Source organism: Doryrhamphus excisus, linkage group LG5 (assembly GCF_037039965.1).
Source record: "Doryrhamphus excisus strain RoL-2023G ecotype Guam linkage group LG5, RoL_Dexc_Guam_v1.1, whole genome shotgun sequence".
Taxonomy (NCBI): Eukaryota; Metazoa; Chordata; class Actinopteri; order Syngnathiformes; family Syngnathidae; genus Doryrhamphus; species Doryrhamphus excisus.
In genome coordinates, this window is record NC_136361.1 from 1,880,929 (window position 1) to 2,113,107 (window position 232,179).

General features: G+C 43.1%; 13 protein-coding genes and 1 long non-coding RNA gene across 28 annotated transcripts; 8 read left to right on the top strand and 6 right to left on the bottom strand.

Annotated features, from left to right (window-relative positions):
* Nucleotides 1-8,949: 8,949 nt before the first annotated feature.
* prmt6 (protein arginine methyltransferase 6) lies at nucleotides 8,950-10,293 on the top strand. The gene has a single exon (XM_058060851.2). It carries the CDS (start codon nucleotides 9,070-9,072, stop codon nucleotides 10,126-10,128), a length of 1,059 nt encoding a protein of 352 aa, XP_057916834.2. The 5' UTR covers nucleotides 8,950-9,069; the 3' UTR covers nucleotides 10,129-10,293.
* Nucleotides 10,294-13,232: 2,939 nt separating this feature from the next.
* On the top strand, nucleotides 13,233-84,028 carry ntng1a (netrin g1a). Of its 9 annotated transcripts, XM_078790564.1 has the most exons (10): nucleotides 13,233-13,321; nucleotides 14,306-14,410; nucleotides 22,181-22,794; nucleotides 45,259-45,902; nucleotides 59,115-59,287; nucleotides 69,113-69,139; nucleotides 72,602-72,646; nucleotides 74,249-74,296; nucleotides 79,622-79,756; nucleotides 83,431-84,028. In XM_078790564.1, the coding sequence occupies exons 3-10, from the start codon at nucleotides 22,546-22,548 to the stop codon at nucleotides 83,664-83,666; spliced, it is 1,557 nt and encodes a 518-aa protein (XP_078646690.1). In that variant the 5' UTR covers nucleotides 13,233-13,321; nucleotides 14,306-14,410; nucleotides 22,181-22,545; the 3' UTR covers nucleotides 83,667-84,028. The 9 variants fall into 9 exon arrangements, with proteins under 9 accessions (XP_078646690.1, XP_078646689.1, XP_057915911.2 ...); XM_078790563.1 differs by lacking the exons at nucleotides 13,233-13,321; nucleotides 14,306-14,410 and adding an exon at nucleotides 15,032-15,578; XM_058059928.2 differs by lacking the exons at nucleotides 13,233-13,321; nucleotides 14,306-14,410; nucleotides 79,622-79,756 and adding an exon at nucleotides 15,032-15,578.
* Nucleotides 84,029-87,158: 3,130 nt separating this feature from the next.
* On the top strand, nucleotides 87,159-88,706 carry LOC131108917 (uncharacterized). The gene is made up of 3 exons (XR_009120564.2): nucleotides 87,159-87,171; nucleotides 87,385-87,684; nucleotides 88,677-88,706. It is a non-coding gene; the product is annotated as an uncharacterized LOC131108917 (long non-coding RNA).
* Nucleotides 88,707-99,185: 10,479 nt separating this feature from the next.
* Nucleotides 99,186-149,939, bottom strand: vav3a (vav 3 guanine nucleotide exchange factor a). Of its 2 annotated transcripts, XM_058060136.2 has the most exons (28): nucleotides 149,603-149,939; nucleotides 139,242-139,358; nucleotides 124,898-124,956; nucleotides 124,737-124,802; nucleotides 124,242-124,350; nucleotides 123,972-124,073; nucleotides 122,984-123,052; nucleotides 122,223-122,326; nucleotides 122,044-122,143; nucleotides 121,833-121,928; nucleotides 120,376-120,444; nucleotides 120,145-120,231; nucleotides 119,986-120,071; nucleotides 119,267-119,399; nucleotides 117,824-117,933; nucleotides 117,305-117,406; nucleotides 115,972-116,063; nucleotides 114,199-114,221; nucleotides 113,713-113,731; nucleotides 112,276-112,406; nucleotides 110,023-110,088; nucleotides 109,210-109,244; nucleotides 108,878-108,994; nucleotides 107,989-108,076; nucleotides 106,988-107,117; nucleotides 104,152-104,232; nucleotides 103,007-103,158; nucleotides 99,186-102,478 (listed from the first exon to the last, which is right to left on the bottom strand). In XM_058060136.2, exons 1-28 carry the CDS (start codon nucleotides 149,807-149,809, stop codon nucleotides 102,434-102,436), a joined length of 2,595 nt encoding a protein of 864 aa, XP_057916119.2. In that variant the 5' UTR covers nucleotides 149,810-149,939; the 3' UTR covers nucleotides 99,186-102,433. The 2 variants fall into 2 exon arrangements, with proteins under 2 accessions (XP_057916119.2, XP_057916120.2); XM_058060137.2 differs by lacking the exon at nucleotides 104,152-104,232 and having other exon boundaries at nucleotides 99,187-102,478; nucleotides 149,603-149,938.
* Nucleotides 149,940-152,455: 2,516 nt separating this feature from the next.
* Nucleotides 152,456-156,908, top strand: LOC131108813 (crystallin J1B-like). The gene is made up of 10 exons (XM_058060151.2): nucleotides 152,456-152,487; nucleotides 152,761-152,827; nucleotides 153,774-153,953; nucleotides 154,420-154,518; nucleotides 154,765-154,857; nucleotides 154,928-155,084; nucleotides 155,156-155,271; nucleotides 155,508-155,585; nucleotides 155,865-156,004; nucleotides 156,548-156,908. Exons 2-10 carry the CDS (start codon nucleotides 152,761-152,763, stop codon nucleotides 156,644-156,646), a joined length of 1,029 nt encoding a protein of 342 aa, XP_057916134.2. The 5' UTR covers nucleotides 152,456-152,487; the 3' UTR covers nucleotides 156,647-156,908.
* Nucleotides 156,909-158,477: 1,569 nt separating this feature from the next.
* sh3glb1a (SH3-domain GRB2-like endophilin B1a) lies at nucleotides 158,478-164,224 on the top strand. Its single transcript, XM_058060255.2, has 9 exons — nucleotides 158,478-158,722; nucleotides 159,048-159,189; nucleotides 159,593-159,721; nucleotides 159,844-159,977; nucleotides 160,865-160,957; nucleotides 162,326-162,415; nucleotides 162,539-162,639; nucleotides 162,706-162,940; nucleotides 163,191-164,224. The coding sequence occupies exons 1-9, from the start codon at nucleotides 158,660-158,662 to the stop codon at nucleotides 163,296-163,298; spliced, it is 1,095 nt and encodes a 364-aa protein (XP_057916238.2). The 5' UTR covers nucleotides 158,478-158,659; the 3' UTR covers nucleotides 163,299-164,224.
* Nucleotides 164,225-165,730: 1,506 nt separating this feature from the next.
* Nucleotides 165,731-170,676, bottom strand: nrros (negative regulator of reactive oxygen species). Its single transcript, XM_058060254.2, has 4 exons — nucleotides 170,628-170,676; nucleotides 169,275-169,474; nucleotides 168,252-168,369; nucleotides 165,731-168,066 (listed from the first exon to the last, which is right to left on the bottom strand). Exons 3-4 carry the CDS (start codon nucleotides 168,354-168,356, stop codon nucleotides 166,132-166,134), a joined length of 2,040 nt encoding a protein of 679 aa, XP_057916237.2. The 5' UTR covers nucleotides 168,357-168,369; nucleotides 169,275-169,474; nucleotides 170,628-170,676; the 3' UTR covers nucleotides 165,731-166,131.
* Nucleotides 170,677-170,784: 108 nt separating this feature from the next.
* On the bottom strand, nucleotides 170,785-173,542 carry fbxo45 (F-box protein 45). The gene is made up of 3 exons (XM_058060256.2): nucleotides 173,059-173,542; nucleotides 172,401-172,757; nucleotides 170,785-171,992 (listed from the first exon to the last, which is right to left on the bottom strand). Exons 1-3 carry the CDS (start codon nucleotides 173,386-173,388, stop codon nucleotides 171,807-171,809), a joined length of 873 nt encoding a protein of 290 aa, XP_057916239.2. The 5' UTR covers nucleotides 173,389-173,542; the 3' UTR covers nucleotides 170,785-171,806.
* Nucleotides 173,543-174,140: 598 nt separating this feature from the next.
* fam168b (family with sequence similarity 168 member B) lies at nucleotides 174,141-177,838 on the top strand. Its single transcript, XM_058060257.2, has 7 exons — nucleotides 174,141-174,279; nucleotides 175,234-175,325; nucleotides 175,404-175,487; nucleotides 175,554-175,696; nucleotides 175,760-175,958; nucleotides 176,198-176,328; nucleotides 176,427-177,838. The coding sequence occupies exons 2-6, from the start codon at nucleotides 175,256-175,258 to the stop codon at nucleotides 176,314-176,316; spliced, it is 615 nt and encodes a 204-aa protein (XP_057916240.1). The 5' UTR covers nucleotides 174,141-174,279; nucleotides 175,234-175,255; the 3' UTR covers nucleotides 176,317-176,328; nucleotides 176,427-177,838.
* A 425-nt stretch (nucleotides 177,839-178,263) lies between these two features.
* Nucleotides 178,264-183,612, top strand: rbbp8 (retinoblastoma binding protein 8). The gene is made up of 19 exons (XM_058059513.2): nucleotides 178,264-178,384; nucleotides 178,764-178,873; nucleotides 178,959-179,001; nucleotides 179,087-179,182; nucleotides 179,309-179,400; nucleotides 179,778-179,847; nucleotides 179,993-180,150; nucleotides 180,236-180,319; nucleotides 180,515-180,585; nucleotides 180,658-180,725; nucleotides 180,798-180,963; nucleotides 181,349-181,475; nucleotides 181,547-181,632; nucleotides 181,763-181,868; nucleotides 181,932-182,069; nucleotides 182,857-182,896; nucleotides 183,028-183,115; nucleotides 183,187-183,328; nucleotides 183,393-183,612. The coding sequence occupies exons 1-19, from the start codon at nucleotides 178,308-178,310 to the stop codon at nucleotides 183,509-183,511; spliced, it is 1,881 nt and encodes a 626-aa protein (XP_057915496.2). The 5' UTR covers nucleotides 178,264-178,307; the 3' UTR covers nucleotides 183,512-183,612.
* Nucleotides 183,613-183,700: 88 nt separating this feature from the next.
* Nucleotides 183,701-187,267, bottom strand: slc35d4 (solute carrier family 35 member D4). 2 transcript variants are annotated; one of them, XM_078790570.1, is made up of 15 exons: nucleotides 187,028-187,267; nucleotides 186,121-186,167; nucleotides 185,973-186,050; nucleotides 185,815-185,896; nucleotides 185,672-185,746; nucleotides 185,577-185,602; nucleotides 185,449-185,500; nucleotides 185,141-185,189; nucleotides 185,001-185,046; nucleotides 184,895-184,930; nucleotides 184,800-184,834; nucleotides 184,529-184,598; nucleotides 184,308-184,401; nucleotides 184,158-184,222; nucleotides 183,701-183,916 (listed from the first exon to the last, which is right to left on the bottom strand). In XM_078790570.1, the coding sequence occupies exons 1-15, from the start codon at nucleotides 187,097-187,099 to the stop codon at nucleotides 183,856-183,858; spliced, it is 888 nt and encodes a 295-aa protein (XP_078646696.1). In that variant the 5' UTR covers nucleotides 187,100-187,267; the 3' UTR covers nucleotides 183,701-183,855. The 2 variants fall into 2 exon arrangements, with proteins under 2 accessions (XP_078646696.1, XP_057915498.2); XM_058059515.2 differs by having other exon boundaries at nucleotides 183,702-183,916; nucleotides 185,672-185,749; nucleotides 187,028-187,266.
* Nucleotides 187,268-187,714: 447 nt separating this feature from the next.
* nsmaf (neutral sphingomyelinase (N-SMase) activation associated factor) lies at nucleotides 187,715-196,717 on the top strand. Of its 3 annotated transcripts, XM_058059505.2 has the most exons (31): nucleotides 187,715-187,866; nucleotides 188,821-188,916; nucleotides 189,149-189,227; nucleotides 189,320-189,381; nucleotides 189,868-189,904; nucleotides 189,987-190,037; nucleotides 190,128-190,199; nucleotides 190,738-190,785; nucleotides 190,867-190,919; nucleotides 190,998-191,127; nucleotides 191,199-191,270; nucleotides 191,355-191,463; nucleotides 191,528-191,704; nucleotides 191,785-191,864; nucleotides 192,456-192,546; nucleotides 192,630-192,693; nucleotides 192,761-192,812; nucleotides 192,961-193,081; nucleotides 193,158-193,289; nucleotides 193,351-193,393; nucleotides 193,472-193,641; nucleotides 193,895-194,006; nucleotides 194,125-194,183; nucleotides 194,262-194,329; nucleotides 194,401-194,468; nucleotides 194,537-194,660; nucleotides 194,733-194,816; nucleotides 195,141-195,291; nucleotides 195,449-195,551; nucleotides 195,930-196,039; nucleotides 196,109-196,717. In XM_058059505.2, the coding sequence occupies exons 1-31, from the start codon at nucleotides 187,829-187,831 to the stop codon at nucleotides 196,201-196,203; spliced, it is 2,751 nt and encodes a 916-aa protein (XP_057915488.2). In that variant the 5' UTR covers nucleotides 187,715-187,828; the 3' UTR covers nucleotides 196,204-196,717. The 3 variants fall into 3 exon arrangements, with proteins under 3 accessions (XP_057915488.2, XP_078646698.1, XP_078646697.1); XM_078790572.1 differs by lacking the exons at nucleotides 187,715-187,866; nucleotides 188,821-188,916; nucleotides 189,149-189,227; ... (8 more) ...; nucleotides 191,355-191,463; nucleotides 191,528-191,704 and having other exon boundaries at nucleotides 191,828-191,864; nucleotides 192,456-192,542; XM_078790571.1 differs by lacking the exons at nucleotides 187,715-187,866; nucleotides 188,821-188,916; nucleotides 189,149-189,227; ... (9 more) ...; nucleotides 191,528-191,704; nucleotides 191,785-191,864 and adding an exon at nucleotides 191,883-191,937.
* LOC131108516 (cyclic nucleotide-gated channel beta-3-like) lies at nucleotides 195,655-204,411 on the bottom strand. 3 transcript variants are annotated; one of them, XM_058059507.2, is made up of 17 exons: nucleotides 203,920-204,376; nucleotides 203,716-203,851; nucleotides 203,474-203,636; nucleotides 203,099-203,262; nucleotides 202,727-203,026; nucleotides 202,455-202,663; nucleotides 202,334-202,384; nucleotides 202,173-202,259; nucleotides 201,743-201,807; nucleotides 201,501-201,623; nucleotides 200,394-200,761; nucleotides 200,149-200,246; nucleotides 199,967-200,050; nucleotides 199,787-199,905; nucleotides 199,052-199,204; nucleotides 196,540-196,681; nucleotides 195,655-196,445 (listed from the first exon to the last, which is right to left on the bottom strand). In XM_058059507.2, exons 1-17 carry the CDS (start codon nucleotides 204,010-204,012, stop codon nucleotides 196,425-196,427), a joined length of 2,376 nt encoding a protein of 791 aa, XP_057915490.2. In that variant the 5' UTR covers nucleotides 204,013-204,376; the 3' UTR covers nucleotides 195,655-196,424. The 3 variants fall into 3 exon arrangements, with proteins under 3 accessions (XP_057915490.2, XP_057915491.2, XP_057915489.2); XM_058059508.2 differs by lacking the exon at nucleotides 195,655-196,445 and having other exon boundaries at nucleotides 196,456-196,681; nucleotides 200,394-200,553; nucleotides 200,620-200,761; nucleotides 203,920-204,400; XM_058059506.2 differs by lacking the exon at nucleotides 195,655-196,445 and having other exon boundaries at nucleotides 196,456-196,681; nucleotides 203,920-204,411.
* A 517-nt stretch (nucleotides 204,412-204,928) lies between these two features.
* Nucleotides 204,929-216,439, bottom strand: cngb3.2 (cyclic nucleotide gated channel subunit beta 3, tandem duplicate 2). The gene is made up of 19 exons (XM_078790489.1): nucleotides 216,217-216,439; nucleotides 213,814-213,989; nucleotides 213,384-213,426; nucleotides 212,977-213,055; nucleotides 211,660-211,814; nucleotides 211,265-211,576; nucleotides 211,000-211,208; nucleotides 210,889-210,939; nucleotides 210,723-210,809; nucleotides 210,583-210,647; nucleotides 209,608-209,730; nucleotides 208,828-208,969; nucleotides 208,476-208,635; nucleotides 206,312-206,409; nucleotides 206,147-206,230; nucleotides 205,972-206,090; nucleotides 205,751-205,903; nucleotides 205,256-205,406; nucleotides 204,929-205,169 (listed from the first exon to the last, which is right to left on the bottom strand). Exons 1-19 carry the CDS (start codon nucleotides 216,437-216,439, stop codon nucleotides 205,149-205,151), a joined length of 2,451 nt encoding a protein of 816 aa, XP_078646615.1. The 3' UTR covers nucleotides 204,929-205,148.
* Between the last annotated feature and the right edge of the window lie 15,740 nt (nucleotides 216,440-232,179).

The following is a 232,179-nucleotide window of genomic DNA, read 5'->3' on the forward strand; positions in this document are numbered from 1 at the left end:
TTCGCCGTGTTCTTTTTTGGTATTGAAATCCTTAAGCAAAGATTGATTTAAGCTGCTTTTGTATCGATATAAGCAGACCAAATTGGCTGGCGGGAGATGAAAAGGGCATCGTAGTAACCGGATTATCATAATAACCGGGTATCGTACTAACGGAGCTAATTATATCATAAAAGACTAGAAATTTGCCGGGAAATGAAAATAGTATCGTAATAAGTAGTAATTCGTTTTAACCGATATCGATATAACGAGACTTTACTGTATTTGGTACCCCACGTTCCATAAATACCTGTAACGGATTGAGGTTAGCCACGGGAAAGTTGGGAAAACGCAATGTCAACAAACACCTAAACATGGAGAGTGCTGTTCACCGTGAGTGGAGGACAGTTGGACAATGGCCTTTATCTCTTCTACATACCAAGAAACGTTGGGTAATTCTGGACCTCCAACTTTGGAAGACCAGTTTCTGTTCCAGGGTCCAGATACATAAGACCTTGTTAGCACAGCCTTTTTGCTTCCAGTTCTGCAAAGCTTTGCTACGTGTCCTTCTAGATGTTCTAAGTGAGGCTCAGTAGCTCAGTTCCAATTCCCTGGATCTGCATTTCAGGAACAGCCACTCCATTCTAGATCTTCTTGTCGAGTTCACATGCTACAAAGCCATCCCCATGCTGACGCGGCTTTACATCAAATCGACGCTCAAAGGCAAACCCAACGTTTCCATTTCCATCTAGCTTGGTCTTCGCTCTCCCGTGAAGTCGGCTTGACTTTTGATGAAGAGACTCGGCGGATACTGATAGCGATGTAATAATTTAGAGCGATAACAAGCAGCGGTTCAAGTCAGACAGCACTTTTTACGAGTGTGTTCTTATTAAACTGCTACACATACTCACTGACGACTGATGCTTACTCCTTCTGATGGCGGAGAGATAGTCGTCACCCTCCTTTTTATGGCTCCACTTGTTGCATATGAAAAATCTTTGCTATTTCAGATGACCTCCAAAAGCCATCAACAACAAGCCTTTCCAGCGCTGCAATACATTTTTCTGCCATCCTATTGGGATTCATCCGTTTGTGCATACAGTAGTAAACCTGCGTGACATATGGGAATCTCTTTACAGCTCACTTCGCATTTCATCTCAGGGTTGCAAAGATAAACCAGAAGCCTCCGCTTGCTCTGTCGGCTGCGACTGCTCAGGCAAAGGGACAGGAAATCATTAACATCAAAACAATCTTGATGAAGGTCGGTCAAATCAGGGGAATTCAATTAGTCACCTTGAGGAAAAGCAGACACGGAATAACCAGCGTATGGACGGTCAACATGGCGTAACTCGGTCCTTTGCCTAATTTGATCTGTCACATTTTCCAATTAGGATACAAAAAGGGATCATTTTGCACTGATAAAACGCCTTTTTTTCATAACGCATATCTTCAACAGAGAAAGAGGCAGAGAAAACGTTTTGGTTTGAGGGTTGGGATTGTTTCCACTTAATTTACATGCAATCTCATCTAGCAGGAATGTGTTCCCATTGTTGGCGCCGCGGAAGAGCTATCGGGTCTTTTCAGCTAAAGCGTTGGTGGATATGACACACAAAGACCGTATTCATAGAGTCGTCAAACCAAGTGAAGCCCCGCAGGAGGTAGCATTATTTTTTTTTATATCGATTTCTGGTAAAATAACCTTCTAGTGTATTTACACAAAGATGCCGCTGATATGAAAGCACATTTCAAACAATTGGACACAATGTTGTCAGAAATGTACTCTATTGTTCTTTCCACTGTGGGTGTCGCCACCCCCACAGAAAGGCGTGTCCTCTCATCCCTCGCCATGTCACGCTTTGAATTTTGCAAGTTGACTTTATCACAGCTTTTCAAAATCTATCAATTAATATATCAGTGCTGTTTTGACTGTGACCTGTTATTCTTATAAAAAAATGCATATTTAGGAAGGTTTGTATTTTTTTGAAACAATTCCAATCCTAAAAATATCTAAAAAGAACTGAAATACAAATTAAGGCGTTCAGAAGACGCATTCAAAGAAGCAATATTCTACACTGGTCACTAGGTGTCATTAATGTTACTATGAGATGTGAGACACACAAGCACCAGACTTTTTTTGTCAGGTCGGAATAATCTCACAACAGGCACAATAATTCCTAACAAACCCGCGGGCTACTGTTGCTAACGTTCAAACCCAGACGTCACTTCCTGTGTGCTGTCTGTAATTTACGTTTGTGTCAGGACACAAGTGGCCCTCCAGGGGACGCAATACCCTTACTGGTAAAGCTCAACTCAACTGCCTGTGTTCTTACTAAGCTTGGTCTAAAACAGAAGAAAAATAAGTGATTTGGATCTACAGCGTATCGGTTGGATGAGGGACCCTACTTCTCTGTACGCCATGTTGGCGGGTATCACGTGGCGGCACACTGTCCGGTATGGCCCCACACTTTCATCCAGGCAATCTAGCAAACTCCTAACTGACTCTCTGGGGACCAAGAATGAGCCGGTCTAACTAAATATCCAGTACAGCGGCCCAAAGTAGCCATTTAAGACCGCCGTGTAATGTCCCTTCTGGCACTTCCTGCCCGTCCAATTAGAGGTCCGAGCCGAGGTACTCAAGCTGAGCGCCGCTTTGGATAGATGATGTCATTGTTTGGGGATGAAGATAAAGCTGGCCGGCTCGGCGTGGATCCCCAAGTGAAACTTTTAGAAAGCGGGGTGTAAAGGAGAGAAAGTACTAGCGTGTCATTTTCTTCCAAAATAACCACGTTTATGCGCCACAAATTATGTACCATCGCTTTCTTTATATGTAAAAAAACGGTGAACTGTGACGTTTATGCTGCCTGTGGACATTGTTTGCCCGTGGGCTGGCGTTGTTCCGCTTGCAGGTTCGCACGAGGACAGCACCCAAGGCGAGGATGTACGTTTTACTGGAAGCCATTTTTGTCTAACAATAGAAACGTCTTCTCACTTTTCTGGACGCACACTTCCTGTTAGGACTGCAGCAGATACTGTACATGTCTCCGAAACACGCCTCTAAGACGTTACGTATGTATTTCAAAAAGAAACGCACCTCAGTCATTTAGGGCTATTTTACCTCCATTTTGCTGTTTTTTCTAAATTAGTTTAGATTAAATTAGCTTAAATAGTAATTATCAACTGTATTTTTGCTTAAAAAACAAACAAAGGTGTATCTGGTGGTAATTAAGTGAAGTTCCGCGGTGTAATCCACGGCGCTGCGGAGTGCCGAGCCAGATCGTCGGCAAGCCAGAACGTAATGAGGGAAGAGTTGAAAAGAAAAGCGCCATGGCGGCTGTCATGGCTCACAGGCTACGGCAGCATTCCATTAAGCTGTTAAGCAGCTCATTAGCTTGTTTTTATTCCCTTTATATTCTCCCTCACATTCCAATAAATCACATTAGGATATTAAGCTGTCAGGAATCGCATGTTAGGACACCGCTTTGAAGCTTGTTAAAAATAACATATACGCCGTGGCTCCCCTGCGCCGTGATGTGAAATATTCAAGTGCCACGTTATCCGCGCCGAGGCAGCTCGCCGATACTGGAACAAAACAAGCACTTTTGCCTCATAAAACCTGGCTCTCTTGTTTCTATTTCGGGTTCCTCACATCAGATAATGTGGCATAAAATCCTTCGTCTGCGCACTCGAGCGCTTTCATTTCATATTTTCATTCCAACTGGTTGAGGTTGTGGACAGATCGATGCGTGCAATTAGACACGCGAGGCCCGCCGATTGAGCTAATGTGCTTGGATGGATTTTCTCATTTATGTATTTGGAGGTAACCAATACTGTACTGCGTAATCTGGAGATCGTCTTTGGGGTCACCATCTTCCCGATAAGAAGAGCGCGACGGCGAGACACGACCGCAACATCCCTCCATCCACGCATCCGTCTATGCCAGGGTTGGGCAAACTACGGCCCGGGGGCCACATCCGGCCCGCCAAGTGTTTGAATACGGCCCGCCCAATCTTTCCAAAGTATTTCATTTAAACTCAACATACAACCTGGCATCATGGCCTGAGCCAACCTTTTGATGGTTTTATCAATTTCGTTTTTTGACATGGTCTGTTGTTTACAAAGTGCTCCTGAAAAAAGGGACACAAGCACATAATAATAATAATAATAATAATTATTATTATTATTATTATTAATAATAATAATTATTATTATTATTATTAGATTATTATTAGATTATTGTATTATTATATTATTATTAGAACATTATGATTATTATAATTATTATATTAATGCTAATTATTATATTAATTATATATAATATTATTGCTATATTTGCATATTTTACATAATAATAATATAATGATTATTATTTTAATTTTATTGTAATTATTATAATATTTTATTATTTTTAAAATATTTAAATATAAATATAAAATAATAAATAATAATAGCAGATTGCATGACAATTTTACAGATACAATAATAATAATAATAATAATACATTTTATTTAAAAGTGCCTTTCAGTAATACCAGGTGGACTGTTACGTGTAAAATATATATATATATTTCCAAAAATTCCGATGTTCTCAAAATTTTGACTTAAAGAAAGTAATTTTTCCAAAAATGACAACTTTATTGTTGTGATGTTTGTTCATGTTATTTTCCTCATATTTTATTTTTGTCCAAAAATGACATCTTGTCGTTAGATTCCGTTTCCGACCGCTCGTTATTCAAGTTAAAGCAATACGTCAGTGCTGCCGACGTGTCTGTTAATATCCATACGAGTGTTTCCGTGTGAACGTGTCCGGGCCTGCCCGCTCTGATAAATGTCGCTCGGCCACACACTAACGACCAGCACAGGTTCTCTCTTCGCCTGTCTTCTACCTTCAGGGTGAGATGCGCAGCACCTTAACACAAACTGAATGCTGCCTTCTGTCCCTTTGAGACGACATCGATTTTTTTTTTTTTTTTTTTTACTTAACAGCATCCAAGGTCAGCGGCAAGAACGAGCCTTGAGCGTCTTATCGCCTCAAAAATACCACACCTGCCTGTCATGTCTGCGTGTTGAAAGGGAAATAAACACTAATCATTTTGACTCACTGAGCTCTTGCATAATGCCCCACAACGGTCAAAAATTCTTACTTAATGTGCTGAAATTCCAGATTTCTATTGCCTCATAACTTTGTAAATGTGCTAGCTGGCAAAGAACTTAAGAGTACAAATGATGGCAACATAGACGGGCGATGGAGTTGTTTCCATGTGTTAGCTACGTAGCTACTAGGATGCTAACAAGGACGACAAGATGTACACTCACCGGGAAATGGACGCAAACCAAGGTGAAATTTCGGAATAAATTTTGGATGTAACAAAAAAAACATACTAACTGTGGGCGTGCGCTAACTGAGGTTCCACTCTGCTTATTTTTTCCTAATTTTAACTACTTTTATTTTTACAATGCTAAAGAAAACATCTAATTTGAGCGTATTTTGTCTTACTATCTTGACATTGCATTAAATTAAAAATGGCAATATATGCTAACCGGGAAATATACGCGAACAGTTTATGTATTTTTTCCGCTAACCAAAAACCATGCTAACGGAGGCTAGCCACAATTCCACTGGGTTTGCTTAACTACTTTTAGCTAACTGCTACAAGCATCTCGCTTAGCGCGTTCTGTCTTCCCATGACGTTGTAAAAAAACCTGGCTTGGGTAATGTGATCTAATTGCGATGTCATGTAACAGATACCGGGGGTGGATGAGGGAAGTGAGTCTACAGGGAAGGGGGGTGTAGGGGGTGTAATTAATGAATTGATTTCCCAGGATGTGGATTGACAGGCCAAGGTCCTGCTACGGGATTGGCCGGTGCGACAGACGGGTGGAAAGGCTGAGCGTGCGGAGCGCTGGTGACCGCGCAAATAAGACGGAATGAAAAAGCCCCCGGCAAGAAATTTAGTTGCAGCCTTTTGTTATAAGTTTTCTGCTGATAAGCACTGGCACACACGCCGAGTCCGTGCAGGGAGATGCCAAAGAAATAATATCACTGGAGTCCAGACGGATCCAAGTGTGGGTCAATGAGACGGTCAGTGTGAGTTAGGACGTACCGGATATCAACAACAACACTAAAAAATCAGCAAAAAAATTTTAAAAAAGCAGTAACTTTACACCAATAAATGTAAGTATTCAAAGAAAAAACACATCTAACAAGATTAACATAGTAAATGAAGAATATTAATGTAATTTTAGTAGCATGGCGTTGAAAAATTAGGGTTTTATTATAAGTTGTATATTTTAAATATATGTCCATCTTATACATCTTTTCTTTTTTCGCTCTGTGGCCCTAAAGTTTGGACACCCGTGGCCTGTCCGATTCCTTGATTGATGAAACAAAGCTGAGATTCAGGTGTGATCATGTGATCCACTGTGTGCGCTTCCAGGATGATGCTGTGCTGGTATTGGGTGTTTGTTGCAGTATCTGACAGGCTGGTGCTGCTAATGCTGCACGGGCGGCTCCCATGGGGGCTTGCAAGCTGACCAAGAGAAAGAACAGCTGCTGATGGCTTCGTGCAAAGCCACACAGTGCTTCTTTGGTGCTCAAACCTCCCCTTTTTCTCTTTTTGTGCAGTATTTCACTTATTGCATTTTAGCCACATTACCCCTGGATTTGGAGCACAATTAGGACGCTTGTATGCAGACATGATGACCTTACCTCAGTTAAAGGCAGATGAACTCTACCTGGAGATTCTTCCCGACCTCACATGGAGTCCTAGTAACTAAAAGACAGGATTTGGATGGTCAGTATCTGCAGTGGAAAGCCGGAGAACGAGGCCACTCCAAATTGTCCATAGGTATGGATGTGAGTGGGAATGGTTTTTTGTGTATAAGTGCCCTGTGATTGGCTGGCCACCAGTCCAGGGTGTACCTGTCTCTTGCCCGAAGTCAGCTGGGATAGGCTCCGGGGACCCCTAAGGAAGTTCCAGGAAGTTAAGTCCCATAGTTTTAGTTTTAAATAAGGAATCCTACTTTGAGCTAACTCACTCACCACAGTCAGGACTGGAACCGGTTAACCGTGATAAGTGAGGGATTTCTGTCGGATGTATTCTCCACATTGTAAAATATTTGATGTGGGGAGAAATACACGCACTGTAACCTTGGTTTCTAATATCTGGCGTATAGGAGACGGATCATTGTTGTGCCTGCGTGCACGAACACACACACTTTGTGTAAAGATAAAGGTAAACAAGGCCGGCCAGCCCAGCGGGAGCTGGATGCTCGACCGTGTTTGCTTTTTGGCAGCCATTCCACTTGACGCTCGAGAGGAGGTGAGGACAACATGGCCGACGGCTTCTAGTGTCTGTGCGCGTCGTGTCCAGCAGCGATGCCTCCGAGCTTCCTGCCAAGTACATACCATCACAATGTGTCCGCGTTTGCCACTCCAGTCATCCATCCATCCCTGCTTTGCACATTGTCCAATTTAGCTCCTGGAGATACATCAGTGAGGGATTTATCTCATTCCGTCTTCAGATGATGATGGCGGGATGTGTCACGTTTGAGTCGACATGAATAGAAGGGTAAATTGAAGCTTAGATTACAAAGAGTGTTTGTTTGGAGATAATGCTCACTCTCTCGTCATGGCGGCCATTGGCGTTCATGCAAAGTATTTTACCTGCTATTATTTCTATTTTTGAACAGACTGGTAATGTCAGTTGGATGTGTGGGCTGTAAAAAAAAAAGGAAAACAAGCACCCTACAACAATTTGCCTTGTTTTGCTCCTCAGACCACTGCTTCTTCTTTCATGTGTTTCCATCATTATAACATGGGATACAGCTCCTGCTTGTTTGTCCAGTTTATCCACTCTTGGCAAACATGTCTGAAGCACAGCCGAGTGAAGTCCCACAGGGCCGTCAGGGGGAGAGTTCTGCCTGCCAAAACTTTGGGGAAATCTCAGAAGTACTGTGTAGTGTAGCTTGTTAAAAGATATGGACGGCATGGATGTCTAAATGCAGCACGGTGGCTTCATTGTTAGGCTAATTGGAGGATATTCCTTTGCGGAAAAAACACGCATTTGTACACAAGGTAGTACCAAGAAGAATAAGAAAAAAGTAAATAAAGGTAAATACAATCATCCCTTGTCAAGTGGCTCTGGGCCCGACCATAACATGTGAATTTCCACAAAATAGTATTCCTTTAGGATTATATAATAGGATCATATAATCCTATTAATTTATATATATGTAATATAATATATTTATATTATTAATATATAAAACAAAATCCTATGTCATAGAATTCCTCTTTATTCATTATGAGAGCCCTGGAGGCAAGAATTAACACCCCTATAGTCACATTTACACTCCTATTACTCAAAATTGTAGACATAATAACAGAAAATAAGACATAGCATTTTCTAGACAGGACTTTCTGGTGGAGATGTCTCATCAATGCAACCGTGGCTTTTTAGAAAACATCTCATATCTTCATATGCGTCTTCTAAATGCTGTATATTGGTATTGGTCATTTAGCCATTATTATGCTTGAAAATGCTTAATTTATGTAAAGAATACATCAAATCTGCTTCAAATCAAATGAGTGCCTTTTGACTAATACTCGGCTGTAGCCAACCACTTCATAATTCACTGATTTATTTTGAAAAAATGTGAATTCGAACCGCAATGTGATGGGGGATGATGCTACATTATATATGATCAATACCTGTGTGTCAATATACAATTCCGTTTTTATTATAATATTATTTTAAAAAATTATCATATATTTATATTTTTAACATTAATAATTGTATTTACTTTTTAAATAAATATCCGTATGTACTTTGATTGTAAATTTGTTGGTAAATGGTTGTTAAGTGATCCTGATCCTCTCGGTCCAAAACTTTGACTCTACCTTGTTTTGGTACGCTCAAAAATCACGTTGCGCACTACTTTTTTCTGGTCTGTGAACACAACACGTGACTGCAACGTCATATCTGCATGTTCATGGGAGTTGTAGACTCACTGCGCTTAGCCTCGTGCGCTATTAACAGAAGAAAACTACAAATCCCACAAATGCCAATGCGGAAGTAACTCAGACGGCAGAAAGATGTCTCAAACGGTGAAGAAACGAAAATGCGATAAAACCCGACAGGACGACCTTTATTTTGACAGCTATTCAGATGTGACAATTCACGAAGAAATGATAGCGGACCACGTCCGAACCAACACGTACAGACTGGCCATTCTACAGAACAGCGAGTCCATTCGAGGTAAGGTTGTACTGGACGTGGGTGCAGGAACCGGCGTTCTGAGCATGTTCTGCGTTCAAGCCGGCGCCAACAAAGTGTACGCCGTTGAAGCGTGTTCCATTGCCGAACAAGCTGTGAAAATTATCAAACACAACGACATGGACGACAAAATTCAAGTCGTCCGAGGCACTGTCGAAACTGTTGAGTTACCGGAAATGGTGGATGTGATTGTGAGCGAGTGGATGGGCTATGCTCTCCTGCATGAGTCCATGCTCAACTCGGTCCTGTACGCCCGCGACAAGTGGTTGAAAAAGCCCGGAGGGGTGATCCTGCCCAACAAAGCCGAACTCTACATCACGCCCATCAGCGAGCCAGTGGTGGAGGACCGCCTGTACTTCTGGTACACTCTCAAAGACAAGTATGGCGTCGACATGTCCTGTATGAGCGACTTTGCCAGAAAATGCATCAAGAACGCGGACATTTCTGTCAGCCCGGTGACCGCCGAGGACGTGCTCTCCCACCCAGCCCGCTTCGCCGAGCTGGACCTGTACACGACCACGGTGGAGCAGATGCGGTCCGTCAAGGGTCACTTCAGGTGCGAGTCTTTCGGCTCTGCGGCGGTGAACGCTTTCTGCGTCTTCTTCACCGTCTCCTTCCCCTGCCCGGACAAAGCGCAAGCGCTCGTTCTGTCCACGTCTCCCTTCAAGCCGGAAACCCACTGGAAGCAAGCGGTTCTGTACCTGGACCAGCCCGTGGACGTGATGCAAGACACTGTGGTCAGCGGTGAGGTGGACATGTACCCCTCGGAGGAAAGCGACAGACATATATGCATTCATCTGGACTACACCATTGGAAGACAGAAAACACAGACCAAGACTTTTTCGATCCCAGACTGGACCGCTGAGACACTGTCGTAGTTTGCTGTCCTTGAACCGTCCTTGATTGTGCTTCCCGATGTTTCAAAGGTCATTCACAGATGGCAGTACATTTTATTTGGTGACCTCACGCACAAATCTGGTAAAAACGTTACTTGACGTAATGGGATGGGAATAAAGTGTTTGACTGATTTGTTTACTCCTTATTTGCATAACGAGACTATTTGGTCAGCATAACCCCAAATGGCTGCTAAGAGTGAACTTCCTTTTGCTCAACATCACCATCCCAACCAAATAACTCAACATTCTTGCCAAATCAATACGAAGCAAACACAAATTAGTCCTCCTGTCATTTATTTTACTATAACCCAAAAAAAGTTACCACACATGTTTCTGTCATTGCAAACTACTTCAACTTTTTTGCTGCTCATTTTTTGTTGCTCTTGTTTGGTTAAAGTGATCACAAGCAGGAAAAAGATACAAAACTTCTTGAAAAGTCTTCATTTCCATAGAATGTTATTGTTATTTCAGTAAAGACGCAAGCTAAGGTCAGGAATTTCAGTGTTGACGGCTCGGAAGTGGTTTTGTCCTTGAGTTGTCAGCCTGCTGTGAGGCACGTTTGTGTTTACTATACCGTCTGAGACATGCAGATTGTTTTCAAGGTTTCTCATTGATGGAACGGCAACGTGTCCAACAACAATTATGCCGTTGATCAAAGTCCTGCGTTTCCACTTTAGGCCAATTTGGACTTTTAAAATATTCCTGTAAGGGTTTATTACATCAACTTTGCATTTTTGGATGTCATTTATTACTCAATTACATTGCTGGAATTTCTCTCGACAAAGTCAATATTATGATATTGATGACTGATATTTGATAGTCCAGTCGTTGTTAAAAGTCAAATTTTCAGTGTCTTCATTTATTGTTCCAAAAGTTTGATTTAGCTGGGTGTCATAACAAATGATAACAATAACCAACAAAAACCTTAAGAATAATGAAAATTTGTCATAAATATAATTTTGTAATACTAATTGTATTTGTTTATTCTAGTATTTGTTGAATTGTGTCAATAAATGCTAGTATGGAACGGATGTCACTTTTCCAATGAATGGATTCCGACTTCCGCCATTTGTGGAAAAACGGCTAACAAATGATTGAACATGTTTTTTCCAGCAGCTTGTTTCTCGATCCCCCGCTGAAACCTGCCTGGCGGCGCGGTGTCTAATCACGGCCACTCATTCATCCTGGTATGCTAATGACAGCACGCACAGAAGCCAATGGGATTCAATTCCCGCCGTCGGTTACAGTAAGCGATATTTCTGTCAGCACATCCTGAGCTCACAAATGAAGACGGCGATATTGACAAAAGCTAATTTGGCACAGCAGCCTCCGAAGAGGTGGGCTTCATTTCTCTGGGGGGCGGGGGGGCCAAGCGGGGGAGACAATTTGTCATCATTACCATTAGCCGCCGGAACTGAGCGTGCCCACCGCATGGGCCTTTGTTTTTTTTTTTGTTTTATTTTGACTGGCCATCTCAGCCGACATAGGTGATGTCTTTTACGAGGCACCTGCTTTAAAGCGCCGAGACACGCCACGGACGGAAGCACTCTGTGCACCACGGACCCCCACGGAATCCACAATCAGTTCTCCTACAATCTACCAAACACTGTGAGCCCCCTCCTCCCGGTCTGCCCTCTAATCCTTTTTCAATCATGCACTTTTTGGATTATGCCTCCATGTAATTCTTTTCAGGTATTGTTTTAGAAGTTAATATGATATTTCAATTTAGGGGAGCTGGTGCATGGGCTTAGAAACACCGGGCGGGATTGGATAAGCAGCGGAGGTCTGCTTGCAGCAGATTGGAGCCGAGGTTGATAAGCGTAGAGACTGGCCCCGTTCGCTACTTTGGCGCCTCCGTGGAAGGGCGAGGGACTTTCACCAATGGCCCGGTGGGGTTACCAGCTTGGCGTCACCTACAGCAGCGTCCCTCCACCTCGGCATCCATTTTCTATACTGCTTATCCTCATTACGGTCAAAGGGGTATTCTAACGCCTACTTCAAGCGTTGGGTTTAATTTGTAATATATCTATTTTTACCGTACAAAAGTTGTACGGTGCTACAATGCTATTCAGTACTTGTCATTAAGGGGTGATGGCGGATGCCTCGGCCAAACCAGTTAAAAACCACCAACTGACACCAACAAGATTGGTTCCATAGACGTGCATGTCTTGATCCACGTTGATATTGGTAGTTTTAATAAATTAAAATGTAAAAAACACCCTTGAACGGTCCGTGGAATACCCGCAACCGCAGTTTGCATATCAGACTGCTTTTTTAGGCTGTACTTAAATGGCTCTTTGTTAGTTTGCCACCATGCTCCTCTCTCTTGTCACACAGTGAATTAGAAAAAAAGAGGTTCATCGTGACAGGCGAGCTGCCCTTGGGCTAAGAGACGACGAGCGAGCGGGCGAGAGAGAGAGAGAGAGAGAGCTGCATGGAGAGCTGTCTCCACAGTTCCACCCTTGACGAGTCCAACAATGATGAACTAACCACCATCATGCTTGTGTGCTTTACAGCTGCCATCCATGGCAGGGATTAATTGCCGTCACGTTTTGCAGACTATTCTCCTCTGGATGTTCCGTATTTTACACACTGGAACCGCTCACAAAGGTGCAAAAGTCAACATCTGGCATCAGTTTACCTCCGAGGCCTTTTGATGGCACATTTCTTCTGTGCTTTGCTTGCTCAGACTCCCATTGTTTCTGCTGATTTGTACGACACTTCATTTCAACTTTTTAATTGCGTCTAAATGCTGGTGATGGTGGCGGCAAACTGCAGTGCTGCAAATTATTGTTTTGCCTAACTTCAGCGTTTTATTGCATAAAAATGGCTCACTCACCCCAAAACAGCTGGGATAGGCTCCAGCACCCCCACGACCCTCCTGAGGATAAGCGGTAGAAAATGCATATATATGTATATTGGTATTATGAGTGTAAAGGCGACTATAGGGGTGCTATTTCATGTCTAGATGGCTCTAATGAAGACAGTGATCCGACCCAAGGCCATTTGAATCAGGTGATAAGCATGTGGAGGATTTGTTTTACAGACAAGATGACTCTAACCTCGACTAATAAAGTGTTTTTTTTAGGTTTTGGACCACCCACAGACTGGTACCGGGTTTGGCACAATGGTTGGGGGCACCTGCTACGGAGGACCTCTGGGCAGTGTTTTTGCGGTAAGTCTTTCCAAACCGCAATCGGAACAAGAGTTCTCATATGGTTTCAACTTGGGACACCCGTTTTTCTTATGGTCATTAAGTTGCGACCCACTTAAATGTTTAATGTTATTGTAAAGTTGGGTGAGACACACAAACACCAGACTTTTATTGCAGGTTTTGAGGATCACACAGGCACAATAATCCCTAAGACGGCTACTGTTATGATGTTATATTAGAATATTAAATGCATGTGTCCTTAGCTTTGTTGACAAAAAGCCAAAGAATATGAATGACGCTCAAGTGATTGTATTTATACATCGACATATATTGTTGTATTAAATATAGTGACATTGTTCACCAATGAATGTGTTGATACAAATCATCAAAAAAGTGGGAAAATGTCCAAACAAAAGTATGTGTAAGGGTGATAAGGTTGTATTTCCTGGGTATGGGCTCGACACAAACATTTGTAGGCGTTGTATATTCAGGGTCGTCTTATATTTACACCCTACTTTCCTTGACTTTTCCACATTATTTTCCCACATTTGACAGACTTTTTGTGCCTTCTTCAAACTTCCCCACACACCCCGGCTCCTTAAGATGCTGTATTTGATTTGGCTTTGCATATGGTACAGGCTGATATTGCAGGGAGGGGGGGGGGGGGAGTGTCACATATTCCTTGTTTTATCCAAACGTGTGACACGCCGATGCTGAGACATCTTTGATGAATAAAACAAGTGCAGTTCAAGGTGGTGGCTCCCAGCAGCTGCTGTCTGCAAAGAAATAAACTTGAGCTGTCAGAGGCTCACAATGTCTGTGCAGCCACTCTGCTCTCTCTCTCCTCCCCCCCCCCCCCAACCCCCCAACCCCCCCTCCTCACGCACTTGGACTCTTTGCATCTATCAGGCTGTGCGTTTTTGCAAACTTTTCAACAATTGCACAGCGTGTGGGACCCTGAAATATCTTTTATTTGCGTCCCGTGTGGCCGCCGCTTCTCCGTAGGTGACACCCACCGGTGGCACCGGGCTGAGATGTCCCGTCTTAGAGCGGATGGAGGAGGCTGCAACAGGCGACATGGCCGGCTCTCTCCGGGGCTCTGAGACCAAGGTGAGAGGCTTCGAGCTCATTCCCCCCCACCCAGTTATTCATCCGTTTGGTGGGTGCTGATCAACTTTGCAAGCGTTTTCTCTATAAGGGTGGAACAAAACAAGGAAAATACAAAAGAATTGCCTATAAAAACACATTATGGTGATATTTTTTCAAAATATTCTTGCATTATTTGCACGTTTCGGCACCTTTAAGACCCCTGGCATTGCACATGTAATGATAAATTAAATTAAAAAGATATTTAAATCAGATTTGAGCAATATTTTCTGGTGAAACTTTTTGAAGCAGCTTGAGAAAATAGTTTTGCATTATAATGCTGGAGTTATGCGTTAAAGTACGTTTAAAATGAACCCCACGAAACTCCTTTGTAGCCATTTGGAGCCGAGTAAATGAAGATATTTTGATTTGATTTGTGCAAGTATGCCATTTAAACGGTGAATTTCGCATCTTAAGTGTTAAATGGATTCATTCTTGGAGGTGATCATGTGACTTGGGCTTCTTCTTTTATTGCACGCCGGGTCCCAAAAGAGGATGCTGTGCGTGCGTGTGGGTGGATGCACGCCTGGGTGGGGAGGGACGGATGGCGAGGTGAAGAAGGGGGTGGCAGCAGAGTGAGGAGACCACCCATAGATAGGTGCGCAAAGCTGCGCGTCTCTGCGATCGCATCCTCCCAATCGGAGCTGCGCCTCTCACATGGGGACGCGCACACGACGGACGTAGTCTGCGAGTGGAGGGACTCCGGACGGATTCCAGTCTTTCTAGCGCGTTGTCCGAGTCCAGGAGGGAGGAGGGCGTCTTTGGGAATATCGGAAGTTTCTCCAGTGCCGCCCGAACGTGTTCCACCCCGACACTTGGACGAGGACTATGATGGACACTTTGGCGCCGGGGCTCCTGTCCAGAAAGGCTCCGGTGTGCGTGACGCACGGCGCTGCACCGGTCATGAGTTTTCCTGTGGCAGGACAATCCTCTTGATCCTCCAGGCAGAGCAATGGTGCGCGCTGCGAGTCCTCTGAGACTGACGTGCGCACTCATCACATTCCGGCTCTTGCAAGAGCGCGTCTTAAAACGCTTCATTCCCCATTCATGATCATTCTGCTGCTGCTCGGAACTTGTTGAGCGAGGGACTTGGACCTTGGAGCACATGTGCGTGAGTTGGACCTCCATATTTGTAAGTGCTTGAACTTTTTGCCTGCGTGCGTGTGTTTTTCTTTTCTTCATGCGTACTTTTCTTAATCTTCCTCATCCTGCTTCAGTTTTCTTATTCTCTTTCTTTCTGTGTCCAAGTGCTCGCTTCACTTTATTTAAAGGCGCCCCCTTGTGGAAGTCGAGGTGGTTTTTGTCATCTATCAAGCCTAATTGCGTTTGTCTCCTGCTGCAGGCCAATTGCTTTGACATTAATTTGTCATTAAATGAGCTGCCTATTACAGTTAGACCTCCCCTGGTGCACTTTTTAGCACATGCCTTGAAGTTCCCTTAAATGAGCCACAATGGGGTGGAAGACGTGTGAGCCTGATGGTATTACCGAAGTCAAACATGGCTTTGTGTTCTTGGATGCTCCAGTCATCTTTCAGGTGGATGGATGGACCCCGGCTCTTGGTCAGGGGTGTCGAAACCTTTTCGTGCGAAGGCTACGTTGGTAAAAATGAAGGAATGCAACTTGGCCATTGTTGATACTTGGGAAAGCAACACATGTTCAGTATGTGCGAAGAACTTATATTCATTTCAAGATAATCTTAGCGTTGTGATATCGGTGAAAAAGCTTCGTGCAGCTTTGGTCTTTTTCCCAGTTTTGCTGTTTCCCCCCCAAAATATATTTCAACATTTTAAATAATTCTCATAATATTTTTTACTTTGTTATAACTTGTTCATAAACTTAATTGTCCACAATTGACAACTTTATTTTGTTTTCTTTAGAAGAGTGATATATATATAATTTTTTTTAACATTTCATTTCTATTTTCTAATTGTGAATTTATTTCCATAATAATTTGAATTTATTCTAATAACATTGTCACTTTTTCCACCACCTAAATTTCCAACAAAAATTATTTTTGTTTTCTTATAAAATAGTCATTTTTTAATATTATGTCATGTTATGTCGCTAAAAATATATTTTTTTCATTATATTCTGTTGTAAAATTGCTGCTTTAGGTTAGATTACCAGTACCACTTTTTCCTCTTAATATTTTGACTTTCTTGCAAAATTGCTGCTATTTCTATTTTTACTGTTTGTTTTGTTAAATTATATTATTAGAATGTCCAGCGGGCCAATGAGGAAAAACAGCTCTGAGCTGTAAATGGCCCCTGAGCCACACCTTGGACACCCGTCATAAGCCATCACAAGCCATCACACCCCAGTGGCCAAAAGCTGACTATACTAAGTCTGGAAGTCATAACGGAATGCAGGACTATGGTGTCAGTGTGAAACAATGTATTCATATTCATATTCATATTCATACAATGCATGCCTGCCTCCGCCTCATTTCTGCCTTTTCCATGCAGTATTTCCTGCACAAGCGACCTCAGTGAGCATCTTCTTTGCAGCTAAAGTGGACATATTTGAGTATCCAGGCATGTCACTGCGGTTAGAGTAATGTGCATGCGGCCTTTTAGGAAAAAAAGTGCCTTTAATAATGCATTAGGTGTTCCAGTGTCGCAAAGAGAGCCATGCTTGGTGGCGAGGCGAGGCGAGGAGGGAGGGCGGCTGAGGCGTGATCTTGTTTCGCCCTTTTCATTGGGTGCCTCCACGCCGAAGTAACTGACGCCCGAGGGCTCTCGACTCAAAGTCGGGGGCCGCACGGCCGCACTCGGCCTGTCAAAAGTGCTGCTCCTGCACAAACAGGGTGCATGTGTCAGAGTTGCACGCTCAGGGGGGGGCCGGGGGGGGGGGAGTGTTTGGGATGAAAAAACACTGATAGAGTATTGTGGCAGATGGAGCGGGTGGGGGCAAGCTAAGCGCATCCTTAGAAGTCACGCATTGATTGCCTTCAAAGGCCGGCTCAGACCTGCCCCGCTAGCTGAGCCGCATCCTGGTACTGGACCTTGCAACCCAACACAGCACCGACTGACTTCATCAGAAGAGTTGTGGCTTTTAATTATTGGCTAATAAGCATCATAAAAATGTCAGGAAATTGTTAAAAAAAAAACTAAGATGTGAATTAAAGCCAATGAGGCAATATAGTAACTCATGGTTTTTTACATTAGAGCCTTCCAGACATGAAATAACACCCCTATAGTCACCTTTACACCGCTTTTACCCAATATGGTGGACATAATATATATTAGAACTAATAATAGGTCGTATTCAAGCACAAATCTTAGGTGAAAAATGGATTTTGGGTTTTTGTACTTTTCAGTTCTTGATGGTATCAAATTGAAGACTTGATGAATAGCAGGCAGGGGACTGCCCCCCCCCCCCAGTCTACCGGGTGGACTTCTCCGGCACTTAAACAGCCGTCAGCAGTCCGCCTATTCGCCATCGGCCGACACGATTAAAAGTTGATAAGCCGGCCGGTCGTAGGCGCCGACATTTTCAGAAGCGGAAAGGTGGGATGCGTTCCCGCCCGAGGCTGTCATGTTTGCAGGGCCCCACTTTGCATTTCTGAGGACGGCGCCCTTATTGGCAGCTTATTTACAGGCAGGATGAGTTATGTCGTCAGCATACAAAAGGGAAGCTTCCATCCTGATCTATCTTTTATCTACCTCCGACTGTCTGCCCTCGCTCCCTCTGCCCTTCCCTCTCCTGTCTTCTTGTTTCCCTCCTTTTTAACAAAGCACTGGTGGGGAATATGAAACAGGAAGAGGCAGGGAAGATGAAAGTAAAAGAGGCAGGACGGAAGCCGTGTCAGAAATCGCCCTTGAAAGTGCATAAAATGCGTGAAATTAAAAATAAAAAGGTGGGGAAACATCCCTGCTATCAGCGCTTACCTTCATCATTCCAGCTTAGTTTGCGCTGAGCTCGTCCTTATTGATTGCTTTGAAATTCTTGGGTGTGACTAATTGGTTTAATTGTAACTGTTAGCATGTCCGCCACATCCCAGCTCGCTACCTTTGGACCTTGGACCACAATTCACCTGACCAATGGAGAGCGTATTCTTCTCAAGTCCCGCCCCCAGGGACTCCTGGCATGACGGGCACCAGCGGATGCTTGCACAGATAAATACTGTACGCATGATCAGCTTCCTCTTGGGCATTCAATTACATTTAGTTCCTCAGTAACTACTCTAAATGTCTGTGCCTTAGTCATGAGGTCTTCCTTGGTTCCTCAGTAACTACTCTAAATGTCTTTGCCTTAGTCATGAGGTATTCCTTGGTTCCTCAGTAACTACTCTAAATGTCTGTGCCTTAGTCATCAGGTCTTCCTTGGTTCCTCAGTAACTACTCTAAATGTCTTTGCCTTAGTCATGAGGTCTTCCTTGGTTCCTCAGTAACTACTCTAAATGTCTTTGCCTTAGTCATGAGGTCTTCTTTAGTTCCTCAGTAACTACTCTAAATGTCTTTGCCTTAGTCATGAGGTATTCCTTGGTTCCTCAATAACTACTCTAAATTTATGGGCCTTAGTCATGAGGTCTTTCTTGGTTCCCCAGTAACTACTCTAAATGTCTTTGCCTTAGTCCTGAGGTCTTCATTGGTTCCTCAGTAACTACTCTAAATGTATTTGCCTTAGTCATGAGGTCTCCCTTAGTTCCTGAGTAACTACTCTAAATGCATGTGCCTTAGTCATGAGGTCTTCTTTAGTTCCTAAGTAACTACTCTAAATGTCTGTGCATTAGTCATCAGGTCTTCCTTGGCTCCTCAGTAACTACTCTAAATGTCTTTGCCTTAGTCATCAGGTCTTCCTTGGTTCCTCAATAACTACTCTAAATGAATGTGCCTTAGTCATGGGGTCTTTCTTGGTTCCTCAGTAACTCCTCTAAATGTCTTTGCCTTAGTCATGAGGTCTCCCTTAGTTCCTGAGTAACTACTCTAAATGCATGGGCCTTTGCCACGAGGTCTTCCTTAGTAACTACTCTAAATGCATGTGCCTGTGCCATAGTCAAGAGTTCTTCCTTGGTTCATCAGAAATGACTCTAAATGTATGCGCCTTAGTCATAAGGTCTCCCTTAGTTTCTCAGTAACCACTCTAAATGTCTGTGCCTTAGTCATGAGGTCTCCCTTGGTTCCTCAGTAACTACTCTAAATGTCTTTGCCTTAGTCATGAGGTCTTCTTTAGTTCCTCAGTAACTACTCTAAATGTCTTTGCCTTAGTCATGAGGTATTCCTTGGTTCCTCAGTAACTACTCTAAATGTCTTTGCCTTAGTCATGAGGTATTCCTTGGTTCCTCAATAACTACTCTAAATTTATGGGCCTTAGTCATGAGGTCTTCATTGGTTCCTCAGTAACTACTCTAAATGTATTTGCCTTAGTCATGAGGTCTCCCTTAGTTCCTGAGTAACTACTCTAAATGCATGTGCCTTAGTCATGAGGTCTTCTTTAGTTCCTAAGTAACTACTCTAAATGTCTGTGCATTAGTCATCAGGTCTTCCTTGGCTCCTCAGTAACTACTCTAAATGTCTTTGCCTTAGTCATCAGGTCTTCCTTGGTTCCTCAATAACTACTCTAAATGAATGTGCCTTAGTCATGGGGTCTTTCTTGGTTCCTCAGTAACTCCTCTAAATGTCTTTGCCTTAGTCATGAGGTCTCCCTTAGTTCCTGAGTAACTACTCTAAATGCATGTGCCTGTGCCATAGTCAAGAGTTCTTCCTTGGTTCATCAGAAATGACTCTAAATGTATGCGCCTTAGTCATAAGGTCTCCCTTAGTTTCTCAGTAACCACTCTAAATGTCTGTGCCTTAGTCATGAGGTCTCCCTTGGTTCCTCAGTAACTACTGTACTTTTGTGTACCTTGCTGTAAAGTGAGCCCATACTGTATGTACTCATCTACAATTGATCCAGGCGTACAGTATGTCATGAGGTCTCCCTTAGTTCCTCAGTAACTACTCTAAATGTATGTCCAGAAATGCCCATTCCCACATATGGATCCCCATGAAAACAAAGGTAGCAGGAGCGACATACAGATCTCCAGCTGTGCTTACTCATCCAAGCTCCTCTCCAGCAAGTGTTTGTACATGACTGTAACCTTTCTTCATCCAGAGGTGTCATACACACATTGTCACCCGTGGAGTCCCCTTCCCAGGCAGCTCTTTAGTGTGGGCCTGAACACGGAAACGCTGTGCTGCATCTCCTAATGGGAACATGGAGCTCAGTGCCAACACTTCCTGTCATAATTGGCTGCTTTCTAACCTGCTGACTTCTCGCCCGTGCACGTTTTCTTACGTTTTACATTTCAGGGGTTTCTTACTCTCTTCACTCCGCCTCTAAAGCATCTTGACAACTTGACCCTTTTTTCCTTTCCAATGATTAGCCTCTTTCACTTAGAAATATACAGCAAGCTAGCCTCGTCAGCGCTAACGGTAGATATGGCATATTGCTGCTAACTGTACTGTTTTTTTGGATGGAGGGATGGATGGATGGATGGATGGATGGATGGATGCGTTGTTAGTCAAGCTGACTGCGACCAGACCACGAGGATTCCGATTGATCGCTTCGCCAGCTGACTGGTGTGAACGATTAAACCAGGCTACGCCGTCTGACACTCAAGCTGTTAGCTCGCATCTCCATCAATCACCAGCAGTCAGGCTGCTGTTTGGAGGCGGGAAAAAACCTCCCTGTGGTAGTACAGTACCGTGGTTCCCATCCCATAAAGCCTATACATTATGTACTTATGTGTCATATTTATAAATTACATTTTGAAAAGGTGAATCCACCGTTGTCATTTCTTCAAACATGTCATCATTTCCTGGGACAAGACAGAAGAAAGACACTTTGACACCTTGTAAAGTAGTCAGTGTACAGCTTGAACAGTATCCATCCCATAGAACCCATGCTCTCCTTGTTGGAATTACACTTTATTCTCTTCATATTTTGATTTTATTCTTGGAACATTACTGCTCATTTTACTGCTCAGTAACTACTCTAAATGTCTGTGCCTTAGTCATGAGTTCTTCCTTGTTTCCTCAGTCACTACTCTAAATGTCTGTATCTTAGTCATGAGGTCTTCCTTAGTTCCTTAGCAACTACTCTAAATGCATGGGCCTTAGTCATGAGGTCTCCTTTAGTTCCTCAGTAACTACTCTAAATGGCTGTGCCTTAGTCATGAGGTCTTCCTTAGTTCCTCAGCAACTACTCTAAATGGCTGTGCCTTAGTCATGAGGTCTTCCTTAGTTCCTCAGTAACTACTCTAAATGGCTGTGCCTTAGTCATGAGGTCTTTCTTAGTTCCTCAGTAACTACTCTAAATGCATGTGCCTTAGTCATGAGGTATTCCTTAGTTCCTCAGTAACTACTCTAAATGCACGTGCCTTAGTCATGAGGTCTTCCTTAGTTCCTCAGTAACTACTCTAAATGTCTGTGCCTTAGTCACAAGGTTTTTTTAATTCCTCAGTAACTACACTAAATGCATGTGCCATAGTCACAAGGTCTTCCTTAGTTCCTCAGTAACTACTCTAAATGCATGTGCCATAGTCATGAGGTCTTCCTTAGTTCCTTAGTAACTACTCTAAATGCCTACATTTCCCCACTGCTGTTGTATTTATACTCTTCTTGTTATATAGAATGTGCCCTGGGCTTTAAAAAAACAGTCATGGGCCCCAAATGACCCCCGGGGTGCACTTTGGACACCCCCGTCCTGGCGCCGTATTCATCCGCCCTTCTGTGTTTATTTGTCCACAGATTGCCTCACAGGACGAGCACAATGACTGACAGCCAGACAAGCTGAGGAAACCTGTCACACCTTGTCTTATCAACACGTCAAAGGGCTATCTCCCATTTGCCCCCCCCCCCTTTTTTCCCACCATCCTCCCTCCATCTTGTCCTCTCCTCAATGGGCTGCTAACCTTAGAGAGACAGCAGTAGTAGACAAAGACACCTTTAAAGCAGCTTTCACATCACCTGGAAGGCATGTCTCCCTGCTTCCGTTGAATAAGTTGCTGTCAGTGGAAGAAGAGACGGCCGTTGTTCGTAAGTCTTGATAAGGAGATCCAGATCCCAGGGAGGAGATCCAGATCCCGGGAAGGCGCTAAGAGAGAGGAGCAGTCATGCATCTGTATTTGGCGTTGACGCTGCAGGCGTTGTGGACGGGGGTTTGCCAAGCGGCCATGCAGCACTACCCTGCGGCGTGGGGCCACTACGACGTGTGCAAGTCCCAGGTCTACTCGGATGAAGGCCTCACCTGGGACTACATGGCCTGCCAACCGGAGGCGGCTGACATGACCCAGTACCTGAAGGTGACGCTGGATCCGCCCAATATCACCTGCGGAGATCCGCCCGAGACGTACTGCGCCCTGGTGAGTACGCCCGTGCAATGCAATCATTTTAGTAGCATATTCTAAAAATAGCATTTAAAAAATAAACTAAACAACAAAGCAAAGTGGAAAGATCAGCAGTTTGCAAGAATGTCAAATTTAACCAAAAATTCACATGGGAAAAAATAATGTAGCCTTTAGTAGCATAGAGTAGTTGAAATATTAAAGAAAATATTTATTCTAATTTTATGAGAAACCAAATTAAGTTAGATTTGGAAAAATGTATAATTATGGGAATAACATCAAATATTATGGGAATAATTATGGGAATAATGTGATATTACCAAACAAAACTGAAGAAAGTTTAAATGATTGGGAAAAAACCCAAAAAAACAACATAAATAAAAAATAATAATAATAAAAAAAGAGCAAAGAGTGAAGTTTATGGTAATAAACGTTTTCACCGATACGACAAAGCCAATTTTATCTTTCTTGAAATATATATACAACTACTTAGCACATCAAAGTGGCAGAGTCGCTTCCCTCCATCTTTCACGATGTGGCCCTCGCTGGAAAAGGTTTGAACCCCCCCTGATGTACGTGTCGCACATGGTATCGATTTGTTCTGTCCTTCGTGAGAAGCGACAGACAATCCCAAAGCCTGTGTTGCATTAATGCGGCTGACGACGAGGAGGCCTGTGCCGATTGACGTCATGTTCTGCTGTCGGGAGAGCTGCTCCTCGCCGTGTTGTTGACACTGATTGCTCACACAAAACATAGCATAATGTGACTTTGCCAGGGAAAACAAACACCGCAGCCTCACAGACGATGCAAATGCCCAATTAAAGAAGATACAAACAAACCAAAAAGGGAAATAAAGCAGTGACAGTCAACAGTCACCATTTTTTTACCACGATTTTTTTTACCACGTTCTGTGGGCTGTAATGTATTATTAGTAGGCATATTTTTTGCTGAAATAAAGCGTTTCCAAGCATAAAAATGGCTCGATGAAGGGAATACAAATAGAAGCCATCCAAAAGACACATTCAGACGTTGTGATGTGTAGGTGTCAGTAATTTCAGTCAAATATTGGGTAAGACACACAAGCATCAGACTTGATTAGTGAAGGTTTGAATGATCTCACAACAGGAACACTAACCCTCAACGCGGGCTACCGTTGTGGCCCGTCCTATTCGCCCCCGACCTAGCACCGGAACACATTAACAGCAACCCACAACCACACGTCTTATTTTCTCTTATTATGTCTATTATATTAGGTAATTGGAGTGTAAAGATGACTATAGGGGTGCTATTTCATATCAAGAGAGCTCTAATCATTCTGAAAACCACATTGACAGCAACACACCCAAGCATGAATCGGAGCCTTTAATGACGTATGTCTACATCTATAATGTCAAAAGCTATATTTAGGTGGTATTTATAAATATATTTATATTACATTTATTTGTCAGAAATCTGGAGCGAATGAATAATTATAATAATAATAATAATGCAAAAGTAAGTTATCTGCAGCAGTAGTTGACAAGGAGTTCGCACTAAGTGTCCAATGAAAGCAACAATTGGTTGATTGGCTTTGAAGGCCTCAGTGGTGCTTCTGCAAATTATCTGGCAATCATGAAAATCACAAACTCCTCTGGAGCTGAAAATAAAAGGATCATATTAGGTCAAGCATTTAATTAGCAAAGCAGCCTGCTCCTTTTTTGGGGGGGGGTGGTCTTGGCTTTGAAGCTCACAGCTGGTCACCCCAGATTGCGAAACGATGAATCGGTTTTCCATCTGTAGTGGAAGTCATCAAACATCTCCAAGAACAGACACTTGCTACAAGAGCGCTTTTAGATGAATAGCGACACCTTCCAGGAAGAAAAGTGGTAACGTGAGAAGTATAAATAGACAGCAGGCATCGGCTGCAAGTCATCTGAGAGGAGAGACCAAGAGGATTAACATTACGGCGACGACGAAAGCAGCCTGAGAATGATGAGGAGAGATTGGAGGAGGAGTGGGCGTCGGGGAGCAAAAGGCTAAGCGTACGGCGACTGAGGAGCTGAGATCTTCTCTTGGACCACATCGGGGACTTGGAACAGTGAATAATGGAACATCTAGCTCGTGTCTTCTATTCATGCTACAAATTATTCAATTGGGCAGCTTAGCTTTTGTCCACACTGAAGTTTTATTGCTCTTTCCAAAGCAACAAAAACAACCTTGAAAAAACAATCGGTCTAAATAAAAACACAAACGTTTGTCTCAAGCAAGGCGGCACTGCAGCACAGTAGCACCTTGTTTATCACAGTTATTTCTTTGGTCGGGGAATATTTCTCTTTGTGCCATTTTTAACATTATTAGAGCCCTCTGGACACAAAATAACACCCCTATAGTCTCATCCTTGTGGAAATGAGTTGAAGTAGAATTTATAATGTGCTTTAAAAATGCTACAAATGTGGCTACATATTGATGCATGCTTTGGATGGCGGAACAATAAGAATAACAAACAAAATGGCAGTGAAATATTTGCGGACATTATTGCATTATTTCATGGAAAACTAAATGTGGTATAATCCCTTGATTATTGTGATTATTTGGTTGTCGGTTAGAGGATAAAAAAAACTGTTGATCGTTTTTTATATGCTATTAGAGCCCTCTATACCTAAATAGCCCCCCTATAGTCACATTTACACTACTATTGCCCAATATGGTGGATGTAATGTGAGAAAGTGTGCTTGTGTGTGTAAATATGTTACGTTGGCATTGACAGGAAGTGATGTCGGAAAAGTAGCTTGGGACGATTGTGCCTGTTGTGAGATCCTTGGGGATCACTCGGGATCCTCCGGGAGGAGTAGGGCCAAGTAGCTTCGGAGAAGGAAGTCTGGGCTTACTTGCTTCGGCGCCCCCCCAGCCAACCTTGGAAGAAGACGGATGGATTATGGGAATCGATACCAGTGTTGGCAATCCTGGTATTGATATTTTGGTATTGATCCTCTCGTGGTGTCCACATTCCAAAAATGATAGATCCAGATGTTGAGGTGGACCTGGATCACGGTCAGTTACTTAATGGCATATTTTTATACACAAAATCGGTGACAATTTAATGAGGGCCTTCCAAAATACTTCGTGTGTACTCGGAGCCTCCATCACATTCCCAAAGTATTGACTGATGCCATCCGTTTACTCCAAGGCTGCCCGAGTGCAGGGAGTTCAGGAGATGGGTGTCATATGGAGGAGTCCATTGTCAACACGGTTTGACCTTCCATCCTCCAAGCGCTCAGCCTCGTCACCTCTGATTGATCCGCGGTGAAACCTTGAGCGTGTCTCCTATTTGCTTGGCTGCAAGCGTGTGATGGGTAAACGAATCGCGGCTGAGCGCCAGTCATGCGCGACCAAAGGCTTCACCGGGGCGCTTCTATTTGTGGATACATAAATGAAAGCCAGATTATTATTATTATTATGATTATTATTATGATTATCGGCAGGCTGTCAGCCGTCAGATGAACGTTTGTTTATGGGAGTTGACGCCATGCTGTTGATAAGAGCGTCTCAATTAAAAAGAAAGTGGGCGGTTACTACATGTCCTCCAGAAATGACACAAGCGGCGGTCCAACTGTTACGACACAGTCCAATTCCCCTCAATCGGCTGTTCCAGTTACCCCAGGCAGACTCCAAATCAGCACCCGGACAATTACCTGTGATATTCCCGCTGCCGTGCCAGCGGTGCTTTGCATGGTGAGAAGGATCCTTGCAGATTCAGGGCAATTATCATTATGCTGTGTTATCAGAGAATTTCATCTCTGCGGTAATTGATTTTACACGCCAATCAGACGCAGTTGAAAGGATGGCGGGTCTGCGAGACGTCTAGTGAGAGGAGAGGGAGGCGGATGGAGCAGCTGGAGGGCGTGGCGCTTATACGAGTGTGTCTGCTAGAGGCCTTCATCCCTGGGTCATGGATAGATAACACACACACACACACACACACGGTGACCTTTCAATAGCAATAAGATGCCAATCATTGAACTCTGCCACACAAGTCTGCCATTATGACATCCTGCCCCCCGTCCCCCCCCTCCTGTGAGACGGCTGGCCTTTAATGGCGCTGACAGGTTGCACAAACCCAAACATTGTGTTGATTCAAACAGCAGAGCGTTCGGTCCAGGAGCCTTGAGCGACGTAACGAGGCTAATCGTTATGTCGGAGCTGAAACATTTGCCAAAAGAATATCTTTGTATAAAAACTTGCCGTGTGACAGCGTTTACTATAAAAGTACCCCACCTTTTATTTGGAGTTTTTTTTTTTTTGCTTTGCTCCAAGTTTGTTGGATCTGCACCATCTTCCATCAAGTACTGTCTTCCGGCTTCTGATTGGCTGTGAAGCCATCCTGTTAGAGTTGTTTTGGTGAGTGCAGAAAGTGTACGTGAGACAAACCGTGTACTACATGTCCCCCTGAAAGTATCGTAGTATGCTTCTATGTGATGCGTTCCTTTAGAGCGGGGTCGGAAGGACTGACGTTTGTAAAGGGGTCGTTTGCAATCGGGTTCCTGTGAGGCAGCTGACTTGCCGGAATGGGAAGTCTGCTGATTGGACCGTTTTGCCGGGTATTAGAGAGAGAGACGGGAATACTACAAAGTTCATGTACTTTGAGACCATTGAAACCGGACCTTACCAAAGGTGGTATCTGCTTTGTATACAAACTGTAAGAAGATTGACAGGTCCAGAATGTAGTCCACCGCTTCCTTTTTCTCCGCTTTCCTCGTCACCAAGTGCAAGTGAGACGTGCCCTTGTCATCCACGTACTCGCATGGGGTGAAGCAAACTCGACCTTTTCCAACGCTGATCCTGATTAAGGATTTGGGCTGTTTTAACTCCCCCACACCTCACCCCCCCCCCCTCACCCTCGCTAATGCAGTGCTCCGCACCGGGCTGACATTTCCTGGAGAAATAAGACTACTGCCTTATGGCGCAATATGTCTCATTTCATATCCTGAAACCCGTACTTGCTTTCCGAGGACGACGAGTGGGTGAGACGATCTTCACAGGGTGGCCGTGTTTTCATATGTGACATTACGCTTTTCTTCATTGGCAACATTGGTAACTACTCAGCCCCACCGCCCCCCACATACCCCCCTCCGACCGGCTGACGGACATCAAAAGGTTAGATTCCAGAACGGCGGCAGCAATTAAGCAGCCTGGATAAACTAATTACACATCCAATAGAAGTGTTACGCATCAGAGGAGGATGGCGGCTCGGTCCGTTTTATTTGCCTTCTTTCATCTTGGCCCGGCTAAATCAAATGAAACTGTTATTGTGACAGAAAGGGCGGCTTTGCATCAGAAGCGAATGAAAAATGTAAATGCATAGGCTCGGTGTGTACCAAATGTGGTTTGGGGGCCATTTGTGGCACGGGACCCGCGGCACAATTGGAAAATATAATTTAGAAAACAAGAAACAAGAAAAAAACAAGAAAACAAAAAATAATAATTAAAAAAACAGCAGTAATTTTTTTCAAGTGTTGAAATATTTGTAAAATTTTTTAAAAAGGTCAAAAATAAGAATAAAGCTGAGATGCGTTTTTTCTTGATGTACTGTATATATAACATAGCGTCTTAGCTTTAATATCTACATGTGTTGCTTTACAAAATATCAAAGTGGAAAAGGTGCATCCCTCGCTGGAAAAAGTTTGGACACAACTAGCGTAGGCGCTATTTCTGTCCACTTCAATCACCATGTGACAGACGATCACTAGGATGATAACTTGGTATGTTAATATATGTATTTAATATGACATATAACCATTTGGCTCATCAACCCTGATCATGTTTATGACCGTATTTTCCCTGGATTTATTTTTCCAGGTGGCTCATGATGCAGTTTGTGCATTCCACTAAACAAACTGCAAAAGCAGTATATTTATTTGTATTTTGGAAATGTCCAAAAGTTTTCAGGAGAAAAGTACGGCAAAGTTGTCGCAAAGTTAGCTGACAACATCAGGTGTTGTTTTGTGTTGCTGCGGGTTTGTGTGCGTGTCACTTGTCTGTCTGGGCGCCATCAATGCGCTCCATGTTGCTTCAACCCTTTTACATCGCCACGACGCCATAACAGGGGGCCTCCTTGACTCCAGCTTCCCACAGCCTGCGTCGACTTCTTTTTCAAAAGTTGGGAGGGGGAAAAAAAAAAAGCGTCTCATATTTTGACAAAAACAACGGCGAGGCGTGCTGAAGAATGGGGAAAAACTTTGTACGTGTTTAGATATGACAATATATTTTTCACTGTCAGCAGGCGACAAGGAATTCTGTGCAAGAAAGGCCAGCGTTTGGATTATCTCCCTTTGCTCAGATGTAGCCTCTGACTCTTTCTACTGCCACCATATTTCCATATACACGTATATATGCATATATATATATATACACGTACTGTATGCTCCATTGTCCTCCTTACATGTGGTCCATGAATCTATCTTACAGTTCTACACGTTTCACAGTTAATCCGCTTTCTGTTCTTCCTTTCCCGTGTGAAGCTGAGGGAATTGATGGAAATACTGCAATCTTACTTGTAAATCCTTGTAATTTGGGGATGGATTTCTGCCCCCCCTTTGAGCTGGAACGCTGATTTTTGCAATATTGTCCAGGATAAGAAATGCAAATCAGATTTTGGGGCACATGGAGGGGCAAATGGGATTTGTTAGTATTTGTTTTGGGCTGGTAAAATAATTTGTGGTGATACAGGAGTCGTTATTGGCGACTGTCTTTATTGTCGAGATGTCATTTCCAGTATTTGTCCAGCGCCTTGATGTCTTTGACAAATACTTTGGCTCCTCCATGAATGTGTTTAACATATTCATGAGATGTCTTATATGCAAATACACCACTCGACACATTAGGTGAATTTTTGTGTGTATGGGGTCGGTATCGCCCACAGCCTGAAACGTTCCCAGTATCGAAATCAGCGCCGTTGCACATGACCACCACAAAGTCAAGGATAAGAAGCAGAATCAAAGAAAGGCAGTCAGTTCTTGTGGAAATAGTTTTTGAGTTGTGGTAACACAGAAGAGTCTCTGTCGACCTCCGAATTGGTATGAGCGTGCGCCTTTTCGGAAGTCTCCAAAATAGAAGTGCGGCAGATGAGAGGCTCCAGATAGAAGAGTCAAAAAAGCACCGAGTCTGCACTTCTTTCAAAGCAATGCAGCCGTGTGCTGGAACGTTTTCATTTTCCTGTGCGCTCAGCTTGATCTGACAGTGAGACGTAATCTGACATTGGCCGCTCCGTGTGATTTGACTTGAAAACTCATTGACAGCTGCGGAAAAGCGCTTGTTCAAACACACGGCTAAGCAGGACAAATGAATCCAAAGCCATCACGGAAGTGTGCGTTTTCTAATTTCACAGAAAAGCACCAGGCTCGTCGTGCTTGGTTTTTAGCCACTGAAGCCTTTTGGGAACGGTCTTACATTGCTCTTCTCCGCACTGTCCGCATGGCTCAGTGGCTTCAGGAGCGAACGAGCGAACGAGCGAGCGAGCGAGCATACACCCTGCAAGGGAAACACGCTGAAGCCTGGAAAATGTGCTTTCTTAATTAAAGGAGGGGAATAGCCGCTGCAGCTATTTACACCTAATTCTGACATAAATCTGTAGTTATCGCACTTGCGAGACTGCGCTCCCCCCAATTTAGGAGGTACCCCAGAGCCTTTCCTTAATAAGCAATCTTCCTGATTGAGCCGAGGTGAGACTTATAGGCGAAAAGGAGGAGGGAAGCTGAATCTAACCAGAAGGGAAGTAGTTAGCAAAGTGCTGCCATGGCTATTCACATTGTTAGCATTCTATTAACCCCGTTTAGGACAGAGGGAGCAGTTGGTAAATTGTGGCCAGACGTGCAGTGTGGGCAGGAATGTGGCTTGAGGGTAAAGGATGGACGCTTGGCATTTCAACCTCTCGATACGCCGAGCCTGGACTCCTTCTCAGTCCATTTCTCCTAATTAGGAAGTGGTTTTATTTCTTAGGGCTATGGAACTCAACCGAGTTCCCCTTTTTCACCTTATTTTGCGGAATAGAAGCATCGTACTCGACCTTTGAATTGTTTTCGGAGTGGACTCTTGGTTAAGGTCTGACTTAAACTGAAAGGTGCTCTAAATTGAAACTCTTTTTTAAACAGTTCACAGTTAATCCCAGTTAATCCAGTTAATTCATTTATGTTTTGGAATGTTCCAGTCCGCTGATGATGCTAATCAAGGTTCCACTTTGCTTGGCATCAATGCTTCGATGGCGGCTGATGGCAGTTACCGCGTACAGCCATTTACATTCATCGACAACAATTAACCAGACTATTTGTGAGTGTGAAAGCAGCTCTGACAAGGTGGCATGCTTTGACAGGTGGGGGGTGGGGGTGCCAACCGATAATCTTTTCATTATGTTTGCGAGGCTGCTGAGCACGTGAGAGCCTTGGCGTGGAAACGCATTCTACATCCCGTCTGTCTGCACATCAGTCGCTCTAAATGGAATGATTTGGTTGGAAGTGCCAGGTATTAGCTGTTTGTTTGGTGCTGCGGGACTGCCATTGTTGTCACACCAAACAGGACTTCTTCAATGCTTATTCAGCGTCGCTTCAGTCAGTCTGTTCACCCCCCCGAAACCCCCCCACCCCCAGCGTAAACACAAGGGCCGTGCAGCGACAGCGGCAGACATTGTGGCAGGGAGCGTTGGCGTTTCAGATGAGTCGCTCCTCGCCTGGATTCCCTTGGATCCCATCAAGGGCTTCCGTGCTCTCGTGTTATTAGCTGGCTTGCTGCCTCGCATTAGCTTAGCTGGTGTAAAAAAAAAACAAAAAAAAAAAACAAAACACTAAACAGCAGATGATTATAGATCAGTAGTCAATTAAATGAACATCTGAGCTTCATTGTGATGATACATGCCTTACTGTTACTTACCCAGCATGCATCTCACGTGCAGAACTTGCAGTATGGATGTCTGGAAGCCTGCTCCTCTTCACCCTGCAATTAACCAGCAATTTGTTTTAGTCTCAGCTAAATAAATGACTAACCCTAATTAGCTCCTCTCCCTCCCCTAAATAGTCCCTCTGGTATGCAATTTAGACGGGAACCCATTCGTGTCTGGCAGCTCGTGTTAAGACCTGAAATCATTGATCATTCATTCATTCATTTTCTACCGCTTATTCTCATGCTTATTCTCCCAGCTGTCCAGGTACACCCAGGACTGGTGGCCAGCCAATCACAGGGCACATATAAACAAACAACCATTCACACTCACATTCATACCTATGGACAATTTGGAGTCGCTAATTAACCTAGCATGTTTTTGGAATGTGGGAGGAAACCGGAGTACCCGGAGAAAACCCACGCATGCACGGGGAGAACATGCAAACTCCACACAGGGATAGCCGAGGCTGGAATTGAACCCTGGTCTCCTAGCTGTGAGGTCTGCACGCTAACCACTCGTCCACCGTGCAGCCCTATGTCCTGATAATAATAAATCTATAATCCTTCCCCCGGTGTGTGGATGCCCCGGTTTCCATATGAGTCAGTTTTTTCACCCAAATTTTCCCCAATGAAATGAAAGCCTCCCGGGCCTGCATTGGTGTTTTTGCATCCCTATGCGTACTACCAACAGAACAGCTCCATACAACGTTCCATCTCCAACATGATGTCATCCTGCTAATACGCTCCTACAGCAGTGTTATGGTACTAAAGTTGGAATGATCCGGAATTATATTGGAAATACTCCAAAATGCGCTGAATATCCACCATGTTGTCTTATTTACCTGAATGCTACAGCAAGGTAATGGTGGGAATGGTAGGAAAAACTGGATATTCCAAAGTGGTTGAGACATTTCTGCTGCATCACATCAGTGGAAAATGGCCCCGACCGTGCGGGTTGTACCTGCAGAGCTATTTTTGGTATTTGGCCTAACCAAACGGTCAGACGTGTTTTTTGTGAAGCCGCGGTGGTGAACAATGACTCATGAAGCCAGCGTGTGACTGCGCCTCATTATGTATCTGGGTGCCATGTGGCAGCGAGCGCCTCGCCGTTCGTTGCTCTGCCAAGCGATAAGAACACAGAGTAAGCCACTCGCCGTTCCAGCATACTGGATTTCCACTCGGAATCATCTTTGCTGGGAGCTGCTCTATTTCTAAAGTAACAATTCCCGCGGAGCGCCGTGTTGACTTTAAATTCTCGACATGCTCAGTGCGGGTAGCTTTTTTAAACAGATTATCAACGGCAAAGCTCTCGACTGCGAAGCGGAAAAGTGAAATCCCAAAAGGGCGAGATGTTTGTAAGGCTGTTAAAGCATTGTTAATGAAGGACACTTTTGAGCGACGATTAAAGCTAATAGCTTGTAACGGGGTGCTCTAATTGTTGTTGATTATGTCAGGACTTTCATCTTCGAGCCCTTTATGTCGTAACGTAGCTTCGATTTAACGAGAGAAGCCTTCTAATTGAGCGTGTTATTGCGGATTAGCGTGATGCGAGCCGAGACCAGCTCCTGAAAGGAAAGGTGGGAGCCCGTTGTGCTGACTGGATGAACACCTTTTAGCAGAGCGGTGCCAGCTTAATATCGGCTGAAGTCAGCACGCGGGTTTGCAACGAGAGGGCACTGCCAACTGGGAAGTGTGGGCGGAGGCTGGCACGCTCGCCGGGCTTCCGCTTCATTGCTTCGCCGCTTGTTAGGCTGCGTTTTGAGCTGGAAGTTCATGAGAGAGGATGTTGTGTGTTGTATTACTGGACAAAGAGGTCAGCAACCTGGCGGTGTCATCGGCTTGGCAGCTTCTCCGCCTTTGGATGCCTCATTTGGCTCGACCCGAGGCACGGCGACGCCAGATTGTCACAATACAGTCAACTCTGATGTGGCCACTTTTGTCTCATGGCGGGGTGTGTCGGCTACGGAAATAGAGCACTGTCACCTGCTAATGACTTCAACGAAAACAAGGGATGTAACACCGTAAACATTGGCGGACTAAACGTCTACAGACCTTATCCCCCACAGGAAGTACTCACAGTCTTTAATATGTTCCTACTTTTCTCTTGCATCTACTATATTGGGCAATAGGAGTGGAAAGGTGACTATAGGGGTGCTATTTCATGCCCAGAGAGCTCTGATAATGTAAACTGTATTTAGAAGGTCGTAAACAGGTTTTCTACACTAACTCCACTGGTCAGTAATGTTTGGCGGCACGAAACCCACGCAAAACGAAACTCAAATCTGAACCCCCGATGACACTTCCTGTCCTCCACACACCGGAACACATTTACAGTAACACGAAAACATGAGTATTATATATGTCTTAAATGGCTTATTTTCTCTTATTTACAGATGACTATGACGATGACTATAGGGGTGTTATTCTGTTATGTTAAGTCTCTAATGTTAAACTGTATTTAGATGAAAATATTCCATTTATAAATAAGGAATCCTACTTTTAAAAAATTCACTGTCCAATCTAGAATTCCCATGACTTTAGTAGCATTATTCCGGAATGTCAACATTGCTGCAGCTTGAAGGAACATGAGAAGAAAGTCTAAACTTCCCCAATAACTGTTATATCATTTTTTTTCCTTTTCTGCTTTTTGCGGCGTCATTGCAAGTCACACGGCATGAATATTCAACACAGACCTGGAGGAAATACAATATATGCTTGAGTGACAGTACCTGAAACCCTCCCCAGCTTCTTCACAAACCTTGTCTCTCCAAATCCCTCCTGGACACCGCCTGGTTGCCTCCAGCATAACAATTGAAATCCCACCTGATAATAGCTCCTGTCGCACTGACAGCTGTCATCAAGTCAGCCGTGTACTCTCTTTTAGTTTGCTTCTCAAATTAGCAAGTGGATTTTCTCGCCGTGCTCTTTGTTCCTTTGTCTAAAAAAAAGGCCAAACGGACCCTCGGGGAAGGCAAACGGGCGCCGAGCAACTTTTGGTTCTTGTTGTTGCGAATGTAAGTTTGATTGAATTGAAACGACGACGAGTAAAACGCTGGAATTCTTAAGTATGGGTTCCCGTGAAAGACATTGGTGGGAATAAATCATGCATGTGTTGGATGTGCATGATTGCCGCTTCACTGAACTGTACCGTTTTCTTGCTTTTGACACAAAATCAAAGCTTTTGTCACATTTAGTCAGCTAAAAAAAAATATCAGAGGAAAAAAAGATTGTGGAAATTTTGAGAATAAGTCATCATATTACAAGCAGAGAAAACATTTAAATTTGCTAAATATTACAGAAAATGTATTTATTTTGCTAAACAAAACAACAAATTAAATAGGAAAAGTTGTGAGTTGGACGTTTATGAGAGATATATGCAGACCATAAGTTCCAAAACCAGTGAGCAGTGATGGAGGAAAACTGATGACCGTGTAGCTTGTATGCTCGCAATCTACAACATATAGCATTATTAATATCCTGTATGACATATTTAACATATTCTGTAGTTGTGTCCCTACCAGCCGGGAAATGCATATTGCATGCATATTGCAATCCCACTCCTGCATTCCAGTAAAACCAACACTTGAGCTACCTGGCTTCAGTCGTACCTGGAAGTCCTCGTGAGGAAAACGTGCAACCTTTTGCGGTTTGTCTCTTTGACCCGTTTCCGGGAAAGCGAACAGATGAGAAATGAAACGAGGGTGTTGCGGCTGTGAAATGTTTGCACATAATATCACACCACCGGAATCGAGGCTGAGATTCTTACAGCGTGGTTTCTAAAGGAAGCCGGCCTCTGTCGTTGATTCACAAAACACGATAAATCTTGTTCATCTTCAATTATTCCTGCTATTGAAGAATCTGGCAGATCGGCTGCAGTGGTCCCAGTAAGAAGTGGAAACGGGGTGAAGGTTTGGCGAGGCCGTTCCATCTCGCTGCCAACAGACACTCTCCAAGGGTTTGTGCAGGCAGATGCCCGCACCGAGCAGACAGCCAGTGAAAACAAGACTGCTTACGCCGCGCGTGTTGGGGAGCCTCCAGGGGTCAGCCATTATTTGGTGGATTAGCATAATACTACAAGCCAGCATTTTCAATGGATTATCAATGACCGTCCACGTAGATGGATGAAATCACTAATTAAGTGGTTCAGTCCACATTTGCTGCTCTCAACAACTGGGGAGCAGTTTGGCGCGGGTTTATGGTAGCTGATGGAAGATTAAAATTTGGATACAGATGCTCCAGTTTTTCCTGGGATATAAAGTATTGTTATTCCTTGTTTATTGGTTCCGGATCTTCAGATCGTCAATGAAGTTGAATTTGTCATTCATAAATGGAATATTTACCATCTAAATCATTATTGGAGCCCTGTAGACAGGAAATAACACCCCTACAGTCTCCTTTACATGCAAATGACTCAATATGGTGGACCACTGCGTGAATTTGCTTTTATTGGCGCTGAATTTAATGGAAAACCGTGACTTGCACGTCATACCCGAGAGCGTGAACGTAGCATGTCGCGTTAGCCGCATACATTGCTGTTGTGCTGGCGCCAATAAAAGGCTGATTTGTGCACAGCGATCCCGCCTTAACGTCATTTTCCCAAGCATTACGACATTTTATATGCGTATCCGCCGGCGCCGCTGCGGTAATTTTGCTGCTCGACTCGACTGAAATAACAATCAAGCTTTGTGTTTGTCCAGAGAGGTTTGGCTGTATTTCACATTAAAAGTGCGCCGCTGACTGCAGAAGTCCTCCCACTCACATTTTCCCAACTCCAAGCGCTGATCATTTCCAATAATGCGGCATTGATTACGTCTATATGAACGAGTAAATTACATCCAGCTCTGGTCTCCGTCCGAGAGGAGAAGTCGCTCCCCAGTGATAAGCGGTAATAAAGACCTCATCTTCGGCAGACTGTTGACTTTATGAATGCATCACTTGAACCCGCCGCGCTTCCCGTTTGGCATCCATTTCCTGTTCGGTGTCACCACCTCCACGCCACTAAAAGTAGGCCAGCAGAACAGTCGGCGTAATGTTTATCGTTAGCATAACGAGACATTATTCTTGCTAATCAGACAATATCATACACAGTATACGAGTACGCCGCAGTACTCGCCTCATCCTGAAGGAGCGTGCATGAGCTGAAAGGTCCATCCTAAAAAGGAAAAGTTAGCGTTTTTGTTTTGGCTTTATTGGCAGCAGTCGGAGAGCAGCAAGTCGAATGCATGAAATATTTTTTTATGTATATTATATTATTTATTATTTATTTTATTATATAAATAAATATAAATATATATATTTTACATATTATTATATTATATTATTTATTTATTTTATTTATATATTATAATTATTATTATATATATTTATATATTATATTAATATATATATATTTATTTTTTTGCTGAATTCATTGGACCACCAAGATGGGGGATTATATTATATTTATTTAAATTCATCAGGAGATAACTGTCGCCAATTTGCAGAACAATAGGTTGCATGTACTTAATTAAAAAATACATAGGACTGAAATATTTGTTATATATGTCCTCTTAATGAACATAATGGATCAAAATTAAAATAAAAAATAAAAAAAACAACCAGTGCCTCGGCAGCCATGCAGGCCACTGGAGCTTTTGGGAAGCCTTGCTTTAAGTCGTGTAGCTGTAATGGCACTCAACTATGTGTGCTAAACATCTAAATATAGAACTACGATGTGGTAAATAAATAACCAGGTGCGAATATGTGTACTTAAAATGAGAAGAGCACGTCCTTCCTTACCATCATTTGAGATACACAGCTCTTCCAAATCCAACAGCATTTGCCGATGGACTATCTTTATTTCTGCTATTTTAAGCCCACCCTGACTACTTAATGAGCACGAGTGTGTGTGTGTGTGTGTGTGTGTGTGTGTGTGCAGCGATCACAAGATCAACCGCTGCATCTAATCCCTCATTAAAGTGGATCGCAGCCTAAAACCGGTGTGCTTCTGCTGTGTTTGGCACCAGAGATGTACACAGGAAATTCTACAAACGGGCAACTCTTCATCACGCACATAAACACACACTCCGTGTGGGCTCCTTCATTTGGATCTCTTAGTTCAAGTCATCGCTAACAAAGTGCTAAATGTATTTCATTTTTAGCCCAGTGGAGCTGATTGCCGCACGCTGTCCTCACGGCGCGGGAAAACGTACTTTTAGCGGCTTCTTCCCGTCCTCTCGACTGTCGTATCTTTGCAATCATTCGTCACAATCAAGTGGTGCAGAACACTTGACTCCCTCGGGGGAATTGGGCTTACGGTAGCAGTGGGAATTTAAGGAGCAGCGTGTGTTTCATCAGTGAAGGCTGCACACAACAATAGCTTATCTGTACGACACCTCGGTTAGCATACGCCCCGGTTTGCATGTTTTTTGGTTATATTTTCCATTTAGTTCTTGTGCTCGGACGGGCCCTTTTTAGCAGGGCCGAAGTCCACTCCAGTACTTTTATTCCAGGATTTGGGATTGCAGGGTATGACAGGCAGTTGGCAGACGGGTCACTCGTTAGAGACTGCATAGTTGACTACATTTTCTTTAAGGGGAAATAATGCATTACAGTACGTTTTGGTTAAAGTCGGACCTTCTGGAACAAATTAACGACGCTAACCAAGGTTCCGCTGTACATTTCTGTTTCAGGTTTGGTTACTACTATCCGTTTATCACAGTGGGGCCCGGAACCAATAAACCAGGGATTATTGTGCTAAACTCTCAATGCCATAGGAATTGTGTAAAGTCTGTCTTCAGTGCTGAAACGTGCCTTTTTTTAAAGACGGGTTTGTGCGTCGATGTGAGTGTGCACGAGGACACTTTGCCTGTCAGTGTGTCCGAGTATCATGATCTTCCAAGCTGAGAAAGCCAGAGAAAGAGAGAGAGAGAGAGAAAAAAGGCCCAAGCTCCCTTTTCCCGGGAGTCATCTGTCAATCATCTTGGATTCCGAGGTAGGCAGGGAAAGCGACACATTGAGGGAAATAAGAACAAAAAAAGAAGAAGAAAGTCTCCCTGTAGAATGACTAAATAGACCTTCAGTGATCTGACATAGGAGCCTGGAGCTGAATCACAACGACGCTCTGCACAGTAAAATACCCACAGTGGGAATGCTGAGCCTAAGCACACTATTGATTTTAATCATCTCTTAAAAGCAAAGACTTAAATAAATAAAACAGGACCTGAGGGGCAGGGGGGGAAAATTGGAAAACGTGCGAATGTGGAAGATGACGACTGAATGGATTTTTTTTTTTTTTTTTTTGACACCTCACATCTTCATCCGCACCCTGGGTTGGTCCAACTGACCCTGCAGACCTTGTAGATTGAGATGGCGAGAAGGTGCGACATTCACACTCCACCCTGGACGCTGATGACATGCTTCTCTGTACCACCGCTAATGAGAGCTGGAGCTTGATGGCCTGATGGGAAGGGAGCGTCACATGACTGAAATGTGATTATTACGTATTCCAGGACTGCTTATTATTCCCTTTAAGGGAGTAGCTAAGTGACTTTTAACACACTTAAAAGTAGTAGTCCTCTTTTTGCGCCGCATATTTACAGTACTTTTGTGTTTAGCAAAGATGCCAACCTCCGCTCTGGCCCCGGATTGGGGTCGGACACAACATAGCATAAGAAACGGCCCATAGACTTTCCTCAGAAGGGTGGCAGGACTCCCTCCAGTAGAAGGTTTTGGATTATGTCTAGGAACGCCTCAATGTCACCTTTGGTGGAACTGGAAGTCGGCGTCTGTTCTGTTCCTCTAACTCAACCACCCAAGCTATGACCGTTTCATGTTGGAGGCTGACAAATCACTCCCGACGGTGGCTTTTACACAAATACCATGTTTCAGGTAGCGGCCATCATCCTGTCCTTCAAAGCACGCCACATAAAAGATAATGGAATGTAAAATGATGTTTTATATCCCGGAAACGTGGGGAGGAACGTGCTGAAGGGCCCACTCCACTATGATTTTAAGCTCGGTGAATCTCCCAAATTGACAGCTACTAAAAGGAGAGGGATGCATCATGGGAGCACATGTTCCTGCTTCATAAGCTCCCCTCTGTTTATGTGGCAGCCGCACACTGGTGCTTATGGTGGTTAACCAGAACAGCCCAGACTGGATTGGATCTCTCCCACTGGGGCCACAAAAGAGCCTCTCAACTGTTGTATGACACCAATTCTCGGCGTGCCTGTGAAGGGTCTGGAAACAATTACCGCCATTTTAAAAAGACAAAATCAACCTCGCCTCACTTGGGACGCATAAAAGCTACCGGAGCATCGCTACCGGACAGCAAGTCCAACTAGATATGCGTTTGGCTTGTAAGCGTGGTCCGCCATCACCTTGTTGACCACGGTCCAGCCTGGTCGACCTCCGGCCGACCCTGAGCCATTTGAAAATACGATTGTAATCCTTGTGAGGATTTGGCCCGGGTGTCTATTACCGCTGTAATCTGTCACACTGGCATCCAATATTCATTCCACGTCCAGGTTAAGCCCCTCTTTCTGTCTGCGCCACCTATCACCATGGAAGACGGAGCGAGGAAGACGGTCGGGGGGCGGGCGGGCGGGTTGCTGGCCCGTGGAGGGCAATCCAGTCAAAGCATGGAAAAGGGTTAGTTTTGAAATTGAGACATCACGGCTTCAATGAAGCCCCCCCTCGGGGTCATCGGCCATGGGTATGTTCTATTACTCGGTTACGTCACGTTGAGATCTGCAATAAGGGAGATCATATTTACAAATGAAATTGTTCATTCTGTCCAGTACTCTCCTCTAATTTGACCTTGGCCAGAAAAGATGAATAAATGAAGGGATGGTTTGGATTTGAGTATCAGTATCCGAGGATCGGTATTGGAATCAGCAGGCATCTTCGACGGATCCGTCTACGGTCGTCGTTCTTCCCCAGCTAACACGCTACAAATCTAAAAAATTAGCATTTTATAGTTTTACCATTATAATTTACATGGATAAACTATAGAATTGTGACATCACATGACTAAGAGGTTTGGTCGTTCTGTAACCATCCCCATACAGTGGCTTACTGGTTTGTATTAACTTTATTTATTATTATTATTATGTTGACTTTGTATCCCCCACTTAGAACTTAAAATGTATTCTCATGTTCTTATGCTTAATTTATTGGTCAATTCTCCTTACTGTCCATAACTCTCATAAATCAATCCAAGACCTTAATAACCAAAGCAAATATTTGAAAAAATATTTAAAAAATTTGGCAAATACTGCCTATGTTGTGTCAGATGTACCGACAAGGCTAAAATGAGGGAAAAGTGTATTTTAAAGACGGATCAAGGATGAAGAGCAACAACACAAAGGAAGAGTGGAAGAATGCGGTTCCAGGCTGGGTTTGAATTCGCTGTCTGGGCTCCGCGTCCGACACATCTGTCACATCTGTCACACGTGCAGATTGATTTGATTGGCGGGAGCTCATCCATCTTGATGTCTTATGTCTTATCAGCAGGCAGTAAATTTATATTCCCTCAAGTCCCGTCCTCCATCAACGGCTGCGTTGTCGACAGGCCAAGGTTGTCGGCGCCGCGTTCACATCTTCGTTTTAAAAGGTGTCCGTCCATATGGATCTTAATTGTATTGTTGGGGGGGGGGGGGGGGGGGTTCTCAAGTAATTTCAGTAGCCTCTAAGATCTTTGTTGTGATTTTGTGATCATAATGAACAAAGCAATTCTTCTAATTAGCATCCCACACCCCCACTCTTCTTCCCTGGAGTTCAACTCTAGCTGTGCTTTTTCTTTGGCTTTTTGGCAACACCAGGACATGGGAAAACCGAGCCGTAATTGAGAATTACAGTAGCATTAGCATACATAGCCGAATGTAAACAACAACTTGATGGCTCCTGACAAATCCCCAGGGATGACGAGCCTCACAAAGATACATTTTGACGTCTTCATGTGCACACGGAGCACGTGTTTATTGTTTCTTCGCCACTTCAACTCGCCAAAAAGCGCCGGCTCTGCGAAGCGCGGCGGAATGGAGTCTTCAGTCACATTCATGAGCTTCTGTGTTTACGACATTGTTGATTTTTATTCGTCTCATTGGCCGTTAAATTAGGTTAACAGTTTGACAGTAATGGGGACAATGCGAAAGGAATTTAGAGTAGATTCCTGCCAACAGCCACCGACGGAAACCTGCACGCAATCTCACACACACACACACACACACACCATTTCTATGTTAATCTGATTAAAATGTTTTTTTTTTGTGGGCTGATGACATTAGCCGCAATTAAGCACTCCAGCAACTTCTGCTCTGGCTTTGTTTTCTGCGGCGCTTAAACCCGCCCCCTCTTGACCCTCCTCCTCCCCCATCTTGACCACTCATCACCCCGCTGGGATTTATAGCAACATCTTTAGTAATTACAGCAATGCTGCGTTCAGGGTGCGGTCAATTATGCGCACATGTGCCAAAGCATTAATTGCTTAACAGGGCCCTCACAGGTTCCCCTCCAGTAAAACGCAGATGTCTGCCATCGATTTTCACGAGGCCGTATACACTCAGCATTTTATCTCTTTGCTCTTGTCGGGCTGGAGGTTATTGATCTACATAAAGGCTATATTTTGAAGTGTGGGAGACAAGTAGCGGAGGATGCATTGATAAAAGATATTTAACCTGCGGGTTCAGGGGAGTGCTGGATGGCGGACCAAGGATGGCAGGTGCTACACGCAGCACATTTCCAGGCCCCCGGGGATAACGTCTGCTTTGGGGATGTCTGATAATCGGCCATATTGGCATCCGTTCATATCCGTACACTAATGTCTTATTTATTGTGGCTTTTGTTCCCAGTGAATTTCCGTGAAGTAGGATTCCTAGCTAGAGCATGGAGAACGTGTTTACGACCTAAGTACGTCTTTTTTTGTATTATTGGTGAGATGAAATAAACCCCCTGTAGTCATCTTTACCCCCCTATTACCCAAAATAGTAGACATAGTACAATAAAATCGGGCACAAATAAGACTCATGTTTGTAGCTGTAAACATGTTCCAGTGCTTGGGGAGCTGATTGGGGTGCTGAAGTCTGGTGCTTGTGTGTCTCACCAAACATTTACAATAATATTGCTGACATCTGGTGACCGACTCAGAGCATAGAAAGCCTGTTTCTGACCCTCTACATAAAGATTTTAATATTATTAGAGTTCTCTAGACATAAAATAACACCCCTAAAGTCACCTTTACACTCATATTACCCAATATAGTAGACAATAAGTGAAAATAAGACATTGTAGACATGTTTACTTTCAGTTTCTGAAGAGTACTTCCTATGGGGTTGTTGTCTCATCAGTATATCATTACTGACACCTAGTGAGTAGTGTGGAATACTACATATCTCAATGTCTTTGAATGCGTCTTTTGAATGCCTTGTTTTTTTATGCTTGAATATACTTACTTTAGGAAAATACCTAAAATTTGCTTAAATAATTGGTAAACCACAAAACTGTAATTTCAACTCCCGGGTATCTCGTATCGTGTGGTCATTTTCAAACGACCAATAGACCAAAACGCCATCGCCGTTCCAGCATGGCCACGGGTGTTTTTCCCCCCTCTGAAGAGTGATTACGCATACGGGGCACCAGATGCTGCGGTTAATGTCACACCTAACCTGCCACCGTGAGACGGTGTTGTGAAACCACGGTGGAATTTTCCACTGCCAATCTGGTCGTCTTCCTCGCAGCCTTGACTTAGCGGAGCAGGAAGTTGCCTGTAGGGGATGGTCCGGGCAGGATATTAATGGAGCCCTCCAACAGTTAGAATGCCTGAGAGATTGCTGTTTCATTGTCACCTTGCTTTGGAGGACGAGTGACTAATAAGCGCTGCAAGTTTTTGCAAAGCTTGTTAGTGGAAAGGAGCGATTTCGCACTTGAGCTTTGTGTTGTTGAGGAAGTCAGAAAGACGAAACGTGCATACGTGCGGTTAAAAGATCAGGGGTCGTTCAACCTTTCTCCAATGGAGGCCACATCCTGATCAATGAAAGGATGCAACTTGATTTGATATTTGATAACTTAAAATAGAATATATAATATAATATATGATAATTTATTTGATATTTTTCCTTTAATATTTCAAAATTATGCCACTAAAATGACTAGTTTTTATTTAACATTTGTTTTAAGTATGTTTTACTTATATACTTAAAACTTAAGTATATAATTATATATATATATAATATAATATATAATATTATATATAATAATATAATATATAATATAATATAATATATAATATATGATAATTTATTTGATATTTTTTCCTTTAATATTTCAAAATTATGCCACTAAAATGACTAGTTTTTATTTTACATTTGTTTTAAGTATGTTTTACTTATATACTTAAAACGTAAGTATATAATTATATATATAATATAATATATAATATTATATATAATAATATAATATATAATATAATATAATATATGATAATTTATTTGATATTTTTTCCTTTAATATTTCAAAATTATGCCACTAAAATGACTAGTTTTTATTTAACATTTGTTTTAAGTATGTTTTACTTATATACTTAAAACTCAAGTATACGTATAATTATATACATATAATATAATATATAATATTATATATAATAATATAATATATAATATAATATAATATATAATATATGATAATTTATTTGATATTTTTTCCTTTAATATTTAAAAATTATGCCACTAAAATGACTAGTTTTCATTTTACATTTGTTTTAAGTATGTTTTACTTATATACTTAAGTTTTAAGTATATAATTACATATATATAATATAATATAATATAATATAATATAATATAATATAATATAATATAATATAATATAATATAATATAATATAATATTTAACTTATTTGAGATTTTTTCCTTTAATATTTCAAAATGATGCCACTAAAATGACTAGTTTTAATTTTACATTAGTTTTAAGTATTTAAGATTCTAAATGTAAATGCGCCATGGATAGTTCGTAGTGATAAAAGGTTTTTCACCGATTTGACAACGTTGAGATGCATTTTTCCTTGAAATGTACGTAACGTCTTCGCATATCAAAATGTGTCGTCAAAGTGGCAAAGTCGCATCCTTTCATCCTTCACGATGTGGCCCCCGCCGGAGAAGTGGTCTCGGCATTTGCCTCATTAGACGGTCTTCCACGCGAGGCCGGCTCCTCTCCTCCTCTTTCCGCCACATCAGAGTCATTTCCACACATGCGCCGGGTGCCATCTTCAACCTAATCAAGTAGTGGATTATCTTTTCCTGATAAATTGGAGCTTGTAGCACTTGAAAGGTCCTCTTAGCGGAGAGCCTCTGGCAGGCTGATATCGCTCCCAGGGAGCTTGGTAATCACGTGTGGTAAATGGGACAAATGTTTTTGAAAGACCTCTTCAGCAGGAGGCTCGGGGAGTTAATGCTTGTACTTGAAGCCCGCTGGTAAAATCCAAATATTCCCCAGAAGATTTCTTGGATTTTTTAAAATTGTCTTCACGCATGAAAGCAGAGAGACGGCCTGACATGAGCGCAGATGACTTAACAAATCATTTTTTTGTCCTTTTTGTAGGAAAACCCCTACATGTGTAATAACGAATGCGACGCCAGCACAGACGAGCTCGCCCACCCTCCAGAACTCATGTTTGACATCGAGGGCCGCAACCCGACCACGTTCTGGCAGTCCACGTCCTGGAAAAGGTACCCAAAGGCTCTCCTGGTCAACATCACGCTCTCGTGGAACAAGACCATCGAGCTGACCGACGACATCGTGCTCACCTTCGAGTCTGGCCGGCCGGAACAGATGGTTCTGGAAAAGTCACTGGACTACGGGCGGACCTGGCAGCCGTACCAGTTCTACGCCACCGACTGCCTGGATGCCTTCACCATGGAGCCCAAGACGGTGCAGGACTTGACCCAGCACACATTGCTGGACATCATCTGCACCGAGGAGTACTCGCGAGGTTACGTGTGGAAGTACGATAAAACGGTTCGCTTTGAGATCAAGGACCGCTTTGCGCTGTTCGCCGGGCCGCGGCTCCACAACATGGCGTCGCTTTACGGCCAGCTGGACACCACCAAGAACCTGAGGGACTTTTTCACCATCACAGACTTGAGGATCCGACTGCTGCGGCCTGCCACCGGAGCTACCATGGTGGACGAGAACAACCTCTCCAGATACTTCTACGCCATTTCTGATATCAAGGTCCAGGGCAGGTAAGACCTCCGCACGGTTCCTTATCGGCCAGGTATGTCCACATCCACTTGGATGTGTTGTAAAGTCGGAATGAAGCAAACCGCAGCATTCCTCGTTAGCGTTCATTTAACTGCCTGTACGTTTAATAGCCGCATCATCAGCTGTACACTTTCAGCTGTCAGCTCACAGCGGGTCGTAATCAGCGCCTGATTTACGGCTTCGGCGGTGGGTCACATGACGGGAAAACAAGATGCCATTATACAATTAACGGAACGCTCAACACATGCGTGCCTGCTTCTGGTACCCAGCTCCACGTGCCGCCGGGGACACCATCCTAACTGGGATGTCCTTCACTTCGCCGGAATGAAGATTTAATCGCTGCGGTTTGGCTTTTTGCACACGAGAGAGGCTGGCAGCCCCCGACGCAGCGCAACATCACGATAATCCGAGAGCACGGTAAGAAGTGTCAGAGTGGTGGTGCGGTTCACAACTTTGGTTGTGTCACAGTACGGCTGAATATAGACTTGGGAAGAGGAGGAGGAGGACAGCAAAGGGAAGGAAAACCGACAACGGAACAAGAACAGGATCTTTGAAAAACATTAATTTGGCCTCACTCTGATGAAATAGATTAAAATATTTGATAAACTCCCCGCTATTGTTTAGCACGAGTCAATAGGTACGTTTCCATGGACCCAAATATTCCAATTCCATTCAGGTTATTTGCTCAATCGGAAAGAATCTAAGCTTTGTATACACCTCATTCCCAAAGAAAAGTGCCAATCCGAATGAATATATAATCGGATTCCCAAGGGTGGAATATTCCTTTCCCCAATCCGATTGAGGTATTTTGTATCCGCTCAATCGGAAAGTTGTCAGACTGCGTTCTTCTTCATGGTGTTTTTCTTCTTCTGTTGTTTATTGGCGGTTAGCAAGCAGCTTTGGTGTGCATTAGCGCCATCTGTGGAACAGAATCTAAACCCTTCTATACGCCATTCACAAGTCCACTTTGATTAAAAAAAAGAAAATATATATCTATATAAAACATGTGCCGAGCTTAATTATAAAATATTAGCAAGATTGAACTTTATCTTTTCCTGTTCCCGGGTGCGTTCTTTCAGCCAATGCTGAGATATGACGTAACACGCAGCTCCAGACGTTCTTTGATTTAAAAAAAAAAAATGGAGGCGAGCAATCGGCACTTGATTCAAACTCAATTTCAAAACTGGACAAATGAAAAACTGGCAATACGGAGTTATTCCAAGAAGTGAAAGAAAACCTTGAGGAAGTGGTATCACGTGATGTTGGTGTTTACGTTTTACTGGGCATGCCTCATTGACTATTCAGGTTGATTATTGTGGCGCATGTAGACACGCGATTGGAATATTCCTTTCCATGTATATCATTACTTTCGGAAAGGTAATTCGGAAAGATTCCATTCGGAAAGAGAAAAACTCCTCATTGAGTTGCTCATCAACCAGTTTCCGAATGTGTTGAAGATGCAGGTTGGTGTTCCTCAGTCTTCTTTTCTCATTCAGCAAAAAACCGTTTTTCGCCAGAGATTTGAATGAGGTCCCCATTCATCGCCCGTAGAAATAAAATGTGGCTGACTAATCAAAACGAAAGCTAACCATCGCCGTGGGGCTGTATATGTGAGCAATGGCCGGCCACCGCCATCAGGCCCCGGTCATTTACCCGCCAACTGCTGCGAGAGGGATGGTTGCCGGAGAAACATGCGCGGCTGTTTACCGAAGGTAGCGCACAGTTCAGCCATAACGAGATCCACTTTTTACCACTCTTCTTTTTCCCCCCTCCCATGGCAAATCAGCGCTCAGCTCTTTTCTTCATGCGTCTTATACGAGACATAAGCTCCTTAACCCCTTGGAATTCAGCTCTGTGAGACTCGGCGGGAGCGGTTTTGTAGGGCCAGAGGTTGAATCTGGCACATTTCACTGTCTTGGAATCAGCTGCCATCCGCCCGGATCAGGAGCGGGAGGAAGAATCCCGTCGGAGAGCTCCTAGATTTTCCGGCCTTGCCACAAGAGTGTGGAAAAACAAAGACGGGATGGTAAGCTCTTTCCCCAAGTAGGTCAACCTCGTGGAAGATAGCGAGTGAAGGAACAAAGTGCAACTTCGCTGAAGACAGGGAGAAGTAATAGAAAGGTGTCATGCATGATGGGCATTCTAGCGCCTTTTAATACTTGACGGGCCCTTACCGGGGGGGCCCTTGGATTGAAAGAAATCAATGCGGAGAATTTGAAATCCATCCGAGCATGTAACCATATGATGGATGTGCACAATGCAAGCCAGCCGTGATTTAAACGAATTTGCCGCCCGTGTAATTTTATTGTATCAGCAGCGCTAAACGGGGGTGTGGAGAGAAAAAGCGTGACGGCTCGGAGGATTTTCTAATTATCTAGCGTGTGACTTTAACATAATTGCAAAGCTTCTCTTTGCCTACGTCTTTACAGTAACGGCGGCCTGCCATTTCGCTAACTGACCCCCTCCTTCCTCCGCCCCCGTCTCTGATCAATACGGTGTAATTAAAGCAGAGGAGCCGCCATGTCACTCCACCCCTCCACATGTTTCGCTCTATTTCTTCTCTGCAGAGGACGCAGCTCTTAGAGGACCGTCGGTCCTGGTCTTGAATTATACAAAAAGTTGCAGATGCCTCTCCAGGGATAAACCATGCTGGTGGATTGGATGTTTGAGGACCATCAGTCACCATAAGTCTGGCTTGCGCTGTCCCTTCAAAACATGTCTCCCTTATAGCGAGGCATGTGTCATGTTGGTTTCTCTGACCCCCCCCGGAATGCCTTTGGAGGTTTTGATTCAATTTCCAAAACATGTAGGAACCCGTCGAGAGAAACCTTCTTAGATTCAGGTCAGTCCATTGAACTTTTTGTTTGGACCTTCATGGTTCAAGTCAAAGTACATTTGATTAGGACCATAAAATGCTTTTTGACCTGGAGTCATGCATCAGGATACACAAGTGGAGATCGTCCATTCATTGACATTGTACCCTTAATTCTGATAAAAGAGCTCAAGGAAGAGTTCTCATTGTGTTTATTCTGTGCTCACTCCATTGGTTGGTTTTAATTGTGGTTCAGTGCATGTGAGTCCTGGTGGAAGTACAGATCAGCAGTTTTGGTGAGTGATGGCCCTCCCTTAAGGGAGGAACATACAAGGAGTCAATCTGCCTTTTTCCCCCCTCCCTCACCCGCTCCCTCCACGGTGCCTGGCTTGCTCTTAGGCGTGCCTGTAGTCGACAGATAATCTATTTGTGCTAATTTCATGTTTCTTCCTGTCCAGTTCCTGCTCGAATAAGTCATTCCACTTGTCTTCCCTGCTTAGTCCATCTCCTTCCCCACACACTCAATCCCCCCACCCCCACACACTCCTTGCCGCCATGAGCTTCCATTGATGTTATGCTACCCTTTGCGTTTTAGACTATTGGCAATCAGCAGTCCGCGCTGGACCTCGTGTTTGGCGAAACGTCCACCTAACTGGTTCAGCGAATGTGGACCATCTGCTTGCATCCAGACCATGAGCTAATTTCAGACGTGCAGCTGCAGTCTCGTGACCCATATCCCCCTTTTTTTTGGCAGTTTTACAGTCAGGACGGTGTGAGCTAATTTCCCACATCGTAATGACAAGACAACCTACAACCTACCCTACAACCTGGTAGTTGGCGATCGTGCTTCTCACCCGATCTCTAAGGGGGCGCCAAATTCAGTTTGGATGCTTGTACCCAAAGCTTCTACCCAACGCTCATGACCACCGGTGAAGGAAGGAACGTAGAACAACCGGTAAATGAGAACTTTGTGGCTTAGCTCCCTCTTCACCACGACGAACCCATGTTGATCTCACGTTTGGAACGATTGGCTATGGTACCTTTTTTCTCCATAAAGGGACGTATTGTCTGTAATGATAACGACATCGTACATCCATTGGTTCCTACTCCAAAGAAGCTTTGCAATCAAATAGCGGAAAAGACAAGTCCAAACTTGACATCATTGCTCGCTGGGGGGGTTACACTGCTATACTGTATCCGTCCTCACATTTGTCTTCAGACTTTGATGGAACCAAGTGAGTCATTCACCCGTCGCCTTCGATTGGATTGAACATTTGCATCCGTCTCACTTCTCCATCAGCATCTACAAAACCTTTCCCTTCTGTTCATGCTGTCTTTTCCACCTCCCTGCTTGTTTGCTTTCCAGAGCTCGGCTTTTGTTCTCAGCCATACCACGGATGTGGAGGTCACCGTGTTCTTACAGTATCTGCAGCTCATGTCTGGCTCTGCTGTTAAAAGTACTTGAATGTATTGTAGATCCCCACTGTGGGCAAGGAGTTTCTTTCCGAGACTGTACAAGAAGAGCAAATATGAGTTCTTGAAACCTCCATTAACAAAAAAAAAATCCTTGAACTTGCTGGTCCAGGAACGCTGAATCACAAATGTGAGGAGATCCGCCATATTGTTCTGTCAATCAAACCGTTGAGTGTTTCAATCTCATCCTCCATCGATGGAGCTAGTTCAGCACAAGTGAAGCAACGTATAGGAACATTGACTTCATTGTCCAAGGACACGCGTCAAGTGCCGTCTTTTGTCCTCATCTTGAGTTGGCTAAAGTGCTAAAGTGGACCTTTGTCACATGGTCTCCACATCTTCTCTCCATTTCCCCAAAGAATCATTTTCTTTCCTTCTTAAAGCTTCCTATTCGTCTATCCGCTGCTACCCTGCTTACCATTTTCACATGGAAAATGGCAGGATGAACAACGGATGGATTTGACTGCTTAGTCTCTGTTTGCTGACTTGCTCGTTTCCGCTCACAATCCAGCTTAGCGCTATTGTACTGCGCCCTATCACTTAAAAAAATGAAAATATTCAAAACACAGACAGAAGATGTTTGCTGCCTGCTTTGAAGGCTGACATGAAATTAGTATTGGAAAAGTCCATCAGTATTTGGTTTTGGGGTTCGGTGCTGCCATTGTTTTTATCAGCATGAAATCAAACTACCGACTGCGATATACTTATTCAAATGGTCAAAAAGCAGACCTTTTTAATAGTATAATATGTAATATTATATATTAAGTGTATAATATACTTTTTAAAAAGTATAATATGGGGAAGGGCTATTACCTGGAATTTAAATGTATGTCATTTTGAAAAAATGTCCATTATGTATAGCTGTGACTACTTTTGGATCATTTTCAATTAGGAACAGCAGAACGGAAAACAAGACCTCCTTTTCAGCGATTGGGGATATTTAATATGATCTCACATAACCTGCTTCTGACCAAGGTAGCCCCACTGTGTAAGTTACCACGGCGACGTATGCTGCAAAGAAGTTATCTGGAGTTAATCTTCTAACTTATCCTGGATAAGAAGAAATTCTCCTGTTCTATCCACAAAGAAAACAAATCAAAACGTGTTTTATGTTTGTACAAGTCACGCATGTTAACATTTGTGTCGTTCTCTCCTCCCTCGCTGATGTTTTTCATCAGAAACCAGTGAAAAATGTTCCACACTTATCTCCGGAGCAAAGCCCACATCCTGTGAAAATAGCATCGAGCCGGTACACCCCGAGATCAAATCAAGTTCACTGAAAGGTTTATGTACAAATAAATTCATGCGATAAGCCTCCGTGTGGCTGACATTGAACCCGTAAAAAAGCCGGGCTCGCCATGCAGTCCCCCGCTATTCATCACAGACCGGCGGCGTCGAGACGGTTTACAGATATGCCGAGCGACGCTTCAAGTGACATGAAGATTTTATCAGCAAAAGTACATGACAGGACGCACTGCAACTCAACAAATCCCTTTTCTCTGCTCTCAGGCGGGAGATGAAGGAGATGGAATTTAGACTTTAATCTCATTCTGTGGATGAAGCTATTGTCATTCACTTCTCTTGGTACCATGTGTACTCAAAGTATATAAAGTAGTACTTCATTCATTGCGGTTAATTGGTTCCAGACCAGACCGTGACAAGTGAATTTCCGTGAAATTAATTCAAATATCTTCGTAGTTGGAGCACAGAAAATGTTTATGACCGTTTAACATGATTAGAGCCCTGTAGACATGAAATAACACCCCTATAGTCGCCGTGTTCAGCACCACTAAAATATCCAATTTGTCTCCAGTCCTGTTGAGTACCATGCTGGGGACCTGATACTATAATTATTGCGTCATATCTGTAATTCTGAAGAATCTGTGCCTCCAGTGCCAGAAAAAAAGGGGGAGTGGCAAAAGTCACTCGTCTGAGAGGCTTTCCCATTCCTCACTGCTGACAGACCACATTCAACATTCATGTGCTGACCCATTTCATTAATGGAGAGGCCTTTTTTCGGCGTGTCTTGTACCCGTCTTTGTCGGCTGCAGCCGTCCTCATAATGGTCCCCGCTGTCAGGGTTTCATGACTAATCCCCTCATTGACCTCACCTTCACTTGCAGCATCCGCCCCCCCCTCCCGCCCTTTTCTCCACCACACCATCCCACCACCACGCCGATGATTCAGTAACCAGCGGAGGTAGATGGCAACGCCACTGTTGTAAATTTCATGAGGAGCCGTACACAAGTACTCTCAGATGTAATATATCCTATCGAGTACTGCCTTATATCTTTATTTTCATTTCATCTTAATATTGTTTCACTGGGTTAAACAGACCACCACCATCCGTGCAATCGAACATGACTAAAAGGCTCAGTCAAAACGCCTTCATCAACTTTCAAAGTTTTGATTGACGGTGTCAGATGATATGGAAATGCGCCCCTCTCATGTTGGCTCAATAAGGTAACCAAAATAGTAGCTCTCATTGTGATGCAAAAGTAGTTTGACTACAAACACAATCAGGCTATTGTTAAATCAGAACCTGCTTTTTTTATTCTTGTTGTTATTCAAACTTATGTTGTGCCTGGTGAGCGTTAATCGATGAATTAGTCAAGGAAATGTTTAAAAAAGAGATCTTTAATGAGATTTGGGTAAGTAACCACTACGCTTGTTGACTAGCTGTTTAGGTCCCTGCATAGTGGCGGTGAACAACGCCTGTTTAAGCGGCATCCAGATGGTTGTTGTCGATATCAGAGCACAGGAACTCATCACATTCCTCTGACTAACCTTTGCTATCGTCATTCATGCGAACAACGTTTGGTCATCGCTGCGATACCGGACTGTGTGAAATGCAAAACATGGCTGTATCCTCACCTTTATACCGAGCACACCTGGAGAGATAAAAAGCATAAAGAGTACGAGCCAGCGTTGTGAATGAGAAAACCAGAGAGTGTCGGTTGCGTTATCATGCTGTTTGTGTTTGCATAATTCATACAAACGTGTGCACACAAACACCCTCGCACACAAGGCAACAGCGCGGGTGCGCTAACGTCCCCAACTTCCCCAAGCGAGATATTTGATTCGGATCGAGAGACGACACAGACGGATGCATTTTTATTTTTTTAAAGTGCTCGACAATGGGAGCGTCGAGTCATGAAAAGCGATCGGGAGTTATCTTTTTCGGCAAACGCAGACGCTCATTATGTACGGCCATCCGAGGGTGCATTAGCCTTCAAGCACAACAAAAGGCGCAACCGACAAAAGAGGAAACGGGATGACAATCGAACAAAGCAAAAATTTGACTGACGGATGTAAGTTATTGGAGCACGATGGCTTGGAGGCGGGGGGGGGGGGGGTCATAGTGTTTGTTTAACTCAAAACTAGCCCTCGGACGCATGTGCGGTGTTGCTGTTTGTTGCAGAAAGTGAAGCTTTGGTGGAAAACTGTACTGAGTTGTCTCGGAAATCCTTTCTCCGGTGTCGTCCTTTCCATTCCATCTCCATGCCGTGAGCTGCCATCCTATTATTTAAGCGAGTAGAGCTCTTACCGGCTGCTCTATCAGGACGGAAACAAGCTCCCAATGACCCTGGCGCTGGGATTAAGAGAGAAAAGAGATGTTAAGAGAGCCAAGAGTTCACCCCGCTGCTATCTGGGAAACTGCCAACATTTCCTGCAATTACTAACTGCTCTTTGGGTCCTGCGGCGGGCTCCGGTTATGGCCCCCAGTGGCGGTTGCCATGGGAGAAGTCTGGTCCAGACATCAGTATTAAGCAACCTGGGAGAGGCTTGCCAGAGGATAATGGCTTCACTGGAGCAGAGTGGCTACGTGATTCCTTTTTGGTTATGCTAGGCAATAACGCTAGGCCAAGAAGATCATATTGCCAAATCGATGAAACTTTTTTACATTATGACATTTGCAATATTTTTTCCAGATTTTTCTTAAAGGTGTCGTCTTATATTCGGGTCAATACCCTTGTGTTTAAACCTAAGAACAACAAAACACCTTAACATCCTGGCGTTTTGTTTCGTCTTCTCTTGACATCCCTGGAAAAGTCGTACCGCCGACTTTCTTAGTCCGTCCGCAGGGGATTCGCTCGTCACTGGATCCACATCCGATAGTCTTTTAGTGGAAAGCTGTATCAGTGTATGGATTGGATTGATCTTCTTTAGCGCGTCGCAGGCAGTCCACACCTCCTGATTGACTCCTGCTCGGTTAGCATGTCCAAGTCTTTACATTTAGGCGAGGCTGCAGGTTTGATTGATGAGTGGCTCACATCGATTGACGCATGCGAGAGCAGCACATTGACAGAAACGCAGGAAAGCGAGGATTAACTGGATTAGCTTGATCGTAGATACGGATAAACGTAGTTTTGTTTCGGAATGTTTACTCATGCGTTTCCTCATGGTTCCTCAAATTGAAATGGAAATACGATATAAGTGGAGGATAACACCTCCGTTTTGTCCAATTGTGTACTTGAGAAAAGGCTGGGGGAAGAAGGATATCATTACGGCAGCTTTGGGGGCTGAGGTCCATCCCAGGGAAGCTGGAGCTGGGATGACTTCCCACACCGTTGCCTGCTCGTCAGCGGTAGAGAAGGCAATTACCAGGTAACATGTGGAGCAGGACACAGAAAGCAGCTGGAAGCGACGCGTCACGGGGGGACCGGTCTTGTGGTGTGTATCCAAGAAGATCCAAGTGTGTGTGCGTGTGTGTGTGTGTGTTTGAGGAGATCAGCCGAGACAGAAATAGTGTGTTGTACATTTCCTTTGGTGCGGCGCAATTATCTCTTCGACTGTTGACAAATCACGTACGCACACACCTCAAGGTCATTCTGCCAGACGTTATCCTCCTCGTCCTACGCCACGGTCCACCTTGTGCGTTGCACACTCTCAGAAAATACCATGTGGTTGTACCATTAAAGTAAAAAACGGGTGGTACTCTCCAAGGTACTATTTCTGTACCCTTGACACTGTACTTTTGCAGCTTGGAAACATCGGGACCGTTTTGATTCTGGAAAAGGTACATTGGGACTCCAATAATTGCTCCCTTGGGTCAAATGGTGTAGCTAGATATTTTTGGTATTTTGATGGACATAAATTGAATCCTACTGTACCAAGATTGCTTGGGTGTCTGGGCATGTGAGTCTGCCCTTTATTGTCTCTTTGCATACATGGTTACTTTTATTAACTAGCATTTTAGCATGAATAGTCAGACATGTTTATGCATAAACCAATAATGCGGTGTGTTCAAGTACCGTATGTAGAGGAAAATCACAATCTCAGTTGTATTGCCAAGATTTGAATAAATGTTCTATGTGTTCTAGAAAATAACATCATAACATCACTGTGGTAAAAGCGACCAAAAGTACGTGTTATTACCTGAAGCCACGGGTCCGTGGCGGTGGCGACAGCTCTCTTGGTACTTCAGTATATTCAGAGTGGACTTTTGATTGGCAGCGTGCCACGTAGGAGACCCTGTGGGCTGCGCTGGCGGTCTCCATCATTATGCCGATGGCGCTATCATTTCTGAGCGCTGATTAAAATGTTGATGTCGAAAGCAGCTGAAGGTTTAAACCACCGAGGACCACACGGGAAGTCGTTTTCACGCCACACAGGGCAATCATGATAAACATTGACTCCGTGTTTGATATCTACCACAAATACAGCGTGTTGCCGGAATGCCAGACCGTCTTCAAATTAATTAATAGAAGGAAATAATAAATAGCACGTTCGTTGTCCGTGCTGCTGTGATGCGTCATCTCCAGCGACATCTCAACCATCAAAATCGTGTTGACGAGGGTTGCAAGGATGGAGGCAACCGAGCCCTGGGTCCACCCTGGACTGGTCCCCGGGCCACAAATGGCTCCCGGGCCGCACTTTGGACACCTCTGCTGATTGGACTGTACCAACTGACCTGGGTTGGACTCTCCAATGGAATATCTGTGTTGAATGTTCACATTCTCCCAGTGCTTCCTTTCAGTATACCAGGGGTGTCCAAAGTGCGGCCCAGGGGCCATTTGTGGCCTGGTGGCCAGTCCAGAGGGGACCCAGAGCTCCCACACGTCCTGGAAAATAATCAAGCAATTTTCCAGTCGGAAAAAATGGTGAAGCTATCCTGAAAAAGTCCTCTGAATGCATGCCTGTACCTAATCTTCTGGCCAACATGAAGGCACAGCACCCCACATGACGCTCCCAGCCAATCAATAAATCCGCTACTTCCGTCTGACTTTGTTGCGATCTGACTTTTCCGACCCTGTTAAGGACTTCTCACCTAAATGTGTCGCTAGCATTGATCCGTGTGATGCAACTTAACACGTTTCTGTAGTGGGTGAAAATGTCTTGGAAAGTATTTTAAAAGAAAGAGTAGAAACCCAGTGTGGGGAAATCCAAGTGGGCTGGGCTCCAGCTTGCCCATGACCCTACAAGAAGTTCTGAACGTCCCAAACTTTGGGCCAGATTGAGGCAAAACGAGCATCTGGACACAGTCGTGTTCAACTCCAGTGCAATGGACGTATTGTGATGCTTCCATGGTTTTATTAGCGACACTGACCTAGCACGGGCTAATCTCAGTCAGCACACATCCTGGTAATTGAGGACATGCATGGAATAGCAACGGCGTGAAGAAGTGAGAGGTTTAAGACCGGGCTTTTCCTCCAACTGTCATGTGTATTCTGGCTCGAGGCTAAGCTTTGGTAAATAAGGGTGAGCTTGCTGTCGCTGGAGTGTCTCAGCAAGGCGTCCGCATCCACTGTGTCATCTGGTCCTTCATCACCTTCACCATCTGGCAGCCTCAGGAGCCAACGAAGAGATACGGTGGATGCCATCCATCGCCATGGCTACTAAACAAAAGGCCGCTTTCAAAATTGAATGTTGCCGCTCAGTCAGCCGGGGGATTTTTGTGGTAGAATCAACAAAAAGAGACGGAGTATGGATGTGGAGTGAGTCATGCCGAATGGGTTGTGGTGCACTTAGTAGCGATCTTTACATAAGAAGCCTCCTTCTGCCCAAGTTTTGCACCTTACTTATCATTTCAGATGTGATGTTCGGATAGAAAACTCGCTGATGTTGAAATACAGATAAGTCACGTCAGGCAAAAGATGTAAACGAAAAAAACACGTACTACCAGGCAAGTTGAAGTTTTCGATACATCAGAGCAAGGTCATGGCGCAACACATGACACAGCAGATTTTTACACTAAGTGCCGCCTGCGGACCATTTTTAGCCTGCGGCATAAATAGCATAGATTTGAAATATGAAAAGAAAAAGAGAAACAAATAAAAAGAATAAAGTTGCAATGTTTGGTGTAGGGCTGCACGGTGGATGAGTGGTTAGCGCACATGCCCCACAGCGAGAATACCCGAGTTCAATTCCACTCTCTGCAATCTCTGTGTGGAGTTTGCATGTTCTCCCGGGTTTTCTCCGGATATTCCGGTTTCCTCCCCACATTCCAAAAACATGCTAGGTTAATTAGCGACTCCAAATTGTCCATAGGTATGAATGAGAGTGTGAATGGTTGTTTGTCTATATGTGCCCTGTGATTGGCTGGCCACCAGTCCAGGGTGGACCCCGCCTCTCGCCCGAAGACAGCTGGGATAGGCTCCAGCACCCTCGCGACTCTCGTGAGGATAAGCGGTAAAAATTGAATGAATGAATTCCAAAAACATGCTAGGTTAATTAGCGACTCCAAATTGTCCATAGGTATGAATGAGAGTGTGAATGGTTGTTTGTCTATATGTGCCCTGTGATTGGCTGGCCACCAGTCCAGGATGTACCCCGCCTCTCGCCTGAAGACAGCTGGGATAGGCTCCAGCACCCTCGCGACCCTCGTGAGGATAAGCGGTAGAAAATGAATGAATGAATTCCAAAAACATGCTAGGTTAATTAGCGACTCCAAATTGTCCATAGGTATGAATGAGAGTGTGAATGGTTGTTTGTCTATATGTGCCCTGTGATTGGCTGGTCCAGGGTGTACGCCGCATCTCGCCCGAAGACAGCTGGGATAGGCTCCAGCACCCCCAGCGACCCTGATGAATGAATGGATAAATGACGAACGTGTTTAATTGTCCCTTCTTAGTGTGTTTTCGTCTACTCTGTATTTTTTATTTCTGACATTTTTGTTGGTTCCATCCTCCCGTAACACGTAACACTAATGGAAAATATTTGTCCTACATATCGTGTACGTTCTTCCAAAAAGTTGTTCCATTGAACTCAAGCAGTATATATTTTCCAGGGGACTTCACAAGGCGAACAATGTGGATCATTAATTAATAAAATCAATGACACCCCCTCAATTCCATTCTCGGGACAGCAGAAAATGAATTTGCCAAGTTTCTAGTTAAATGAATATAGTGCGAGAGGATTTAGTGCACCTTAAGGGAGTCCCTCCTTCCATCCTGGAAATATGCTTGTGAGATCTCATCTCATATTAATCCTTCACAGAGAGCGTAGATGGCTCCGTGCTGCCCGCTGGCTAACTTTCAGCTATTCATTACCTTTTTAGAGTTACGAGCTCTCATGCCTTTCTTCTCCCCATGTCTGCTCCGTTGTTTCAGCCGGCTTGTTTTCCTCAGCCTTTTGTCCCCGTCTCGCTCCAAATCCCTCCGCCATCGACTGCGACCTTATAACCGCCACGCATTCTCCTGTGGGACAATTAAACCTGAGCGAGAGTGGCAAGAAAAGGGATATAAAAAAAGGCAGGTGTGTCCTTTTTCGACTCGGCTCCCCCCTTGAAGTTGTGACGGTTTCATCTGCTTGATCTCGCCTTCAGTGCAGGACGCGCCGTCCTTCACCTATATTGTCCAACTCCATCAAATCCTGAGTGGGAAAAATTCATCCATATTGACGCTTGTCCTTTTCAACCCTCATCCCACCCCCACCCCGTTCCCGCCCTCGACACCCTCTTTGACAGGTGCAAGTGCAACCTTCACGCCAACAGCTGCGTGTTCGACAAAGAGAAGCTGAGTTGCGAGTGTGAACACAACACCACCGGGCCCGACTGCGGCCGCTGCAAGCGGAACTACCAGGGCCGAGCCTGGAGCGCCGGCTCCTACCTGCCTATCCCCAAAGGCACCGCAAATATATGTAAGTCCGCACACACCACACACACATGTTGCGTAAGAATTACCCGCATCAGTTTGGCAGGCGCGGGAAACGTCATGAAAGTCAGAATACTTGAGTGCGAGAAAGAGTTGCTAACCAATTAGCAGCATCCTGCAGCATCATCTTTGACTTCTGATGATAACAGTTTGAAAAGCGATACAGTGGCTTGTCAGGCTGCTGCTTCAAGGCAATGGAAGCAATTAACAGGATTTCAAACACCGAGGCAGAGCAAAGGATCTTTTTCTCAAAGTTGTAATATTGCAATACAAAAGTCACATTATCAAGATAAAGTGAGAATATTGGGATTAAAATGTTACAGGGAGAATAACAATATTTGTCAAACTGGACTTGTAACGCCGAGGAAGACGTGCAATTCCGACCACATTTAACGCACTTTTGGCTTTTTTTTTTAACGGTGGGTGCATTTCCTGTACGTACGGACGTATGCTGGCAGATAGCCCGTTCATATCAGATTCAGAAGAGCCCTGATTTCCTGTGTCACTTAAATCATGCGGTGAAATTCCACCCTACGGCGCCGCTTGTGGGAGATGTTCTGGTTTTATTTGCTTTCCAGCTTTCACGCCTTTTACAGAATGTATTGCATTTGATGCTGAAGATATTTCCGTTAATGTTAGAATGAAATCTTTACTCCTACTCCTCAGGAAAGGAAAAACTAGGCCACCGCCTTCTCGCCTGATGTCTTTATTGCGGCGATCTGTGCGGAGCCATGAGCCCGGGGTAGATCTTGTCCATGACGACAAGGAGGAATGTAAAATGTTGTATAATTATGTGTAATAAGTTACTTTATAGTTAGTAGTAGATCTGTAACCGCCACTTGGCTAACGGGCTAATGACCAGTTCAGGACCACATGTACACAAGGCCTGCCTACTGCAACTTAGCTTTAAAAAATGTAAAATAAAAAAAAAACAATGTAAATTAAAGTAAATAAAAAAAATTAATTAAGGTAAAAATTTAATAAAAGTTGAAATATTAAAGGGAAAAAAATTAAATATATATTACAAGAAACAAAATTAACAAACTGTTGTTTTGTGAAAATTAGGTTGTGGAAAAGGTTATGTCACAATAATAAGGTCAAAATATTAAGGCAATAAAGTTATTATAGTCTAAGAAGAAAAAAAGTCACAATTTCATGAGAATAAATTAATAAAATAAATTTGTTATAGGAAAAAAATTAAAGAAAACAGCAGAAAACTCAGCTGTAATTTTACAAGAATAAAGTCAAAATATTACAAAAAAAAATTAGTCTTAGCTATGATCGACTTGTCCGTGCCTGAGTGGGCTGATGGAGGTTTTTTCCGATTCTTTACTTATTTCGTCCTCCATTTCTGTGATTTCTGCATTTGTTGCTTTTGCTCCAAGGCTCTTGGCCACGGGTTAATGACTTCTTCTCCCTCCCAAGGGATACTTGTTACGAGACTCGGGGGTGGGTGAGCGACAGGGCCGTTTCCTGAGTAAGATTGACAGCACATTATAAGAAAAAAGGTGTAACACATTGGCACACCCACATATTCCTAACCACACTTTCAATTTTTTAATATATTTATTTTCCTCTTGTGGCTGCAGTAAAGTATCTAGAAAATGAAATATTGTGTGATGAAACATTTTTTGTCCAATATCTCCGACACTCACGTAGCACAATCAGAGCTGTGCAAAACTTACATGTGATTGATGGACAAAACCACGACCGCTATATCGACTCGTGTGTCCGGCGCTGTCATATTGCTCTTATTATTAATACCGTTTGGAAAATCTTTGAAATTGTACTTTAAATCGCACGATCATTGCCCGCTAGAGAAAACGAGAGAAGAACAAGAAAGCTCTGTCATCGTTACCTCGTCGTCCTAGTGGATGGCACACACAAGCACGTGTCCACAGCATTTACCCCGCCAACTTAACACTCGGCATCACTCGGCCTCGCACCGTCCTGCCTGCCTGCCTCCCTCCACTGCGGGGAAAGAGGGAGAAGGATCAGTTTGACAATCAACCATGGCAGTTCATTTCACTGTCTGACTGCTGCAGAAGATGGAGGCCACTATCGGAGGAATGCGGATGCTAGACATACTTGGAGCCATTTCAAAGCAGGGACGGCGTGGGTATTTGAAGGTTCAAATAGGAGGAAAAAACACACTAAATTGGAATTGGAGACTTAAGACTGCTGTGCAAATCCATCCTTAGTGGTCTTGGGTCGGCGTTGTTCTGCTCAGGATTTAAACTGTGCTGCATATTCTTTAAAAGCAAAAGGTAACAATGAAACGAACAAGCATTATGCTGAACTTCATGCGGTCCTCATTTGTTTTGTTTGGTTTAATTTGGAGAAAATGTGCGGCTGCGTGCTGAACTTTGACCTATGCAATAATGGGCCATTCAGAAATGAAGGACGGCCATTTTAATGGCACAAATGATTGCGACTTTGTGCAGAACAGTATTTTTCTGACAAGAAACTAGACATGCGTTCAATAGAGTTCAATAAGAAAATGATCCTATTGGAGATTGGAAGAATACGCTATCTAAGGAGGGACGTCACTTTCGTTCTTTTTTCCCTAAGACTCCTGACGGCCATTTAAGAGCAAAATTAGACATTTTAAACCACACAAAAAAAATGGTATCCTTGAATATGTTCAAGGATCGGCTTCTACGAAATGTATTTGCACTAATTGCCATTGCTAATTGTAGTTAAAACGTGATCAAACACCGTGTCGCGCCCCACAAACATCAACACCCCGAGTTTGAATGTTATGATGAATCTCCCCGGCACAGCCTTTTCTATACATGTTTTGGCTGCATGAGCAAATCCCGCGGGGCCTTCCAACGCCAGCGCAGAATAAATCTCATTGTCAGTGAGCACAAACAACCATTATGCAAATATTCCTCCACGATCAGCTGTTCGTGTTTTGACTTACATTTGCATTTGACTGCGACATTTTTCGGATTTCCGCAAAAATATGGTAAACTCTTCATAAAGCTTTTACGTGTCACTGGTAATATCATCGTGTATACGACTTCCTGGAGAAATGCAGCCACAAAATAGACACATGTGATTATCCAACATGTTTAAATATGCATATTTTGGTCTAAGAGGGCGTATTCAACCACTAAACATTGAGTATGTATCATAAATATATCCATGATATGATCCAGCGTTACAACACATACAACAGGTCTAGCAGGTCCCTTGCATTTAAATTGTCCCCCCTCCGCAATCCGTCACCCGCCTCCCCACCCTCACCCCCCCCCCAGGCTGAGCTTGTTTACTCTGTCCCGCCTCTCCCATCTCGGCTCTGTGCAGCTGTGACGGTAATCTTCCTTTCTTCCAAATATTTGTTGTCGTTTTTTTTTTTTCATCTCTCGAGATTGTATTTCCGTTTTATTTTCCTTTCCCCCCGATTTTTGCCACCGCCAACATCTTTTAACGATGCCTCCTCCAAGTCGGGCTCTCGGAGAGAGCGGGGGAGGGGGGGAGAAAAAATAAGATGAAACTCGAGTTCAGACGGACACAATTAGATCAAACGAGCGAGACGGCCGCCTCCGTCGGGCAATGTGTAATTTTGCTGTCGAGAAATTCAATGGCGTTTGGTGCCGCGTACTCGTGTCAGCCTGTCTGCCGCTCGCCTGTTAGCGAGGCCCGTCCTCATCGCTGCACACCGCCTGCCAACAAGTCACAGATGACGGCGGACGGCGGAGACAAAAACTGATAGGGACCCGGGAAAAGTAATTACCAACTTTGCCTGCGGTGGAAATTCAGCAGATACGTAAGTCTCCTCCCGAGAAAAGACAATAAGACACGCAGGTGTCAGGCGCTGAAGGTCAACCCTGGAAGCTTAGTGACAGAAACAATAGCAATCACGTATGCAAACACCGTAACGCCCCGACAGGCTGGCAGCCTCGTGCCAATCGAAAGCTTGGAGAAAGTCATTTCTGGAGGGAAATTTCACTTGAATTAACTTTTCAGCAGACATTTCGTCAAGGTCATACAAGTACATAAAGGACATGTAGTCATCAAGCACAGAAAAAATACTAACATTAGTTATTATCTACTATGTATTTCTGCAAAACAAGTCCTCCACATGCTTATCACCTGATTCAAATAGCCTGAGTGTCTGGGCATGCGAGTCCGCCTAATATTACTTATGATATACATACTAACATACATACAGTACCTGCACGTATTCCTGCTAAGATACACATGAATGTCACACTGACTTGCTGTGATTATCTGCTACAGACTAGACGTCCAAAACAAGTCCTCCACATGCTAATCACCTGATTCAAATAGCCTGAGTGTCTCGGCATGCGAGTCCGCCTAATATTACTTATAATCATGCACTAACATACATACAGTACCTGTGTGTATTCCTGCTAAGATACACATGAATGTCACACTGACTTGCTGTGATTATCTGCTCCAGACTAGACGTCCAAAACAAGTCCTCCACATGATAATCACCTGATACAAATAAACTTGGGTGTCTGGGCATGTGAGTCTGCCTAATATTACTTATAATATACATACTATCATACATACAGTACCTGTGTGTATTCCTGCTAAGATACACATGAATGTCACACTGACTTGCTGTGATTATCTGCTCCAGACTAGATGTCCAAAACAAGTCCTCCACATGCTAATCACCTGATACAAATAAACTTGGGTGTCTGGGCATGTGAGTCTGCCCTGCACAATATGAATGCTTTCAACAAGCTCAGTCAGACGTTTTCTCCAGAAGACATCTGTTTTAACTTTGGCCTCCTGGTGGGCCGACAACATCAATAACAGCAACGTCGTACCATCTCAAGCAAAAGAAAAAACAAAAGGTCTGACAAAACGATAAGACGACACTTTAAGATAAAATACGGCACAAAGCCAAGCCTCGGCACTTAGGATGAAATATTGGACATGAGCACTGACACTGACTTTTTATGAGGCACTGAAGGGGTCTTATGACAGATTTAATTTTTTAGTGCGTATGGCAAAGATGAGTCGCCCAAAGGTTTGTCAAAGAACATGTTTATTATGCGCTTCTTATCATTTATTATTAAGGTCACGGCGATGATCTCAGATGGATGACTGCATAAATGTGCACTTTGTGAGGAATTAATGACGATAAGCACACATCTCCGGGAAGGCGGGATTTATTGCAGATTGGCTTGACGTCCCCACTCGTGACTCAGCCGTGTGTGCGTTGGGGGGCTACGGCACGCGCTGCTGACCCCGCGCGGTCATAGATCATTTTCAGTGAATCGCACGCCCTTCACAGATCATGTTCAGCGACTTGCAACCGTGATCCCTACACAGCTCGTAAAAATCAATGAAGCGCAGCATCAACACGAGCCCGCTAATGCTCTTCCTGTGTGATCGGATAAAATTAGATTGCCGCCATGCCCCCCCCCCTCTCCACCCCTCACCCCATAATAACAGGGGCCGGCCCCATGTGGACGGGATAGGAAATGACAGCGATTGAAAAATAATGGAATGAGTCCGACACGAGACTCTGGAAAAGTGTTTGAACCTCGCAGCTTGTTCATAAGAGCCGGATAATTGTGTCGACGCTCCATTGATACTGAAATAATTCCAGTTTATCATATTATTATTAATATTATTAGTATTATTAGAGCACATTTAACTATTCAATGTCTATTTTTAAAATCTACAAAACCTCCTGCTAGCTTGACGTTGACTCCTCCCATTTTGGATCAACTTTGGCAATCATGCAATTGCATTTTTACAATGATTTTCATTTCAAATAAAAAATAATAATTACATTAAAAATCCCACATTGTTGTCGGTTTTTGCGTGCAAAATGAATGAATTTATTTGGTTCGATCCCGAATCCTGCCGTCATCATTCAGCCAGGATGTGGGTATAAGTTATCTATTACAGCTTTGATCAAAAAGCCCACATTTTTCATAATTGAATATTTTGGCTGCCATTTTTCCCATTGGGAATGAATGGACTGTTTCAATGTCGCCCTCTACTGGTGGAAATGTATTTCACATTTAACATTTACATGTAACATTCTGCTTAATCTGCACACGGTGGCATCGCCCGGGTGGGGGAAATGCTTCACTCAACCTGATGGTAGCTGGTTCGATTCTCAGTTGAATACATTTCAACACATTTTTAGGATATTTAAATATTCAGCATTGGTGGTATTTGTTTTGTTCGACAAACAGAGAAATTGTATGTTTTTCTAATGTCAGGCAATTATTTAACAATGACTAATCTAAGCGGACTCCTTCTCGATTCATGGTGTTGTCCACGATTTGATGGAATGCGGCACTTGAGTGTGTATCACAAAGTCCATCCAAGCATTCTAATCAACAGTAGGCCAAGTGTTATAGAGCTTCGTCATATTTCTTTCCTGAAGGCACGGAGCGTCATATAGTGTTGGCAGAGGATATTTTATCAGTAGAAACCCAGTGATTTCTCCCCCCCCCACCACCCACCCCCCTCCCTCCCTGCTCAAGATGTGAACTTACAGCTTTGTGACACCCACTAACAACATCAAATCTCCGCCACTTCCTCTGCTTTTATTTTTATATCCATCTTGGAGTACATGGAGATTGTAGTGTGTGATGCAGGGGGGCAGTGTGCGGCGGAAGATGACGAAGCATATTTAGAACGATTGTGCTCTTACTAGTATTGTCTGGCTTAAATAGAACACAGAAATGTTCCAGATGACCTCATTTTGCAACACGTATATATATAAAAAATAAAGTAAAAATACACATTAAATAAAAAATGCACATTCATTCATTTTCTACCGCTTTTCCTCACGAGGGTCGCAGGGGGTGCTGGAGCCTATCCCAGCTGTCTTCGGACTGGTCTCCAGCCAATCACAGGGCACATATAGACAAACAACCATTCACACTCACATTCATACCTATGGACAATTTGGAGTGGCTAATTAACCTAGCATGTTTTTGGAATGTGGGAGGAAACCGGAGTACCCGGAGTGCCACCATCGCCAAGATGACGAAGCATATTTTGAGCTTGTGCTCTTACTAGTATTGTCTTTGTTAAATAGATTACCTAATTTTGCAACACTTATATACATAAAAAATCAAGTAAAAATACATAAATACACATTAAATAAAAATTGCACATAAATAATAAAAATATATTTTTTTTAAAGTACACACTTTTTTCTCTGCCATCACTAGCAAACGTCTACGGTGGCGTAAAAAAACAAAGTAAAAGCAAAATAGAACAGAAATGTCATCAGTTTCACAGTTTTTGGTGCATTTGGAAGAGAACTGTTGACCTGGTGGTGTTGAGCACTGGGTGAGAAAAGTGACACCCCCGGTTTGGGAGAGGTTGCTGGTTCCATCCTGTACACCATGCCAAGATTACTCCTGCTGCCGCGGCTACAAACAATCGCTACATTTAAAGGCACAGATATTGTCTTTGACTATTCGCTGCCAAATGAAACGTCCTCTTAAAAGTGATTACGATTCAGATCATCCTTGCCGTTGTCCTTCCCGTCTCCTCGGTCGCATCTGCCCACCCCCTGGAGGTGTGACATCCATTATGCTCTGCCCACATGTGTCAGCACGGCCTCCTGCCGTCCGTCGCTATCACACACACACACACACACGGCTCCTAATTTACGTCTGTCTGGCCGAGATCAGAGACAGTGATTGAGTGACAGCAGTTCCAGCGTCCCAATCTGCACGTGTGCGAACTAGCCGTGCACGTGCATATGCTCACGAGCCCCTCCTGCGTCCCCCGAGCATCTGGAGATATTTGGGAATGGCTTCACCAAATTCCTTCCTGCCATCCTGAGCTTTCACAGCCTGAGGTGGCCGACGTGCGAGATGAGAGCGATGTGAGCGAGACGCCTTGAAAGCAGCCTTTTTTTTTTCATTTCATCTTCTCTGGTTTACATTTCTCCTGTAAAAATGATTGCTCTTCCTATGCTGAGAGGTTTGTTTGATTTTTCAGGCCATGGACGGAGAGATTGTGTGGGTGGGAATCCGTTTAAACAGTTTTATCAGAAAATGGGGATGCTGCGTTCAATGTCCTGAAATAACAGCTTCCACTTTTCTGGAAAAAAAAAACTTTCTAAAAGAGTTCTACAAGTACGATATGTCTGGAGAATCTGCCGTGAGAGGTTCAAGGTATCTAGTTCTTCCCGGACATTTGACCATTTTTCATATTCGATTAGTAGTTTGTTAAAATCACAGTAAGCCCTCGTTTATCACGGTTTATTGGTTCGAGACCCGACTGTGATAAGTGAATTTCTGCCAGGCAGGATTCCTTATCAATATTTTCATACTTTGACCATTTAAAACGTCTGGATGTGCTTTTTAACACTACTAGAGACGTCTAGAGACTTCTAGATGTGAAATAGTACCCTCATCTTCAAACTCCTTTCCCCAAATATAATAGACATAACAGAAAATAGGACATACTGTAAATAAGACACAATATTGACTAACGTGTTTTTTCTGCAGCAATGTGTGATGTTGGACATCTTTAGGCATTAAACCCGCTAGCGCCTCTCCTGGTTGGAGTCGGGCAGTGCACTCCATGTTGCATGAATCGCTTCAAGATGTGATTACGATCAATTCCCCGCAAATTATTTAGTATTCTTATTCCGAGGACAGTAAAACCTCGGCTTTTCGCAGAGCGTTCCGAGACAAGCATTTGATACCCACTAAAAACGCTCTTGCTAACTTTAGCTTCATGTACTCCAAATTTTGGATCAGCATTTGCAGTAAAAGTTGAAAAACGTTTCAAAGTTTCAGCTTCTTTCAGCCTTCTCACCTTAGCTGCCATTGTTGACGAGCAGTGGAAGCTAACAGGCTAAATCCAGGCTAAATTCAGGCTAAAATCAGGCTAAATTCAGACTAAATTCAAGCTAAGTTCAGGCTAAATCCAGACTAAATCCAGGCTAAATTCAGGCTAAATTCAAGCAAAATTCAGGCTAAATCCAGGCTAAATTCAGGCTAAATTCAGGCTAAATTCAGGCTAAATTCAAGCTAAATTCAGGCTAAATTCAGGCTAAATTCAAGCTAAATTCAGGCTAAATCCAGACTAAATTCAAGCTAAATTCAGGCTAAATCCAGACTAAATCCAGACTAAATCCAGGCTAAAGTCAGGCTAAATCCAGGCTAAATTCAGGCTAAATATACCTCCCATATTTCTTAAAGACGCTGATGAACGCTAATTAATGAAGATGATTAATGAGCAGATGGAATCGGAGTAATGATGTCACCCCACGTCTTGCATTATGTATTTAGAAATGATCACTGACTTAGGTCGGATGAGATGTGTCCTCCATGGTCACCATGGCGAACTCCAAAGAACCATAAATAAATATTTTAAAAAGCCGCTCCAATATCTGCGTAGTTGCCGTCTGCAGGATGAGACGCGTCCTCGTTGGCTTCTCTATCTACCGACTTCTCTATTTGATACGTTGGCTGGGTGGTGACGTGCATGAGGATTCTGTCTCCTCTTCCTCTGACGGAGAGTATTTTTAAAGGGTGGGTGGCTGGGAGGCGTCTTCAAACGTCTTTTTTAACTCCCCAAAATAAAGGCTTGTATTGTCTGTGACCCTATTGTGTCCGCCGGGATTAGTTTTTCAACGATTTGGTTGATGCATCTCGCTGGCGGAGAGGATGGAGGTGAGAGTTGCGGCGTGTCGAGGGGAATCACGATAACTCAATCACCGCACGGAGAGTGGATGGTATCAATAATCATCCCGGGATGCTGCATGTGCACTTTTTTTTTTTTTTCTCCTGCATTGATTGACACTCTTGTTCTCTTCTCTCCTCTCTTGCAGGTATCCCTAATAACATTGGTCCAGTTAGTAAGTCATCGATTACTACGACTACTACTTCACCGATACTTTGATACTTCACCACTCATCCCTGAGCTTTGTGCCACGTGTTCATTTCTGATGATGATGTCAAATCAGGGTCAGATTTTAATGTAGAGTTAACCCCAATCAACATATTCCGAGTATTTACAGTATTCTATGTACGCTGAATGCGTTTTCTGACTATTTTGATACTATTAACAGATGCAATTTAACAAAAGTATAATAAAACAATGACTAAACTAATCCAAATTTATTTGAAATATGAATCAAATCGATATTATCCTCTCCAAAGCCGCGTGTCGCCCGTCTGAGCTGGGTTTCGCCAGCTCTCGCGTGTCTGGTTATCATGCGGCGGCATTGGGCCCGTTTCCCAAGGCGTGTTGTGTGAGCCGCAGCGAGTAAACAGATTGTCCTCAGGTGGTTTTTAATCAGGCTTTAGGGGAGGAAGTGATCAACATGTCAAGTCAGAAATGGACACGTGGCAAATAAAACCCCAGCGCTTGCCCCCCCCCCCCCCCCCTTCCTCATCACCTTCACTCCTCATCTTGCTAGCCTGCTGCTTCATGCTTGGCCCGACTCCAGCTAAGTTAAGGGGGGGGGGGGGGGCGTGTGGGAGGTTGCCGGATGCATGCTCTTCTCACAAACACATCGGATGCAGCACATGAATCCTCTATGCCATGCATGAAGCCCGTCCTCTAACGCTAACGCTAACGGGGAGTGTGCATGCATGCATGCATGCGTGTGTGTGTGGTTTTCAAGCTCTAAAAAAGACACTTCAACTGTTCCTATTCGGAATGATAACTAAATCCGTAGATTAGCTGTTCCGTGGCATAGCAGCCTCCCAAAGAAGCGACACAAACGACAAACTTGTTTAAACAAGGAAGAGGATGAAGCTGCGCAAACACGAGTTTGGGTGGAAAAGGAGGGTGATGCATTTTTCTTACGTTGATGATTTTCTTCGTCAAACCAGGCCAAACCACAAAACACGATGATAGTGAAGTTGTCATTTTGTGGTACGGCTGGGATTAATCTCCTGCACCCCTGAACACATCATATTTGTAAAAATAAATAATCCAATACATTTTAATACAAAAAACTAAATAAAATACTTTTTATTGATGTTAGAATGGTGATATATGTACATGGAGCCGTTTTATTACCACCAAATGTGACCTCTATCATGTCTCGGGGTGGATGGAGGGGGGGTTACCGTGTATATGTCAATAGTACACTACAATAGATTGCAACGATTAATCCATTATCCAATTTATTGACCAATATTTTGGTGTTCTATTAATCATGTTTACTTCAAAATGTAAGTATCCACATATTTCAGCTTCTTGTCTTTTTTTCCCTCCATTCTGACTGTTTTTTTTTGGTCGTACTTTATATCTACACTATGCCGCAGGCCAGTAAAAAAACAACTGCGGGCCACAAATGGCCGCGGGCATGCTTCGGACACCCTGGTTTAGGGCCTAAACGACTGCAGTCGTCCCTCATTTATTGCATTTAATTGGTTCCAGTGAAGTAGGATTCAATATTAATAAATGGAATATTTTCATAGTTGGAGGCTATAAAAGCTCCCTTTCTAAATACGGGTTTTAACACGATTAGAGCCCTGGACTGCAGGGACATGACAGAGCCGCTCCCACTGACTTATTCTCAACTTAAAGTGTTGAAAATGGAGTGGGGAAGAAGGGAAAATGTACCACTTCCACACTGAATGAGAGGAGAGTCTTTATTTCCACTCGATCTCAGCCATGACATGGGCTCAGGTAGCTCGTAGCCATTGACCATGCACTGTGAAAGGTAACGTAATCTAACATTACTGATGCCTGGTGACCACAATACTACTTCCTGTATAACTTCTCTTTCAATATGTTTTTATTGACAGGAATCACTTATGATTTGAAAAACAGCCATATAGCGAGGGGGAGCGATATTCCAACCGTGATGTCACGAGGGACAATAAGCTCAAGTCAATCATTTAGTTGCAGCCCTCCATATTAACTTAAAATATTGAACATAATTAATTGGTCGATGAATTTTACATGAATTCTGCGTCAGATGTGTATTTTGCATTTTGAGATTAGGATAGCGTTTGACATGAGCACTGATAAATAGATAGCAGTATCCAAAGTACAAAATGACCAAAACAACCAACGATAAAGTCGTTTTTTGAGGGATCCCTACTCAAAGTGATTGATTGGAAGAGAGAGGAACAAACCACTTCATCCACACTTGTAATTGTGAGTGTTGGGCACTAATATTACCCTCATTGGTGTTGCCTTGGGGGTACGTGTACCGCATTTTGGTAAGCTAGGCTCGAAATTAAGGTAAATTCCAGCATTGAGGGAAGATATTAATGGTGACACACTTCCTTTCGGTCCAGTTCAGGACCTCTGAACCTTCAAAATTGTCCAAAAATATAAACCAACCTTTTGGTGTGAGTGGATTTGGGTGGTGATGTGTCCTTCTCTTCCTTTATTTTCATCTGATGAATATATAAATATACATAAATACTACTACAGTACTGCGTCTGATGGCAGGTAGACAATAAAGGATGAGATGGGATGATAGTCTTTGTTTCTCTTAAATCAATAAATGCAAAGCTCGGGGTATCAAAGTGCTCGTCACGGTGTGCCAACCCCACAGCTGATGTATAATTCAGTTCGGGGGGGGGCAACAAAGTTTAAACGCAGCGATGCACATATGACAATTGATTCATGGGCTTTGTGCTAATTACCTGAACGTGCATGATTGATGCAGTCAAAGGACAAGGAATGAAGTCGACAAAGGGGGGGCATGACGAGGGAACGCGTTGCTCCAGTACTCTCCATTCTCAAGCCCATCCCAGTATTTCCACACGGAAATACCGACGCGTACTTCCCGCAGAAGTCCGTCATTCCAAGTCCTAACACCTGCCATTATTTATTCATTGTTATTCCTCCACCAGAAATACACTGTAATTAGATATTGATCACATAGTCAATGTGATGAATTAAACAAAATGCCCCCCAACGTCTTGGTTTGCCATGAATAGTTTAGACGCTCCTGCATAAACCATGACTCAAACGCTAGATTTTTTATTTTTTTTTAAAGAGGGGTTTCTTTTATTTTGGTGTCATTTTTTTTTTTTTTCCCCTCAGTTTGTCACCCATCATCGCCATCGCCATGAACGCAGCACAGAGTCACGCTAACGACATACACGGTCTCTTTAATCGGACACATTGCGTTGCTCGTCCATGTCAAGCTGTGCCACCTTGCATTTGCTCTCCCCCGATTTCCACTGGTTTGACGCCCGATTTGTGCGTGTCTCCGGTTGTGTGTGTGTGTTCACTAAAACCCCCGCCCACCGCCCACACGCCCACCCACCCCGCCCGGACTATCTGTTAAGTGCATCACACAAGTGCACATGAATAACTGATGGTTTCTCTCAATTGCACGCAGTTCGGCCGAATGTGTCGTCCCTAGGTGTCGCTAACCGAAAAGAAGGTAGGCAACACAGATCATGAAATCATGTTTTTTTTTCTTTCACTATGTATTTTCATCCATTTGTCTACACAGCGTTTGTGTAGCCGGGTGCACTTAGCTTAGGGGTGTCCGAACTGTGGCCCGGGGGCCGTGTGCGGTCGGTGGCTGTTTTTTTATTGGTCCACGGCACATTGCAAAAATGAAATTAACAAGAGAGCAACAAAAATGGGGAAAAAAATAAGAATAATGTCATAATAAAGACATAGGGAATAAAGTCATAATATTACCAAAACAAATATTCTAAAGGAAAAAAAAAAATTTTGTTGCATGAAATTGAAACATTAAAAAAGAAAATGTATATTTTAAGCTGTAATATTATGTGGGAAAAATGAAACAAAAAATAACATGGAAAATTGGGTTGGGAATAAAAATGACTATATTATAAGAATAAAGTAATATGAGAAATAAGGTGGGAGGAATAACATTTTTAAAGCATCAATTATTATTATGTCTCTAAAGTTGAAATATTATGACAAATGTAAAAAAAAAAAATGAACCAGCAGATTTAGGAAATTTTAGAAAGTTATGAGAATAAAGCAGTAATAGTTGAAGGTCAAAAGGATGTTCTTTTCTAAAGTTGTAGCAATACCGCTATATCATTATGATAATTAAGTCGAAATATTATGGGAATAAAGTCATAACATAACACAGAGAAAAATTAAATGCTGAAATAAAAAAATAAAAATTGTGGAGGAAAAAATTAATTTAATGAGAAAAAGTTCATGCATTAAAAATATAATAAAAAATAAATTAAAAAAAAGATTTTTTTCCCTTTTATCACAAAGCAGAGATTCATTTTTTTTAGGTATTTAAGTGTCCCGCCCATTTGTCAGTGTGCGGCCCTCGAAGGAAAAAGTTTGGACACCCCTGACTTTGCCGACCCCCCCCTTCTGGTGGAGTTTGTGATAACACATTCCGACTCCTCACTGAAGATTTGTTGATTTGTTGTCTTGGGCATTCCGTGGATTGGTGTCCCGGGTGAGCAGGAAGAAGCAGAAGAGTTTTTTCACGGTGGTTTCGTGCTGATTGACGTTAGACTCAATTCGGCTTAATCCATGCAGATGTGATGCGCCGCCACCTCACGGCTAGCGTACGTGTCAGGGACTCGCGCCGGCCGGTGCGCCTCTTATTTCCTTTGTTTTCTTCCATGACTCAAACACAGTCGGGTGATTGATGCTTTTGCTGCCAGTCGGTTTCCTTAGCCACGCTTCTGCACACGTTCCAGAGTGGAACATTCTTGGCTGGCCTCATGTGAGGTGGGGAGTAGTTTGTCAGACGCTTGTTTCCGTCTGGGGAAACGCACGCACACACACACCAAACAGGGATTGCACAAACACTTGTTAATGAAACCAAGCATAAAGGAATAATATTTGAATTGTTGTGCATCTAGGGCATTTGTAACAGATGCTCCACTTGGCAGCGTCACTCCTTGTTTCCCATCATTCATCCTCTCCCTGCCTGATTTTGCTTTCACGATCAATGCTCGGTAATTCTCTGACATTACATGTTTGTTTGATTGCAATATCATGTTCTTTTTCTTTTATGTTTCTTTGATTGATCTAGTAGCGCCACAAGTTGCCACTTCGGTCCACGTTGCAAACCGCAAGCGAGGTAGGCATGGCTCCCCGATGACACCTGTCTTCTTATATAATGCTTTTGTCTAACCCTGCAGCGCTAACCCGGCGTTGGACGCGGCCTCGTCCCAAAGCTCTCTGAGGCTACAACTATTTTTAAGACTTCTTTTTAGTCCCAGGGTGTTTTTTTATTTACAACCTCAGCCCCGTTTCTGGAAAGGAGAGATTTGTCTTGTGAGGAAATACTGTATGTGCAAGGATGTACATTACGGAGGATTATGCAACGGGCTGCCGTGGCGTTCCTTTATTCGCAGCTCATGTCAGGTTGTTAGGACGCCGACGTGGACACTTGACCTCAATACCCGTCCTTAATAACCACAATCCCTCGGACAAAAGCCGCAGTCTCGCACTTTGGGCGAGTGAGGCTTAGGAGGTCACATCTGTCTCCGCCGGTCACTCAGGGCGCCCGAACCCCTCCTTTCCACCCCACCCCCAGGGCAGGCGTGATAGTACGCATGGAGAACCGAGGCAGGAGGTCTTACAGTCCAAATAACTCTTGTAATGCTAGTAATTCCATGTGACGTCGCACCTTAGCATCCGCTAATCTTACTCTTGGCTTTGGATCGAAGCTTTTAACGGACTCGGTGGGCTTTGTTCTATTTCGTACGTTTGTCCTTAACGGTGGCTGTCAGCTTTACCGGGGGGGGGGGCGACAGGTCTGGTTCCACCAATGGTCGGAAATACCAAAATCCTAACTGTCCATGGTTAGCATATTTTAAAGCTTCCTATTGGAGGACATGCTGAAATAGGGCCAGGTGTCCAAACGTCTCGTTAACCGAAAATAACGCCTTCAGAATAAGTCATAAGTGTGTGGTGAAGCTAGTCGCTAGCCGGCTAGCGGGCTAATGGAGCGCTAATGGTGCTTTTTGGAGGGTTTTACAGAAGCCTGAATAGGTGTGTCCCATTATGTGGAGTAAATAGCTGCTTCTTTTTTTATCTGTTTTTATATCTTTATAATGCACAGAAGCAAGACATACCGTATATGTTCATGGCTTAGATGGCGGGCAAAATTCCGAACAAAAGTGCATTTTTCCTTTCAAAGCAACAAACCTTTAACCTAATTATTGGATAGGGGACTTAAACTTGGGGGTAAAACATGCATTGCAAGCGACTACCAAAAAAACATCAAAGATTAAATTGAGGCAACGGTCTCTTCTTGACCGAAAATGTACAAAACTACCAAAAAAAAAGGGTCATCTCATCCTCTTTCCTGTCCATTAAAATCAGAATAACCGCTTAGACAGAAGGTCCACCGCTGCGTTCTTTGGGCCTGGCGCCGTGTGGTGTTCTTGTTGCGGCCGCATCTGTGTGCCATCATCACCTTCGCCTCGTCTTGTGGTGTGCTGCGATGTGATCCGACTAACGCTGTGCTTCTGCAATGTTGTTTCTTAACCCCGACTTTGCTCACGCCAAACTAATCATGAACGACCCCCCCCCCCCCCCATGACCTCGCAGACCTCCCCTTCCCGCTCAGTGCGGTCTCTCCCATTCTTAACCTGGCATGCCATGGTCGCATGGCATGCCACCCGACCGCCGTAGCGCTTGAAGCAACAAATTGCAACGCTCTTTCTCTCTCTCTTCTCTGCGCACATTCTCTCTCTTTTGCAAGACTGCGAATGCTTCGGCCACTCCAACCGATGCAGCTACATCGAGCTGCTAAACACCGTCATTTGCGTGAGCTGTAAGCACAACACTAGGGGGCAGCACTGCCAGCTATGCAAGCTGGGCTACTATCGCAATGCTTCGGCCGGACTGGACGATGAAAATGTGTGCATAGGTCAGTTTCCCGCTCGCCCTCACTGCCGCTCTCCTAAAAACTGTCCTCTGACTTGTCCTTCATCCTCATCTTCATCCTCATGTTGGTGCCTCATCGTCCGTTTGCTCTTTCGACATGACATGACCGCAATCATCAGCATCTCCATCTTTAAAGCGAGTCTCCTCACACACGAGGGGATCTACTCGTTTACGCAACGTGACCGGAAATTCTGACTAGATGGACATCCTTCCATCTACGGGGGCGTGGCTTTTTTTGAAAACACTAATCTTATGTAAGGGGGTGCGCTTCACACCTTCAGGAATTTAAAAAAAAATATGTCATGAAAGAACGAAACAACCTCAGATCAAATTTCTTCATAGAAAGATTGATTCTGGAATATAAAACCCCCCTATTGGGGGGTCCCTAAACCCCCAAATTAATGAAACTTGACAGGTGAATCAAGTTCACCATCTGAGTTCATTAGGATCATGATGCATGTTTATTCGGAGGAAATGGGCATGGGAAGGGCAGCCTGGGACAAACGATCAAACACAAACCAGGAAACAACCAACGTGGAATTACGTGTTAGAGATAATAAAAAAAATGTGAGCCATCTTTCAACTCATATTATCACAGGCCAGGGGATTATTGTGTCTCTATAAAAACAGTGTTGGCCATCTTCAGTCCCTTAAAACATTAAAACATATAAACCCAAAATAATAACAAAGTGTATTTGTTAAAGAAAGGATACATTTCCAGCCTATGAATTATTTGAACGCAGTGCAAATCTAAGCTATTAATCATTTATCAAGCCAGTTTGAGTCCAGTAAACTCAGTCGAATAAAGTTATGAGAGTGCAGGCTGCTCCTGCCCCGCCCTGTCCTAAAAATAGAGCAGGATGTGAACACCATCTATCTCTTTATGTGATATCACTTTTCATCTATTTTTCTGCCGCCAAGTAAACAAGCTGGCTCAGTGTGTTTCTTAAAATAGCGGAGTCCTTTATGAACAAAGCTAATTATTCCCAGTCACACAAATGCAGCTTTTATAAACGTGACGTTCGCTGCGGTCAAGCGCCCACCGAGCAGAATCAAATGTGTGAAAAATCCCTCCCCATGGCAGAATCTTCCCGGCGTTCCCCGTTGAAGTCTTTGAAGGTCCGCGGTGCCAGATGCCTTCGTGAGTCCTATGGGGGGGCTTGTGACAGGCGCGACAGTTCTGAGGGAAGGAGTACGCCGCGACGCCAGTCGTACGTGTCACATGAGTGCATGTCAAAAATATGAAAAGGCCTCGGCGTCGGCAGCTGAAAAGCATCACAAGGTGTTGAGCTGCTGATGATTTACCTGGTGCAGGCTTTCTATCTGTTTAGACACCCACCCGCCATATTTTGGCACTTCGTGTCACCCGTTTCCTCTCTGGACGATGGCCGACACGGTCGCAAAGGGTGCAAGCTGATTGGGACTGTCAAAATACCGGAGGTGTCACTTAACTGCAGCAACGCCATTGCCCGTTTAAGTGTGCTCATCGCCGTCCTTCCACTCCTTCCACTCATTCGTCTTCATTTCATGACACTTTCCGTGTGACGTGTCCTTTTAATTGTCACTTCCATCCTCCTCTACCAACCTCTGCATTCTTCTGCCTGTGAATGAATGGGATCTGGTGCCAGCATGTGCAATTCAGCCCACTCCGTCCGTTTGAAGTCAATGCTAATCATACCTGTCAATGTTTGCATTTGGAATTTTTGCACTTGGATTTTTGTTTGAAGATCCGGACGATTTTTTTCATGGTTAATGCTAGCCGGAAACGAAAGCTTTTTTTTTTTTCCATGAAAGTTAAAATGAGGTAAAAATATGGTAAATGATTCAAACAGGAAGGCATTTGACTGGTTGACAGGTATGGCTAAGCTAATGATAACACTTTTGTTTTGCTGCATGCTGTACAACACAAAGGAGTCATCGGGCCACCATAAAGAGAAATTAATATGACAAAAAGTTGCAAAGAAGTAATATTGCAAGCATAAATCTACACACTTCCATTCTATATACCAGGGGTCGAGAACCTTTTTGGCTAAGAGAGCCATGAAGACCAGATATTTTAAAATGTGTATCTGTGAGAGCCATATACATTTTTTTTAAACATTGAATACAATAAAATGTGTGCATTTTTATGTAAGACCAACAGTTTTAGATATAATGGGCTCTAATTACGTAGACCAGGCACACTACCCCACGCCAATGGGGTGTGGCCAGCACACTTTCGTGAGCAGCGCAGTGTCTAATAATAAATCAAATACTTGTTGCCATTAATACAACTTCTGCTGCTGCATAGTTTTGCACCATACTCAGTATATTTCATTCTTTTGGCCATCTTTGCCAGAAGGCTTGGTTCTGTAGCTTTAGCTAGGTGACTATTTGACTAAAGGAGAAAAGTTTATATTTACATGTTGACATCTCAATGACCGAGGTAGACTACCGCATTACCCAGTAATAATCAGGTTTTGGTGTTTGACCTGGAAAATATCAGGAAAGATGGATATGGTCGGCCGTATTGTAGTAGAAAATAGATGGACGAATTAAAATGCATAAAAAAGTTGTTGATTTTTAATATTATTTTTAACAGTCATTTCTGTGATGTTTACTTTAAAATGTTAGCAAAAATACATTTTTATTGTGGTAAGAAATGCTTGAGAGCCAGATACAGTCATCAAAAGAGCCCTACCTGGCTCCCGAGCCATAGGTTCCCTACCTCTGCTATATACAATACGCATGAAAAATTAGGAATGCCATACAATGTACGCAGTACTAAGCATGTTTTATGATTAACATCAAAACTGCCTAAAATATAACAGCTTTATGAACAACCAACAATTAGAACATGAAAAAGTGTGGTTTTATTTATTTTTTATAATTTTGGTTAAAAAAAATTGCATGTCTTTTGTGAATATAATTTTTGCTTTTTTGTCTTTAGTGGCTAAAAATACACACATTTATTCAAAGAAAAAATAATTTAAAAATGAACAACTTTAAATGACAACATTTAAAAAATAATTATAATTTTGGTTTTTTTTTAAATGGCAAATATTTTTATTTCAAATGCATTGCAAATAAAAAAGACATTTATCTCCATAATTATTTTTATTTTTAATATTAAAAAAAATTCTAAAATTAACACCCCATAATGACAAAGTAACAAAAGTTATTTTTCTAAATTTAGCAAAAATAAAGAACTAACAAATTGCATGTATATAAATATTTACAACCTTTGCAATAAATAATTGTAGTCATTTTTGTAGTCAAGTTGGCCCTGATGCTCCTTTGTAGTACATGAAAGAGTGAAAACAAAGAGTGAAATAAAACGGTCCCCCGTACGCAATCAACACCACACTGTCGTCATAGTTGCTGTTGGCATGGGAGCATCTATTCCTAACGACTTGAACCTGAAGGAGTTGAAGGCGTGCGGATGATGCCGTGAACATGCCAGACATGTGCCGGGATGTGAAAGCACATGCATCTTTGTCTCCAGCTTGTGTGTCTTTTGTTCTTCCAGAGTGTAATTGTAATCCCGTGGGCTCAGTCAGTGATCGCTGTAATGGGACGGGATATTGTATATGTAAGGAGGGCACCACAGGGCCTAAGTGTCGCCAGTGTCTGCCCGGCTATTTGTGGGACGATGGCTGCAAATGTAAGTAAAACTGCAAAAGCTGACACAAACTGACCCGTTTTCACCCAAAAGGTGTCGCCCGGCCATGCAGCACACCAGCAACACCAAATAAGAGTCAATATTGATGGCTGACAGGCTGCCTGGCTTTTGTTTATCCGTCACCTTTTTTTTTTTTTTCATCTGTCCACAACACACAAAGACAATGTCATCCAAAACTAACATTTTTGAAGGAGAAAGCAGGTCATTTTCCACTCCAGCACATTTATTGTGATTTTAGAGACACAAAATGATATTTGTGGGTCAATAAAAAAACAGCCACGGGCCACAATTGGCCCCCGGGCTGTGCTTTGGAGAGCCTGGATTTAGTTGCTATTTTTTGAAAGGATTGATGTCGCACTTTTGTGGGGGTTTTTTTGCTATTAGAAGAGACTTTGGATCATAATCCCAGCAAATAGTGAGGCATCTACTGTATTTTTAATACATTGCTCTTTGAGAGGATTGCACATGGAAAATATACTTCTATTCTGTCTTTTTATATGAAACATGCAATTCTCTCTCGGCGCCTCAGACATAAACAGCAGAAAAGTTTTCAGCTTTGACCTTCCGTTGCCTCCTCAGCTTCCAGCCGAGCTGCGTGCATGGTCAAGTCTCCATTTGTATGCAGACAGAAGAATGCAATTAAATCGGAAATCTCTCGCCAAACACATTTCGGCTCCTGACAGACACGCCTACATCATCAGTCCCCTCTCCAAATATTATCCCTCATATCAAAAGCAAATGCCCCAGATCTTCATCATTTACTACCTGTGCTGGCTGTTGTTTGCACGCAGACCTGTGCTTTGGGGAAGAGATTGATGGGAGATGAAGTCGTAAATTGAGTCTAAAACAAAGGATTTCGGTAAAACCCGCTGGTGATTAAATCTGGGCATTGTGGATTAGTCCTCAATTATGAATCACGACCTCGTTAATACAGATATTTGATTAAAAAAAATATGCATCAAATCGTACTAGTGCCATTTTCACCACTTCTTTTAATGCCATGTGTTTTTAGCATCGTAATCAATGAATTGATTATAATGCTCTGGTAAATATGGTTTATTGCACTTGCAAAATATAATATAATTATGTAGGAACATACATATGCGTTGCTGCTAAGATATACATTATCATGACACTGACTAGCTATGATTATCTGCTCAAGGCTTGAGGCCTCTTGACTCCAAAACAAGTCCACCACATGCTTATCACCTCATTCAAATAACCTTGGGTGTCCGGGCATGTGAGTCTCCCCTCCCCTTGCGTATTTGGTTTGCAATATTTATCATATTTAATCAATATCAGACATTTCTCTAGAAGCCGAGATGCATTTTTGATGTAAATATGTAGAAGTTCTTAGCATACCTGACCTTGCATTCTTTGGCTTTTCACTATGTGGCTCTTGGTGGAAAAGGTTTGGACGCCCCTGGCCTGCAGTGTGGACTTTATTGTGTGGATTGTTATGATCACGTCAGCATGTTTGCGTACCTGTCTAGTCACAGACAGTACTACACAGTACTATATACCGTATAATGGAATGTGGCTTGTTTTAGAAGGGATAAAATAGGCCATTTGACAGGGAGATCACTATTACTTTTACAAACAGGAGAATCTTTCTATGAAAACAATGCATAGACGCCTTTAGAACTGCACATGAAAGGCTACGAATCAGTTTTCCCCGCAGTTGATGTTGATCCATCAGGTCAGTTTTCTGACGCACGCAGCAGGAACAGACGCCGCTGTGAAATTCTCTGAAGAAGGAGACTTTGGCTGGAGGCAGCAGGGACAAGAATAAAGGTCAGGGTGTAATTAAAGAAGTCTCTCCTGTGTCCTGATCGTATCGCGGCTCGTTTCTAAGAAACGGCGTTCTTTAATTAATATACACCTCACCTCCACGCCTTTTCTTCATGTTTTGTTGTCTTGGTTTCCAGCTAGTTTGTGATGTTTCTCCATCGACCAATTATTTTTACTCCATGACACTTTGCTTCATTTCAGGTATTGAGAGTGGCATTACGAGGTGAACGCAGGTAAACGGTAGTCACGTTGTTGGGTTTGGCGAACCAACCAGGAGCAATAAACCAAGACAAATAGATGTTGACGTTTCTTTGCACGCATCCCATCAAAGCCCAATTTGACTCCTCCGGGGAGACCATGCATCCAACTGAGGAGCTCTGTTTTTGTTATTGTGATTTTCATGTCCTCATCGAGCTCAGATTGCTTACCGTGTAGTTTTCCACTTGCGGGGAAAAGGAAGTGGAAGCGTCTCCCATGTTTATGCTTGTTTATTTGTCTCTGTTGGTTTACTAGCATGTGCAGCGTTTGCTTTGTTTGCCTCCAGCTTGCTTGACAGCTTGCCTCCAGCGGGAATAGAGTGGCCTCGGTGTCCCAGCTCCAAATATACACCAATTTTCACCTGATGTTCATTTCGTGGAAAGTCACTGCTGTGTGGAGGGTGGGGTGCGGGACGATCGGATGGGGGGGGGGGGGTCCTCGCAGGCTTTGAGGAAACTGTGGATTCACCTTAGTGACTCTGGAAATGAACTTAATATGCACAAATACAAAGTGTTCTGGTTGCCAGGTATTTCTAATAATTGATTTTCTTCTTCTTATTACATTTTCATATTTTCACTTTGATGCTGCAACGCTTGTTTACTGTTGAGCCATGAGCTGCGTTCCTCCACTCCGTTATTGTTTTATGTTGAAATTCAATCTGAAGTTTTTAGTCACGTATGTTTTGAGAAATAACACGGTCATGGTAGTTATCGTTATGGTGTTGAATTTTATTCATAAACACTGTGAAGCCAGTTATGCATCGATTGACGTCTCTATGATGATATTGCAATACCAATTCTGGATTTTGGAGTATTTGGGAAACTTGATTCCTTTTACTCACTCGAGTTTGTATGATTCATTGGTTTAAGTGACTCCAGTACTCGATTTACTTGAGTCGTTCGTTGCAAAGCATATGCAAAAAAAACATCCAACATTCATTCAGAACCTGAGAGTCAGTGAAACTGGAGTATTTGTTTCGCAGTAAAGCTCAAGTCTCGGCCGTGTACCCGTGAGTCAGTGAAAGTGAGTCTTTGTCGAGTGCCCGTTAGTTTGTGAAACTCGAGTCTTTTTTAAGAATCAATCACTCGTGACTCAGTGAAACTCCAGTCTTTAAGTACCCATGGGTGGGTAAAACTTCAGTGTTTGGTTAGCAGCTGTGAAACTCGGGTCTTCATCAAGTACCCATGAGTCGGGAAAACTGGAGTCTTGAAGCACCCGTGAATCAGTGAAACTTTATCGAGTTGATCAATGGAACCTTCGGGCTAAGTGAGTGAAACGTGTCGAGTTGTGATGCCGCTGAAATTTTATGGCCAACTTTTGAGTATATTATGTATATTTTTACCCGTGTAGTGTTTGAAGTATTACATAAGTATGTCTAGAAATAAGCGAATGCCAGTCAGAATTCTCTTCCTCATCATTTAAGTTTCATGCGCTCCCGACAGGCAGCCGAGTGGATGATTCAATTATATGAAATCGATGTAATTTAACGTCTTTGCTATAATACGCTCTTTATTCATCACACTGCCCCTCAAGTCATGTGTCATCAAAAAAGATAAAAAAAAAAAACTCAAACTCTGGTCTCTGTCTTCACGTTGCCTCCTCCACAGCCCGGGTGTGCGACAACGAGCTCATGCGCTGCCAAAACGGAGGTGTGTGCGTCAACAACGTGCGCTGCAGCTGCCCCTCGGCCTACGCGGGTCTGCTGTGCGAGAAGCGGCGCTGCGAGACGGAGCTGGGGGGCTGCCGGGGTGACAATTCGGGCCAGGGCGCCTTGAGGCCTCCGTTCTGCATCGGGCTGCTGCTGCTGCTGCTGCTTTGTCTTTGGGGCTCAGCACTGCTCTAGAGACCCCCACCCCCTTGACCCCCTAGTCACACACACACACACAGGCATCCCATCCCTCTTTTAAATAATCGAGCATTCACCCTAAACAATCATGAGCTTCGTGGACGATAGCAGCTTCTGAGCAGCCTCGATGAACACTGATGTGAAAAGGAATGTGCCACACAAATGAGTGCAAAACCTTTTTAATTTAATATCAAAGAATATATATATATATAAATATATATAAAATACCACATATAGATATTAAAAATGAAGAAAAGTGCAAAGGACAATGACGCCCCCCCTCCAACCACCCCCCACCCCGCCTTCGTCCTCCTGCTCCTTAAGCCATACAGGTGCTTGAGCTCCTTCCACTCGGAGGGTACCACTTCCTCTCATCGCCACGGCAACAACAACTGCAGCCAATGGGCTCTCACGCAACCAGGCCTCCTTTGGGACGCCACTGTGAGTTTAATGTTGGCTGGACTGTTGAGGAAGACAAATCAAAGACATATTTCCCTGGGCTTCTCCGATATTATGTACATGGGAGACCACACACACACACGCACACACACACACACACACACACGCACACACACACACACACACGGGACAAGTTCTTTGCTGTCAGTGCTTTGTGGATCGAAGGAAATGTGTGCGGACTTTGTGACACACAAACTTTTCCTCTCCAAGCTCTCCGCCTTGAAGGTCACTCTCTATCTCCACCCGCAGCCCCCCCCCCCAATCCCCCCCCTCGCCATGCTGCCACTGACCTGTGATTTTGTGAATGTTACTCTGTAAAAAAAAAAAAAAAAACAACAACAAAATAAAAACCCTTGTTGGTCGAATGATTGATTTTTTTTGTCCAATGTTGGTGATGCACATGTGTACGAACCTTCCTCCCCGCCCCTCCCCTTCCATTATTTTCTATTCAGAGCCACGCCCACCCCCATCCTGGTGGTGGGATACTTTTCACAGGACGGGTGGCTAGACAAGCATCAGTGTATTTACAACAACGCAAAACAAAAACAAGTCATGTAGTGCTTTTGTATCTTTGCTGAACTGTCATGGAGGGAAAAAAAGGCAACTTTAAAATATCTGTACTTCATCCCAAATGGAAACTTTGCTTTCTGCTTCCATTTTTTTCATTTTTTTTAATCATCTTTTCAGTTGTTGGGTCATTTTCCTTTGTATTGGCAACGTGCTGGCATCAAAGAATATGAGTTGACATCCAGTAATGAATAAACGTGTATTTCAATCCCACCAAAGGACATTATAAATGTTATGTTCTTGCTTTGACACTTGAAGATTTAAGTGAATAAAAAGCTGAAAAACTAACTGTTTTGCCGACTTTCATAATACATCACGTTGTGGAGCAGCAAAGTTGATCAAAGACCCAAACGGGAAGAAAACTCCTAATGAATAGCAAATGTCACGTTTCATCGTCTGAATAAGACTCGGCTGGTTCCAACCTCTTCACCGCAACACCAGCAGACCAAACGAGCAAACAAATGTCCTTCGTTAGCATTCAGAGATGAACGTGTACACGGGCCTCCATATTGAAGCAGTCTGAGTACTTAAAGCACAAAAACACAACACAAGTAGAGCCGATGAGTACACCGTTTTCACATGTTGCATCCTATAATAATAACACTAAACCTTGCTTATGTATCTACAGGACATTATGCTTATTTGTAATGAAAATAAGCTAAAAAGCTTACAGGTGTGCCCAAAGTGTAGCCTGGGGGCCATTCGCGGTTTCCGGGTGTTTTTTATTGGCCCTTTGCACATGATAGTAATACAATTTTTTTTAAAAACTAATAAAAAGCCTGTGATTGGCTGGCAACCAGTCCAGGGTGGACCCCGCCTCCCCCCTGAAGACAGCTGGGATAGGCTCCAGCACCCCCGCCACCCTCGTGAGGATAAGCAGTAGAAAATGAATGAATGTTAAAATACCAGTAGCATTTATCAATTACATAAGGTGTGCTCAAAGTGTAGCCTGGGGGCCATTTGTGGCCTCCGGGTGTTTTTTTTATTGGCCCGATGTACATGATAGCAATACAATTTGAAAAGAAAACTAATAAAAAGCGCTGTGATTGGCTGGCCACAAGTCCAATCACCAGTTCTCTTGCCTGAAGACAGCCGGGATAGGCTCCAGCACCCCTGCAAATCTCATGTTCGAATGAATGAATGAACTAATAAATACACTTCCTGTATATAACAGTACATATGATGTACTGATAAAGTAATCTGCGCCACAATAAGGTCAAAAAAGGTATTCTTTGGGGAATATTCCACGCCATTTAGCTTGAATTCTATCTGCTAACGATTTGTTTCAGCGGCATGCGCGCCTTGTCAGAGGCACCGAATTAAATATTTACAAGTATCGACGTGTCTCACACAGTCTGTGCTCAAAGTTTATATAGTGGCTCTTGTCATACACTTGACACTTTGTCCATAAGCTGAAATACTGAAGTCTTACTCACACTTCTTCACTCGCAAAATTCCAACTCCGCGGGGAGGACGGCGCTTCAAGATGACAAACGATGTTCTGCTGATACGCCGGGAAACTCTCAGTCGCTATTCAGAGATTGGTCGTGTATTGCTTATATGCGGTATTTATTTATCTATACGGAGGACACCATGCTGATTGACATTGCCCGGGCTCCATTCCTTTTTTTATTCCCTTTCAATTCGACTACAACAACAAAATCAACTTTATTTCCGTGGAAATACTCGAGTGTGTGACAAATGTCCGCCAAAGTCACTTGGTGGTGAAAGTCGTGGTTGGAAGCATGTGTTGAACCCAGGTGTCAATGCCCCATGCGGCGCCCACGATTTAATAATAGACTTGAGGACGTTTGGGGAGAAGACTCATCCTATCTCACCTCCAGCAGCTGTTGGCCAACCCGACCATGAAGCCACCCAAACACCTCCGAGCGATACGGCCGCAGATACGGCATCCTCTCGTATCGTATCGCCATGGCGGCCGGTGACGAGTGCAACATCATAGTGGAATTAGTTTGGGACTTGATCACGGAAGAGAAAGCATTTTTAATGAACGCCTGATACTGTACTGTGTAGTATTTATTGGGGGTGCGCAACATGAGGTTGTGGTGTGATATCGGGTCCTTGAGGCCTTTGTCTTAGCTGGGCCTCCTCCGCTCTATCCACTGATTCCCCTGATGGCGGTAATGTGCTACTTATGATATTGTCATGCACCGCAGGACAGGAATTATCACTTCCTGTCTTATTTTGGAATGCTGCACTTCCTGCTGGGAGCTTCCAGCTGTATGCAATTCCAATTAGTTGTAGCTCATTGGCTCTGTTATCCTCGCCCGTGAACGTTGTTTCAGCTTGTTGCTGTACTTTTCCAGGACTAAGTTGTGTTTTGTTGTATTTTCCTGTACAACTGTGAGTACTTGTACTTCATCGTTATTAGGAAGACTTTTATTTGAACGCTGCTTCCTGTCGCTGCATACCGGAAGTCAAGTGTTTGGAAGCTGTAGTTAGAAGAAATCAACAGGTACAGTTGGTCAAGATGTAAAATTTTAAAGTATCTCGGTACTCTATGGGTATTATTGTATTGTTAAAAAGTATATATGGTGCAATTGGTAAAAATACTGGTTGAATACGCCCAAGTCAGGCTGAAACATTGCTGCACAATAAAGTGTGACACAAAGCAGGTTTCTGTGGCAGACTCCTCATTATCCTGTCATTCACGTACGTTATCTCCAAGCTCCATCACGGCGGCGGCGCGGGAGGCAACACGCGGGACATGAAGTGATTGAGAAGTGAAACTACCAGCTGACATCTCCGCTCCAAAGAAGAAAATAAAAACTCCTCCAGAGTGGCGCAATGAAGCCGTGGGGACTCCCACTTTGTCGTACTCGACTCCCCGCTACTTTCACATCCTTGGCATCGCCATTGTTGGGGTGTGCGGGGACATCGTGGGGATGTGGAAAGACAATCCCGCCGTGGCTCCTCCTCGGCTGATGGATGTCAAGTCGTTCCAGGGAGAGGGAAACAAGAGGAAGAGGTAAGTGGGGATGTTTGTCAAGTTAACTTGCGTTTCATATTTAGCCTCGCTTGTAGTACATAACATGTTTTTATGGTGGCGGTGAGTTCAAGGCCTAACCACATCGTTCTTATATTAACTGCGCTAATGACAGGTTGGTTGGTATACAAACGCCATTGGGACACCTCAACCCCGACCTTCCCCCTCTCCACCCAGCATGGCGCTGCTTTCACTGTATCAAAGTCAAAAACAAGTCAAATAATGCAACGTTGGACTGTTTGCTCTCTGCCAAGCTGAGTCCACGCTGGCGGATTTCCACCCGAGTGGAAGCGTGTGCGGAAGCACAGTGTCAACATGGGGACACGGCTAATAGACTGACCAAATGTTGGGTCAAATAAAATGTCACAAGGGAATAGACAGGACCTCACAAAGGTGGCGATACCCTTCACATTACTGCATTTATTATAATATATTTTTATATCTTTTCAGAAATTTCATTAAATAAATGAAATGAATGAAATCATTCAATAATTTTTCAAAAATAGTACTGCATCGTGCATATTTAAGCAAATTTATGTATTTTTTGCATTATTTGAAGCACTTCCAAGCATAATTGCTAAAGGAAGTTAAATATAAAAATGTCTGTACAGCATTCAGAGGAAGATGACTTGCAGTACTCGACACTGGTCACTAGGTGTCAGTAAATTACATAAATGAGACTGTAGCCAATACAAGAAGTACTAAACCAGACTCATGTCCTTACTATATTATGTAATGGCTTTGTACAGGTCACTATAGGGGTGCTATTTCATGTCTACAAGGCTCTGTTAAAAACTTTATTTAGGTCATAAACCAATTTTAACCAAATTATACATATTTCTGGACTAAATTATGCATTTTAAACATAAAAATTACTTAGTAAGAACTCTCCAAATGTAACAGCTGATGATAGAGGTGTGATTTCCTGACGAGAGGACTCCATGTTAATGCTAAACTATGAATTTATACATCAGGGTCCTAAAATGAGTGCTATTTCCAATATGGTCTCAGGTCCCATCTGAGGATGTGATCTAGAGCTTGGACTTGCTGGACCTTCTCTCAAGATTCCTGGGTTGTCTTTGACTTTCTGGTAGGTTTTTGGTTCAACTTTTTTGCCTCCGGATGCCGCGGCTTCACGGCGGCTACTCGCCGTTTGCGTACCGACTGTTTTTTTTGCCACTGTTTTTTCTGGCTTTTGGTTTGACATTCTTTTTGCCTTCTAATATTTTCTATTTTTGTTCGACTTTGTTCCTAGCCCCGGTGCTACGCTTTTAGTTGTACTTTGTATTTTTTGTTTTGAGCCTTGCCTTGCATATTTTTTTTCTGTTCTGGGACCTGAATAAAGACTTTGTTCTTGCTGCACACACATCTTAGGTTCCCGCCAAACGTGGCACACATTTGCAGAATATTTCTGCTCATTATTAGAATACTGTGTCCACCATGTTTGCTGACTTATGTTGACCTTTATATAAGTATGTAAGTATGTAAAGGTCCCTGCATGCATTTTAGATGCAATCTTTCAGCAGACTTAAAGAGTAAAAAGACATCCCAGTTAGCGTCACTCAAGGTGGATCGCGTTGACAGGTAATGTGCAAACGTAACAGGTAATCATTCACCACATCCTCTCGTCTTAAACGAGTCACATGACCCAGCTTGTCGTCTGCCTCTCACTAATAAGACCTGCGGCAGCTGTCTGGCTCGATATAGACGTGATGTGACGCTGCGCCCGCAGGGAAACACCTGATGTGTTTTTTAAAAAGAATGTTTTCGAAGTAGGAGACAGGCACCGGCTTCCTGTGAACTCCAGCGGCATCAAGGCCTTTTGTGGGGTGGGGTTGCCTCTGGTGCCACCTACTGGAAGAGTAAATGATATCACTCCTGAGTGTGTAGTTTGGGTTCAGCTTCCTGCTGATGCATAGACAATTTTAAAGCATTGAAGTACCAGAAAACCTGAAATGTCACTCATACTGCGTTCGTATGTTCGACTGAAAGTCTGTCAAGGCTAAGACGTTCATAACTAGTTCACATTTGAATGCGTTGAAAGGATATGACGCCCGGAAAGATGTTTGGCCTCTCACACGCTGAAGGTCAGGAGTGAAAGTGCTGTAAAATATATTACATAAAATATAAAACACGTCCGGATGTGCAGCTTTTTATTGATTTGGAGCTCTTTATACCGTATATTGCTGTTATGGTTACATAAATTCTCCCAGCGACCTTGAACAATATTTTATATTCTTGTTATTGTCTATATTTTTTGTTGATGTATGTGACCTGTGGAGTTGGTCACATGACACTCCGTAGCGCATCATTTGCATTCGATCTGCTTTGGTGCATCGGACAGCATCATTTTAAAACAACTTGCTTTCAGTTCGCCGTTGACCTCTGCCAAGGCCAAATTACAGTTACATTTGCGTTATGAGTTTAAGTTGAAGGAGAACTGAACCAGCAACCTTTTTTGGAATGTGGGAAGAAACCGGAATACCCGGAAAAAACTGCCATTGAAGTCAGGTCTTCCTGATCTCCTAACTGTGTGGCCCCCAAGCAGATGTTACATGCAATGTTAATGTAAAGTGAATATTCACCAGTGGGGGGCGCCGTTTCTTCTGTCCATTTGTTTTCAGCACACTAAAAATGCTGGAATTTGAAATGCTGTTTCCAAGTGAGCTCAGGGAACTTCACAACCAGGAGAAAAAAGGCTTGCTTGCCTGAACAGTGCAGGTAATCTTCCGTTGTATGGAGCTACTTTTAATGTAATATGATTTATTGGTATATGTCATAATTTGATATAATAATTATGATGCGGTCCTGATATAAATGTAAATATCTTTCTACTGTCAATCATGTTTCCTCGCATGCCGCCTCTTTGATATTTCAGTCATTTTTTTCCCCCAGTCTCACCCAAGTTCATCTCACCTCCTAATGAATTCCTCTACAAAGTGAAAAATGACATTTTGGGTCAGAGACTTCAAGGATGGTCAAGTTAATGAATGGCCACCAGATGGCCCTTATTAGGCTAATGTGTTCTCCCTCTTTGCAGCCCCCAGCTCTCGCCTGGGGATTTGGCTCGCTGGCAGCAAGTGTGTGTGTGTGTGGGGGGGGGGGTCTAAACCAGGTGATCCTGATAGAAGAGACGTCCGCCACAGACCCGCGTTGACTCAACTGCTCTGTGTTTTGATGGGGTCAAACGTCCACAGCGGACCCACCGCCGTCCCGGTCACTGCAACACCCATTTGACCCAGGAGCGTCAGCCACCCCCCACCCCTCCTGTCAGTCTGACTGTGGTTGCCAGGTCTACACTCAAGGCTGAAGTTTGTTAGGTGCAAAAAAATATCAGGCTGAGACTTTTTCCCCCTCCATTGTGACGGCGTGTTAATTGCCTCATTTATAATCTCCTGCTCATCAGGATGAGTAATTGTCGCTGTGCACACACACACACACCCCCCCCCCCCACCACCACCACCACAAAGACCTTTTTTCAGCTCCACAACAATGCTAAACATTGTCATTAATTGGCTTTCATTTATTAGAGCCGTGTTGGTGTACGGGGGTGCCACAGGGCCTTTGTGTTTGCATTGTCGGCATTGAACCCACGGGGATGAGAGCATGGGCTGTCAGCTTGGAAAAAGAACCGCTGCTTGTTCAACAAGTCAACTTGGAGGCCTTCGCTCTTGTGCTGTCCTGAAGGCTTGGTTGTTCAGCACAGGAACATTTGAGAAGGTCCCATCAATATGCGGAGTGGAATAATGGTACATTCACATGTGTGTTGGCCTTGTGCTCATGTACTTAATGAAGTGACCGGTGCAATTGTGACCTCAGGTACGACCACCGGAACTCCTCCCTGCACCGGTGCTGAGCTACCAGAAGGTGCTGCTGATGCCACCGCAGTTGTGGGAGTAACGAATGGCAGCTGTGGGAAGGAGTGCTGTGATGTTGATGTTTTGGAGGTCAGGTGGAGAGAAGGACTGGAACCCCGAACAGAAGCAGCACTTTGTTGACATTCCAGTGGGGACTGTACACTGTGGGTGGAGGCTATAAATAAGCTCCCATGTGCTTTTGGTGGCCGTGTGCAAGACAAGTCTAATCAAAAAAAGTTCATTTCAGCTTTGTCATATAAGGGGAAAAAGGCTCTTAATATATATTCTTTGCTCTTTTTAAAAAAAAAATTCAAAATATTCATCATCATACATTTTGTGCTCATAATGTTCTGACTTTATTCCCATAATATAACCTTTTGGGCTGAGCTGATTTTCCAAAAATTACAACTTTTTGTTTCTCATATTTTTACATTTTACAACATAAAAAAATGTTTTCTCATTATATTATATTATATTATATATTGTATTATATTACATTGTATTATATTCTCAAAAGAGTCCAACTCCTTCATAGTGAGACCTGGAAGTACTGACTATCTCAGTTGGAAGCACGCTTGAAATCCTAGCTTGACATCTGACTTGAAAAAGAAAACAGCCTTCTTGCTTTTTCTGCAGGTACAACATTGGAAAAAAAATAGCATTTTATTTGAATTGTATGTATCGATGACGCAATGTCAGCACACATTGCATGGGATTTCTGAAAAGCTGAAGCAAAACTGAAACGAAGCGGAGAAGAAGAAGAGGAATAAGTATATAAAACGACAATAATAATTATATATATATATATGTATATATATTATTCAGCATTCACACAATAAAAATGGCATGTGTTCATTCATCTAGAGTATGGTGTGTCACATGGTTTCAACGTGCGTGTTCACAGCGCCACATGTAGGTGGAGCCATGTATAATATGCATATTTTCACTCTCATCCATTTCTGTCTAGATGAGATCAAGCATGGACGCCAGCCGCTTGGCTCCTGTGGTGACACCACTGCTTCTTCATGCAGGAGAACTCGAGTTTGAAGCCAACTGCTCTTCCACATCTTTGAAAAAAATAAATATACAAATAAAAATCTTCTTTGGTATTTTTTGTCGTGGGCAGAGGATCAGGGTTTAATGCCCACCCAGGGTATCAGGGTTCAATGCATGGTGTTGGTCATTTTGCTATTTTGCATTTTTCTCCATGTCCAGCATAGAGCCCAGTAATCACCTCCTTTATAAAATTGTGCTTTTTAAGCCACTGGCTAGCTCAGTTAATAGCAACCCTGTGTTGTGGTTGTGGGGGTGCAGGGTTCAATACCTGGGCAGACAATGTGAGGTGGCCATTTTTGCTATTCCGCAGGTCCACCATGAATTGTGATCATCAACTCTGTTATAAAAGCGCACTTGCTTGCCATCAGGCTAGCTCAGTTCGTAGCAACCCTGTGTCATGTTTTAGGGGCAAAGGGTTCAATACCCAAGTTATGACATCGTTCATTTATACCAGCTGCCTGGCGCAATTGGTAGCAACAGTGGGTCATGGTGCAGTGGATTCGGGTTCAATACCCCGACAGAGAAAGTTTTGTCTTCAGTTTGCTATTTCGTGGCAACCGTATATCGTGGTCATCACCCCCCCATGCAGATGCTAAGTGGCTCAGCTGATAGGGCCAGTTGGTTTGTGTTGGTTTTTCAATTTCTACATGTAGACATGTAGCACCTATCGTAGTCATCACCTCCCTTATGACATCACAAATGTCTGCAAGCTGACTAGCTCCATTGGTAGCACCACAGATTCATGGTGCAGGGGCGTGAGGTTCAATACCCGGTCAATGCAAGTATGGGTCATTTTGCCATTTGTCCAGTTCCAGCACCTATCGTAGTCATCACCTCCGTTATAACATCCTGAATCTCTGCCAGCTGACTAGCTCCATTGGTAGCACCACAGATTCATGGTGCTGGAGTACTGTGTTCAAATCCTAGTCGGTCCAAAAAAAAAAAACCAAAAGTGATAGGGTGTTGCCTTCCCAGTCGGCACAATGAGGGGTGTGTGTAACTTCCCCCCTCAACTTGAAATTATGCGGGATCCCGCCTCCAAAATGATCCTGCCTCTTGAGGGATTGTTAAATAAATATGTGCCTCAACTGGATGAAGTCAACATAAAAGAGAAGTAGGTGGAGTTAAGTGAGCGCAAAAACGTATAGTGGGGGTTGGCCGGAGGGGAGGAGGGTGGCGAGGTGGGGAGGGGGGGGTGGGGCATGGCGGTCGTGAGGGAGGTCGCGCGCTGGGTGGATAGGCATAGTCAGCTGGCTTTTATAAAAAAAATTTAAATCTTTAAATAAGATTTTTGAAAGATATTCTTTTGTTTGAACAACCAATGCTGGGATTTGAACCAAGAACTCCCACACCATGAATCAGCGGTGCTATCACCTGGGCCACAAGGTCGGCAAATAGACCTTATGATATAACGGAGGTCATGAGTACGATAGGTGCTGGAGAAATTTAAAACAAGCACCAACTGCAGTTGCCCTTACCGGGTATTGAACCTCGCTCCCCTGCACCATGATCCTGTGGTGCTACCAGTTGAGCTATCCTTCTGGCAAACACCATGATGTTATAACGGAGGTGATGACTACGATAAATGCTGAACCTGGGGAAATGTTAAAACCAGCAACAACAACACTTGACCTCAGCGGGTATTGAACCTTGCTCCCCTGCACCATGAATCTGTGGTGCTACCAGTTGAGCTATGCATCTGGCAAACACTATGATGTTATAACAGAGGTGAGGACTACAGTTCCCCCGCACCATGAATCTTTTGCTTTACATCATGTCAAAAACAGTCATAAAGTGGTAGTGTTAGAGGTGGTGGGTTTTTGCCAAAAATCATGTCATGTCGTTTTTTTCAGCCTGACTTCCGGGCCGTGGACATGGACATCGGGGAAAACGCAGAAATGGACTACAGGATCATTGGTAGCGTTGGGCCCGGAAGGTTTTGCCATTTTGAAAAGAAATGTCACTTCCTCTTTGCCAAAAAGGTTCCCGACCCCGGTTGTCTGGGGGCCCCTGTTGGGTATGTGTGAGGTTTCCCCTGTTTTTTTCACCAGAAAAGTGCATTAGAAGCAAGTTGAAAAAACTGAAAAAAACAACATACTAAACCCTTGGGTTTTTTTTTTTAATCAGCACTTTTAATCAAACATTGGCATTTGATGCCATTTTTGGGCTCTTCTGGGCCCCCTGTTGAGTGTGTGTGACGTTTCCTCTGTTTTGACCAGAAAAGTGCATAAGAAGCAAGTAAAAAAAAAAAACAACATACTAAACCCTTAGTTTTTTTTAGTTTTTTTTTAAATGAGCACCCTCAAACATTGGCATTTTATGCCATTTTGGGGCTTTACTGGGCCCCCTGTTGGGTGTGTGTGAGGTTTCCCGTTTTTTGACCAGAAAAGTGCATTAGAAGGAAGTTGAAAAAACTGAAAAAAAACAACATATTAACCCCTTATGTTTTTTTGTTTTTTTTCCCAAATCAGCACCCTCAAACATTGGCATTTTATGCCATTTTGGGGCTCTACTGGGCCCCCTGTTGGCTGTGTGTGAGGTTTTTCCTGTTTTTTTTGACCAGAAAAGTGCATTAGAAGCAAGTTGAAAAAACAACATAACCCCTTACGTTTTTTAAAAAAAAAAAGCACGCTCAAACATTGGCATTTTATGCCATTTTGGGGCTCTACTGGGCCCCCTGTATAGTGTGTGTGAGGTGTCCCTTCGTTTTTGACCAGAAAAGTGCATTAGAAGGAAGTTGAAAAAAACAACATAACCCCTTATGTTTTTTTTCAAAAATGAGCGCCCTCAAACATTGGCATTTTATGCCATTTTGGGGCTCTACTGGCCCCCATGTTGAGTGTGTGTGAGGTTTCCCCTGTTTTTTTGACCAGAAAAGTGCATTAGAAGGAAGTTGAAAAGAAAAAAAAAAAACAAAAACCATATCCTAACCCCTTATGTTTTTTTTTCAGCACCCTCAATAACTGGCATTTTCTGCCGTTTATGGGTGTGAGGGTTCCCCGTCCGGATCCTCCAGCTCCTCTGGAGTGAATTGTGCACACTGCTCCTCCATTGCCTTGTCGACATGCAGGGTCCAGAAGTCCATCTCTGCGAGGTCGTTGTCTGGTGGGATCATTCTGTCACGGTCGGGCTTGAGAGCTTTACGGTTCAACTCCAGGATGCAGAGAACAGGATCAAATGCAGGTAAAAATACTTATTGTGTGCTATGATAGCAGCAGCAGGCCAAAGCAACTCAGGAAGGTAGACAGACAAATGATAATGAACCCACACCAGGAAAAGCACACACCTGAACTAAATAGACAGGAGTAATTAGGAGCAGGTGTGGGTGATTAGCACAACCAAGGAAGACAAGGCACAGGAACAGGAAGTCAAATACAAAACAAGAGCATCCAAAACGGAAACTAAAACCCAGTGAGGGAGTGAGGGAGTTTATAGACAAACTGTCACGTGAGAACCTACACAGGCCATGACACCAGGTAAGCATGCAGAAGTGATGACGATACATGTTGGACCTGGAGACTATGTATGGTGTTCATCACCTCCGTTATAAGAGGAAGCATCCTTGCCAGCTGATTAGCTCCATTGGTAGCACCACAGATTCATGGTGCTGGAGAACTGTGTTCAAATCCCAGTCGGTCCTGCTAGGAAAAAAGTGATAGGGCGTTGCCTTACCAGTTGATACAATGTTGGTAAATGAGGGGTGTGTGTAACTTCCCCCCTCAGCTTGAAATTATGCCTCCTGGGGCATCCCGCCTCCAGAGGGATTGTAAAATAAAGATGTACCTCAACTGGATGAAGTCAACATAAAATGTTAAATGGGCGCCTTGGTGGTGTTTTTAGATTTTTTGGGAAATTTGGAGCGAGTTGCATGGTCCCCTTTTAAGAAACCAAACAGCAGAATGTGCTAAATCCCACAAATAAAACATCAAAATGCACTGAATCCTCAAGCAAGAAATGTTTTTCACCACTTTTTGAACATGCAAATCTTTTTTTTTTTTTTTGCAGGCAATGTTTGTGCCGCCATCTGTTATCATTATTGCTTATAAAGGAGCCTACAACAGGATCTTGCTTTCCCAATGCATGGGTGTACGCCTTGGTTTCACGCCGAATACAGTCACCCTACACACACTCAGGAGCAATGTAAAGCTGCAACCACGTGCTATAAGGCAAGGGTAAAAATACACAGCAGGTGTACTTGAAATATTCTGTAGGGCCGAATCCCAATATGCGAGAGCGGATGTGAGTCGTTTATGGTGATGAGCTGTCTGAGTGTGTTCTGTAACCTGCACCTCAGTGTTTATGTAGCGCTGATAGTCTCCAGGAAAACGAGCATGGGGTAGTGTAGGATGGGGGTACTGTGGAGAGAGGGGAGGGGTGCCGCTTGATATTTGCACAGCAGCCGTGCCGTCTGGCAGCGATGATGACTCCCTCGTGGCCCCAAAAGACAGCAATAAACCTTGAGAAAGCACGAGCCACGCTGAGAAATAGTCTGGCAAATGCGGAGTGCTGCACAAGTCAAAATATGGGAGACCTTATGAGATTTGCACTCTGGAAATCATAAAAAATAAAGAGTTTGCAGGAGGAATGAGGCTGTCTGCGGGATTAGACGACGCAAATGATTGTAGTTTGGTGTTGTAAACGGACACCAGAGAGTCAAGTTGAAGTTTCACGTGGTTTCTTTGCTGGTTTTGCACGTTTTAGCCCAGTATCAAAAATCTAATCAAATCAACTTTATTTGTATAGCACTTTTCCTGCAAAGACATGCAACACAAAGTGCTTTACAGAATAAAAACAATTACCACAATTAAAAGGAAAAACAAATACTCGCTCCCACCCTCCATACTATATAGTGTCCCATTTAGGAATGAATCCATAAAAATGTAGTTTACCGCCACTCAAAGGAGAAGCAGCACCCGCCATGAATCAGCAACTCGCAGTGAGATGAGATGAACAGCTCACCAATCAGTGCCAGGTGTGCCGAGGCATTAACCAATCAAAAGTAAAGTTGCTGACAATGGTGAAAAACAGTAAATACAAAATAAGAGCACAAAACAGGAAACTCAACACAAGAGTCAGAGCCTGACAACCGGAAGCAAAGGAACAACAAGGAAGTCTTTGCGTGCTACCATGTATAAGTCCATGTTATGTCTTATGTCTTATTAACACACACATCAACTTTCACTTTCTTAACATAAAAAACACAAATCACTCAAACACTCAAAAAAAGGTCTTGCATGAACCTGGAGGAAAATGTGCTCGGCTGATGCAATATTATTGAAAAAATGACAACTTTTAGCGCACCATCGCAGGCACCACAATCCCAAAAACAGCCCCCCAAATCCTGGAGGCCGAGGCTAATTGTGCTAGTTGGCTGCAAAAAAGAAACGATTCCCAAACTCTTTCAGCAAAGCCAAGCTCACTTTCCAACTCGGAGTCAAGAGAGAATATTTGCTGATGTCACCAGCCATCTGTTCCACTGGTGGCCCAGTCTCAGCTGGAGGGGGGGCAAGTCTACGTCCGCCTGGTGGACACGGGAGGCATCGCTGCCTGCTGATCATTTCAGTGCCCGAGTTTGAATCTTGTGTGACAGCAGGTGAGCGGGCAGCAGATGGCCAAAGCGACCACCACCAAAAAAAAAAAAATCCTATTGTGTGTCTTTTAATAGACACAACTTAGTTAGCACCGTGGATTCATGCACGCTCACACAGGAAGTGAAGAGATGCCATAGTTTATCATCAACAAGAGACCATCTTAATGCACACCTATATTCACACTTTAGACAATAAGCTGGCGAGAAACACCCCCCGCTGGCGGCGGGTTATTTAAGTCCTGTGGAGGTAACGGTAACACACCTCCTACGCCATGACACTGACGTGAGATCAGTGTTAATTATTTCATAATGATTCATGACCATTTATTCACATACTTTTATTTAGATTCATAATACACAAGACATAGCCCATATAGAAGTACTCAAGTACTCATGTAGTATGTGTAGTACTCCTCAGTTAAAGTACAATGTATTGTGCAAGGCCAAGTCACATTGGTGTGTTTGGCTGCAATAGAGCTGAGCAGTGGTGCTGTCCATGGTGCTGACAGAGCTACACAGGTTTTTATTGATTTTGCAAAAAACAAAAAAATTTTAAAAATGTATCCACTTACATGAAAGTCAAACCGAAATTCTTATTCGGTTTTGGCCATTAATTTTTATGCATTTTATGTGTATTGTTACTGTATTTTTTTCTATTAATTTGAAAGTGCATTTAAATGTTCCATTATATATTTTTTCAATTAAATAAAAAATTATTAAAAACATTTATTATATATATAAAAATATATTATATTATGTATTAGGTTTTATTTGTAAAAGTATAATACTTTGTCCTAATAAAAATGTATCCATGCAAAAAAAATTGACCTCTGGTGCCAACAAATGTTACTTCTGTAACTGGTTTGTTTTGCTTCCGTCTGTCCCCTCTTAAACCATGTAGCGTCCAGCGGCTGCACAAAGAAACAGCAGCACCAATACTACAGGAAGCGAGTATACCAGAATCTAAAGATAAATGAGCAACAGCACCTTAGAAGCAACACATTTTTATTATATCCTACAAACATATATTACATTATGATACAGTAAAAATGTACAGGGGGGGGGGATGCTACACAAGACTGAGCTGTTTCAGGCCACAGCGGTTGTACCGTGGGAAGAGACAATAGCGAGTGTCCAGTAAACAAAGCGTACATCTTTGGTTCAATAACATGGAACACACACACGCACACACTAGACGCCAACTTGGCGATATCTCGGGTAAAAGCTCACATGGCTGATTGGTACGCAAAGTCAACTCCCTAAAACTGCTGCCATGTTTTGCTTTGGTCGGAAGCATCACACCATCCAGCAGGAAGAGCCGCCAGTGCGGAACACGGAGGCCAGAGATTGGATTAAAGATACACGGCCAAAGCGTGCGTGAGGCAGAGAAGAGTGTGACATCGGGCGAGCGAGAGAGGAGCGGACAGAGACGGATGCAACGAGGTCGTGGAGGTGATGAGATGGTGTAACGATTAGATGGCCGATACCCTTGAGCCTTCCTCCCGTATGCGGGAACCTGGAAGCACACTTTGGTGGGAAGAAGATCTGCGCTTGTAAATAACGACGCCATCAGAGTTCAGCTGCGAGTGGATTAGCAGAGGAGACCACTCCAGTTCTCCCAGGAGGACAGAGGAACACTGGGGGATTTTTATTGGGCAGACATTTTGGAGTTCACAGGAATCTCCACATTCTGTCTTTCCGGTTTTCCTAATTCCCCTGCAATGATTTGCTTTTACAAAAACAACCTCCTAATCAGATGATGTCATCTCCAAACTTTGCCAAAATGAAGGTGACCCAGGAATGAAGGATGCTTCCCTCTAGTGGTCACTTGTGGACATACATCTAAACATTTGGAGCCACAATTCAAGTAAAAAAAAAAGCATTGTTAGCATTAATTCTTTCCAAATAGAAATCATTCCTCCATCAGCGTGCGGCACAATAGCCTGGGGGCTCACTCGCCACCAGGTCACGACACCCCGAGGTGTATTTCCAGAGGCGGATTCCATCTGTTCACCACATAAAGTCTTAACAAGTAACTCGTCCTCAATGTCACCTCTGGACCATGATGTGTGCGGAATAATCCACAGCATATCTTCCGACGTGAACACCACATGTTTCTTTTTTCCTTTCCATCAACACAAAAAAAATATGCTAGCTTCTTTATTTCCACACTTGTGGTTAATAGAGGATGTGTTTAAAACGCCAGGTGTGGACGTGTGGGAGAAAGGTTAGTATTTGCGGAACAAGGGGGGAAAGAGCTATTTCAAAAAGAAATATCCTGTGCCACTAGTCTATGATAGCGCCACAAACCAAAGATATTGTTCCATTTAGCTCTTGGATAGGACGGATAAACTCAGATTTCCATGGGAACACATGGGACATCATGAGAATCTACGGTGGGAATTTCCCAAAAGACTGCAGCTGTGAATGTAAAGGGAATGAAAAATAATATTGCTGCATAATATTCATTCATTCATTCATTCACTACCGCTTATCCTCACAAGGGGCACATCCTGGACTGGTGGCCAGCCAATCACAGGGCACATATAGACAAACAACCATTCACACTCACATTCATACCTAGCATGTTTTTGGAATGGGGGGAGGAAACCCACACATGCAGGGGTTTGCTGCATAATGTTATTAAAAAATATTTTAAAAAATTATGAAAAGGTTTGTATTTTGTAAAAAAAAATTATATAACATTTAATATATTTTTTATAACTTTAATATGTATATTTTATGTATTTAGAATTGTTATAGAATTAAAATATATATTTTCTTCCACTTTAATATATAATTTAATGTATATTTCCTATATAATGTATAATACATTTTTGTGTCTGCTCATGCCATTCCAGTGTTCCACCATATTCCAATTAATTCCCACTTCTTTCTCATGAATTCCCATGTCCAACGCACTTGATTTATGTTATTTCCACGGTGAGAAATTGCAATAAACTTGAGTCAAATGTGTTTTAAAGTAGAGGTCACCAACCATCGCTCTCTGAACGATGAATAATCAGTGATTATGTTTCAAATACATTTTATGGAAATGAAAATACTGTTGGAAGTAAGGGTTATTTCCTTGGAAAATTAAACACCCTGTTTGCTCGGAAGCCCACAGTTGGACTTTTGTCACCATCCCCACTTTTAGTTGGTTGTCCTTGAATGCACCACAGTTGCGTGCTGTGATGCAAAGTGAAAAGGTTGGGGACCGCGGCTTTAAAAGGTACATCCAACACTAACCATATACCATTTCCATAGGTGTGGTGTCATGTTCAAGTCCCATATCAGGGTACCAAGAGCAGAAAAGCTAAATTATGGAGTGCATGGACGGGTCCAACATATGCGAGTTCAAACAGGGGCAGAAAAAGCAGCCAAAGGAAGGTAAATGTGTGGTTTTCTTTGCTTACATTTGATGTTAGCGGGTCAGGTGGCAGCCAGACTGCGGCTCGCAGTACCTCCACTAAGATAAAGCCTCCCACGGACGAGCTCCTGTCGCCGGAGCTGCCAGCGATAAGCGAGAGGCTCACTAACGGCCCAACACGAGCGAAAACACGAGAGTCTGCTGCGGAGATAAAGAATGTGAGCGGCGAGAGGAAAATAGGAACAAGAGCCATCAACTGCAGGCAGCAGGCGCCGACGCCATCTTTATCTTCCATCTCCTGTATGAGTGAGAGCGCCGCGATCGTAATCTGAGGGAGCTGCTGTGCGAGCGCGGGGCCGCCGAGTCATCAATAACCCACCGGCGTTGCGGAACAAACACGCGGGCAAGGTCACAGCCATGTGGGAAGAGGATGCGAGGACGCGTCGGTCCTTCCGCTTTGGATGAGTCCATTCCTCCAAGAAGCAGGTGAATGGACGCATGAATGGAGGAGCGGGGGCCCGACTTTCTGCTTTCCTCGCCAAGTTGGCAAGAACAAACAGGTGGGATTTGGCGGGGAAGGGCGAGAGGGGGGGTGTGTGGCTGGCTCAGGCAGAAAGAGGTGAGAAATTACGGCTGGCGAGCCCGCCCGCCCGCCCGCCCCACTGACAGGCAAGCTGCTACTGGTGGATGCTGGAGGTACTTAGCCAGGCAGGAAGGATGGGCGTCTCGTCTCGTCTTCTCCAGCCCTTTTCTGTGTCTCTTTGCTCTGTAAGGCCTCAGGAGGGTGAAAGCAACAAGGCCTCGCTGGCTCTGAGCTGATTGGTTCCGGTTTAAGTCTTCCGGTCCTCATTGGTCCGCTCACTCCTCACCTTCTTCCACATACGTGGATGGAAACCAGCCGATCTAAACGGGAGAACGGATGACATTGATTGATGACAGGTGCTAACTGCTGACGATACTAATAATTATGCTATGAATTCTATTAGGCAGAAAAGTTGACATGAATATCAAAAATAAAGCTCTGATTTAACCAAAACTGTTTATGCAGACAACTGAGCATCCCACAATAAAAAACTCGAAAAAGTTAAATTTAAGAACGTCTACTTCCCAAATTTAGGCACATTTTATATTTTTTTATTATGCCATTAGAATTGGTATACTCCATCGGGACCATTCCAATACAGTTAAAATGTCCTGAATGGGATAGAAATACAATAAAAGGTAAAATAAAAAAAAATAAATTCATAAAATGAAAAAAAATGGAAAAAAAACTACATAAATCCAATTGATTTTTTTATGTGATGTATATTTTTATTTTATTTTTTTTTAACCATTTTTATTTTATTTGTTCTTTATTATTCACTGCTATGCCACTTTTGACCACAACGAGCAATGAGCATTAATTCCCTTAAGGACGTGTGAACAACGTACCCTTCCGTTGACCTCCCCCCTCCACCACCCGTTGGCTCCGGACTTGGTGTAAATCTTCACCACGTCGCCTTCCTGCAGCGAGAGCTCCCGCATGTCACGTGAGCTGAAATCGTAGCGGGCGATGGCCACGCCGATCACCTTGGGTGTAAACACTGTGGATGGGTGACAAGGAATTAGCATGTTAGCATTAGTTGAGTGTATTTGTATGAAAACACCAAAGCACACGGACACACACGAACACAGCAAACCTTTTTGTGTTTTAGCGTTTTGGGCTTGTATTAGCATTTAGCTTCCTGTACTTTACAGTAACTAGGCTGCTATGAGACACAGGTGGAACAGGTTCGCTAGTTAGTGCGCTTCCATGCCGCCTGCGCGCCCCCCCCCCAGCTGACGGTGCCGCTGGCTCTCTTCTCACTTGTCCAGAAAGCGAGGCTGACATGCGGAAATGGAATGTCAGACCTTTGCAGACGTGGCCGTGGGGATGGAATGGCTGACAAGGAGGTGCACACTTACACCTTCTTGGTTTGACAGGCCGACACACACTCGCGCTCACACAGGAGCAAAGCGAGCCACATACTGTAAACCTTCCGAAATGTACTCGGCAATGCCACAGTGTATAAAGCGCAATACATGGACAGGATGTGACACACCCAGGGGGCGGGTTCAAGCGAAAAGGCATTTCAATGACAAATTTAGTCTAAATGCCACATATTGCCATATTGCCATATTGATTAGACAGATGTGTAATTTGACCATTTTGGGGGTTTAGGGACCCCCTGTATGCGTTTCGGGTCTAATACTACCATAAAACAGCTGTAGATATGCTTTATTTATTTAATTTGTGTCCTACATTAGTTGACTTTGGCAAAGTGAGCCACACTGTAGCTTCCAAAAATGCCTCAATATATAAAATAGTAAAATATTGGAGTGTCATCGTGCCAACAATTTAGAATTCTATGCTTCAAATTTACTGTAGAAACATGACTCACGTTTCCCACCATCCCTTGAGGCGTGATCGCCCATGGTGTCCAAATACTTTTGTCCAGAAAAGGAAGCCAAGCTAGCATGACTGATCTGTTTGAGGTGATGCATTCAAAGGGACGGCGTTGGACAGACAGACACAGAAAGAAGTGTGATAGCTGTACCTGACCAGAAGGGGGCAGAGGAAGGAGGTACAAAGCTGTAGCCGGCGGGGGTTACAAAAGAGAGGCCGCAGAGCAATGGGGCTATGGCGGGGCAAGCCAGGCAGGGATGCAAGAGGGAAGAGGGCGATGTTGGAAGAGGGAGAGAAAAGCAAAGAAAGATGTTTGAGGTTCCAAAACAACACAACAGCCTCTGCTTGAAAGACGTTCTACAAACCAAGTTCACGACTTTTTGGACAAACATCTCACTCTAAAAAATCTTCTCTACTATACTGAGTAATAGGAATGTAACTGGGACTATAGGGGTGCTATTTCATGTCTAAAGGTCTCTAATTCTCAATACTTCCAAGTCAACAGGCCTGTGTTAATACGTGGCTTTTTGAAAGTACCGCTAATCGGCTCAGCAGCCTCCAATGGCGTCCAGGTCGACATGAGCGGCACGCCCGTTTGATTAAAAACGCCACCAGCTTCATTGTTGTAGACTACAAAGTGCTCGACTCAAGAAGAATAAAACGCAGTATATAAACAAGGAAAAGTAATCCGTCTACGTTCATTTCTATTTTCAGGTCGTTTGGCCGCAGATACTTCCTGCCTCCAAGTCAATGAATTCACCCCAAAGGAGCATTTGTGTTCTTCCAAAGCAACAATCGGTTAACATTCCTCCTGCCAACAATGTGACCCTCAGCACGCCGTCCAGGCAGCAGCGTACCCGCTTCACAAAAGAAAAGTAGAAATACTTTGACTTTCTAAAACCACCAATTGATGATCGCTGTTGCTCAGTCTGGCTGTGCCCACGCTGGGTTTAAACGTCTTTTTTTTTCCACTGGCGTTGCTTGAAAGACTCAGCTTGGCAGCCGCATTGTGTGCAGTGGAAGCTTTTTTTGAAAAGGTGAACCACTTTTCCAAAGTCCAATGTGACGCTTTACCACACGGAAATATATCAGAAAAAAAAACATGCTCAGAATTTCCAAAAACAAAAGCGATTAGTGAACACAAGCTAATGCTAGTTGAACATTAAGTGTCTAGTACTCGTATGCGCACCTGAAGCACAAGGCAGGGGATGAATACTACATCAAAATATTTATTTATCCATCATATTTTTTATTACCTGGATTTATTGAAATTCCTTTATTGACATGTTATCCGTATCCAAAGAGTTACTATGGTTACCTGCAGCTGCTCTTCACTCCCCAAAAAGATCATTAAAATGTGAGCTCAAAGTGACGGACAGCAGCTGCTCTTGTCCAAGTCGCCAAAGAGTTATGTTCCTCTTTCATTCAGCCGCTGATTAGCAGCCCGAAACTCTCCAGACGTTAGCATGGATAATGACTGACAAGGTAAAAAAAAAAAAAGGAGGAGAGGGGGGGGGCGCTGTTTGGCAAGCATAAACTGTCATCGTGTGTTGAATTACAAATAGTCGTGCCGCTAGAAGAAAGCCGCTTTTATGTTGAGGTGCTCAGCCAGGTTGGCAACACCAGAAGAAGAAGAGGAGCAGAGGAAGTACGCAAAAGAAAAATACATATTGCTGAAAACCCAGCATCAGTTCTGCAAAAACTTGACGTTCTGATTCAAAGAGAAGACGCTTGCATGCAGAATGCCTGGTCAGGGGTGTCCAAAGTGCGGCCCCAGGTAATTTGTGCTCCAAAAATGGAAAAAAATAAGCAATAATTTTACAAGAAGTCTAAATAAGAAAAAATATCAAACATTTTAGGTTTTTTACAAAAAAAGGGGGTAAAAGAAAATGGATAAAGTTGGCATCATTTTGTCAAAATAGTTGTCAAAATTGTTGGAAAAAAATTTTAAATCTGCAAAACGGGGAAAAATACCTACTGAATTTTTGTGAGAAAATAAAATATATTTGGAAAATTATTCTAAAAATAGCAAAAAGTAGAAAAAAAATGCTGTGATTTTACAACAAAGTCAAAACATGTTTGGAAAATAGTTTAAAAACAACCAAAATAGAAAAAAAAAGGCAGAATGTTTGGGAAAATATTAAAAAAATTGGGGGCACTCATTTTTGTTTAAATTTAGTATGTTAAAAATACACAAAAAATGGAAAAAATATATAAGATGACCCTTTTGTCGGGACTACAATACCATTTTAGCTAATTCAGCCCTCAAAGTCAAAAGGAGTTATTCCCCTGGAGGTTTAAGCAGATAATTGAACTCCCCTGGAACTTTTCTGTAGTACTTGGTCTGAAAACTGCAAATAGTGTTTTCCAATGGAATGAGACCATAAAGAAAAATCAGTGGAGATGGAAGAGTTGCTTTTACAGTCGAGCCGAGAAGACCGCGCTCCCACGTGAGTTGAAAGCGCCGTGGAAAAGGGATGAAGAAAGCGCAGCAGACAGCGAGAGCGGTGGGCAGAGAAATGAGCCGAGCTGGAGGAACGACGGTCGAGAGATGCAAGGTGGGAGCGCGAACCGTCAACACTTTGAAAGGTCGGCAGAGAGGGGGGAAAAAAAATGTCAGATCTGCCAAAAAAAAAAAAAAAAAAAAACGTTCCGTGGGGCTCGCAGACTTGACGTGTTCTTGTGAGAAATGGGAAATCTAACAAGATGTGTTCAAACAAACACCAGTAATCATCGATAAATGTTAATGACTGAAAGTAGATGGTACCAAAACGTGAAAAGCCCAACCTTTCCAACCCGATTACTTCAGGTACAAAAGTCCCACTGAGGGGAAAAAGAACGGTTCTTAACCTTTTGGAATCTCTCTTAAACTGACTCCCTGTGACCTTTTTATTGAAAGTACGCTGAAAAGGCCACACGGATCAAAGTCATAAGCATGTTGCCGTGTTTTGTGGCGCTTTCTTTCCCGCCTCCTCAAGTGGACTTACTGTTGCTGCCGGAGCGGTTGAAGCGATGCATGGTCAAGTTCTCCACTTCCCGGTATGGATACTGCAGCGTGGTGTCCAGACTTCGAAAGCCTTCCCTCAGGGAGTGGTGTTTGTAGTACTCAATCAGCTCCTGGACACACATACACACACAAAGAAGACATTCAACCACAAGAATGAAATTATTCTTTCTTGTAGTGTAGTTGGGAGGCATAAGTTGTATGTTTTCATGCTGACATTATGGCCAAGTCATTTTATAGCAGCTATTTAATGTAGGAACACATACACACACCCTTGTATATAGGTGTATTCTACTCTATTTTGGTGTATTATCTTACATTGAATGTATATTATATTTTCGTTATTTGAATTATTTCTATTAATTCAATTTTTAATATAATTACAAAATGTACACAAATTCATATTATATGGCTACTATATTTAGATATTTACATATATATACATTATATTACATTTATTTATCTTTAATTAAAAATTGTAAAATTAACAGTTTATATTTAATTTCCTTTTATTTTAGCCAAGTTTTTTTTTAAGCCACATTTTTTTATTTTTATAAAATATTTAAATGTACTTCCAAACAGATTTTTTTTATTCTCCCATTTTATTAATTTTTTTTAATTGTTTACATTTTTATAAAAAAAAATGTCTATATTTTTTTGTTTTATTTTAAACCAAGCAAGTTCCAATGTATTTTCAGAAATCTTGCATATAAAGTGTTGAGTATCAAATCCTAATGGTGTAAAAGCGGTATAGGTGGTGTATACGGCACAAGTGGTGAGTCCAATGCCGGACGTACCCAATGATGCCCAAAGCCCTCAGGCCACGGTAAACGCGTCCCTAATAGTTATTATTTTTGTGCACCCTGCTAAAATAAAAATCCTGTTTTGACACTTCATTAATGAAGGCAATGATTTATTCATGAAATGCAGTGGTGGAATGGGGGGGGGGGGTGAAAAAAGAAGAAAGGGTCTGAACAGACTCACAAATATGCTCCTGAACGTCTTATTCTCGGCGATGTGGAAGCAGCCCTCCTTGGTCAGAATCTTGATGTGCTTCACGTCGTTGTTGTACCTGCGGGCCATTGAATAAGTTATGAGTGTAATTTCCCTCCCTGATCACCGCCATCGATCGGTGGCCGGGCCCTGGCCCCCCCGTGGACGCCATAATGGCATGCGGGGGGTCCTAAGGGTGGGTGACGTGCCGGTGATGGGTGATCCAGGGAACTAACACCCCCCCCATTGGCTTATTTGTCATTCATAGTCTTGCTCTACTCCAGATTATTCACCTTTGTGGTCTTTGTCCTTTTATTTAACGCGACAAAGGAGTCATGGTTGTCTGCTCCGGACCCCCCCAGTTGTAAAGTGTCGTGGCAACACACGTTTTCCGTGTGCTGCCAAGAATACTGAGAAGTTTTAACATGTAACATTTATATTTATTCCAATTAGGACTTTAAAAACACTCACATTTAGTGTATTTTCTCTGAATGAATGGCTAAATGACGCCCCCTAGTGGTGGAAAAGCATGTTTCCATCAATTCTACAGGATGGAATGGCTAGTTGTCTTATAAGCATAAAAAAAAATCAAAAATTTCCCATCCTTATTTTCCCATTGAAAATAGCCAATATCAATGCTGCCCCCTAGTGGTGGAAGTTCAAATCACATGCAACATTTATCGTATGCACAATGGCATCGTTCAAGTCGTCTCCCAGCCTTCCGGTTGCTGGTTCGATTAATTCCACTGAATGAGAACTAGCGACACATACACACAACTCAAATGTGGACTGTGGTGAGAGTCCGAGCATAAGGACAGTACGGTAACGACATCGAAGGCACGAAGAGGAAGGGGGTCAGCTAACAGTTTTACTGACTTACTTGATGCTGATGGCGTACTCCGTGTACTCTCTGCTGCGATGGCGAACCAGGTAGGTGCTGTTGACCCGGTTGATGAGTTCTGCCTCCGCCTGGAGTCGCTCCATGGGCCCCGCAAACCTGGGACCCCCGAAATGAACACAAGCTCAAGGATGGTTTTGGAAGCGGATAAAATCCCAACAATGCATCCATGTGGGAATGTTGGAGTTGTTTACTGGCTGAAAAGTCTCAATTTGCCGTCTTCTTAGTTGGGTCCCTTAAAGCTGATTTAGGGAAGACTTCTACCTGCCTATTGATGATCTCATTAGGCAGCGGAAGCTAATTTGTTAACTTACCATGGTTGGGAGGAGTAATCGATGGGCTTGGGGACCTGCAACAAACACAAAAAAAGCCAATTTTGTTGATGACTTTCAAGAAGGAAGCATCCTCCAATGGCCGCTGTCCAAAATATGACATCACCGCGGCGCCAAATCCACAGTACGTGAGGTGTTCCCGCTGATGTTTGGCTCAGGTGCCTTTATGTCGCCAATAAACGGGCTTATCTTTACAGCCGAGTGCACGGAGATAAGAGGTTATTACCGATACAGGCGACATAGTTCACAATTCTTTATCATGCACCCCCGGGGGTCAGAAGTTGGAGCTGTAGAAAGTCGACAAAGTATGCTTTAAAAAATAATAAGCACCAACTTTCCCAAAATAGTCAAAATATTTAAAAAAAAAAAAGTTTCTTTTATAAGAATGTCGTAATAAAGAATTTTAGTATTAATTTAATTAATTAATAAATTAATTAATTTAAGTTTTAATTTTAGTAGTAATAAAAATAAAAATGTATTTTAAAATTTTAATTAATTTAATATAAATTTAATTTATCTACTATTTAAAATTAATTTACTTAATTAAAAATTATTAAAACTAAAATAAGTTATTGTAAGGTCTAACATAAAACAAAAGGCTGTAGGTTGCAGAAAAAGTTGGCAAAATAAAGTCAAATTATAGAAATAAGCCATAATTCTGAGAGGAAAAGTTGAAATAGTTGCTAAATTATTTTTAAAAACATCTAAATAAAGTGAAAATATTCAGAGTAAAAAAGGGTCATATGTCCCGCGGTCTGTGGTATGTTGAGGAACGAGGAAAGCCGGCGGACTTACACAAGGGCACGGCTTCACGGCGTCGCTGGGAAAGAAGCCAACTTCTTTCGTTGACAGGATTTTGCCCTGAAACCACAGAAGAAGATAATTGCGTTATGTAGCGTGCATCTGGGCGACTCCGTCTCCATAATTCAAGAACAATTAGGCGGAGACGGAGAGCAGCGCACATATACAGCCCTTGTTATTCTATTGTTGCAATAATGGCTGGCAGGAAGACGGAGCCTTATTTCTCCCTTGAGGGGCGACTAATGTCTAGATTTATAAACACGGGGGAGTCCATATAAGGTGATAGAGGGATTTGTGGGGGCCATTGTGCGGTTATCTCCCCCAGTACAGACACTGAAGTCTAATTGTGAGAAAAAGCATCACCGGGGCTCCAATTTAAGGATATGAAGCATGCAGGCTTACTATTTTCTTCTGTTCATCACAATGATCCACATCAGGGCTTCTCATGCTCTCTACCTGAGACACTTTTTACAGCGGCCATTAAGTCGACGCAAATGTACCGTATTTGGTTATTTTTTTTCAATAAAATATTAATACACAATTACTAGAAATGCAACAAGACAGAAAATTCACGATTCAATTTGATACTGCAGTGGGGGGGGGGGTAAAGTGTTTTTACTTTTATTCTAACAAAATTCAGCAGTTACGTTTCAAGAATAAAATCAAAATTAAGGAAAAAATATCCATAATCTCATTTTAAAAAGTTGTAATATGAAGAAATATTTCAGTTGAATAAAGTCAAAATATTTAATTTTAAAACGTTTCTTTTTTTAAGTCGTTATGATGAAAAAAGTTGCAATTTTTGGAACATTAGGCAAAGTTATCAGAATAAAGTCATAATATTCCCTGAAAAAAATTAACAATTGGAAAGTAAAAATGTAAATAAAAAAATTACAAATTAAAAAAATTGAAATTAAATGAACACATGTTCAGAGAAGGAAGTGAAATATGCAAATAGACATTTTAACAACATTTTTTTAAAAAGTCAGTTGGAATATTGGAAAAAAAAAGAATAAAATCAAGAATTAACGTATGAGGAAAATAATATTTTAGAAGCATAAATGCAATGAGGATTTTATTTGTTGAGTTACTTTGAGTGAATTTTGATAAAACTGCGAACCACCGGCAGAGGCAACAGATCGCTTCGCCACGGAGGACTAACAGCAAATCAGGAGTGGACTTTGTCAGCTGACTGATGTCATGTGACTTGGTTACGGTATCGTCCATTTCACGGCGGTATGGAGCGGTTCGATACACACGTGCAGCACAAAGTACACATCCAAAGGAAAGCAGAACTGCGTGCACACAAATGCAGAAAATCGAAAGATTTGACTCGTGACACATTCATGTCTGCACTGCCGGATCCCGAGAGCCGTCTGATTCCGCCACCATCTACCACTTAGCTACCAGCATGGCCGGAGGTCCCCACCCATCCCGTCCGAGTCCTTGAAGCCAGAGCCTGGCTAAGAACGTAATCATGATCATAGCTCGGACATTGAGTGAGTAAACAGAAGGCTGACAGCGAGGGAAATCAAATTACAGCCATCGATTCTATTTATCACGCCGGCGCCGGAACAAAAACGATTACGGTGGCCTGGCTGCAGAAGTGATGGATATTGAGTGCGGATTCAGCCGCCTCCAGTTGAATATTTTCACAAGATTAATTGAATTCTTTATCTGTATTGCGTCTTTCTTCTTGCTGCGTTCTCATTGTCATGCATGTTGAAACAACAAAAAGGTGCCCAAGGCTTGGAGCTCGTCTAATTAAAACCACACTCATTTAACCTCCCCTTTGAAAAATGGAAAAAACTCGGCATAACCGGCTTGCTGTTGGACGACTATGCCGGGAAACAAAATCAGGGAAACCAAAGTGCAGCCCGGGGGCCAACAAAATGCAATACTGTTAATAACTTTAGTAGAGTAGAATTGAAATTAATGAAGGAATATTACTAGGAAAAAAGCAAATTTTTGGAAAATGCGTTTGGGGAAAATGGGAAAAACAGGCTTTTTCATCGACTATGTCACAAAGCTGAGATGCAGGTTTTATGGAAATATACATACAGTATCTTAGCATTTCTACATGTTGCTTTACAAAATATCAAAGTGGCAAAGTCGCATCCTTTCATTTTCACCACGGAACTCGAACTCAATCAAGACACTGCGTCACTCTGACCCCACGACATCCTGCCATAAATCGCAGCGGCGAGGACTTGCGTGCACGGATTAAGAAGCGGCGTAAACGCTGACCTGCCACCAGGGGCTGTGAAGGTCGGCGCAGATTAATTCGATGATGTCACCCGTTTGGATGCTGAGCGCCGGACCGGACGTGGGGCTGGGAGCGCCGAAGTAGTTCCTGATGACCAGCATCTTGGGTAGACCTGCAACAAGTACAGGGTCATAGGTCATAGGTCTTTCCTGGTGTACATGCATGGATTCACGTGTGCGTCACCTCGGGGCTAAACGGCCATGTTTGTCATTCTCAAGCTTTGCTCCACTAAACTATTCATGCCCCCGCTTAGGTATTCATCGGGGGGGGGTAGGTTGCACATACAAATCCAGCCCTTGTCAGCAATGTCCTGCCCGTATCAATCATTTAGATTCATTCATTATCATAACAGATAAGCCAGATACTGGAGCTGGAACCAAGCTAAGATAAGCATGAAGGTCGTGACGTGCACCACGTTGGAGACGTCCAATAGAAGTTGGAATAATGCACGTTCAATTTTTGAAAGAACCTCAATCAGCGTTTTTGTGTCTCATGGCTGACACGGTGATTCCCTCCCAATATTTTAGGTTCAGTTTTCTGTTCTGCAAGAAAGGCAAATATTGCAGACGTCAGCAAAAAGTCACGTATCTGCAGAGCTTCTGTTCCAGCGCCGTGGCACAGAGGATGGCAGCAAAAACTCGAAAGACACGCGGGCATGGAGAATTGAGTCTTGGGGGCATGAAGCGCAATCCTTTCCACACGAGGAGAAACTACGTGTTTAAAAAAAAAAAAACACCAAAGGCGGGAGCAATCGGATGCTTATTGATTTCAATGAGTCTTCAGTCGGAAATGATTTTTCTGCAGAGAAGGGAAAATTGTTCCTAAGAGAGCTTTACGGGAGATTAGAGGTGGCTGTGCTCTATGTAAACAAACTTGGAGCAACAAAGGGAATTAATTGCATTATTGCATGGGGGGGGCACTGATTTTTTTTTTCCACATTGTTTACTTTGCATTGGATTCATTCCGGTTGAACATTCAGTGTCCAAAAAAAAAAAACAAAAAAAAAAAATTTAACAAGAAAACGAAAAAAAAGTAAAAATTTTATGAGAATTGTATTAATTGAAAAAAATCAATTTTCATAATTAAATAATTATAATAAATTAAATAATTATATAATTTAATTAAATAATCAATTTTTGGATATGTTATGAAAAAGTTACAAAATATGGGAAAATGGCAGATTTAAAAAGTAGCTGTAATTTTATGGGAATAAAGTCAAAATACTAAAACGTCGGGACCTAGCCAGAAAAAGTTGCAACCCTTTTAGTTGCGCAAATTTAAAACATTATTGAAGCGGCTGCTGCAACAGCACTCTGCAACATGCGCACAGATTGTGCACTCCTTATCTCACGTTGCCATCATTGTGTGTGTGTGTGTGTGCGTGTGTGTTGACAGGCTCAAGGAGGACGACTTCTCACCTGGATCTCTGTCTTTGACCTGAAATAAAATGCAAATAAGAAGTTTACACAGGGCCACGCAAAGCAAACATTAGCACAAACAAATTTCTCCACGTCAAGTAATCAATCAGTTTGTGAATAAAGTACACGGGACTTTATCCTTCTCCACGTTTGGAAAAAAAAATCTCATGCATTTGACTTGCTGCTCCCGTCAACACAAAACACTGGCTTTTCCTCTCTATGGAAGGACAGCAGCGACAAACTACAACATTACTTGCACATGATCGGAATCAAACTGTACTGTTTGCTGAAACTTGTCAAGGTCACCCCCCCCCCCCTCCAGTTTCATAATTTTTCTGATGACACCACATCCTTTCTGCTTAGATGTTTCCTACAGTAAATACAGTAATCCCATAAAAGACATCTGGAAGGCTCCTTTGCAAACAGCTGTGGGGATGAGGGGGGGGCCGACACACAAACATGGACACCAACACAGCGGCGGCTCACCTGAGTTCTGACGGAGCCGGGATCTGAAAGAGGTTGGAGAAGAGGCATGGTGAGTGACGGGCGAGCAGGTGCATGCAAACACTTGCACGCCTTCGCCGACACGAGGCAACGCTCCCTCGTTAGTGGAGAAGGCGGACGCTCCTGTCTGACCGCGCTTCACTTTGTTGTGCTTTGCTGCCTGACAGCCCCGATAGAGGCGGTAACGAGGTTGGGGTTGGAGAACAACGCCGGGAGGAAGATCTGTGTGCGGGTTTTTTTTGTTTTTTGCTTCACCAGTTTCTTTTATTGGCTCCCCGAGGGACGGGCTACACCTCCAAAAAACAAACACTCTGTACCTGTACTTCCCGCCCATAGACACACGCACGAGGCCGTCGCTGAACTTTGACTTGTTCTGTAAACAGATGGCGCTGATAGCCGCGACAAATGCAGGTAAACAGAAGGCGTGGCTAAGCCGCACATGCTCAGTGCAAAATAGAGCTATTTTTATTATTATGCAAGTCAAGGGGGGTCCAAACTTTTTACCAGCATCCCAGCTTTGTGACGTCTCTGAAACAGGATATTACTATCAACTTTTAAATGAAATTTTTTTGTTTTTCTATGTTTTTTTCAAGTATTTTTTCAAGTACTTTTCCTGTAAAGTTTGCAACTTCATTCCTTCATCATAATTACAACTTAATAGTAGAAAATATTTTACTTATACTATAAATAAAATAATATAAATAAATATAATATTTCAGCTTTATGCTTCTATAAGTTGCACATTTTTCCTATTATGATTGGCAGAAGACTGTCCATACGCCCCCCACCTCCACAAGGAACACTTTTTCCTCTAAAAAATAAAATAATGTAATTATTTAAATTTAGAAAAATGTTTAAAAATGTGGTGTGGGCCCATAAAAACACAGCCACGGGCTGCAAACGGCCCCTAAACCGCACTTTGGACACCCCCGATATGCGTTTCAAGATGTTTAACTTTCCCAGGCATTTTTTTCCTCCCTCTTCCAGAAGAAGCAGTCGAGCCGCGGCCGAGCGGGGCGGCGAGTAATGACTGAGGGAATTCGAGCCGACATCGCAGCCGTCACAGTTCCACGCTCTCCCATCGCAGGTGTCTCCCAAATCTACTCAGGTGAGCGCGGTGCCCCGGTGGGGGCCGGCGGTGGCGTTATTGCCTGCGTGACCTCATAGCGCTGTGACAGATGCGCGGGCCAACTGGAGCTGGCGGCTTGCAGTTCGAGTGCAATGTGCATGTTTCAAAACAAAAAACTTTGGTGTCGTAAAACGCAGGCCCTTCCAAAACGTGTGAATTCAGGTTTAGCTATCTCGCATGCTAACAAAGACCTTAAGGCCTTCAAGCACTAGGAGCCGAGTGACAGACAATGGCAGAGTCAGAAAAAGCATCGGGGAGCGGTCCAAGCGACACACCGACATTGAATTTACTGCTCGGTGTCCAAACCTCCCAGGGACGCAGAAGAGCATTTGAATGCGTATTAGGAGCACAGTGGCCGACCTTGGCGGCTTGAAGTAAGGGCGTTCTGAATTCCCCCAACTCCACCTTTTGGAAATAAACGCACAGTTTGGAGGGATGACGTTGCAACCTATCTTACATAAAAACATAATTAGTCACGGGCGGCACTCATGCATCAACTTTTGTCTGGCGTGAGATGTGTTGATGCAATCGGATTCAAAGGCGCTTGCCAGCACATTTTGAGACAAAAAGCTGGAATGGTGAATGAATGATATGAACTTGGGGGAGGGGGGGGGGGGGGGGCTTACCCGTCTTCCCACAGCAGCCCAGACGGCCCAGACATTCTTTATGAGCGCCCAAGCCGCACTTGGAACACAGGTAGCCCTGGTTAAAGACCCCCCTGGGGATGGATGACAAGGACACTTCATGTTACTCAGGTTTTGATGGTGCAGCCCCATAATGCAACATTTCTATTTAAATATATAATTACTGTATACTGATGATGCATCCTACTGATGCTGTGAGATTTTTCTATTATAAACTTAAATATTTTATTTTACTTCAGGTAGCCATGTATGCTTAAATGCAAAAACTTAATTAAAAATAAATTCCGCATCTAGATACATATTTAAGCAACTACAGAACAGCAGGGTGTCATATTTTCCAAAAACCCTGATAGTAAAGCTGTGGGATTTGAAGTGCAAAGTGACAAGAGAAAAAAAAAAAACTACATCAGTGGGTTGCCTACAGCCAATGTTAACTAGACCACGCCCTGTACACCCTACTAAAAGAGGTACATTTTCCACAAGATGGTGGAAGCACTGCTCAATTTAAGTGACTTGTCCCCTACATCACGCTACTCTAAGTCCATTGTAGAAACGCCATCTTTTATTTATGGACATTTGAAAGACATCTGGTTGGCTCGTACAGATGCTCCATAACAATAAAGTGGCACAGCAGTCATTTTATGTCAAACCTTTTTACAACAATCACATTTGACGGCTTACTCAGTTTGGGTTTTTATTATTTGGACGCTATAATCATCTCTATGATTCAGACATTTTGTCATAAACGCATAATCCTGATCTGCACCGCATCTCCAATGCGGCCGTGGTGGTCTCACTTCCTCACTGCTCCATCATTGATTTATGCCGCAAACTTTGATTTTTGGCCATTTTCCCATCCTGGAGTGGTTCTGTCCTCCACGCCAGTGGTTTTTTTCCATCCTCGAAGGATTCTGTCCTCCAAGCCAGTGGTTTTTTCCATCCTCAAATGGTTCTGTCCTCTAAGCTAGTGGTTTTTTCCCCATCCTGGAGTGGTTCTGTCCTCCACGCCAGTGGTTTTCAAAGCGTGAGGCCGGTCTGAAGGCCAGTTTCTGACCTGTTGTGATCCACTACTTCAGTGTTTCTTTATTTATACATTTTACGGCAGTAAACCGATACTGTACTTTTTCTGTTCTATTAGATGCTGTGCAAAATATCTAATTTCTCAGGAGAATACAAGTGTTTTTTTAAACCATTCTCTCATTTTGACCCATTTGTACACATAACATTTTTCACAATGCCGCTATATTATATTCTAATATATACATTCCATATCTATTATATTCTAATATGATGCAATAGAGAGCAATAGTCTTACCTCAGTAGCATGTGACAGGAAGTGCAGGAGGTGATTCTTTCAAAAGTGTGCATATGAAACTCGTGGAAATTGTTGGTTGCGTTCTCAGGACGAATGTTGGATCTAAATAAAAATAAAGTTTTTTAAAGTGTACAACTTTGCTTTTTCGGGATTTTCATTCGTGTTCATGAGTGGGAAAATCCAACATGGACAGGATGTGGGGGTGGCGGGCACAGGAAGTGATGTTTGATGTTTGTCGCCCATGTTGTGGGATGACTGCCCTGTTGTGAAACCTTCCCGCAATCAGGTCTGGTGCTTGTGTGTCTCACCCAACATTACTGACACCTAGTGACTAGTGTGGAATTTTATTTTATTTTGATTGCTGTCCATTCCATTTCTCATCAATTTTGAGTTTGTGTCTGAGGTTTTTTTGTTTTTATTGTCAAAGAGGTTTGACTTGACGAACGAGTCGAGCAACTTGACTGTTTTGATTGTGTGACAAAGCGCTACACACACACACACACACACACACACACTCACATGGCCATGCCAAACTGCTCCAGCCACTTCTTTTTCAGTTCTTTGGTCTTGAAGAAGAACTCAAAGCCGTTCTGGCCCTGGTTGTGCGTGAGGTAGAATCCGTAGGACCACTGCAGCGGGAAGAAAAACAAATGTCAGACAGTGAAGAAGAAGACAACGACAAAGGCAGAGAGTGTTTGTTAAAAGATAAAGGGGTGGGGGGGGCTAGATGGGATGCAGGGAGACAGATGGACGTCAGGCGATTTGGCGTGTGTGAGAGATGCCTCAGGGTGGGAAAACAAAAAAGGGCGAAAGGTTGGAGGGCTGCACACCAGAGAAAGTAGAGGATGAGGAGGATGAAGAGGATGAAAAGAGCGAGATGGTTTAGCGGAATCACTGCTGGGCATCACAGCAAGAACCAAGGCTAAATGCGACTCCATTAGCCTTGGTCGCCATGTTTGCTTGAGAGATGCTACTTTCATGGCTCCTGCTTGTGCATTTCTACTTCTAGCGCTCGTTTTTCACAACGTGAAAGCAGAAACGATTCAGTTCTGCCAGGAAAGCAGACGCCATCTTTACCAAATGACAAAAAGAACATGTGCAAGATAAAAAAAATACATGTTTTGTTGCCTTTACCTGCCCTAGCAGTGACATGTTAACCCAACATTACAAATCTCTCAATATGATAAAGTACAGTCATAAAAATAGCCAGTGTGTCAAAATGGAAGGCAACCCCCCCAGTTAGAAGATATTGCACCTTTTCATTGAATTTTTTTTCAGATGTCAGAATTTGCATATACTGACAGGGGCTTCCAAAGTGCATCCAAGGGCACTGCCCAAAAATTAACTTAAAAAAGGAAAAATAAGCAGTCATACAAGGACATTGCAAAATGATGAAAAATTATGCTATAACTTCAGTAGCAAAGTTACATATTGAACAACATTTTTCTTATTAAATTAAATGTTAGTTGAAATAAAGAAAAGTTGAATACGTTTAAAAATGGTCGGCTATGAGAAACAGGAAAATTAGGTTGCAAAAGTGAGAAAATTGGAATAAAATAGTCGATATGAAAGTAAAAATATATTGTAAAAAATATAAAGAAAATAAATATTTCAAAAATTACAAAAACAGAAAGGGGGTAAAGGGCAGAGTTTTATTTTGAAATGTCCGAGTACATCTACGAGTTTACAAAATATGCAAGTGTCATTGATTATGATATAGACCAATATTCGTTATCATTGGATCTTTATGTCAACAATTCCAATGAGTGACAGCCCAAGAAAGAGAAAGACCAGACCCCCGTGCAAACGTCAACTCTAAAGGTCACCAAGGCACAATTTGTTGAGGTGACAATGAATACTCCACCGACCTTCTTGTGTTATGATTAGCATCAAAATGTTGGCCGTGCTTGAAGCGTCTGGGGAAGCCGTTGCTATCAGCGCGTCTTATTTCTATGCACAAACCTTTCGGTTCTCCTTGTCCGACGTGGGGTTGTTTGTGATCTTAAAGAGGTGCAAGTCGATCACATCTTTCATCTCGTAGTTGTCTCCTCGCCTCTTGCAAACCACGACAGCAGCATCGAACAGGAATATATGCCTGGGGTTGGAAAAACGGCACAATGTTTGTGTGAGGATGCGTCGTAGGCCTTTAACCGTATTGTCTGCAATATGCGGGACATAAAACGACGTCCCTGCGATCATAAAAAGGTGCTAGGCTTGCATGAACAAAAGTATTGACCATGACCTGACAGAAAATATTCTATGTTTTTTTTGTACCTGCATGGATGAAATGGGGATGCAAAAGGCACCAGGGCCTCCAGGGGGCGCCAAAAACAGGAACAAATTCAAAAAACATACAGTATATGGTACTATGGTCATTAGGAGTGCAAAGGTGACTATAGGGGTGTTATTTCATGTCAAGAGGGCTCTAATAAAAAGGTTGTAAACAGGCTCCATGCTCCAACTATGAAAATATTTTATAAAAAAGGAATGTAATTTATCAGCCGGGTGTGGAACCTCCATTTCATCCATAATTAATCCCAGATTAATCAATCCATTGGTTTCTGATGTGAAGTTAAAGACATGCATTTCATCCGATACTGTAAATACTCAAATGTACTCTACATCTTCCCAGACGCATACTGTACTGCATCTATACGGGACAAAGTGTGCCGACATCTCACCTGTCCTGTTTAGCTCGTTTGTCCACCGAGGCCACCCGCACTTCCCCGTCCCCTTTGGGTCTCCCGTAGTTACTCAGAGGCTGATTCTTCAAAAGGGAAGACATCCACGGCAAGAGAGCTCAATGACTGTTATGGAAATATTATTTGGTAGCAGCTTACCAGGTTTTCTATGGATTTTTGATACTGATCGATTTCTCGTAGCGTCTCGTTGTCTCTCTTGACTTCATTGACGTACTGAGCCAAGTCCTGTACACAATAAAAACATACGTTTAGTCTTTTCATGCATGATCCACTTGGTGTGAGTGGGTTTGTGTAGGTGTCCATTATGCCATTGGAATTGCCTAATTAGTTGTAATTATGCACCAACATCTACGGAGATGATGTATATACCTTCATGGCATCCAAAGCCTTCCGCAGGTTGCTCTTGTCGGCGGCATCCTGAGTGTGTTTAACCAGCTCCTGTTGGAGGAAAACTTAAGTCAGACAAAACAACTTCCACAAAGCCTCACTCGCTTTTCCTATCAGCAAACGCGATTTGCATCATTCCCCCGACTGGATGAACATAAGATTACGTTCCACGTGGCTACATATGGGAAACGCGTGGTATCTTGCAGACATGCCGTGCAGCACAAGACGCTGGACCTGGCCTGGGAAAGGTTATTGCAAAGGAAACTTATCAGATCATGTGTGTGAAACAGTGTATCTAAAATTGCTTGCCAGTGCCGACTGCGGCATAAACAAGACATCTAGACTGCAGCGTGGTGAAGGATAAGGAAGGATGCCATGCATGTCCTTTCAGGTCAACACACACACACACACACACCAATCCTGGGCAGATATATACGTTCGCTTGGCACTGCTCAAATCCCCGGTGTCAGTCAAGCTCAACCGGGGCATTATCATCACCGGCGAGATGGCGACTTCTATTTATCAAGCCTTGCCTGCACCTGCACACGTCTGCAGAGATACAAAGCGAGGCAGGGAGGGAGGGGCCACGCAGACGCATCATTGGGGGCCGGGATTGAACTCTGAGGGCATCATGTGCTGTGTTCAAGGGCGGGCGGAGAAATGCAGAGTAAAGAATAAGAAAAATAGAACTTTTTGATGGAACTTCCCTTCCTTCATTGCTTGGTGAGGTCCTCGTATGATGGCGTCAGGCTCCTTGGGGGTTGTGGAATGCACGCTGGGGGGAGGGGGGTTCTACTTGGGATTTAAAATATGTATACAGGGGAGGAACTAAATATTTCATCCATTGCTGACTTTTAAAAAAACAACAGAAGGTAAAAACAACATTTTATAACATACATAATTTTATCATTTACAAAAACTACATTGTAATTTATAGAAATATAAGTTCTGTAAATGTAGAACTCCTAAAATTATTTGTATTTATTATGATGACAAAAGGGACAGCAAGTTATTAGAGTTTAATTTGGGCAATTAAGTTCATCACATATTTATTCCCAAATGTTAAACTAACATTTACTGAAAAGTGGCAATTCACTACTTTAAGAAACTAAAAAAAAATATTTCCCGTTAGTATTTTATATTTTCTTGGTAATCTTGGCTGTGATCTTGTTGAACAAGTTTGGTGTGGCCTCAAGCTAGTGAAAAAACACTTGGGAATAATCTGAGAGGCTCCTTTGCTTTAGTGGGATCATGAAAGGTGGGCAGCAGCGCCTCTAGCGGTGAAAAGCAGTAATGTTTGCTGGTGCAGTAAAGTAGCAGTAAGGTTTCCTCTGGAGGATTCCTGTATAGAGTTACTAATATATTACAAATCATACAGTAGTGCTGCTGTAGTAAAACATCATCCAATATTTAAAAGTGGTAAAGTCAGAGCATTGCACCTGCAGCAGGAGGTGGTACTTCAAGACCCGCTGCATGGGAACCACCAGCAGATCCCTCAGAGTGAACTTTCCATAATTGGCTCGCTTGGAGCACTCCTGCAAAAGAACAAACAGTAGGACATAATATTTCACAGTAAAAGAAAGAAAATATATCCTGCAATGACTCAAGTAGACACTAGAGGGCAATGTTTGACTGGTGGTTTTTTTTTACCTCAAGTTTCATGCGTACATCTTCTCGGTCTTTGCAGATGTTGTCCAGAGTGGCAATTGCAGTCTCCACATCGCTGCAGTATTTCCCATAAATTAGCAACCTGGAATGAAACAGTCAGACCGATAACGCTTCAGCCTGAGACTTTAGGGTTAGAATTATTAGCATGCGTGTGTCGGCACCTTTCTTTGAAAGTAATAAAGATCTGGTAAAGGTTTTGGGCACTTCTGTGCTGGACTGAGTCTTGGATTTCCTGCAGTAAACATTTGTGGACTTTCACCAAGTCCTACAACACAAAATACAAAAGTCACCATACTTGCCGTTTAAACTTGTTTTCTTGCATCCTGTGTCCTTCCCTGTCGGTACTGGAACAGTCTATATTAATATATTTCTATAATAAAAATATTTGTTGTGTAGCACAAAGACTCAAAGATATGAGACGCAGCATTCCTCCTGGAAAAGCCACAATCAGACACCAAATCTACTAAATCACAGCTCAGCAATCAGTGCCAGGTGTGCTCAAGGCATTACCAATCGAAAGTAGAGTTGATGGCAATGAGAGCACTAAACAGGAAGTATAAGGAAAAGCAACACAAAGAGTCTAAGGCTCCAGGGGTGTCAAACTCATGGCACGGAGGGCCAAGCCACGACAGGTTTTCTTTGCAGCCGGTAAAGCAGGTGATTTCAATGATGAACCCTCCTTTGGTTGGAGGGAAGGAGCTGTCAATCAAATCACCTGCTGGAGAAACTGGTTGGAAAGAAAACCTGGAGTGTCTCGGCCCTCCATGGCATGAGTTTGACGTCCAACATTGGGTTGGTTGGGGAAAATGGCAGCAATTTTTATGACAATAAACTTGGCCAAATGTCATATTAGTAGCATGGAGTTGAAATATTAAAGAAAAAATGTGGTAATAATAATAATAATAACCCAAGGATGACTTACCGGTATATTGACAAAGACTTTCTCCATCTCGGCCGAGGATAAAAAGACGGTGAGAGGCGTCATAAAGTTCTGTGGCAAAGGAGAGAGAAGAGAAAAGCAAGAGAATCAATCCCGTCCCTCCAGAATAAGAGCGGGAAAGTCATTTTGCAAGGAGGTCATTACGGCGCACGCGGCCAAGTTGCAAAGTCGCTGCCATCAGCGAAAACAAGGAGTCCTGTCTGGGTCACCACAATAATCTCCTTTTCAGCGTTTGCAATTTCATGATTTCCTCTCGGAAAAAAATCTCCCACCTCCCCGCCGCCTCCAGGCAGCGGGCGAACGCGTGCTAAATTGTAGCATCCACTTCATATTGAAAGTCATCCAGGGCCGTACTCCACGGGGAAATCAGGCTCGGGCTTTTTCCACACTTCCAACAACGGGAGTGGAAGGAGACGAAGACGTCTGCCATCCTGCTTTTTTTTTCCCCTTGAAGGTCTTTTAGTGTCGGTGCTCACTAAGCTCGTTAAAACAAGACGGCTTTAAAGGATGCACTCGCTGTACCATTATCGCCGATAAATTGCAGATTCGATTCGTCACGTTACGTATGTTTGGCCTGAATGAAGCATTTTCCAGCATAAAAATGTCCAAATGAAATCACATAGAAATATAAGGTCCATTCAAAGACATTGGGATGTGTAGTATTGCACACTGGCCACTAGGTGTCAGTATTGTTACTTTAGTCCCTGGAAGAAACAACATGGAATTCTTCCTATGCTACCTTGTGTGGGTCTATTGTGCCTTATTTTCTCTTATGGTGGATACTAGATTGGCTAATAGGGGGTGACTATAGGGGTGTTACTTCATGCCGAGAGGGCTCTAATGTGAAAAACTGCAACATGAATATATATATACATATATATTGTGTTTATTCATACAAGACAAAAGTTTGTGTTATTAGTATCAGCATTTCCCTTTTTGCTGCAGTAAAATATGATCACGGAGTGTGTACCTTTTCTATGGAATCCAGGGTGTCTGTGAATTTCTCCTCGGTCTGCTTGATTTCCGTCAAACAGCAACCCCTGATGTCTATCTCGGCTTGTTTATGGAACACCTACACATGAACACATACATATAAACACATACTGAATATACCATAAAACTTTAAAGGATGGTGTGTGTGTTGCGTTCAAGTGCCATGTGAACTTTGACTGTGTGTGTAATGTGATGAAGTCATGGCGTGAAGGAGTGATGTCTAAGTGATGCAAGAAAGAGGACAGACCGGGGGAGCCAGGGCTTCTGTTTTCATCAGGTCCTCGTAGACTTCGCCGCCGTTTTCATCGTCGTACACGCAGTCATACAGGTCCTCCTCGTCCTCCACGCCATTCTCGCTGCATAGGACATGACACAGCAATCGTACATCACACACCTGTTGCGCTGATTACTGCTTTTCTTACATTTTTTTGTCTAATTATTGCCACAGAAAATGAAGTCCGTCTCATTTAGCCTCATGACTTAGAGACGACAGAAGTAGCATGCAGGCGAGCTGAGGCGTGAGCAGACGGTCCAACCACGAGCGTTTCATGCCTCGTGGTGGAGAAGAGCGTGGTGAGGTGGTGCTGACAGCCCCGAAGGCAGTGGCTGCCTTCCAGTCAACACCCAGGGAACAAATGCCACAGAATGGCCTTGTTGGAGGGAGACTAATAAACGCCCCGAGCCAAAAACGTCCAGAGCTCCATCAATAAGTCATGTAGTGTAAAATAATGACTTGACGTACTCGATCAGGTCCTCCAGGTGGTTGTAGATGTCCTCGTCTTCTACACTTTCTTCTGTGGGAAAAGGCCTTGCAAACAAGGAGAGCATACTTCATTTATTCGAATGCATTCAATTTCATCTTTAACCTTAAGATAACACATCCTATATCCGTGTCCTACATACCTGATTCCACTTTCCTGTGCGGCTAATGTGTGGGAAAGCTTGGATAGCGTGTCCATAACCTGAAATGGAAACAAGATGTCACTTTACTGGGATTTACTAGGATTATTTTTAACATAGGCTCTTCTGATGTACATCAATAGTATTTTGCATGAACACTTTTCAGACAGCAACGCTGATGTAACAAATAAATAAGGTAACAAAATAAAGCCTTCCTTCATTATATTATATATTTTGTACTAATTCTAATAATTATAATCAAAAATAATAACAAATAATTGTGGAGCATACAGACATTGGTGAAAGTGCCTCCACATTGCAGCAATAAAATATAATGAACAGTCCTAATAATGGTGTTCTTGTCAGGTAGTAATCCTCAAAAAGGACACTAGAGGGCAGCATTGCCACACTCTTCAACAGCAACGCACACTGCAGTCAACACTAGTGATCATTGACTTCCTGTTACAGAGTACAATTCAGGCGGGTATTGGCGATACCAATCGGATACCGATACTTTTCGATAATATGTCATTTGAGAATGGATTTTAGAGCATGAAGAGCTGGTATTGGAAATATCAATATTTCAGTACCTATGTCCCCATTACACACTTTTTTTCTGAAAGTTAGGCAAACTACACATTTCTCCTTCTATTCTTCTCCATCCTTCTTCCATTTTCTCCATTTCTCCTTCCAGATATGTTTTTAGGGCGAAAGAAGAAGAATGAACCACGGAGAAAAGGCCAAGCGTCACAAGACGCCCGTAATGTCCGTTAGTCATCACCTGTGTGTCCTTTTGTTGCATCGTGGCAAACGACCCACAGGCTGGGATTTATGGGTCATCCATCCACAGACGTGGCATGTAGATACATTGGCCCGCAGGCGTAAGCGCTCACCGATCAATACCGATCACACAACTGGCTCCCCCACCCCAACAGGAACTAATCGTGCACAAAGGAAAGGCAGACGCGGAAGGTCCAGTTGGCTGCGACTACAAGATCCAACGTACATCGAACGCAGCACTGATGGCGCTCCAGTTTCAGCTGGCAGCAGACGACGAGTCGCATCACGCCGCGGTCTTCAGCTTCAGCATCCCGTGAGTCACAGATCATTCGCAACTAAAGTGACCATCTGCACTTTCTCACATGCATGTCAGCCTGGATCCGTCACTGCAGTGTAGGAATAGCGTGCATGCCAAAAACCAAGTCCACAAAGGAAACATCGGGGTTGAAAGTCCATCATCCCGTCAGCAGAGCAAAAATAAGAATAATCACTACCTTTATTTAGTGCATGGCATGAAAACGCTGAAGGCTTAAAAATACTAAACCACAGGGAATCCAATTGGGGTGGACTCCGTTTTAAAACTGCAAAAGGAGCATCTGTGTCGTCAATCAATATGATTAATCTTTAATCGGGCACTCGCATGCAAAAACTGCTGTGTATCAGCACCACAAAGTATACTTAGGTAACGTAACGCAGGCTTTGAAGCAAAGGGGGACTGGCCCTCATCGGCCTTTAATAAAGCCGCCCTGCCTCCGCTAACGATTTAACACCGGTGCAATTAAAGCAAGATGAAGAGCGTGTTTGTTGTGATGAAAGGGAGGTGAGATCTCAGTGTGTCCTTTCAACTTAACGTCAGAAGGAGGAGGATCAACTTGATGTTAGACAAGCACAGAGAACAGCCCACCAGCTAAGAATAGTCATATGGGTACCCTGGGTCCCCTACAGAGAATAGTCATTTAGGTACCCTGGGTCCCCTACAGAGAATAGTCATTTAGGTACCCTGGGTCCCCTACAGAGAATAGTCATTTAGGTACCCTGGGTCCCCTACAGAGAATAGTCATTTAGGTACCCTGGGTCCCCTACAGAGAATAGTCATATGGGTACCCTGGGTCCCCTACACAGAATAGTCATTTAGGTAAACTAGGTCCCCTACACAGAATAGTCATTTAGGTAAACTAGGTCCCATACACAGAATAGTCATTTAGGTAAAGTAGGTCCCCTACACAGAATAGTCATTTAGGTACCCTGGGTCCCATACACAGAATAGTCATATGGGTACCCTGGGTCCCCTACACATGTGTGTGACACTAAAAATGGCTGACGCAAACAGAGAGGAAGGTTTCATGTTTCATGTGACTGGGAACTGACCTGGGATCAGCTGTGAGCTCACCAGGGACGGAGTCAAGCACAATAAAGGAGCAGGTGTGAAAGGCCCTTCATCTCTTGGCTCGCTCCGGGTGGCTGCGCTGTTACGTAACCGCCTGATATTGCCCAACATTGTCTGCTGCCGCGTAATCCGGGCATCGTATCTGGAAATGTTTACCCTCGGGTCTGCAGGCGTTACTCGCGAAGAGGATCCTTTTTTAAGATGTGTCATGAAACGGCTATTAGACTTCTCCAGTGTGAATGTGGAAAACAAACACGGGGACTTGGCTCTGGAAACCAACTGCGGTTTCGCTGACGCCTTAATGACTGTCAGAAGTTGAAACCCTCGCTGGGGTTTCTTTGCCCAGGAAACCCTTCGCTGTCTCGTCTTTGCAGGCCGTGTTTGATCAACGTCAGACAGCAAAGTCACCGCCATTCTCTTTGAATTACAAAGCAAGAAGCAGAAAGATCATGGAAGTTGATATAGTATATGACTTTTATGTCACTGCAGCGACAAGTGTACCTAATTAAGTGGTGGGTTCACGTGCTGGCGGAATATACATACACACATTACAATGTTGCGTTTGTTTTGCACATGTCTGACAGATGCAGCAGTGTGTAAGATGGAGCCAATAAAAGTCTGATGAGCTCAGAGACAGAGGCAAGCTAATGTTTGGCAATCAAAGACACGGCTCATTAAGGCCCGTAATACATAATTAGTGTGCCGGGGTGTGCAGATGTAGAGCTGATCAGGATACTCAGCACGTTTCCTCTCAGTCTTTCAGTGACAAAGCTGCACTCGACAAACACGCGTCTTTAATCGTTTCATCAATCCACAACCTTCTATCAAGCTTAAATCTTCTTTTTCCCCAGACAATTTTGACAATAATTGGCTTGTTTTGGCTAATAGGCACGATTGCCTCCGGTGGTCAAAGCAAAGGTCCGAGGTGAGGACCACGCTTGGATGGGTTTGGTGTGGAGGAACTTGAACAAACACAAACTTGGCCAGAAACCAAAAAGGCGGACTTGATGTTTGGTTTGGGACATGGTTTTTGAGATTATTTTGGTGATTTTGTGATTTTATGCCACCAAATTTCTATTTCCTGGAAAAACTCAGCACCACTCCGATGTAGAAGAGCAGTGGAATATGAATATACGCTCACAGGAACCTGGCTGATGAGGATGCTTCACCAAAATGAAACCATAGCAGCTCCAAGCTCGGAGAGCGTCATTCAATACTCCAATGATGCCTCACGTTCACAAATGAATTTTCCAGAACACACTGGAACAGATCCGTCCCCAGCAGAGGCTGAAGAGACTCCAAGTCCTCGTCTAACTTCAGTTCCACGGCTCAGTCATGTGATCCGCAGAAAGGCAAATAAACAGCCAGCCTCAGGACGACATGATCCCGCCGCTTTTTGCCTCCTCGTAGCTGCAGAAGCCAGGAATTTCCATCCAGGTGAACGTCATGAAGGCTGACAACCCCCCAGGATGCATCTCCTCTCCCCAACCATCCCACCCTTGAAATCGTCCTTGCTCTCCCCAGCGTTCATACGCTCAGACACATCACACATGGCGAACACGCATTTGCACACGGAGAGACCCACGCATGTGCTTATTTTTTCCCCCGCACAGCTTGAGGCCGTGATGCACAAACACGTCCGATCTGCCAAATCTTCACCTTGCTGACAGCTGGGAGGAAAGTGTCAACAAATATTCACATGGCTTCAAACGCGTACGCACCTCACGGTCAAGACCGTCATATGAGGACCAAAGAAGAGCAAAGAGTGACCTTTTTCTTGAAATCTACAACTTCTGAGCAACTGGAAGTCGGTTGTTGGCGCTGTACTGTCACTATGACCTGTAGCTATGGACCTGTAGCTATGACGTGTAGCTATAGACCTGTAGCTATGGACCTGTAGCTATGGACCTGTAGCTATGGACCTGTAGCTATGACGTGTAGCTATAGACCTGTAGCTATGGACCTGTAGCTATGGACCTGTAGCTATGGACCTGTAGCTATGATGTGTAGCTATGACCTGTAGCTATGGACCTGTAGCTATGGACCTGTAGCTATGGACCTGTAGCTATGATGTGTAGCTATGATCTGTAGCTATGATCTGTAGCTATGACCTGTAGCTATGATCTGTAGCTATACGTAGACCTGTAGCTATGATGTGTAGCTATGACCTGTAGCTATGACATGTAGCTATGACGTGGAGCTATGACGTGTAGCTATGACATGTAGCTATGACGTGTAGCTATGATGTGTAGCTATGACCTGTAGCTATGATCTGTAGCTATGACCTGTAGCTATGACCTGTAGCTATGGACCTGTAGCTATGATCTGTAGCTATGACATGTAGCTATGACGTGTAGCTATGACCTGTAGCTATGACATGTAGCTATGACGTGTAGCTATGACATGTAGCTATGACGTGTAGCTATGACATGTAGCTATGACCTGTAGCTATGACCTGTAGCTATGACATGTAGCTATGACGTGTAGCTATGACATGTAGCTATGACGTGTAGCTATGACATGTAGCTATGACCTGTAGCTATGACCTGTAGCTATGACATGTAGCTATGACATGTAGCTATGACATGTAGCTATGACCTGTAGCTATGACCTGTAGCTATGACATGTAGCTATGACCTGTAGCTATGACCTGTAGCTATGACATGTAGCTATGACGTGTAGCTATGACGTGTAGCTATGACATGTAGCTATGACCTGTAGCTATGACGTGTAGCTATGACATGTAGCTATGACATGTAGCTATGACCTGTAGCTATGACGTGTAGCTATGACATGTAGCTATGACATGTAGCTATGGCCTGTAGCTATGACATGTTGCTATAGACATGTAGCTATGACCTGTAGCTATGACATGTAGCTATGGCATGTAGCTATGGCCTGTAGCTATGACATGTAGCTATGACATGTAGCTATGGCATGTTGCTATAGACATGTAGCTATGGCATGTAGCTATGACCTGTAGCTATGACATGTAGCTATGACATGTAGCTATAGACCTGAAGCTATGACGTGTAGCTATGACCTGAGCTTGTAAAAACACATACAGATGATCCTTCGTTCTTCTCTCTTCGGCTTTGCCGCCTCGGTCATGAAGCCCCCAGATTGAGCAGGGCTTGTCCCACCCGTGGGACCTTCTAGATCCGCAAGACAGCAGAGTGTTAGTCACATTTGGATACGAGGGGAGGGGGCTCCACTAACTGAAAGCAGCTTGTTTTTTTGGAGGAGGAGAAATAATGGTCACACTGGAGTAAATTATAAAAGTACTTGAAGTTCTTGAAGATGAAAACTGACGCACTTCCAGTCGTGCTTGATGCAAACCACAAATAATAAGGAGGAGAACCTCAAGGTCACGATCCATGAGATACAGTCAGAGGGAACTCTTTCCAAACTTTTCACTTTTGATGGCATTGTGCCCTTTTGATAAATTCCATGTGGAGTGAACCACTGATTCATTTGACAAACGTCCTTTTCTTTGGGTTGGGTCGCAGGGGCAGCAACCGAAGCAGACTAGGCCAGACCCCCCCCCCCCCATCCCCACCCAAGCTATCAATCTCTCTAAGTTTTGGGTGGCATACGGTAGCATCTTTAACGACCAATGTTACTCTAGCTAAGACAACAGCCAGTGCCTGAGGGGGGGTCATCTTCCTGAACCTCCCACCGCGATTCATCATGGTAATTCACACGTCAGCCATTTTATTGCCACCTTCCGCTGAGGCTGGGTGATATTGACCAGAGGTATTACTGGCACATATTTAGTGAGACATGACTGTCATTCAGAAGACTGTGGAAAAAAAGCTCAACATGATGATACCTGGCTGGAACAGAAGTTAATTCATCCCATAATGGAGAATCTGGAATATTAATTTATATGTTTAGCAACAATTTAACAAGCATAATTTACAGTATATGTACACCCAAATCAAATAGTCCAGTTTCCTAGTCCAGTTTGGTTTGTTCCATGCCTCCAAACACTGTCTACAAATAGCCATCCCGTCGTATCTGCGCGGGATAATTGCGTGTGCATCAGTAAGATTACCCTAAGGATGCGCCGTTATGATCATGAACAATTAACTCGGCACTGCGCTACATCTCGCCGCAATTTCCGCACTTTTAGTCATGCAGCTGTGCACAATTCTCAGTCACTTGAATAATTTCATGTCAGAGGAACCGCAAACGCATTACAAAACACACAAAATTGTGTATTCATAGTTTTAATGTCAGGGAAAGGAGCCAAGGGCCCATAACTCCAGGATGAAACCAGATCCCTTGGATTTTTGCTTTAAGCGCTTTTTTAATTGCCTTTACAAGAACAACTTAGTTAAGTGTCGGTTGAGCTAGTGGAAGTGGAACCGCAGAGAACAGCTGGGTCCCCGTATCGATGTGACGCATCATTGGCTTTTAAGCCAAGATGATCATCAGGAATTCATGGATCGACACAGAAACCTAACCCAAAACTCTGAAACTCCGTCTCGGGATTTAAACATCCAAAGCTACAACGCAAGAGTCATCATTTTAAGATGATGCTGATCACTGAAGCAGAGTCAAACCGATGTCTGGCAGCCAGGATGTATCCTTCCATTTAGATGACATTTTGGGGGGGTAGGACGAGAATGAGGAGTTCTATTCATGGAAAAATTGATTTTGTTTGACATCCGCTTTTCCCAGGACATACGGTATTCTGCTTACACAATTTACATGTATTTATTTAGTTCTTAGAAAGTGATGGAAATGTCCTGGTTTTTCATTTGGCCATTAGGCAGCATTAGGGCCCTCTGCTGCATGTGACGCAATCCCTGAAACCCAGTCGTGTGCAAAAAAGCCGTAATAAGCCAAAGACAAAGCAAAACATACATATAAAGTTAATCATCTGATGTTTTTTGATTTAAAGTCTGGTAAAATTAGAAAAATTAGGGACCTGATGCACAACGGTGGGTAAAATTCCGAAGTGATTGCGACCTGAAAATATTCATTAAGCGTTTCCTGTGTCGTTTCATATTTTGAATCAATTTTGTGATGGTTTTTGAAAATTCTCCATTTGTAATTTGAGTCTGTGGTTTATAATATAACAGTTTTATAGTGCTAGGTGAGTGTCCTGGTGTTTGGTGGTCAAAATTATGCTAACCCTAGACATGGTCCAGAACTACTATACGTACTAAAGACAAACACAAAGCATCCAAGTGTTCTTCTTAAGAGGATAACTTACTTATAAATGGAATATTTGTCATAATTATACCAAAGAAAACCTGTGTCCAACCCTCTAAATATGTTTTTTAACATTATTACACATTCTAGACATGAAATAAAACCCCTTTCCACTCCTATTACCCCCAAAATTCAACACAAATAAGGCATAAATTAGACATTATTTGGAATGAATTGTAAAAATCAGTTTGGGAAAGCATTGTGACACAATATGAGATGAGCATTACTGTGTAGGAGGATGATTACATTCTCCCACCCGTTGAATGACAGGGCATCCACCTACTCCACCTCCAACTCTGGGAAGCAACACAGAGACGTTGAAAAAAAGCGTAGTAAGAAGCTTTGAGCATCTGGGAAATGAATCACATAGTCCACATACAATGCAAAGCTCCTCAAATGCTTTATGATGCAGAAAAACATCCCTGATATCAATGGAAATATCATAAATACTCCAATGGAATCCCATTCGCTGCTGCCGGCTTTAAAAGAAGTCATGGCAGCCGCTGCCTCCGGCACCTCATCAATGTCTCAGAGGAAGCTTTTAACGTGGAAACAGATTATTGAAAAGGAACCCCCACTTCATTTCCTGTCGTTTATTAATAATTAATGTAAGATAGGCACAATACCAATATCGTTATGGCACAATCTGTCTCTTTTCAAACTGCTGTCATCTAATCAACACCTTGTGCTTCTTCACAAATAAACACTGTTTTCCAAAATAAGACAAATACGAGCAAGATGCTAAGATGTGATTTCCTCCTGAGGTTTGATATCAGATTAGAAGCACTGAAGCGCATAACCAGCGCTCCGTCATGTTCCGCCTGACAGGTTTGGGCTTTCCTTGGTTTTCGCAAAGGTAAATGATGCGCTCTTGTTTTGGTTCTCTTGTTCCCGTTTGGCGCCCTGTGCAGCTGCTTTTAGTTCGCTGGAAAGTGCGTGCGGCGCTACCCGGTTCTTTGTTATTAAATCTACTATTTAGGGGATCTTCATAACACACAAAGAGCAAAACATAAACCTTTACAGTACACCAATATCTCATCTAAAAGTGCATCAGAGTGATACATCATAATATTGTGTTTAACGCAACCCAATATGAATACAAATGACAATAGTTTCTACTATTGAACGCTTGTATGCTGTCATTGGCGTCCATTAATCATAACCAATAAGCCCTTCTATTCTGTCTCATGTAGTTACACACCGTAGACATCCTCCCCAGGCCAAAGAAGTGAGGAAGACTAGTTTGCAGACCTCTTTTGTGGTCTTTGATCCTGTCCACGGTGGCCAAACTCCCTCACGTGCACACGGCTGGCCCAGACCCAGAGGTGGCCTATAAATACCCGCCATGTATCCTCCTCTACAACAACACTGGAAAATGTTGCCTTCTCACCGACCGATTCGCCCTTAGCCTCATTCTGTGTCTGCTAAGTGGATTTTGTAAGCGGACCGGCCACATACTGCATAATAAAGCAGCATTTTGTCACAAAATATGTTTACTTTTTCTTGTATCCCTGAGCTTTCTGGCTCAATGCACTTTTTTCCTGCACTTTGACATGATGTACTCAGTAGGGGGCTTCCTTTGAACTACGCTTGTATGTACAGCCAACACACACACACACACACATTGAGGGTTTGGCTGGAATGCCAATGTACTTTGTCATTATGAGACTCCAAATGCAACTTTCTTTGGTTCTATTGTGGCTTATAAGATATGATTTTATTCATCCCAACCATCATATTCAAAACAGCAATCTTGTGTTGTAACGTAACGTTAACCCCCGATGACATCATAGACACAATTAGCAAGCCAATAGGATGTTAACCAAGTCGTTTTGTGATGAAAATAATAACACAATTTGACTCAGGCAGTGTATCACGCAACAAGAACGCCGCCATATTGTACGCTAACCAGGAAGCGTGTACAAACCGAGGCCATGATGCTGCCCTAAATTGCAAATTGCTAACCGAGGCGTACGCTAACCGAGGTTCCACTGTATATTTACCAAGGGTGCTATCGGCGCTATCGGTATCTGCTCCAAATTTCACTCTTTTTACCCTTTATGACAGATCGGTCTGTTATGATCATCTGGAAATTATTATTTCTATTTCCATGGCTACCGATGGGAAACATTTCTAAAGGCAAACAAATTGTTCCGTAACCGCTTTAACAGCGCAGGTTCTACTGTGTGTGATCTTAGGTCAGGAAGAAGACGACTTTGATCAGGAGACATCTTGCAGTATGATGTGACTCTTCTGCATGTGAGATATATATTCATCTGACATTTTAATGAGCACACTCCTCCACCGCAGGGTGAAATAACCTTTCATTTGTTTATTGTCTTTGCTCACCGAAATAAGAATCGTAGAAAAAGGAGACCTTGTGAACCGCCCTCGCAGAAGCCTCCTCCGCGCCATCAGGTGACGGTAAGACAAAACAGCTCAAACGCGCGTCTGCGATCATCAAAGGCGCTCCCTCTGACACCCTGCAACAATCCGAAACAATTCAGCGCTGCAGCTGGTGGGCGAGGAGGCTCATTGGCCCTCAGCTTGTGTGTGTGTGCGTGCACGTGCACGGGTTTGCACATTTGTGCGTGCGTTCACGCTTGAAGAGCGCCAGCAGAAGTGTGACTCAAGTAGATGCAAGCGTCCTACAGTCAGTAAGCAGGAGTCCATGAATTATCCACAGGGCTTTGAGCACAGAAACTTTGCTTTACAGCTTCTTCTGTCAAATTCTTTAAACTTCAATGCAAAATGGAAAACCCTTGTAGGCGGAATGTAAAAGGCTCTTACACCAGGACAAATCCAGGAAGCAAGCGCAGCATGAACTGGTGTCATAGCATTATTCCGAAACCTTCTTTAGCGGACAACTAAGTTAGGGTCGACAGAAATGAAATTAGAGAACTAATCCAAGATCGATGAAGCAAGTTCAGTAGTGATTTTGTGTGAATGTTGAGGCTGAACTGATGAAAGTTGAAATATCCTACAAATAACGTAAAACGTATTCACCCACTGTGGACTGAACCAGCAACCATCAAGTTGGGCGACGACTGAGCCATTCCACCGTGCAAAGACTAAGGAGAATATTGCATGCAAATGCTAGATGTAATATGAATATCCACCAATAGGGGCCTTTCATTTTCCATGCGAAAACAGAAAGTATTAAATGGCCTGAATGACCTGAACATTTTACTACAGTTACATATAAAATACATTGAACAATGACATAAGGACTGAGGATCGAACCAGCAAGTTTGAGAAGTGACCAATCTACCACCTGTGCCATGTCATAAGTGGAATGTTCCAAGGATGGGAATTGAACGCTAAGGTGTAATTCATTGCAGTGGGATGGAGGAAAGAACCAGCAACCATCACGTTGGGAGACACGCACACGTCTGAGCCGTGTCACCCTGTAGAATAAGAATGCTGCCGAAACTGAATGTTTCACCAGTAGGGGGCGGCAAATAAAATTTGTGGGGGGGTATTGAATGGAAAGTCAGACAAGCCCCCCTCCCAAAGTATCCATTCACACACAAGACATGTGATATCCAGACACACAATTTGTCTAGAGAGAGAACAGCTGAAGGGCAATGATGGGGGGAGGGAGAGCTATTTGGAGGGGGGGGGTGTTGCTCCTTTAGTGGATTTCCACTGTTGTATCGCAGTTACCTGAGGAGAGCGCTACTAATCAATAAAGCTCCTTCGGCGTTTGCGTTCCACTACCCCCACCCCAACCCCCACCCCAAAAGCACACACAAGCAAGTGGACCCTCTTCTATGGAAAAACAGCTTCGGAATATGATATCATTTTTATTTGTATTTATTTGATTACATTTTGCCATCTTTGGTTTGGTCCAAATGTCTTTCCAAAAAGAAAGACCCATTCCCAACGGTTCCACAAGAGGTACTAGGATTTGACACAAAAGGTGTCTCATAATGTGTCATTTTGGGGCAGCACATGAGCTAATATTTTCCAAGAAGTCGCCAAGCGTCCATCATGTGACACTTAGTGTGGAAACGTCCTGTCAGCAGGCTGCAATGAGCCGTGTTGAGTCAGGAATGACCGACAAGTGAGATCACTCACGCTACAAGCAAGGGGATTCCGAGGCGTTCAACGTGGTTCTTGGGCACTCTCTCTGCTGTGTGTGCCCACCGGAGCCAAGATTGTCCTTTCCCTGTGGAATCCCGGGAGCTCCGAGCCCTGCACGAGTCTTAAAAACAGATGTACAAAGCAGATGTTCTTTCATCGAGGCAAAACAACCGCAGACAGACTCCACGCACGTGACCGACTTTTCTAACATCGCCGCTTTTAATGAGCGCACTCGCCATCCAAAAGCTTTTGCTTCCTTTTGAGGCTCGTCCTGTCATCTTCAGACTTCATCCGGGGGATTGCTCTTTTTAAGGCAAGGACGCAGAGTGCAAAAGACGTCCACCATCAGAACACGGCAACAAACAAGGGACGGTTGATATTTTATTCACTGGGAGTCTATTTTTAAAACACAGGTGAGTGGCAGCTTAGCCCATTCCCTCCGCTCCCTGCTCCATTAACTCCTGCCGAGGCAGCCAAGCGAGCATTACGCTTGCCGGCTCGCCGTCTAATTCCAGCGATGTAAAATTGACTCAGGGCAACATAGGAGTCACTCAAGAGAGTCATCACAAGTGCTCTACCCGAGCCAAGTCGACTCACCAAAGTGAAATTAGACATGAAAAAGTATTTTTCATTGAGTTTGTGTCAGCTATGTCACATGAACGGATGTAAAAGCTTTCAGTTAGAAGATTTAGGATCTTCTCCTGGTAGAGATCCATAGTCTCCAAGCACTTTCGGAGAGAATAGGCCGAAAGGAATGCTCAGATTGATGCAAAAGCATCAATGTAATGCTTTCCGGAAACATCTTGTGTCTTTGTTACAAAGTGGATGACAAACTGGTGTCTGTTCATCATAGGAAGCTTGTGGTAAATCTCTAGTTTGTGATGTGCAAACCACTTTAAAATTCTTAAAAAATCATAAAATTCATAGTAGAAACTACATGTGCCCAAGCTGAACTTAGATATTTACTGAGGATGGAACCAGCAATCGACCAACCTGATGATCCATGCCACCGTGCACAGAAGTGGAAAACACAGAATTAGGGAATTCTGGGCGTCCCGATAGATGGCCTACATGTCTTGAACGAGCAATGATTCAAATGTAGAAATGTAGATGTAGAAATGAATTACATTCAGGATCGAACCAGCAACCACAGAGTCATGAGATGCACTACAAAGTGCTGTCATCCCTGATTTCATGTTTCCAATTTACGTATGCCGACTTTCCACAGCAGTGCTTGTACATGAGTTCATATTGTGCACCCTTCACAATAAAGCGCCTAAGTCTCCAAAAAAAAATCCTCTGTTGCATTATTCAGCGCATCAGCTTGATTCCCCTGCAAACAAAACTACCGCTTTAAGAAAATAAACAGCAATCTACAGTAAAAGTGTTTTGATTGAACACAAGCCTTGATTCACTCAGCGATTCAATTAAACTCAGCATGGCGGCGACTTAAGAAGCTAAGCAAGAACAACAAATGGATGCAAGAACTAATGGCGTCTGTTCTGCGACTGAACGCTATTCGTCTCGGAAACAGTCCGACCACAGCTTCTGTATGGCGCCACTTTCATTATGAAACATTGACAGGGATGCTTTTTAGCCAATGATACTGCATTTTCAAAAATGCATTGTTTATAGTTTATAGTTCCACGTCAAATGGGACAGCTCTGGATTTGGTCATTCCTCAGCCTGTGTCCAGTTTGATTGATTTAATGATGCAATGGATGCAACGTTTGGGCCCAACTGCCTTGACGAACAAAGCATATCAGTCATTCAATGTTTCTAAACCATTAAATTACCTGATAACAAAATGCAAAAATAAAATTAAAATGTAAACAAATGTAATTTAAATGTCGTGGAGTTGACAGGAAAGCTGTTTGTACTGTTCCTGCCCATTCCTCGGGCGTCTGACGCACTACTCAATCATCACAGCAAGGCGTCATGAAAATGACGAGAAATGAGAACCAACCACGGCTTACAAAAGAGGTCACTTCCTTCGGCGCCTTGTAAGTTAAACCTTGGGTAAGTCAGATCTCGTAGCTACTGCACAAAGGACACATGAAGGACACACAATGCAGGAATAAAAACACGAAATAGAAGAATAAAACACTGCGTTTTAGTTATTACTGTCGCTTTCATAGGACTCAAGGATGCTACAACAACCTGACAAGTATAATGTACAAATAGGAGAGCAGAGTTTGCTGATGTTTTGTACCCTGTCCAGGTACAATACCATCCTTCTTGTGAACTAGCCTAATTTACATAGCCTAAATTAGCACAATTTTTATGAATAACGGCCAAGTGTGTGTCATGTTTAACCCCCCTGCCTCTGTCGAACAAAATCTACTGCACACTGGATGACGCGCAGCAGCTTCCATCCATTCCGGGCGCAAGGATTTCTAATTAAACCTCCTGGGGAGATCCCGAGGTCAGCGGGATGCTTGTCAAAGAACTGCAGGCGCTCTTGCGGCTCTCCACACCGAGCACGGAGTCAGCGTCTTATCAAAAGTAATGAACCCTCATCCAGACTTTTTAACCCCCCCTAAAGACGGCATGCTGAGACAATTTCAGCCTAATGAGAGGAAACGATTAAAGTGCTGTGTCATGCTGCCGCTGACTTCAGCCTTAACTTAAAGGCTTGCAACGAGTGGATTGCTCACACAGTTTTAGGACAAGTTTGGAGTTACAGAGGAAGAATAAGCTCACGGACGGTGGAACGTTAACTTAGGAGAACGAAAACCAAAAGTGTCACAACAAATCGCTGATTTTGTGTCCAAAATGCGGAACATGGGCTAATTTTGGGTTTGACAAACCAGAGACTCAAAACGTCTTTGAACACAGCACCATCCAATATGCGGACTGCGTTTGCCTTACCTTTCCAAAGTCCCTGACGTCAAACAGGTCAAAGGCCTCAAACAGCTCGCTCTTCCTCATGCCGAATGCGTCGCTGCAAGCTGCCAGGAAAGTCCTGATGTTCTTCAGGCAAAGGAACTACCAACAAGAGAAACATCAGGGAGAAATATCGTCAGACAATTGCTTTTTACATTGCAAAAGAGCTATATGAGGAATAGATATGAATATGTTTGATGCTGAATGTAATCAGGTTGGGATGTCAAATGACTCTCTCGAGCAACACCATTCATTTTCAATGGGAAAGTTATATTGTGATGCATGATGTTCCTGATTAGAAACAAGGCAGGGGTGCCGGCAGGGAAGAGAAGGCAAAGTTAGCCAACATGCGCTACGCTATCTCTGACATGTGGCTGCTCTCCTTCCTGTAATTGAAACAGGATGGAACCGAGGCGCACGCTGACGAAAGCACTTTTTTTTTCAGGAAGCGACGTTTCTGCCACATCATGATCCGCCCACACTCGTGGGACCGGGCTATGCTGATGACCTCATCGGGACACGTGCATATGTGCATTGCACCACATGCATATTAGCCTGAATTATGGAGAAACCTTTGCTTGTTCCCAGTACTTAATTTGGGGGAGTTTCACAACTATGTGCAGATTTTATTATGATATATTAAATATATAAACACCAGTAGCAAATATTCTGCAACATGTTTTTCGTTATTTAAAGACAAACCTTATTTTTTTCCACATTTGTTCATCATTTTTTCCTGAAAAGTTTCATTAATTCAATGAAATAAATAGAAATGATGGTGCAATGCAGGAGACAGAGACAGGGAGAAAAAACCCAAATAAATAAATACAAGGAAAAAATTTAATGAAACAATAAATAAACCAAAATTTGAAAATATTATAAAATACAAATTGAATAAAATGTATTAAATTAAATAGTAGTGACCACTGGACATCATTTTTGACGTTTTTTTAAAGTAAATCACACATTTACTGGTCAGTATTTACTGTACTGTACATTTACTGTACAGTATTCTCTTCGTTTCTCGTTATCCTCCTAATGAGCAAGCCTGTATTAACATGGCAGGACCTTTTAAAAAGAGAGCATCCCTTTTCATTTGCAGCATCTATATCCTCCAGGACCGTGCAGATAAAGAATTCAACTATGAGAGGATGATTTATTCATTGACGTCTCTAAAAACAAAACGCTGGAGGGGGAGAGAGCAAAGCTGCAGGACCTATTCTGTTATTCACAGCACACCTGCATTCACACACAAACAAGAGCATGATGGGAATTGTCTGAATGGGGCATAAAATGGGAATACACTCCTCCACTCCGACTGAATGAGCTTCTCTTCACGGGATACGGAGCAGCCCCCCCGCCTGTCAATTCCCGATAAGACGCAAAGGAAGAGTACAAGTCAGATGCGAGTGAATATTATAGAATGTTTACATTTAGTACTTCACTACTCTTTATCACACAAGCACGTCTTGCCGTCTCTGGAGAGGCCCTCGGGCTTCAGTACTGTATGTTATGTAAGGAGAACAGCACGGCAGCGACAATGAGCTGAGGACAGCTGAGGGGAAAGCAAAAAGAAACTTTTACCACATGGTTTCGTGGTTGGAGCATATGAAAGCTGTTTAGGACCTTTCGAATGGGGTTTAACATTAGAGCCTTTAGACATGAAATAACACCCCTATAGTCAACTTTACACTCATATTACCAAATATAGTAGAGAAAATAAGACATTTAGGATATAAAGTCCCCCTGTGGAAGGTTTTTTGTCATAATTACATATATAAGAGACAAAACAAAAAAGTTGGAATTTTTGAAAAATTTCTTTGGGGAAAAAGTTATAAAATTATGAAAATAAAGGCAAAATAAGCAAATAAAGTTAAAAAGACAAAAACTGAGCTCACTAAAAGCAGCACGTCTCACCAAGGCTAGCACTACAAAGTCCAAAGCAAAGTAGAAGTCCAGAACGCCATAAAATCACCGTTGAAATCACTTCCGACAATCCCACGCAATCGTAATGGGCCGCCATTGCTGGGCTTCAAAAACCTGCTGATTGATGATGATAAGAAATATAATATCTTACAATAACTTCCTGTACACTCAAGCTAGGGAAGTGACCTGGCGATCAAATGAAAAGTCTTTTTTTCCATCAGATTGGATAGATTGCAGGCATCATATCTCACAGCTTTTGGAAAACACCCCTTCTGGACAGTTGTGGCAACTCCAGACCAAATGACGACAATTTGGTGAAAAGTGGAAAATGTATTTTCATCTAATTCTTACCAGAAGCAGCTTACCAGGAGCTTACCAGGAGCATCCTTCCTCCTCCTTCCTTCTAAAATAATTGACAATAAGGACTCCTGGGCTTCAAACAAGCATCACAACAAAGGATGAGAACGGTCCCAGCAACTGAATTAGCTCTTTGAACTGGTTCCTTCATCATGAAATTCGTTTTAGGACTTGTGTTCATCATCCATAATCCTTATGTGATACATGAACACATATGTCTTTCTCTTGTCTGTGCGTTCTAAAGATACAATAAGAGATAAAAAGAGACAACTCATGATTGGAGGTAATGGGGGCCACGTATGGAACCTATAAAAAGGCTAATGTGACGTTCATATAGCCAAGCTATAGCAACATTGTTATTATTATTAACAATTGTACACTGTTATCGGCACACTGACTCTTAGCCCGAACACTCAGGCTAGCTACGAGCTTCACCAACGCCGCACTCACAACGCCTCAAACCACGACAAAAGATGATACTGTATATTAATCATAGTGGGAAGTGAGCATATTGCATGGGGGAAACATTCCCAAGTAAATATTGTCCGTGATTTCCTATTAAGCATGGCAATATAACGGAGCGTGTGCGCTACAAATAGTTTCCCCAGGGAAACACGGAGTTGTGTTACATTCTACTTTTGGACAATTAGCAACATGTACAGCATGAGGATGTGCAAGCGGACCTAATGAAGCTGATTTTTCTTTTATTGTACTAAATAACAAGATGTGCTGTTTAGCAATTATTTATTAGCGCTCATCAAGGTTCATGGAGTGAGAGAGACAAGCGGCTCTGACCGCCTTCAGTCGTGCGGAGAGCAGCGAGCGTAAAAGAACTGGATTTCATTACGCTCTACAATCCGCGCGGGGGCCATAAAAAGGCTTGAGCTTGTTGCTATGGAGCTTGGACTCGTGTGAAGGAATACATAAGCAGAAAGGGGATACATATTGAGGACACAAAGCACTGACACACATCAGAAAGAGCAGCAGTAGGACTACTTGACTCTCAGGCCCCCTTGTTGCTTCTTATTCCAGATGTCATTAAAAGGAGGAGTGGGATTTCACGCTATTTACATCACTTTTTATACGTTTTGCGTCTTTTCCTTCAACAGATTGAGTGTGTTTTTGCAACTCAATCTGATATGATTTTCCCTGAGGGAATATTTGCAGGTTTTATTTTTTAAAAAACATATAAATAACAACTGACGGTACAGCGCTACCTCCGATTTCATTAGGAACACATTCCGAAAACCAAACCGTACAAAAATGTTATTTCCATAAATTTTTCCCATTAAATGATTATATAAATCTAATAATAAAAATATACAGTTTACGTATAACAACATAAGATAATAATATATATATATAAAAATAGCAACGGTTGCAAAATGTCCAACAAAAAAATATGAAATAATATGATTATGTCAATATAGTATAGCATATATAAATAAAAATAATTCTGTTCCAGACACCCACAAATATAAGCAAAAAGATACTTTTTATAGAGAATAACTTTTTACATTTTACCAATGCAGAAGTAATTAATTGCAAATAAATTAAATAAAATGACAAAATATGTTTTATATTTATTGTTATTCCACATGCAAAAGATATTTTATAATTAATGTAAAATATGCACGAGTAAAGAATAATATAGATTAAATGAATTCAAATAAAAACAAAGCTAAATAAAATATTTAAAAAATACACATATTAGAGAAAAATAACACAATAATAATATCCAAATAATACAAATAAAATCATCACACATATTAAATAAATTTTTGGAGAACAACTATAGTTGTACATGCAGAAACCACAAATAATTCTAAATGAGGAATGCAGGCTTCCCGTACATCCTGGCGAGATAGAATTCTCGTCTTTAGCTTGTCGTCATCAAACTGCCGCCACTTTCTTCGGCCCCATGGCAGGTTATTTTGCAGTTGGCATGAATAAAAAATGTGCACCCGATTTGGTGTAAGGACACAGGACGAGGCAAAAACGGCCAGAAACTGAGACGGTGTACAAAGAGCGAAGCAAATGTTTGACTGTCTTCTACATCACAACATCACAATCCCATCTGGGTGGAAGTCAGAGGAAATGAGATTTGCTGCGTCAATGAAAACGACTCTTATCTTCCAGTCTTGTGCTTGCAGCGGCGCGTGAAAACATCACCAACTTTTCATGACGCCGACAAAGTCAAACGTGATGCCAGGCAAGCCGGCTGGAATTGAAAGAAAAGGATGGCAGAGAGTCGTTCCCGTCTCCTTTTTCCACATCACATCTTATCAAGTTTCCTTTTTTCTTTTTCCACTCACGTTGGGACTCTCACTGTTTGGCTAAAAGAGGCCACAAGAAGCCTCGCTTTGAAACAGCTCTGCTTGGTGTGTGCATACTGTAGCTTTACCACGCCACGTGCATAAAAAAAGGCATACAAAGTGGGTCGTTCACCAATCATAAACGATCATTCTTCCACATGCAGAGGCTCTTTGATCAATGCCGATATCAAATATGCAAAAGCACCATCAGCACCTGCAGGGGACAGCATCCTGCATTGTACTGTTTTCCAGCCCCGCAACTGCGGATCAATCAGGCAATTCAACAGATCATTTTTAACAGCGGAGTGACTTTTCCAGCTGTTGAATCGATAGGACAAACTGAAAGCCTGTTTCATCTCTCACCCTCCCCCCCCTCCCCCTTTCCCCACGTACAGCCCAGACACGGATGGTGTCACGTCATCTTCCCATCAAACTCTTCCATCACGCGCACGTGCCAGCTGCTGTGAAACCGTACTTCGTACTTCGTACTTCGTACTTCGTACTAAAGTGAAGCACGTGACCCCCCCCCCACATCGCCAATAAGCCATTTTCCATCAAAACCCAGTTTTAACCCCGGTGACCCCGCACATAGACCCAAAGCCCAACCCCCCCGGGGAAGGGAATTGAATTAGTGCTGTTATGTATACTGACATACGTATAACCTGAGCTTTGGCTGTAGTATGCTTATATTACATTAGCTGAAAAATTATATCATACAATTATTACAACTTTAAATATATACGTTTATCTTGGATGACTAACTTTTGTTGTTCAATATGAAATTGATATGAATGATATATGAGCATAAATATAGGTTGTTATCGTGTGGATTCTTGCCTGCTGAAATGTCTTGGCATTTATTTCCTGCTAAAAAAAAAAAAGCAGGGCGGTTATTATTAGCTTTTATGTTGGGAAGTCACTTAAGATGATGATGCCAGTATCGATTTCCTCCAATGGATATTACCCTAACCATCCATGCTGTGTAACATAATATTCATTACAGGCACGCTCAGCATCCCCGATAATAAAATCCACAAAGCCACCTTCCATATCTGAATGCGCACAGCCTTTGCAGCATTGTTGCCTTGGCGACGGAGTGAAAGTTCAGTCCTGGTGTATACGTGCACCCGTGCAACGCTACATTATCTTGTCTTGGCCGGGAACTACATGCGAGTCACTATGCGTGGGGCGGCGCGTGTGCACGCATGACATTGAGGTGACACTGCGGAACAAACCGGTGGGACTGAACTGAGCTGCACTGGAATAGCAAAACACGGAAGCATGGCATGCGCGGCTGCGGCAGCGTGATGCTTGCAGAAACCCACACAGGCTGCATCGTAAAAGCATATCAATTTATCAATATGCGCATCTTTGCTGTTCAATTCACAAGAGAAGGAGCCCAAGACACAAGGAAGGGGCAATGCTTGCACCAACAAGGACACAAACCCTCCAATGGTTGCTTCATTGGAACTTTGACTTGTTTTTACATTTGTGCGACTGTTAGGAGTATAAAATTGCATGCGCAGTAAATTATATTTACCTCCTACGCACATCTAAATTACGTAGCTGCAAAAAAAAAGAGCAGTTCCCTGCCCCCGTGTGACCTGACATCTCCGGTAGAACCCAAAGGAAAAAAAACATTCATCACCATCAAACCTCCATCTCTCCTTTTCTAACGTTTGTGTGTGAAAGTGACGGGGCGAGACTTTGAAGCCTCATGAAGGCGAACATTTCTCCTCAGTGTCTTTTGAAATATACACACTTGCATGGGTCATATAGTCGCATTTGAGAGGCCGAAAAAGTCGGATATTGAAGTTTTGAAATAGCAAAATAGTTGTGGATTCATCATTGAACTGCTCCAAAACTTCTGTTCAGTAACTGTGCAATAAACCATGCAATAAATAGAGCAATAACATGCTAGATGATGTACATATATACTACATTATGATTTGTATTACCCTGTTTTTGCACTTCATCTGCACTTATGTGCTTTGTACTATGTATGTATATGTACTATCTATGTAGTAATTTGTACTATACTGTGTGCTACTGTACTTTTGTCCCACAAACAAAAAAGGCATATCTTATCTTACCTAATCTTATTCATCATTTTGAGCATTTATAATAAATTCATGAAGGCATCTTATACTGCATCTTGCCGCTGGTTGAAATGAGACCCCACTCTTGCATGGATGCCATGTTCTTCTCGCTGTCACACCAAAAATGAAGATCAGGCCTGATAAGGCGGCTCGGCAGAGGGTTTTTTTTTCTGTTTGTGAAGCGAGGCGGCTTTTCTCTTCATTGTGTCTGACATGTCGCTACGCTTTATTGGGGGCATGTTTAGTTTCACTTCCTTCCTCAACTCCGTTTCCTGATTTTCTGCTGGTGTGTGTGTATTTGTGTGTGTGTGTGGGGGGGGTGTTGTAAGGGTTGCAACAATGTTCTATAATCTTTTATAAGCGTTTTTTTGGACAAGGCAACATGGTAAACACCAAAAAAAATAAAAACATTATTTAACAAGAACATGAAGACAAAACGGAATAATCAGGCGCCATTTTAAAAGAATAAAGTCAAAATATTGACAGAAAAAAGTTGTAATCTAATGAGAAAAAGTTGAAAATTTGCAAGAATAATATAAAAAATGTTATTTTAGTACCATAGAGTTAAGAAAATGTTGTGTTTTTTTAATTACAATAAAAAAAACAAAATAAAGGTAATTTGTTGGAATTTGGGGGGAAAAATAAAATTTGCGGAATAAAGTCATAATATGACAAGTACAACATTTCAAAAGAAAAGAAAATTTTAAGTTGATTGTAAAAGTAGGCTTTGTCACCAATATAACAAAGCTTTCTTGAAATATAACTTTTCACTAAATAACTACATAATATAACTTCTTAAATTATATAAGTTGCTTTAGAAAATATCAAAGTTGCATCCTTCCATAATTCACTATGTGGCCCTCACTAGAAAAAGTTTGGACACCCCCTGGCCTAGACGTTATAATTGAATAAATACCGTACATCTCTATAAAACCCTGATCAAAGGGTAGTTTTGTTCTGCAAGCCCAAAACTGCAACTTTTATGCAATATGTTGTAAATGTTTATAGCGTGCCTTGTAAACTGCATCATTTCATACACATACACAACATATGGCACATCAATTCAGGTGCATTTCCCCCCAGAAAGAAAACAAAGTAAGTGATTTCCTGAGTGGAAAAGCAGATCCAAGCTACTCCATGTCATAATTTGATGTCTCTTTGCAAACAAGCAGCCTGCTGACTCTTAAACATTACAAGCGTAGCTCTCTTTCAGCCCACACAGATCACTGAAACATAAATAATGTCCCAGAATAAGAGGGAGCTCGTCCCAAAGCCAATATAAAACCCTGCAGAGCTTCTGATGCTTTAATTACGCAGCCAACGCAAGCACGGTGGGCGAGCCCCTTCAGGGTTATTTTGCATCCTTGGATACGAGTCTCTCGGGACCCAGGCGGTCTCTTTGTCGGCCTGTCCCTTCACTGCCTTTGTCTTTCCATCTCGGAGGTCCCGCGGGTGAGGCCGCCGCCGCGTCACGTGTGTTGTTGTTGGCCAATGACAAAGCGGCTGGCGAGGCGCTCATGAATTATGCACAGTAAAAGTGGGGGGGTTGCGACTCCACCTTCGATTATGTTAATGTACTAAGAGGAGAGGGGAGGGGTGAAGTTGTTTGACATTGGTTTTCATGATGACCCACCGATTTTAGTAGTTCACTTTCAGCTTTGGTTATGGCGGCGACACTAGGGATTATTGTGCTCGTTGTGCCATCATTCAAAGTTGCAGTGAAAGCCTGGTGTTTAAGTCTGGTGCTTGTGTGTCGCACCCGACATGACACAATGCGTCTTCTGACCACAGCATTCTTATTTATTTCAGTCAAAAGATTGGAAACTTTATCGTGTTAAAGTATGAGAAAGTGTGTTGCCAGTTGTTGAGTCATTTTCAATGGATAGTAAATGTAGACTTTCTATTTCTAGTCACCATTTATTTCAATTTTATTATTCCTATTATTTTTATACTTTTTGTAGTCTGTATTTTAACATTTATTCCTTTCTTTTCCTTAACAATGCAAGGTAATTTTTAACTCCAATTTGCCCGGTTTTACTTAATTTAATCCATGGTTTTAAGTTTGCACCACGATAAATAGCGAGTATGTTTGTCATTTCCAGTCATGCTTTAACACTAATGTTGCCTACATGCAGCACCACTACCACTACAAACTCCCAGTGAGTAAGCCATGCAACCATGCATAAACCAAAACCTATAAATAACCCAATCGGAGTCAGGGTCAGGCGCAGTGCATGAATACAGTCAGCATGCCAACTTTTTTATGTCATTATGTCATAAATGACAGCACACGCCGACCTATTGATGGCTACTATTAGCTGCTTACGGTAAATGAGCAGGTTAGCTTCTCCTTTTACAACCTCAATCAAGTTGTCCCGTGTAAAAGGATCCTTTACTGGTTTGTTTGATGCCATTACAATCGCCTGTGCTGGTTGAGATTGTCCACTTGACCTGCTGGGGCCGGGTGGATTGTGAGGGACCGGTAGCTGCATCTATTGACCCGCCAGCCGCTGTGGTATTATCATGTTTGGAGTGCTTTTTTTCCAGGAAACATCCATGCAACTGATATTTGGACTCAACCACTACTACTGTGACAGTCGAACTAAAGCAGCTCCAGAGATGGCGTAGGCGGGCGTCTAAGTGTGCTGTCGCCGGGCTCGTCTGGCTCTCTGTCCTCCTATGAGGCAGATGGTATCTGACGAACAGGAACCATGCGGCCACAGCTCTACATACTGGATGCTAATAGCGGCACTGGCTAATTAGAGCTGCTGTAACTCTTGCTGTCATCTTCACAGTGCAGAGAAACGCTGTGTTTCTTTAATTAAGTTAATTGGCTTTCTTCATCATGAGGAGGCATACCCATAAATTGTTATTGCTATTAATCCCAGATAACTGACCTTTCTTGTGAATCACCAGAAAGTACAATCAACCGAAAAACCCAAGTGACTGACTCTTTTAATGACATAACTTTGTGTTTGACTTATGTTAATGTTCAGAACAAACTATATGACTATTATTATTATTGATACACTTATCGTTATCTTCATCCACCCTGCAATCTAGACCCTGAGATAAGATGTGAATCATCTCCCTTTATAAATCAAACTGACTGGATTGTTCCACTGAACTATTTTCCACAGCACCATGTTGGCCAACACAGGTGCCTACGAAATTAGCTTCACTTCATAACAAATATAAAGTTTACCTTCTGATTAGCAACAATCTGTCAGGCATACAACAGAAGCAAAGTCCATATATTGTTCTGAGGGTTCGGTAGTGTTTTCGGCACTGATATATTGTCCTGTCACGCTGTTTAAGAAGTAAAATATGGACTACTACGATGACTTGATTTGTTATTTCCTGACTAAACAACACGGCGTCGTCGCTGGTGAACAGCGTCACCAAATTTCAAACAAAGTTATAATTTTAGTGAAACAAAGCCTTAATTGATGGTTATTTCATGCCGGATCCTACATCTAACAATTTTCTTTCCACACTTTGGTTAAAAATGTTGTTGTGTGTATGAACATTTCCAGGGAGTTCGGGAACACTAAAAGTGGCCTCATGTTTAAGGAAGTCTGGTGTTGAGGCTTTGCTGCAGTTTGACGGCGGAGTCAGAAAGAGACGCGATGTTTCTCTGTCATCTTACCTGTGACATCTGAGGTCGCAGGTTGATCTCCTTCAGATTGATGGACTGGGGCTTGAGGTTGTTGAGCAGATGGCAGAGGAGGACTCCATCCCGGAGGGTTTGGGCCAAGTCGAATACCTGCGCGGTCTCCCACGTAACCCGATGGTTGGCTGGAAGCACCTTGCAGTGGATCAACCACAGCGCGCATTGCCTCCAGTACTCCATCATTACTCGATTTAGGATCTTTTGCGAGCTCGTACGGTGCTCTCCTTAAAGCGTGTCCATGCCTGGAAGGCGACAGGACCACAGGCAGATCGAGAGGCTGCAGTCGGTGTGAGGATGACAGCCTTGTGTGCTCGCATGACTGGATGGAGTCGGTGCGCTCTCTCTCTTACTCTCTCTCTGTCTCTTCCCTCCCCCTCGTTGCTTCTTCGCCTCTTCCGCTTGGCACAGAACATTACTACAACTATTTCCTCCTTTACACCCATTTTTCTTCTAATTGTCGGCTCAAATGTGTTTACTTCCACATAACAGCAGCCTTTTATGGAGAACCTTTTCATCTGCTAGTGTTCTATGTGAATGCTAGGAGCTAAACTTGGTCAAATTGCTGTCATACACTGATAACTAATCTAATAACAAAACAATAACATCCCACTATATAATGATATATACATTGTTTTCAGTAATGAAAATATGGCCGCCCAATCCGAATGTAATTCTTTCCTTCCTGATTCACTCCACGGTCTCACAGACTTTCACCCCCCCATTCCACCCCACCCCATATGCATTATGTCTTTTTACAATGAAACCCATTTAGGCCTCCTTGCCCATGTAATACACCCCTTACCAGCGCCAATTAACAATCTGACGACGCCATTGTGTTGACGGCGCACACAGCAGCTGCTGTTTATGCTATCGTCCATGACAGAAAGGTCATTGAGAATCTGTCCACTACCAAGCTCATTACCATAATGATACAACTAAAGTGGTCACGTGGTAGTTTTATGGTTTGGGAAGACGCTTTGCTTCTGGGCTGAGGTTTATTGACATCTGAAGGAAAAGTGAGCCATGGAAACTGGAGCATCCTAAATATGTTGGAAACATCTTACTATTGCATAACAATGACAAGGATGCAACCCAAGATGTGGAACACCAACACCTCTCTGGTTGTGTCTGTGCAGGGAAGGTGGTGCTAATCACATTAACAGCTGTATAATTGCTCACTTGCTGCATGGAAGAAAAACATGGAAAATCAGGAAGGTGTTGTTTGAACTTTGAAAAAAAAGCTGTCAGTGAAGGAGCACGGTGAAAAACGTGTGACGGTGAATCCCTGAAACGTTTGTATAAACAGCAGCTGAGCACACAGGCTGGTGGAAACAATGCACGTGCAGATTAGCCTCCAGATTATGCAGTTGGAAAGAAAGCCACCCTGCCTCATCCGTGCTCTATTGTCCTGCATTTCAGCTCTTGAGTCATCGCATGCGTACAGATGTTTCAAATGGACACAATGAAGTGTTGATCACCATGAGGAGGAGTTAGTTTTGGTTCAAGTTCAGGCATCCGGTTCTATCTTCCACCGGATGCCACGGCCAGCATAGCATGGATGACAGGAGAGGTGACAGGCGGCCGGATGCTGATGTCCTGCTTAGCACCCTTCTCCAGTTACAGCTTCCTGCAGCAGACTGCAAGAGGAGCAGAGCAGCAGGAGAATTATCAGCATTCATCGGATTAATGAAAAGTAACCTTGCCCATTTTTTTGTGACTTTTAATCAGCATTAAATAAGAAAAGTTGTATTATTTATAACTGTTTTGGTTAGGATTGATTTCAGTGCAAAAAACAAAATGGTTTTATTGTTTTATTTATTTTTACTATTATTTTTTTCAATATGTTGAATAATCAAACATTTAAATAATATAAAAATAATAAATTAAGAAGATAACATGCGCTTATATTAGTATAATATGTACTTATTTAATATATGCACACAATACTTAGAACAATATACAGTAGTTGTAATAATAAATAAAGACTATGATCTAAAATACTGAAATGTTCGTGGCTATGCTAACAAGAAATGTTGCCTTGATGCTTAACTGCGGTTACGTTGCAGGTTCGGGCATCATCCACAGCCCCCTACGGCCCAGCCAGATGCTCATTGCTCCAAAATGTCAGCACCCCCCCGTGCATGTGAGCATGTGGTCATTGACGATCTCCCGGTTGCCACTGATCGATGTTCAACCTACTCTTTGTGTCACATGATCTGAAGAGCGTGGAGGATCCGTTTGTGTATTTGCACCATTACGACCCATTCAATGTCTGCTTTACATTTACCTGAAAGCATTTTGATGCAACTATTATGTTTTGCATCTAAACACTGCTAGCTGCAATTGACTGCAAGCAATCAGTGACTTTGTGTTCATTGTTGTTAACCGGAATTGATTAGGTGAGTCTATTTCGCTCGCTTAGAGGGGCCATAAGAGAAATGAATGGCCTGGGATCCCCCGAGAGAGATGAGGGACAAATGGAGCCTGGCCAGCCATCGCAGGATTGAATCACTGCTGGGGATCAGCTGCAAAAGCATCAGGATGGAAGCAATGGAGTGGAAGGTAATATACGCAGAGTGACACATCACATTGGCTTCCTCGTCATCAGTTGGGGGAGGGAAAAAAAAGTCAGCCTCTGGTCAGTCTGTGAAAGCTGCTTCAGTATTTAGCCATTGATGTTTTACTGGAGGTGAAGAAAAGGCCGGCTACTCGTACTTTCAAAAAGCATGACAAATATCCTCCCCCAAAACTTACCACATCATCTGTTCTACCATTGGAGCTTTCTTATCAGGCCTGGTGGTGCCCTCCTCCTAGTATTGGAGGTGGGGAGATGTTTCACAAAGTCACAAAGAGGCTCTGAGGTAAGCATGCATACATTTCTAATGATGCATTATGCTGCTTTATTCATTTTATGAATCACTCAAATAATATGAGTAGTTCACGTGGTATCGCTGTGGTGAGAAATGTATTAAGGGGGCGTCTACATGGCAATTAATAAAACATACAGTAGGTCAGTGTCAGTAGGTCAGGAAATACATGACATGAATGAATTGTATGAAAATGTGTTGTAGTACTGCATGAAATATTGCAATATTTCACTCCGCTTGCTGCTTTTCTGTGTGTGGTGAAAGCAGATGGCCTTGAGCGTGCGAGACAGAGCCATTGGGGCCATCATGGGGGCCGCAGTAGCAGATGCAGCAGGTAAGATAAAACCATGAGTGCAGACCCGCCGTTCAAATCAACTAATATTGTTACAATAATTGTAAAACATTGTTCCACTGCATCAGTGGGTGTGGGGGGAACTTTTACATATTTTAAACCAACCCATGTACGTATTTGTGCTAAGACATTTTTAATATTTAAAATATTTATATATTATATATTATATATAATATTTAAACCTGCCTGCATCTCAGCCTTAGAGCATAGGAGCATTTTCTCCTTACACTACACATTTTTGTTGTTTATTTTGACAAGTATTTCAACTTTTTCTTTGTACATTTGTCCTTGTAACATTAGGAATTCATTCTCGTAATATTTTGACTTTATTATTGTAATATTGTAACTTGTTTCCAACCAAATTTGCCAAAAAATTGCTTTATTCTTTGTTTTGTATGTTTGTCTTATCACGGTTGTGTTCCTTTAATTTTTCAGCTTTTTAAAATATTTTTCTGTAAGTATTTTCTCTTTATTTTTGTAAAATTACTGCTTTTTTCTAAATTTTTACTGTTATTTCTACTCTCTTATGTAATAGTATTTTTAGAATGTGCCGAGCGCTAATAAAAAAAACAGCCATGGGTTATAAATTACACAAAAATATTTTTGAATAATTTTAGTGTTACATGCATGAAACTATAATTATGAAATAATTATTTTAAATAATAATAAATAAATAATGACAAAATGGAATAATTATAATTATTATTTCAGTGCTCCCATGTCAATAACTTCAACATTGAGGTATTTTACGACTTATTTTTGCCATGTCAACAGACCTGGATCAACACTAGTCTTATCCACTCCTAACATCTGCTCTCGCTGATAAAAAAAAAAAAAAAAGCAGGAGTGGTTCTGAACGGTAGACGAGTTACTATTAGATGTTTGTACCCTCCCTTCTTGTCCTTATTGTGTGCCTTCTCCAACCTAGCCCAGCCCATGCATTGGATTTACAATCCAGACAGACTCAAAGAAGTTCTGGCGGATCTGGAGCCCACGCCGGAGTTTCGTGCCGACTCTGCCAATCCTTTCTACCGCAGGAAGACAGGCGAGCAGACCTGCTATGGCGACCAGGCTTACGTCCTCTTGGAATCGCTGAGTCAGTGCGGAGGTACACCCCCAGTCTGGCTGCTCCGATGTTTAAAGAGCGACTGAGCGTGTGATATCAACATGATTTATCAATGATGAAGCTGTGGATGGTTGGATGCTGACTTCTCTTTGAAGACCTTCTGTATGTGGTTTTTAACATGATCAGAGCCCTCTAGACATAAAATAACACCCCTATAGTCACCTTGATGCTCCTATGACCCAAAATTAGAAACATAAAAAGATAAACAAAGACATAATATAGACTAACACATGTCAGCACTACGAGAGTTGGTTGTTTTTGTTCCTTTATGTTCTGAATTGGCTATTTTCTCATAAATAACATTACACAGTGCAACACCAACTGACCAGTGTAGAATACTACATATCAGCACATCTTTCAATGCGTCTTGTAAATGCCTTATATTTGCAATTTGGCAATTTTCAACTCCAAAACGGCATGATTTATTAAAACACACACGTGTTGGCAGATGTCAATGTGGAGGATCTGACTCAACGTATCTACAAATTCTTTGGCCCGGGGACGGTGTACGACCTCCCGCTCAACGATCCTTACCGCAAGAAAGGAGGTACGGTATATAGCATGCTGACGTTAACGTAGTATTCTTTTGGAACTTTTAATCAATCGACATTCGTGCCTTTCCAGCTCATTTCAGTGTCTTCTTCTGTTACGCATTCACACGCAATGTCTTCTGGCATTGCCATCATCTATTGTAACTGTAATATCCTGTCGTTATTGCAATACCCAACTGTCTCTCTTAACAATTCATTCCCGCTATGAATAGATCTGTCAAACGTCTGTTTTAAACTTGTAGGTCCCAAAGCAGTCCTTCCTATTGATGGTCCTTGGAGGAATGGGAGTCTGAAAGCTTTCATCAGAAATGTGGATGCTGGAAAAGAAGAAACTGGTAAAAACTCAAGCAGTGAGGCTGACATCTTTGTGCTGATGTTCAGTGTTTCTTGTTGTTTCTTTTTCAGGCTGTGACGTGGACTGCCAAATGGACGGCGTCACCAAGCTGGCTCCGGCGGTGGCCTTTTACGCCGGTCGCCCTGAAATGCTGGAGAAAGTGGAGCAAGTGATGAGGGTCACCCAGAATAACGACATGTGTGTGGCCGTGACACTGGCGGCTGCAAGGTAAGTCAAGGAAAAATGGACCACACGACACTTGAAACATTCGTTTTCTCTTGTTTTATGTATGTGGTCAGGTTTTTGGAGCATTTTATTCTTAATGGTCCAAGTTCCAAAGCTGTGGATGCGGTTTTGGCACAACTGAACGATCCGCAAAGGCAGAACCCCCAAGATCTCGACAATGCAGTCATTGGTAAGACATTCAATTTGTTGCATTCAAACGAGAAAAAGACACAATTTTAGGAGAATAAACTAATCCTATCACAAGGGAAAAACATGAATTTTAGTAGCATAGATTTCAAATAGTAAAAAAAACAATAAGGTGCAATATTATGGGAAACATACTAAACAAAATAAAGTTGTCATTTGTGGAAAATTAGTTTGGAAAGTAATTTTACCAAGCCAAATGAAGTGTGTGTTTTGTGGCAGCGCAAATCCACCAGGTGAAAGACAACCTGACCAGGACATCCCAGCAGCTCATACCTGCCCTGTTCACCAACACCTGAGGTAAGCTGACCAGAAGATCTGATGACGAGGCAAAGCTCTCCCTCCCCTCCTGCCGCTCCGTAGGTCCACCAGCCTTTCATCTCTACACTAATGATCTTCTGCCAACTTTTATTTTCCTCCTCCTGCTGTGTTAAGCGTCTCGGGTTTTTACAAGGCTAAAAGGTGCAGACTGCATCATATGTTAAAAAAAAAGTCATGGACTAATGTGAAGACAGGAAATAGAAATTAAAACGCATGTTCTAATTTCTTCTTGTTCAGCGTTTTTCTTTTTCTGTTCAGCCTTGCCAGGTGCATTCCAAGGAGCGCTACATGGAGTCTTGACGCTGAAGCAGTTGGATGAAGCCGTCAGAAACACCATGCGCTGCGGGGGATGCACCGCCAGCCGAGCCTCCTTCATAGGAGCCTGTTTTGGGGCACAGGTAACCCAGCAGGGGCGGCACTGTCAGTGGTACTGATAAACAGGAAAACTAGAACCTGCAGTGTACTGTTTTTAAACAATTCCAAAGACGTCTCAGACCTGAGCCGGCTGAATTGTGAATTCTGCTTTGGAACCTTTGGACCCCAACTTGGCCGGGGGCATCCAAATAATCTCAAACCACATGTCCACCTTGCAGCTCAGTTCAGGCCCCCATGGTATGACTGGAACAGTAATCCCTGGTCTGCTTTGTGTTTCCACCGTGGGATGGTGTAGCTGTGTCAGCTACTTACAGTAAATGGTGTGACATCATAGCAGCAGGACACAATATGACCTGCCAGTGAATTCAACAAAGAGAAAAACGCTACACAGTAAACAAAGCACAACAATGGAGAACATCCGCTGTAGGTTGTGTTCATTTGCAAAACGTTCCATTTCATTCCAAATTGTCATGTGGGAGTGACAATTCTGTGTGTGTGTGTGCGTACAAGCTTTGGGTACTGCACAACGGGTAATGCAAATTTAATGGAATAATTTTATCTTTCAGACTGGCCTCCAAGGAATCCCGGAGTCTTGGAAGAAAAGGACACTCAGATATCCTCAGCTGCTGGAGCTGGCTGAAAATATGTTCCAAAAATCGGCCTAAATTGCAGTTTGCCTCGTATTAACCCCCTAGTAAGTGCTATTACTGTTCACTGATATTCGTGCAGACGTCCCCTCGGGTTGCATATGCACTTTAAAATGACAATCCATGACAGTCCCATTCAAAAGTCCTGCACCGAATGAGACTCGAATTTATTTGTTGTGTCGAAGATGCGTTATGTAAGAAGAGGGGGGTGTGCGCCAAGTTCTGGAGAACATGAGTTAGTTGCTAATAAAGAATAATGTTATTTGCATGTGCATGTTGTTTTCATTCACGTTCTTATGTGCAGGATGGATGGCTGAGGTTTCCTAAGGTCTGGAAACATGCTTTTTTTTTGCTGAACTGAGGAATTTGTCTGGTTTTCAGTCTTCCCACTCTGCGTTATTGGGAAGTGAGAGGGCAGATTTACTACTGGAGCAAGCAGAGACTCCCTCAAAGGGGCTGCTCTGTCTTCCGAAAAGTGCTGACTTCTTTTATTTGTGCGTTTTATGTATTCACCCCGACACATGTCAAGTTGGGAGCTGATGTCTGTATGAAATAGTTTAGAGTCCATACAGAATTTAGACTGATACATGGGTAAAACCCGTCAATGTTTAGTAGAGCTACAACAATTAACCGAATCATCTATTTGTTTTTTTCAGATTTAAAAATGTAAATATTTAAATCAGTGAACAGTTCACAGTTCCACATTAAGATGAATTGACTGAGAAAACATTGGTTACTTACAGTCCTATTCATGTTACCACAATGAAAACAGACGTAAGGACATCCAAATGATATCATTAACGGGGAAAAGCCACAGCTACATGAATGAATTTAATGAAAAAGCTTCTATGCCATTGTTTAGCTGGGTAAATAGGTCATGGCTAAGAGTGCATAGGTAACAAATAGAAAGGAAGTCATTTGATTTCTCCCTCTGCCTGACTTCCTCCCACACAGCAGGTAGCCGTGCACGTCTGGCATAATTACATCCAGACGCCAAGAGCCCGTTTTTGCTGCCAAAGTTCCCTTCTACAAGATTATGTAAGAAATAGAGGGCGGCTTGTGAAATACTGACATCCTTCCTGTGTCTATATCTTTGCAAACAAAAAAAAAAAAACAGCTCCATCCCGGAGAACCATATCAAGTCCCTTTTCTTAAAAACATGAATTTTTGTAATTTCAGTCAAACACCCACATCTACTGACATCATAAGACAGACGAGCCTCCTCCTACAACTCCCCAGTGCCTCCAACACCTGGAGCTAATTCACATGTCATTAAAATACTATTATATCTCTTAGTGTCACTGTCTGTATACAATATTTTAAAGAAAATTGTCAGATAGGGGGGTTGAAAGTTCATGGCCATATAAGAATGATGGATAGTGTGCTTTGCAGGGTTATCTTAATTGCCAATGTTCTGTTTTCATGTGTTGATATGCTTAATTAGCTCTTTTCAATATGTACTTCATTAAAACCTTATCAAATATGAGTTGGCGTCCCATCCCCAGAGACTGGTGGGCGGATAGTATTGATACCAATACATATCCGTGTCAAATTGATGCCAGCATGATGAGCTAGCTGTGTTATTCATGTTACATTGTTGATATTGTTATATTTATCTAAAAGTCTAAAATTTTAATTTTTTGTGTCATATGTATATATTTTATATTTATGTATTTATCCTCTACAATGTTAAATTGCTCTAAAATAACGTCGTTGATAAAACTTTGAACAAATTAAAGGCAAAAGACAAAAAAAAACCCTAAACAAAGTATTTAATTTGTTCAAAAGAGCAATCCCAAGCGAACAGGAAGCTGCTGGAGTGGCCAATGAGCGCATGCGCAGCATCCGTCCAATAGCTCGGGGTGAACCAAGGAGTGGTGAACCATCTTGTCTCTATTTCATCTTTGTTACGTCCAACAGCTGGGTGGAACTCCGACAAAACTTGCTTCTGTGACGTTTTCAAAAGAGATGGAAGTTGGACTGTGAAATAATCCTGTCGTCGTCGTAAGAGTTTATCATCCACAGTGTGTCATGGATTTTAACGTCAAGCGGTTGGCTGCGGACGCTGGTACCTTTCTGAGTCGTGCCGTGCAAGTAAGTTTGAACGGCGTTAGTAGTGGAGCTTGCTAATTAGCTGCTAGCTTAACCTCAGATAGCGTTGGAAAATGTGTCGCTTGTGTTAGTTCTTTGCTTTAAACTTCGTTTATATTAAACACTGATAAATATGAATGACGCGTTAAGGCGTCAAAAAGTCAGAAAGTAGTTCAGTGTCTTTTTATGTCCATTCTTCATTAGTTGGTCAGCATAACCATCAACGCAGGCCGCTGAAAAGATAACACTATCATCACAATCATTAGCAGGACCTTCCTGCATGTGTATTAATAATGTCATTTATGTTCACTTTAACTTGTGGAAAAAGTTCACAGAGGAGAAGTTTGGCCAAGCTGAGAAGACTGAGCTGGATGCCCATTTGGAGAATCTGTTGGTCAGAGCTGAGAACACCAAGCACTGGACAGAGAAGATTATGAAACAGACGGAGGTCTTATTGCAGCCCAACCCGAGTAAGACCACACACTCTGTCGTCTGCAGTGGACCACATGCATGAATACATGAACAAATGAAGAAGTTTGCAAGCAGATGGATGGATCTCCAAGAAGGTGTCATAAATACATCCATATGCAGGATTGGTGTGTGGCATCTGTCAGCTCAGCTGTGCATCCTCCGAAATTCACACCAAGGTGCTAGATTGCTGCAGCACACACTCAGACCACCTGGTGGTTACAGTCTTGTTTGAGATGACAGTGAATCAAATCTTTGACTAAAATTGAGCATTTTCGAGTTGCTTTTCCGTCGACCCAAGTCTCAGTCAGGAGGAATATATTTGCTGTATTAAATTTACCGCCTGTATTCGGCTCCCTTACTGTTGTCTCATGACTTGTAATTGAGTTTTCTTGTAATTTCCAGATGTCCGACTGGAAGAATTTGTGTATGAGAAACTGGAAAAAAAGGTCCCAACACGAATGAACAACCATGAACTGTTAGGCCAGTCCATGATCGATTCAGGAAATGAATTTGGGCCCGGGACTGCTTATGGTGAGTATGCACAGGATACTGTATATACATTGTGTATTATTCACCGGTCAGGCTTGAGTTGCGATTTCTATATTGTGCCATAACGGGATTGATGTTTTTGCTTGTGCCGTTGACTATTGCAGGAAATGCTTTGATCAAATGCGGCGAGACCCAGAAGCAGATTGGCGGGGCAGAGCGGGAGTTAATTCAAAGTTCAGCCATCAACTTCCTGACACCTTTCAGGAACTTTTTGGAGGGTGACTTCAAAACCATTCTGGTGAGTTGCTCCTTCCTGATGGTCCTTGACCCGTTTTTTGTCTTTCCCGATGAAGTATTTAACAAAAAGGCATGACTTGATTAATTTTTTTTTAAACTCGTCTGTTAACTACTATTAAATAATTTGAAATTATACATATTTCATTTTTTATTATGTGTAATTATGTATATATTTCATTAGGTATAAAATATTTGATATATTTACAGTAAAATATAAATATATTTGTGTAATTCTATTTAAAAGTATATTTACATATTGGAAAAATATATATTTTACATATCTATATATATATATACATGTTCTGTGACGCTTAGTTGCAGGGGGCGTGCTGGAGCCTATTCCAGGACTTTGGGAGAGATTTGAAGTACACCCTGGACTGGTTGCCAATCACAGGGCATATAAAGACAATCATTCACGCTCACATTCATATTGGCCAATGAACCTAACATGCATGTTGGAGAAAACCCACACACGCACGAGGAGGACATGCAAACTCTAAAAAAATGTGAAAGTGCACCTTCAGAGAGGTATTTTTCCAGGACGTTGTGGTTGTTGCCGAATGTTCCCACTGGTTTCTGTATTTAGCTAACCAGGAGCAAAATATTAGAACCACCCTTAAAGTATGATTGAGCGCAATTGCTCACTGTGACAACCCACCATGCCTGGATGATGGTGTCTTTCCAAAATCAGCCTTATCTGTGTCAAAACGGAATTTTGCATTGCATCTCATTTGATTTGTGCAGCTGTGCCTAATGTAGTGGTCAGCGAGTGGCTGAAGAATCCGGTTTCCTAACTGGAAAAGCCAAGTGGCCCTGGTCCCGGCTGCACAGAATGAAAATCGAAGCCTGTGGGTTTATTTTTCCATTTTTAACTCCTTTTGCATTCAGAAAGAGCGGAAGCTGCTGCAGGTCAAGCGCCTGGACCTGGACGCAGCCAAAACCAGACTGAAGAAGGCCCGCATGGCTGATGCTCGAGCTGCGGTACGTGTGCCACCACCAAATCCCTCACACCTGTTAATGTTTTACTTTGACACATGAGCGTCGTCACATAACACCCACTGCTTCTCTAAAAATGTGAGGCAACATCCTTTTTCAGGAAGGAAAGCCTCCGCAGCCTGGGGTCCTGTGTGAAGTCACATGACTGTCAGGGAACAAATACGACACGTGTTGACTTCCCTTTTCTGCCCAGTTGTTTATTCTGATTAAATCTTATTATTTCTAATATTTTCTATTATTGTGTGGGGGAGGTGGGCCACAAGGAACGGAAAACGCATCCGGGGGTGTGACATTAGTTACTACACAGCTATTATATTCCAACTTATTCTGACTGAAGATATGAGACCAAGCACGGGTGGTGTAAGCGTCTTCGGCAACCACGCAACAGCTGTAACTGTCGCTCTAACCTCTGCCACTGTTTTTAAATCGCAAAGCAGCAGATGTGAGCAGAGGAAGTGACAAAGGTGAGTGGAATGTTGGAGCCATCTTTCAACTTAGAAAAAAATAAAATCCACACCCACCAAAGGTCTCCAAGTAATATCATCTGTAGGCACACTTGGATCTTGTGGACTCGCTCTAAAAGTTCAGTGCGTAAATAAGGATGTCGCTCCGTGTGTGTGTGTGTGTGTACTGTTGTGTCGCCAACACAACAATCATACTTTTGTATTAGTTCAACACATGTTTGTTCCTCATATCTTCATATCACACTCTGTTGTGATTGTGTCAGTGTTTCCCACAGGACTGCAATCTATCAGTGGTGACAGGACACACGCATGTTGCTTTTATGGACGCTGAGTGCACACCGGTCTATATTTGTATTCAAAAGTAAGGGACATTTCTTCTGAAGTCCCATTATAATGTGTTCATGATTGAGAGTTGATTATTGAGCACCCAGACGGACTCAGCAACTTTCAGATCGGATCAGCCCAATGGCCCAATATCGGATCAGGACAACACTTGTATATGCGATTCATAACTTAAGTGATACACAAGTATGAAATATGTGATCTGATGCACATTTTGTGGTAAAAAATGTCTTGTTATTAATAGGTTTTAATTGATTTTTATTTTATTTGTTTGAAAATTTTAAATTCTATACATTTTCTTTCATTGTATTTTTATTTTTTTTAATGTGTATCAAATGTATCTTTGGCGGGCCAAATATAAACGACTCTGGGAAACACTGTGTCATGCCTGGAAGCAAACTCCTTTGTTTCTTCATGACATAATTACAGCAACGAGTATGTCCTTTTGGTGTGCAGTGCCAGTGCTGACATTTAAGGCGCTTAAGTCTTCCCATCTTTTTCTAAATATCACCTTATTTTCCTCTCTCTCTCTCTCTACCCCCCACAGGCAGAACAGGAGTTGAGGATGACTCAGAGTGAGTTTGACCGGCAGGCTGAGATCACCCGACTGCTGCTGGAAGGCGTCAGCAGCACCCATGTGCGTACCCCAGCTTGCACCGCGCTCACACTCAGTCACGCAACATACGTGACTAGCACCCAGAAAGAGAAACATGTTCAACAAGATGTGATATTCTCCCATTTTGTCTTTGTGTGATGGCAGGCACACCACCTCCGCTGCTTGAATGACTTTGTGGAGGCTCAGACGACGTACTACGCACAATGCTACCAGTACATGGTGGATCTGCAGAAGCAGCTGGGCAGGTAAACTCTTACTAAATTACACACTCTTCTGTGCATCTTGACGCTTTTTCTCGCTGCTCCTTTCAGTTTCCCTTCGTCATTCTCCAACAACAACCAGTCGTCCGTGTCGGAGGGGGCCAGCATCTCGGTGCCCACCATACCGGTGTCGGCATCCCTGCCAAGCCCGTCCAGCGTCCGCGGGGGCTCGGCCACGTCGGGTGGCTTCAGCGAATTACGCACCTCCAGCGGTAGCCGCAAAGCAAGGGTGCTTTACGACTACGACGCCGCAAGTAGCAGCGAGCTTTCCCTGCTGGCTGATGAGGTGAGATCTTCTTGTTGTTTTACTTTTGCCTCCAAACAGGCAGGAAGAGAGTTCCCCAATATAGTAGATGTAAGAGAAAATAAATGACATAAATAAGAATTGTGCTCGTGGGTCACTGCAACAGGAGCAGCCTGTGTTCAGGATTATTTGCCTATGTAGCGATCAGTGTGCTTGAAAATGTAGATTTTCGGTGAAAAATAGGTCCAATTTGCTTCCATATGGCCGCAATGAACAGTCTTTGTGTCCACAGGTGATCGCAGTCAGCAGTGTGCTGGGCATGGATTCAGACTGGCTGATGGGCGAGCGAGGCAACCAAAAGGGCAAAGTGCCAATCACCTACCTGGAGCTACTTAACTGAGACTCGCGCTGCCCCATCAGGTGTGATCCCTTGTCGCTCGGGGGGGGAATGCAGCTCTGTGCGCCTTATATTTCACAAACTTGCCATCCCCTTTTTGTATTTTTGATGTGACGTGCCAGAACATCTCCCAGACTTGTCCATACATGTTTTTGTTTACATTCTAAATCAATCTCAGATGGTTGCCTTAAGGTTTTTCTGCTAGCAGAAATGATATTGGCTTACATTTGGTTTGTTTTTTTATGCACTTCACCTTGAATTGCAGAGTGATGATGATCATTTTAAGTTGTACTCGACCGGGTAACCTAAACATGAATAGGTTTGTACCGGTGTCATCCATATATGCAACTTAAGTAGTTAAAAAAAAAAAAGTTGTGGTGACTGATGACATGAAATCAGTAGTTTATTTTGGTAAATGAAAAATCTGTATTTTTTGGAAATGTTTTGCACCAACACCACCAGTATTGAGATGGTCATTCTTTCTCCCTTTTGTCATATTGAATCCTGTTGTTTTGTGTTTTAAGTTATTGCTCATTAGAAACTTCAATCCAACACCTTGGTAGGAAATTGTCAACCAAAAGTTATTACTTGGTGTGTTCTTGGCCAATGCTTAGCGATTTACATTTCATTAGTTTACCCTGCATCAGAATTGCATCCCAATGTCAAAAATCAAAGTGCTGTCTTTACAGTGTGGGAGTATATCAAGACAGAGATTGGTGAAATTGAAACATTAAAAGAATGAAATAAAACCACGTTAGAAGATTGTATTTATACTAACACATTGAGATGTATAAAAAAACTAACACTTTTTGTATGCGTGACGCGAGCCAAAGCAGCCAGCAGGTGGCACAAGGGTACTGCACAACAATCCCACATTCACCATAAAGCTGTGTCAACATTGTGGCCATACTTTGTGTGAGGATTCCTTGGTGTTTTGTATCCTGAACGTGAGCAAACATTGATGTGTGTCTTGCTGAAGCGTGTGCTTACAGGAGATGTCTTGTGAGAAGATGCGAGGCGGACTGTAGATCCCTTCTTGTGTTTCAGCCTCCTAATGTGCGCCCCCTTTGGAGCTTCATGCATTTCATGCCCACAGCTGTGAGTACAAAAACACACACACACACACACACACAGGCCCAGAAAAGCATTGAAAACACTGACCCACTTTGAAAGACCTGTTTTATTGGAGCCCAGAAAGCTCGGTGGCTGCTTCTAATGAGAAGGTTGTCCTGATATGAAATGTGTTTGCCTCACAACGCCTGTCCGGTCGTCACCGGTCATGTTTAGAAGGAAGAGTGAAGAGGAAGTGGAGCTTTGCAAACTGCATGTTGTCTTCCAATGAAGCTCGGTTGACATGTCAGCTTGCATCTTAACTTTCCACACCTGACATAACAACCTTTCACCGAACTTGCATTTGACCTGCTGAGGTCAATTCTTAAAATTGTTTCTTAGTGAACTCTGCGGTGCTGAAGGCACTTTATATTCATCTCCAAATTGAAAGGGATAAAAGATGGTCTAGATACATGTCATGGTTTACACAATCCTACCTAGAGTCGGCAACGTGACATCAGGAAGTTCCTATTTCCATACAAAATCACGATATGGGAGATCAACGTGACAAGTGTTTTTGGTTTATTGAAACATCAGATGACTAATTCAGTAGCATGTCAAGAAAATAAGCATGCATTTGTTATTGACCAATCAAGATCAAGATAAATACTGAATAGGACTACAGGATCTTAAGACTGCGCAATCAAACAGATGTAAATGTGAATTTTTTTTTTTTGCTATATAATGAGTCTTCTCTCCGGTTTCTGTTTCCAACCGCCATGACCTTAAGCATCACCACAGCGGTATGTTGGTTACCGTCTGGTTAGGTTTCTTTCACTGCTGCAGCAACAAATCTTATCAGCCTTCCCGCTTGTCAGTGACTTCACTCATTAATAATACACATGCATGCACGACAGTAAGCCTCCACAAAAGTGCAACGACCCGTCGGAGTGACGCATCCGCGCTTCATTTGTCCTCCATCCAGTAGGAAGGAAGCGCTCCCCTTTTGAGATACGGAACTGGGCAGTTGCTGCACATTTGAACAAAACAGGAAATTTCTCGTTTCCTCTGCTGCTTTTCGCAAGACCTAGCATCTCTTTTACTTCTGCATGTGTTCACTCAAGAAGGCGCACACAACCGCACACGTGAACACAGCCACAATTTTTACATGGCCGCACCAAGATGGTCTTGGTTTGAACCGCACGCATTCCGCTGTGATAGTACATGACATTAGTGTGAATGGATAGTTGCAAATGAAGACTATGTATATGACTTTACACTACTGGGTTGCTTGGTGCTACAACAGTGCAAACCATTTCCATATATCTCAAATGTCATCTTGGGAAATTACTCAGATTTGAAAATTTTTATGATTTTCTGGGTGATAAGTTTGTTGGACTGCGCATTCACAACAAAGAGCGTTTAAGAAAAAGTTTATTCTTGACATTCACAGTTTGATTTTTCAGTGTCCAAAATAGAACAGTTTTATGTATGTATGTATTTATGTATATCTTGTAGAGGAGTCCAGAGAAACGAACCATTTGTGGGCCAATCAATATAAAGCTCTGGATAAACCTAAGAAACCTCCTCAAATTTGGACTAGTGGATAGCATATCGAGACTCTATTCCACCAAATGCTAATTTCTGAAATCCATGTTCATTTATTACTACAGTAGAACCTTGGTTAGCCTGTTTTCCAGTTTGCCTTGGTTAGCGTACAATATGGCGCCATCTTGATTAATTAATTTAGCAATAATTTCGCTTTGGACACCCCTGCTTTAGCGCATCAATAGGATGTAGGCTTGAAACATTTTTTTTTGATGGACGTGTGTATCACTTTGGGCTTCAGTGTAAGGTAGACAATCACTAAAATGCCCACCAAAGAAACACAAATGGAAGCAAAAAGGACAATGTACCAAAATATCGATTCCCCTTTTTCATCTTGACAGACAAACAACCTGGAATGGAGGATGCTGCGTGTTTGGAAAAGATCTGTACACTCCATGTCCGACTGTCCGACCACACGAATCGTCTTTGTTGTTTCGAATGTCCGAAACCATTCTGTCTGGCAGCAGTTGAATGGATTTCCTGTGAGGAAAACCGTGTGAAGTTTTGTAGCTAATGTGTTGGCCTGAGCTGAGGGAATAGTGGTCAGCTCGTTGTCCCTCAGATCAAGCAGTTTTAGCTCCAGATTTAAGACCGATGCTGGAAGACGCCTGAGAGAATTGCGTGAAATATTCAGAGACTCCAGATGATGAAAATCGGAGAAGTCGAAGTCTCCGATGTGCGTGTTTCCCAAACCTAAGTGCTGTAATGTGCTGCTCAGACTTCTTATTGATCGTTGGCCACTTAGCCTCGGATTGTCAGATAGGTCTAAATGTGTGAGAGGCAGGTCAGAGAATGCAGTCGGTGGAATCATTCCAAGGTTGCATCCCTTGAGATAAAGCTGCCTTAGGGACCTCGTGGTTTTCCAGTCCATTCCAGAGTCTGTGCTGGCCTCGACTTCCTCGGGAAGACATACGCTTAAGTCGTTGTAACTCAGGTCCACAGATCGAAGGCTTGGCAATGCTAATAATAGTCCGGAAGATAAACAGCCAAGATCATTGAGGCTGAGGTTGAGGTATGCCAGCTTGCCAAGCGTCCCCAGTGTAGCGTCATCTGCTACAATCTCCTTCAGTCTGTTGTTGCTAACATCCAACTCGTACAAGCTGCCAGAGAACTGCTCTAGAGTCAGATTCAAGCTTTCTAGACAGTTGGTGCACAGCCGGAGCCGAGACAGCGATGGCATTTTCTGGATGAATCCCGACGGGAAATACCGGAGCTGATTTCCTTGCAGGTCCAACGTCTCAAGCGAGGAGATGTCACCGTGAAGGTTGTCGTCCCACAGCTTGGCCGTTACATTTGTAGTGTTTCTCCTCAGGTTGTAGAAGTCGACTGTTGCGGGGAAGGTGACGTTGTCCTCCAGGCGCTCGTAGAAACTCACACTGTTGTAGGACAGGTAAAGATTCCGTAAGCGGCTGGTGTTGGGTAAGAACGGGAAGAACAGCAGTTTGTTGTCCGACAGATCAAGCGTCTCTATTTGGAATTTGTCGTTGACGTCCTCCCGGGAGATGAACCACTCGAGGAAGTTGTGGCTGGCGTTGAGGACCACCAGCTGAGTCATGTGGAAGTCAGTCAAGCAAGGCAGATAATTGAGCGCCAAGTTGAGGCGCTGTAGTTTAGGAGTGCTTTCAAAGGCGTTGTCGATCTCAAACAGGAGGTTCCTCTGCAGGTCCAGCTCTTTGAGCAAGTGCAGATCCCCGAATGAGCTCTCATCTATGCGTCGCAAGAGGTTTCCGGAGAGATTTAGGTATTCTAGGGTTGTTAGATTTTGAAGGACGATGGCAGCCGTTACTTCATCCAGCATATTCTCTGAAAGATCTAAAAATCTGAGCTTGGGTAGCGTCTTTAGAGCATTGCCGGTTTCTTGGTAGCTAACATAGAGATTATTATTGGCAAAATTCAGATTCATTAACAATTTGGTGTGATGAAAGACGTTGGACTCTACTTTCTCCAGATGATTGCAGGCTAAAGTGAGGGTGGTGAGTGAGGGGTATCGGAGGCAGCCGTCCTGTAGTGTCTTAATGAGGTTAGCATTGAGCTGGAGCTCCTCAGTGCTGCCTGGTAGTCCCGCAGGGATAGACGTGAGGTTGCTATTGTTGCAGAGAGCTGATCTTTGTGTCTGCGTAGAGCACATAAGATACATTTAGACTGGCTTGTGTCAGTTTTGGGCAGAACACAAATCCACAAAATTTTGTATAAATGTGTAAATATTTACTGGTATGTATGTATCTAATATCTTTCAGTAATATAATTTTGGACACCCCGATGGACAGTTTATAGCCCACAGAGTAGTTGCCATCTTACCAGCCGGCACGGGCGCTGCTGTGGATGACCTGAGGTTGGTGTTGGGACGGTCCACAGGGATAGTAGCAACAGCACGCCGCTCAGTGAAGCGCTGTGAACTGACATTTTAACATCCCCGCTGTTGAGGGAAAAGAGACGAGGACATGAGTTGGTTGTTCTGGAGTTGCGGCCTGTATCATCTGATGTCAAATTGGTTTATAGTAGTTGATGCAGTTTGAAGTAGAATTTTTTTTTTTTCATACATTGTGAAGGCATTTTTGTCGTTTGTTTTTGTTTTTTGATGAGCCAACATCGTATGCAGTAGTATCAGCACAAATGCACTCCAGTTAAATGTACTGATTAATATTAACGTGAATGCTCTGTAATGTCCTTTAAGTTACATGTAAATAATATATATATATATATATATATATATATATACAATACTGTAATTGATATATTATAATACTTTTGTTCATATATTACACAGTCCTTTTAAGGTGTGTCTAAATAGAAAATATATAACCATGTATAGAAATATATATTAGCATTTTCTTGTAGATTATGTCTTGCAATTTCAGATGATAAACATAAGAGTGATTTACACATTTTAATTTACATTTATGTAAAGTTTTTAAAATTGCATCAACATGTAAAGATGCATGTATTAGCGTTTTCTTGTCGTTTATATGTTGTCTTTCAGTTACAGATGACCAACTAAACATAAGTGATACACAGTTGCATCTCAATACATTAGAATATAAGTTCCTAATAAAGTGTTATTCATAAATACATTTCATATTTGGATTTATGTGTAAGCTAGTCTTTTATGGCATCTCAGTACTTTGATAGTATACTGTATTTAAGTCAGTAGATCAGTTTAAAATTAAAGTGGCGACTGCACACAGTGAGATATTTCCAGAATGTGTTTGTTGAAATACATATTTAACAAAAAGTTGTGAAATATTGTAAACTCCAACTTTATTGTGTCATGAATATAGGAAGATAAGTCTGCATGCATCGGTGCAGAGTGCATCAACTTACAGCGGCGGTTTGGTGTGGATTCCCCAAGCCACTGACGCCCGCTCCCACGACCATGTCACCGCCTGGCTTGCTCTCCGTCGCCGTCGTCGTATGTGTTCTCATGTGTGAAGTTCATGTGCCATCCTCCGACCCAAGCACTGACACCTCTTACTATTCACAGAAGCAGGCAGCCAACGGAAACTGAGTCACATGGACCGGAGCTGCAATCAGAGAGAGGTTCTCAAGCTCAAGGGTGGGGGCCACAGGAAGGCAAGTTGCTCAACTTTTTTCTTCTTCTTCCCCTCCCTCACTGTGGCACAGGCGTTAAATCAATGTTAGTGGGTTGAGAGCACAACTGCCACCGCAAAAACCCTGACGGAACACTCCCTTCACACTCTTGGCCTGCTGTGATCAGCAGACGTACCGGAGAGGAAACCAGTCAACATACACACCCTTCCTGCCCACTTTGTGGCCCTCTGCTGCAATCATCTGAGTGATAGATCAGTTATAGCGAATCCTTTCAATGCAGACTATGGGGCGACGTAGGGAATTGGAAAGCTGATTAATATTCATCTTGTTGATGTTCTTAGAGTCATAGTTTAAAGCTGTTTGTCCTAAGTATACACCCCTTTGGGGCAAGAAATAAAGTGGGGAGATCGGTAAGATTCCATGGAAGCCATTTTTTGCAACATAGATTTGTATTAATGTTGTCCTCGATATGGGTGGTGGGAGTCACATAAATTATTACCCAGCATATCTTGTGGGTTAAACAGCCAGGAATAATATTGTTTTGCATATATACTGTATATGCATTTGGATATTTTGTACTCCAAATCAACAGGTACACATGGTCAAATCCTAATTTGTTTTACTCCTTCTTACCTCCAAGTGTGCACAAACTACAGTTAAATTACAAAAGTAGATATAAACATTAGTTATCTGTACAATACAAATGTCATTGTGGATGGGAACCAGTGAAATAGCAATTACAGTGCGCAATCAAACCTTGTGCATGGAATATGACTCTCCAGCACCATTCTTTCCTGAGCTTCGGGGATTAAGGCCGTGATGAGGAACAGCCAAATATGTAAATGTGAGGCCTATTTTTGAGAGCTGTGGAGGCGGCCTCGTAGTCGCTATAGTACGGAGGATGTGGGGCATTTTCTTGATTGCTTTTTAAATACCGCACAGTAATCCTCTAAGAGAATGTTTGTGAAATAGTTTTGTTACAGCATAGAAAACCCGTTTAAGAGTATAGTAAGTATTTCGACATGAAACAACATTCCTATTGTCAGCTTTACACTCCTATTACCCAATATAGCAACTATATACTATGTGACAACTAATATAACATAAGACGTAAATAAGACTCACGTTGCTGTGTGTTGCTGTGAATGACTTTGTCCCGGTGCTAGGGGAGCTGGGGGCAGGCAGGAAGTGACGCCATGGGTTCATAGGTCTTCAGAATGTCTTGTCCAGTCGTCCGTTTTTTTATCGCAGTTTCAGGCGTGACCGCAATAAATGAGTTAGGTTAGAGCACAGAAACCTGTTTATTACTTTCTCAATCTGGTTTAGAGCCATCTAGATATGAAATAACACCCCTATGGTCACCTTTTAGACTCCTAGTTTTCATTGTTTACTATGAAACTTCAAACTTGCACTGCAGGGAGTGTGATTTATTATTTTATTTATCCTTTTTTGACTAATAATTGTATGAGCGACAGGTGTGTCGTGGGCTGCTGTTCAGAGTTGTTGTCAACACTAGGAAGCGTTGACAATTGTTCATGTTGTGTTGTCTTTTGCAAATAAAAGGCTGACGATCAAAAGCCATCCCGTTGCTGTTATTCAGCCACCGGGATACGAAAAACAAAACAGTGACAGGAGTGAAGCCACAAAGTACACAGCGTAAAGTGTACTACAAGCATAGTAATAAACACAGGAATACTACATGGACAGCATCAGAACTGAGCATCATTATCTTTGTAAAGGCAGTTTGAGTATAGAAGAGCAGATGTGTATGGTATCTGCAGAGCATTACTGCACTGACCTCTTGTGGATAGTGTGCAAATCGATGCTTTAGCATCACGTGACATCATGAGTGACACCATGTAATATCTTTATTTCCCAGCTATAAACCGTACAGCAGCTGTAGTACCATGGATAAAACCCACAAATAAATAGTATAGTGAAATAGTACAGTAGCACATTAAAAGGGACACATGTTACACATATACCTTTCCACCATTATATTATTGGATGCATTGACGGCAGATTTTAACTTGACTTCTCTGCTTAGTTCATGAGTCGGGTGACACACCATCATACATCATAAATCATAGTCCTGGGTGTTTGGTGAATTCATACGCGGTTGCCACAGTTTAGACAATTTAGTTGGACTTTCAAGCAGAATTCTGACTTTTAGATGTTTGGAGCCCCTTCATTTAAAAATGGTGTCAACTGCAAAAGTGTCACTGTGTCTTTTGACACAGAAGTTAAAACGCAGTCCGACTTCACGGTCCAAAAACTGCAAGCGCTGCTCGTGGTCCACAATCTTCAACCGTCCAGTGGTTTCCCCAAGTACACCATGGTGACCTCCGTGTTGCCGTACACCGCCGAGACGGCGGGGAACAGGCAGGCTTTGGGCAGTCCCCTAAAGGCGACGCCAAGGAACTCGAAACCCCTCTCAAAGGCTAACGTCTTGTCGTCCATGTCGAGAATCACTCGTATCCGCTCTCCGATCTACGGAAAGCAGAGTGTTAGAATGCAGAACATATTACATTGACACTCCCAAAGTAGATATAGTCAGCAGCCATGTTGTGCTTAGTAGCCAGGACAGACACCCATGTTTCCGTTTTCTTCACCACATGACCATTTCCGGTTCTGTGTCCGTCGCCGTGCTTTTCCTCGTGCATGTAATAAAAGATGAGTCAAGTACTTTTAATGTAATGGCTGGGTGCTGCAATTAATGATTTTCTTAGTTGATTAATCCCAAGCTTGCTATTTTGATTAATCAAGTCAGTTGGGCCCAAGACGGCCCAACTGATACCAATTAATTGGAAGATTGATTCATCGTTGATTAATTGTTTTCCCTCTTTTTGGTGACACTGCACAGGAAACGGTGACCTACGGACCAGTCACAGCACCTACCTGATATTTGGGTGCGTTGTTGCACTGCGGGAAGTTCCCGTTCACCTCGCCGTTGTGCAGCAAGTTGTTGTCCACCAGGTTCCAACCCCAGCTCTGGTCATCGCTGCCCAGCAGGGCCACGTAGCCTTGGCACTGCATGGACGCCCGCTTGGTGGCGATGCCGATCACCGCCACTGTCCCCAGGGGGCCTTCCCACCAAATCTCCCAGGCGTGGCGCCCCTCTGAAAAGCCGATCTTGCCCCGTGCGCCGTCTGTGCTTTGGGCAATGGGGTTGCGGTGCAGGGTGAACCCGTTCTTCTTCACGTACACATTGCGGGAGCAGTCATGGGAGCTCAGTGCATGTTGGTAAGATTTGAGCTGCAGGGAAGTAAATACAGTAAGTAAAATACAGATTACAGTTGTAATAATGTATGTATTATATTCATGTTGGTAGGCCAAACACACTCCTATGGGTGTTTCTGTAGCCCAAATTCCAGTTAGTCAACACCCTCATCATAGTTTCTACTCCATTCTACCAGACTCCCGTTTAAGAATGTACATTTTTAACACAAACACACAATCATACATTGTTTTGGTGCAGTTATGCCCACCCAATGCCTTAGGTTATGTGCAGGTGCACAGTATACACATAGCCGGGGTGTTGGAACGTTCAACCCACCTTGCCCTTGTATGTAGGGAGGTTGCACAGGATGTCAGACCGCAGAGCCTCGTCGCTCAGCGATCGGGCGCACAGGCTGCGCCACACCTCGCTGTTTTCATCCGCCAGAATGTTGCTCCAGTGCCAGCACACCAACGCGCACCGCGTCAAATCGACGAGCTCCAAATAGGAAAAGATGTGCTCCAGCACCCGAGCGGGTAGCCTCCCCGCCACCCCTGCTCCTGCCCCGGACGCCGCAGCGTAGAGAGGGCCGCCGGCGGAGCTGCAGCTAGCTCCCGCTGCTGCTGCTGCGCCCGAAAAAGAGGAGCCTCCACCGGCCGCCCCCGACATAATCGCGTGTGGAAAAGGTTACCTAACACATTCGAATGAGACCGAATTATAAGTGAAATGTGGACATTTTGTTGGTGGCACTGTGGAACCACAACAGTATGGATTCCCCCTTCCCACCAGCTTCCCACTTCGACGGCTGGGGGCGTGAAGGTCCTGGAGAGCAAAACAATGAAATGAATAATCGTACACAACTCGAGTGTCTAGTCGTATTAAACATTTGTCTTGTTTATAGTAGAATAAGTTTGTACTCGATTTATGTTGGTTAAGCGGTTAAACAAGACTATGTCACTGCCGAAATCGAATATGTTCTTTATGGCCTGCCAGGACCTTACAGATGACGTCACAGCATACCCGGTGGCATTCATTGCAGTCAGTTGGGGTGGACGATACTGCAGATGTTGGTAGCGATACGATACCAAGTCAATGGAGGGCAGATACTGATGCAAATCATTTTTAGGTTATTTTAGGTTATTGAAGGCTGTTGTGGTTTTACGTTTCAATTTGTCGATAAAATTCTAGGCAAAAAAAACGTTATTTGTAAACAATTTAATACTCCATATAAATAGAATGTAAGCCAATGTAACGATATCAACAATGTAACAAAACATGCCATAGTGATACAGTAGTTGACAAGAATTCCTCTCACTATTAGATAAGAACAATGTTTTTATCTACCCACTACATCTAGCATCCCTGTTTATATTTAGTTTCATCGCCGCACTCATTTTCTACCATCTTTTTTTCCTGTCTAGTGATTGTTCGTGATCACGTGACGTGATGCGGAAGTGACGCGGGGCACTCAAAAGAGTTCAGCATCTGGGAGCAAAAACACCAGCTAGCTTATTTTTATTTGCCGAGAAGCGGACTCTAACAAGGCAATAACACCGACCAGTAAGTCATCGTACTTAATTGAAGCGTTTCAGGATTGCGTTGCGATGTCTGCCATGTTGGGACAGGCGTTGGTGCAGGACACAGCTGTCCGGCTGTCTCCTCGGCTGCGGCCTGGCGGCGGGCTCGCTCCATCTGTCCAGAGGTTGTTGGGGTTTTGTTTTTTTTAGGCAGGTGCTTTAGCATGGTGACCTGTAACATGCTATGTTATCGGCGATACGACAACATTTCTACATGCTGCATGTTGAGCAGCTAATTAGGCTGACGGGTTAAGTAAGCTAGCTAATGATAACAAAGCATCGCGACGTTCACCTTCGCACACCTTTTCCAACATTCCTCCACTCCATGATGGCATCCTCAGCTCCACTGGGGGCACCTCCAACATCTAATATCGCACACCAACCTTCAATCTCTTGTCATATTTTCAGTAAATAACCTCGAATTAACTTCTTGATCATTTTAATCAGAATTCAGTCTGTAATCGGCTGCAATGTGATGCAAAATGGTGTGCCCGGTTTAAGAAAATTATGAAACATTTCATCCCGAGTCACATTGTACCACGTTGTGTCCTCCATATATGAAAACTGTATATAGTTATATTTCCACAACTGCGCACGATGTAATCATTTTTGGGCGCCCATCTTCGTTTCAGCCTGTGTGCAACGCGCCCCGGCTGCCACTAGAGGGCAGAGCTGACGTGATGTTTTGCATTAGAACGTAATGAAGACGTGAGCTCATCCTCTGTGCTAGAGGTGATACTACGAATGTTGGTATCGATCCGATACTAAGGGGATCCGGGGAATTATCGCAGATACCGATAGTTTTAACGCATCATGGTATGGCTTTGTGAACAATATGAAACATTATGCTTCCCTGAGACACAGGATACAAGGCAGTGGATTCCTGAAAGCAAAAAAAGAAAAGCAGGTGTTTAAAAAAACAATTCTATCATTGCAGCACTCACGATTAGGCAGCCATAATGAATCCGGTATACAGCCCTGCACCAACAGGGGTCCCCTTCACCAATCCAAAGGGTATAGGCTATCCAGGTATGTTCATCCATGAATTGTCCTAAATAACCGCCGTGTGAAAATATTGAATTATTTTTTCCAAACTTGCTTTGTCAGCTGGATTCCCTGTTGGCTACACTGCAGCAGCCCCAGCGTACACTCCAAGTGTCTATCCAGGAGCAAATCCAGCCTTCTCAAGTGGTAAGATGGTGTGTTTGGGTCGTGCAGGAATGGATGTATGTGGTGACTCTCTCTTATGATGTATAGGTTACGCCCCTGGTACTCCCTTCAAAATGTCCTGTTCTCCCAACTCTGGGACCGTACCGCCATACTCGTCCTCCACCAATCCTTACCCAGCCGCCGTCTACCCTGTCAGGAGCACCTACCCCCAACATAACCCTTATGCGCAGGTCAGTGTCGCTTTAATAAAGGATGTTTTGGTGAAGAAAAAGTAAAAGTTTTTTTGCTTGCAGGCGTTGATCCCGTCACAGCAGCAAGGTACTTATTTCACACAGCCGCTGTATGCGGCGCCGCCTCACGTGATCCATCACACGACAGTGGTTCAGCCCAACGGGATGCCCGCTGCCATGTATGCCCCGCCCATCCCTCCGCCCCGTAATAACGGGGTCACCATGGGGATGGTTGCCGGCACCACCATGGCCATGTCAGCTGGTGGGTAGAATATCCCATACTTGCCTGAATATAAACAAAACAGCCACATATGGCTAGCATCAAACGTGTCTGAAAAGGTTGATCATATTTTTTAAACGATAATGGTGGAGGGGGTGTGATAAAAATTCAGAAGCGCTGTTTTAAGAAGCTTGGTGGTCATAATATCCAATATCAAATTGGAATAACAGCAGAAAATCAATACTGTGCTGAATTATATAAATGTTCTCTTTGTGTGTCAGGAACGTTGCTGTCAACTCCGTCACCGGCGCCGGCCGCTCTCGCCCCCCACCCCGTCACCATGCCCACATATCGGCCCGCCGGCACGCACAGCTACAGCTACGTGCCCCCGCAGTGGTGAACACAAGGCTGAGTGAGTATGCACTGAAGTGCACATACATCTAGTGTCTTCATTTGTCATTATTTGGTGTGTGTGTGTGTGTGTGTGTGTGTCTCTCTCTGTCTCTACAGGTGAGGCAGGAGGCGCTATAGATATGCATTCACACTCCAGCGGCGGACCTGCTCTGCCGGCGTCTGCAACCTGTTTGTCTTTTCCAGCATAATGTGAATCTCAAACCATGTAGGTCCATTTGGGAGGGGGGGAGGTCAGGGGTAGGGGCGGGTCGTCATCCCCGTGTTTTAATGGAATTAGGTTGCATTCCACGCTGCACCCCCGCCTGTATGTCACACACGGAACGGCCTAAAAGCCTCCATGCAATTGTTTATGCAGTTTTTTTTCTAGCTTCAACTAGCTCGTGGTGAAAACGGGAGGTGTGGAGTAGTTTATTTCCTCACCAGCCCATCCTACCCCCCCTCTGGTTTCTGTTCTGTTTTGGAGATGCATCCGATGTTGAATGCATGTTGTATATGTAGATGTATGAAGGTAATGCTAGCTCAATCTACCTGCTGTGACTAGATGCAAAATCCTACGGACGAAACTAGGGATGGGCATTATCACGAATGAACTCCAAAATTGATCGATTTTGTGGAATGGATAGTAGATTCGATGTATAACAGTTAGCCGCGCAGTACTGGGGTGCAACCAGTAGAGGCACTGTTGGCTCACTTTCAGCTATTGCCAACATCAACTAAAGCCCAATGTCCTCTGCTGAGGAATAACTCCTTGCAACATTATTCTTATCCATATACCGCATATTTAAAAGTATTAATAAAAAATATATATCATATCTAATGGACTGTTCTGACATTGAGTGGAATGCCCATCTCTAAAAGAACACATCCAAAGGAAGTCAAAAGTAATAAATTTCCAATGCTGACTCACCTACTGTGAAAGATGTTCATGCAAAAAAAAAAAGAAGTGCAGAACCAATCGTTCTGTTTTCAAGGCTTTGTGTTTTACTAAGTGAAGCTTGTTTATTTGACTTAAATCTGATTTTTCATGCAGTGTATGAAATGTGTTTTACCGGTTGCGTATTCTAGGAAAAAGATTGTGGCCATTCCAACACGTAATAATAATAATAATAATTCAAAGAGCCTAAGAACGCTACCATAATGTGCATAGAATTGTCTCATGAATGAATTTGTCCTTAAGTAGGTCTGATGCACTACTCCACCGCTAACTACCTTCAAGTTAAGATGAAATATTCATGTTAAACTCCATTTGTGACTAGCACTACTGATGGAAGGCACTTATTCAAAGCAGTTTTGCAATGATACCTGACCTTTATGTTGCCATTGCTTCCAGTTGTAGCATCGGGTTCTAGGCTGACCCGTCAGAATCACTGTCTCAGACTTGCTTTTATGATGTCGCCTCAGTCACTTGAGCTCAATAATCTGTTTTGTACATGTTATTTTTTGTGGTTTTGGTTCTTGTTTTGTATTTTAATGAAAGCGCAAAAATAAAAACAAATATAACACTAAAATGTTTGCCATTGATGTCATTTTATTTCACTCAAAGCACTTTCATAAGTTCATCTGGTGGTGCTTCACTTTGAGGTGTCCGTGTGAAACAAGCAACACGTATAAGCCAAGTTCCCTCTGAATAATATATAATTATATAATGGGAATGTATCCAAAGAACAATTATTTCTAACAAGGTCTACTGTCTACTTCCGGGTTTTGCATCACTTCCTGTCCGTCACGCCTTTTCCTTCCCAACCCGGACATATCTCTCCATGGCAACACATGCGTAAATATAACACACCCCTAATACCCCTAAGGGTCATTACAATATATTGTAATATTGTTTTCTGAATGTAAAAACTACAGCAGACCAAAACAGACTTTTAAAAAGTGCAGGGGACAGTCATCCAGATGCCCCCACCCACCAAATTACGTCCTTGAAGAAGTTATTTTCACTCTGTCCACTAAGTGGCAGTATGCCGCTGATGAATGTCAGCTGCTCTTGAAATACAGAAAGAAGGAAAACGTACTTACCCAACATGCATTGTGGCGCGCGAATTTGGAAGGTATGTGAAAAGAATAATCATTTATTGAACATTTGTTAGAAATGCTGAGAACGCCGAATACCAGCAGCTTTGTACTTCGTTGTAAGTCGTTATCAAAGTTTTACTTAGATGTTGTAACTCTTTGTTTTGTAAGCAGCACAATGGTCGACAGGCGTGTTTAACATGACTACTTCGGGGTATGACTACAAATGATTGTGTTCGACATGGCGTATGCTATCTAGCTTGTTTATCTTTGTGTTTGATGATGCTAGCCTGGTATAGTGACATTTTAGCTAGCTTGCTGCTCTTCAGGCTTAAAGTGACACTATTAGCAGGAAGAATCTGTCGAATGATTTGTTGACATAAAATTGTTCCACTGATGGATCATCCTGTCACGCAGGATGACTGAGGTTGACAGGATGAGCAACCTCACCAGCACACCCAAACCAGCCGACTCTTTTCACACTTTATGGAAGCAACTTTGGGATTGTCATCAAACTGGACTGCAAGGTAAGACATCTTTGACAGGTGCTATTTAATAATTTGGTTTTTATGCATTTTCTGGTCTACACTAAATGTTTGTTTTTGTTTGCAGGACTTGAGGAGAAAGTCTGCAAGTTGAAAAAGGAGCGCTACCTGTGAGTATTGAAGTAGTCCAGCTCAAGTCAATCTGTCGAATGTCAGATGTACATCACCCGAACTGACTGTATTTGTGTGTCACAGAGATGCACAGAAGCTTGAAGTATTTTACACTCGTAACAAAGAGCTGAAGGCGCAAAACAAAGCTCTGCAGGATGCTATTAGTCTCTTGGAGGAAAGGTAACACTTCCGAGATGTCGAATCATGTTTGTTTTTGTTTCAATGAGAAATGCGAAAACATTCAGATACATGTGACACAAGCGTAATGTGAATGTAAAGATCTTGAAAGATTTTCACTGTTACCAGACTCCGAGCAGGAGAATGTGATCGCTGTTCAATCTTGGAAGAAAACTTAAAGAGTAGTCAAACTCAACATGAGCAGATTATCATCAAGCTAAGTGAGTGTGACGTATACACTACGGTATATTAGGGGTGTCACAGGATCTCCCGGAGTCCAAACATCATGAAACACAGGGCCTGGCATGATAATGCATTTATTACTCACAATAAATAAAAACAAACTTTGCTTATTTTGCCGGCCTCAGTATATTGCCATGTGCATGTGTCTGCTAGCATACACACAGTGCAGAGGAGTCTAACGAAGTAGATTGTAATATATTGTCATATAGTTTGGATATTTATTTAAAAGTAATGTTCAAATCTCGTGACCTGAGTGTCTTGTGACATCCCTACTGTATATACACTGTTATTGCTTGCCATCAATATGTATAGGCACTTAAATATTTTAGTCTATTGTCTGATTTTATTGATACAGAGCATGAACGAAAATGTCTTGCGGATGAAAATGACAAACTATACGCTGAACTGCAGAAGTTCAAAAGTGGGTGAGTGTGTTTTTCCTGTTTCCCTACATCATTTCGCGACACTGAAAAGAATTGTGTTGGTACGCCTGGTCAACAAAACCGTGATCTCCCCTGATGGAGCACTATGTATTTTATATGGGGGTGTGATATTCCATGTCATTGTCAGCAGCGAGCAAGAAGACGGCATCATCCCAGACTCGCCGGTTCTTCCCAGCTCGTTTCCTCTGGCCAAGAAACTGAAGAAACGTAAAAACCCTGACAAGAGCAAACATGTTCACTATGCAGAAGAGCCTTCGTTTACGTTAAATAAGTCACTTTTCAAAGGTGGGTGGAGTTCAGTACGTCCATAATGGACTGGGATGGACAAATCGGCTGAAGTCTTTGTGGCATCGTTTGTTTGTATTTTTAGATGTAAATCATGAATTGGTTGGTCCGCCAAGAGCAGAGGTGCTTGTTCCCAACACGTGTGAAATGGATACATCCCTGATTGGCGGTAAGATATTTCATCAGCTGCTTCACTATCCTGGTGAGATTTGAATTGATTTGTTTATATTATATTATATTGTAGAACCCCAGCAAATGATGCTCCCTCAATATTTTGACTTTATACTCATGTAATTACAGCTATTTTTTTCTTTGACCAAATTTTCATATATTGACTTTAATCTCTGAATATTATTTATGTCAGATGAGGAAGAGAACGGGGGGGAAGTGATAGCAGAAACATGTGCCCTTGAACTGGTCAACACGTGTCGCATGGTAAGATGCCTTCATGCACCAGGATTATTGGCTTGCATCTCTCATCCCTGATGAGATTTTACATTTTGTCAGAAAACTCCAGAAGCTGCAAGTCAGCGAAACGCCTCCAAATCTTCTCGGTTGTATGATGTTCGTCTAAAGTAAGCACAAGATGACTTAAGATGCACACCGCCCTGTACCATGTCTATCATTTTAACGACTTTCCAAACCAGGCCTCATCGCAAAGCCTCGTCATCCACGCCCATCCACAGCCCGGACTCCACCACGGAGAAGTCACCATCTCTACTTCACGTGGACAGGCTGACCAAAGACAACTCTACCTGCAAAGGGAAATGGAAGACGGACGAAGCGGAGCTGATGAAACCAACCTGCAGAACAGTAAGCACCCCAAGCTTCAAGCAGCCACCTGACAGCAAGCTTTCTATTTATTTAGCTAGTCTCTTCATCCACACCCTATTCTCTTGGCCTTCTGGGACAACGGATGAAAAGCTTGTCCCACCTTTTGGGTGGTCCTTGAACACACCATCTAACTCTGTCCCAATACTATACTGTATTTTCCCCTTTTTCTTTCACCTCATATTTGGTTGCAAATGCTGACACTCTCTGGAAAACCAAAGTCCAGACTGGTACTGGTGGATGGTGGCTCTGTATTCATTTAGTGCTTTTAATTTGATGTTGTTCTTGTCTTAGTTTTACACAATACAATTACATCACTGTCATATACTGGTATTGAATAAAAAAAAAATTCAATCCAATGTAAAAGGTTGAAACTCCAAGTGTTGACTGTGGAAGTCCAGTTTTCAAGAAGCCGAACTCAAAACTGTTGGAGCAGCGAGGAAGCCACCTTCAAGGTCACAACGCTGAACCCAGACAAGCTCATCCGTGTGATGGTGAGATCAGCTGTTCTCTCTTCAGAACCTTGTAGTTCTGTTTGGATCATACCACACTGTTGTTTGCGCAGAGAGTACACAAAGGGTGGAGAACATGTGGAGCATTGACCCTGAGCTCAACTTTACCTTGTACGACAGCGAGCAAGGAGCAGATAAGGTACAGTCACATGACCTGCTCTTGTTAGGCTACACTAGGATTAGTCGTAATTATGTCATTGATTGCTGTTCATTTAGTTTTGCACTGGTTTGGTAGGAAAAGTGTCTTACGCCTGCTGTTTGTATCCAAGCATGAAGAACACGGGGAACTTCTTGACAGTGACTGCACTTGGATCAGTCACAGTCTGCTCCAAGGTCGACAGGAAAGTGACCAGGATGAAGAACACGGTCTCTCTGGTGAGTTTCCTGTCAAAGTGCGCTGTCTGAAAACCTGACTTATTTTTCTTGCCCCTTCGGAAGGAATCGGCGAGAAGGCAAACGACAGTCTGGATGGAATGTTTGACACCACTGGTCACGAGGAGTACGTATCTTATAACGACTCTCACGGTGCCAGCCAGCCCAGTGAGGATATGCAGCAAGAGGAGCAACAGGAAGATGGTACACATTGTTAAAGCATACAGTTCCACTCACCTCAATGTTCTACCAGCATTTGGTTTTGAGCGACTCCATTAAGTATAGGTTTTAATGCAGATGCTCAATATTGACTTTTTAATGATATAGTCCAGCACTTCATTACCCATAAACTGATACTGGCAGCCGATCTTCCCTGAACCTGTCAGGTCACATTCTGTGTAATGAATGAACCATTGATGCCGCTTTGACTGTGATGTCACTGGATACATTTCACAAAATATGGCAAATACTTCAATATGCAACATCTCTAGTCATTGGGAAAATGTTTTTCTTGGATACCTTTATTTTGTTAGATGCCGTCTGACAAACGCTCAGCTTTTTTATTATGAAGGCCGGAAGTGTGCCGTTTTAGTGTTTGGGCTTTTGATGGCTGTGTGGTTTTAACGAAGCGAGTAAGATAGCTACGTGATGACAATAAGTACCTTTTAGCTCAAGACTCTCGGTTGTACACACTTAGTCTTGAAACTTTCACCACCACGGATATGCTAACAGAGAAGAAGCTTGTTGCGACTAAAAGTGGAGATTTTAAAACGTGGCTAGTGTTGAACCAATTGGTCGGGCAGGGTATTGGCCACCACCAGAGGGCGCCAGATTACCCGACGTCCGTAGTTTATTTTTTGTAGTTATAGCTGAAATGAGCCCATTACAACTGACTATATCAAATACTGAATGTAGCTTCTCCCTTATCCAATTCTGCAGGTGTACCTAATGTGTGATGACAAATTTAAAACAGTGTCTTCTCTTCCAGAAGAACAAGAGCCTTCTGAAAACCATCCATGGCACAAAGAAAAGTGAGGAAACACTCAAGTTCCACCTTGTTTCCTTACATGTTTTTGTTACATTTTTGTTGTACTGCTGAGTATCTCTGATAGATGAACCTTTCCAAAGAAACAAACCAAAGTTTCTTTTGTGTGTGGGTTAGACATCCAACATTTGCGCACGTGGCAGTGGTTCGCAAGAAAGATGAGAGGAGAAAACTGAAGGGCACCACCTGCAAAGAATGTGAAGTTGTAAGCCCGTTCCTCAGCAAGCAGCTTTTTATCGTGTTCATTCGAGTACTAACAAGCTGCTCTTCTCCCAGTACTACGCCCATCTCCCAGAGGAGGAGAAAGAGAAGAAGCTGTCGGAATGCTCTCGGCACCGCCATCGCTTCATTCCTCCCAGCACACCGGAACATTTCTGGGAAGTGGGATTCCCGTCCACGCAGACGTGCATCGAAAGAGGTAACTGTCATCTGCTGTCCTTCCCGCCAGCCAACACATGTCCAACATCTTTGTGTGTTTGCAGGTTATATCAGGGAGGAGAAGACCCCTTCAACTCGTTTAAGAAGAAAACAGCCTTTTACCGCTCTCTTCTCCCCGAAGACGAGCCAGAAGGACATCAAGACACAAGCCAAGTTAGTGTGATCACCAAGGAACTCCATGAGAATCTTTTTGCTGGAGTCACCTCATTGTCCCTTTTAGATCGTTCTACTTTGCATGTAAGAGTGAAACATACTGAATAAAAAAAAAAAAAAAACCTTAAGTCAATGAAGAGATTGCTAATTAATAATTTATATTGTTTGGAATTCAATCTTTTTTCCCTTTTTTTTTTAAATAAGAGTAGAAAGTAGACAATATGTAAACATTTTATTTGGTCTGTAGCTTATGAAAGCTATGAAGAAAATATGAAAATACAGCATACATATTTAGAACAGTTGTTCAGGAAGTGCAAGTTGTTGGTCCATCCCCTTTTTTCTTTTCGCTTGGTTTTACTGCGTTTCTCTCTCAAAGTACACCAGCATCGCCTCGCTCACATGACTGACGGCCACGCTGCAACCAGACACCGTCATCAATAATCATCACAATAACTCAAATCTACACCATTTTAAAGTGGGACTTATAGTCGGGGGTGTCAAATATCAAAGGGGCCCTTGCTGTGGCCTGTTATTTTTCACTATGCAATACAATGTTTGGACACCCCTGAGTTTAACAAAAATACCAAGAATGAATGATGGGGAAATGCAAATATTTGGTGATATAAATAACAGACAGCATGTCTGCATTTACTCACCAGATAATGGATGGAGTGTTCAGGTCCATGTAGAAAATAAGCGGTGAAAGGAACATGGCAGTAACCTGGGACAATAAAAGACAACTACAACACTTACGATCCGTTTTACCTCTTCCAATTCTCTCATGTTTGTGCAAATGAAGGCTTTACCTTTGACAAGAAAATCCACAGTGCGAGGTGCTGCAGGGACAATCCACTTTTTAGTTTGACTGATGCCAAGAGCAGCAAAAAGCCCAGCAAGGCACTGTGGAGTCACCAAGCAAGTCATCATTTCCCTCAATATTGCTTTATATCGGTATATAAAATAAAAAAAAACCTTCTCTAACTTGCATTTGTTGCATCGCAGGTGTAAATAGTGCTGAGTGGTTCACCTGGCACAGCAGCCACAGCTCAAAGCGTAGGACTGAAGAGAGGAGAACTCCAAGGCACTAGTGAGGTCACCTTGTGGAGGAACACAGATCAGTTTCTCACAACGCAGGTACACGCCTCACGTTTCTATTATTCCATTCATTTTATTACAGCTTCCCAAGGGGAAACTGTAGCGACGACTACACCAGAATAGAAGTAGTAGCTGAAATGTGAAAGGTGTAATCTTGAGTAAAATAAGAGTTACTAATACATTTTCTATTAGCTAATTCTCACCTGTGGGGTGAGCAGCCATTGCCAGCAGCAGCACGCTGTAAAAGATGCATATTTCAGTCTCTAATGATCATCCTTAGGATATGACACCATCTTACCTGAACAGGTAGTTGACATATTGCTGCTCGATGTCACTACAACAACAAAAGAACGTTTTACTTTACCTGAATGAAAGGATGGAAAATGAAACGGGCTCACACTCACCTCAAGTTACTGGATTTGTAGTGGACCTGAAACACCCTGTAAGCGCCTGGGGGGTGGGGGGTGGTGCAACAATATCAACAATGCTCATCTCTCTGTGTGGGAATTACCCTTTGCAAACGCGAGCTGATAGAAAGACTTACCAACACAGACGAGATGAGCAACTGCCCACATGTACCCGCTCAGGTCAAACTACAAAATGGACACTTTGTTGATAAATGATCACATGGTGCCACCAACCGGCATTCATCAAAATATAAAAGAAAAAACGTCTTATTCATTCTAAGTCAGTAATGAGCACTGCTTGAAGGCAGCATAGTTGTGGTCCTGGTATCACAAGTATCGATATGTCAGTATCAATCCGCACATAGTAAGGAGGTCATGTTTAAATGAAGGAAGGCCTGGTAGGTGTGGAACGTAACTCGGAAGGAAAAGTATGCAGTCTATTTACCTGTGGATCATAGGCAGGCAGGTTGATGGCTGAAAACAGCATGAGACAGACGCTGAAAGAGGGAGACGTAATGTTTACCAACTAAAGTCTCTGCTGTAAAACAGGCAGAAAAGCAAAACAAAACACACCTGATGAATTTCAACCACTCCATTTTCTGCAATTGGAGAAAGGACATTATCCATGAGTGATGAAGTTGCAGCCGCTAGGAAAACACAACTCTTACCTCTCTGTGAACAGCCTTGGAGATAACATAAGTCACAACATGAGAGGAGTTCTGCAGCGTGAAGAAGAAAGGAATCTCCTGCAGCAGGGAGAGGAAGTCACTAAATGCATCCCGACATTCAGAAGCTCCGTGATGGGACTCACTAGACGAGACAGAGCTCTGGAACCTGCGTAGATGTTGCCTACAAACAGGAGGGAGCCGGGGAACCAGGAGAGTGCAGCTGATCTGGAACGTAGGATTCAAATACGGTACGAGCTTTCCTGGATAGCGGGGCGGGGGCCCGGACATGATTGTTGTATACCTGGAGATACGCTTCATTTCCACCCAGCCCAGTTTGCCAGAGAGGAGCAGCAGCACCGCGCCGATAAATGTCTGCCATCTGAGACATCATGTTAAGTCATATTACATTTTAGCACGCAATAAAAATGTCATTCACTTCTACCACTCACCCTTGGAATAAAGTCGGGTAGGTGAATTTCATAACAGTCAGGACAAACTGAAAGAAAAAAATGAGTCTGAATTACATTATTGATGAAATCCATTTATAATATTTCAGTTCATTTTAGTAAAAACAAAAAACTAACTGCATTTTAGCTTTGTACGGTGACTGGGAAGTGCAAAACACTTAACAAAAAGAAAAATGACAATGACCAAATATTAATAAATAATAAAAAATATTAAATAATAAATATTCAGACATTTTCTTTTTGTAATGTAACTGGTTCCTCATATTTTGACTTTCTTCCCATAATAAACGTTTTCCCCAAGCTAATTTTCCAAACCTAACAATATTATGTTTTTAGTTTCTCATTATATGCAGACCTTTGAAAATATTGCCACTTTTTTCTCAGAATACAAGATTTTGTCAATATTTGGACTTTCTCCTAAAAAGAAATTCACAATTTCTGCTTTAATTTTGGAAAACTTTCTTCTGGTACCGCAGGTTGGACACCACCGGAATAGATTGCCTCGGTGTACCTAATTAATTGTCCCAGGAGTATATTTCCTGCTGTCATTTCCTACCAAAATAAGAGCTTTGCTGTCAGGCCGGTGAGACAGAAACCATTTGTTTTCAATTTGCTCAAATTATATAAACTCAAGATAAATCGATTAATTGTACGTATGATTGGGGTTTTCTTACAAAACAAATACGTTTGAAAGCCCAGTTCTCTCCATCGACGGATTACGAGGAAGTAAAAAAAGTGTCGGTTGAAAACCTGGCGGGTGAAAAGTGAAATAGTGTGCACAGAATGTTTCTTAAAACAGACATAATATTCAACCAGCCGGCATAATACTCATAACTTGTGGTTAGTATATTAGCGATTAATTTAAAAGAAACTTGACATGAGCACTCACCTTATTCGTGAAATATGAAACAACGAAAAAGAAGCTAAAGGCGAGGCCAGTGAAATTCCGTTTCCACTGCATGTCGACGTGCTGAAACGCAGCATGACTCCGGCAGTGTAACTATTCCAACGTTAGGATGTAGCCTGTTTGTAAACTACACACATTTTGGCATCGGAAACTTCCCATTTCCTGGCGCATTCAACTGACACGTCAAGTCGTTGGGGCAGAGCGATACAAATATCGATACCATGGACAGTATCTGTATGGAACGATAGAAATGTGCACCTCCCCTGGACTGTAAACATAGATAGAATGTGATTAAAAACACAATAAGTAAAATATGCTTTTTAAAAAATAAAGTGAAGACGAAGCAGTAATATTTTGTTTTTATATTGTTACATTCCCTTATTGTGTTGATTTTGATATCGAATCGATACAGAAATCTGCAGAATTGCCCAGCCCTAACTTCAAGAAGTCAGTTGACAAAGATCGTCTCTGCATAAAGACAACTTGCAGGCGAATTCCTACAACCCTTTAAATATCGGTTATTGTCGTATTTCACAATCACCGAGTCGTGTGCAATCGTGTTGAAATAACCGAACCGAGCCTGTTTGGATGTGCTCTGTTTGAGTTTAACTGTGGAAATGTATTTATTGCGTTTTGATAGGGAAAGTGAGCGCTCTGTAGTAGACAAAGATTGTGTGTGCGTGCGCGTGTCACGTGGTGTGGAGCCAGCTTCCTTGTTGACAGACGTTTGACTGACTGGCGTCTTCTTGCGAGCTGAGACGTCGGGGAGGATGGTGTGCAGTCATGGCGTTTTTGAAGACTAAAGAGCGAAAGAAAGAAAGGTAGATGCTTCTTCCGGTTCATGTCTGTCATGTTATCATTCCCGCCTCACAGCCGTGTCAGCGTGTTTGCTCCTCGACGGATTATTAGAGCAACGTCACAGTGGACCACCGAAGATGCTTTGCTGACATCGACCCCTAATGTGGAAGTAAAACGACATATGGGAAATGTAGTCTTTACACTGGATGCGTTTACTGCATTGACATCATACACTTTGGCTGTTGATGTTCACCTTGACCTTCCACGACAATAGATAGGCCTGCCATACCTTAAACATCCGAAATTAATCAAATACTTCATACTGAAATTGTTCCAAATACAAATATTAGTGTCTGGTAGCACCAATATACATGGTGCTAGCTAAAAGCCATGCAATGTGACGTCGATCTTTCAACCTGGCCATTTGTTATTCAAATCCCCTTTTCCATGGAAAATGAAGTGTAAATGACTTTTCAATTACTTTTCAAAATTAGTCATCAAAGTCAAACCAGATAACCCAGCAGTTTGTTGTTTATACTTTTCTTTGAAACTGCTATGATACATGTATAGATATTTAGTAAAACCACATATTCCCTGCGTAAATATAGGTATTTCTCTATTTAGTTTTGTAAAAGAGTTATAACACACATGTACTGTATGTATAGCTATTTATATATTTTTATAAAAATAAAACATGCTGTAAAACATATGCAAACAGTATTTATTTAGAAAAAAGGCTGTAAAAACACTAATAAAACACATATAGTATGTTTATATATGTGTGCGTATATGTATGTATGTATATATATATTAGTAGTAAACGCTATTAATACTGTATATATGATCTGCATAGCTGCCATGGAATTTGTTGACTAGCTGAGTCATTTGTGTCTAATTCTTTGCTGGCCTGCTTGATTTCAAACTACTAATGAAAGTCTTACTACTCTATGTCCTTTTGTTGCTGTTCTCCTTGGTAGGTTTTCTCTCCTCCTGCTAGATCTGGAGGAATATTATTTTGAAGAGCACACGGCGTACCATGTGACCAGTATCTCCTCCACCTCAGCCAAGACCAGGTAAGTCGGACCATTTATTTACTGTACAGGTGGTCCTGCCAGAGACATCGGTAAGGTACGCACGTAGCCACTTGGATGGTGGAAAGTGGGCCACCTGCTTTTCTGTAGAAATAACATCCTGAGTGTAATGTGGAGCCAAGTCACCATCGCATAGTTGATGGTAATGATGGCTCCTGGACATCCTTTTTGTCATTTAGCTTCTTGAAGTACTCCGTGTCATTTTCCCTTCCAGAAAAATCCGAGGTTCATTCAAGGTGTGTTCCAGATCGGTCATTTTTGACCCGGATGATCTCACTGAGCCAATTTTAAAGGTGTGACCCCTCCCCCATACCCTTTTGTACATATATAAAATATATAAAAGCTTAATGTGAGGTGTGATGAGTGTTCGGTGCTCCACTTGCAGATTCCACTGCGGGACTGCCAGCAGATCCAGTTTGAGGCCAAAGAGAGCAACCCATTCCATGAGTCAGTTTACCGTCTTTTAACTTCTCTACTTTGGTGTTTGTTTAGTTGGTCCAACTGGTTTAGTGGCTTCCAAAACACATGAATGAAATCCTCTTTGAGTGGGAATCATTTCATCGTCAGCCAAAGGCAAATCTCCACTTTTCCTGTCTCGTATTCTTTTCTCTATTTCTGGTTTGCTCTGGTGTCTGCGTGACACGTGGGGGGGTTCTAAGGAACAGGAACAAGAGGCAAGAAAGTCAGAGTTGGAAACTCCAACAGGATGATGAAAAGTTTGTCAATAAAAATCCAAGTCAAGATGGTTATGTACTTATCGTTGACTGTATATTCGACACAAACCGTAGTGCCGATAGAGGCTGTGAATTAGCGATGATATTATTTGTGGATGAAAATATCTGCTGGTTGTGGAAGCCAGAAGTCGACTTGAAGCGATGTTAGCTAAATGCTAACTCAGGTCTGCACATTTTATTCATTGTCTTGTCTTCACAGACCGAAACCATCCTCTATTTCAATAGAGTGTCAACAGGTGAGGTTATTATTATGACCAATAATCTTACAGCATATGTATTTCTATTAATGTTGACCGTCCTTTCCGTCCCGTGTGGCAGGTTATTTACATCAAAGAGAACTGCATCATTTCACCATACAGAAACCAAAGAGTAAGTCATGCCCGTGTCATCGGACTCATGAAGCGTACTCGTCACATGACACGGTTTTCTTGCTGTTCCGTCTTCTGTCTCTTCCAAAAGGGGGCGAAGACGGTGAACTTCCAGCTGGAGGTGTGGCGGAAGACTGAAGATGTGGTCCAAACTCTCCATCAGGTGCTGTTTCTAACGTGCTTTGATTGCCGCCTAAACAAATTTGGAGGAGGACGGATGCTACACCACAAAAATGCTTTCTCGCTTTGGGGACCTGACATATTTAATTTTTATTTATTTCAAAAGATTGTTTGTGAAATCAACATGAAGAAATCTCTTTTGGCTTTTTGCTAATTACAGAGTCGCCACTTTTTGACTCAGATCCTGATTTTGGTTTATATTCCGGATGTCCTTCCTAACCAAAAACAATGGTGCTCACTAGTGGAGATTTGAACCAGCGGTGTTTGCTCTGAAGTCCAGAACACTAACCACTACACCACGGTGGCTCAATTGAACGCAACAAATATTCTTACCGTTATCATCATTTTAATATTACTTCGATAAAATGTTTTTTAATTTCATTTAATTTGAAATACTTTTGGTTTTCCAATATTAATTCAAAGAAATGTCTATTTTAAAATATTGATATTTCTGTAATAAATCATTAAATGAAGTCTATGTTTTTCAATACTTGATATAATTGTAATTGTGTATTTTTCAGCTGCACAGAGCATCGTGTCTGGAAAAGCTCGGAGACCAGACGGCCATGGTGACTTGATGACACGCTGGTGTTTGTCTGAGCGCATCCACGCCTTCTTTATTCCCGTCTATTTTTATTTCCATCTCTTAGATTACCGCCAATCTCCAGTCTCGGCTGGCAAGGTCGTCTTTTGACAAGTTGTGGTAGGTGCAATGCCGTGTGGGTCCGTGGGCAAAGTGAGTGTGTGCGATGCTGCATTGTGTGTTTTGTGTGACGTCCAGCTTTCAGAGCGTGGCTGAGAAGCCTCACATGGAGTGCGCGGCGGCCATGGTCCTCCCCCTGGTGTCCAATCCTGGTCATGCCTGCATCACGGATGACAATCTCTACTTCCAGCCCCTGAATGGATACCCGGTGAGATGTCGGATGCGCTGAAGTGACTTTCCTACGGTGATGGAGCTCATGATTTGGTTCTTCCTCGGCAGGAACCAGTCATTCAGATCAAACTGCAGCAAGTGAGGCGGATCTACAAGAGAAGACACGGACTCCGACCCCTGGTCTGGTCCCCGGCCGCAGTCTCGCATACAAATGGTATGTTCATGTGCATGAGTGTGCATGTGACTCTCCTGTCCCCCGTGCAGGGTCTCGAAGTGTTCTGCTCTGAGAACGACTTCTGCTCGGACATCTACCTGAAGTTCTACAACACGACCGACAGAGACGAAATGTATTACTACATCGCCACGTTCCTGGGTACGACTTCATCGCACGTCCTTTTTGCAAAGCTCGATTTTTATTGTCGGTGCCGCCGCCACAGACAACCATGTAACGGAGCACACGGCGGAGAGCTACATGCTGCAGTGGCAGCGCGGCCACCTCAGCAACTTCCAGTATCTCCTCCACCTCAACAACCTGGCCGACCGCAGCTGCAACGACCTCTCGCAGTACCCCGCCTTCCCCTGGGTCCTCGCCGACTACACGAGCGCACAGCTGGGTGGGGCCCGGCGCAACGTGCGGCTGCGGCGCCGCCTGCCGCACGCTCCCCTAATGTCCCGTGGCTCCTCTCTTTTGCAGATTTGAGCAACCCTGACACCTTCAGGGACCTGAGCAAACCCGTTGGGGCGTTAAACCAGGAGCGCTTGGACCAGCTGCTGGTGAGACCTGATGATGATGATGACCGTGATGATGATGATGATGACCATGATGATATCCAACACATATTCGGGGGTTATTGACATCGTCATCATCCTGAGAGCACTTTTTAGTCATATTCAGAATAAATAATAAATATTTTTTTACATTATATATTTTATAAATAATCTAAATTCATAAAATGGTTTGGTAATATTTATATCATTTGTAATATTTTTATAATGTGCTTGCTTATTACTGAGCTGCACTGTGGACCTTAGATCTTATAAATAATAATGCATTTGTATATCAATATTCAATACATATTTTATTCAAGGGAAAATTGAAAAATATTATAAAATAACAATATTTATTTATATATTATTATATTCAGCTTCACTGCATCATCCTGAGAAGTATACAAATACAATGAAAATACAGATTTAAATAATGTCAATAAAATGAATATGCTAGATCAAAAAGCTATGAAAAATATGTATACATAAATAATAATAATCATTATTATTATAATACTGCCATTGCTTTGCAGTGCTTTGAAGCGGTGCAGCTATAGATACCATGTGCTGATATGAATATGTTGAATATGTTGACAGCATCGCTTCCGAGGAATGCCGGAGCCTCGCTTCCTGTACGGCAGCCACTACTCGTCTCCCGGCTACGTCCTGTTTTACCTGGTCAGGGTTGGTAGGTCACATGTCTGGAACACACACGGACATTCGGCAAACACCGCCTGTGCTCACTGTGTGTGTGTGTGTGTTCCCCCACAGCTCCAGAACACATGTTGTGTCTGCAGAACGGCCGCTTTGACCACGCAGACCGCATGTTCAACAGGTACCCTGAACGATACATGCAGCAGGTGTCTACCCAAAATGATATCGACTAACATGCCGTCTTACAGTATTGGAGAAACGTGGAAAAACTGCTTAGAGGGAGCAACGGACTTCAAAGAGGTAAATATGTGAGATTTAGGAGTAAATGATCTTATGTGTCGTATGCCCTTATATGGGCATCAGTGGCTGCTATGACTTCCCCTTTAAGTGTATATGACGGATGTTATAATGATTATATTTCCTATTTGATGTGCATTTTATCCATCAGCTGATTCCAGAATTCTACGGGGATGATCCCAGCTTCTTGGGAAACCATCTCAACCTGGATCTGGGCCGACGGCAGAACGGGAGCTACGTGGGCGACGTCGCCCTCCCGTCCTGGGCCTCAGGTGAACGTCCCGCGAGGACACGCGAGACGCCGCTGGGAGAGTTTGACACGCGTGTCCTCTCTCGCCTCCGCTCCAGACGCCAAAGATTTTCTTCAGAAGCACAAGATGGCGCTGGAGAGTCCGTACGTGTCGGAGCACCTCCACCAGTGGATCGACCTGGTGTTTGGCTTCAAGCAGAGAGGCGTTGAAGCGCTCGTGGCGAATAACGGTATTGTCAAACGCAAACGGAATCCAGGCGGAGCGTAAAATAACTCGTCTTCATCCTTCAGTCTTTCACCCGCTGACCTATGAGGGTGGCGTCGACTGTGACAGGTAGGAAACTAATGACCTCAAGTTCGACGTGGCGTTTACGTGGCGTGGCGTGACGTCACATCGTGTGTGTATGACAAGTATCGAGGACCCGGACCAGAGGGTGGCCATGCTGACGCAGATACTGGAGTTTGGTCAGACGCCCACGCAGCTCTTCACCACTCCTCATCCTCAGAGGATCACGCCGAGGGTGCAGCAGAACCTCACCAGGAGCCCCAGCCTCACCTCGCCGATCAGTGACCTCACGCCAGGTGGGAAGACCGTCCGTGCCGGAATTGATCTCAATTTTAATTTGAATACGTTTGCAAAAGTTCCAAAAGCATGTGCATGCTTATGGATGAGGGTACAGTCCAACATAACTATTGCCACAAAGCATGCTGGGAAGCAGGAAATACTCCCAGCATGGCTACAATGTGATTAACACTGTATGTAATGTGATACTATTACGATAAAGTACGTGTTCAATACCGATGGACTATTTTGGGTGTCTGCGTTCCTCGCCAGGCTCTCTGAACGAGGACTCGTCCTTCGAAGATCTGACAGAAGAGAGCAGGAAGTTGGCGTGGTCCAACATGGGCCGCCTCACGCCTCACGCCCGCCACAAGATCCATAAGGAGTACGTAAGCGTGCACGTTGGATTCACGTCACCAAAGTCTTTTAGGTGGCCCTAAGCCAATGTTGGTAGAACCTACAACAGGACTAGAACTTCTAACGTTGGATGAATGAACGTGCAGGGCGGTGACGGCCGTCGCTGTGACTCGAGATGGAGCTTCTATCTTCACCACATCCCAAGGTAGCAACAACGGTTGTGGCTTTGGGACGTCTCCGTGTTGATGTTTCATGTTCTTAAACGTACCTGCTGCTGTTTCAGACTCAACGCTGAAGATGTTCTCCAAAGAACTGAAGGACTTCCAGAGGAGCGTATCTTTCTCCAACATGGTAGAAGGATGATACTGGCTTTCTTGGTGATATCAGCTGATACAGGCTTTTGATTTTGTGGTATCTTCCAGGCCTTGTCATCGTGCTTGATGCTGGCAGACAGTGAGATCGTGGCGTGTTCGTCGTGGGACAATAATGTGTACGTTCACAAACGACTTGACACGCACGTTCAATCTCCTTCTGACTCCTGGTTGTCTTCCCCTGCAGGTATTTCTACTCCATCCCGTACGGGAGGCGTCAGGGCACGCTGATGGGTCACGACGACGCCGTCAGCGAAGTGTGCTGGTCCAACGACAAGCTCTACACGGCGTCCTGGGACTCCACCGTCAAGGTGGAGAAGAACGGGAGCGTCCCTCCTTGGTGGACCAGAGCGCTGATTGTGCTTTTTCGGTGTCCAACGCAGGTGTGGCAGTGCGATCCCCGTACTCTGTGCGCTCACAAGAGGTCCCGCTTTGAGCTGCTGGCGGAACTGGAGCACGATTCCGGGGTAAGTCGTTCTTTCTCCAAATGTCCACCACTGGATCAGAGGAGACAGGAAGTTACCCGGCATACCTTGCGGGTTACACACAAGTATAAAATCTAGTTTTGTACCCATTTATTTCATAGTCTGTGTGGTGCAGCTGTGTTGGGAGGCGTTTGATTTGATGACCTCCTCCTGAATTGGAGATGGCGTCCACACCACAGGAAGCACCAAAGTTAGCAAGATGGAGTCATGCCTGGATTTATATTGATACTAGAATATGCCATGCCCCCACAACCATAATGGTTAGGTCCAACCATTAGCTGACATCGTAACGCCGCGCCATTTCAGGTGAACGCCATCGGACTGAGTCCCACGGGGCGTTTGCTGGTATCGGGATGCAAGGATGGGGCCGTCACCATCTGGGACACGAGCACCTACGGAACGCTGCAGCAGGTGGACTGCCACACGGGCACCGTGCACCGCCTGGCCTTCAGTCCTGGTGAGTCCTGGTCTTGGTGAGTGCTGACCCGTCATTCCAGGATGGCTCCGCGTGACTTGAGATGAACTCTCAGGATGAAGCTGAAATGCACTCGTCGTTTTTGAATGCCACACTGGCTTCCAAACTTTATTACTTAACGAGACGCTTTGCTTTGTAGATGGTCTCCATGTCCTCAGCATCGGCGCCGACTCCTGCATGAAAGTTACTGACGTGCAGACGGGAATGGTCATCTCATCTGTCAAAGCCGAGGAGGAGCTGAGGTAACGCGTATACCCCCCCCCCTCCCCCCAGGGGTGAAAAATGAAAGATATGCTAAAACGTTTACGGTAATATATTTCAGGGATAAAACACATCTCAATCAATGTCCACTATCAACAAATGTCCACAATATTTCAACTCTCTTTAATCATCTTTGACATCATTTTCCAAAAATTACAATAAAAAAACTTTTTTTTCCACTTTATGCTACTAAAATGACATTTTTCCTCATAATATTATTCTGCGGTACATTTTTTCCATTAGATAACAACTTTTGTTTCGGAATATTCTGACTTTATTCTAGTAAAAGTATTGCTGGGTTGTCCATCTTTGCTGAATCTTATGTATCTAAACATTTTGAGTGTGCGTGTGTGTGTCAGGTGTTTCTGCTGGGATGGCAACTCTGTGTTGTGTGGGGGGCAGTCAGGTGACCTCCTGCTGTGGGACTTAATGAGTAACGCCATCACCTCCAGGATGTCGGCACATTCAGGTACTTGACACGCCTGACAAGCTGCCAAACGAGTGACGAGTCTAATGTGTGTGTGTGTGTGTGTTTTAGGTGCAGTCACGGCCATCTGGATGAACGAGCTGTGTGGCACGGCGGTCACGGGGGGAGAAGACAGACAGATCATCTACTGGAAGATGCACAACTAAACAGCAGAAAATGAAGCAGCAGAGGAATATCTGCAGCATCTTACAGTACTTCTACCTGTACACTGACTGTATAGTATTATATACTGTATATACTGCCTTGGTACCTTAACAGCCCCCCCCCCCCCCCCGACATCCTCAGACTTGTGCTAAAGAAGAGGAGGACGGGATATATTTCCAGAGAGAAATGATGCAGTCATCAAACATGGCTGATGTCGGAAAGTTCATTGTTTCTCCAGGATATTCTGGGAAGACAAAAAACACGCCGTGTTACCCCTCGTCCGTCCTTCGGTCATCCACCCGACATGTCAGTGCCAGGACCGAATTATGGGATGTTACCTTGATAGGCCGCAGACTGGCGAACGCTCGGAGCAGCTTTGGTGTTTGTGGTTTTTGTCCAAAGAGAGCGAGACCTTTTGGCTTGTCCTCGTCTTTGGCGCCTGCGTTTTTGCCAGCAGGAGCTTTGGCCTTGGTCAGTTTCCTTTATACACACACACACACACACACATATAAATAACATGGCAAGAAAAATGCCACCCAAAATATTGTCTCAAGATTCTTGACATTGTCAGTCGATAAAAATGTCAACAAGCCCCAGAGGGTCAAGTTCCTGTAAATTTTTACTTTACTGATGGATTTTGTTTTCATCTTCACCTCAGCACATACACAGTGTCGTTCAACAACACATCTGTTGTCATGATGTCTGGCTTGTTTTCCTTCAAAAATAAACATCTGCCATTTGGACATACACTGCTTTTGGATTCTCTGTGACATGCAGATAAATGCTTGTGGGGCCCCTGTTGAGTGTGCTTGAGGTTTCCCCTGTGTTTTGACCAGAAAAGTGCATTAGAAGCAAGTTGAAAAAAACAGAAAAAATCAGAAAAGAAATTAGGGTGGTAATCCGCGCCCTCTTGTGGTCACCGGCCGCCATTACATGACGTGGAGAGCCGCTGTCCAGCCTTCGTTGCTGCTAACTTGCTTCTAATGCACTTTTCTGGTCAAAAACCTCACACAAGCTCAACAGGGGGCCCTTCAGCACCCAAGAACGGCATAAAGTGGCAGTGTTAGAGGTGGCGGACTTTTGCCAAAAATCATAAGGGGTAAGTATGTCGTTTTTTTTCAGCCTGACTTCCGGGCTATTTCCCGTTGACACTTTCGGCCTCCAGGCGTCCCTCCTTTATTTTCATACACTTTATAGCGGGACTACAAGCCCCCACAGGAGTCCAACCCTCATATTCATACAATTATACCGTGCCAGGCGGGGCTTCCGGTCGTCCGTGCTTCATTTTCATTCACTTTGTGGACTTGTGGTGCAGCAACGAAGGCAAGACAGCGGCTCTCCACGTCGTGTAATGGCGGCCGGTGACCACAGGAGGGCGCGGAGTACCGCTCTAATTTCATATTGATTCTCCCCGCCCCTTTTGAGCGGCTCTCCATAAGGGGTTAGTATGTCGTTGTTTGTGTGTTTTTCAACTTGCTTCTAATGCACTTTTCTGGTTAAAAACACAGGGGAAACCTCGCACACACTCAACAGGGGCCCCAGAGGCACCCAAAAACGGCATTAAATTGTTGTGTTTGTATGCGGTGAGACGTGGCTCAACTGATAGCACTGCAGACTCATGGTGGAGGGGTTCAAGGTTCAATACCCAGGGAGGTCAAGAGCAGTTATTTGATGTTTTACTATTTCTCGTATGCCAGCATGTATTAATGTCATCACGTCCGTTATAACATGACAGAAGTTTCCCAGATGACTAGCTCAACTGGCAGCACCACAGATTTATGGTGCAGGGAATTGAGGTTCAATGCCCAGTCAGGGCAAGTATAATTATTGGTCTTTTTTCTACTCCTCCAGGTCCGGCACATTTCGCAATCATCACCACCGTTATAACGTCGTGCATGTCTACCAGCTGGCTAACTCAACTGGTAGCACCACTGATTCATGGTGCAGGGGATCAAGGTTCAATACCCGGTCAGGGTGTTTTAACATTTCTCCAGCACCTATCGTACTCATGACCTCCGTTATAACATCATGAAAGGCTGCCAGCTGACTAGCTCCATAGGTAGCACCGCAGATTCATGGTGCTGGAGTACTGTGTTCAAATCCCAGTCAGACCTAAAAAAGGGAAAGGGCATTGCCTTCCCACTTGGTGATCAATGAGGCACAATATATGTAAATGAAGGGGGTGTAACTTCCCCCCTCAACTTGAAATTATGCGGCAATAAAGATCCTCCCTCTAGAGTGATCCCGTCTCCAAATAAATAAATTAAATAAAGACACGCCTCATAGATCTGTCCATCTGGATGAAGTCAACATAAAATGAAAAGTAGGTGGAGTTAAGTGGCCGCAAAATCGTGTAGTGGGGGATGGCCGGAGGGGTGGAGGGTGGCGAGGTGGGGAGGGGGGGGTGGGGCATGGCGGTCGTGAGGGAGGTCGCGCGCGGGGTGGTAGGGGGCTTAGGAGGCTGGCTTTTAAAAAAAAAAATTTAAATTTTTTTAAATAAGATTTTTAAAAGATAGGTATTTGTTTGAGCAACCGATGCCGGGATTTGAACCAGGAACTCCACACCATAAATCAGTGGTGCTATCACCAGGGCCACAAGGCCGGCAAATATGCCTTATGATATAACGGAGGTCATGAGTACAATAGGTGATGGAGAAATGTTAAAACAAGCACCAAACACAGTCGCCGGAATTGGGTATTGAACCTCGCGCCCCTGCACCATGAATCTGTGGTGTTACCAGTTGAGCTATCCATCTGGCAAACACTATGATGTTATAACGGAGGTGATGACTACGGTTCCCCTGGCCTGTCCTCGCTGTGTGTGTGTATTGGGTGGTATCTGGGACTCACTTTCCCTTCCGGGCCAGCACCTTCTGAGACTCGGGGTAGTGGACCAGGATGTCGAACAAATCCTTCTTTTCCAAAACAAATAGATTAGCGAAGCCGTAGGCTTTGACGTTTGCTGTCCGTCTGTTCCCTCCATCTTTGGCAGACTGCAGCAGACTGAAGAAAAGCAAATGAAGATATATATACACACACACACATATATATATATATATATATATATATATATATATATATATATATATATATATATATATATATATATATATATATATATACACACACACATATATATATACATACACACACACACACACACACACACATGTATATATACACACACACACACAATAACATAGTCTTTGTTAAAGTAGTAAGTCATATATGACCCAGGAAATGTATTCATTATTTATTTCATATACTATAACAAAGATGTCTGAACAAGAAAAACTACAAATATTATGAGGCAAAATTAAGTGATTTTAGTGGCATTTAGTTGAAATATTACAGAAGAAAAAACATTTTTCTACGTGGAAATATTGGCCTGACCTATGAACACATTTTAAATATGAATTTGATTTGAACATGTAACGACCCTCTGATGTACTCATTGCTGATCCTATCCATCCTGGTCACTCCCAGTGAGAACCTGATTCCTGTACAGCGTGCAATGCATTATTCATATTATGAAATTCTGTACACCGCTACGTGCTCCAAATGCACGTCTGATTGCGCCCTGACCTGATTTCTCCAAACACAGCGCCGGCCTTCAGCGTGACAAACACGATGCTGTTGTCAGGCCCCCCCACCACCTGCACGGCTCCGCTCTTGATGATGTACATCTCTTTGCCGATGTCGCCCTGTGGTGAAGACACGCGGGACGTCACGATGGTCACGTGCAAAGTTGCTGCGTGGACTCACTTTCTTGACCACAAAATCTCCCGGGAGGTAAATGATGGATTTGAGCCTCAGCAGCATATCCACCAACATCTGCTGGTCACAGCCCTGCAAGACGGAAATGCAGTATTTACTGTATACGTAAGATGGGTGAAGAGAATAAGAATACATTTCATACGGCTTGTCCTGAGTTGTTGCTGAGTCACCTGAAACAAAGCAATCTTCTGGAACGTGGCCAGGTTGATGTCAATGGCGATGGCGGTTCTCATCACCAAAGGCATCTTATCCAGCAGCTCCGACTCATCTAAAAGTAACCACATTCTAACATAATTGAACAAGAAAACTAAACCAAATGTGTTGCTTTACAAAATGATACTTCTCCATCACTGCCATCATTCCGTGATATGATTCTTCTTTTTAATTTTGAGGATTTGGGGGTAAAAGTACTCACCCAGCATTCCCTGAGCAGCCCAGGTGTAGTTGTACCAGGTCCTGATTCTATTCTGGATATATCTGGGTATGTAGTAGGTGTTCATGTAGGCCACAGTGCCGTCCATGGAGGCCCGGAAGTACGTCTGGCCTGCCGTTGCCGCTCCTATGACGTCTCTCATCTGAGGAGACAAGACACGTTTACGAGCAGAGAGCAGAAAGACGGTTGGAATGGAGATGACCCTCGCCTGGCCGATGAGGCTGGAGAAGACGAAGACGCCGATGAAGAAGTTGACCAACTGGAAGGTGATTTCAAAGGTGGTGACAGGCTCTGGCAGCCCGCCGATGTTGATCAGGCTGCGCACCGCAAAGTAGTAGCAGCGTATGTACCTGTGGAGGACACACGCGTGATTTCATAAACACGTCATTGCTGATGGATCACAAATATTACCATATTTACACCCACCTTTGCACTCATATTACCCAATGTGGTAGACAAAAAAAATGAATGAGACATAATATAAACTCACATGTTAGCATTGTTCTTACTTCCTGTTTGGTACAGTACTTCCTGTGGTGGCTATTGCGTCATTCATTTAACATTACTGACACCTAGATACCAGTGCCAATGATCCTGTCATTCTGATAAATTCAGTACCATTACAAATAGTTGTAATCACTGATCAATGATTACACATAATGTGTGGGTGAGCAAATCAAGCGCTTCTTTTTCCTCCTGCCTGGGATGTTAACAGCCTCTCATAACTTCCCATTTCCAGTTTGAAAAAGGACAGGGTGAAGTGGTGAGGTATTATTGTAATGCATAATAAATATATGCACCAAATGCAATATAATAGCAATATGTTTTATAGTGAGTGTAAAAACTGGGATGTAGGTATTATATATTTATGGGTATCTGTGCATCACATTTTTAACTAAACTTCAAGTGTTTCATTCTTGTTTACTGCTTTCCCTTCCAGACGTCTGCAATGTGAGCTTTAATCCCTGCAGCAAAGCTTCGGAACATAATCAGCACCGAGGACAGCTCCTGTCTCTGCATCCCCCGGGACCACGGATAGCGCCAATATGTGTGCAAGCGTCAACAGGAAAAGCGAAGTCATGTACTTACGCCACCCCTTCTCCATCATAGACCCATGTGCTGCTGCCGAGGCCCTGGTGGACGGAGGCGACATAGAAGGCGCAGGCGTTGATGTGGAGGCTGTAGAGCAGGTAGCCTGTGGTGCGGGCCACTCTAGGGAAAAAGAAAGAAAGCAATTAGGAAAGAACAAAAACAATCAATCAGAAGCAGCAGAGCATTGGAGAAGGCATGCCCTGAAGACTAAAGCTTGGCATTCCTCCAGCATCTCTTACCTCCAGATGTAAGCTTTGGCCATGATGCTCTCAAGCCGGTCACTGAATTCAAAGAAACTCTCAAACTATGACAGATAGGAAGGGGGACACAAATAAGAGTCATAGGAGTGAAAAAGTGACTATAGGGGTGTTATGTCATCTCTAGAGGACTCTAATAATTAGTAATCCATGAAAGCAGACCTTTTATGTTTGTGATTTCGGGAAAGTAAAATAATCTCACACATCCGCTTTGTCTTTGGAAAACAGTGATGTTGTGACGTATTACTTAACTAACTGCCGTGTTAATCAACTAAGTTAATGACATAATAGAATTAGTTGCAGCACTAAATCTTGGGGAATGTTTGTTTGAAAAGCGAATCATAGGAAATATGGAGCGACTGTGCGGGAATTTCTGAGGTGAAGAAGAGACTCGTTGAAGAGACTCGCCTACCCGGACGAAGCGGTTGAGTCTGAAGACGGAAGAGAATTCAAAGTACAGGCAGAGCAGGTCAAAGGGGAGGATGCTGATGATGTCCGTCTTTGCAGGATGGAAAAGAGGAATTCATTTCACAAACTAAGCCGTCAGTGCACTTTGTCGCGCTGAGATGTTACCTTAAAGCGAGTGGATTTCCTGTAATGTTCCTTGGTCATGGCTCTGTTGGTCTGCAAGCAGGAGAAGCGGACATTGTAAAAAAGAAGTTGAAAGCGGATCCTCGCCGGCATCGCCACTTACGACAATATCTCCCGCTCGGACAAACTGCAGTCGCGGCTGCCACACCACGATGTCGACAAAAGTCACCAAGTCACTGAGAACGTCAAGAAAGACCCAGTAGCGGTTGGCGCTTTCGTTATGGTACGGAAAGGCCAGGCGGGCCGAGCAGAACCAGACGTTGTAGTTGAAAGACATGGCCACCAAGGCCAACCAAGTGATGTAACGGCGATCTGATGAGACAAACTGGATGAGAGTTTGAAGGCGTGGCCGCGGTCCGTTGGGATCTCACCCACCAGTGAAAGGGTCGATGGTGCATCCCAGCACCACGTCCAGCTTGTCGTCCAGGGGTCGTAAGAGGGCGTCCAAGATGGTGAAGTTGATTTCCGGGAGCAGCTTTGCTTTCTTCCGGGCCTCCTCTGCCAGCCTTTCCTCCTCTGCTTTCTTCTCTGCTTCCAACCTTTTTTCCTCGTCTTTCTTCTTCTTCTCCTCTGCCTTTTTGGCCGCCTCTTCCGCCTTCTTCTTATCCGCTTCCTCTTTGGCGATGCGCTCCTCTTCCTTCAGCCTGAGGTAGTCGTCCTTCCTCAGGATGGGCGCTGGGACGGCCGAGAGGAGAAGCGGTAAGTGTGCGGACACGGCGGCCATCTTGCTTATATGCTCATACTTACTGACGGGTGGGCTGATTTCTGGGGAGCTGGCATACGGATCGATGACTTTCTCCTTGAGCGTGTCAGTCCTCTCCCTTATGGTCTTGACCAAATCTCTCAGGAAGTCATCCGTGTTTCGGAAGTAGACAACAGGAGGTGGAGAAGGCGGTGGCGCATTCTCATCACTGAAAACAAAAGAAGAGAACGGTGCCGAATTCTATTTATTTTCAAATAAATCTTCAGCACGGTGCACCCATCTTGACGCAGCTCAGATACATCATTTGTATTGGGAGGAGTCACTGGGAGATTCAACTGGTGCAAAAACAGCACAGCACAAAAATACACGGATGTACTGGAGTTATACTGGCTGTTGTTTACAAACGTACAAGGCCTTACCCGCCATCTCCCTCTGGATTTGCTGGAGCAGCAGGAGCAGTGGCAGGAGCAGCCGGAGCAGCAGGAGCAGTGGCAGGAGCAGCCGGAGCAGCAGGAGCAGCGGCAGGAGCAGCCGGAGCGGCAGGAGCAGCGGCAGGAGCAGCCGGAGCAGCAGGAGCAGGTGCTATGAAAAACCCCAGCAGGACATTATGTGAAGCCTTAGAACAGCAGGTAAACCAACATCATTCATCTTTTTTCTTTACCTGGCTCCGGCTCTTCCTTCTTCAGTTCTTCCTGAGTCTTTTCTGCCTCTTTTTTGTTCTCTTCGTCTTTTTTTGGTTCATCTTTGCTTTTCTCCTCTTGCCTCGGCTGCGTTGTGTCTTCCTTCTTCTCAGGCGGCTGTTGATACAAGACGTGTTTGTGTTTGGGAAGTTGGGAAGCGGTGTGGTCAGGTGCGCGGGGCTTACCATGGCAGGCGGAGCAGCTGCTGCAGGCTGAGGAGCGGCGTAGGCAGGCGGCGGTTCGGGAGCCCCCACCAGCTTCTTCAACTTTGCAAACATCGCGGTGCTGTCTGCCGGGCAGAAGGCAGCAAACTTCCCAGCGGATGTTGGTTACTTCCTTTCCTCTTTGGCTTTGCAGATGCACGGACCCTTACGAGAATCCTGGCCAGCTCCCGTGTCGTCTCGAGTCTCTCATCTAACCAACTGACGCAATTAATTCCTTTAACCTGAATAATTCCCTCTGAGTGCCCTCCCCCACCAATCAGCCGTCACAACCACAAAGGTTACCTGCTCCTCATCGGGTGGGAAACTACACGGACCCGTTGAGTCAAACATCTCAGTAGAATCAGTAAGCTGACCATGACTTCATAGGAATCTAGGATTGGGTTCATCAAGGACAACTTAGTTGAAGTGCTGAGGCTATTTTGGTACAGTCCCAGTCTGGATAATGGGATTAAGGAATCTCTCTTCTCTTATACTTGTTTAAATGTACTTCTCCACTACACAAGCACACACACATCAATGTAGAAGAATACAATAATACATTTCCACTTCTTCCATTTCTTAACGACAGCTAATAAACGTGGTCCATTCTGGAAATTTGACGTGACAGTCCATGCTTCTCAGCCGGGACCATATTACATTTGATGATATTTTCTAATGAAAAAATTATGACTTAAATACCAAAATCATTGCTGATGAATTGCACGTTTATATTTTTGTTGGTGTTTTTATGAGTTGTTTAATTGTATTTTTAAAATTGACAACTGGTCTCCTTTATGTGGCGTTTACATCAATAAAACAATCTTACCTTCTTACTTGTGATCTCTCCTAACAAGGAAATGTGGACGTCATCTGCAATTTCTTGGTGCTAAAACACCAACTATATAGCATTTGTTGTTGTATTTTTAAAATGTATGTGCTGCTGCCTTCTTTGGTCTCAATGGGATAAACCTGGATAAATAAAAAAGAAACGTTTAAATAATGGACTCATTTAATGTAACAGTGAATAATCTGTCACTTTTGTACAACGGCTGCAATGACGGCTACGATGGAGGACATTTACATTCAAAACTCACTTCTAAGAAGATGTTTTAGTGTAATTCTAAATATAGATGGTACAATAGTATAAAAGAGGAGGCTAAACATTCACTCCCAAAACGGAGTTGATAGAATAAACGAATGGAAGTGATTCATCAGTGGCCACCAGCTGAAGACTGGGAACAAAAGAATACAGAAGTACAGAATCAGAAGTCGTGTATCTTTTTTTTTATCAACCAAAAAAGAAGGAGAAGATCCTTACCTTAAGTTTCTCAATCATGGTTTTGTTTAAGCCTCCGCCAAATGCTCGCAGTAGTTTGGGTGTGGGCGGTTTGGGTCCAAAAAGTGCCAGACCTTTCTTCTTTTCTTCTTCGGCTTTAGCTGCTGCTGGACCCTTGGCCTTCATTAATTTCCTACACACACACACACACACACACACAATATTTTCATAATTAGAGCAAAGAAACCCTTTTATGGCTTCCTAAATACATTTTGAAGTCTGGTATGCCTCACCATGTCTGACATTACAGGGGAATTACTGACACCTAGTGGCCAGTGCAGAATACTACATCTGCCTTATATTTCTAATTTACTTGTAAATGTTTCATTTAGTCAAAAATGTACTTAAATCTGCACATTTTTGACTGATAATAAGCCGTATTCAACCATGAAACAGTGATGATTTATTAATGAATATGTTTTTGAACAACCGTGGCCGTGAGAGTACATTTGTGATGAAACAACACATCTGTCTCACCTTCCCTTGCGGGCCAACACCTTCTGCGACTCCGGGTAGTGGACGAGAATATCAAACAGGTCTTTCTTCTCCAGGACAAAAAGGTTGGCAAAACCGTAGGCTTTGACATTGGCTGTGCGTCTGTTCCCTCCGTCTTTGGAGGACTGCAGCAAACTGTGAGGGTATCAAACCTGTCACATCATTGTAGGCGACCTGTCACGCATGCACAGGGCTCATCTGACCTGATTTCTCCAAACACGCAGCCGGCCTTCAGCGTGACAAACACGATGCTGTTGTCAGGCCCCCCCACCACCTGCACGGCTCCACTCTTGATGATGTACATCTCTTTACCGATGTCGCCCTGCACAGGAAGCAGAGTGCTACTCTGGAGTCGACCAAGCAGCGCTGACTAATTACCTTCTTGACGACAAAGTCTCCAGGCAGATAGACGATAGACTTGAGTCTCAGTAACATATCCACCAACATCTGCTGGTCACAACCCTGCGAGGAAAAGCAAAACAGCTCATCTCAAGAGTGAAAATGATTCTAATTCTTAAGTACTAATTCTGAAGAGGCCCCCACCTTGAAAAGGTCAATCTTTTGGAAAGTGGTCAAGTTGATGTCCACGGCGATGGCGGTTCTCATCACCAAAGGCATCTTATCCAGCAGCTCCGACTCATCTGGAAACAGCAAAGTTCACTTTCACATAATGACGGATGTGCTGACTTGTAAACAAACATTTGATTGGACAACTGATCAAATCCTCATTTCTTGGAGTTCTTTCCTCCGGCTGTGCACAAACTACGTATAGTCAAATGTAAATTATGTAAATAAATGAAAAGCAGATATGAAAATAAATGATTGGTTATCGGCACCAGAACCTGACGATTGTTTGGTTCGGCCAATATGAACCAAACAATGCACCTGATACGTACATTAGTGGGCGTGGCTTAGTGGGCAGGTACATGCCAGGTGTGGGTGATTAGCAATCAAGTGATGCTGCCATAAAAGAGGCAGACGGCACCCACTTTCTCCCTTTAGCACCAACGCTCTCAACCATTGCTGTGGGAGGCCGAGATGGTAATGCTCTTTGTTCTTTGTGCTCTTTGCTCTATCATGGCGTGTTAATTGTGTTAATTGCCTAGTGTGGTATGTTTTACCCGGTCTGTTTTTTGCCTTTTTGGTATTTTTTCGTAATTTTGCTTCACTAGTTTTAGCTTTGAGGATTCTTTGTTGTTCCATTCTCAGTTTTTTGTTAGCCCTGGAATTTAATACTTAATTTTCTTTGACCAGTGCCTACCCGTTTTTTATTGTCAATTAAGTATTTCTCTGCTCGGTGAGTTATGTTAACCGTTTTTTCCTGGTTGCAGACCCAACTGGTGTTTAAATTTTCCTTGCTGCAGCCTGAACTCCGTCAGTAGCTACAGAGAGCCTACATTGATGGATGCAGGGAAAGCTCCTGCAGAAATGGCAACATTTGATGTCAGTAAGTTTCATTTCCACTTTTCTCCGTGAAATAGAATTTGAGGCATACTTCCTAGCATTTGAGCGGATTAGCTGCTTTGAACTAGCCTGTGAGTGTTTGGGCCGTTTTGTAGTCTGGCAAAGCTCAAAGATTATTTATGACAAGGTCACGGTGGCCATTTTGGCACATATGAGCTGGTTCCTGAGGCATAGACGGCAATTTCAGTCTTAAAAATTGTGCGTGTCCGCAGTAGACACACAAACTTCTCATTAGCATTAACGATGCACACCTGTAACTTAACTAAGTTCCAACATTAAGGCTAACTCTTGACAACACTCATACTCTTATGGGAGCTCATATACAGTAAAGTCTCGTTATATCGATATCGGTTATATCGAAGTACTGCTTATTACGATACTATTTTCATTTCCCGGCAAATTTCTAGTCTTTGATATTAGTTCCGTTAGTACGATACCCGGTTATAATAATCCGGTTACTACGATGCCCTTTTCATCTCCCGCCAGCCAATTTGGTCTGCTTATATCGATACAAAAGCAGCTTAAATCAATCTTTGCTTAAGGATTTCAATACCAAAAAAGAACACGGCGAACGGCTGCTTCCAGTCAACTTTATTTTTCTCACTTCCACCACCAGAGCGCAGCACACACACCGATTCCCGCACTTCCTGGTTCACAGGTCATGCTTAACCCGCCCCACATAGCTGGCCAAACACATGCCTGCAACAGAAGAACTAACTGATGTAGCATACACACCTATTCCAACGAAGACAAGCGTACAAATACATGTATTTGTGTTGTATTCAGATATCTTTTTATCGCTTGCAATAATCAGTTTTTCATATGTACATGCTGGCGTTCGTGGTTCGAGAGAAACACGAACGCAGTTGGTTCTTCTCTTGCAGGCATGTGTTTGGCCAGCTATATGGGGCAGGTTGAGCATGACCTGTGAACCAGGAAGTGCGGGAATCGGTGTGTGTGCTGCGCTCTGGTGGTGGAAGTGTGGAAAAATAAAGTTGACTGGAAGCAGCCGTTCGCCGTGTTCTATTGAAATCCTTAAGCAAAGATTGATTTAAGCTGCTCGACATTGTTCTATATTATAGAACAATGTCGAGTGCATTATTGCCCACTTTTAATGCAGTTCGGCGTAGGATCGGATATATCGACAGTCCGGTTATATTGATATTTTTTCAGACTCCTGACAATATCGATATAACGAGACTTTACTGTACTTCAAGTAATTTGAACATTCCTTCTCACTGACCCAGCATGCCCTGTGCGTCCCAGGTGTAGGTGTACCAAGTGCGGACTCTGTTCTGGACCAGGGAGGGGATGCGATTGGTCACCATGTAGGACACGGTGCCGTCCATGGAGGAGCGGAAGTAAGTCTGTCCCGCCGTGGCCGCGCCGATGACATCTCTCATCTGAAGCATTGAGAAGACTCATGAAGAAAACTGCTGCCACATTTTTAAGCACACGTGAAAAATCTGGCAGCCAAATGCTAAAGGGAACCATTAAAAGATGTTGGGATGTCACTGCTAACGGGTGTGGTTCATCTACAATGCGGACACATGCTAATCTCATGCTAATCGTTACTTCTACGCTCGGCCTGTTACCTGTCCGATCAAACTGGAGAACACAAAGACGCCCGTGAAAAAGTTAGTCATCTGAAACGCTATCTCAAAGACGGTGTGGGGCTCATTAAGACCCCCGATGTTGATCAGACTGCGCACGGCGAAGTAGTAACAGCGCAGGTACCTGTGGAAAGGATGATGGCGTTAGAGGGCCCGCCGCTACGCCGACGGGGTGCTAGCTCATGGAGGAACACACCAGCTTCACTGCTTCATTGAATCGTTTGATTCCCTTGATAACTTGCTGCCAGTCGTGTTAAAAAATGTAATGATTGAAAGAAAGCTGTGTAGTCCCCACTCAGCAATTGTCATGAAAAATGAAAATCTTCATATTAAAATGAGTCAAACTGGTCCTGAAAAAACAATTTGAGTGTGTTTGTGTGACAGAGTCATGAGGACTACAACAATAAACACAAATGCTAACAAAGACAGGAAATATTCCAGTGGAGAATCTACCTGGCCAAGAACGATGGACATAAATAACGCCCCAAAAAGGTAATTAGTCATCTGAAACATCATTCCAAACACGCTGTCAGGGAAAGGCAACTCGGCGATCATCAGCAGGGACTTCTCGGCATAAAAGAAGCAGGCCAGGTAACTAAAGCAGTGGCGGCAAACAAGGAACATATCGTGAATATTATTTACATTTCAGGCACTGGCTTTTGCTGACTATCTGAAAATCCCTGCTACCCTCGTGTTTAAACATACTGTCGCTACAATAACCCCCCCGTCTATCAAGTGTATAGGACATAGTACTGTACTTACGCACTTCCCAGGCCGGAGTAGACCCACTTGGTTTTACCGATGCCCTGGTAGTCTGAGGCCACGTAGTAGATGCAAGCGTTGATGTGGAGTATGAAGAGGAGGTAGCCGATGGTGCGGATCACTCTAAGAGCAGAGTCAAGAAGGGAGTTGATAGTACACACAGTACATGCAGTATTTGTACCAGGAGGTCGGCGAAGATGTGTACATGTACATGTTGGCAGGTGTGGACAGTGATAGTTTAAGGAGCATAAAGTTGAAATATTAAGGGGAATATGGATTGTAATGAGAAGTCTAAATTTTATGAGAATAAAGTCAATACTATAAGGAAAATTTCATTTTAGTTGCACAGACTTGAAACAGACATGAAATAAATATAATACGAGAAACATACAAAAGAAAATAAAGCTGTAATTTCTGGAAAATGAAGATAGAAATAATGTTATATTATGGGAATATGTCATAAAATAAGTAAATAAATATAAATAAATAATAATAATAAAAAAGCTAGCAGAAAACAGCTGTTATGTTACAAGAATATAGTCAAAATATAAAAAAATGTATTGCAGTGAGAAAAAAGTTTTACGAGAATAAACACATCATAAAATTTCATTTTAGTAGCATAGAGTTTAAATATATTCAATGGCTTGTTTTTCATTGGTTTGTGGCACATTGCAGAAATACATTTCAAACCACAAAACTACCAAAATGGGAACAAAGGGGTAATGTTTTTTTAAGCCTTTTTGTAACATTTAAATATACAGTGGAAGAAATGTCACTCTGCATCCTTTCATTTTCAGTGTATGGCCATCTGCCCCTACATCACTGGAATAAAATCCAAATATGGGAATAAAGTAATAATATTACAAAAAGAAAACGCACAGAGATTATTTCTAAAGAAAGCTGATATATGTGGAAAAATATATCAAAGTGGCCCTAAAAAGTTGATACGGGCATGCCTTATGTCTTATGTCTCACCTCCAGATGTAAGCCTTGGCCATGATGCTTTCCAGGCGGTCGCTGAATTCGAAAAATTTATCCACCTGGGGAAAAACTTTGAAAAGTCAACCCTGTAAAATAAAGAGATGTGAAGATGTGAAAGGTCTTCCGATATTCACCTTAAGCAAGCGATTGGCTCGGAAGATGGACTTGAAGCCAAACTGCAAGTAGAGCAAGTCCAAGGGTAAGATGGACACCACGTCGGCCTGTTTCGGAGACAAACACCAACAGCTCATCCACAAAATACAAGCTTTATATCACCAAATCTACGATAACACTCCATACCATAAATGCTTCGCTTTCTCTGTAGTTCTTCTTAGTCATTGCTCCGTCTTTCTGTAAAAAAACGACTTGAATTGAAGAAGCATGCGGCAGGAGGGAAAATGGAAGACTTACAATGATGTCTCCCGCTTTGACAAACTGCTTGCGGGGCTGGAAGATGATGCAGTCGGTGAGGTAAATCAGGTCAGCCAGCATGTCCAGGGCAAACCAGAACGGGATGGAGTCCTCCGTGTGGTAGGGGAAGCACAGACGGGCGCTGATGAACCAGGTGTTGTAGTTGAAGGCCAGGGTCACCAAGCTCAACCAGGCGATGTAGCGCCGATCTGCAACGGAGGTGAAATCAAGAAACTGCAGGGTGAAATCCCTCACTTGAACCGACCTGTAAAAGGATCCATCGTGGTCCCGAGTACTGAATCCATACAGCCCTCCAATGGTTTCAGAAAGGCATCCACAGCAGTCCACGTTTTCTCCTTCAAGACCACCTTCAGGTCTTTCTTCTCTTTCACGGTCGTTTCCTCCGCTTTCTTTTTCTCCTCCTCTTCCTTCTTCTTCTGCTCATTCTCCTTCTTTTTCTTCTCCTGCTCCTCCTTCTTCTTCTTGTCAGCTTCCTCCTTTTGGATCCGCTCCTCCTCTGCTTGCCTTTTCCTCTCCTCAGCTACTTCAGCGTAGCGGTCTCTGCGTAACAGGGGTGCTGGAAGCAACATCAGACAACATCCTGGTTTCATCTCAACCATCACAAGTATTATCATGGAGGAGGGAAGAGTTAGTACTGACTGACAGGCGGGCTGATCTCTGGTGAGGAAGCATATTGATCAGTCACTTTCTCCTTGTAGATGTGAAGCCTCTCTCTCATTCGCTTGACGATGGAGCGGAGCTGCTCGTCTGAATAGGGGTTGACGACAACCGGGGGTGGGGGTGCTGCCTCCATTCTGAATAAAGAAAAACTCTCCTTCATAACAGTACATGTCATGTTGATTGCAACATGCGGCTGCAGTGCCCCCCAGTGGTGGCATTTGCTCAAAACATCCTGGAAGTGGAATTTCAACGATTCATACATTGTTTGTGTCGTGTATTTTAATTCATAACGGCCTAAATACGATTGAATGGAAACATAATTACTCATAAGCTATTGTAATAAACAATTTGAGCTAGATTTGGAAGCGTATGAGTAAATATACAATAAAAACAGCCGAGGGAGATAGTTCGAGAAAGAGGTTTCAATGACAACGTACCGCCATGATGGTTAATTTCGAAATCCCAAAGTAACCACCTGACTAGACCTAGCCAATCACATTTAACCCGGAAGTGTTCTCACGTCCTCCGGAGGAAAACAAAGACGCTAGCTGTACTTTACGACTTATTATTATTATTATTGATCATCCAACTATGCTGGTTAAAGTTAAATTAGGGGAAAGTCCATCTTAATGGTTCAGGTTAAAAGTTTACCACGTTGTGAAAGCAGCGGTGGCATTTGCAGCTCACCTCATTAAAAATGTTTTAAAAATTTGGGGGCAAAAAGGGCAAATTTAGTGTCAAAAGAAAAACATTGCATGTTGACCCTAATAAGATGAACAGTGATTCATTTTGTTACCATAACTGAGTTCACCCTGACACTGGCACCAATTTACAGGTCCGCCCTATCCATGTCATCTAATGAAATTTAGCAGCAGGTCCTTTCATTAAGAGAAGTGTTTACCAGTGCCAGGATCAAGTCAAATGTGTTTTTACCTGTCACCCATTAGTTTATGCTGCGGGATGAGAAGTAGCCACGGTGAGCCTCTTAAATCGCAAAAGCTGAAAAGCTTTTAATCCACTTTGGGTTTATCCTTGTTAATATGCATGCTGCTGCAGGGCCTGGAGATCTCACATGCTGTGTTCATCTCTGAGGGCTTTCTCTGTCTCTCGCTGTCATCTTGCCAAGCAATCTGATTAATTAGCCGTCCTCTGAGTAATTAATTTGATACTGGGTTGTTGTGTGGAGTGTTGTATGAGTAGTAAACACAGAAGACATACTCCATAGTTGTTGGGATACGGTGGTAACAAGCAAAAAAATGTATACATTGTCAAATTTGACGAAACATGCATCCTTACCCCTCAGGTCCGACTTCAGGGTTAACTGGAGCTGCAGTAGGGGTTGGTACTGGTGCTGGGGTTGACACTGGTGCCGGAGCTGGAGTAAAAAGAGTATTTTCATAGTTGGAGCATAGGAAACCTGTTAATCGTTTCAATTCATTTTTTAACTTTAGAGCCCTCAGGACATGAAATAACACCCCTATAGTCACCTCTACACTGCTATTACCCAAAATAGTGGACACAATAAGGCAAAATAAGACATTTAAGACATCACGCTAATGTGTGTTGCTAAGGTGCGTCACTGCAGCACTATAATATTTGAGCGAAAATCTACGGTAATGGGCAAAAATGGATTGACACAATCAGTCCTGCACAAAGCAAATCAATCTGGCAGGTTGATTCATCAATAAAGGAATAAACCTTACCTGGAGCTTTGGCCATATTTTCCTGACCAGTCGGTTTTGTGTCCTGCAAAACAAAATCAGACAGTGAAGCATGATTGGATAACAAATAACAAATTGTCTATTTTTGATGGAAAAACATAAAACTGATCTCCATCATAGGCACAATTATAAATACTATAATGAATAAAACTGAGCTTGGTTAATTGACTGTGATTATTTGCTTGTGCTTGAGTTTAATTGGAGTTGCTGTTAAAGTTAATGGAAGATAGTAAATGATTATTGACAAGCATGGCAAAGAAAATGATGGTTATTACGGCAGGAAGCGGTGTGCGGTGCATCAGGCTGAGAGATGTTTCCAATAGTTTACCCTTCCTGTGAGCATGGCCATTGTGCGGTATCTGTATATCCTAAGCCAATGGCAGGCTTGTGAGGTTAAGAAAATGACCTCTACCTTGCTTGCAGCTGGAGGAGGATCAGGGGTGGGCACCGGGTCGGGACCCACTCTGGTAGTCCTAGGCGCTGCTGCTGGCTGTGGGCCAGCGAGAAAGCCCTTCAATTTGCCAAACAACTCGACTCCCGTCTGCAAGTGTGACGGGAATGTGCTAAACAGGGTGGTCACGGTGTGTTACTGTTTTTAGCTGCGCTAATACTCTTGCAGAGAGAATAGCCCCCGTCACCACCACAAGTGACATCTAAGCCCATCACCATCTCATACCAGGTCCCAATAGGATTATGGCTGAACACAAAAGCTCCCACGCCCACCCCCCAGACTATGTACTCACAGAGTGGGCATCACTGTAATCCATATTTAGGATTTCAGAAATATGAAGAAACAAATTCCTTGTTTATTAATGGATTTTTTTTGTAGTTAGAGCATAGAAAACATGTTAACCTTCTAAATACAGTTATTAAAGCCCTCTAGTCATGAAATAACACCCCTATAGTTACCTTTATACTCATATTGGCCAGTTATCACCCAGTGTTCCCTCTTCTTGTTCCTCGTTTATTTTTTTATGTCTTGTGGAGGCTATTGTCTCAGTAATGTAGTGCTTTTCAAATAGTGGGGGGGGGCAGTGAACTGTCAGGACTGTCAATATTAATGCAGACCTGCCAATGTGTAGGAATTTATTGTACTCAGCATGCAATGTAATTGAGAATACTGCATTAATGTAACACTACTGACGCCTAGTGGCCACTGTGGAATCCTACATATCATAACCTGTCTTTCAACATGTATTCCAGGAATCAATTAAAAAATATATATTTTTAAGAACAGATAATTGTGGATAGGCATAAGACTGGATGTCCAAAGTGCAGCCCGGGGGCCATTTGGGGGACTTATTATTCACCTGCTGCACGTTGTACAAATAAAATAATTAAAAAAAAAACATTTAAAACGGAGCAAAGAAGCATTGTGTAATAATGAGTAACACAAAGCTGTGGCTTTAAATATATAAATGGCTCTTTTTAAGCTTCATCCTTGTTGGAAAAAGTTTGGACACCCCTGGCTGCATTCCCCACCGCCACCAGAAGAGGGCAGCAGATCCTAGCATATCGCTTCCCTTTTAATTGCCTTCTTTCCAAGAGCCATGAAACAATTTCCCTCAGACGAGGCCAGATGTTGCTGAGATTTATACTTTGCTCCAAGCAAGTGAAAAGACACTAGTGTGACTTATAAGCATTTAAAAGACATCAACATCTGCTGCCATGACACAACATGTTCCAAGAGACTAACTACATACATATTTGGAGAGGCGACTGCAGTTAATTATCATCCTTTCATTTCCTATCGCTTTTATAGTCTACTTAAGGCACCCATGGTCATTTTTCACTGATGCTAAGATAGGAAAAGGGTCGTTCTCGCAAGCTGTGTCTTGCTCAATGACAGGATTCTAACCCGTGAGCGGCCGTAATGAATCTGAAAGAGGCCTGCCTGTTAAAGTCAAATTTAAGTTAGTTAAAAATGAAGGGAAGAACCAAGTATGTACAGAAAGTAAGACTGGAAAGAGAAAAAAAGAGAGTAAGAAAGGGAAAAGGAAAAGAAACAAAAGTTTGAAGACACCATGTCATTTGATAGCATCATAAGTGTCTCTAAACTTTTGCAAGTAAGTCACATTAATGTCGAAAAGGATTTGACAAAATTCCATGTGCGAGTGAGAACAATGCATCAATTGTGTGTCTGCCTCCACAACAGTCGTATTTAAGTGTTGCACAGCTCTGATTGTGCTATGTGAGTGCATTTGTTTGCACACAATTTCTCTGCCGTCTTTGGAAGGCCGGCGTGTGATTCTCACGTTAGACAGGTCACCTCATTAAGACACTTCCTGTCTGCCAAAAGGTCAAAACGTTGTTGAAAAATCTTACTGACAGGGTCAACGGTCCTGAGAATTAGCTGCTGTGAACTTGAATGACCTCGGCTGCGACGTGGACATCACGGCTGCCAACAGCTGCAGGATATTAGAAGGAACAGACGATATGAATATTAGAACACAGCAGAAATGACATATTGGCCTCCACCATGAAAGTACGCTAGCGCTCATCTACAGTGTGGACGTGTCAGCATGATCAATGGCACTGCTGTTTGGCGGGGAGGCTTCAAGAATGTTAAGTATTTATATTAAAAACCTTAAGAGGGACATTTGGTGCCAAAAAGGAAAACCATAACAAGGCTTGGGCTGCACAGTCAGGAGATGGGAAGACCTGGGTTCGATTCCGGTTCACCTCTATTACAAAAACATTGGTGACCCAAACTGTCCATAGGTATGAATGTGAGTGTGAATGGTTGTTTGTCTATATGTGCTCTGTGATTGGCTTAAAAATGCTGAATAAACTTCCTTCAATGGGTGTTATCTACCACCAGCATCTCCAAACACCAGCACGTGCATGCACGCAAGATGCGGAGGAAGGTGAAGGTGAGCGGAAGGTGTGTCCTTCATCTTGTCTTGCGCCGCCTCTGCAGATGGAGACATTGATATCAGCGCGTTCTGGCCTGGAGCCACGTCCAGATGCTCCCAATCCAAGCTGTAGAAGCCTCTATCTGCATATCTAGGCCCCAGACGCCGGTAGTAATCCGTCATGCCTCTGGGGAAGTGTTTGTGTGGAATATCGGACACTCTTTAATTGCGTACATGTGCCTGAAATACAGCCACAATTACTGCATCGCAACTTTTACACGCTGTGGAACCAATGGGTGTTTTGAAAGAGATTATAAGCTGTTTTGATGGTTTTATCACAGCGCTCAGCCGGCAGACATCTGTTTACAGCAAACACTATAGTGAGATGTTTGCTAAATGTCCCTGCATGCGCTGCTGTGCTGTGATGGCACGTCTTATATGCTCTTATATTGGAGGTGGAAACATTTGATATTCATTCCCCCCATTGTTTGTATCCCATGGCCACTCAGCAAGTCTTACAAAAATGCGATATGATGTATTTTATATTAGTTTGGAGTGTTACAAGACATTCATCTGCTTACAGTATATGGCTTAAGTGACGAAATAAAAGACTTGTTACGCTCATCAAAGTAATTCATTACTTAAATAAAACACATGACCCAAAACTATCGTCAGCTAGTTTGTGCACTGTTGGTGAAAATCCAACAATTGAACTCAGTCATCCTGAGAGTCAACCTAATGCAGGGGTGTCCTGGGGGGGCATTTACCGCCTGCAGCTGTCTTTAGTGGCCCTGGGCACACTCTAAAAATAAAAAAAAATGGGGGGAAAGAGCAGTAATTGGGGTAAAAGTTGTATTACATAAAGTCAGAATATTATGAGAATTGTTTCAAGAAAAAAGCTGAAATATTTGTAAAAAAAAAAAAAAAAGACAACTGCAAAAAAATTAGGTGGGGAAAAGATTCACAAAAATATTCGTAAAAAAAAAAAAATCATACCATCCTACCCTGACTCTGTTCTGTAGACTTGGACGCGCTAGGGAACTAAATATCTATTCCCTCGACATAACCAAACCCGGCTTAGCAAGTTTGAAAAAGATGTTTTCTTTACTATTTCTCAAGCTGTTGGGCCTCGGTCAGACTTCGAAAACCCCTGAGACACAGCGATGCATCTTCATACCGAAGTTCTTGCAGAACCAGTTGTACAGAATGCTATCTCAATAAATACAGTTGAATATTATTGATATAGTCTCTTACGGAGTTCCCAGTCGAATCTGGAGAAACCACGCAGAAGCCCCTCTCATGTTTATCATAACACGGCGATCGTAAAATGGATTTATTTTGCTGTTTTTATTTGTAAAGAAAAAAAGACCAGTTTGAACTGGTTTCATGCAAAGCTAGGGGTTTAATGCGGTCAAACAGATAGGGCAGCTTGACTTTTACCATAGACTTGCTGAAAGGCAGCAAACGTGTGTGTGTGTGTGTGTGTGTGTGTTCACATTACTGCTGACCTTAAATCACATCCAAGAGCATTGCAGTTTTTCCCACTTATGTCTGCTGCCTCACCAGGTTTTCACTTTCAGAAGGGCAGCCTGCACACACGCACACACACACACACACACACACACACACGCATACGTACGCGCACACACACAGCCTTGTTTCCGTGAGAGCCTGACTATGTGCCAAACAGGAATTGCATACTTTGTCCCGCTCCTCGTCATCCTGCTGGGACGCGGCACCTGCCCTTCCACTTCCACGGCCAAAGTCGGCCATGTTAAATGTTGCATGCCTGAGGCAGGACGTTCACACAGGATGAGGTTTTCGGCTTCAATTGATTGATCATGTGGAAAACAGAATCACAATGGTTACATAAAAGAACAGGTTTGGGTGTCCAAAGTGCAGCCCGGGTGCCATTACCAGTCCATGGTTGTTTTTTATTGGCCTGTGGCACATTCTGAAAAAATTATTTAACACCAAACCTAAAACAAAAAAAACAGCAAAAATTGAAAAAGATGCAGTAATTTTGCCAAAATAAATATTCCAAATTTTAAAAAATGGTAAAAGAAAAGTCAGAATGAAAATTATGAGAATAACATAGGGCAAGGAGCAAGCCGTGTCCGTGAGTGATAGGAAGAAAAGCTATGACTTGCTTTTGGAGAGGTCTGGGTGGAAAATACCATTTGATGTGAGGTCTTTTTGATATATTTTAGAACATCTTGAACATGCACAATGAACAACATGAACAAAAATGAACAAAAAACAAAACAGATGGCCCCCGGGACACATTTTGGACACCCGTGGCTTAGGCCCTGACCCCCCACCACTACAGTAGTTACCATGCTGCTAACTGTCATAAAAATGTCCAGTTGATAACTAAGCAGCGTCTCGATGTTCTTAATAAACTTCCTTGGGTTTTCCCCAGCAACCAAAGCGGACTGAAACATATTGAAGCATTTTGTAAATAATCAAGAATGTTTGCCAGAACTCTGGGTGGGATTGAAATCTTGTGTCATGTGGAACATAATTGAATCAATCGTCTGGCTGATAGACAAACCAAACCAAGCTGCAGCCTGTCTGTGCTCTACAGATATAGAAACGTTTTTGACTATACGTATATAAAACACATGGAAATGATGGCTTTGCTTTATCATTAAAGGTGGAGCACACACAGACACAAACAAGCATCCCCACTCACGTTCACACCTTCCCTGAGTGGGAACACAACCCAGGCAGGCTGCACGGAAGTCAGCCGTGGGAACTATATTATTTATCATGGCATTTATTTTTGCTTTCTGGGTTAGCGAGTCGTTTGAGGACTCTGTAGAAGGCCAAAGGAGGTTGTAGCATCATTCATTACCAATGCATGAACTCCTCACTCCACAATTGCCTATGAAGCGCCTCCAGTCTAGTGATGAAACACGAGCGAGACTGAGAGCCCCCCCGGGCGTTGGAAAATTACACAGTACATCTTACTTTACTTTCTCATGCCATATATACTCTGTATACAGTATAATGTATATATTCAAATACACAGTACGTATATAGGCCGGTCATCATAACACATCTTGCTGGATGATTGGTCTACAAATGATTACTGATAAACAAAGGGTGGGCAAACTATGGCCCGGGGGCCACATGTGGCCCACTAAGCGTTTGAATCCGGTCCGCCAGTTGCTTTTAAGATTTAAACTTTCAAGTCGCATGTCTTATTCAGTAAAAAAAAAAAAAAGACAAATAATTCAAGGCGTACTGAATTATAAGCGTAAAATCGTGTGTGTTAAATATATGTTCTGGCCTCCCGCACAATTTTGTTAACGCGGCCCACGAGTCAAAGTTTGCCCACCCCTGTGATAATGTTATTGTCACCATTACTTCATGAATGTAAAGACAATACTGTATATGGCATCATAATACATTGTATCCAATAGTAATAGTATTTCAAATCGAGGGGGCCGCTAGTGGGGCGTGGCTAAAAAGACTTGCAAACCACTGCATCACACACACACACACACACACACAGCATATGAAACAAACAAGCCAACACTCAAACTGCCTGTTACCATCGAGCAGCGCCATCTGATGCTCAGCAAGTTTGCACCGCTAAGACGACAAATCACTCGTCGTACATAACGAGAGTTTCTTCTCAGAGAAAAACTGCTATTTGTATTCCGGGATTGACACAAAGACCAGCAGCAAATTGTAAATGCATCAGACAGGACGTGTGGAGTGACGATTGCTTCTTCTGTGGCTTATTTAGTCACAACGGGTGACTCACAATGAAGCTAGGTGTGTATGCATGTACGTGTGTGTGTGTGTGTGTGTGTGTGTGTGTGAGAGATGAATTCAAACGAACAAACGATGCCTCCTTTTGTTTGCGTTATCGCCCTGTAATGAACGAGTGCAAATATGTTGCATTACTTATCCGAAACAGAGTGGAACATGTTCCATTCCTATCAAGACTGAATCTTAATGTGAAGTAGTAATAATATCTAAGAGTACCTCCAGTTAGTTGGTATATGCTAGAATCAGGACGGTGCATGATATGCTGCCTGCCTAGTTTGGCAAGATATTGGCAATGCTGGCATCACATGATCTACGCTACACTGGGGTCACAAATGCGGCATGCAAACTCAGTTGAGGGGAAAATATATTAATATATTCCCTATGAACAGACAAATGATGGTCAGGCTCACATGCCGAGACACCCATGGCTACACCCAAGGCTATTTGAATCAGGTTATAAGTATGTGGAGGACATGTTTCGGAGACGAGAGGCATCCAGCACATCCGTGTGACGTGAATGTGCATCTTAGTGAGTAATTATTTTATAACGATGCAATAGCAAAGCATATTTACTGACAGAAAGCGTCCCTTTCCTTCCAACGCTTATTCCACCTGAAATATTATCACTCTAATCTCTTTCTCCGTGCTCACAAAAACAGATTTCCTCTTCACAGTGTGTACGCTTCCTTTTTTCCGTAATTCCCATCATCTGTCTCTCTCTCTTTTGTTAACAATTCAAGGACTCGGGGCATGAATCAATCTCGGCGTCCTCGTGTAAGCTGCTGGGATTCATTCCAAGCTTGGCAACCAAGGCGAGCACGAAGCTGCACTTTTAGGAAGAAGTTTCTGGGCAAGGTCTGTGGAGTTAGTATTTGCAAGTATTTGCAGTATTTCCACGTCTATCGTCCTTGCTGTCACAGTATCGGTGAAAGACGGCATCAGATTTCAGTCATTTAAGAACTGTGGAGGGTGTTTGGCCCCCCCCTTGGAATGTTTTCATCCCTTTTGTCCACACAATGCATTATCTCGTGACAGAGATGTCCCGGATGCTGCTCTCCTATCCGTGATGGATGGTCCCCGGTACGCCCTCCTCTGATTGGCTCATGCTGATAAAACTGGAAATGGAGTCGAACTTTCACTGCTGGACAATCCTTCCAAGACGCAGCCGGGCGACAACCTCGGTGCTAACATTTAAACCTGATCTACAAGCCTGACATGAGCCCTTCAAATAGGACGCAGGCCAAACAAAACAACCAGAAGAATAACACAATAAGTCCTAAACTAGCTTGATTTAGGCTTCAACTAATTGTGTGACACATTTATTTCTTTAATGACGCTGTAACAGACGATGAAGCCACCACTCGAAGCCCGGCGGGATGCTATGGGAATGAAATAAAAGCGTCAAAGCCATCCGTCAAAGAGGCGGGAGGTGAAAGATCACCGCTGACGTAGTGAAAGGCTGCAAGGTGTTTCTGTGATGTTACCAGACAAAGGCAGCGCCACTTATGGTGACATTCACCACCTACTGACTCGGGCTCTTCGCCTCGGGCTTTGAGTCAGATAGTTTGCTCTCAAAAGTGCCCCCATCCTGATGATTCATGTCACAGGCTAACACCGCTTTAGTGGCAATTTCTGTGTTGTCACCTCCACCGGAGAGTCGGATGCCGACTCCCTGAAGACGCACAACCTCTGTTGCGCTTTGGACGCTTGTCTGAGTGTGTGACGCTTGAAGCGCAGGATGTGTGGAGGCGGAACTAACATGACAGCAATTATTGGTGATGACAGATTGACGATGACTGTCCCACAGATTAGCCACGCCTACGCAGCTACGGAGCAGCTGGACTCCATCAGATTGTTTTCTGACAACCGAGAATTAAACACATAATGGACCTTACAGGAGTTGGGCTCGGTGTCCGAAGTATCCAATTTGGGGACCACTGTTTTTATTGGCCTGTGACATTCTAAAAATAGATACTATATGTGGCATAAAGTTGAAATATTCAATAAAATACCTTATTTTTTAAAAGTCAAAATGTTAGGAGAAACAAACTAAACCAAGAAAATTAGGTTGGAGAATGAAGTTATCTTTTGTTATGCCTCCACTGGGGGACAGAAATCCGCCCCCCCACCCCAATTTGAAATACTATTGAGAAACCGCTGATATTTATCTATACTGTGGAGACTGAACTGGAAACTAAAACCTCCCAGGGAACAGGTTGAAGGTTGTGGACTGAACTCCAAGCCTTAGTGTGTGTAAAAGAGATTATTGATGCTCACTGGTTATAAACGGAGGGTGGGGGGGTCCTTTGAGGGCAGTCCAAGGATGGCTGTGCAGCGAACGCAGCAGGAGGGGCCGGCGAGGAGGAAGATGAATCCCGCTGCAAAAGTGTATGAAAAACAGGTGGTCAAAAAGAAGCAGCAAAAACACCAAGTAACAATCATACTATGAACTTGTTACCCTTAGAGTTGTTAACAAGGGTCCTCTCGGGGCTGGGGGGGCCGTCAGGGGATGCTATCAAGGATGATGCAAGCCATCGAGGATGTCATATGACGAGGTGCTGCCATAAAGGAATGACAATTCAGCAAGGAGTTTAGTGGAAAAGTCGCATCCTACCATTTTCCACTATGCGGAAAAAGTTTGGACACCCCCTGCTCTCCAGAAACGTTCCATCCAAGGCTGCACCCCCCCAGGCAGAGGATTCATCTGTCCTTCAGTCACTCTCTCCTACACAACAAATTAATCTGCCACACTGCTTACACAATTGTCTCCTTTCTGTTTGCTCAGCTCCTTATTTTGTGTCTCTCTGTGTGTGTGTGTGTGTGTGTGTGTGTGTGTGTGTGCACGTCCATTTGGGTGTGTGTGTGTGTGTGCCAAAAATCCTTGACTCTGCAGAATAACAAGCCATCTCTATTCCCACAAAGCCAAACCAGCTAATTACACGTGGTGTTCATTATTTTATTCTAATTATTTATGCTGGGAAAGCATCAGTCATGGCTAGGCTACGATAATTGCAGTTAAATTGCATGTTTTGGACTGTGAACGCAGCATGACGGAGGCCCTCGGGTGGGGAATCTACACCCTGTGGGACACCATGACATTGTGAAAACAATTTTTGGGAGCTGAAAAAAAAAATTGTTCCGTTTTGTTTGTAGCTTGTGTTTCTTGTGGCTGTCCCGCCCATCACGTGGTCTGACTGTACTGCCATTGGCTGGTCAATGTCAATTTTGATACACAGATCGAAAAGACCTGGGTTTGATTCCACGCTTGGTCATCATACCCCCAGTTTGTCTGTTTTCCTGAGAGGATTCACGCTAGGCGTTGCTTTCAGCATTATAAAATGCACTGAAAATACACAGAAATATGTGATATGTAGTATTCTACACTGGTCACTAGGTGTCAGTATTGTTACAATGCTAACGTGTCAGTTTATATTGTGTACTGTAGTATTTATGTCATATTTTCTCTTACATATACTAATTGCACTTTAAAGGTTACTATAGGGGTGTTATTTCATGTTCAGAGGGCTCTAAATCATGTTAAAAACATTTAGGAGGTCAGCAACAGGTTTCGAGGCTCCAACAGCAAAAATATTTCCTTTATAAATAAGGATGAACTTATGGTCGGGTTCGTACCTAATTATGGCTGTACTTGTATTTCCTCCACAGTTTGTACTGTATAACTATTGTATTTGTACTTAAAAAAAATAATAACTTGCCGACCATTGATTGACAGAAGTTGTTATTTTTTCCCACTGTGATGTGGTTTCTCGTAGCATCGTGAACGTCTTCAGACAGAAGAAAAACAAGCTCCCGTAATGACACAAAGCGCGGCGGCGGCAAGTACAACAATAACGTCTTTCTCGCTCCTTAGACTTCCGCACAAAAGGAATAAATGGCAACAGTCTCCCAGCAGGCTGCATTGTGGAGATTTTCCATGATTGATGTCTTTGACCTATTCCGAAAGCACGCGGCAACATCGGCAAACTAATTAGCCTATCATCATCACCACACACACACACACACACTTATGCTTTCATACAAATGCTCCGTGGCACACAGACATCTAAAAGTTGCCGTTTGGATGTTTGGAAAAACAAAACCTGCACCTCGCAAGACGTCAGCCAAGGACCAACACCACAAGTGTTCTTGTGGTGCAACACAATAAGGTCATGATAACCATAGAAGCGGAAATGGGTCTTTCTGCTCAGTTAAATATGAGCCCTTATTAATTCCAGCAATACCTATAAAACAACACAAGGCACTCTCCCATTGTATTATGTCCACCATATTGGGTAATAGGAGTATAAAAGGTGACTATAGGGGTGTTATTTCATTTCTAGAGGGCTCTAACAATGTTAAAATTTTATTTAAAAAGGTTAGAAGAAAGATGTTTTCTATGCTATAACCATCAAAATATTAAAGAATCCTACTTTGAGGAAGTTGACTTATCACAGTCAGGTCTGGAAGCAGAACTAAATGCTCTTTGAAAACAGAACAAGCTGGAAGTCACCCACAGCCACGGAACAGATAGCGTTTAACTTTGTAGGTTCGGCAGTCTTTATAAAGCCCACAGTGTCGCCAAAGTAGAGCGGAGACTTATTAAAAAGGCAGGTTGACAGACGTCCTCTGATTTTATTTGCTATTATATTGTCAGAGAAAGCTTTTTATTGCCTCGCACTGCCTCATTGCCAGGCCTCCGCTTTCTGTCACTCATTCAAACACAAAACACCAACATACAGTTGTCATCTATTATTCATTGTATTTACCCAAGAGCACATCCAGCGAGTGGGCGGTTCTTTCTCTCCGCTTCCAACAGATGTAGCTGCAGGGAGGCGACACAAACAAGAGAGCCTATGCATATACTTATATACTTATGACTGGACGTGGCTCCGATTGAATACGTACGGTGCCCGGAAGAAGGAACTGGAACACGTTTCGACGCTATGACTGTCAAAGTAGAAATAGCAAGACAAGTTAGCACCAAGAAAACAACATAGAGTCAAACATGGTGGTGGTAGTGTCACAGTTTGGGGATGCACGGGGGCTGCCAGTACACATTCTCCATCTAACTCCACCTTATTTTAATTATTTGTACAAATTACTGTTTACGCTGTACATTGTTCATATTTGATGTCATCTATTTATTCCCCACATTATTATTTATTATTACACAGGAGCCCGGCAACGACATTTCGTTGGCAATTTCACTGCTGTGTTATTGTGCAATGACAATAAAGAAAGTCTATGTCTTAATTGTAAAAGGAGTTAGAGTTCAGGACCATTTCCTTTTCACCCACTCAGCACTTGAGTGGAACGAGTGTTTGCATTCAGAACCCGGAAAATATAAAACATTTTTCGCATTTTCGTTTTTCTGCATGTTAAGGCCCTCAAAAATGCAAGGAATGTTGCGGTATAATAATAATAATAATAATAATAATACACATACTGGAGCAGTTTCAAGAGGACCTTCGAAACCGCAATCGCCGTTTGCTCGTGCCCTTATAATTGTAGATGCATTAGCGGTCGGCGGTGCCATTAAATCCCTCAGAGATGGCTCTTAGTCACAAAGTAACTGCATTATGACTCACTCCCTTGCAGATGTGACTGTAGGGGTGTGGTCCTCACAGGCTGGTTCCAATGGACGTTATTCCAAGTATGATGCTTCATAGATCCAAAAGCGTCATGCAGACCGGGGATGCCACGACGCTAAACCACAACTACACGGTGAGATGAAGTCTGAAAGAAGAGAAGAATATACGTATGGAAAGAAGGAGTATTAGCTGGATAGATGAATGGAAGATGAGATAACTCGGCAAGGGGAAGGCGAATCGGGTCTTATCAGTACCTGTGCCTGACAGGTGACTGACACGCAAACACACGCGCAAGCTTCTCCATCTTCTCTGAAAATATATTGGCTGCGGAATGGTGTGCATTTAATACGACGGTTCACCTTCGGGCGTCCCCTGCAGGCACGGATTCAGCAAATCCTACACGACAAATCTTACATGTGTTTGTGTTCACAGTAACAGTAGCCTTTTACACACATCCTCTTTTGGATGGGATATGCAGGTGCTGCGTTCTCAGGCCGTTCTGGCACGGCTCGCACAGCAGGTCCACTTTCCCACACGTCTAAAGTGGAGCTGACTGTCCTGGAAAAAGATACTGTGGAATATTTAACGCTGGACACACTATCGGAATACTGTCATGTCTGATGCCAGGTCTGGTTTATTATGATCGTTCGGAAGCCAAATGGATGCTTGGGTTTTCACACAGAAATCGAGATTAAATAAAAGCACACACGGATCGTTCTCATGCAAAAAAATATGGAATTTGATTAGTGTTGGGCTCACAATGGCAAGAAAATAAAAAGTAGTGTTACGAGAAATCATGGGGCACATAGACAACCAACCATTCACACACACGCTCATGGCCCGTGGATGGATGGATGGATAATACAGCAATTATCCTAACAAGCAAGTTTTGGGAATATGGGAGGAAACCCACACATGGGGAGAACATGCAAACTCCACACAGATGCCACAAACGGAGATACTAAGCCAGATCTTCCATATCTGACTGTGTGGCCACATGCTAACCACGTGTTCCAAGAATATTACTAGAAAATCCCATTAAAAAAAATCCCATTTATCCAATGATCTATCTTGGAATGTCATAACATTCATCAACATGTGAACACCAGGAAGAAAAGCTATGGAAAACAACAAGAGTCTGACTATAAGATGAGCCTGGATTCAAACCAGCAATGTTTCCATTGCGACTCTGGCGTGTGCCGTACACCCCCGCCCTCAAATTGTGATCGATTCATGTTGCATAGTGACAGAGCCGATCAATTTGCCACATCTCCGAGCCGCCTTCATCCTGTGATTCCAGGATTCCAGGCGTGAGCTTGCCAACCTGCATCACTCCTTTCACTGGAGTGGGAAGGCTCAGCGCCGCGGCAGAAGGCTCAAGCCTCCGGGCCAATCCGTTGCGTATTGTGTGGCCGCGGTAGCGTTCGGTATCCTTCCCGCTGCGCTATCGCCGCTCGAGCGGGCGTCTGTGTACGCTGATGCAACGTGATACATCCGCTGGGAACAAACTCATTTCCTCCTCAAGCGAGTGCGGTGTTGGCGTCCGGCCTCGTCTTGGAATTCTCAGCTGTCGCTTTCTTCTCCTCACATGCGACGGGACTCTAACGCTACAATATGGAGTCACTGTCGCTCCACCGACCTCAATGTGGTCCATCAAGATTCATCTATTTCATCACATAGCACTGGCGGATGTCATTTTAGAGGATAAAAGGACATAATTGGACAGATAGGAATTGGAATAGGACGGAAACAACCAGGAAATGACCAAGACTTAAGGAAGCACAAAGTACTTCCTGCCAAAGACACCAAGGAACTAGAAAATACCGATTTAGACGACCACGAAAGACACACAAAGACTATATGGACGTGATGTCACCAACATATGACAATTAAGAATATAGATTATGCCAAATGCAACAATACTAAACATTTTATACAAAATGTAAATGTAATTCAATATAATTTTTATTAGAATTTATTAGTAGAATTGTATTATTAATTTTTTTATTATAAAGAAATAATTGATGTTTTTCTATGTTAATGTTCCAGTCACGTACACGTCTATTTGTCCTGTTTCCAGGCAGTAATATTTTGTGTTGAGAGTACTGCGTCAGCACCAATAGGATCTTAGTAGCAGTGAATGCAGCATCTACTGTACTCTTCCAGCCAGCCAATCTAAATGATGAGCTGCCTTTTGTTTGATGTTGCCATCACTGGAGATTGTGTTTTCGGGGGAAAAAAATCATCACCTGTCATTTGGAATCATTTTTTAATTTCGCTGAAAGGAGGTTTGCCTTTGAACTGTTCATTGCTCCGCCACAAATCACAATCTATTTGTTTTGTTTGCTCTGCCTCCACTGACCTGCGTTGCTTTTGATATACGCTGAGGAGTCCTGGAATTATTTTCCATGCACCGTGCAGATGTTACTACCATGCAATATCGCAATAGAAATGAAATCAACAGTAAAATGACCAATTTAGTTTTCATATTTCAACCCTGGTTCTAGAGTTCTGGTGGTGGAGATGACAACGAGGCTGAAAAAGTCAAACAAAAAAAAAAAAAACGAGATCACACAGAAGAGACACTCGTGCCAAAAAGCAGGTGCAAATTGCGTGCCAGGTCATGCCACACTTGTGAAATGTCATAGTAATTAACAAGATGGCAGAGTAGAAGCCCCCATGGAGCCATCACTGATTAACAGTGAGGAAAAACACAAAACCTGGTACACCCCCGAGAAAAAAAAACATGTACCAGCATCACCTTCCACTCATCACCAACAATACTTCCAGCTAGAGTTACCACTGTTATCATACATGTTTACACATGTATATGTACGTATATATTTATACAAGTACATACAGTACAGTTGTAATCTATGATCAATAAACCGCATACATGACTTTCTGTGACCAATAAAAAGTCATCCATTATTATGCATACTGTAGTATAATAAACATCATCAGCCCAAAACAGGGTTGTCATGGCTCCATGACCATTACCTTCAATTACAGTACAGCAACTTCATGTTTTGTTGAAGTACTCTAAACTTGGAACCATAACTTCTGTAACATTTGTTTACTTTCATTTTAACCAATTGGAAGCAGGCAATAATTGGAGGGACTACTACTTGTATTAACTCAAACTTCACTTTATGAACTCTACTAATGATTCGGAGTGCATGAGAAAGTGGAATGGAAAAATCGCTCAATTGATCACATGGTCGAAAGTATATCACCGAATACTGCATATTGCACAACACCGCACCAACAGAAGACCGGTGATGAGTTGATTGGACTAATGCAACACATGTTGGATACCCATACTTTAAAGGCAGGGGGTTGCCTACAGCCACAGCTGTTAAACAAAGACTCAGCAGTTAATTGGGGCATTTGCGGTACTTCCAATTAGTGGTACATCCCAGACCTGTGGAGGGAGGCGAAACTGATGGAGGATTTGGTGGACAAATCGCTTTAGAAATGTCAGTGCTGTTCACTTGTGTAGATTTTGCGTCATCGGTTGGCTAAATTTAGCTTGGGTGGGTTTCATTTATAGCCACGGGCGATCCGTCGCTCTCTTGGAACAGTCTTGCGGGGGTGCACATTTCAAAGGGTGTGGGTAAAAGTGACACCGGGAAAGCAGTAATCGCACTAATACGCCGTGTACAGTACAACCGTTCTTTCCAAGGGCTCCAATTCTGTCATGATTGTGAGTGACATGGCCTCCTGTCAATCATTCCCGTGACTTGTGTGCCTGAGCATGCATCTGGTAAAAAGCACGTAATGACCGCACCGCATGCATACGTTGATTCCAATCAGGGGCCGCCACAGCGAGGCTGTTTGTATTCATAAACATATACGTGCATTGATCCCTTGATTTATTTCCTCGGACAAATCATTGCGGCCATGTGGCCCATTTTTAATTTGCTCTATGATTGGTTATCTGTTTCCTATCATTTGAATCCAAGCGCCGTGCCCAAGAGGTAGCTGCGCTAACATCACCGCATTGATTTATGCAGTCTGTGGCTTTTTGCTTTAAACATGGAGCGCCTCACACACAATGCTTGCACTTGAACGCACCTTTTCTTTATACGTTCTAATGCAGTATTGCAGCAGTGTAGTGTGTATGCTGCAAATCTACACACTGCAAACTTAAATATTCATGTTGTTTTGTGTAACTAAACGTTTAATACTTGTCTCAGTTTAATAATACTCGTAATACTTAATACTCGTCTCAGAGAGCCAAACTTTCACATCAAAACTTCATTTTTGTATTCCCAAAGGAACCAAGTGTAAATCATACATGTGTATTTCTTCAGCCGCTACAGTCTCCAAGATAGAAGTACTTAAACAACGTACATAAACATTAGACCTTTCTCAATCCACACATCATTCAACATTACTAAGACACGCTTCCACGGCAGCTCGAATTAAATGCAATGTATGCTTAACATCATTCACTTTGTGTGCATAACAATGTACTGTATATATTTTCATATACAGTACAAGTCGCAGGACCAGCCAACTATGAAAAAAGCATGACAAATATTAATAATAATAATAAGGTATCAACTCACATCTCTGACTTTAAACGTAAAGCCACAGGAAGACCAGAGCATCTTCTTGTGCTGCCTTCAGCATCCTCTGCCAAACCCTAATTAGCCGTTTACTGGGAACTTCACAGGTACTGATCCCACTTCTAACACCAACTTACCATATGTTACCATATCTGATATTATATAACACTCACTACAAGCATTTAGTTCAATAGCATAGCACAGCGTGACTCTGTTATGACCCGACAACCATGTATAGGTGGGTTTTTTTTCTTTCCCCGAGGATAAATAAATCACCTCGAACTGCCATGATACTCAACCCCCCCCACTGAAAAGAAAAACAGTAAGTTTCCATCATCAGGCTTAATGACCTTTTTGCCCCTTTTGATCGTATCTCACGTTTCATGGTGCGACTGTGGGAAGAAAGGCAGACGTGGCTACACACCGCCTGTGTGTTTTAAAAGCAATGAAGGCATTTGCATCGGACGTGCACACAGAAATCTAATTCCGTTTCATTTACACAAATAAACGGAGCTGCAAATGTAATAAGTTCAAACTGGATGGATACGCCCCCCCACCCCCCTGCTCGCTCCCCGCGCACACACCGTTAGTGTTTCAGCACGAGTCCAGATAGCATCTAGCAATTACGGCTCTCGTGGTCACTTTGATGCGGAGGTGGAAACAGTGGCATCAGCACAGACGTCGGATGAAAGGCAGATATTGGTCAAAGGTGAGGCATCACAGTTGACACAATGTGCAACGTTCATCTTCAATTCTAATCTTTTCTTTCAACCGTAATGTCTCCGTTTGGCTGGTAAACGTCACAAACTCCGTTTCACGAGTCTTGGAGTTGTTCAAGTCCAAAAGAACGTATGAACACAGACTTTTATAATAGCACATGCTACCACCCGCAAGGCATGCTGGGTATGTTGCAGTTATTTGAGGACTGCTGTGCGCGGTCAGGTACTGGCAAAGCAGCGTTCCTGAAAATATTTGGGTGGCCCCTTGTTAAAAGGGGGTGGGGTATGGATGATACAGGGTCGCCATGGCAACATCGGACGAGTTCTCCCAATGAGCTTGTTATTTGAAGGTGAAAATATGACAGCAAACTGTTGTTGAACCTTTCTAAGGTGGACACGTACCTTTAACCCAGCCCGAGGCCCGTTCGCTGACAGATGAGCGCTCGCAGGGCGCAATAATAAACACGGCGTAACGAGGGGGGAGGAAACACGAGAGGCGTCTCAACATGCGAGCGCTGAAGGTGATCCATCATCTGGATGCCGAGCAGACAACTCACAGGCTTGACGAGGCGACGTACACAGTTCAGTAAAGTTCGTCTGGGAGCGCCGGGCCGGGTCAAGGATGTCGGGTGGCCCCTCCCTGGACTGACATTGTTTCTCATCGTCTAAAGATAACCACAACACTGAGCCTGGCGTGAAGTTTGTCATCCTCCCTAATGAGGTGCAACTCCTCCTGAATAGCAAACATGATTCATCATGCGCCTCCTGGTGCGCTGGTATTATAAATGTTGGTATCTGCATCTTCCCAACGCCCTTAAATCACTTCATTAGCAAAGACAAAGCAAATACGCCACATTGACCATGTGGTTACCGCCATCAAACAACAGAATAAATGTTTGGGATGCCTAAAAACATCTTTACAAGATAATTTGACTTGAAAGTACGGTCTGAAGGTATTTGGAAAAGGGATGCTATTCCACCCGTACACAAAAATGCCACAGAACAGAGTAAGCCCTGTGATGTTTACATCATGTCTTCCAAACACTATTCCATGATAGCGACAAGGCTGCATGTTACATAATAAACATCTTTTCACAGACATTTATGCTCATATGAAATCAAACCCTTTTTAAAATGAAGGATAAGAAACTCTACAGTAATTTACAAGGGCCATCAACGTGTAGTCCATCAATGGTGACTTACCCCCCCACTTGGTCTTCTAAGTCCAACTCTAGTCGGATTTCGGTGATGAAGAA

Bases quoted from the DNA above. Each gene is read 5' to 3' on its own strand.
- prmt6 (XM_058060851.2), top strand. From the start codon at position 9,070: ATGTCTCAAACGGTGAAGAAACGAAAATGCGATAAAACCCGACAGGAC.
- ntng1a (XM_078790564.1), top strand. From the start codon at position 22,546: ATGCATCTGTATTTGGCGTTGACGCTGCAGGCGTTGTGGACGGGGGTT. The intron at 22,795-45,258 runs GTGAGTACGCCC...TCCTTTTTGTAG, and splicing joins CCGAGACGTACTGCGCCCTG to GAAAACCCCTACATGTGTAA. The intron at 45,903-59,114 runs GTAAGACCTCCG...CCTCTTTGACAG, and splicing joins GATATCAAGGTCCAGGGCAG to GTGCAAGTGCAACCTTCACG.
- vav3a (XM_058060136.2), bottom strand. From the start codon at position 149,809: ATGATGGAGTACTGGAGGCAATGCGCGCTGTGGTTGATCCACTGCAAG. The intron at 107,118-107,988 runs GTGAGTCTGTTC...ATGTGTGTCCAG, and splicing joins AGACGTTCAGGAGCATATTT to GAGCTGATTGAGTACTACAA. The intron at 102,479-103,006 runs GTACGTTGTTCA...TCTCCCGTTTAG, and splicing joins GGGGGGAGGTCAACGGAAGG to ATCGGCTGGTTTCCATCCAC.
- sh3glb1a (XM_058060255.2), top strand. From the start codon at position 158,660: ATGGATTTTAACGTCAAGCGGTTGGCTGCGGACGCTGGTACCTTTCTG. The intron at 159,190-159,592 runs GTAAGACCACAC...TGTAATTTCCAG, and splicing joins CTTATTGCAGCCCAACCCGA to ATGTCCGACTGGAAGAATTT. The intron at 159,978-160,864 runs GTGAGTTGCTCC...TTTTGCATTCAG, and splicing joins GTGACTTCAAAACCATTCTG to AAAGAGCGGAAGCTGCTGCA.
- nrros (XM_058060254.2), bottom strand. From the start codon at position 168,356: ATGTCAGTTCACAGCGCTTCACTGAGCGGCGTGCTGTTGCTACTATCC. The intron at 168,067-168,251 runs GTAAGATGGCAA...TGCTCTACGCAG, and splicing joins AGCAGCGCCCGTGCCGGCTG to ACACAAAGATCAGCTCTCTG.
- fbxo45 (XM_058060256.2), bottom strand. From the start codon at position 173,388: ATGTCGGGGGCGGCCGGTGGAGGCTCCTCTTTTTCGGGCGCAGCAGCA. The intron at 172,758-173,058 runs GTGGGTTGAACG...ACTTCCCTGCAG, and splicing joins TCCCTACATACAAGGGCAAG to CTCAAATCTTACCAACATGC. The intron at 171,993-172,400 runs GTAGGTGCTGTG...TGCTTTCCGTAG, and splicing joins ACAACGCACCCAAATATCAG to ATCGGAGAGCGGATACGAGT.
- fam168b (XM_058060257.2), top strand. From the start codon at position 175,256: ATGAATCCGGTATACAGCCCTGCACCAACAGGGGTCCCCTTCACCAAT. The intron at 175,488-175,553 runs GTAAGATGGTGT...TATGATGTATAG, and splicing joins AAATCCAGCCTTCTCAAGTG to GTTACGCCCCTGGTACTCCC. The intron at 175,697-175,759 runs GTCAGTGTCGCT...TTTTGCTTGCAG, and splicing joins AACATAACCCTTATGCGCAG to GCGTTGATCCCGTCACAGCA.
- rbbp8 (XM_058059513.2), top strand. From the start codon at position 178,308: ATGTCAGCTGCTCTTGAAATACAGAAAGAAGGAAAACGTACTTACCCA. The intron at 178,385-178,763 runs GTATGTGAAAAG...CCTGTCACGCAG, and splicing joins GTGGCGCGCGAATTTGGAAG to GATGACTGAGGTTGACAGGA. The intron at 181,476-181,546 runs GTGAGATCAGCT...TTGTTTGCGCAG, and splicing joins ACAAGCTCATCCGTGTGATG to AGAGTACACAAAGGGTGGAG.
- slc35d4 (XM_058059515.2), bottom strand. From the start codon at position 187,099: ATGCAGTGGAAACGGAATTTCACTGGCCTCGCCTTTAGCTTCTTTTTC. The intron at 185,501-185,576 runs GTGTGTTTTGTT...TCCCTCTTTCAG, and splicing joins GAGTGGTTGAAATTCATCAG to CGTCTGTCTCATGCTGTTTT. The intron at 184,835-184,894 runs GTAAGATGGTGT...CATCTTTTACAG, and splicing joins TATGTCAACTACCTGTTCAG to CGTGCTGCTGCTGGCAATGG.
- nsmaf (XM_058059505.2), top strand. From the start codon at position 187,829: ATGGCGTTTTTGAAGACTAAAGAGCGAAAGAAAGAAAG. The intron at 190,038-190,127 runs GTAAGTCATGCC...CTCTTCCAAAAG, and splicing joins CACCATACAGAAACCAAAGA to GGGGCGAAGACGGTGAACTT. The intron at 194,007-194,124 runs GTACGTAAGCGT...ATGAACGTGCAG, and splicing joins CGCCACAAGATCCATAAGGA to GGCGGTGACGGCCGTCGCTG.
- LOC131108516 (XM_058059506.2), bottom strand. From the start codon at position 204,012: ATGTTTGCAAAGTTGAAGAAGCTGGTGGGGGCTCCCGAACCGCCGCCT. The intron at 203,852-203,919 runs GTAAGCCCCGCG...TTGTATCAACAG, and splicing joins CAGCTGCTCCGCCTGCCATG to CCGCCTGAGAAGAAGGAAGA. The intron at 202,385-202,454 runs GTAAGTGGCGAT...TCCTGCTTGCAG, and splicing joins TCCGAGCGGGAGATATTGTC to ACCAACAGAGCCATGACCAA.
- cngb3.2 (XM_078790489.1), bottom strand. From the start codon at position 216,439: ATGACGGATTACTACCGGCGTCTGGGGCCTAGATATGCAGATAGAGGC. The intron at 210,940-210,999 runs GTAAGTCTTCCA...GTTTTTTTACAG, and splicing joins TCAAAGCGGGAGACATCATT to AAAGACGGAGCAATGACTAA. The intron at 205,904-205,971 runs GTCAGATGAGCC...ATACCCTCACAG, and splicing joins TGCGTGTTTGGAGAAATCAG to TTTGCTGCAGTCCTCCAAAG.